This window comes from Anomaloglossus baeobatrachus, chromosome 4, assembly GCF_048569485.1.
Source record: "Anomaloglossus baeobatrachus isolate aAnoBae1 chromosome 4, aAnoBae1.hap1, whole genome shotgun sequence".
Taxonomy (NCBI): domain Eukaryota; kingdom Metazoa; phylum Chordata; class Amphibia; order Anura; family Aromobatidae; genus Anomaloglossus; species Anomaloglossus baeobatrachus.
In genome coordinates this window covers 223,052-463,711 of record NC_134356.1, presented here as the reverse complement: position 1 = coordinate 463,711, position 240,660 = coordinate 223,052, and the positions used below count along the sequence as shown (strand labels likewise).

Here is a 240,660-nt window from a genome sequence, read left to right as displayed (position 1 = left end):
AGAGGCCACGAGAGGAGAGAGCGAAGGAGGCAGAAAGAGGCCACGAGAGGAGAGAGCGACGGAGGCAGAAAGAGGCCACGAGGGGAGAGGGCGACGGAGGCAGAAAGAGGCCACGAGAGGAGAGAGCGAAGGAGGCAGAAAGAGGCCACGAGAGGAGCGAGCGAAGGAGGCAGAAAGAGGCCACGAGAGGAGCGAGCGACGGAGGCAGAAAGAGGCCACGAGAGGAGCGAGCGACGGAGGCTGAAAGAGGCCACGAGAGGAAGCGAGCGACGGAGGCTGAAAGAGGCCACGAGGGGAGAGGGCGACGGAGGCAGAAAGAGGCCACGAGGGGAGAGGGCGACAGAGGCAGAAAGAGGCCACGGAGGGAGAGAGCGACGGAGGCAGAAAGAGGCCACAAGAGGAGAGAGCGACGGAGGCAGAAAGAGGCCGCGAGAGGAGAGAGCGACGGAGGCAGAAAGAGGCCACGAGAGGAGAGAGCGACGGAGGCTGAAAGAGGCCACGAGAGGAGAGAGCGACGGAGGCAGAAAGAGGCCACAACAGGAGAGAGCGACGGAGGCTGAAAGAGGCCACGAGAGGAGAGAGCGACGGAGGCAGAAAGAGGCCACGAGGGGAGAGGGCGACAGAGGCAGAAAGAGGCCACGAGAGGAGAGAGCGACGGAGGCAGAAAGAGGCCACGAGAGGAGAGAGCGACGGAGGCAGAAAGAGGCAACGACGGGAGAGAGCGACGGAGGCTGAAAGAGGCCACGAGGGGAGAGAGCGACGGAGGCAGAAAGAGGCCACGAGGGGAGAGAGCGACGGAGGCTGAAAGAGGCCACGAGGGGAGAGAGCGACGGAGGCTGAAAGAGGCCACGAGAGGAGAGAGCGACGGAGGCAGAAGAGGCCACGAGAGGAGAGAGCGAAGGAGGCAGAAAGAGGCCAAGAGGGGAGAGAGCGACGGAGGCTGAAAGAGGCCACGAGGGGGAGAGCGACGGAGGCAGAAAGAGGCCACGAGGGGATGAGAGCGACGGAGGCAGAAAGAGGCCACGAGAGGAGAGAGCGAAGGAGGCAGAAAGAGGCCACGAGGGGAGAGAGCGAAGGAGGCAGAAAGAGGCCACGAGAGGAGAGAGCGAAGGAGGCAGAAAGAGGCCACGAGAGGAGAGAGCGACGGAGGCAGAAAGAGGCCACGAGAGGAGAGAGCGACGGAGGCAGAAAGAGGCCACGAGGGGAGAGAGCGACGGAGGCAGAAAGAGGCCACGGAGGGAGAGAGCGAAGGAGGCAGAAAGAGGCCACGAGAGGAGAGAGCGAAGGAGGCAGAAAGAGGCCACGAGAGGAGAGAGCGAAGGAGGCAGAAAGAGGCCACGAGAGGAGAGAGCGAAGGAGGCAGAAAGAGGCCACGGAGGGAGAGAGCGACGGAGGCAGAAAGAGGCCACGAGAGGAGAGAGCGACGGAGGCAGAAAGAGGCCACGAGAGGAGAGAGCGACGGAGGCAGAAAGAGGCCACGGAGGGAGAGAGCGACGGAGGCAGAAAGAGGCCACGAGAGGAGAGAGCGACGGAGGCAGAAAGAGGCCACGAGAGGAGAGAGCGACGGAGGCAGAAAGAGGCCACGAGGGGAGAGAGCGAAGGAGGCAGAAAGAGGCCACGAGAGGAGAGAGCGACGGAGGCAGAAAGAGGCAACGACAGGAGAGAGCGAAGGAGGCAGAAAGAGGCCACGAGGGGAGAGAGCGACGGAGGCAGAAAGAGGCCACGAGAGGAGAGAGCGAAGGAGGCAGAAAGAGGCCACGAGAGGAGAGAGCGACGGAGGCTGAAAGAGGCCACGAGGGGGAGAGCGACGGAGGCAGAAAGAGGCCACGAGGGGAGAGAGCGACGGAGGCAGAAAGAGGCCACGAGAGGAGAGAGCGAAGGAGGCAGAAAGAGGCCACGAGAGGAGAGAGCGAAGGAGGCAGAAAGAGGCCACGAGAGGAGAGAGCGAAGGAGGCAGAAAGAGGCCACGAGGGGAGAGAGCGAAGGAGGCAGAAAGAGGCCACGAGAGGAGAGAGCGAAGGAGGCAGAAAGAGGCCACGAGAGGAGAGAGCGACGGAGGCAGAAAGAGGCCACGAGGGGAGAGAGCGACGGAGGCAGAAAGAGGCCACGAGAGGAGAGAGCGAAGGAGGCAGAAAGAGGCCACGAGAGGAGAGAGCGACCGAGGCTGAAAGAGGCCACGAGGGGGAGAGCGACGGAGGCAGAAAGAGGCCACGAGGGGAGAGAGCGACGGAGGCAGAAAGAGGCCACGAGAGGAGAGAGCGAAGGAGGCAGAAAGAGGCCACGAGAGGAGAGAGCGAAGGAGGCAGAAAGAGGCCACGAGAGGAGAGAGCGAAGGAGGCAGAAAGAGGCCACGAGGGGAGAGAGCGAAGGAGGCAGAAAGAGGCCACGAGAGGAGAGAGCGAAGGAGGCAGAAAGAGGCCACGAGAGGAGAGAGCGACGGAGGCAGAAAGAGGCCACGAGGGGAGAGGGCGACGGAGGCAGAAAGAGGCCACGAGGGGAGAGGGCGACAGAGGAAGAAAGAGGCCACGGAGGGAGAGAGCGACGGAGGCAGAAAGAGGCCACAAGAGGAGAGAGCGACGGAGGCAGAAAGAGGCCACGAGAGGAGAGAGCGACGGAGGCTGAAAGAGGCCACGAGAGGAGAGAGCGACGGAGGCAGAAAGAGGCCACGAGAGGAGAGAGCGACGGAGGCTGAAAGAGGCCACGAGAGGAGAGAGCGACGGAGGCAGAAAGAGGCCACGAGAGGAGAGAGCGACGGAGGCTGAAAGAGGCCACGAGAGGAGAGAGCGAAGGAGGCAGAAAGAGGCCACGAGAGGAGAGAGCGAAGGAGGCAGAAAGAGGCCACGAGGGGAGAGAGCGAAGGAGGCAGAAAGAGGCCACGAGAGGAGAGAGCGAAGGAGGCAGAAAGAGGCCACGAGAGGAGAGAGCGACGGAGGCAGAAAGAGGCCACGAGGGGAGAGGGCGACGGAGGCAGAAAGAGGCCACGAGAGGAGAGAGCGAAGGAGGCAGAAAGAGGCCACGAGAGGAGAGCGAAGGAGGCAGAAAGAGGCCACGAGAGGAGCGAGCGACGGAGGCTGAAAGAGGCCACGAGAGGAGAGAGCGACGGAGGCAGAAAGAGGCCACGAGGGGAGAGGGCGACAGAGGAAGAAAGAGGCCACGGAGGGAGAGAGCGACGGAGGCAGAAAGAGGCCACAAGAGGAGAGAGCGACGGAGGCAGAAAGAGGCCGCGAGAGGAGAGAGCGACGGAGGCAGAAAGAGGCCACGAGAGGAGAGAGCGACGGAGGCTGAAAGAGGCCACGAGAGGAGAGAGCGACGGAGGCAGAAAGAGGCCACAACAGGAGAGAGCGACGGAGGCTGAAAGAGGCCACGAGAGGAGAGAGCGACGGAGGCAGAAAGAGGCCACGAGGGGAGAGGGCGACAGAGGCAGAAAGAGGCCACGAGAGGAGAGAGCGACGGAGGCAGAAAGAGGCCACGAGAGGAGAGAGCGACGGAGGCAGAAAGAGGCAACGACGGGAGAGAGCGACGGAGGCTGAAAGAGGCCACGAGGGGAGAGAGCGACGGAGGCAGAAAGAGGCCACGAGGGGAGAGGGCGACAGAGGCAGAAAGAGGCCACGAGAGGAGAGAGCGAAGGAGGCAGAAAGAGGCCACGAGAGGAGAGAGCGAAGGAGGCTGAAAGAGGCCACGAGGGGAGAGAGCGACGGAGGCTGAAAGAGGCCACGAGGGGAGAGAGCGACGGAGGCAGAAAGAGGCCACGAGAGGAGAGAGCGACGGAGGCAGAAAGAGGCCACGAGAGGAGAGAGCGACGGAGGCAGAAAGAGGCCACGAGAGGAGAGAGCGACGGAGGCAGAAAGAGGCCACGAGGGGAGAGAGCGACGGAGGCAGAGGCCACGAGAGGAGAGAGCGACGGAGGCAGAAAGAGGCCACGAGGGGAGAGGGCGACAGAGGCAGAAAGAGGCCACGAGAGGAGAGAGCGAAGGAGGCAGAAAGAGGCCACGAGAGGAGAGCGAAGGAGGCAGAAAGAGGCAACGAGAGGAGCGAGCGACGGAGGCAGAAAGAGGTCACGAGAGGAGAGAGCGAAGGAGGCAGAAAGAGGCCACGAGAGGAGAGAGCGAAGGAGGCAGAAAGAGGCCACGAGAGGAGAGAGCGACGGAGGCAGAAAGAGGCCACGAGGGGAGAGGGCGACGGAGGCAGAAAGAGGCCACGAGGGGAGAGAGCGAAGGAGGCAGAAAGAGGCCACGAGAGGAGAGAGCGAAGGAGGCAGAAAGAGGCCACGAGAGGAGAGAGCGACGGAGGCAGAAAGAGGCCACGAGGGGAGAGGGCGACGGAGGCAGAAAGAGGCCACGAGAGGAGAGAGCGAAGGAGGCAGAAAGAGGCCACGAGAGGAGAGCGAAGGAGGCAGAAAGAGGCCACGAGAGGAGCGAGCGACGGAGGCAGAAAGAGGCCACGAGAGGAGCGAGCGACGGAGGCTGAAAGAGGCCACGAGAGGAGAGAGCGACGGAGGCAGAAAGAGGCCACGAGGGGAGAGGGCGACAGAGGAAGAAAGAGGCCACGGAGGGAGAGAGCGACGGAGGCAGAAAGAGGCCACAAGAGGAGAGAGCGACGGAGGCAGAAAGAGGCCACGAGGGGAGAGAGCGACGGAGGCAGAAAGAGGCCACGAGAGGAGAGAGCGACGGAGGCAGAAAGAGGCCACGAGAGGAGAGAGCGACGGAGGCAGAAAGAGGCCACGAGAGGAGAGAGCGAAGGAGGCTGAAAGAGGCCACGAGGGGAGAGAGCGACGGAGGCTGAAAGAGGCCACGAGGGGAGAGAGCGAAGGAGGCAGAAAGAGGCCACGAGAGGAGAGAGCGACGGAGGCAGAAAGAGGCCACGAGAGGAGAGAGCGAAGGAGGCAGAAAGAGGCCACGAGAGGAGCGAGCGACGGAGGCTGAAAGAGGCCACGAGGGGAGAGAGCGACGGAGGCAGAAAGAGGCCACGAGGGGAGAGGGCGACGGAGGCAGAAAGAGGCCACGAGAGGAGAGAGCGACGGAGGCAGAAAGAGGCCACGAGAGGAGAGAGCGACGGAGGCAGAAAGAGGCAACGACAGGAGAGAGCGACGGAGGCTGAAAGAGGCCACGAGAGGAGAGAGCGACGGAGGCAGAAAGAGGCCACGAGGGGAGAGGGCGACAGAGGCAGAAAGAGGCCACGAGAGGAGAGAGCGAAGGAGGCAGAAAGAGGCCACGAGGGGAGAGAGCGACGGAGGCTGAAAGAGGCCACGAGGGGAGAGAGCGACGGAGGCAGAAAGAGGCCACGAGAGGAGAGAGCGAAGGAGGCAGAAAGAGGCCACGAGGGGAGAGAGCGACGGAGGCTGAAAGAGGCCACGAGGGGAGAGAGCGACGGAGGCTGAAAGAGGCCACGAGGGGAGAGAGCGACGGAGGCAGAAAGAGGCCACGAGGGGAGAGAGCGACGGAGGCAGAAAGAGGCCACGAGAGGAGAGAGCGAAGGAGGCAGAAAGAGGCCACGAGAGGAGAGAGCGACAGAGGCAGAAAGAGGCCACGAGGGGAGAGAGCGACGGAGGCTGAAAGAGGCCACGAGGGGAGAGAGCGACGGAGGCAGAAAGAGGCCACGAGAGGAGAGAGCGACGGAGGCAGAAAGAGGCCACGAGAGGAGAGAGCGAAGGAGGCAGAAAGAGGCCACGAGAGGAGAGAGCGACGGAGGCAGAAAGAGGCCACGAGGGGAGAGAGCGACGGAGGCTGAAAGAGGCCACGAGGGGAGAGAGCGACGGAGGCAGAAAGAGGCCACGAGAGGAGAGAGCGAAGGAGGCAGAAAGAGGCCACGAGAGGAGAGAGCGAAGGAGGCAGAAAGAGGCCACGAGAGGAGAGAGCGACGGAGGCAGAAAGAGGCCACGAGGGGAGAGAGCGACGGAGGCTGAAAGAGGCCACGAGGGGAGAGAGCGACGGAGGCAGAAAGAGGCCACGAGAGGAGAGAGCGAAGGAGGCAGAAAGAGGCCACGAGAGGAGAGAGCGAAGGAGGCAGAAAGAGGCCACGAGAGGAGAGAGCGACGGAGGCAGAAAGAGGCCACGAGAGGAGAGAGCGAAGGAGGCAGAAAGAGGCCACGAGAGGAGCGAGCGACGGAGGCTGAAAGAGGCCACGAGGGGAGAGAGCGACGGAGGCAGAAAGAGGCCACGAGGGGAGAGGGCGACGGAGGCAGAAAGAGGCCACGGAGGGAGAGAGCGACGGAGGCAGAAAGAGGCCACGAGAGGAGAGAGCGACGGAGGCAGAAAGAGGCCACGAGGGGAGAGGGCGACAGAGGCAGAAAGAGGCCACGAGAGGAGAGAGCGAAGGAGGCAGAAAGAGGCCACGAGGGGAGAGAGCGACGGAGGCTGAAAGAGGCCACGAGGGGAGAGAGCGAAGGAGGCAGAAAGAGGCCACGAGAGGAGAGAGCGAAGGAGGCTGAAAGAGGCCACGAGGGGAGAGAGCGACAGAGGCAGAAAGAGGCCACGGAGGGAGAGAGCGACGGAGGCAGAAAGAGGCCACGAGAGGAGAGAGCGACGGAGGCAGAAAGAGGCCAAGAGGGGAGAGAGCGACGGAGGCTGAAAGAGGCCACGAGAGGAGAGAGCGAAGGAGGCAGAAAGAGGCCAAGAGGGGAGAGAGCGACGGAGGCAGAAAGAGGCCACGAGAGGAGAGAGCGAAGGAGGCAGAAAGAGGCCAAGAGGGGAGAGAGCGACGGAGGCTGAAAGAGGCCACGAGGGGGAGAGCGACGGAGGCAGAAAGAGGCCACGAGGGGAGAGAGCGACGGAGGCAGAAAGAGGCCACGAGAGGAGAGAGCGAAGGAGGCAGAAAGAGGCCACGAGGGGAGAGAGCGAAGGAGGCAGAAAGAGGCCACGAGAGGAGAGAGCGAAGGAGGCAGAAAGAGGCCACGAGAGGAGAGAGCGACGGAGGCAGAAAGAGGCCACGAGAGGAGAGAGCGACGGAGGCAGAAAGAGGCCACGAGGGGAGAGAGCGACGGAGGCAGAAAGAGGCCACGGAGGGAGAGAGCGAAGGAGGCAGAAAGAGGCCACGAGAGGAGAGAGCGAAGGAGGCAGAAAGAGGCCACGAGAGGAGAGAGCGAAGGAGGCAGAAAGAGGCCACGAGAGGAGAGAGCGAAGGAGGCAGAAAGAGGCCACGGAGGGAGAGAGCGACGGAGGCAGAAAGAGGCCACGAGAGGAGAGAGCGACGGAGGCAGAAAGAGGCCACGAGAGGAGAGAGCGACGGAGGCAGAAAGAGGCCACGGAGGGAGAGAGCGACGGAGGCAGAAAGAGGCCACGAGAGGAGAGAGCGACGGAGGCAGAAAGAGGCCACGAGAGGAGAGAGCGACGGAGGCAGAAAGAGGCCACGAGGGGAGAGAGCGAAGGAGGCAGAAAGAGGCCACGAGAGGAGAGAGCGACGGAGGCAGAAAGAGGCAACGACAGGAGAGAGCGAAAGAGGCAGAAAGAGGCCACGAGGGGAGAGAGCGACGGAGGCAGAAAGAGGCCACGAGAGGAGAGAGCGAAGGAGGCAGAAAGAGGCCACGAGAGGAGAGAGCGACGGAGGCTGAAAGAGGCCACGAGGGGGAGAGCGACGGAGGCAGAAAGAGGCCACGAGGGGAGAGAGCGACGGAGGCAGAAAGAGGCCACGAGAGGAGAGAGCGAAGGAGGCAGAAAGAGGCCACGAGAGGAGAGAGCGAAGGAGGCAGAAAGAGGCCACGAGAGGAGAGAGCGAAGGAGGCAGAAAGAGGCCACGAGGGGAGAGAGCGAAGGAGGCAGAAAGAGGCCACGAGAGGAGAGAGCGAAGGAGGCAGAAAGAGGCCACGAGAGGAGAGAGCGACGGAGGCAGAAAGAGGCCACGAGGGGAGAGAGCGACGGAGGCAGAAAGAGGCCACGAGAGGAGAGAGCGAAGGAGGCAGAAAGAGGCCACGAGAGGAGAGAGCGACGGAGGCAGAAAAAGGTCACGAGAGGAGAGCGACAGAGGCAGAAAGAGGTCACGGGGGAGAGAGCGACGGAGGCAGAAAGAGGCCACGGGGGAGAGAGCGACGGAGGCAGAGGCCACGAGAGGAGAGAGCGACGGAGGCTGAAACAGGCTACGATAGGAGAGGGCGACGGAGGCTGAAAGAGGCCACGAGAGGAGAGAGCGACGGAGGCTGAAAGAGGCCACGAGAGGAGAGGGCGACGGAGGCAGAAAGAGGCCACGAGAGGAGAGCGATGGAGGCAGAAAGAGGCCACGAGAGGAGAGGGCGACGGAGGCAGAAAGAGGCCACGAGGGGAGAGGGCGACGAAGGCAGAAAGAGGCCACGAGGGGAGAGGGCGACGAAGGCAGAAAGAGGCCACGAGGGGAGAGGGCGACGGAGACAGAAAGAGGTCAGAGAGGAGAGCGACGGAGGCAGAAAGAGGCCACGAGAGGAGAGCGACAGAGGCAGAAAGAGGCCACGAGGGGAGAGGGCGAAGGAGACAGAAACAGGCCACGAGAGGAGAGCGACGGAGGCAGAAAGAGGCCACGAGGGGAGAGAGCGACGGAGGCAGAAAGAGGCCACAAGAGGAGAGCGACGGAGGCAGAAAGAGGTCACAAGGGGAGAGGGCGACGGAGGCAGAAAGAGGCCACGAGGGGAGAGGGCGACGGAGGCAGAAAGAGGTCAGAGAGGAGAGCGACGGAGGCAGAAAGAGGCCACGAGGGGAGAGGGCGACTGAGACAGAAAGAGGCCACGAGGGGAGAGAGCGACGGACGCAGAAAGAGGCCACGAGAGGAGAGCGCGAAGGAGGCAGAAAGAGGCCACGAGAGGAGAGAGCGAAGGAGGCAGAAAGAGGCCACGAGAGGAGAGAGCGACGGAGGCAGAAAGAGTCCACGAGAGGAGAGAGCGAAGGAGGCAGAAAGAGGCCACGAGAGGAGAGAGCGAAGGAGGCAGAAAGAGGCCACGAGAGGAGAGAGCGACGGAGGCAGAAAGAGGCCACGAGAGGAGAGAGCGACGGAGGCAGAAAGAGGCCACGAGAGGAGAGCGACGGAGGCAGAAAGAGGCCACGAGAGGAGAGGGCGACGGAGGCAGAAAGAGGCCACGAGAGGAGCGAGCGAAGGAGGCAGAAAGAGGCCACGAGAGGAGAGCGAAGGAGGCAGAAAGAGGCCACGAGAGGAGCGAGCGACGGAGGCAGAAAGAGGCCACGAGAGGAGCGAGCGACGGAGGCTGAAAGAGGCCACGAGAGGAGAGAGCGACGGAGGCAGAAAGAGGCCACGAGGGGAGAGGGCGACAGAGGAAGAAAGAGGCCACGGAGGGAGAGAGCGACGGAGGCAGAAAGAGGCCACAAGAGGAGAGAGCGACGGAGGCAGAAAGAGGCCACGAGGGGAGAGAGCGACGGAGGCAGAAAGAGGCCACGAGGGGAGAGAGCGACGGAGGCAGAAAGAGGCCACGAGAGGAGAGAGCGACGGAGGCAGAAAGAGGCCACGAGAGGAGAGAGCGACGGAGGCAGAAAGAGGCCACGAGAGGAGAGAGCGAAGGAGGCTGAAAGAGGCCACGAGGGGAGAGAGCGACGGAGGCTGAAAGAGGCCACGAGGGGAGAGAGCGAAGGAGGCAGAAAGAGGCCACGAGAGGAGAGAGCGACGGAGGCAGAAAGAGGCCACGAGAGGAGAGAGCGAAGGAGGCAGAAAGAGGCCACGAGAGGAGCGAGCGACGGAGGCTGAAAGAGGCCACGAGGGGAGAGAGCGACGGAGGCAGAAAGAGGCCACGAGGGGAGAGGGCGACGGAGGCAGAAAGAGGCCACGAGAGGAGAGAGCGACGGAGGCAGAAAGAGGCCACGAGAGGAGAGAGCGACGGAGGCAGAAAGAGGCAACGACAGGAGAGAGCGACGGAGGCTGAAAGAGGCCACGAGAGGAGAGAGCGACGGAGGCAGAAAGAGGCCACGAGGGGAGAGGGCGACAGAGGCAGAAAGAGGCCACGAGAGGAGAGAGCGAAGGAGGCAGAAAGAGGCCACGAGGGGAGAGAGCGACGGAGGCTGAAAGAGGCCACGAGGGGAGAGAGCGACGGAGGCAGAAAGAGGCCACGAGAGGAGAGAGCGAAGGAGGCAGAAAGAGGCCACGAGGGGAGAGAGCGACGGAGGCTGAAAGAGGCCACGAGGGGAGAGAGCGACGGAGGCTGAAAGAGGCCACGAGGGGAGAGAGCGACGGAGGCAGAAAGAGGCCACGAGGGGAGAGAGCGACGGAGGCAGAAAGAGGCCACGAGAGGAGAGAGCGAAGGAGGCAGAAAGAGGCCACGAGAGGAGAGAGCGACAGAGGCAGAAAGAGGCCACGAGGGGAGAGAGCGACGGAGGCTGAAAGAGGCCACGAGGGGAGAGAGCGACGGAGGCAGAAAGAGGCCACGAGAGGAGAGAGCGACGGAGGCAGAAAGAGGCCACGAGAGGAGAGAGCGAAGGAGGCAGAAAGAGGCCACGAGAGGAGAGAGCGACGGAGGCAGAAAGAGGCCACGAGGGGAGAGAGCGACGGAGGCTGAAAGAGGCCACGAGGGGAGAGAGCGACGGAGGCAGAAAGAGGCCACGAGAGGAGAGAGCGAAGGAGGCAGAAAGAGGCCACGAGAGGAGAGAGCGAAGGAGGCAGAAAGAGGCCACGAGAGGAGAGAGCGACGGAGGCAGAAAGAGGCCACGAGGGGAGAGAGCGACGGAGGCTGAAAGAGGCCACGAGGGGAGAGAGCGACGGAGGCAGAAAGAGGCCACGAGAGGAGAGAGCGAAGGAGGCAGAAAGAGGCCACGAGAGGAGAGAGCGAAGGAGGCAGAAAGAGGCCACGAGAGGAGAGAGCGACGGAGGCAGAAAGAGGCCACGAGAGGAGAGAGCGAAGGAGGCAGAAAGAGGCCACGAGAGGAGCGAGCGACGGAGGCTGAAAGAGGCCACGAGGGGAGAGAGCGACGGAGGCAGAAAGAGGCCACGAGGGGAGAGGGCGACGGAGGCAGAAAGAGGCCACGGAGGGAGAGAGCGACGGAGGCAGAAAGAGGCCACGAGAGGAGAGAGCGACGGAGGCAGAAAGAGGCCACGAGGGGAGAGGGCGACAGAGGCAGAAAGAGGCCACGAGAGGAGAGAGCGAAGGAGGCAGAAAGAGGCCACGAGGGGAGAGAGCGACGGAGGCTGAAAGAGGCCACGAGGGGAGAGAGCGAAGGAGGCAGAAAGAGGCCACGAGAGGAGAGAGCGAAGGAGGCTGAAAGAGGCCACGAGGGGAGAGAGCGACAGAGGCAGAAAGAGGCCACGGAGGGAGAGAGCGACGGAGGCAGAAAGAGGCCACGAGAGGAGAGAGCGACGGAGGCAGAAAGAGGCCAAGAGGGGAGAGAGCGACGGAGGCTGAAAGAGGCCACGAGAGGAGAGAGCGAAGGAGGCAGAAAGAGGCCAAGAGGGGAGAGAGCGACGGAGGCAGAAAGAGGCCACGAGAGGAGAGAGCGAAGGAGGCAGAAAGAGGCCAAGAGGGGAGAGAGCGACGGAGGCTGAAAGAGGCCACGAGGGGGAGAGCGACGGAGGCAGAAAGAGGCCACGAGGGGAGAGAGCGACGGAGGCAGAAAGAGGCCACGAGAGGAGAGAGCGAAGGAGGCAGAAAGAGGCCACGAGGGGAGAGAGCGAAGGAGGCAGAAAGAGGCCACGAGAGGAGAGAGCGAAGGAGGCAGAAAGAGGCCACGAGAGGAGAGAGCGACGGAGGCAGAAAGAGGCCACGAGAGGAGAGAGCGACGGAGGCAGAAAGAGGCCACGAGGGGAGAGAGCGACGGAGGCAGAAAGAGGCCACGGAGGGAGAGAGCGAAGGAGGCAGAAAGAGGCCACGAGAGGAGAGAGCGAAGGAGGCAGAAAGAGGCCACGAGAGGAGAGAGCGAAGGAGGCAGAAAGAGGCCACGAGAGGAGAGAGCGAAGGAGGCAGAAAGAGGCCACGGAGGGAGAGAGCGACGGAGGCAGAAAGAGGCCACGAGAGGAGAGAGCGACGGAGGCAGAAAGAGGCCACGAGAGGAGAGAGCGACGGAGGCAGAAAGAGGCCACGGAGGGAGAGAGCGACGGAGGCAGAAAGAGGCCACGAGAGGAGAGAGCGACGGAGGCAGAAAGAGGCCACGAGAGGAGAGAGCGACGGAGGCAGAAAGAGGCCACGAGGGGAGAGAGCGAAGGAGGCAGAAAGAGGCCACGAGAGGAGAGAGCGACGGAGGCAGAAAGAGGCAACGACAGGAGAGAGCGAAAGAGGCAGAAAGAGGCCACGAGGGGAGAGAGCGACGGAGGCAGAAAGAGGCCACGAGAGGAGAGAGCGAAGGAGGCAGAAAGAGGCCACGAGAGGAGAGAGCGACGGAGGCTGAAAGAGGCCACGAGGGGGAGAGCGACGGAGGCAGAAAGAGGCCACGAGGGGAGAGAGCGACGGAGGCAGAAAGAGGCCACGAGAGGAGAGAGCGAAGGAGGCAGAAAGAGGCCACGAGAGGAGAGAGCGAAGGAGGCAGAAAGAGGCCACGAGAGGAGAGAGCGAAGGAGGCAGAAAGAGGCCACGAGGGGAGAGAGCGAAGGAGGCAGAAAGAGGCCACGAGAGGAGAGAGCGAAGGAGGCAGAAAGAGGCCACGAGAGGAGAGAGCGACGGAGGCAGAAAGGCCACGAGGGGAGAGAGCGACGGAGGCAGAAAGAGGCCACGAGAGGAGAGAGCGAAGGAGGCAGAAAGAGGCCACGAGAGGAGAGAGCGACGGAGGCAGAAAAAGGTCACGAGAGGAGAGCGACAGAGGCAGAAAGAGGTCACGGGGGAGAGAGCGACGGAGGCAGAAAGAGGCCACGGGGGAGAGAGCGACGGAGGCAGAGGCCACGAGAGGAGAGAGCGACGGAGGCTGAAACAGGCTACGATAGGAGAGGGCGACGGAGGCTGAAAGAGGCCACGAGAGGAGAGAGCGACGGAGGCTGAAAGAGGCCACGAGAGGAGAGGGCGACGGAGGCAGAAAGAGGCCACGAGAGGAGAGCGATGGAGGCAGAAAGAGGCCACGAGAGGAGAGGGCGACGGAGGCAGAAAGAGGCCACGAGGGGAGAGGGCGACGAAGGCAGAAAGAGGCCACGAGGGGAGAGGGCGACGAAGGCAGAAAGAGGCCACGAGGGGAGAGGGCGACGGAGACAGAAAGAGGTCAGAGAGGAGAGCGACGGAGGCAGAAAGAGGCCACGAGAGGAGAGCGACAGAGGCAGAAAGAGGCCACGAGGGGAGAGGGCGAAGGAGACAGAAACAGGCCACGAGAGGAGAGCGACGGAGGCAGAAAGAGGCCACGAGGGGAGAGAGCGACGGAGGCAGAAAGAGGCCACAAGAGGAGAGCGACGGAGGCAGAAAGAGGTCACAAGGGGAGAGGGCGACGGAGGCAGAAAGAGGCCACGAGGGGAGAGGGCGACGGAGGCAGAAAGAGGTCAGAGAGGAGAGCGACGGAGGCAGAAAGAGGCCACGAGGGGAGAGGGCGACTGAGACAGAAAGAGGCCACGAGGGGAGAGAGCGACGGACGCAGAAAGAGGCCACGAGAGGAGAGCGCGAAGGAGGCAGAAAGAGGCCACGAGAGGAGAGAGCGAAGGAGGCAGAAAGAGGCCACGAGAGGAGAGAGCGACGGAGGCAGAAAGAGTCCACGAGAGGAGAGAGCGAAGGAGGCAGAAAGAGGCCACGAGAGGAGAGAGCGAAGGAGGCAGAAAGAGGCCACGAGAGGAGAGAGCGACGGAGGCAGAAAGAGGCCACGAGAGGAGAGAGCGACGGAGGCAGAAAGAGGCCACGAGAGGAGAGCGACGGAGGCAGAAAGAGGCCACGAGAGGAGAGGGCGACGGAGGCAGAAAGAGGCCACGAGAAGAGAGAGCGACGGAGGCAGAAAGAGGCCACGAGGGGAGAGAGCGACGGAGGCAGAAAGAGGCCACGAGGGGAGAGAGCGACTGAGGCAGAAAAAGGTCACGAGGAGAGCGACAGAGGCAGAAAGAGGTCACGGGGGAGAGAGTGACGGAGGCAGAAAGAGGCCACGGGGGGAGAGAGTGACGGAGGCAGAGGCCACGAGAGGAGAGAGCGACGGAGGCTGAAAGAGGCCACGAGAGGAGAGGGCGACGGAGGCTGAAAGAGGCCACGAGAGGAGAGAGCGACGGAGGCTGAAAGAGGCCACGAGAGGAGAGGGCGACGGAGGCAGAAAGAGGCCACGAGAGGAGAGCGATGGAGGCAGAAAGAGGCCACGAGAGGAGAGGGCGACGGAGGCAGAAAGAGGCCACGAGAGGAGAGCGAAGGAGGCAGAAAGAGGCCACGAGAGGAGAGAGCGAAGGAGGCAGAAAGAAGCCACGAGGGGAGAGGGCGACGGAGGCAGAAAGAGGCCACGAGGGGAGAGAGAGTGACGGAGGCAGAAAGAGGTCACGAGGGGAGAGAGTAACGGAGGCAGAAAGAGGCCACGAGGGGAGAGCGACGGAGGCAGAAAGAGGCCACTAGGGGAGAGCGACGGAGGCAGAAAGAAGCCACGAGGGGAGAGGGCGACGGAGGCAGAAAGAGGCCACGAGGGGAGAGGGCGACGGAGGCAGAAAGAGGCCACAAGGGGCGAGGGCGACGGAGGCAGAAAGAGGCCACGAGGGGCGAGGGCGACGGAGGCAGAAAGAGGCCACGAGGGGAGAGGGCGACGGAGGCAGAAAGAGGCCACGAGGGGAGAGGGCGACGGAGACAGAAAGAGGTCAGAGAGGAGAGCGACGGAGGCAGAAAGAGGCCACGAGAGGAGAGCGACAGAGGCAGAAAGAGGCCACGAGGGGAGAGAACGACGGAGGCAGAAAGAGGCCACGAGAGGAGAGCGACGGAGGCAGAAAGAGGTCACAAGGGGAGAGGGCGACGGAGGCAGAAAGAGGTCACGAGGGGAGAGGGCGACGGAGGCAGAAAGAGGTCAGAGAGGAGAGCGACGGAGGCAGAAAGAGGCCACGAGGGGAGAGGGCGACGGAGACAGAAAGAGGCCACGACGGGAGAGGGCGAAGGAGGCAGAAAGAGGCCACGAGGGGAGAGAGCGGAGGCAGAAAGAGGCCACGAGGGGAGAGAGCGACGGAGGCAGAAAGAGGTCACGAGGGGAGAGCGACGGAGGCAAAAAGAGAGGAGAGAGCGACGGAGGCAGAAAGAGGCCACGAGGGGAGAGAGAGACGGAGGCAGAAAGAGGCCACGAGGGGAGAGAGCGACTGAGGCAGAAAGAGGCCACGAGGGGAGAGGGCGACGGAGGCAGAAAGAGAGGAGAGAGTGACGGAGATTGTGTACAAGGGTTGTGGTCTGGTGAGGAGTTTGTGCAGGAGCACTGGGGCGGGAGTTTGTGCAGGAGCAGGGCCCCCTGGGGCGGGAGTTTGTGCAGAAGCAGGGCCCCCTGGGGCGGGAGTTTGTGCAGGAGCAGGGCCCCCTGGGGTGGGAGTTTGTGCAGAAGCAGGGCCCCCTGGGGCGGGAGTTTGTGCAGGAGCAGGGCCCCCTGGGGCGGGAGTTTGTGCAGAAGCATGGCCCCCTGGGGCGGGAGTTTGTGCAGGAGCAGGGCCCCCTGGGGCGGGAGTTTGGGCAGGAGCAGGGCCCCCTGGGGCAAGAGCAGGGCCCCCTGGGGCGGGAGTTTGGGCAGGAGCAGGGCCCCCTGGGGCAAGAGCAGGGCCCCCTGGGGCAGGCGTCTGGGCAGGAGCAGGGCCCCCTGGGGAGGGGTGGGGCTCATGCTCCGCTGCAGTCATCTGCAGTTTTCAGGAGCGCAGTGCTTCCTGTTGCTGAGGGTGAGGAGGTGACTTTTCCTGATTGACAAGTCTGACCAGTGCCTCCTCCAGTGCTGCAGAGGGAAACCATCAATAAGCAGGGACATCCAGTCATGTGACCAGAGCAGCACATATCAGCACTCGCACTTTCCCCAGGAAATCACTCAGTGCTAATAGACTGCAGAGGTGGTCGGTAACCTAGGTAACGAATAGTAAAACTATAGAATAAAAAATCCAACTGTTTTTGAGAATGGAAAAGTTTTATAATGAAGGTAAAGTCCCGGCGTCGTCTGTACACAGCGGTCGGCAGCCGTCTCAGACGTCTCTCCCAGACACAGCAGTCCTGCACTTATAATACATCACATAACTGATGAGCTACAGTACATGGGAAAAGTGAGTACACCCCTCACATTCTGTAAATATTTTCTTACATCTTCTCCTGGGACAGCGCTGCAGATCTGCCCCTGTGATACAATGTGCAGTGTTAGTGTGCGACTTGTATACAATGTGCTGTGTCAGTGTGCGGCTTGTATACAATGTGCAGTGTCAGTTTGCGGCTTGTATACAATGTGCAGTGTCAGTGTGCGGCTTGTATACAATGTGCTGTGTCAGTGTGCGGCTTGTATACAATGTGCAGTGTCAGTTTGCGGCTTGTATACAATGTGCAGTGTCAGTGTGCGGCTTGTATACAATGTGCTGTGTCAGTGTGCGGCTTGTATACAATGTGCTGTGTCAGTGTGCGGCTTGTATACAATGTGCTGTGTCAGTGTGCGGCTTGTATACAATGTGCTGTGTCAGTGTGCGGCTTGTATACAATGTGCAGTGTCAGTGTGCGGCTCATATGACAGTGTAAATAACTCATCACAGCCATTAATATCTAAACTGCTGCAACAAAAGTGAGTACACCCCTTAGTGAACATGACCTATTTGTGCCCTAGGTGTGAATATTTTGTATGGCTGCCATTACTTTCCAGCACAGCCTTACCTCTCTTGGGCCTGGAGGTCACTGGAGCTTCACAGGAGCCGCTGGATCCTCTTCATCCTCCATGACGACATCCCGGAGCTGGTGGATGGTAGAGACCTTGCGCTCCTCCACCTTCTGTATGCGGTGGCTACACAGATGTTCCATAGGGTTCAGGTCTGGAGACGCTCGGCCGGTCCAGCACCTTCACCCTCAGTGTCTGCAGTGAGGCAGTGAGGGGCTTGGAGGTGTTTGGGGTCATTATCATGGTGGAATATGAAGGGAGGGGATCCTGCTCTGCTTCAGTGTCACAGGAGATGTTGGCACTCAAGGTTCCCTCAATGTTCTGTAGCTCCTGGCATCACTTATGCAGCGCCAAACCTTGACCCTCCACCACCATGCCTGATTGTAGGCAGGTGTGAGGCAGTGATTGGTGTCATATATGAAGGTCGCTATGTTTCCCCCAGAATGTGCTTGGAGACCCTGTGAGACCTGCCGGAGTGTGGTGTGTGAGTGCAACACAAAATAAAAGAGGATGGACGTGGTCAAGATATTTGACCAAGTATTTTGTTTAATTAAGCCTGTTGAGGCTTTTTATTTTTGGCGAGTTGTGTAGGTTTGGCAGTGGGACGGATCTCTGCAGTCAGCGTCTTGCAGTTAGCCCATGTCCGGGGAAATGAGCCAGCAGGGTATGTCTCACTCTGGGATCCACACTGTCGGAGCAGCGTGTGCTGTGTATGCTGCTGGGTGCAGTGAACACCGGCCAGCGCTGAATTATCTGGACCGCTTGTTACGTGAAGCGGCCGCACTCCGGGTGTACAGGTCTGTAACACTCTGGTGTGAATAGAGACGCTGGTGTCGCTGAGGATAAGAATTAACCAAAAATACTTAATTCAGCCACTTCACAGACTCACATATATAGTTTAGTTGTAGCTGAACACGTATTTATGAATGCTTTTGTTTCTTACTAACACTATATATATATATATATATATATATATATATATATATATATATATATATTCAGTGATTTTCCTTCATACAATATACCAGCATATGTAACGTAAAGATGGCTGCTGCATCCTGGACAACGCCCAAGGAGTTGAGAAACACAGGAATTCCCAAAGTTTGGAACAAGCAATCCAGTAGAGACTATGCAAATTCCTATACGTCCTGAGTCCAGCCTGCGATATTTGCTTGGACTATATTTTGTCTACACCCTTTACTCCCCTAGAACTATAAGGTTTTCTGAACAATAAACTGCAGCAGAATTCACTGGCGTCAGTCATGAGAGAAAGACATCATAGGTAAGGATGGTGGACCTCGGGGAGATCAACATCCAACACCGCGGTGACACTAGAACAAGGCTCCCTGGGAAAATCTACTCCACCCTGAGGAGGGGCAAATACCCCGAAACAGCTGTCTGTGGATGGATACCATGTTTTGGTATAGACGTTTCCTTGACTGGAGACTGCCCTTCCCGTGGTTGTTCCTTCCCGGTGAAAGACCTTGCTAGTTTCCTGCCAGCGTTGAGAAACGTGATGGTGTCTCCGCGGCATTCTTTTTTCATGAGAGAAAGTCATGACTGACTCGTAGTCCGTTATTTTATTCTCGAAGTGCACACATGACATTATAATCTGAACACGACAGTCAGACCTTAAGAGACCCATTGTAGTCTCACCTCAACAGTGTGAACAAGAACCTGGGTCACTGCCTCATTTGGCTCTAAGAAGCCGCTGCTCACATATGGTGTGAAAAAGCAGGCAGTAATAAGGCATACTCGAGTCACATGTCAGTGATCAGCCCGGTAAAACGGCAGATTAAGCCAGCTGTCAATATGGAGGATCTGGTAAAGCAGTCGCTTCAAACTTATGCCAGGCAGCAACAGACCAAGAACTTGTAGATCCAGCAGCTTGCGGCCCTGCGAGAGGCGCTACCAGCGGCAGCTGGGACACTTTCCATCCGTCCCAAGGCTTGTGATAAAATCACAGCGGCACTGAGGAAAATGGGTACAGAGGATGACCTGGAAGCCTTCCTCACAGTGTTTTAGAGAACAGCGGAGCAAGAGAGTCTACCTCCCACACAGGGGGACTGAAGTGGTCATTCCGTTCCTGTTGGGAAAAGCCCAGAAAGCGTTTTCTTACCTCCGCCCTGAAGATGCCCGGGACTATAGGAAGCTAAAAGATTAGATCATTGCCCGGATGGGGTCAACACGTATGTGCGGGTTCAGTGGGTACACCAGTAGACTTTTGAGGAGAGCAAACCTGTACGGTCCCAGACTTTTGTCCTGCTGCACCTTGTAAAAAAAAAAATGGCTCCAGCCTGAGACCTTGAGCCCAACTCAGATGATAGTGCGAGTGGTTGCTGATCAGTTTGTGCGGACATTGCAGTCACCATAGAACACTGGGGGGCAAGAGGATCCAGATACCCTGGACCAGTTGGTGGGTTTGGTGGAACGATATGCGGCTACACAGAACTTGGTCCGAGACACTGTCCCTCTGTGCAGCCTGTTGGCCCACAACAACTCATGAAAGGCCCCTGACCCTCTGCTAGGCAGGTGCCATTCCATGCCTCTGCTGAGAGTGTACCCCGGCCTAAGGACGTCCGGAATCCCGTTTCCCTAAACTGGACACATGGAGCAGGGTCGCCTCCGTTGTTAGGTTCTGGTGGTGCAAAGAGCTGAGGCATAAGGCTGCTCAGTGCCCACTAAACGTCTGAAGCTATGACTGTGGGTACTTTCACGTGGAGACCGCTCTGTTGGGTTGTGTAAATGGGCACCTGGTGGTGCTCTCTTAGACACATGAAGCCTAGTAACTCTCGTCCATGCCTCTGTAATCATAGGACTGTAACCACACGGGATGAAAGGTGGGGGTTCTCTGCATTCATAGTGATCTCTGAGAGTACCCTACAGAAATGGTCACCCTTTCTACACCGTGCGGGGAAATGCCCTATGAGGTGGAGTGATAAAAACTTCCCTATGTGGCTATATTGGGGGAGACTTGCCCTTGTTCTACACTCTGGACCCTCCCAAGGTAATGGTTTGTCTGAGGCCTGAACTCAAAGATCCCAAGTCAGGGATACCTGCTGTAGGGCTCGCCAACATAGGAATAGAGTGTAATCCCGAAAGGCCTCCCCTAGCGGTAATGGCAGGTGAGGTTGAAGTGCCTGAGCCAAGAGCTGGAGGTGTCGCCAGATAATTTTGGGTCAGCACAGTTCCAGTATTCCACCCTGGTCTTAGCACGGGGAAGGGTAGTAATAATTAATTGGGGGTACAGCAGCCCAGTGCAGACGCAAGTTTTCCCCACATTGCGCTCAAGCAGGAGTTGCTCTACGGGGTTGATAAGACCCGGCATGATGTTGTGGAGCAGCTGATAGTACCACAGCCATACCGCCAGACGGCTCTTGAATTAGCTCATAAACATAGAATGAGTGGCTATCTGGGGGAGAAAAAGACACTACAGCATATCCAGCAGCATTTCTATTGGCCGGGGTTGTTGCTGAGGTTAAGAGGTTTTGTGAATCGTGCCCGGAACGTCAGCTGACCGCACTCATGGCAAATTTCCGCAGTCCTTTGGTACTGTTGCCTATAATAGAGGTTCCTTTTGAGCAGATTGCCATGGATCTGGTAAGACAAATTGTGAAATCAGCCCGGGGCCAACAACAGATATTGGTGGTAATGGATTATGCTACTAGTTATCCTGAGGCGTTACCCTAAGGCGATACCCCTCCGTCATACCTCGGCAAAGCTAATTGTTCCGGAGTTGTCCTGTTCAGTTGCCTAAGGAGATCCTTACCGATCTCGGAACCCCGTTTATGGCTAAGGTCACCAGAGAACTCTGCAAACGTCTCCAGATTAAGCAGCTACGCACGTCGCTGTACCATCCACAGACAGATGGACTAGTAGAACGGGACAATAAAACGCTAAAAACTATGTTAAAAAGGGTGGTCTCCAAGGACGGGAAGGACTGGGACATGTTACCATTTTTAATGTTTGCCATCCGAGAAGTGCCACAGTCTTCCACGGGTTTCTTATATGGCAGGCATCCCCGTGGTCTGTTGAAAATTGTTAAAGAGGCATGGGAACAGGAACCTACCCCCCATAAAAGCATGGTTGAGCACATTAAGGGCATGCAGGAGCGGATTACAGCAGTAATGTTGATTGTTAAGGAATCAGGCGGCCCAAAGCTCTAGGTATAATAGAAAGGCTCCTGTCAGGTCCTACAAAAAGGGTGATCGCGTATTAGTGTGAGTGCCCACAGCTGAAAATAAAATTCTTAGCAAAATGGCAAGAGCCCTATGAGATCCAGGAAAAAAAATCGGGGAAATAAGTTACAAAGTTTATCAACCTGGTAAAAGAAAACCAGAACAGATATACCATGTGACCCTCCTAAAGGCCAGGAGGGCTAGACAATGTATGGTGACTGATGTAACCCCCATTGTACCTCCTTCGGACCTTCTGACATCGGCCAAGGTGGAAACTGGTGATGAGGAATCCGGTATGAAAATAGGTGACTGTCTGACAAAGCAGCAGACGTGAGTCTCGTAAACTAGTGCAGCAGAATGCAGACGTATTCTCAGACCTGCCCGGCCGAACGTCCGTAATCCAACATGATGTTGTCACAGAGCCTCATGTAAAGGTATGAATGAAGCCATACCGTGTGCCGGAGGCTCGTAGACAAGCCATCGCGGAGGAGGTGAGAAGGTACTACAACTAGGCATTATTGAAGAGTCCTGAAGTGAATGGGCTAGCCCTATTGTGTTGATCCCAAAGCCAGACGGTTAGTTACGATTTTGTAACGATTTCTGAAAGTTGAATGAGGTATCAAAATTTTCCCTTTACCCAAAGCCCGGGATGGAGGAGCTGATGGAGAGACTGGGACGAGCACAGTATTTCACAACCCCCGATCTGACCAAGGGTTACTGGCAAGTATCACTGACAGAATCTGCAAAAGAAAAGACCACCTTTGTCACGCCGGAGGGTCTCTATCACTATTTCGTCTTCCATTTTGGCCTCCATGGGGCTCCAGCCACATTTCAGAGGCTGATGGACCTAGTGTTAGAACCTCATAAGAATTTTGCATCCGCGTATCTGGATATTATCATCTATAGCATTGACTGGCATTCACACTTATCCCAGGTACAAGCGGTAGTGGACTCGCTCAGAACCGCAGGTTTGATGGCCAACCAGAAAAAGTGTGCAATAGGTCTCAAAGAAGTTCGCTACTTGGGTTATGATAGGCCGAGGGGTTATATAACCGTAAATTAATAAAGTCGAAGCCATACAAAACTGGCCCTGCCCTCTTACCACGAGGCAGGTGAGGGTGTTGAGGAGAGCCATAAGATGAAATACTTAATTAACCTCTGAACATAGAGCACTGTGAGAAGTATGTTCAATGAAATCAATTCTCTATATATAAGCCAGTCAGTTTTCAGAGGAACTCAAAGATGGCCCCCGATGACATCACAGACCCTACCATCAGCATGGATCCACCAGATGACGTCCCTCCTATCACCATCATCATGGATTCATCCACTGAAGTCAGACCCGCCCATCAACAGCAACACAGATCTCCCCATTGGCTAGCCCATGAACTGTCCCACTAAATGGGCATATCTGAACTTGTCTATGCCCCTAGCCTATATCAAGAGGACGCATGCTTGTACTCTTGCTGTTCGGTGCCATTTTTACTGTGACCAAGAGATTTCATATCCGACTATGTCTGGTGTGAATTCTTTACGCATGCACTTGGTCTACACCAGTTAGGCCAGGCAGTAGGCAACTAGTGATCTCTGGTTAAGAGTTCACCTTAACATTATTGGCGCCCAACGTGGGGCCAATAGACAGAGACACCTGAAATCCTGATGAACCGGCAACTGGAATGGCATGACGTGCTGGACACCCCAGGAATTTGATCACCTCCTAACGAGAGCACGGTAGGTCTGCTGATTTTTCATAATCTGTAGTCTTCCCGTGGTCACGAGGGGGTGTGTGGCACTGATTGCCTGACTGTGTCAGGTTTGTTGGGGTATCTGTTGACTGGCAGACGGGTCTCACGGCTATTGGCCATATTAATCTCAGAAGAACCGTCACATATTCCGTTGCCCGCTGCCTGTTGTGTATTTATGAAGAGGAGAGATTGACTGGTAGTTAAGAGAGCATGTGGGTGTGAGTGGTGTCTGGAAAACGTGTAAAGTATATGGTTTGTGGTTGCCAGTGATACGGTTTGTGGTTTTCGTAGTGCCAAGCTCAGTCAAACTGAGTACAGAGCTTTTTATAGTGCCAAGCTCAGACATACTGAGTGCAGAGCTTTTTGTAGTGCCAAGCTCAGACTGAGAGCAGAGCCAGATGTACGTGCCAAGCTCCGCTAGACTGAGTGCAGAGCGCAGTGCCCAGATTAGCTAGACTGAGTGCAGAGCCAGATGTAAGTGCCAAGATCAGCTAGACTGAGTGCAGAGCCATATGTAAGTGCCCAGCTTAGCTAGACTGAGTGCAGAGCCTTGCTTTATACATAAATCTAACCATCTAACCTGTTTAAAGTGTTTTCCTGGACATGAATTGGCTGGTATAGACACCTTTTAGCCAGGGGTGATAATAGAGGTGTTTTTGTAAATTGCGGAATGCTGAAATCAGACCGGGACCACGTGGCAAAATAAGGAAGGATTTGGAAGTGTCTGCTGCAAACTATACGTTTTTTGTTAGTGTTTCAGTTGTGTGGCAGTTGTGAGTCATCTCCCCCCGTCTTTTTGTTTGTTTGGTATTGTTTATCTTGAGAGAAAGATGGAGAAATTGATGAAGCTGTGTCTAGGTGTGCCGGAAAAATCCGGATGAGAGTGGAATTTGTTGAGATGTGGGGACTCTAGGCCGCAATCCTGTGATAAACCATGTGCTATTCTTGGTGGTAGCCATTTTAGGTCAGATTTTAAAATGTTGGATGAAGCACATGGTGGCCGAGGCATACATGGTTTAAACAATGAAAAGGAAGTGAGTCGGGGGATGTGTGAAGAAGATCATGTGCTCTGTAAATGTCTGAACAATGGATTGGATGGAGTACTATATACTTGGACAGAAAAAAAAATGAGTTTCTTTAACTGTAGTTGGACCAAGACTGTGGATATCTAAATATGTGTGTATATATATATATATATATATAATAAATAAATGTGTGTGTGTGTATAAAACACAGACTATAGAATATAGGGGGAAATGTCTGAGCAAAAAAAAAAAAGTTCACCTCCCCCCCCCCCCACATGATGCTACAATCCCAACAAAGAGAAGGAAATAACGTGCTGTGGGGCCATTTTCTATAGCCCTCAGTAAAGTTGACAAAACTGCAGTCACTGAATAACATGAAGTGTTAGTAAGGGTAACTGCACATACTGATAAAGTAATATTTGGGAGTCGGGACGGTCATAAAAAGAATATCAAATTAGTAAGAAATTAGATAAATGAATATTTGCAGTGCGAGACTTAGGGATTAATATGTTGAAGTCCATTACAATATTGAGTGATAGATTAAGAAAGCATTAAGATAAAAAAGAAGGGAATTTTGTTACTTACCGTAAATTCCTTTTCTTCTAGCTCCTATTGGGAGACCCAGACGATTGGGTGTATAGCACTGCCTCCGGAGGCCACACAAAGCATTACACTAAAAAGTGTAAGGCCCCTCCCCTTCTGGCTATACACCCCCAGTGGGATCACTGGCTCACCAGTTTTAGTGCAAAAGCAAGAAGGAGGAAAGCCAAGAACTGGTTTAAACAAATTCACTCCGAAGTAACGTCGGAGAACTGAAAACCGTTCAACATGAACAACATGTGTACCCGAAAAACAACCAAAAATCCCGAAGGACAACAGGGCGGGTGCTGGGTCTCCCAATAGGAGCTAGAAGAAAAGGAATTTACGGTAAGTAACAAAATTCCCTTCTTCTTCGGCGCTCCATTGGGAGACCCAGACGATTGGGACGTCCAAAAGCTGTCCCTGGGTGGGTAAAGAAATACCTCATGTTAGAGCTGCAAAGACAGCCCTCCCCTACGGGGAGGCAACTGCCGGCTGCAGGGCTCTTCTACCTAGGCTGGCGTCCGCCGAAGCATAGGTATGCACCTGATAATGTTTGGTGAAAGTGTGCAGACTCGACCAGGTAGCTGCCTGGCACACCTGTTGAGCCGTAGCCTGGTGTCGTAATGCCCAGGACGCACCCACGGCTCTGGCAGAATGGGCCTTCAGCCCTGATGGAACCGGAAGCCCAGCAGAACGGTAGGCTTCAAGAATTGGTTCTTTGATCCATCGAGCCAGGGTGGCTTTTGAAGCCTGCGACCCTTTGCGCTTACCAGCGACAAGGACAAAGAGTGCATCCGAGCGGCGCAGGGGCGCCGTGCGGGAAATGTAGATTCTGAGTGCTCTCACCAGATCCAACAAATGTAGATCCTTTTCATACCGATGAACTGCATGCGGATAAAAGGAAGGCAAGGAGATATCCTGATTAAGGTGAAAAGAGGATACCACCTTAGGGAGAAACTCCTGAATGGGGCGCAGCACTACCTTGTCCTGGTGGAACACCAGGAAAGGAGCTTTGGATGACAGCGCTGCTAGTTCAGACACTCTCCGAAGAGACGTGACCGCTACCAGAAATGCCACTTTCTGTGAGAGTCGAGAAAGTGACACATCCCTCAGGGGCTCGAAAGGCGGCTTCTGGAGAGCAACAAGGACCTTGTTTAGATCCCACGGATCTAACGGCCTCCTGTACGGAGGTACAATATGACACACCCCCTGCAGGAACGTGCGCACCTTAGAAAGTCGCGCTAGACGCTTCTGAAAAAACACGGATAGTGCCGAGACTTGCCCTTTAAGGGAGCCGAGCGACAAGCCCTTTTCCAACCCAGATTGCAGGAAGGAAAGAAAGACAGGTAACGCGAATGGCCAGGGGGATACTCCTTGTGCAGAGCACCAGGATAAGAATATCTTCCACGTTCTGTGGTAGATCTTAGCAGACGTGGGCTTCCTAGCCTGTCTCATGGTGGCAACGACCCCTTGGGATAATCCTGAAGACGCTAGGATCCAGGACTCAATGGCCACACAGTCAGGTTCAGGGCCGCAGAATTCCGATGGAAAAACGGCCCTTGGGACAGTAAGTCTGGTCGGTCTGGTAGTGCCCACGGTTGGCCGACCGTGAGATGCCACAGATCCGGGTACCACGACCTCCTCGGCCAGTCTGGGGCGACGAGTATGACGCGGCCGCAATCGGATCTGATCTTGCGTAACACTCTGGGCAAGAGTGCCAGAGGTGGAAACACATAAGGGAGCCGGAACTGCGACCAATCTTGCACTAAGGCGTCTGCCGCTAGAGCTCTTTGATCGCGAGACCGCGCTATGAAGGTCGGGACCTTGTTGTTGTGCCGAGACGCCATTAGGTCGACGTCCGGCACCCCCCAGCGGCGGCAGATTTCCTGAAACACGTCCGGGTGAAGGGACCATTCCCCTGCGTCCATGCCCTGGCGACTGAGGAAGTCTGCTTCCCAGTTTTCTACGCCCGGGATGTGAACTGCGGATATGGTGGATGCTCTTTCCTCCACCCACATCAGAATCCGCCTGACTTCCTGGAAGGCTTGCCGACTGCGTGTCCCTCCTTGGTGGTTGATGTATGCCACCGCTGTGGAGTTGTCCGACTGAATTCGGATCTGCTTTCCTTCCAGCCACTGCTGGAAGGCTAATAGGGCAAGATACACTGCCCTGATTTCCAGAACATTGATCTGAAGGGTGGACTCCTGCTGAGTCCACGTCCCTTGAGCCCTGTGGTGGAGAAAAACTGCTCCCCACCCTGACAGACTCGCGTCTGTCGTGACCACTGCCCAGGATGGGGGCAGGAATGATCTTCCCTGTGATAATGAGGTGGGAAGAAGCCACCATTGCAGAGAGTCCTTGGTCATCTGAGAAAGGGAGACTGTCCTGTCTAGGGAAGTTGTCTTCCCGTCCCATTGGCGGAGAATGTCCCATTGAAGTGGGCGCAGATGAAACTGCGCGAACGGGACTGCCTCCATTGCTGCCACCATCTTCCCTAGGAAGTGCATGAGGCGCCTTAAGGGGTGCGACTGACCCTGAAGGAGAGACTGCACCCCTGTCTGTAGTGACCGCTGCTTGTCCAGCGGAAGCTTCACTATCGCTGAGAGAGTATGAAACTCCATGCCAAGATACGTTAGTGATTGAGTCGGTGCCAGGTTTGACTTTGAAAAGTTGATGATCCACCCGAAAGTCTGGAGAGTCTCCAGCGCAACATTCAGGCTGTGTTGGCATGCCTCTTGAGAGGGTGCTTTGACAAGTAGATCGTCTAAGTAAGGAATCACCGAATGTCCCTGAGAATGCAAGACTGCTACCACTGCCGCCATGACCTTGGTGAAAACCCGTGGGGCTGTCGCCAGACCAAATGGCAGAGCTACGAACTGGAGATGGTCGTCTCCTATCACGAAACGTAAAAAACGTTGGTGCTCTGTAGCAATCGGCACGTGGAGATAAGCATCTTTGATGTCTATTGATGCAAGGAAATCTCCTTGAGACATTGAGGCAATGACGGAGCGGAGGGATTCCATCCGGAACCGCCTGGCGTTCACATGCTTGTTGAGCAGCTTTAGGTCCAGAACAGGACGGAACGAGCCGTCCTTTTTTGGAACCACGAAGAGATTGGATTAAAACCCTTGTCCTTGTTCCTGCAGAGGAACAGGGATCACCACTCCTTCTGCTCTTAGTGAGCACACCGCCTGCAGAAGGGCATTTGCTCGGTCGGGATGTGGGGAGGTTCTGAAGAACCGAGGCGGAGGATGAGAACTGAATTCTATCCTGTACCCGTGAGACAAAATGTCTGCTACCCACCGGTCTTTGACCTGTGGCAGCCAAATGTCGCAAAAGCGGGAGAGCCTGCCACCGACCGAGGATGTGGAGGGATGAGGCCGAAAGTCATGAGGCAGCCGCCTTGGAAGCGGTTCCTCCGGTTGCTTTCTTGGGGCGTGAATGAGCCCGCCAGGAATCTGAGCTCCTTTGCTCCTTCTGAGTCCCTTTGGACGAGGAGAATTGGGTCTTGCTGGAGCCTCGAAAGGACCGAAACCTCGACTGCCACTTCCTCTGTTGAGGTTTGCTCGATCTGGGCTGGGGTAAGGAGGAGTCCTTACCCTTGGACTGTTTAATGATCTCAGCCAATTGCTCACCAAACAGTCTGTCTCCAGATAGTGGCAAGCTGGTTAAACATTTCTTGGAAGCAGAATCTGCTTTCCATTCCTTTAACCACAAGGCTCTGCGCAAAACCACAGAGTTGGCAGACGCCATTGAGGTACGGCTCGTAGAGTCCAGGACAGCGTTGATAGCGTAAGTCGCAAACGCAGACATTTGCGAGGTTAGGGACGCTACTCGCGGCACTGCTGGACGTATGATAGAGTCCACCTGTGCCAGGCCAGCTGAAATAGCTTGGAGTGCCCACACGGCCGCGAATGCTGGAGCAAACGACGCGCCGATAGCTTCATAGACAGACTTTAACCAAAGGTCCATCTGTCTGTCATTGGCATCTTTAAGTGAAGCCCCATCTTCCACTGCAACTATGGATCTAGCCGCAAGCCTGGAGATTGGGGGGTCCACCTTTGGACACTGGGTCCAGCGTTTGACCACGTCAGGGGGAAAGGGATAACGTGTATCCTTAAGACGTTTGGAGAAACGCTTATCTGGATAAGCATGATGTTTCTGGACTGATTCTCTGAAGTCAGAGTGGTCCAGAAAAGTACTCAATTTACGCTTAGGATACCGGAAATGGAACTTCTCCTGCTGTGCAGCTGCCTCCTCTGCTGAAGGGGCTGGGGGAGAAATATCCAACAGTCTATTGATGGCCGCTATAAGGTCATTTACCATAGCGTCACCATCAGGGGTATCTAGATTGAGAGCGGTGTCAGGATTAGATTCCTGATCACCCACCTCTGTCTCCTCATACAGAGCCTCGTCTCGCTGAGACCCTGACCAGTGTGATGACGGCGAGGGTCTTTCCCAGCGAGCCCGCTTAGGCTGCCTGGGACTGTCATCCGAGTCAGAGTCTTCAGCCTGTGATGCCTGGGACCCCCTTGAAGTACGGATTAGTTCCAACTGAGGGGGACCGGGGAGCATAGACACAGCAGTGTCCATGGTCTGAGAAACTGGCCTGGACTGCAAGGTTTCCAGGATTTTTGTCATAGTCACAGACATCTTATCAGCAAAAACTGCAAATTCTGTCCCCGTCACCGGGGCAGGGTTCACAGGCGTCTCTGCCTGGGCCACTACTACCATAGACTCTGGCTGCCGAAGTGGCACAGGGATTGAACATTGCACACAATGGGGGTCATTGGAACCTGCCGGTAGATTAGCCCCACATGCGGCACAAGCAGTGCATACCGCCTGTGCCTTGGCACCCTTGCGTTTTGCGGATGACATGTTGTTGTCTCCTCAGAGCAATGTAGGGTATAAGCCAAGAAGCGACTGTACAGTGCAATATAAATATATATGGTACAGGGAAAAAATGCACCAAATAACACTGTGGCACTAGTGGGGCCAGCACTTATGTGCAGCTTACCGCCCGCATAAACGCGGGTGTGTGGTCGCCAGAGTCCCTTGTCTGAGTCCCCCAGAGCCTGTGTCCGTTCTCCAGCCAGACTGCATGCAGGAATGGCTGCCGGCGTCCTGTGGAGAGGGGCGGGCCCTGGGCGTGTTGAGACCAAGAGCGGGAAACTTGCGTCCCCACTGTGCCCAGTGAGAGGGCTGGAGTATGTAAATAAGACTCCAGCCCTCGGCGCTGGCTATAGAACAGCGTCTCTCCCTTTCCCTGATTGACAGGGTGGGGGCGGGAACGAAGCAGAGCTAGGCCGCAAAAGCCGGGGACTAGATTTATGAGCGCTGCCGCCGTAAAAGCGCGGGCAGCGCGAGTCCCCGGCGCACTACAAGTCCCAGCGGCGCCGCCGCTCCCGGAGCGGCCGGCGCGGTAGTTCCCAAGACATAAAATCACTCAGCTAAGCTGCAGTGACTCTAACCCGAGCGCGCAGCGCTAGTGCCCCCGGCGCACTAGCACACCCAGCAAGCCTGGAGTGTGCGTGGCCTGTCTGTGCGGGGACACAGAGTACCTGAACGTTGCAGGGCCTTGTCCCTGACTGTACTCAGCTCCTCCAGCAGGGTCTCTGGGTCTGTGGATGGAGCTCGGCCTCAGGGTTTGGGGGCCGGTAAGATCCCACTTCCACAGAGCCCCTCAGGGGGATGGGGAAGGAAAGCAGCATGTGGGCTCCAGCCTCCGTACCCGCAATGGGTACCTCAACCTTACAAACCGCAAGTGGGGTGAGAAGGGAGCATGCTGGGGGCCCTATATGGGCCCTCTTTTCTTCCATCCGATAGAGTCAGCAGCTACTGCTGACTAAACAGTGGAGCTATGCGTGGATGTCTGACCTCCTTCGCACAAAGCAGAAAACTGGTGAGCCAGTGATCCACTGGGGGTGTATAGCCAGAAGGGGAGGGGCCTTACACTTTTTAGTGTAATGCTTTGTGTGGCCTCCGGAGGCAGTGCTATACACCCAATCGTCTGGGTCTCCCAGGAAGACCAGGAAGGGAGCCTTGGATGATAGCGCTGCCAGCTCAGACACTCTCCGAAGAGATGTGATCGCTACTAGAAAAGCCACTTTCTGTGATAGTCTAGAAAGTGAAACCTCCCTCAGAGGCTCGAAGGGCGGCTTCTGGAGGGCAACTAGTACCCTGTTCAGATCCCATGGATCTAACGGCCGCTTGTACGGGGGTACGATATGGCAAACCCCCTGTAGGAACGTGCGCACCTTAGGAAGGCGTGCCAAACGCCTCTGAAAAAAGACGGATAGCGCCGAGACCTGACCTTTAAGGGAGCCGAGCGACAAACCTTTTTCTAACCCAGATTGCAGGAAAGAAAGAAAGGTAGGCAATGCAAATGGCCAGGGGGACACTCCCTGAGCAGAGCACCAGGATAAGAATATCCTCCACGTTCTGTGGTAGATCTTAGCGGACGTGGGCTTCCTAGCCTGTCTCATGGTGGCAACGACCCCTTGGGATAATCCTGAAGACGCTAGGATCCAGGACTCAATGGCTACACAGTCAGGTTCAGGGCCGCAGAATTCCGATGGAAAAACGGCCCTTGGGACAGTAAGTCTGGTCGGTCTGGTAGTGCCCACGGTTGGCCGACCGTGAGCTGCCACAGATCCGGATACCACGCCCTCCTCGGCCAGTCTGGGGCGACGAGTATGACGCGGCTGCAATCGGATCTGATCTTGCGTAGCACTCTGGGCAAGAGTGCCAGAGGTGGAAACACATAAGGGAGCCGGAACTGCGACCAATCTTGCACTAGGGCGTCTGCCGCCAGCGCTCTTTGATCGCGAGACCGTGCCATGAAGGTTGGGACCTTGTTGTTGTGCCGGGACGCCATGAGGTCGACGTCCGGCCTTCCCCATCGGCGACAGATTTCCTGAAACACGTCTGGGTGAAGGGACCATTCCCCTGCGTCCATGCCCTGGCGACTGAGGAAGTCTGCTTCCCAGTTTTCTACGCCGGGGATGTGAACTGCGGATATGGTGGAGGCCGTGGCTTCCACCCACATCAGAATCCGCCGGACTTCCTGGAAGGCTTGCCGACTGCGTGTCCCCCCTTGGTGGTTGATGTATGCCACCGCTGTGGAGTTGTCTGACTGAATTCGGATCTGCCTTCCTTCCAGCCACTGCTGGAAGGCTAGTAGGGCAAGATACACTGCTCTGATTTCCAGAACATTGATCTGAAGGGTGGACTCCTGCTGAGTCCACGTACCCTGAGCCCTGTGGTGGAGAAAAACTGCTCCCCACCCTGACAGACTCGCGTCTGTCGTGACCACCGCCCAAGACGGTGGTAGGAAGGATCTTCCCTGTGATAATGAGGTGGGAAGAAGCCACCACTGCAGAGAGTCCTTGGCCGTCTGGGAAAGGGAGACTTTCCTGTCCAGGGATTTTGACTTCCCGTCCCATTGGCGGAGAATGTCCCATTGAAGTGGGCGCAGATGAAACTGCGCAAACGGAACCGCCTCCATTGCCGCCACCATCTTCCCGAGGAAGTGCATGAGGCGTCTTAAGGAGTGCGACTGACTTTGAAGGAGAGCCTGCACCCCAGTCTGTAGAGACCGCTGCTTGTCCAGCGGAAGCTTCACTATCGCTGAGAGAGTATGAAACTCCATGCCAAGATACGTTAGTGATTGGGTCGGTGACAGATTTGACTTTGAGAAGTTGATGATCCACCCGAACGTCTGGAGAGTCTCCAGTGCAACAGTCAAGCTGAGTTGGCATGCCTCTTGAGAGGGTGCCTTGACCAGTAGATCGTCCAAGTAAGGGATCACAGAGTGTCCCTGAGAGTGCAAGACTGCTACCACTGCCGCCATGATCTTGGTGAACACCCGTGGGGCTGTCGCCAGACCAAATGGCAGAGCTACGAACTGAAGATGGTCGTCTCCTATCACGAAGCGTAGAAAGCGTTGGTGCTCTGTAGCAATCGGCACGTGGAGATAAGCATCCTTGATGTCTATTGATGCTAGGAAATCTCCTTGAGACATTGAGGCAATGACTGAGCGGAGGGATTCCATCCGGAACCGCCTGGCGTTCACATGCTTGTTGAGCAGTTTTAGGTCCAGAACAGGACGGAATGAGCCGTCCTTTTTTGGCACCACAAAGAGATTGGAGTAAAAACCTTGACCTCGTTCCTGAAGAGGAACAGGGACCACCACTCCTTCTGCTCTGAGAGAATTCACCGCCTGCAGAAGGGCATCTGCTCGGTCGGGATGTGGGGAAGTTCTGAAGAACCGAGGCGGAGGACGAGAACTGAACTCTATCCTGTACCCGTGAGACAAAATGTCTGTTACCCACCGGTCTTTGACCTGTGGCAGCCAAATGTCGCAAAAGCGGGAGAGCCTGCCACCGACCGAGGATGCGGAGGGAGGCGGCCGAAAGTCATGAGGCAGCCGCCTTGGAAGCGGTACCTCCGGTTGCTTTCTTGGGGCGTGAGTGAGCCCGCCAGGAATCAGAGCTCCTTTGCTCTTTCTGAGTCCCTTTGGACGAGGAGAATTGGGGCTTGCCCGAGCCTCGAAAGGACCGAAACTTTGACTGCCACTTCCTCTGTGGAGGTTTGCTTGATCTGGGCTGGGGTAAGGAGGAGTCCTTACCCTTGGACTGTTTAATGATTTCCGCCAATTGCTCACCAAACAGTCTGTCTCCAGATAATGGCAAGCTGGTTAAACATTTTTTAGAAGCAGAATCTGCTTTCCATTCCTTTAACCACAAGGCTCTGCGCAAAACTACAGAGTTGGCGGATGCCATTGAGGTACGGCTCGTAGAGTCCAGTACCGCATTGATAGCGTAGGTCGCAAACGCAGACATTTGCGTAGTTAGGGACGCCACTTGCGGCACTGCTGGACGTATGAGAGAGTCCACCTGTGCCAGACCAGCTGAAATAGCTTGGAGCGCCCACACGGCCGCGAATGCTGGAGCAAACGACGCGCCAATAGCTTCATAGACAGATTTCAACCAAAGGTCCATCTGTCTGTCATTGGCATCTTTAAGTGAAGCCGCATCCTCCACTGCAACTATGGATCTAGCTGCAAGTCTGGATATTGGAGGGTCCACTTTTGGACACTGGGTCCAGCGTTTGACCACGTCAGGGGGAAAAGGATAACGTGCATCCTTAAGGCGTTTAGAAAAACGCTTGTCCGGATAAGTATTGTGTTTCTGGATGGATTCTCTGAAGTCAGAGTGGTCCAGAAAAGTACTCAATTTACGCTTGGGATACAGGAAATGGAATTTCTCCTGCTGTGCAGCTGCCTCCTCTGCAGAAGGGGCTGGGGGAGAAATATCCAACAGCCTATTGATGGCCGCTATAAGGTCATTTACCATGGCGTCACCATCTGGCGTATCCAAATTGAGTGCGGCGTCAGGACAAGACTCCTGATCACCCACCTCTGAGCCATCATATAGAGACCCTTCTCGCTGAGACCCTGATCCGCGTGATGACGTGGAGGGTCTCTCCCAGCGAGCTCGCTTAGGCGGACTGGGACTGTCATCGGAGTCAGAGCCCTCAGCCTGTGATGCCTGGGACCCCCTTGAATTACGGATTAATTCCAGCTGAGGGGGGCCGGGGAACATAGACACAGCGGTGTCCATGGTCTGAGCAACTGGCCTGGACTGCAAGGTCTCCAGGATTTTTGTCATAGTCACAGACATTTTATCAGCAAAGACTGCAAATTCTGTCCCCGTCACCGGGGTAGGGTTCACAGGCGTCTCTGCCTGGGCTACCACCACAATAGGCTCTGGCTGACGAAGTGCCACTGGGACTGAACATTGCACACAATGAGAGTCGTTGGAGCCTGCTGGTAGATTAGCCCCACATGCTGTACAAGCAGTGTATACAGCCCGTGCCTTGGCACCCTTGCGTTTTGCGGATGACATGCTGTTGTCTCCTCAAAGCAATATAGGGTGTACAGCCAAGAAGCGACCTTACAGTGCAGTACACAAATATAACACTGTGGCACTAGTGGGGCCGCACGTATGTGCTGCTTACCGCCCGCTTAGCGCGGGTGTGTGGTCGCCAGAACCCCCTAGCCTGGGTCCCTCAGAGCCTGCGTCCGTTCTCCAGCCAGACTGCATGTGTATAATATATAAGAATAAGGCTGCACATCAAACTTAGATAATGATATAATGCCTCAAGCATATGGAAAAATATTGGAATATACAATGAAAAATGCTACTTGCTAATTTGAACATGTGAATAATGAATTGCATACCTGCTATGAATATTAGGAAAAAGGAGATATTTAGCAATCGCATTGATCAATGTAACTGAGCCCCAAAACCTCGTCAAGGTATATCTCTATATTGGGGTCCCTAGCTCTGTGACCCTAACTGTGTGTCATCTCATTGCAATTAAAAACTGCTATGGGTGGAGAGGGGTAACTAAGGACTTTCTTATATAGGAGATGGAAAAAACATGGCCGAAAGGGGCGGAGCTGTGTTCACATTCAGATTCTTATATATGGTATGTATTTTTGGCTTGCACTCATATATATATATTAGTGCTCACTTCAGTTATCCTATTCAGATGCATGTGTATAATGGCTGCCGGCGTCCTGGGGAGCTGCAAGCCTGGGGGCGGGCCTAGGGCGTGCACAGAGAAAAAGCGCGAAGCCTGTGTCCTACTGTGCTCAGTGAGAGGGCTGGAGCATGTAAATCGTGCTCCAGCCCTCGGCGCTGCCGATTGAACAACGTCTCTCCCCTGCCCTGATTGACAGGGTGGGGGGCGTTAACGAAGCGGAGCTAGGCCGCAGTAAACCGGGGACTAAAGTTAGAAGCGCCGCCGCCGTAAAAGCGCGGTCGGCGCGTCCCCGGCGCACTACAAGTCGCAGCTGCGCCGCCGCTCCAGGGGCGGTCGGCGCGGCGATCCACACACATAAAGTCCCCCAGTAATCTGCGGGGACTATAAGCCCAGCGCACAGCGCTACAGTCCCCGGCGCACTAGCACACCCAGCAAGCCTGGGGTGTGCGTGGCCTGCCATACGGGGACACAGAGTACCTGAAAGTTGCAGGGCCTTGTCCCTGAACGGCACTCCCGCTCCACATCCAGCAGGTTCTATGGGTCTGTGGATGGAGCCCGGCCTCAGGGCTTGGTGGCCGGTAAGATCCCACTTCCTCAGAGCCCCTCAGGGGGATGGGGAAGGAAAACAGCATGTGGGCTCCAGCCTCCGTACCCGCAATGGGTACCTCAACCTTACAAACCACAAGTGGGGTAAGAAGGGAGCATGCTGGGGGCCCCATATGGGCCCTCTTTTCTTCCATCCGATATAGTCAGCAGCTACTGCTGACTAAACAGTGGAGCTATGCGTGGATGTCTGACCTCCTTCGCACAAAGCAGAAAACTGGTGAGCCAGTGATCCCACTGGGGGTGTATAGCCAGAAGGGGAGGGGCCTTACACTTTTTAGTGTAATTGCTTTGTGTGGCCTCCGGAGGCAGTGCTATACACCCAATCGTCTGGGTCTCCCAATGGAGCGCCGAAGAAAACGTAATTGAAACTAGTTTTATTTTACTAATTTTATCCCAATAATTACAATAATTTGATTTAAAGGTATGTGGATGATTTATGGCATTCTGTGTTTTATATTTAATGTATTGAATAAGCTTTCTTTTTATAGAAAGAATGATTGCAGTGCAGATTTCTGTGGTCCAAGCAAAGGTTAAAAAGCCATTGAAAGGGTTTTCCATTATTAAGTTACAGATAAAAATTATTTATGGTGTTCCCAGTTAGGTACAACCTATACAACGTGACTAATTATGGTTTGGATAATAGATTCAAAAAGGAGGGGAAAGATGATGTGGAAAGTCACACACATTATTTAAGATTTTAATTTGTTCATTGATTCAGTTTTTCTATTAAGTTGTGTTTTATATATTTATCTGTAAGGAGGATATCTCATGATTGCTCTGATTTAACAAGAATTGTCAGGTTTTGTCTCAGATGAGCCCATTGCTAATGCAGATTTTGAGTTTTTCCGTAGATGGATCCAGATACCAAGATGCTGGTTGATTCTACACTGGATATGCTGAGGTTACACAACACGAGGTAATAAAAATCGAACCACTCACTCCTCTTCCATCGGAATAGGAGAACGAGATGAAGATTTGCGATCACTGTGGTTCGTAGAGCGGATGGGGGTAACATAGTCAAATGTAGATTGTGAAGTGATAAACCTATAGAGACCGTAGAGTGGGTGTGAGCCCCGGTGGAGGCGCTCTCGTTATCAAAGGAGCCGGTGACTGATGGAGCTGTTTGCACAGGTGCAAGCAACAAAGAAGCAGTGAATGGGCCTAGAGTTGAGAGTCCTTTACCAATGCAGACCAGTACCATACCTCGGTGGCTCCTGTCACGTCCGTGACGTTGGTCACTACTTGTGTTTTTAAATCCCTACAGAAACAAGTGATTCAGCAAGGAACGGAGTGTGAGACACAGGGAGCCAGATGACTGAGGAAGGTCTGTGGATAAAGGGCGGTAAGCTTTCTCTGCCATGAGCGCTCTACTCAATAATGGCCCAGGTAACCCATGTGACAAAGGTGTTAGGATGGACAAGATATGGGCGGCATCACTGCTCAGTACCCAGGTGGCCAGACACCTCCAGTCTTGTAAGACCTGTGCTTAATACAAGGTAGAAAAACTGTTAAGGCCTCGTAGAAACACCCCCTCATCCGCTCTACTGCTCCGGTGATTGCAGATTAGTCATGTACATCTACAATGAGTAGGTTTATATGAGGTTTGTGCGTGTTGTGTGAATTTCTTTTCAGGCCTGCTGTGAAACATATCCAGTATGGAAAACGTTACTGCTGAAAAACTCATGATGCTGATGGTATGTAAAGATTGAGTTCCAAAAAGTGGTAAAAGTGCATGTTCTATTGCAGAGGTCATTATAGAGATCTTACAGTATCGCAGTTGCGCTTCTTTCATGCCAAGTGTCTGACAAATATGCGTTTATTTTATTAGCCGGAGTGTGAATTGGACAGTGGAAGGTCTGTGATTGGACGAGATCTCCTCATGACTTTACCTGGCCTTATTATTATATTTATACAGTGGGTACATGTTATACATGTGAGATATTTAATTTATTTTAGATCATATTGATTTAAGCTACCAAACAGCTATGTAAAATACAGAGTGTGAATATTTAATCTTTGGGAATGAATTGGATATATATAATTGCATATAGACGCCTCTTTATCCCCGGTATCTCACGGTTTCTATATTCCCTCACTGACATTAGCAGCACGTATTAGCTTAGCAGTGTAGGGATAGGGAGGGTGAGCCGTCGGTGAGCGGGGGTGCCAATTCGCCTTATAGGGTGCCGACCTCCGCTGCGAGGTAGGGAGAGTTTAGGGGTATTGCCCCAATCCCTGCCCCCTCCTTTATTGGAATATTTAATTGTGTCTATAGTCACATGGGTGTATGTTGTTTGGAATTTTAATGATTATAACATAAAAATGTAACGATCCACAAGATAATGGTGAACGCTGCAAATCATGGAACAAATGTTCGTTTTCCTTTTTCTTAATAATTCGATCTTTATATAAGGTATTTTTGGTTTAGTACCTAGAATGTGATTATATTTCTCACAGATACTGCAGATACAGTGTGATGTCCTGACCAGTGATGTATGAGCCGTATACAACTGCCTGTATAGTGTGTTATACATGTGTATCCTCCAATTCCAGATCCTAAATCCGTGTCAGGAGCACGTGGTCTCCAGCCAGGAGACTGGGTGATCCTAAAAAGACAAGTCAGAATGATCCCTGAGTCAGAATCAGATGGACCGATCCAGCTTATCCCAACCACAGCGACTTCCATGAAGCTTGAGGGAAAACCCAGACAACAGCGGCTGTAAAGAGTCCATCGTACCAGCAGAATGGGGGTCACAACACACATAGTGCTGGATTATCTCACATAGAACCTTATGGAGAATTTGTAGATTGGGGATGAAACATGGGAAATAACCATGATAAGGGAACAATGGGTACAGGAACATTACACAAATAAGGGCTCATGGTGGGAAAAACATTATCTGATCTGAACCAACCAATTATTTTAAGGGTTTAAGTGACTTAAGGATAACATTATCACTTGTAGGTATCTGGTATTTGTCTTATTTGTTGGTATTTGAAGCCGTAAAAGTGGTACTCTATGTTATTGAAGGAAATAGGATCCATGTGTAAGGGAAATCTTGTTAAAGGCCTCCTGGTGGTAGATTATGGACCCGAGACACGAAGTGATCCATTAGTGTTGTGATACAATCAGGTATATTCAGGTAGAAAAGTCTCGAAGACGCGGACAGCACTCGGATATTGACTGAGAATCAGTCTTCCAGAAATGGTAATGCTAAAAGCTGCAGCATAACGGTAAGAAGCTTATTCTTACAATTGCCTTACTCTTTCTAATCAATTAATCTCAAAATCAGGGTGAGCACTTCAGCATTAAATAGTCTGTTCTAAGGACTGGGACATTACCTGTGCCTCTGTGAACTGTGTGTGCGGGATGTGATCAACTCTCTAATCAACAGTCTGTACCAGTGGGGGCAAAGGCTTAGTATTACTTGTATAGCGGATAGCAAAATGAAAAAAGTTGCAGTTAAAGCATTAGAGCTGATGTGTTAGAGGACCACGGTAGGGTCAGAAGGTTAATAAAGTATTTAGGAGGGACTGTTGAGGAGAGCCATAAGATGAAATACTTAACTAACCTCTGGACATAGAGCACTGTGAGAAGTGTGTTCAATGAAATCAATTCTCTATATGTATAAGCCAGTTAGTTTTCAGAGGAACTCAAACATGGCCACCGATGACATCACAGACCAAACCATCAGCATGGATCCACCAGATGACGTCCCTCCTTTCACCATCATCATGGATTCATCCACTAAAGTCAGACCTGCCCATCAACAGCAACACAGATCTCCCATTGCCTAGCCCATGAACTGTCCCACTAAATGGGCATATCTGAACTTGTGTACGCCCCTAGCCTATATCAAGAGGACGCATGCTTGTACTCTCGCTGTTCGGTGCCATTTTTACTGTGACCAAGAAGAGATTTCATTTCCGACTGTGTCTGGTGTGAATTCTTTACGCATGCACTTGGTCTATACCAATTAGGCCAGGCAGTAGGCAGCTAGTGATCTCTGGTTAAGAGCTTTCCTTGGCATCAAGGGGTATTACAGGCGTTTTATACCCAATTTTGCTGAGAGATCAGCACCTTTGAGCAATCTCTTAAAATGTAAGAAGTCGGTCATGGTGCGCTGGAACCTCAGATGAAGGAAGCATTCCAGTCACTAAAGGTGGTCCAGTATGAATGGCCCGTCCTCATCAATCCCAATTTTAAAAAGGGGTTTGTAGTGCAGACAGATGCCTCGGAGGTGGGTCTGGTAGCGGACCTGTCAAAGGAGATAGATGGAGAGGAGCACCCGGTCACCTACTTGAGTATGAAACTCGCCCCAGGAGTGGTTCTGTCACAGGAGATAAATGGTGAGGAGCACCTGGTCACCTACCTGAGTAGGAAGCTCACCCCAGGAGTAGTTCTGTCACAGGAGATAAATGGAGAGGAGCATCTGGTCACCAACGGAGTAGAAAGCTCACCCCAGAAATGGTCCTGTCACGAGATAGATGGAGAGGAGCACCCAGTCACCTACTTGAGTAGGAAACTCACCCCAGGAGTGGTCCTGTTACAGGAGATAAATGGTGAGGAGCACCTGGTCACCTACCTGAGTAGGAAGCTCACCCCAGGAGTGGTCCAGTCACAGGAGATAGATGGAGAGGAGCATCTGGTCACCTACCTGAGTAGGAAGCTCACCCCAGGAGTGGTCCAGTCACAGGAGATAGATGGAGAGGAGCATCTGGTCACCTACCTGAGTAGAAAGCTCACCCCAGGAGCGGTCCTGTCACAGGAGATAAATGGAGAGGAGTGCCCAGTCACCTCCCTCCAGTCCGGGTTATGCCATAAGCTCATATCTGGGGAAATACATTTAATCCTGCAGAGCCATGCTGTGTATGCTGCTGTGTGGAGCGAACACCGGCCAGCGCTGAGTTATCTGGACATTCATTGGAGTGCATGTTACGTGAACCAGCTGCGTTCCGGTGGTACAGGTCTGTAACACTCTGGTGTGAATAAAGACTCTGGTGTGAACAAGAACCTGGGTCACTGCCTCACTGGACTGGCTCTAAAAGGCGGCTGCCTCACATAGGAAACACTTGTCTCTGTCCTCCTCGCCTGGAGCCGCGGCACTCACCAACACCATCTGCACCAAATAAGTTTATCTTGGTCTTATCAGACCCCAAAACGACTCCAGTAATCCATGTCCTCAGTCTGCTCGTCTTCAAGCAAGCGGCTCTAATGCGCATCATCTTAGAAGAGGCTTCTTTCAGGGACAACAGCCATGCAGAGCAACGACGGTAGCCCCCCCCAACCCTGTAACCTCTGCATTGTATGGTCTAAGCACTGACAGGTGGACCCCCCCACCCCTGTAACCTCTGCACTGTGTGGTGTATGGTCTGAGCACTGACAGGCGGACCCCCCACCCCTGTAATCTCTGCAGTGTGTGGTGTATGGTCTGAGCACTGACAGGCAAACCCCCCACCCCTGTAACCTCTGCAGTGTATGGTCTGAGCACTTACAGGCGGACCCCCCACCCCTGTAACCTCTGCAGTGTATGGTCTGAGCACTGACAGGCGGACCCCCCACCCCTGTAACCTCTGCAGTGTGTGGTCTGAGCACTGACAGGTGGACCCCCCCACCCCTGTAACCTCTGCAGTGTGTGGTGTATGGTCTGAGCACTGACAGGCGGACCCCCCACCCCTGTAACCTCTGCAGTGTGTGGTCTGAGCACTGACAGGCGGACCCCCCACCCCTGTAACCTCTGCAGTGTGCGGTGTATGGCCTGAGCACTGACAGGCGGACCCCACACCCCTGTAACCTCTGCAGTGTGTGGTGTATGGTCTGAGCACTGACAGGCGGACCCCACACCCCCTTGTCTCCTTTTACCCCCTCCATTCTGCGCAGACCAAGGTATAACAGGTCTCAGACGTAATTTATCTTCTTAGTTATACCCGTCTCTGCACAGAACAGATCTCAGGCGTCTCCCATTACCAGTCTCTGCGCAGAACAGATCTCAGGTGTCTCCCTTTACCCGGCCCTGCACAGAACAGGTCTCAGGCGTCTCCCTTTACCCGGCTCTGCGCAGAACAGATCTCAGGCGTCTCCCATTACCCGTCTCTGCGCAGAACAGATCTCAGGCGTCTCCCATTACCAGTCTCTGCGCAGAACAGATCTCAGACGTCTCCCATTACCCGTCTCTGCACAGAACAGATCTCAGGCGTCTCCCATTACCAGTCTCTGCGCAGAACAGATCTCAGACGTCTCCCATTACCAGTCTCTGCGCAGAACAGATCTCAGGCGTCTCCCATTACCAGTCTCTGCGCAGAACAGATCTCAGGCGTCTCCCATTACCAGTCTCTGCGCAGAACAGATCTCAGGCGTCTCCCATTACCAGTCTCTGCACAGAACAGATCTCAGACGTCTCCCATTACCAGTCTCTGCACAGAACAGATCTCAGGCGTCTCCCATTACCAGTCTCTGCACAGAACAGATCTCAGGCGTCTCCCATTACCAGTCTCTGCGCAGAACAGATCTCAGGCGTCTCCCATTACCAGTCTCTGCGCAGAACAGATCTCAGACGTCTCCCATTACCCGTCTCTGCACAGAACAGATCTCAGGCGTCTCCCATTACCAGTCTCTGCGCAGAACAGATCTCAGACGTCTCCCATTACCAGTCTCTGCGCAGAACAGATCTCAGGCGTCTCCCATTACCAGTCTCTGCGCAGAACAGATCTCAGACGTCTCCCATTACCCGTCTCTGCACAGAACAGATCTCAGGCGTCTCCCATTACCAGTCTCTGCGCAGAACAGATCTCAGACGTCTCCCTTTACCCGTCTCTGCACAGAACAGATCTCAGGCGTCTCCCATTACCAGTCTCTGCGCAGAACAGATCTCAGGCATCTCACTTTACCCGGCTCTGCGCAGAACAGATCTCGAACATCTCCCTTTATCCGGCTCTGCGCAGAACAGATCTCGAACGTCTCCCATTACCTGGCCCTGCACAGAACAGATCTCAGCCGTCTGCCTTTATCCGGCTCTGCGCAGAACAGATCTCGAACGTCTCCCATTACCTGGCCCTGCACAGAACAGATCTCAGCCGTCTGCCTTTATCCGGCTCTGCGCAGAACAGATCTCGAACGTCTCCCTTTACCCGGCTCTGCGCAGAACAGATCTCGAACGTCTCCCTTTATCCGGCTCTGAGCAGAACAGATCTCAGACGTCTCCCTTTATCCGGCTCTGCGCAGAACAGATCTCAGACGTCTCCCTTTACCCGGCTCTGCGCAGAACAGATCTCAGGCGTCTCCCTTTACCCGGCCCTGCACAGAACAGGTCTCAGGCGTCTCCCTTTACCCGGCTCTGCGCAGAACAGATCTCGAACGTCTCCCTTTACCCGGCTCTGCGCAGAACAGATCTCGAACGTCTCCCTTTATCCGGCTCTGCGCAGAACAGATCTCAGACGTCTCCCTTTACCCGGCTCTGCGCAGAACAGATCTCAGCCGTCTCCCTTTATCCGGCTCTGCGCAGAACAGATCTCGAACGTCTCCCTTTATCAGGCTCTGCGCAGAACAGATCTCAGACGTCTCCCTTTACCCGGCTCTGCGCAGAACAGGTCTCAGGCGTCTCCCTTTACCCGGCTCTGCGCAGAACAGATCTCAGGCGTCTCCCATTATCCGGCTCTGCGCAGAACAGATTTCAGACGTCTCCTTTTATCACATTCGTTATGCCCGGCTCTGCACAGAATATGGAGGCAGAAATACTGTGTGACTGCACGGATGAACGTTCACTGAACATTGCGCTGCGGCTTTACTTGGCGTCACAATACAGTGTGGCGAGAGGAGATGTCCACGATTTCCTGTCTGGAGGTGGCGACTGTGCTGACCTAACGAGGGGCATCAGCGGTGCGAGCAGAATGACTACAGCACAGCACCACTACAGCACAGCACCACTACAGCACAGCACCACTACAGCACAGCACCACTACAGCACAGCACCTCCTGGGGGCAGGATCTGATGATGGCCGTAGCTGCTGAGCAGACACACATTACCAAACCTTCAGCTGTGAGCGTGATCAGCCCAGCAATGTGGCATCATCAAAGCAGAATGGAGCTGGTGACCACCGACCACCAGGGGCAGCAGAATGATGATGGTGACGCCCCGCTGCGCCCCCCGCCCCTACAGACTGAGCAGTCGGGTAAACAACGTTGACGTTTATTTGCTAGAAAAGGCGGGGTCGGGCGTCTCATGTACAATGAACATAATTACATTTTTACAGCTCGTTATTGCTGGACGCCCCTGGAAGAATCGCAGAAAACATGGCAGCGGTGAGGAGCGCAGAGGAGAGGAGCGGGGGATGTGCGGAGCCTCCTCCACGCCTCCGCTCTGCCCTCCATGTGCAAGAAGAATGTAGCAGCAAGCGGGAGTCACACGGGGGCGCCGGTCCGGATTTGGTTAAAAACTGTACAGCAACGATCGTCCTCCGACCTGCCAGAAGAGAAAAAGATGAGAAGCATCAGAGCGCCACCGTCACCCCGCTACTACACTGAAGAACCATGAGAGCGCCACCGCCGTATGTCCCCCCACTACTACACTGGAGAACCATGAGAGCGCCACCGCCGTATGTCACCCCGCTACTACACTGAAGAAGCATCAGAGCGCCACCGCCGTATGTCACCCAGCTACTACACTGAAGAGAAGGGAATTTTGTTACTTACCGTAAATTCCTTTTCTTCTAGCTCTTATTGGGAGACCCAGACGATTGGGGTATAGCTACTGCCCTCCGGAGGCCACACAAAGCACTACACCAAAAAGTGCAAGGCCCCTCCCCTTCTGGCTATACCCCCCCGTGGTATCACGGGTTCTCCAGTTTTAGTGCCAAAGCAAGAAGGAGGAAGCCAATAACTGGTTTAAACAAATTAACTCCGAATAACGTCGGAGAACTGAAAAACCGTTCAACATGAACAACATGTGTACCCGCAAACAACAAAAAAATCCCGAAGGACAACAGGGCGGGTGCTGGGTCTCCCAATAAGAGCTAGAAGAAAAGGAATTTACGGTAAGTAACAAAATTCCCTTCTTCTTCAGCGCTCTATTGGGAGACCCAGACGATTGGGACGTCCAAAAGCTGTCCCTGGGTGGGTAAAGAGATACCTCATGTTAGAGCTGCAAAACAGCCCTCCCCTACGGGGGTGTCACTGCCGCCTGCAGGACTCTTCTACCTAAGCTGGCATCCGCCGAAGCATAGGTATGCACCTGATAATGCTTGGTGAAAGTGTGCAGACTCGACCAGGTAGCTGCCTGGCACACCTGTTGAGCCGAAGCCTGGTGTCGCAAAGCCCAGGACGCACCCACAGCTTTGGTTGAGTGGGCTTTCAGCCCTGAAGGAACCGGAAGCCCAGCAGAACGGTAGGCTTCCAGAATTGGTTCTTTGATCCATCGAGCCAGGGTGGCTTTAGAAGCCTGCGACCCCTTGCGCTGGCCAGCGACAAGGACAAAAAGTGCATCTGAACGGCGGATAGGCGCCGTGCGAGAAATATAGATTCTGAGTGCTCTCACCAGATCTAGCAAACGTAAGTCCTTTTCATACCGGTGAACCGGCTGAGGACAAAAGGAAGGCAAGGATATATCCTGATTAAGATGAAACGAGGATACGACCTTAGGGAGAAACTCCGGAATGGGGCGCAGCACTACCTTGTCCTGGTGGAACACCAGGAAGGGAGCCTTGGATGACAGAGCTGCCAGCTCAGACACTCGCCGAAGCGATGTGATCGCAACAAGAAACGCCACTTTCTGTGACAGGCGAGAAAAGGAAACGTCCTTTAGAGGCTCGAAGGGCGGCTTTTGCAGAGCAACTAGTACTCTGTTCAGATCCCATGGATCTAACGGCCGCTTGTACGGGGGCACAATATGACAGACCCCCTGTAGGAACGTGCGCACCTTAGGAAGACGTGCTAGACGCTTCTGAAAAAACACAGATAGTGCCGAGACTTGCCCTTTAAGGGAGCTGAGCGACAAGCCCTTTTCCAACCCCGATTGCAGGAAGGAAAGAAAGGTGGGCAATGCAAATGGCCAAGGGGATACTCTCTGTGCAGAGCACCAGGATAAGAAAATCTTCCACGTTCTGTGGTAGATCTTAGCAGACGTTGACTTCCTAGCTTGTCTCATTGTGGCTACGACTCCTTGAGATAATCCTGCGGACGCTAGGATCCAGGACTCAATGGCCACACAGTCAGGTTCAGGGCCGCAGAATTCTGATGGAAAAACGGCCCTTGGGACAGTAAGTCTGGTCGGTCTGGCAGTGACCACGGTCGACCGACCGTGAGATGCCACAGATCCGGATACCACGATCTCCTCGGCCAGTCTGGGGCGACGAGTATGACGCGGCTGCAATCGGATCTGATCTTGCGTAACACTCTGGGCAAGAGTGCCAGAGGTGGGAAGACGTATGGGAGCCGGAACTGCGACCAATCTTGAACTAATGCGTCTGCCGCCAGAGCTCTTTGATCGCGCGACCTCGCCATGAATGCCGGGACCTTGTTGTTGTGCCGGGACGCCATTAGGTCGACGTCCGGCACTCCCCATCGGCGACAGATTTCCTGAAACACGTCCGGGTGAAGGGACCACTCCCCTGCGTCCATGCCCTGGCGACTGAGGAAGTCTGCTTCCCAATTTTCTACGCCTGGGATGTGAACCGCGGATATGGTGGATGCTGTGTCCTCCACCCACATTAGAATGCGCCGGACTTCTTGGAATGCTTGCCGACTGCGCGCCCCTCCTTGGTGGTTGATGTATGCCACGGCTGTGGAGTTGTCCGACTGGATTCGGATCTGCTTTCCTTCCAGCCACTGTTGGAAGGCCAGTAGGGCAAGATACACTGCCCTGATTTCCAGAACATTGATCTGAAGGGTGGACTCCTGCGGAGTCCACGTCCCCTGGGCCCTGTGGTGGAGAAACACTGCTCCCCACCCTGACAGACTCGCATCTGTCGTGACCACTGCCCAGGATGGGGGCAGGAAGGATCTTCCCTGAGACAATGAGGTGGGAAGGAGCCACCATTGTAGAGAGTCCTTGGCCGTCTGGGAAAGAGAGACTTTCCTGTCCAGGGACGTTGACTTCCCGTCCCATTGGCGGAGAATGTCCCATTGAAGTGGGCGCAGATGAAACTGCGCAAAGGGAACTGCTTCCATGGCTGCCACCATCTTCCCGAGGAAGTGCATGAGGCGCCGTAAGGGGTGCGACTGGCCTTGAAGGAGGGATTGCACCCCTGTCTGTAGGGACCGCTGCTTGTTCAGCGGAAGCTTCACTCTCGCTGCTCGAGTATGAAACTCCATGCCAAGATACGTTAGCGACTGTGACGGTGACAGATTCGACTTTGGAAAGTTGATGATCCATCCGAACGTCTGTAGAGTCTCCAGCGTAGCATGTAGACTGAGTTTGCATGCCTCTTGAGATGGTGCCTTGACAAGTAGATCGTCTAGGTAAGGGATCACCGAGTGTCCCTGAGAGTGCAAGACTGCTACCACCGCCGCCATGACCTTGGTGAAGACCCGGGCTGTCGCCAGACCGAATGGCAGAGCTACGAACTGAAGATGGTCGTTTCCTATCACAAAACGTAGAAAACGTTGATGTTCTGTAGCAATTGGCACGTGGAGATAAGCATCTTTGATGTCTATTGAGGCAAGGAAGTCTCCTTGAGACATTGAGGCAACGACAGAGCAGAGGGTTTCCATCCGGAACCGTCTGGCGTGCACATGTTTGTTGAGCAGCTTTAGATCCAGAACAGGACGGAACGAGCCGTCCTTTTTTGGAACCACAAACCCTCTTTCACTTGTAAAGCGCCATGGAATAAATGGCGCTATAATAATAAGAAGGGAATTTTGTTACTTACCGTAAATTCCTTTTCTTCTAGCTCTTATTGGGAGACCCAGACGATTGGGGTATAGCTACTGCCCTCTGGAGGCCACACAAAGCACTACATTAAAAGTGCAAGGCCCCTCCCCCTCTGGCTATACCCCCCCCGTGGTATCACGGGTTCTCCAGTTTTAGTGCCAAAGCAAGAAGGAGGAAGCCAATAACTGGTTTAAACAAATTAACTCCGAATAACATCGGAGAACTGAAAAACCGTTCAACATGAACAACATGTGTACCCGCAAACAACAAAAAAACATCCAGAAGGACAACAGGGCGGGTGCTGGGTCTCCCAATAAGAGCTAGAAGAAAAGGAATTTACGGTAAGTAACAAAATTCCCTTCTTCTTCAGCGCTCTATTGGGAGACCCAGACGATTGGGACGTCCAAAAGCTGTCCCTGGGTGGGTAAAGAAATACCTCATGTTAGAGCTGCAAAACAGCCCTCCCCTACGGGGGTGTCACTGCCGCCTGCAGGACTCTTCTACCTAAGCTGGCATCCGCCGAAGCATAGGTATGCACCTGATAATGCTTGGTGAAAGTGTGCAGACTGGACCAGGTAGCTGCCTGGCACACCTGTTGAGCCGAAGCCTGGTGACGTAATGCCCAGGACGCACCCACGGCTCTGGTTGAGTGGGCTTTTAGCCCTGAAGGAACCGGAAGCCCCGCAGAACGGTAGGCCTCTAGAATTGGTTCTTTAATCCATCGAGCCAGGGTGGCTTTAGAAGCCTGCAACCCCTTGCGCGGACCAGCGACAAGGACAAAAAGTGCATAAACACGGCGCATGGGCGCCGTGCGGGAAATGTAGATTCTGAGTGCTCTCACCAGATCTAGCAAACGTAAGTCCTTTTCATACCGGTGAACCGGATGAGGACAAAACGAAGGCAAGGATATATCCTGATTAAGATGAAAAGAGGATACGACTTTAGGGAGAAACTCCGGAATAGGGCGCAGCACTACCTTGTCCTGGTGGAACACCAGGAAGGGAGCCTTGGATGACAGAGCTGCCAGCTCAGACACTCGCCGAAGCGATGTGATCGCAACAAGAAACGCCACTTTCTGTGACAGCCGAGAAAAGGAAACTTCCTTCAGAGGCTCGAAGGGCGGCTTCTGGAGAGCAACTAGTACCCTGTTCAGATCCCATGGATCTAACGGCCGCTTGTACGGGGGCACAATATGACAGACCCCCTGCAGGAACGTGCGCACCTTAGAAAGACGTGCTAGACGCTTCTGAAAAAACACGGATAGTGCCGAAACTTGCCCTTTAAGGGAGCTGAGCGACAAGCCCTTTTCTAACCCCGATTGCAGGAAGGAAAGAAACTTGGGCAATGCAAATGGCCAGGGAGACACTCCCTGAGCAGAGCACCAGGATAAGAAAATCTTCCACGTTCTGTGGTAGATCTTAGCCGAATTCGACTTTCTAGCTTGTCTCATTGTGGCAACGACTCCTTGAGATAATCCTGCAGATGCTAGGATCCAGGACTCAATGGCCACACAGTCAGGTTCAGGGCCGCAGAATTCTGATGGAAAAACGGCCCTTGGGACAGTAAGTCTGGTCGGTCTGGCAGTGACCACGGTCGACCGATCGTGAGATGCCACAGATCCGGATACCACGACCTCCTCGGCCAGTCTGGAGCGACGAGTATGATGCGGCTGCACTCGGATCTGATCTTGCGTAGCACTCTGGGCAAGAGCGCCAGAGGCGGAAACACGTATGGGAGCTGAAACTGCGACCAATCTTGAACCAAGGCGTCTGCCGCCAGAGCTCTTTGATCGCGCGACCTCGCCATGAATGCCGGGACCTTGTTGTTGTGCTGGGATGCCATTAGGTCGACGTCCGGCACTCCCCAGCGGCGACAGATTTCCTGAAACACGTCCGGGTGAAGGGACCATTCCCCTGCGTCCATGCCCTGGCGACTGAGGAAGTCTGCTTCCCAGTTTTCTACGCCTGGGATGTGAACCGCGGATATGGTGGATGCTCTGTCCTCCACCCACATTAGAATGCGCCGGACTTCTTGGAAGGCTTGCCGACTGCGCGTCCCTCCTTGGTGGTTGATGTATGCCACCGCTGTGGAGTTGTCCGATTGGATTCGGATCTGCTTTCCTTCCAGCCACTGTTGGAAGGCCAGTAGAGCAAGATACACTGCTCTGATCTCCAGAACATTGATCTGAAGGGTGGACTCCTGCGGAGTCCACGTCCCCTGAGCCCTGTGGTGGAGAAATACTGCTCCCCACCCTGACAGACTCGCATCTGTCGTGACTACTGCCCAGGATGGGGGCAGGAAGGATCTTCCCTGAGACAATGAGGTGGGAAGGAGCCACCATTGTAGGGAGTCCTTGGCCGTCTGGGAAAGCGAGACTTTCCTGTCCAGGGACGTTGACTTCCCGTCCCATTGGCGGAGAATGTCCCATTGAAGTGGGCGCAGATGAAACTGCGCAAAGGGAACTGCTTCCATGGCTGCCACCATCTTCCCTAGGAAATGCATGAGGCGCCGCAAGGGATGCAACTGGCCCTGCAGAAGAGATTGCACCCCTGTCTGTAGTGACCGCTGCTTGTTCAGCGGAAGCTTCACTATCGCTGCTAGAGTATGAAACTCCATGCCAAGATACGTTAGTGATTGAGTCGGTGATAGGATCGACTTTGGAAAGTTGATGATCCATCCGAAAGACTGTAGGGTCTCCAGCGTAGCATTCAGGCTGTGCTGACATGCCTCTTGAGAGGGAGCTTTGACCAATAAATCGTCTAGGTAAGGGATCACCGAGTGTCCCTGAGAGTGCAAGACTGCTACCACCGCCGCCATGACCTTGGTGAAGACCCGTGGGGCTGTTGCCAGACCAAATGGCAGAGCTACGAACTGAAAATGGTCGTCTCCTATCACAAAACGTAGAAAACGTTGATGTTCTGTAGCAATTGGCACGTGGAGATAAGCATCTTTGATGTCTATTGAGGCAAGGAAGTCTCCTCTGGACATTGAGGCAATGACAGAACGCAGGGTTTCCATCCGGAACTTCCTGGCGTGCACATGTTTGTTGAGCCGTTTTAGGTCCAGAACAGGACGGAACGAGCCGTCCTTTTTTGGAACCACAAAGAGATTGGAGTAAAACCCTTGCCCTTGTTCCTGAGGAGGGACTGGGATCACCACTCCTTCCGCTCTTAGGGAGCCCACCGCCTGCAGCAGAGCATCTGCTCGGTCTGGATGTGGGGAGGTTCTGAAGAACCGAGCTGGAGGACGAGAATTGAACTCGATTCTGTACCCGCGAGACAAAATGTCCGTCACCCACCGGTCTTTGACCTGTGACATCCAAATGCCGGAAAAGCGGGAGAGCCTGCCCCCGACCGGCGATGCGGAGGGAGGGGGCTGGAAGTCATGAGGTAGCCGCTTTGGAAGCGGTACCTCCATTTGCTTTCTTGGGGCGCGTGTGAGCCCGCCACGAATCTGAGTTTCTTTGCGTCCTCTGAGTCCCTTTGGACGAGGTAAATGGTGTCTTGCCCGAACCTCGAAAGGACTGAAACCTCTGCTGCCACTTTTTCTGCTGAGGTTTGGTTGTTCTGGGTTGTGGTAAAGAGGAGTCTTTACCCTTAGACTGCTTAATGATATCAGCCAATGGCTCGCCAAACAGTCTATCTCTAGATAAAGGCAAACTGGTTAAACATTTTTTGGAACCAGCATCTGCTTTCCAGTCCTTTAACCACAAGGCTCTGCGCAAAACTACCGAATTGGCGGACGCCATTGAGGTGCGACTGGTAGATTCTAGGACCGCATTGATAGCGTAAGACGCAAACGCCGACATCTGCGTGGTAAGATGCGCCACTTGCGGCACTGTTGGATGTATGATAGCATCCACTTTTGCTAAGCCAGCTGAAATAGCCTGGAGTGCCCATACGGCTGCGAATGCCGGAGCAAACGACGCGCCGATAGCTTCATAGACAGATTTTAACCAAAGGTCCATCTGTCTGTCATTGGCATCTTTAAGTGAAGCGCCATCCTCCACTGCAACTATGGACCTAGCTGCGAGTTTGGAAATCGGGGGGTCTACCTTTGGACACTGTGTCCAGCGCTTGACCACCTCAGGGGGGAAAGGGAAACGCGTATCTTTAGATCGTTTAGAGAAACGGCTTTCTGGGTGAGCGTCGTGCTTCTGGATTGATTCTCTGAAGTCAGAGTGATCTAACAAAGCACTCAATTTACGCTTGGGATAAAGGAAACGAAACTTCTCCTGCTCCGCAGCCGCCTCTTCTGCTGAAGGGGCTGGGGGAGAAATATCCAACAGTCTATTGATGGCTGAGATAAGCTCGTTTACCATGGCATCCCCATCAGGGGTATCCAGGTTGAGAGGGGTTCCAGGAATGGATTCCTGATCACTCTCATCAGACACATCACAGGGAGACTGATTGCGCTGAGACCCTGAGCAGTGTGAAGACGTCGAGGGTCTTTCCCAGCGAGCTCGCTTAGGGTGGCTGGGGCTATCATCTGAGTCATAATCCTCGGCCTGTGAAGCCGGGGACCCCCCTGTGGGCTGGATTAATTCCAAGTGAGGGGGACCTGAGGACAGAGGCCTCGCCGTGCCCAAAGACTGAGCCCCATGCATAGATTGCAAGGTTTCAAGGATTTTTGCCATAGAGACAGACATATCAGCAAAAACTGCAAAGTCTGTCCCTTTCACCGGGGCAGGACTTACAGGCGTCTCAGCCTGGGTCACTCTCCCTCCTGACTCCGGCTGGCGAAGCAGCACCGGGTCGGAGCATTGCACACAATGGGGGTCATCGGAGCCTGCTGGTAGATTAGCCCGACATGCAGCACACGCAGTATACACAGCCCTAGCCTTGGCAGGCTTGCGTTTTGAGGATGGCATGTTGTTGCTTCCACAGAGTGATCTGGGAGATGCAGCCAGAAGCGACCTTACAGTGCAAGAAATACAATATCTCTATATCCTACACAGTACACCGATACACCGTGAGGCACTAGAGGGACCAGCACAGAAAAATCGCTTACCGCCCGCTTAAAAAGCGGGTGTGTGGTCGCCAGATAGCCCCTAGTCCAGGTCTCCCAGAGCCTTGCGTCCTTCCTCCAGCCAGACTGCATGTAATGGCTGCCGGCGTCCTGAGAGAGAAGGGGGGCGGGCCCTGGGCGTTCCTGGCTAAGAGCGGGAAGCCTGCTTCCCTCTGTGCCTAGTGTGAGGGCTGGAGCATGTAAATCAGGCTCCAGCCCTCGTCGCTGCTAGCGAACAGCGTCTCTCCCCTACCCTGAATGACAGGGTGGGGGCGGGAACGAATCGGAGCTGCCGGCGTCCTAGGCCCAAAAAGCCGGGGACTCAATTTATAACCGCCGCCGCCGTAAAAACGCGGACGGCGGATCCCCGGCGCACCACAAGTCACAGCAGCGCCGCCCGGTCCAGAGGGGGTCGGCGCTGCGTTCCCATACACAAACAATCCCCCAGTAATCTGTAGGGACACTAGCTCCAACGTTGCGGTCCCCGGCGCACTACAACACCCAGCCAGCCCGGAGTGTGTCTGTGCCTGCCGGGGACACAGAGTACCTGTATGATGCAGGGCCTGTCCCTGATCGTACTCCTGCTCCGTCTCCATCAGGTTCTAATGGGTCTGTGGATGGAGCCCGGCGTCAGAGCTGAGAGGCCGGCAGGATCCCACTTCCACAGAGCCCTACCAGGGGATGTGCAAGGAAAACAGCATGTCAGGCTCCAGCCCTGTACCAGCAATAGGTACCTCAACCTTACAACACCATCCAGGGGTGAGAAGGGAGCATGCTGGGGACACTATATGTGTCCTCTTTTCTTCCATCCGAAATAGTCAGCAGCTACTGCTGACTAAAATCTGTGGAGCTATGCATGGAATGTCTGACCTCCTTCGCACACAAAGCTAAAACTGGAGAACCCGTGATACCACGGGGGGGGTATAGCCAGAGGGGGAGGGGCCTTGCACTTTTAATGTAGTGCTTTGTGTGGCCTCCAGAGGGCAGTAGCTATACCCCAATCGTCTGGGTCTCCCAATAGAGCGCTGAAGAAATAATAATAATAATAATAATAATAATTGGAGTAAAACCCTCGCCCTTGTTCCTGAGGCGGTACAGGAACCACTACTCCTTCCGCTCTTAGGGAGTCCACCGCCTGCAGCAGGGCATCTGCTCGGTCTGGATGTGGGGAGGTTCTGAAGAACCGAGCTGGAGGACGAGAACTGAACTCGATTCTGTACCCGCGAGACAAAATGTTTGTCACCCACCGGTCTTTGACCTGTGACATCCAAATGTCGGAAAAGCGGGAGAGCCTGCCCCCGACCGGAGATGCGGAGGGGGGGGGCTGGAAGTCATGAGGTAGCCGCTTTGGAAGCGGTTCCTCCATTTGCTTTCTTGGGGCGTGCGTGAGCCCGCCAGGAATCTGAGACTCTTTGCGTCCTCTGAGTCCCTTTGGACGAGGAGAATTGTGTCTTGCCCGAACCTCGAAAGGACTGAAACCTCTGCTGCCATTTTTTCTGCTGAGGTTTGCTTGATCTGGGCTGGGGTAAGGAAGAGTCTTTACCCTTGGACTGTTTAATGATGTCAGCCAATGGCTCGCCAAACAGTCTATCTCTAGATAAAGGCAAGCTGGTTAAACATTTTTTGGAACCAGCATCTGCTTTCCAGTCCTTTAACCACAAGGCTCTGCGCAAAACTACCGAATTGGCGGACGCCATTGAGGTGCGGCTGGTAGATTCTAGGACCGCATTGATAGCGTAAGACGCAAACGCAGACATCTGCGAGGTAAGGGACGCCACTTGCGGCACCGCTGGATGTATGATAGCATCCACTTTTGCTAAACCAGCTGAAATAGCTTGGAGTGCCCATACGGCTGCGAATGCTGGAGCAAACGACGCGCCGATAGCTTCATAGACAGATTTTAACCAAAGGTCCATCTGTCTGTCATTGGCATCCTTAAGTGAAGCGCCATCCTCCACTGCAACTATGGATCTAGCTGCAAGTTTGGAAATCGGGGGGTCTACTTTTGGACACTGGGTCCAGCGCTTGACCACATCAGGGGGGAAAGGAAAACGTGTATCCTTAGAACGTTTAGAGAAACGCCTTTCTGGATGAGCGTCGTGTTTCTGGATTGACTCTCTGAAGTCAGAGTGATCCAAGAAAGCACTCAATTTACGCTTGGGATAGAGGAAACGAAACTTCTCCTGCTCTGCAGCTGCCTCCTCTGCAGAAGGAGCTGGGGGAGAAATATCCAACAGTCTATTGATGGCTGAGATAAGCTCGTTTACCATGGCGTCCCCATCCGGGGTATCCAGATTGAGAGGGGTTCCAGGATAAGACTCCTGATCACTCTCATCAGACACATCACAGGGCGACTGATTGCGCTGAGACCCTGAGCAGTGTGATGACGTTGAGGGTCTTTCCCAGCGAGCTCGCTTAGGGTGGCTGGGGCTATCATCTGAGTCATAATACTCAGCCTGGGAAGCCGGGGACCCCCTTGCAGTCTGGATTAATTCCAACTGAGGGGGATTAGAGGACAGAGACCTCGCCGTGTCCATAGACTGAGCCCCAGGCATGGATTGCAAAGTTTCAAGGATTTTTGCCATAGTCACAGACATATTATCAGCAAAAACTGCAAAGTCTGTCCCTGACACCGGGGCAGGACTTACAAGCGTCTCAGCCTGGGTCACTACCCCTCCGGACTCCGGCTGGCGAAGCAGCACCGGATCTGAGCATTGCACACAATGGGGGTCTTTGGAACCTGCTGGTAGAGCAGCCCCACATGCAGCACACGCAGTGTACACAGCCCTAGCCTTGGCAGCCTTGCGTTTTGTGGATGACATGTTGCTGCCTCCTCAGAGCGATCTGGGTATACAGCCAGGAAGCGACCTCACAGTGCAAGAAATCAATAAATATATATATCTGGTGACACAGTACACCAATGCACACTGAGGCACTAGAGGGGCCAGCTGAAATGCCGCTTACCGCCCGCTTAAGAGCGGGTGTGTGGTCTCCAAAAGCCCCCTAGTCCAGGTCTCCCAGAGCCTTGCGTCCTTCCTCTAGCCAGACTGCATGTAATGGCTGCCGGCGTCCTGGGAGAGGAGGGGGGGCGGGCCCTGGGCGTTCCTGACTAAGAGCGGGAAGCCTGCTTCCCTCTGTGCCTAGTGAGAGGGCTGGAGCATGTAAATCAGGCTCCAGCCCTCGTCGCTGCTGCGAAACAGCGTCTCTCCCCTACCCTGATTGACAGGGTGGGGGCGGGAACGAAGCGGAGCTAGGCCGCAAAAGCCGGGGACTGGATTTATAAACGCCGCCGCCGTAAAAGCGCGGTCGGCGTGTCCCCGGCGCACTACAAGTCACAGCAGCGCCGCCGGTCCAGTGGGGGTCGGCGCTGCGTTCCTACAACACAAAAGTCCCCCAGTAAACTGCAGGAACACCAACTCAATCGTTACGGTCCCCGGCGCACTACAACACCCAGCCAGCCCGGAGTGTGTCTGTGCCTGCCGGGGACACAGAGTACCTGTATGATGCAGGGCCTTGTCCCTGATTGTACTCCTGCTCCGTATCCATCAGGTGCTATGGGTCTGTGGATGGAGCCCGGCGTCAGAGCTTAGAGGCCGGCAGGATCCCACTTCCACAGAGCCCTACAAGGGGATGTGGAAGGAAAACAGCATGTGGGGCTCCAGCCCCTGTACCAGCAATAGGTACCTCAACCTTACAACACCATCCACGGGTGAGAAGGGAGCATGCTGGGGGCCCTATATGGGCCCTCTTTTCTTCCATCCGAAATAGTCAGCAGCTACTGCTGACTAAAATCTGTGGAGCCATGCATGGATGTCTGACCTCCTTCGCACAAAGCTTGAAAACTGGAGAACCCGTGATACCACGGGGGGGTATAGCCAGAAGGGGAGGGGCCTTGCACTTTTTGGTGTAGTGCTTTGTGTGGCCTCCGGAGGGCAGTAGCTATACCCCAATCGTCTGGGTCTCCCAATAGAGCGCTGAAGAAAGCATCAGAGCGCCACCGCCGTATGTCACCCCGCTACTACACTGAAGAACCATGAGAGCGCCACCGCCGTATGTCACCCCGCTACTACACTGAAGAACCATGAGAGCGCCACCGCCGTATGTCACCCCGCTACTACACTGAAGAAGCATCAGAGCGCCACCGCCGTATGTCACCCCGCTACTACACTGAAGAAGCATCAGAGCGCCACCGCCGTATGTCACCCCGCTACTACACTGAAGAACCATGAGAGCGCCACCGCCGTATGTCACCCCGCTACTACACTGAAGAACCATGAGAGCGCCACCGCCGTATGTCACCCCGCTACTACACTGAAGAAGCATCAGAGCGCCACCACCGTATGTCACCCCGCTACTACACTGAAGAACCATGAGCGCCACCGCCGTATGTCACCCCGCTACTACACTGGAGAACCATGAGAGCGCCACCGCCGTATGTCACCCCGCTACTACACTGGAGAAGCATCAGAGCGCCACCGCCGTATGTCACCCCGCTACTACACTGAAGAAGCATCAGAGCGCCACCGCCGTATGTCACCCCGCTACTACACTGAAGAAGCATCAGAGCGCCACCGCTGTATGTCACCCCGCTACTACACTGAAGAACCATGAGAGCGCCACCGCCGTATGTCACCCCGCTACTACACTGAAGAACCATGAGAGCGCCACCGCCGTATGTCACCCCGCTACTACACTGAAGAAGCATCAGAGCGCCACCACCGTATGTCACCCCGCTACTACACTGAAGAACCATGAGAGCGCCACCGCCGTATGTCACCCCGCTACTACACTGGAGAACCATGAGAGCGCCACCGCCGTATGTCACCCCGCTACTACACTGGAGAAGCATCAGAGCGCCACCGCCGTATGTCACCCCGCTACTACACTGAAGAAGCATCAGAGCGCCACCGCCGTATGTCACCCCGCTACTACACTGAAGAAGCATCAGAGCGCCACCGCCCTATGTCACCCCGCTACTACACTGAAGAAGCATCAGAGCGCCACCGCCGTATGTCACCCCGCTACTACACTGGAGAACCATGAGAGCGCCACCGCCGTATGTCACCCCGCTACTACACTGAAGAACCATGAGAGCGCCACCGCTGTATGTCACCCCGCTATTACACTGGAGAAGCATCAGAGCGCCATCGCCGTATGTCACCCCGCTACTACACTGGAGAAGCATCAGAGCGCCACCGCCGTATGTCACCCCGCTACTACACTGGAGAAGCATCAGAGCGCCACTCCCGACCGCCATCCCCACTACTGCACTGTCTGTAGAGCTGAGGGTCTGTCACAATGTATCAGTGTGCGGAGAATCTACACCGTATACAAGTGAAGCAAACCCTCAGCTGTGCACAAAGCAGCTGTAAACGCTGCCATCCCACCTCCGCTGTGCCACGCCAGGAGTGAACCACACTACCCAACGGGTGGGAGATAATGTAATCCAGTGGGGTGGAGCTTATTAGTGTGGGCAGTTACTAGAGAAGACTCCACCCCAGTGCACGTCATCAGATGGGCGGAGCTTATTACTGAGGGCAGTTATTAGGAGACTCCGCCCCAGTGCACGTATGAGGTCATCAGATGGGGCGGAGCTTCTTACTGAGGGCAGTTATTAGGAGACTCCACCCAAGTGCACTGATGTCATCAGATGGGGCGGTGCTTCTTACTGAGGGCAGTTATTAGGAGACTCCACCCCAGTGCACTGATGTCATCAGATGGGGCGGAGCTTATTACTGTGGGCAGTTATTAGGAGACTCTGCTCCAGTGCACGTATGAGGTCATCAGATGGGGCGGAGCTTCTTACTGTGGGCAGTTAGGAGACTCCACCTCAGTGCACTGATGTCATCAGATGGGGCAGAGCTTATTACTGAGGGCAGTTATTAGGAGAGTCCACCCCAGTGCACTGATGTCATCAGATGGGGCGGAGCTTCTTACTTAGGGCAGTTATTAGGAGACTCCACCCCAGTGCACTTATGAGGTCATCAGATGGGGCGGTGCTTCTTACTGAGGGCAGTTATTAGGAGACTCCGCCCCAGTGCACTTATGAGGTCATCAGATGGGGCAGTGCTTCTTACTGAGGGCAGTTATTAGGAGACTCCACCCCAGTGCACTGATGTCATCAGATGGGGCGGAGCTTATTACTGTGGGCAGCTATTAGGAGACTCTGCTCCAGTGCACGTATGAGGTCATCAGATGGGGCAGTGCTTCTTACTGAGGGCAGTTATTAGGAGACTCCACCCCAGTGCACTGATGTCATCAGATGGGGCGGAGCTTCTTACTGAAGGCAGTTATTAGGAGACTCTGCTCCAGTGCACGTATGAGGTCATCAGATGGGGCAGTGCTTCTTACTGAGGGCAGTTATTAGGAGACTCCACCCCAGTGCACTGATGACATCAGATGGGGCGGAGCTTATTACTGTGGGCAGCTATTAGGAGACTCTGCTCTAGTGCACGTATGAGGTCATCAGATGGGGCGGAGCTTCTTACTGTGGGCAGTTAGGAGACTCCACCTCAGTGCACTGATGTCATCAGATGGGGCGGAGCTTCTTACTGAGGGCAGTTATTAGGAGACTCCACCCCAGTGCACTTATGAGGTCATCAGATGGGGCAGTGCTTCTTACTGAGGGCAGTTATTAGGAGACTCCACCCCAGTGCACTGATGTCATCAGATGGGGCGGAGCTTCTTACTGAAGGCAGTTATTAGGAGACTCTGCTCCAGTGCACGTATGAGGTCATCAGATGGGGCGGAGCTTCTTACTGTGGGCAGTTATTAGGAGACTCCACCCCAGTGCACTGATGATGTCATCAGATGGGGCAGTGCTTCTTACTGAGGGCAGTTATTAGGAGACTCCGCCCCAATGCACGTATGAGGTCATCAGATGGGGCGGAGCTTGTTACTGAGGGCAGTTAGGAGACTCCGCCCCAGTGCACTTATGAGGTCATCAGATGGGGCGGAGCTTGTGAATCAGGACACTCACCAGAGAAGACCTAGTGCCAGCTACACACACATGAAGTGTGAGCCTTCTGTCAGCTGCGGCTGTGTCGGGGGTGCTGGTATCACCTGGGGATCAGGGAGAGAACAAAGACTTCCACCTGAAAGACCAGAGATCCCGTGATCAGGAGCAGAACACACAACTCTGGTAACCCAGCCACCGGAGACGGACTATCAGACCCAGCATGTCCTCCTACCGTCTAACGCAGTCTGTCTCCTCAGAGTGTCCGCAGAGAAGTCGTAGGAGAAAAGGATGCCGCTGCGCTCCGACTCCCGGCCCGGGCTGCCCTCGCATTCACCACTCTCAGGCTTGAGTTTCGGGACTGAGGACAGAACCTGTAAACTGAGAACCAGAACCCCCATTACTCAGGGATAGTCTGGCATGTGTGCACTGGGCGCCTCTCCACGCTGGAGCGCCTCTCCACCCTGGGGCGCCTCGCCACATCGGAGCGCTGCGACCACCCCAGGTGACATTGTGGAGCCGCTGCTCTGGGCTCAGTGCTCACCAGTGTGCACGGGTCTCTGGTGCCAGGTCTTCTGCTCGCTCATCTTTGGCTTCATGTGCAGGAGACTTCTCAGTTGTGACAGCATCTCCTACCTGCAGAGAAAGGACAAGAAGTGTAGAGCATGGCGGCCAGTAGTCACCCTGCTATTTCTCACTATACCCTGCTTTGTGCTGACATTAATTGCACTCACTTTATCAACATTGAATGCCCTACCAAGTCCCCTCCCGTCACCGACTGCTCGCCCCTTGCCCCCTCGTACCACCGACTGCTCGCCCCTTGCCCCCTCGTACCACCGACTGCTCGCCCCTTGCCCCCTCGTACCACCGACTGCTCGCCCCTTGCCCCCTCGTACCACCGACTGCTCCCCCCTTGCCCCCTCGTACCACCGACTGCTCGCCCCCTGCCCCCTCGTACCACCGACTGCTCGCCCCTGCCCCCTCGTACCACCGACTGCTCGCCCCCTGCTCCCTCGTACCACCGACTGCTCGCCCCCTGCTCCCTCGTACCACCGACTGCTCGCCCCCTGCTCCCTCGTACCACCGACTGCTCGCCCCCTGCTCCCTCGTACCATCGACTGCTCGCCCCCTGCTCCCTCGTACCACCGACTGCTCGCCCCCTGCTCCCTCGTACCACCGACTGCTCGCCCCCTGCTCCCTCGTACCACCGACTGCTCGCCCCTTGCTCCCTCGTACCACCGACTGCTCGCCCCTTGCTCCCTCGTACCACCAACTGCTCGCCCCTTGCTCCCTCATACCACCGACTGCTCGCCCCTTGCACCACTGACTGCTCGCCCCTTGCTCCCTCGTACCACCGACTGATCTCCCCTCTTGCTCCCTCGTACCACCGACTGATCTCCCCTCTTGCTCCCTCGTACCACCGACTGCTCGCCTCTTGCTCCCTCGTACCACCAACTGATCTCCCCTCTTGCTCCCTCGTACCACCGACTGATCTCCCCTCAGCCCCTCTCGCCCAGACTGCACGCCCCTAGTCTCCTCTTGCCACTGACTGCTTGCCCCTTGCTCAGTCCTACCACTGACTGCTCGCCCCTTGCTCCCTCCTACCACTGACTGCTCGCCCCTTGCTCCCTCCTACCACTAACTGCTCGCCCCTTGCTCCCTCCTACCACTGACTGCTTGCCCCTTGCTCAGTCCTACCACTGACTGCTCGCCCCTTGCTCCCTCCTACCACTGACTGCTCACCCCTTGCTCCCTCCTACCACTAACTGCTCGCCCCTTGCTCCCTCCTACCACTGACTGCTTGCCCCTTGCTCAGTCCTACCACTGACTGCTTGCCCCTTTCTCCCTCCCTACCACTGACTGCTCGCCCCTTGCTCAGTCCTACCACTGACTGCTCGCCCCTTGCTCCCTCCTACCACTGACTGCTCGCCCCTTGCTCCCTTATATCACTAACTGCTCGCCCCTTGCTCCCTCCCTACCACTGACTGCTTGCCCCTTGCTCAGTCCTACCACTGACTGCTCGCCCCTTGCTCCCTCCTACCACTGACTGCTTGCCCCTTTCTCCCTCCCTACCACTGACTGCTCGCCCCTTGCTCAGTCCTACCACTGACTGCTCGCCCCTTGCTCCCTCCTACCACTGACTGCTCGCCCCTTGCTCCCTCCTACCACTGACTGACTGCCCCTTGCTCAGTCCTACCACTGACTGCTCACCCCTTGCCCCGCACTACCACTCAGTACTCTTAGTTGAGCTCACCTCTTTATCACTGAGTGCTGGAGACACTGGCAGGACTGTGGGCTCCCTGAGTTTGGTGATGGTTGGGGGCGGTGTGTCAGTGCCCTGCTCTTGTACGTTCTCTGTATCTCTTTCGTCACTAGTGGCTTTTTCTTCCTTCTTTCGGAGCTGGAATAGCACAGCTGTGTTATCCTGTGGCTGCAGGTAGTAGTGCGGGTTCAGGGTGAAGATTTATCCCCGTTACCTGCGTCAATTTTAACGAGTTTTCTCTGGAGAAGGAAGGGCTCCGTGACGGGGATTGCTCAGAGGACCCCAAGAGACTGAATCCACGCCTCTTCTCCTTCAGACAGGCGGCCTGATGTCTGCGCATTCTCTCCAGCTGTTCCTCCAGTGTCATCCTTGGTCGTGGACTCTCCATAATGCAGAGATGTTCCACCGCGCTACGCGGCCTCTCCTTTCTCCCAGAGAGAGGAAGACTAGATGTTAATGAGACTGTATGGAGATCCAGGTATCAGAAAACCCATCAGGAGTAGGCACTGTGCCAGAGAAAACCAAGACCAGGCCCACCCCCTCTGTAATAAACCCAAACCTGGCCTCCCGAGTAAGTTCCTCTGGACCACTCATGACGTCAGACTTGGCCCTAGGCTCAAATACGGGCCCCGTGTAATTTACCGTTGCCCTGGCAGATTCCCAGACCATTGCTTTTGACCCCTGCTCTTGGCCCATGGCTTACCCTGGGGACCCCTGCTCTTGACCCCAGACTTGGCCCTCTGCTTACGTACTGACCGATTTGCTATCCGGCTTCTTGCTTTTGCGCAATGTGACGTAGGACGCGATAGTGGTGGACTCCATAGGGGGAGATTTGGTCCTTGGGGGTACAACTCCCACTGGAAAGTGTGAACCTAGAGAACACGAGGACATTACTGATGCCCTATAGGATCGGCACCATAAACACTATGCAGTCACATGAGAGGTGGGAACCTTTACTAGCCGCGGCCTCCATGTCCAGCGTCACCTCGGTCTTCTCTTCACCATTGGACTCATCTACCTCGGCCACTGTGGTCAGCTCGGGCTCGCTCTTGTACAACCTGTAGTCGGGTCCCTGCAACACAGCGAAAATTGGGTTAAACGAACGAGGATGAAGACGAGCGCACTGACAAGAAACTGGTGAGAATGAAGACGAGCGCACTGACAAGAAACGGGTGAGGATGAAGACGAGCGAGGATGAAGACTAGCGCAGTGGCAAGAAACGGGTGAGGATGAAGACGAGCGCAGTGGCAAGAAACGGGTGAGGATGAAGACGAGCGCAGTGGCAATAGACAGGCAAGAATGAATGAAGATGGGTGGAATGAATGACCACGGTGAAGTCATCTGCAGGGAAGACCCCAAATATTGTCCTTCCCATCATAGAGTCTGAAGACCACTGCACCCTCGCCCCGCATTTTCCTCCCTACCACCACCAGATATCATCGTCATCCATGGAGGTCTTAATCCATGAGGATCAATGGTACAAGACCCACAACAAGGAGGTCCCTGCGGGGCGATCAGATGGGAGTGAAGCGACAGGCCCGGGTGGAGGGCACTGTGGGGTGATGAGATGAGGTAATGACAGGCTCGGGTGGAGGGCACTGTGGGAGATGAAATGATGGAGCAACAGGTCCAGGTGGAGGGCACTGCGAGGTGGTGATATGAGATAACGACAGGTTTGGGTGAGGGCACTGCAGGATGGTGAGAAGAGGTAACGACAAGCCCAGGTAGAGGACCCTGTGGTATGATGAGATGAGGAGGAGCAACAGGCCCGGGTGGATGGCACTGTTGGGCAATGAGATGGATGGAGCGACAGTCCTGAGTGGAGGGCACGGTGGGATGATGAGATGAGGAGGAGCGACAGGCCTGAGTGGAGGGCACGGTGGGATGATGAGATGAGGAGGAGTGGCAGGCCTGAGTGGAGGGCACGGTGGGATGATGAGATGAGGAGGAGGGACAGGCCTGAGTGGAGGGCAAGGTGGGATGATGAGATGAGGAGGAGGAACAGGCCTGAGTGGAGGGCATGGTGGGATGATGAGATGAGGAGGAGGGACAGGCCTGAGTGGAGGGCACGGTGGGATGATGAGATGAGGAGGAGGGACAGGCCTGAGTGGATGGCATGGTGGGATGATGAGATGAGGAGGAGGAACAGGCCTGAGTGGAGGGCATGGTGGGATGATGAGATGAGGAGGAGGGACAGGCCTGAGTGGAGGGCACGGTGGGATGATGAGATGAGGAGGAGGGACAGGCCTGAGTGGAGGGCACGGTGGGATGATGAGATGAGGAGGAGGGACAGGCCTGAGTGGAGGGCAAGGTGGGATGATGAGATGAGGAGGAGGGACAGGCCTGAGTGGAGGGCACGGTGGGATGATGAGATGAGGAGGAGGGACAGGCCTGAGTGGAGGGCACGGTGGGATGATGAGATGAGGAGGAGCGACAGGCCTGAGTGGAGGGCACGGTGGGATGATGATATGAGGAGGAGTGACAGGCCTGAGTGGAGGGCACGGTGGGATGATGAGATGAGGAGGAGTGACAGGCCTGAGTGGAGGGCCCGGTGGGATGATGAGATGAGGAGGAGGGACAGGCCTGAGTGGAGGGCACGGTGGGATGATGAGATGAGGAGGAGTGACAGGCCTGAGTGGAGGGCCCGGTGGGATGATGAGATGAGGAGGAGGGACAGGCCTGAGTGGAGGGCACGGTGGGATGATGAGATGAGGAGGAGGGACAGGCCTGAGTGGAGGGCACGGTGGGATGATGAGATGAGGAGGAGGGACAGGCCTGAGTGGAGGGCACGGTGGGATGATGAGATGAGGAGGAGCGACAGTCCTGAGCAGAGGGCATGGTGGGATGATGAGGAGGGACAGGCCTGAGTGGAGGGCATGGTGGGATGATGAGATGAGGAGGAGGGACAGGCCTGATTGGAGGGCATGGTGGGATGATGAGATGAGGAGGAGGGACAGGCCTGAGTGGAGGGCATGGTGGAGCAAGGAGATGGGGAGAAGCGACAGGCATGGGTGGACGGCACTGTTGGGCTATGAGATAGATGGAGCGACAGTCCTGAGTGGAGGGAACTATGGAGCAAGGAGATGAGGAAGAGAGACAGGCCTGCGTGGAGGGCACTGTGGTATGAAGAGATGAAAAGGAGCGACAGGCATGGGTGGATGGCACTGTTGGGCTATGAGATAGATGGAGCGACAGTCCTGAGTGGAGGGAACTATGGGGCAAGGAGATGAGGAAGAGCGACAGGCCTGGGTGGAGGGCACTGTGGTAAGAGGAGATGAAAAGGAGCGACAGGCCTGGGTGGAGGGCACTGTGGGATGATGAGATGAGGAAGAGCGACAGGCCTCGGTGGAGGGCACTGTGGTATAAGGAGATGAAAAGGAGCGACAGGCCTGGGTGGAGGGCACTGTGGGATGATGAGATGAGGAAGAGCGACATTCCCAGGGGGTGATCCCTGTCGGTTGAGGAGATGGGAAGGCGCGACAGGCATGAGTGGAGGGCACTGTGGATCAATGAGATGGGGAGGAGAAAAAGGCCCGGGTGGAGATACCTCTAGGGTGATAAGATGGGGAGGAGCGAAAGGCCTGGGTGGAGGTCCCTGTGGATTGATGAGATGGGGAGGAGAGACAGGCCCGGGTGGAGAACCCTGTGGGATGATGAGATGGGGAGGAGCGACAGGCCCGGGTGGAGGTTCCTGTGGGGTGATGAGATGGGTGGAGCGACAGGCCCGCGTGGAGAACGCTGTGGGGTGTTGAGATGGGGAGGAGCGACAGACCCAGGTGGAGGTCCCTGTGGAGTGATGAGATGGGGAGGAGAGACAGACCCAGGTGGAGGTCCCTGTAGGGTGATGAGATGGGGAGGAGAGCTAGGCCCGGGTGGAGGTCCCTGTGGTGTAATGAGATGGGGGGAAGCGACAGGCCCGGGTGGAGGTTCCTGTGGGGTGATGAGATGGGGTGGAGCGACAGGCCCGGGTGGAGGTCCCTGTGGGGTGATGAGATGGGGAGGGGCGACAGGCCCGGGTGGAGGTTCCTGTGGGGTGATGAGATGGGGAGGAGCGACAGGCCCGGGTGGAGGTTCCTGTGGGGTGATGAGATGGGGTGGAGAGACAGGCCCAGGTGGAGGTCCCTGTGGGGTGATGAGATGGGGAGGAGCGACAGGCCCGGGTGGAGGTTCCTGTGGGGTGATGAGATGGGGTGGAGAGACAGGCCCGGGTAGAGAACCCTGTGGAGTGATGAGATGGGGAGGAGCGACAGGCCTGGGTGGAGAACCCTGTGGAGTGATGAGATGGGAGGAGAGACAGGCCCGGGTAGAGAACCCTGTGGAGTGATGAGATGGGGAGGAGCGACAGGCCCGGGTAGAGAACCCTGTGGAGTGATGAGATGGGGAGGAGCGACAGGCTCGGGTGGAGAACCCTGTGGAGTGATGAGATGGGGAGGAGAGACAGGCCCGGGTAGAGAACCCTGTGGAGTGATGAGATGGGGAGGACCGACAGGCCTGGGTGGAGAACCCTGTGGAGTGATGAGATGGGAGGAGAGACAGGCCCGGGTAGAGAACCCTGTGGAGTGATGAGATGGGGAGGAGCGACAGGCCCGGGTAGAGAACCCTGTGGAGTGATGAGATGGGAAGGAGCGACAGGCCCGGGTGGAGGTTCCTGTGGGGTGATGAGATGGGGTGGAGAGACAGGCCCGGGTAGAGAACCCTGTGGAGTGATGAGATGGGGAGGAGCGACAGGCCCGGGTAGAGAACCCTGTGGAGTGATGAGATGGGGTGGAGCGACAGGCCCGGGTAGAGAACCCTGTGGGATGATGAGATGGGGAGGAGAGACAGGCCCGGGTAGAGAACCCTGTGGAGTGATGAGATGGGGAGGAGAGACAGGCCCGGGTAGAGAACCCTGTGGGATGATGAGATGGGGAGGAGAGACAGGCCCGGGTAGAGAACCCTGTGGAGTGATGAGATGGGGAGGAGCGACAGGCCCGGGTGGAGGTCCCTGTGGGGTGATGAGATGGGGAGGGGCGACAGGCCCGGGTGGAGGTTCCTGTGGGGTGATGAGATGGGGAGGAGCGACAGGCCCGGGTGGAGGTTCCTGTGGGGTGATGAGATGGGGTGGAGAGACAGGCCCAGGTGGAGGTCCCTGTGGGGTGATGAGATGGGGAGGAGCGACAGGCCCGGGTGGAGGTTCCTGTGGGGTGATGAGATGGGGTGGAGAGACAGGCCCGGGTAGAGAACCCTGTGGAGTGATGAGATGGGGAGGAGCGACAGGCCTGGGTGGAGAACCCTGTGGAGTGATGAGATGGGAGGAGAGACAGGCCCGGGTAGAGAACCCTGTGGAGTGATGAGATGGGGAGGAGCGACAGGCCCGGGTAGAGAACCCTGTGGAGTGATGAGATGGGGAGGAGCGACAGGCTCGGGTGGAGAACCCTGTGGAGTGATGAAATGGGGAGGAGAGACAGGCCCGGGTAGAGAACCCTGTGGAGTGATGAGATGGGGAGGAGAGACAGGCCCGGGTAGAGAACCCTGTGGAGTGATGAGATGGGGAGGAGAGACAGGCCCGGGTGGAGGTTCCTGTGGGGTGATGAGATGGGGTGGAGAGACAGGCCCGGGTAGAGAACCCTGTGGAGTGATGAGATGGGGAGGAGCGACAGGCCTGGGTGGAGAACCCTGTGGAGTGATGAGATGGGAGGAGAGACAGGCCCGGGTAGAGAACCCTGTGGAGTGATGAGATGGGGGGAAGCGACAGGCCCGGGTGGAGGTTCCTGTGGGGTGATGAGATGGGGTGGAGCGACAGGCCCGGGTGGAGGTCCCTGTGGGGTGATGAGATGGGGAGGGGCGACAGGCCCGGGTGGAGGTTCCTGTGGGGTGATGAGATGGGGAGGAGCGACAGGCCCGGGTGGAGGTTCCTGTGGGGTGATGAGATGGGGTGGAGAGACAGGCCCAGGTGGAGGTCCCTGTGGGGTGATGAGATGGGGAGGAGCGACAGGCCCGGGTGGAGGTTCCTGTGAGGTGATGAGATGGGGTGGAGAGACAGGCCCGGGTAGAGAACCCTGTGGAGTGATGAGATGGGAGGAGAGACAGGCCCGGGTAGAGAACCCTGTGGAGTGATGAGATGGGGAGGAGCGACAGGCCCGGGTAGAGAACCCTGTGGAGTGATGAGATGGGGAGGAGCGACAGGCTCGGGTGGAGAACCCTGTGGAGTGATGAGATGGGGAGGAGAGACAGGCCCGGGTAGAGAACCCTGTGGAGTGATGAGATGGGGAGGAGCGACAGGCCCGGGTGGAAGTCCCTGTGGGGTGATGAGATGGGGAGGAGCGACAGACCCGGGTGGAGGTACCTGTGGGGTGATGAGATGGGGAGGAGCGACAGGCCTGGGTGGAGGTCCCTGTGGGGTGATGAGATGGGGAGGAGCGACAGGCCTGGATGGAGGTCTCTGTGGGGTGATGAGATGGGGAGGAGAGACAGGCCCGGGTGGAGGTCCCTGTGGGGTGATGAGATGGGTGGAGCGACAGGCCCGGGTGGAGGTCCCTTTGGGATGATGAGATGGGTGGAGCGACAGGCCCGGGTGGAGAACCCTATGGGGTGATGAGATGGGTGGAGCGACAGCTCTCTTACACAATAGGATCCGTTTCTCTGATAGACCTGGACGTGATGGGCGGTCTTGTCGTCGGGGAGGTGGACGGGGCCCCTGCTGTAACACAGCAAGGACGAGCTGCTATCACTTGGTACATGGGGAAGAGAGGGAGCTGCATCAGCAAAGTCATAGGAGCGCGGGAGCGGAGGACGCGGAGGAACGCGCTCCTCTTCCTGCAGATTGCAGAACAGGTCGTTACAGAGACGCAGGGACGGCAGCGCACCGTCATCTCACCGGAGGGCAGCACTGCAAGGCCGCCCCACACTCCTGCCATCAGCCACCCTCAACACCCAACCTCCACCACCAGGGGGCAATCACCACACACACCATTATTAATGGGATGAATGGCCGCTGTTTACAGCGCAGGCCACCCGACCCCGCACAGGGGCCACCAGACCCCGCACAGGGGCCACCAGACCCCGCACAGGGGCCACCAGACCCCGCACAGGGGCCACAGTCATGTGATCATAGGTTCGGCTTCCACCCTCATCACTATACCACATCCCATCAGATCACGGTCCTAGGGCCAGGACTGTGCGGCGCCGGGTGGAGCACACATGTAACATGGTTAGTGAGGGCGGTACCGCTGCAGCGCCTTGGGACACATGCGCCATGCAGACCTTGCACCATGTGGACCCTGCCCCCTGTATCAGTGAAGGTAGAGGCGCAGCACTCACCTCCCCCGGCGGCAGCCCTGAAGATGGCAGCTTGGGGTCTCCTGTAAGACATCAGACAGTATAAGAGTCAATGGTTAAACTGTGGGCGGCTCCTGCTCCATGCTTTACACTGCAGCGCTGCTCCATGAGGACACCTCTGAGCAGGTGGTCACCCCTGGACCTCACCTGTGTCCAGCCTCCGCTGCTTGTGCTTACTGAGCCCCTCCATCACGTCCTGAATCCTCCAGATCTCCTTCTGCATCTGCGCTCGCTGGATGCCGGCCGCCTCCGTCTGCAGAGAGCACAGAGTGAGCGGACGCTGGGCATGATGTGCACAGGTTACACCGCTGCGCTGCTGTTCTCTGGAAGCAGCCCGCAGTGACGACCCCTAGAGGTGGGTCTTACCTGGACCTCGCCCAGGCGCTCTAATCGCTCCCGCATCCCGTTTCGTGCAGTGGTGACCTCTCGCTCTAACTTGTCGTAATCCCTCCAGGATCGCTCTAATTCCTGCAATAATGGGGAGAACATCAGAGCGTTACAGGAGCGGCTCTGCTTCATCGCCTGGTGGGATGTCACCGTGTGCACCGACAGCAGGAGCCAATGGGATAATGCGGCCTCCACTAGGGGGCGATACAGCTCTATACAGACCCCCGTAGTGCTGGGTGCTGGCAGTGCACACAGGTCGGTGTGGCGGGTACTCACCGATGTGGCGCGGGACACCTCGCGGCAGGTACTGAGCAGTCCGCTCTGCAGTTCATCGCGCTGCAGCACCACACTCTGGACAGCGGTGGTATTGTCAGCATTCATTTCGATCTCCTGGCTGGCAGAGAGCAGCGCTTGCTCTAGCGTGTACTGCAGAGACATGGCGAGTCAGTGATTCAGGGGCCGGCTGCAGAGGAAGACCACCACCGGGGGCGTTATTACCTTCTCCTTGTGCAGCTGCTGCAGCTTCTGCTCCAGGGCCTGCACCGCCTTGTCCTGCTCACATAGTCTGCTGAGTGTGGCCTAGAGGAAAGAAAAGCAGTCAGCAGGCGGGCGAAGAGGGAGAGAGAGAGAGGGACGAGGCGGGCGAAGAGGGAGAGAGAGAGAGGGACGAGGCGGGCGAAGAGGGAGAGAGAGAGGGACGAGGCGGGCGAAGAGGGAGAGAGAGAGAGAGGGACGAGGCGGGCGAAGAGGGAGAGAGAGAGAGAGAGAGAGAGGGACGAGGCGGGCGAAGAGGGAGAGAGAGAGAGAGAGAGGGACGAGGCGGGCGAAGAGGGAGAGAGAGAGAGAGAGAGGGACGAGGCGGGCGAAGAGGGAGAGAGAGAGAGGGACGAGGCGGGCGAAGAGGGAGAGAGAGAGAGGGACGAGGCGGGCGAAGAGGGAGAGAGAGAGAGAGGGACGAGGCGGGCGAAGAGGGAGAGAGAGAGAGAGAGAGAGAGACGAGGCGGGCGAAGAGGGAGAGAGAGAGAGGGACGAGGCGGGCGAAGAGGGAGAGAGAGAGAGAGGGACGAGGCGGGCGAAGAGGGAGAGAGAGAGAGAGGGACGAGGCGGGCGAAGAGGGAGAGAGAGAGGGACGAGGCGGGCGAAGAGGGAGAGAGAGAGGGACGAGGCGGGCGAAGAGGGAGAGAGAGAGGGACGAGGCGGGCGAAGAGGGAGAGAGAGAGGGACGAGGCGGGCGAAGAGGGAGAGAGAGAGGGACGAGGCGGGCGAAGAGGGAGAGAGAGAGGGACGAGGCGGGCGAAGAGGGAGAGAGAGAGGGACGAGGCGGGCGAAGAGGGAGAGAGAGAGGGACGAGGCGGGCGAAGAGGGAGAGAGAGAGGGACGAGGCGGGCGAAGAGGGAGAGAGAGAGGGACGAGGCGGGCGAAGAGGGAGAGAGAGAGGGACGAGGCGGGCGAAGAGGGAGAGAGAGAGAGACGAGGCGGGCAAAGAGGGAGAGAGAGAGGGACGAGGCGGGCGAAGAGGGAGAGAGAGAGGGACGAGGCGGGCGAAGAGGGAGAGAGAGAGGGACGAGGCGGGCGAAGAGGGAGAGAGAGAGGGACGAGGCGGGCGAAGAGGGAGAGAGAGAGGGACGAGGCGGGCGAAGAGGGAGAGAGAGAGGGACGAGGCGGGCGAAGAGGGAGAGAGAGGGACGAGGCGGGCGAAGAGGGAGAGAGAGGGACGAGGCGGGCGAAGAGGGAGAGAGAGAGGGACGAGGCGGGCGAAGAGGGAGAGAGAGAGAGGGACGAGGCGGGCGAAGAGGGAGAGAGAGAGAGGGACGAGGCGGGCGAAGAGGGAGAGAGAGAGAGGGACGAGGCGGGCGAAGAGGGAGAGAGAGAGAGGGACGAGGCGGGCGAAGAGGGAGAGAGAGAGAGGGACGAGGCGGGCGAAGAGGGAGAGAGAGAGAGGGACGAGGCGGGCGAAGAGGGAGAGAGAGAGAGGGACGAGGCGGGCGAAGAGGGAGAGAGAGAGAGGGACGAGGCGGGCGAAGAGGGAGAGAGAGAGAGGGACGAGGCGGGCGAAGAGGGAGAGAGAGGGACGAGGCGGGCGAAGAGGGAGAGAGAGGGACGAGGCGGGCGAAGAGGGAGAGAGAGAGGGACGAGGCGGGGCGAAGAGGGAGAGAGAGAGAGGGACGAGGCAGGCGAAGAGGGAGAGAGGGAGAGAGAGACGAGGCGGGCGAAGAGGGAGAGAGAGGGACGAGGCGGGCGAAGAGGGAGAGAGAGAGGGACGAGGCGGGCGAAGAGGGAGAGAGAGAGGGACGAGGCGGGCGAAGAGGGAGAGAGAGAGGGACGAGGCGGGCGAAGAGGGAGAGAGAGGGACGAGGCGGGCGCGGAGGGCGAGAGGGGCAAAGCGGGCGCGGAGGGCGAGGCGGGCGCGGAGGGTAAGGCGGGGCGCGGCGAGGGAGGCGGCGGGAGAGGGAGCGAGGGAGGCGGCGGGAGAGGGAGCGAGGGAGGCGGTGGGAGAGGGAGCAAGGGAGACGGCGGGAGAGGGAGCAAGGGAGGCGGCGGGAGAGGGAGGCCGAAAGCAGGGAGGGAGGAGGTGGGAGAAGGAGGAAGAAAGCGGCAGACAGCGGGGAGGGAGAAAGTGGGGAGGGAGTCAGGGGGAGATTAATGGAATGTAGTCAGTGGAGAGAGAGACAGAGAAAAGAAGGGAGGCAGTCAGCGGAGAAAAGCTGCAGTTGGTGGAGAGAGGGAAGCAGTCAGCAAGTAGAGAGATGTTAGAACGCAGGTGTCCAGTGCATACTATGATATATTGAGATACTGCTGAACTTTGTATTTCAATTCCCACCATTTTCCCAGTCTCTGCAGAGCCTGGGAATACTAATACTAGCGCAGCTGAGGGCTTGCTACAATGTATCAGTCTGGATAAACCTTGTAATAAAGCAGCAGGAGACTTCGGCTATATTCACACTGAGGCGATGTGCACACGCTGAGTATTTGGTTGCAGAGAATGCTGCATCTCTTGGTAGGAAAAGCGCAGCACAAATACGTGCATTTTTTAATGCGTTTTTGCAGCTTTTTTTGCACAAGTTTTTTTTTTGCTTTCAATGGTGAAGAGGAAGAAAAAAAAAATGATGAAAGAAATGAAGCTGCAGATTATTTTCTGCACCAATCTGTAAGGAAAAAAAGCAGCATATGAACAGCGACTTCAGGACTGTCAGGGACTTTGCTAGGATAATGACTGGCTCACAGTTTTGTGACAAAAAGTGCAGTAAAAAAAACAAGATAAAGAAGGGAATTTTGTTACTTACCGTAAATTCCTTTTCTTCTAGCTCCTATTGGGAGACCCAGACGATTGGGTGTATAGTACTGCCTCCGGAGGCCACACAAAGCATTACACTAAAAAGTGTAAGGCCCCTCCCCTTCTGGCTATACACCCCCAGTGGGATCACTGGCTCACCAGTTTTAGTGCAAAAGCAAGAAGGAGGAAAGCCAAGAACTGGTTTAAACAAATTCACTCCGAAGTAACGTCGGAGAACTGAAAACCGTTCAACATGAACAACATGTGTACCCGAAAAACAACCAAAAATCCCGAAGGACAACAGGGCGGGTGCTGGGTCTCCCAATAGGAGCTAGAAGAAAAGGAATTTACGGTAAGTAACAAAATTCCCTTCTTCTTCGGCGCTCCATTGGGAGACCCAGACGATTGGGACGTCCAAAAGCTGTCCCTGGGTGGGTAAAGAAATACCTTATGTTAGAGCTGCAAAGACAGCCCTCCCCTACGGGGAGGCAACTGCCGCCTGCAGGACTCTTCTACCTAGGCTGGCGTCCGCCGAAGCATAGGTATGCACCTGATAATGTTTGGTGAAAGTGTGCAGACTCGACCAGGTAGCTGCCTGGCACACCTGTTGAGCCGTAGCCTGGTGTCGTAATGCCCAGGACGCACCCACGGCTCTGGTAGAATGGGCCTTCAGCCCTGATGGAACCGGAAGCCCAGCAGAACGGTAGGCTTCAAGAATTGGTTCTTTGATCCATCGAGCCAGGGTGGCTTTGGAAGCCTGCGACCCTTTGCGCTTACCAGCGACAAGGACAAAGAGTGCATCCGAGCGGCGCAGGGGCGCCGTGCGGGAAATGTAGATTCTGAGTGCTCTCACCAGATCCAACAAATGTAAATCCTTTTCATACCGATGAACTGCATGCGGATAAAAGGAAGGCAAGGAGATATCCTGATTAAGATGAAAAGAGGATACCACCTTAGGGAGAAACTCCTGAATGGGACGCAGCACTACCTTGTCCTGGTGGAACACCAGGAAAGGAGCTTTGGATGACAGCGCTGCTAGTTCAGACACTCTCCGAAGAGACGTGACCGCTACCAGAAAGGCCACTTTCTGTGATAGTCGAGAAAGTGACACATCCCTCAGAGGCTCGAAGGGCGGCTTCTGGAGAGTAACAAGGACCTTGTTTAGATCCCACGGATCTAACGGCCGCCTGTACGGTGGTACGATATGACAAACCCCCTGCAGGAACGTGCGCACCTGAGAAAGTCGTGCTAGACGCTTCTGAAAAAACACGGATAGTGCCGAGACTTGCCCTTTAAGGGAGCCGAGCGACAAGCCCTTTTCCAACCCAGATTGCAGGAAGGAAAGAAAGACAGGTAACGCGAATGGCCAGGGAGATACTCCTTGTGCAGAGCACCAGGATAAGAAAATCTTCCACGTTCTGTGGTAGATCTTAGCAGAAGTGGACTTCCTAGCCTGTCTCATGGTGGCAACGACCCCTTGGGATAATCCTGAAGACGCTAGGATCCAGGACTCAATGGCCACACAGTCAGGTTCAGGGCCGCAGAATTCCGATGGAAAAACGGCCCTTGGGACAGTAAGTCTGGACGGTCTGGTAGTGCCCACGGTTGGCCGACCGTGAGATGCCACAGATCCGGGTACCACGACCTCCTCGGCCAGTCTGGGGCGACTAGTATGACGCGGCCGCAATCGGATCTGATCTTGCGTAACACTCTGGGCAAGAGTGCCAGAGGTGGAAACACATAAGGGAGCCGGAACTGCGACCAATCTTGCACTAAGGCGTCTGCCGCCAGAGCTCTTTGATCGCGAGACCGCGCTATGAAGGTCGGGACCTTGTTGTTGTGCCGAGACGCCATTAGGTCGACGTCCGGCACCCCCCAGCGGCGGCAGATTTCCTGAAACACGTCCGGGTGAAGGGACCATTCCCCTGCGTCCATGCCCTGGCGACTGAGGAAGTCTGCTTCCCAGTTTTCTACGCCCGGGATGTGAACTGCTGATATGGTGGAAGCTCTTTCCTCTACCCACATGAGAATTCGCCTGACTTCCTGGAAGGCTTGCCGACTGCGTGTCCCTCCTTGGTGGTTGATGTATGCCACCGCTGTGGAGTTGTCCGACTGAATTCGGATCTGCTTTCCTTCCAGCCACTGCTGGAAGGCTAATAGGGCAAGATACACTGCCCTGATTTCCAGAACATTGATCTGAAGGGTGGACTCCTGCTGAGTCCACGTCCCTTGAGCCCTGTGGTGGAGAAAAACTGCTCCCCACCCTGACAGACTCGCGTCTGTCGTGACCACTGCCCAGGATGGGGGCAGGAATGATCTTCCCTGCGTTAATGAGGTGGGAAGGAGCCACCATAGCAGAGAATCCTTGGCCGTCTGAGAAAGGGAGACTTTCCTGTCTAGGGAAGTTGTCTTCCCGTCCCACTGGCGGAGAATGTCCCATTGAAGTGGACGCAGATGAAACTGCGCGAACGGGACTGCCTCCATTGCTGCCACCATCTTCCCTAGGAAGTGCATGAGGCGCCTTAAGGGGTGCGACTGACCCTGAAGGAGAGACTGCACCCCTGTCCGTAGAGACCGCTGCTTGTCCAGCGGAAGCTTCACTATCGCTGAGAGAGTATGAAACTCCATGCCAAGATACGTTAGTGATTGAGTCGGTGCCAGGTTTGACTTTGAAAAGTTGATGATCCACCTGAAAGTCTGGAGAGTCTCCAGCGCAACATTCAGGCTGTGTTGGCATGCCTCTTGAGAGGGTGCTTTGACAAGTAGATCGTCTAAGTAAGGGATCACCGAATGACCCTGAGAATGCAAGACTGCTACCACTGCCGCCATGACCTTGGTGAAAACCCGTGGGGCTGTCGCCAGACCAAATGGCAGAGCAACGAACTGGAGATGGTCGTCTCCTATCACGAAACGTAGGAAACGTTGGTGCTCTGTAGCAATCGGCACGTGGAGATAAGCATCTTTGATGTCTATTGATGCAAGGAAATCTCCTTGAGACATTGAGGCAATGACAGAGCGGAGGGATTCCATCCGGAACCGCCTGGCGTTCACATGCTTGTTGAGCAGCTTTAGGTCCAGAACAGGACGGAACGAGCCGTCCTTTTTTGGAACCACGAAGAGATTGGAGTAAAAACCTTGCCCTTGTTCCTGCAGAGGAACAGGGATCACCACTCCTTCTGCTTTTAGTGAGCACACCGCCTGCAGAAGGGCATCTGCTCGGTCGGGATGTGGGGAGGTTCTGAAGAACCGAGGCGGAGGACGAGAACTGAATTCTATCCTGTACCCGTGAGACAAAATGTCAGCTACCCACCGGTCTTTGACCTGTGGCAGCCAAATGTCGCAAAAGCGGGAGAGCCTGCCACCGACCGAGGATGCGGAGGGCTGAGGCCGAAAGTCATGAGGCAGCCGCCTTGGAAGCGGTTCCTCCGGTTGCTTTCTTGGGGCGTGACTGAGCCCGCCAGGAATCTGAGCTCCTTTGCTCCTTCTGAGTCCCTTTGGACGAGGAGAAATGGGTCTTGCTGGAGCCTCGAAAGGACCGAAACCTCGACTGCCACTTCCTCTGTTGAGGTTTGCTTGATCTGGGCTGGGGTAAGGAGGAGTCCTTACCCTTGGATTGCTTAATGATTTCAGCCAATTGTTCACCAAACAGTCTATCTACAGATAGCGGCAAGCTGGTTAAACATTTTTTGGAAGCAGAATCCGCTTTCCATTCCTTTAACCACAAGGCTCTGCGCAAGACAACAGAGTTGGCAGACGCAATTGAGGTACGGCTTGTAGAGTCCAGGACAGCGTTGATAGCGTAAGTCGCAAACGCAGACATTTGCGAGGTTAGGGACGCTACTCGCGGCACTGCTGGACGTATGATAGAGTCCACCTGTGCCAGGCCAGCTGAAATAGCTTGGAGTGCCCACACGGCCGCGAATGCTGGAGCAAACGACGCGCCAATAGCTTCATAGACAGACTTTAACCAAAGGTCCATCTGTCTGTCATTGGCATCTTTAAGTGAAGCCCCATCTTCCACTGCAACTATGGATCTAGCTGCAAGCCTGGAGATTGGGGGATCCACCTTTGGACACTGGGTCCAGCGTTTGACCACGTCAGGGGGAAAGGGATAACGTGTATCCTTAAGACGTTTGGAGAAACGCTTATCTGGGTAGGCATGGTGTTTCTGGACTGATTCTCTGAAGTCAGCGTGGTCCAGAAAAGTACTCAGTTTAGGCTTGGGATACCTGAAATGGAACTTCTCCTGCTGTGCAGCTGCCTCTTCTGCAGAAGGGGCTGGGGGAGAAATATCCAACAGTCTATTGATGGCCGCTATAAGGTCATTTACCATGGCGTCACCATCAGGAGTATCCAGATTGAGAGCGGTTTCAGGATTAGACTCCTGATCACCCTCCTCTGTCTCATCATGTAGAGACTCTTCTCGCTGAGACCCTGATCCGCGTGATGACGTGGGGGGGTCTCTCCCAGCGAGCACGCTTAGGCTGCCTGGGACTGTCATCTGAATCAGAGCCGTCAGGCTGAGATGCCTGGGACCCCCCTTGAAGCACTGATTAACTCCAACTGAGGGGGACCGGGGAACATTGCCGCAGCAGTGTCCATGGATTGAGTAACTGGCCTGGCCTGCAAGGTCTCTAGGATTTTTGTCATAGTGACAGACATCCTGTCAGCAAAAACAGCAAACTCTGTCCCCGTCACCGGGACAGGGTTCACCGGCGACTCTGCCTGGGCCACTACCACCATAGGCTCTGGCTGACGAAGTGGCACAGGGACCGAACATTGCACACAATGGGGGTCATTGTAACCTGCCGGTAGATTAGCCCCACAAGCGGCACAAGCAGCGTTCACAGCCTGTGTCTTGGCACCCTTGCGTTTTGCAGATGACATGTTGTCGTCTCCTCAGAGCAATAGGGGTATACAGCCAAGAAGCGACCTTACAGTGCAATATATATAGATATATCTGGTACAGGAAAAAGTACTCTCCCAGAGCCTGTGTCCGTTCCCCAGCCAGACTGCATGCAGGAATGGCTGCCGGCGTCTCTGTGGAGGGGGGGCGGGCCCTGGGTGTGCTCAGACAAAAAGCGGGAAACCTGCGTCCCACTGTGCCCAGTGAGAGGGCTGGAGCATGTAAATAAGGCTCCAGCCCTCGGCGCTGACGATTGCACAACGCCTGTCCCCTTCCCTGATTGACAGGGAGGGGGCGGGAACGAAGCGGAGCTAGGCCGCAAAAGCCGGGGACTAGATTTATAAGCGCCGCCGTCGTAAAAGCACGGTCGGCGCTAAGTCCCCGGCGCACTACAAGTCCCAGCCGCGCCGCCGCTCCCGGAGCGGCCGGCGCGGTAGTTCCCAACACATAAAGTCACTCAGCCAAGCTGCAGTGACTCAAACCCCAGCGCGCAGCGCTACTGTCCCCGGCGCACTAGCACACCCAGCAAGTCTGGAGTGTGCGCGGCCAGTCCATAGGGGGACACAGAGTACCTGAATGTTGCAGGGCCTTGTCCCTGAACGGTACCCCGGCTCCTTATCCAGCAGGTTCAATGGGTCTGTGGACGGAGCCCGGCCTCAGGGCTTGGAGGCCGGTAAGATTCCACTTCCTCAGAGCCCCTCAGGGGGATGGGGAAGGAAAACAGCATGTGGGCTCCCGCCTCCGTACCCGCAATGGGTACCTCAACCTTACAAACCGCAAGTGGGGTGAGAAGGGAGCATGCTGGGGGCCCTAGTATGGGCCCTCTTTTCTTCCATCCGACATAGTCAGCAGCTGCTGCTGACTAAACAGTGGAGCTATGCGTGGATGTCTGACCTCCTTCGCACAAAGCAGAAAACTGGTGAGCCAGTGATCCCACTGGGGGTGTATAGCCAGAAGGGGAGGGGCCTTACACTTTTTAGTGTAATGCTTTGTGTGGCCTCCGGAGGCAGTGCTATACACCCAATCGTCTGGGTCTCCCAATGGAGCGCCGAAGAAAACACACTGTGTGCACAGCGCCCGGTGTGTACTACTGATGGCGGGTCTGGTGATGTATTCCTGTACTACTAGTGGTGGGTCTGGTGATGTATTCCTGTACTACTAGTGGTGGGTCTGGTGATGTATTCCTGTACTACTAGTGGTGGGTCTGGTGATGTATTCCTGTACTACTAGTGGTGGGTCTGGTGATGTATTCCCGTACTACTAGTGGTGGGTCTGGTGATGTATTCCCGTACTACTAGTGGTGGGTCTGGTGATGTATTCCCGCACTACTAGTGGTGGGTCTGGTGATGTATTCCCGTACTACTAGTGGTGGGTCTGGTGATGTATTCCTGCACTACTAGTGGTGGGTCTGGTGATGTATTCCTGTACTACTAGTGGTGGGTCTGGTGATGTATTCCTGTACTACTAGTGGTGGGTCTGGTGATGTATTCCTGTACTACTAGTGGTGGGTCTGGTGATGTATTCCTGTACTACTAGTGGTGGGTCTGGTGATGTATTCCTGTACTACTAGTGGTGGGTCTGGTGATGTATTCCCGTACTACTAGTGGTGGGTCTGGTGATGTATTCCCGCACTACTAGTGGTGGGTCTGGTGATGTATTCCCATACTACTAGTGGTGGGTCTGGTGATGTATTCCCGTACTACTAGTGGTGGGTCTGGTGATGTATTCCCGTACTACTAGTGGTGGGTCTGGTGATGTATTCCCGTACTACTAGTGGTGGGTCTGGTGATGTATTCCCGTACTACTAGTGGTGGGTCTGGTGATGTATTGCCGTACTACTAGTGGTGGGTCTGGTGATGTATTCCTGTACTACTAGTGGTGGGTCTGGTGATGTATTCCCGTACTACTAGTGGTGGGTCTGGTGATGTATTCCTGCACTACTAGTGGTGGGTCTGGTGATGTATTCCGGTACTACTAGTGGTGGGTCTGGTGATGTATTCCTGTACTACTAGTGGTGGATCTGGTGATTTATTCCAGTACTACTAGTGGTGGGTCTGGTGATGTATTGCCGTACTACTAGTGGTGGGTCTGGTGATGTATTGCCGTACTACTAGTGGTGGGTCTGGTGATGTATTCCGGTACTACTAGTGGTGGGTCTGGTGATGTATTCCTGTACTACTAGTGGTGGATCTGGTGATTTATTCCAGTACTACTAGTGGTGGGTCTGGTGATGTATTGCCGTACTACTAGTGGTGGGTCTGGTGATGTATTCCCGTACTACTAGTGGTGGGTCTGGTGATGTATTCCTGCACTACTAGTGGTGGGTCTGGTGATGTATTCCAGTACTACTAGTGGTGGGTCTGGTGATGTATTCCCGTACTACTAGTGGTGGGTCTGGTGATGTATTCCCGTACTACTAGTGGTGGGTCTGGTGATGTATTCCCGTACTACTAGTGGTGGGTCTGGTGAAGTATTCCCGTACTACTAGTGGTGGGTCTGGGGATGTATTCCCGTACCACTAGTGGTGGGTCTGGTGATGTATTCCCGTACTACTAATGGTGGGTCTGGTGATTTATTCCCGTACTACTACCGTGTTTCCCCGATAGTAAGACACCTCCGATAGTAAGACGTAGTGGGTTTTTTTGGGGGAGGGGGGGGGGGTCGGCTAATGTAAGACGTACCCCGAAAGTAAGACATAGTAAACAAAGTGTTATTTTTTTTTCTTCTTTACAGTACCGGCCGAGCGCCCAGCTGAGCGCCCTGACATGCCGGCGGCCGAGCGCCCTGACATGCCAGCGGCCGAGCGCCCAGCTGAGCGCCCTGACATGCCGGCGGCCGAGCGCCCAGTTCTTCTTTACAGTACCGGCCGAGCGCCCAGCTGAGCGCCCTGACATGCCGGCGGCCGAGCGTTCAGCTGAGAGCCGTCACATGCCGGCGGTCGGGCGCCCAGCCGAGCGCCCTGACATGCCGTTAGCCGAGCGCTCAGCTGAGCGCCCTGACATGCCGGCGGCCGAGCGCCCAGCTGAGAGCCGTCACATGCCGGCGGTCGGGCGCCTAGCCAAGCGCCCTGACACGCCGGCGGCCGAGCGCTCAGCTGAGTGCCCTGACATGCCGACGGCCGAGCGTCCAGCTGAGAGCCGTTACATGCCGGCGGTCGGGCACCCAGCCGAGCGCCCTGACACACCGGCGGCCGAGCGTTCAGCTGAGTGCCCTGACATGCCGGCGGCCGAGCGCTGAGCTGAGAGATGTCACATGCCAGCGGTCGGGCGCTCAGCCGAACGCTCGGCCACCGAGAAATGTTGCAGTAATGTTGTCCGTGGTCCATCAGGACCACGGACAACATACAAAAACACGCAGCCTCAGTGCCCTCATGTGTAGCAATCGCGGCAAGTCCCCATACGGTACATTGCATGGAGACTTGCTGCGATTGCTGTGGGATTTTTTTCCAATATAAGACATACCCCGAAAGTAAGACATAGTGGGACTTTTGTGGGTAGAAAGAATGTAAGACACTGTCTTACTTTCGGGGAAACACGGTAGTGGTGGGTCTGGTGATGTATTCCTGTACTACTAGGAGTGGGTCTGGTGATGTGTTCATGTACTGATAGTGATTTATTCATGCACTGATGGTGGTTTTGGTGATTTGTTTACATACCATTGATGGTTCTGGTGATGTATTTATGTACTGATTCTAATTGTAATGATGCATTCTTGTACTGATTGTGATTTTGGTGCTGTGGTCATATACCGATGGTGACTTTGGTGCTGTATTCTTGTATTGAGGGTGGCTGTGCTGCTGTATTTCTGTACTGATGGTAGCTCTGGTAATGTATTACTTAATCCTTTTGTGCCAGACCCTGTTTTTGCCTTTGTGTCTGGTCCAATTTGTTCATTTCTGAGCAGTGTCATTTTGACTGGCTAGTACTCTGGAAAGCTTGAATGGATCCAGGTGATCCTGAGATTGTTTTCATGACATGTTGTACTTCAGGATAGGGTTAAAATTAAGACGATATCTTATACGTTTATTTGTGAAAATATCGGAAATGTTTGCAATTTTGAAACTTCATTTTTATGCCCGTAAACCAAAAAGTTATGTTACATAAAATAATTACTAAATCCCCCTCCCCGCTCGTCACTTTACCTCAGCGCAATTTGTGAAACATAACGGTCTTTGTTATGATGTTAGAAGGGGTCAAAGTTCATCAGTAATTTCTCATTTTTCCAGTAAAAATTTACAAAACCATTTTTTAGGGACCGCATCACATGTGAAATGAGAGCGGCCGAGGTGACAGAAAATACCCAAAAGTGACCCCAATCTGAAAACTGCACCTCTCAATCTGCTCAAAACCACATTAAACAAATTTATTAACCCATTAGATGCTTCATAGAAACCAAAGCAATGTGGAGGGAAGAAATGAAAATTTTACTATTTCCCAAAAAAATGTTACTTTAGCCTCAAATTTTGTATTTTCACAAGAGTAAGAGGAGAAAATGCTCCATAGACGTTATTGTGCAATTTCTCCTGAGTGCAGAGATACCGCACATGTGGTGGCAATCTGCTGTTTGGGCGCACGGCCGGGCTCAGAAGGGAAGGAGCGCCATGTGAATATCAGAGCGCACAATTGTCTGGAATGGTTAGCGGATGCCGTGCTTGGAGAGCCATGTGAGGGCTTCTCTTTTGCGGGACGAGGTGACTTTTTTTTGCTCCGTTTTTGGGCACATAACGCGTTAGGATCTTTTTTTAATTCTCACTTTGTGATTTTTTTCATGTTGATCACCGTTTGGCCACAGCGCTGGTTTATTCTTTTATAGATCGGGTCGGGCTGGATGCGGTGATACCAAATAGGTGTACTTTTTTATTTTTCTTATTATATAAATTTTTTTTTTTACATTTTGCAGGTTTTTTGTACTTTTTTTTTTATACTTGGTCCCTATATGGGACGTTCACATTTTCTGGTGTGATCGCTGGTGTAATGCAATGCCATACAGCACAGCAATGTATACTGTCAAGATTCAGCTCTGATGCCGCCTCCACTGGTCACTATGGACCCTGCATAGGGGACGCTCACCCTAGTCTCCAGCTTTTCTCAGGGGTTGTATAGGGGACGCTCACACTAGTCTCCAGCTTCTCTCAGGGGTTGTATAGGGGACGCTCGCACTAGTCTCCAGCTTCTCTCAGGGGTTGTATAGGGGACGCTCACACTAATCTCCAGCTTTTCTCAGGGGTTGTATAGGGGACGCTCACCCTAGTCTCCAGCTTTTCTCAGGGGTTGTATAGGGGACGCTCGCACTAGTCTCCAGCTTCTCACAGGGGTTGTATAGGGGACGCTCGCACTAGTCTCCAGCTTCTCTCAGGGGTTGTATAGGGGACGCTCGCACTAGTCTCCAGCTTCTCACAGGGGTTGTATAGGGGACGCTCGCACTAGTCTCCAGCTTTTCTCAGGGGTTGTATAGGGGACGCTCACACTAGTCTCCAGCTTCTCTCAGGGGTTGCATAGGGGACGCTCACACTAGTCTCCAGCTTCTCTCAGGGGTTGTATAGGGGACGCTCGCACTAGTCTCCAGCTTCTCTCAGGGGTTGTATAGGGGACGCTCACCCTAGTCTCCAGCTTCTCTCAGGGGTTGTATAGGGGACGCTCGCACTAGTCTCCAGCTTCTCTCAGGGGTTGTATAGGGGACGCTCGCACTAGTCTCCAGCTTTTCTCAGGGGTTTTATAGGGGACGCTCGCACTAGTCTCCAGCTTCTCTCAGGGGTTGTATAGGGGACGCTCGCACTAGTCTCCAGCTTTTCTCAGGGGTTGTATAGGGGACGCTCACACTAGTCTCCAGCTTTTCTCAGGAGTTGTATAGGGGACGCTCACACTAGTCTCCAGCTTCTCTCAGGGGTTGTATAGGGGACGCTCACACTAGTCTCCAGCTTTTCTCAGGGGTTGTATAGGGGACGCTCGCACTAGTCTCCAGCTTTTCTCAGGGGTTGTATAGGGGACGCTCGCACTAGTCTCCAGCTTCTCTCAGGGGTTGTATAGGGGACGCTCGCACTAGTCTCCAGCTTCTCTCAGGGGTTGTATAGGGGACGCTCGCACTAGTCTCCAGCTTTTCTCAGGGGTTTTATAGGGGACGCTCGCACTAGTCTCCAGCTTCTCTCAGGGGTTGTATAGGGGACGCTCGCACTAGTCTCCAGCTTTTCTCAGGGGTTGTATAGGGGACGCTCGCACTAGTCTCCAGCTTTTCTCAGGAGTTGTATAGGGGACGCTCACACTAGTCTCCAGCTTCTCTCAGGGGTTGTATAGGGGACGCTCGCACTAGTCTCCAGCTCGGAAGGGAAGGAGCGCCATGTGAATATCAGAGCGCACAATTGTCTGGAATGGTTAGCGGATGCCGTGCTTGGAGAGCCATGTGAGGGCTTCTCTTTTGCGGGACGAGGTGACTTTTTTTTGCTCCGTTTTTGGGCACATAACGCGTTAGGATCTTTTTTTAATTCTCACTTTGTGATTTTTTTCATGTTGATCACCGTTTGGCCACAGCGCTGGTTTATTCTTTTATAGATCGGGTCGGGCTGGATGCGGTGATACCAAATAGGTGTACTTTTTTATTTTTCTTATTATATAAATATATATATATTTTTTACATTTTGCAGGTTTTTTGTACTTTTTTTATACTTGGTCCCTATATGGGACGTTCACATTTTCTGGTGTGATCGCTGGTGTAATGCAATGCCATACAGCACAGCAATGTATACTGTCAGGATTCAGCTCTGCTGCCGCCTCCACTGGTCACTATGGACCCTGCATAGGGGACGCTCACCCTAGTCTCCAGCTTCTCTCAGGGGTTGTATAGGGGACGCTCGCACTAGTCTCCAGCTTCTCTCAGGGGTTGTATAGGGGACGCTCGCACTAGTCTCCAGCTTTTCTCAGGGGTTGTATAGGGGACGCTCACACTAGTCTCCAGCTTTTCTCAGGGGTTGTATAGGGGACGCTCGCACTAGTCTCCAGCTTCTCTCAGGGGTTGTATAGGGGACGCTCGCACTAGTCTCCAGCTTTTCTCAGGGGTTGTATAGGGGACGCTCACCCTAGTCTCCAGCTTTTCTCAGGGGTTGTATAGGGGACGCTCACCCTAGTCTCCAGCTTCTCTCAGGGGTTGTATAGGGGACGCTCGCACTAGTCTCCAGCTTTTCTCAGGGGTTGTATAGGGGACGCTCACACTAGTCTCCAGCTTCTCTCAGGGGTTGTATAGGGGACGCTCACACTAGTCTCCAGCTTCTCTCAGGGGTTGTATAGGGGACGCTCACACTAGTCTCCAGCTTTTCTCAGGGGTTGTATAGGGGACGCTCACCCTAGTCGCCAGCTTCTCTCAGGGGTTGTATAGGGGACGCTCGCACTAGTCTCCAGCTTCTCTCAGGGGTTGTATAGGGGACGCTCGCACTAGTCTCCAGCTTTTCTCAGGGGTTTTATAGGGGATGCTCACACACTAGTCTCCAGCTTCTCTCAGGGGTTGTATAGGGGACGCTCACCCTAGTCTCCAGCTTTTCTCAGGGGTTTTATAGGGGATGCTCACACTAGTCTCCAGCTTCTCTCAGGGGTTGTATAGGGGGACGCTCGCACTAGTCTCCAGCTTTTCTCAGGGGTCGTATAGGGGACGCTCACCCTAGTCTCCAGCTTCTCTCAGGGGTTGTATAGGGGACGCTCGCACTAGTCTCCAGCTTTTCTCAGGGGTTGTATAGGGGACGCTCACAATAGTCTCCAGCTTCTCTCAGGGGTTGTATAGGGGACGCTCCCCCTAGTCTCCAGCTTTTCTCAGGGGTTGTATAGGGGACGCTCACACTAGTCTCCAGCTTTTCTCAGGGGTTGTATAGGGGACGCTCACCCTAGTCGCCAGCTTCTCTCAGGGGTTGTATAGGGGACGCTCGCACTAGTCTCCAGCTTCTCTCAGGGGTTGTATAGGGGACGCTCACACTAGTCTCCAGCTTTTCTCAGGGGTTGTATAGGGGACGCTCACCCTAGTCGCCAGCTTCTCTCAGGGGTTGTATAGGGGACGCTCGCACTAGTCTCCAGCTTCTCTCAGGGGTTGTATAGGGGACGCTCACCCTAGTCTCCAGCTTTTCTCAGGGGTTTTATAGGGGATGCTCACACTAGTCTCCAGCTGCTCTCAGGGGTTGTATAGGGGACGCTCGCACTAGTCTCCAGCTTCTCTCAGGGGTTGTATAGGGGCTGCTCACACTAGTCTCCAGCTTCTCTCAGGGGTTGTATAGGGGACGCTCGCACTAGTCTCCAGCTTCTCTCAGGGGTTGTATAGGGGACGCTCGCACTAGGCTCCAGCTTCTCTCAGGGGTTGTATAGGGGACGCTCACCCTAGTCTCCAGCTTTTCTCAGGGGTTGTATAGGGGACGCTCGCACTAGTCTCCAGCTTCTCTCAGGGGTTGTATAGGGGACGCTCCCCCTAGTCTCCAGCTTCTCTCAGGGGTTGTATAGGGGACGCTCCCCCTAGTCTCCAGCTTTTCTCAGGGGTTGTATAGGGGACGCTCCCCCTAGTCTCCAGCTTTTCTCAGGGGTTGTATAGGGGACGCTCGCACTAGTCTCCAGCTTCTCTCAGGGGTTGTATAGGGGACACTCGCATTAGTCTCCAGCTTCTCTCAGGGGTTGTATATGGGAAGCTCGCACTAGTCTCCAGCTTCTCTCAGGGGTTGTATATGGGACGCTCACACTAGTCTCCAGCTTCTCTCAGGGGTTGTAAAGGAGACGCTCGCACTAGTATCCAGCTTCTCTCAGGGGTTGTATAGGGGACGCTCGCACTAGTCTCCAGCTTTTCTCAGGGGTTGTATAGGGGACGCTCGCACTAGTCTCCAGCTTCTCTCAGGGGTTGTATAGGGGACGCTCGCTCTAGTCTCCAGCTTCTCTCAGGGGTTGTATATGGGAAGCTCGCACTAGTCTCCAGCTTTTCTCAGAGGTTGTATAGGGGACGCTCACCCTAGTCTCCAGCTTCTCTCAGGGGTTGTATAGGGGACGCTCCCCCTAGTCTCCAGCTTCTCTCAGGGGTTGTATAGGGGACGCTCCCCCTAGTCTCCAGCTTCTCTCAGGGGTTGTATAGGGGACGCTCCCCCTAGTCTCCAGCTTCTCTCAGGGGTTGTATAGGGGACGCTCCCCCTAGTCTCCAGCTTTTCTCAGGGGTTGTATAGGGGACGCTCACCCTAGTCTCCAGCTTCTCTCAGGGGTTGTATAGGGGACGCTCACCCTAGTCTCCAGCTTTTCTCAGGGGTTGTATAGGGGACGCTCACCCTAGTCTCCAGCTTTTCTCAGGGGTTGTATAGGGGAAGCTCACACTAGTCTCCAGCTTTTCTCAGAGGTTGTATAGGGGACGCTCGCTCTAGTCTCCAGCTTCTCTCAGGGGTTGTATAGGGGACGCTCACACTAGTCTCCAGCTTTTCTCAGAGGTTGTATAGGGGACGCTCGCACTAGTCTCCAGCTTTTCTCAGGGGTTGTATAGGGGAAGCTCACACTAGTCTCCAGCTTTTCTCAGGGGTTGTATAGGGGACGCTCGCACTAGTCTCCAGCTTCTCTCAGGGGTTGTATAGGGGACACTCGCATTAGTCTCCAGCTTCTCTCAGGGGTTGTATAGGGGACGCTCGCTCTAGTCTCCAGCTTCTCTCAGGGGTTGTATATGGGAAGCTCGCACTAGTCTCCAGCTTTTCTCAGAGGTTGTATAGGGGACGCTCGCTCTAGTCTCCAGCTTCTCTCAGGGGTTGTATAGGGGATGCTCGCACTAGTCTCCAGCTTCTCTCAGGGGTTGTAGTAGTTCTTCAAGGATTAGGAGGAGCACATTATCGGCAGCGATCACTACTCACACCTATTATGGCTGATTGGCAGCTTGCTGTCTATGCACAGCACACAGATCTGTCAATCAGTGGTGTGGACAGGGTTATGCAGAGCTCAGCAGACACCGGTAGCCAGTGACGCCGCCGGGTTCTGCACACGGTGCTGCCGTTCATCCTCGGTCACAGCACTCTGCAGTTTTTACACTACAATAGTGGTAACACTACGGAAACCTAACGGCCTATTCTAATGAGCAGCATAAGCCTAGTAAGAGATGATGAGGGTAGTAGTCAGTACGTGGCACTACCATACCCAGTGGAGGGTAGTGATCAGTATGTGGCAGTGCTATACCCAGTGGAGGGTAGTAGTCAGTACGTGGCACTACGATACCCAGCGGAGGGTAGTGATCAGTATGTGGCAGTGCTATACCCAGTGGAGGGTAGTAGTCAGTACGTGGCACTAAGATACCTAGTAGAGGGTAGTGGTCAGTACGTGGCACTACTATACCCAGTGGAGGGTAGTGGTCAGTACGTGGCTGGTGGCTACTCACGTCGATGTCCAGCTCCTCACTCCGGTGTTTATACGTCGCCGTCCTGCACTCGTCTTGAGTCATCTGTGAAGGAAACCCCACAGTTAGCAACACAGTCAAGGCCGAGGCTGAAGGGGTGAACATGGGGGGCAGCGGGGCACACTGGAGCGAATGAAGACCCCATCATCCACCACAGTGGACCGCAAGCTCCTTGGACCCCGGTGTGTACAGACCACAGGATCCCCTGGTCTAAGCCCTCATTGTGTACGGACTGAACGCCCCTGGGGCCGGGCTCTTGATCTGTACGCACTGCAAGCTCCCATGGTCGGGGCCCCCGGTGTGTACGCACTGCACGCTCCTATGGTCGGGGCCCCCGGTGTGTACGCACTGCACGCTCCTATGGTCGGGGCTCCGGTGTGTACGCACTGCACGCTCCTATGGTCGGGGCCCCCGGTGTGTACGCACTGCAAGCTCCCATGGTCGGGGCCCCCGGTGTGTACGCACTGCACGCTCCTATGGTCGGGGCCCCCGGTGTGTACGCACTGCACGCTCCTATGGTCGGGGCCCCCGGTGTGTACGCACTGCACGTTCCTATGGTCGGGCCCCCGGTGTGTACGCACTGCACGCTCCTATGGCCGGGGCCCCCGGTGTGTACGCACTGCACGCTCCTATGGTCGGGGCCCCCGGTGTGTACGCACTGCACGCTCCTATGGTCGGGGCCCCCGGTGTGTACGCACTGCACGCTCCTATGGTCGGGGCCCCCGGTGTGTACGCACTGCACGCTCCTATGGTCGGGGCCCCCGGTGTGTACGCACTGCACGCTCCTATGGTCGGGGCCCCCGGTGTGTACGCACTGCACGCTCCTATGGTCGGGGCCCCCGGTGTGTACGCACTGCACGCTCCTATGGTCGGGGCCCCCGGTGTGTACGCACTGCACGCTCCTATGGTCGGGGCCCCCGGTGTGTACGCACTGCACGCTCCTATGGTCGGGGCCCCCGGTGTGTACGCACTGCACGCTCCTATGGTCGGGGCCCCCGGTGTGTACGCACTGCACGCTCCTATGGTCGGGGCCCCCCGGTGTGTACGCACTGCACGCTCCTATGGTCGGGGCCCCCCGGTGTGTACGCACTGCACGCTCCTATGGTCGGGGCCCCCGGTGTGTACGCACTGCACGCTCCTATGGTCGGGGCCCCCGGTGTGTACGGACTGCACGCTCCTATGGTCGGGGCCCCTGTGTGTACGGACTGCACGCTCCTGGGTCGGGGCCCCTGGTATGTACGGACTGTAAGCTCCTATGGTCGGGGCCCTCGGTGTGTACGCAATGCACGCTTCTGGGTCGGGGCCCCCAGTGTGTACGCACTGCACGCTCCTATGGACGGGCCCCAGATGTTGGGAGCAGAGCCCATGCACCAGGACTTTCGCATGCAGACCCTCCCGGACCTCAGACCCCCCCACAGCAGCACAGAGGAACCAGATACGTGCAGAACAAACAAGACCGAGCCGTGGCTGGGACTAGGCGTCTGCAGTTTCCAGCACAAGTCTTTCTTGCCCGATTCCCCATGACAACACTTCCTGCTCTAGAAGCGTAGCATTTCCATAGGGACATGCTGTGCTGCACAAGCAGAAACACAGGAAGTGTTATGGGCACAAATGGGAGCACAGAGCTGTCCCTCCTCATCTCCCATCATGGCAACCCAAAAACTAATCCGCGCCCCCCTCCCCGTCTATATCAGACGACCAATGAGCACAGAGCAACGTCACAAGGTGAACACCGCAGGAGAGCGCAACACACAACCATGCGAGGCCAGGCATATGGAGGCATGAGGGCGGAGCGCTCTACATACAGCGGGAGGAGGAGCGCTCTACATACAGCGGGAGGAGGAGCGCTCTACATATAGCGGGAGGAGGAGGAGCGCTCTACATACAGCGTGAGGAGGAGGAGCGCTCTACATACAGCGGGAGGAGGAGGAGCGCTCTACATACAGCGGGAGGAAGAGGAGCGCTCTACATACAGCGGGAGGAGGAGGAGCGCTCTACATACAGCGGGAGGAGGAGGAGCGCTCTACATATTGCGGGAGGAGGAGCGCTCTACATATTGCGGGAGGAGGAGGAGCGCTCTACATATAGCGGGAGAAGGAGGAGCGCTCTACATATAGGAGGAGGAGGAGCGCTCTACATATAGCGGGAGGAGGAGGAACGCTCTACATATAGCGGGAGGAGGAGGAGCGCTCTACATACAGCGGGAGGAGGAGGAGCGCTCTACATATAGCGGGAGGAGGAGGAGCGCTCTACATACAGCGGGAGGAGGAGCGCTCTACATACAGTGGGAGGAGGAGCGCTCTACATATTGCGGGAGGAGGATGAGCGTTCTACATATTGCGGGAGGAGGAGGAGCGCTCTACATATTGCGGGAGGAGGAGGAGGAGGGCTCTACATACAGCGGGAGGAGGAGCGCTCTACATATAGGAGGAGGAGGAGTGCTCTACATATAGCGGGAGGAGGAGGAGGAACGCTCTACATATAGCGGGAGGAGGAACGCTCTACATATAGCGGGAGGAGGAGCGCTCTACATACAGCGGGAGGAGGAGCGCTCTACATACAGCGGGAGGAGGAGCGCTCTACATACTGCGGGAGGAGGAGGAGCGCTCTACATACTGCGGGAGGAGGAGCACTCTACACATGATATACAGTGGTGTTCATAGGTCCTGCACAGGCATAAAGAAAACTCTATATGTCACACTTCTGCATCTCTGCAGTGAAGCTGGTGGAACACGTTTTTGTTTCCCGCATTGGATGCCACTCCTTTTTGAATGTCCCACGTGTATACATTGTTATGATATGTGCATTTTTTATATTCTTTTATAACCATACCTACACCAGTGCAGTGTGTAGAATGTGAACAGGCTTCTAAGTTCATTACCTTCCAATGCAAGGTCACACAGGCTTACATGTTACTTTTTAAGCTGTATTATTTTATATGTAATTCAGAGTCTGGGCTTGTGAGGGCCTCTTTAGCTTCTAATCCTTTATTGGCCTTTGCATCTCTGTGGCATTGAGTGAAGCTTCTGCAGATGTCACCAGTGATGATGAGGTTCCAGGCCTGTATCGGAGCCTCCTCTCTCTTGGTCCTTGGCTGTATTTTAGATATCTCTATTGATACCTTGTGCCACACATTTTCCATTGGATTGAGGTCTGGGGACTGGGCTGGCCGGTCAGTAGTAGCCACCTTGTTCTTTTTTTTCCGTTACTGTCTTAGCTGTGTGACAAGGAGCGTTATCATCCTGGAGGATATAATCCCGATACAGGTGTGGAGCAGAAGGCAGCATTTTCTTATTAAAGATGCATTAACCCTCCACAATATGAAGCCTTCCAACACCATTGGCGGCCATACAGCCCTAAGACTGTCATCAATGGCTTCTTCCGGGCCTTGCACCCCTCAATCCTGCTTCCAAACATCTCCTCCTAACAGTGGATGTTGCTGCCTCAATATTGCCCTTTTCTTGCCATTCTCGCAGAGGCGGAGGAGAGCGGAGCTTTCCATTGGCGAGGGATGTTCTGATCAGGATCTATCCTCCCTGATCTGGGCCTGTGCTGGGTAATTCCCAGCTGCTTATGTCTCTGCACAATTCTTACCCCTGTCCTCTGATTACAGCCGCCCTTCCCTGCGATCTGGGGCCAGTGTAACCCTCCTCATGTAGCACCACAACTCGCACACGACCCTCCGCTGACAACAATCTGAAGGCTCCATCATAAAGCTGTACAGTATCACTCACTCCATAGACCTACAGATAAAACCAAGCAGCAGATGTGAGGGAATGTGATTGGCTTCCATATCCAGGCTATGATTGGTCACAACAACCTCATCTGTGATTGGCTAATTTTGGATCTGAAGCTGTACAATATTTAGTTGTGCTTTCAATTCCCAGATTGTTGCAATAATTTCAGCCAAAAACTGCTTCAAAAGCTAAAAATATATTACAGGGAGAGAATGCAAAATTGTTTTCTGACAAAACCACATATAATAGGTCACAGCAGCATCGAGATATTCCATAGAAACCAGCTAAAACCTGAAAAATCAATGTATCCTGTGCAGGACGTATGAACACCACTGTCACAGGAGGAGCGATCTACATACGAGATAGCGGGAGGAGGAGCGCTCTACATACGAGATAGCGGGAGGAGGAGCGCTCTACATACGACATAGCGGGAGGAGGAGCGCTCTACATACGACATAGCGGGAGGAGGAGCGCTCTACATACGACATAGCGGGAGGAGGAGGAGCGCTCTACACATGAGATAGCAGGAGGAGGAGCCCTCTACACATGAGATAGCAGGAGGAGGAGGAGCCCTCTACACATGAGATAGCAGGAGGAGGAGGAGCGCTCTACACATGAGATAGCGGGAGGAGGAGGAGCGCTCTACACATGAGATAGCAGGAGGAGGAGCGCTCTACACATGAGATAGCAGGAGGAGGAGGAGCGCTCTACACATGAGATAGCAGGAGGAGGAGCGCTCTACACATGAGATAGCAGGAGGAGGAGGAGCGCTCTACACATGAGATAGCAGGAGGAGGAGCGCTCTACACATGAGATAGCAGGAGGAGGAGCGCTCTACACATGAGATAGCAGGAGGAGGAGCGCTCTACACATGAGATAGCAGGAGGAGGAGCGCTCTACACATGAGATAGCAGGAGGAGGAGCCCTCTACACATGAGATAGCAGGAGGAGGAGGAGCCCTCTACACATGAGATAGCAGGAGGAGGAGGAGCGCTCTACACATGAGATAGCGGGAGGAGGAGCCCTCTACACATGAGATAGCGGGAGGAGGAGCGCTCTACACATGAGATAGCAGGAGGAGGAGGAGCGCTCTACACATGAGATAGCAGGAGGAGGAGCGCTCTACACATGAGATAGCAGGAGGAGGAGCCCTCTACACATGAGATAGCAGGAGGAGGAGCGCTCTACACATGAGATAGCAGGAGGAGGAGCCCTCTACACATGAGATAGCAGGAGGAGGAGCACTACACATGAGATAGCAGGAGGAGCCCTCCTCACATGAGATAGCAGGAGGAGGAGGAGCGCTCTACACATGAGATAGCGGGAGGAGGAGCACTACACATGAGATAGCAGGAGGAGGAGCCCTCCTCACATGAGATAGCAGGAGGAGGAGGAGCGCTCTACACATGAGATAGCAGGAGGAGGAGCACTACACATGAGATAGCAGGAGGAGGAGCGCTCTACACATGAGATAGCAGGAGGAGGAGCGCTCTACACATGAGATAGCAGGAGGAGGAGCACTCTACACATGAGATAGCAGGAGGAGGAGCGCTCTACACATGAGATAGCAGGAGGAGGAGCCCTCTACACATGAGATAGCAGGAGGAGGAGCGCTCTACACATGAGATAGCAGGAGGAGGAGCCCTCTACACATGAGATAGCAGGAGGAGGAGCACTACACATGAGATAGCAGGAGGAGCCCTCCTCACATGAGATAGCAGGAGGAGGAGAGCTCTACACATGAGATAGCAGGAGGAGGAGCCCTCTACACATGAGATAGCAGGAGGAGGAGCACTACACATGAGATAGCAGGAGGAGCCCTCCTCACATGAGATAGCAGGAGGAGGAGGAGCACTACACATGAGATAGCAGGGAGGAGGAGGAGCACTACACATGAGATAGCAGGAGGAGGAGCACTACACATGAGATAGCAGGAGGAGGAGCACTACACATGAGATAGCAGGAGGAGGAGCGCTCTACACATGAGATAGCAGGAGGAGGAGCGCTCTACACATGAGATAGCAGGAGGAGGAGGAGCGCTCTACACATGAGATAGCAGGAGGAGGAGCACTACACATGAGATAGCAGGAGGAGGAGCACTACACATGAGATAGCAGGAGGAGGAGCACTACACATGAGATAGCAGGAGGAGGAGCCCTCTACACATGAGATAGCAGGAGGAGGAGCGCTCTACACATGAGATAGCAGGAGGAGGAGCGCTCTACACATGAGATAGCAGGAGGAGGAGGAGCGCTCTACACATGAGATAGCAGGAGGAGGAGCACTACACATGAGATAGCAGGAGGAGGAGCACTACACATGAGATAGCAGGAGGAGGAGGAGCGCTCTACACATGAGATAGCAGGAGGAGGAGCCCTCTACACATGAGATAGCAGGAGGAGGAGCGCTCTACACATGAGATAGCAGGAGGAGGAGCGCTCTACACATGAGATAGCAGGAGGAGGAGCGCTTTACACATGAGATAGCAGGAGGAGGAGGAGCCCTCTACACATGAGATAGCAGGAGGAGGAGCGCTCTACACATGAGATAGCAGGAGGAGGAGCCCTCTACACATGAGATAGCAGGAGGAGGAGCCCTCTACACATGAGATAGCAGGAGGAGGAGCCCTCTACACATGAGATAGCAGGAGGAGGAGCCCTCTACACATGAGATAGCAGGAGGAGGAGCCCTCTACACATGAGATAGCAGGAGGAGGAGCCCTCTACACATGAGATAGCAGGAGGAGGAGCCCTCTACACATGAGATAGGAGGAGGAGGAGCACTACACATGAGATAGGAGGAGGAGGAGCACTACACATGAGATAGCAGGAGGAGGAGGAGCGCTCTACACATGAGATAGCAGGAGGAGGAGCGCTCTACACATGAGATAGCAGGAGGAGGAGCCCTCTACACATGAGATAGCAGGAGGAGGAGCCCTCTACACATGAGATAGCAGGAGGAGGAGGAGCGCTCTACACATGAGATAGCAGGAGGAGGAGCCCTCTACACATGAGATAGCAGGAGGAGGAGCCCTCTACACATGAGATAGCAGGAGGAGGAGCCCTCTACACATGAGATAGCAGGAGGAGGAGGAGCGCTCTACACATGAGATAGCAGGAGGAGGAGGAGCGCTCTACACATGAGATAGCAGGAGGAGGAGCCCTCTACACATGAGATAGCAGGAGGAGGAGCCCTCTACACATGAGATAGCAGGAGGAGGAGCCCTCTACACATGAGATAGCAGGAGGAGGAGCCCTCTACACATGAGATAGCAGGAGGAGGAGCCCTCTACACATGAGATAGCAGGAGGAGGAGCCCTCTACACATGAGATAGCAGGAGGAGGAGCACTCTACACATGAGATAGCAGGAGGAGGAGCCCTCTACACATGAGAGAGCAGGAGGAGGAGCCCTCTACACATGAGATAGCAGGAGGAGGAGCCCTCTACACATGAGATAGCAGGAGGAGGAGCCCTCTACACATGAGATAGCAGGAGGAGGAGCCCTCTACACATGAGATAGCAGGAGGAGGAGCCCTCTACACATGAGATAGCAGGAGGAGGAGCGCTCTACACATGAGATAGCAGGAAAAGGAGCGCTCTACATACGATATAGCAGGAGGAGGAGCGCTCTACATACGATATAGTGGGAGGAGGAGGAGCGCTCTACACATGAGATAGCGGGAGGAGGAGCGCTCTACACATCAGATAGCAGGAGGAGGAGGAGCCCTTTACACATGAGATAGCAGGAGGAGGAGCACTACACATGAGATAGCAGGAGGAGGAGCCCTCTACACATGAGATAGCAGGAGGAGGAGCGCTCTACACATGAGATAGCAGGGAGGAGGAGGAGCTCTCTACACATGAGATAGCAGGAGGAGGAGCGCTCTACACATGAGATAGCAGGAGGAGGAGCGCTCTACACATTAGATAGCAGGAGGAGGAGCCCTCTACACATGAGATAGCAGGAGGAGGAGGAGCCCTCTACACATGAGATAGCAGGAGGAGGAGCGCTCTACACATGAGATAGCGGGAGGAGGGGCGCTCTACACATGAGATAGCAGGAGGAGGAGGAGCGCTCTACACATGAGATAGAAGGAGGAGGAGGAGCGCTCTACACATGAGATAGCAGGAGGAGGAGCGCTCTACACATGAGATAGCAGGAGGAGGAGCGCTCTACACATGAGATAGCAGGAGGAGGAGCCCTCTACACATCAGATAGCAGGAGGAGGAGGAGCCCTCTACACATGAGATAGCAGGAGGAGGAGCACTACACATGAGATAGCAGGAGGAGGAGCCCTCTACACATGAGATAGCAGGAGGAGGAGCGCTCTACACATGAGATAGCAGGAGGAGGAGCCCTCTACACATGAGGTAGCAGGAGGAGGAGGAGCGCTCTACACATGAGATAGCAGGAGCCCTCTACACATGAGATAGCAGGAGGAGGAGCGCTCTACACATGAGATAGCAGGAGGAGGAGCCCTCTACACATCAGATAGCAGGAGGAGGAGGAGCCCTCTACACATGAGATAGCAGGAGGAGGAGCCCTCTACACATGAGATAGCAGGAGGAGGAGCGCTCTACACATGAGATAGCAGGAGGAGGAGCCCTCTACACATGAGATAGCAGGAGGAGGAGGAGCGCTCTACACATGAGATAGCAGGAGGAGGAGCCCTCTACACATGAGATAGCAGGAGGAGGAGCGCTCTACACATGAGATAGCAGGAGGAGGAGCGCTCTACACATGAGATAGCAGGAGGAGGAGGAGCGCTCTACACATGAGATAGCAGGAGGAGGAGCCCTCTACACATGAGATAGCAGGAGGAGGAGCGCTCTACACATGAGATAGCAGGAGGAGGAGGAGCGCTCTACATACGATATAGCAGGAGGAGGAGCACTCTACATGTGATCTAGCGGGAGGAGCGCTCTATACATGAGATAGCAGGAGGAGGAGGAGCGCTATACACATGAGATAGCAGGAGGAGGAGAGCTCTACACATGAGATAGCAGGAGGAGGAGCGCGCTACATACGATATAGCGGGAGGAGGAGCTCTACATGTGATATAGCAGGAGGAGGAGGAGCGCTCTACATGTGATATAGCGGGAAGAGAAGCACTCAACATATATAGCGAGGGGGAGAACTTTGCACATGATGTCACTGTGGGAGGAGCACTTTGCACATGATGTCACTGTGGGAGGAGCACTTTGCACATGATGTCACTGTGGGAGGAGCACTTTGCACATGATGTCACTGTGGGAGGAGCACTTTGCTATGAAGTGGCCAGGGTGAGGCTACCAGATGATGACTGGGCTTACTTGCTGGTACAGCTGAGGTCTAAGCGCGGAGTTCTCAATCATGGTGTGAACCATGCTGATTAGCGGCTCATTGTCTTTCATCTATGTCAAACATGGAGGAGCACAAGGTTTAGTAGATGGCTGCAAATAGAAAAGTTACAGCTACCCAACCCCACCAACCCCATGATCCCCGGGGGAACCTAGACGACGAGAGTCTGGATCAAACCTGCCCATCAGTAACAAAGGAGCTACAGGGAGCACTGGGCTGATAAAGGGGCCAAGTATGACGACACACAGCTCAGCACATTACCAGGGCAAAACTGAACCCAAATATCATATTCCATCTAAGAAAGGGGCCGGGGGCCGACGAGGGCCCAGAGGCGGGAGACGAAGAGGGGGGGTGATGAGGGCCCAGAGGCGGGAGACCATGGGGGGGGCAATGAGGGCCCAGAGGCGGGAGACGAAGGGGGGGCCTACGAGGGGGGCCAACGAGGGCCCAAAGGCAGGAGACTAGGGGGGCCCAGAGGCGGGAGACTAGGGCCCAGTGAGTGGATTGGATGAGAGGATGGAGGCCGTGAGAGCAGAAGGGAAGGGGGTGATGTCCGGGATATCAGAGGGAGGAGTGGGGTAGGGGCCGAGAGATCAGAGGAGTGGAATGAGGGCCAAATGATCGGAGGAGGGGTGGATTGAGGATCGGGAGATCGGAGTGGGGAGTAAGATGTGCAGTTGGTTCCATTCTGCCTTCTCATTCTTCTGCTGATTGTGTTCGGGCGGCGTTACAGGTGGATAATATTCTGAATGTAAGAAGGCTGAGCCGACGGGACGGGAGGGGAGAGGAGCCGACGGGACGGGAGGGGAGAGGAGCCGACGGGACGGGAGGGGAGAGGAGCCGACGGGACGGGAGGGGAGAGGAGAAGAGCCGATGGGACGGGTGGGGAGAAGAGCCGACAGGACAGGAGAGAAGCCTACAGGACAGTAGAGGAGCCTACAGGAGAGGAGCCTACAGGAAAGGAGCCTACAGGAAAGGAGAGGAGCCTACAGGACTGGAGAGGAGCCTACAGGACAGGAGAGGAGCCTACAGGACAGGAGAGGAGCCTACAGGACAGGAGAGGAGCCTACAGGACAGGAGAGGAGCCTACAGGACAGGAGAGGAGCCTACAGGATAGAATCATCTCCATGACGGAACAACCATAACATCTTGAAGAAACAAAGGAAAACATCCAGTTCCCACCTGGCGATCCACACAGACGAGAGTCCTCTGCAGATGATGGGAGAGGATGTCGTTCTAGCGGGAGACAGAGAGAGACAGAGCGAGAGAGAGGGATCAGAAAGCGCAGAAACAGGACATATAGGCAGAAATATCAGCACACGTCACATTTGGGGTATGTGCACACTTTCAGGATTTGCTGCATTTTGGCCCTCGCAGTTTTGTCACAAAAGCATCTCCTTGTGGCAGGAAAGTAAATGCGATTTTTCGCGCCCATGCACACATTGCTTATTTTTCCCTCTTTCACTGTTATTCACCTATTTCAAAGAATAGAGAAACAAAATCATCAAAAATGCTGCAAAAACGCTCAGATTTGATGCTGCATTTCTCCTGCCAGCACAGGCATTTCTACTGCAAATACTGAGCGTGTGCACAAGCCCTGCACCACCACACCACTCCTATGGACAATAAGGGATGCATGTACTGGAGTATTGTGGGGTCATTGGCGACTGTACCAGGATCTACACAAGTAGAGGACTGAGCAGAGGTCAGGATCACCCAGACATGGACAACTCCCATCCTCCCCCTGCCCATCTCCTCCACCAAGCTGGACCGATACTTTGAGACCTGGGCGACCACTTCTATGACTCCGGTGGAGAACGTCTGGCCTCCAGTCACATCTATGTACTCTCCCTCATCCACCCCCACCTGCTCCTCCACCAGGCTGGACCGATACTTGTAGACCTGGGCGACCACTTCTATAACTCCGGTGGAGAACGTCTGGCCTCCAGTCACATCTACATACTCTCCCTCATCCACCCCCACCTGCTCCTTCACCAGGCTGGATCGATACTTATAGACCTGGTGTGACCTTTTCTATGACTCCATTGGAGGATAACCAGCCTTCGATCACCTCTACGTACTCACTCATCCCCAGCTCTGTTCCTTCACCAGGCTGGACTGATACTTGTAACCCTGGGTGACCTCTTCTATGATTCCGGTGGATGATGTCCGACCTCCGATTACCTCCAAGTATTCGCCCAGTCCTATCCCTCTCATTTGCTCCTTCACCAAGCTAGACTGATACTTGTAGACCTGGTTTGGCTTCTTCTCTGAATCCGGTGGAAGATATCCAGCGTCCGATCAGCTCTATGTTGTTATCTCCCATCCCAACATCTGCTATTTCACCTACTAGGCTGGATTGATACTTGTAGACCTAGTGCAGTCATGGCGAACCTTTTACAGGCCAAGTGCCCAAACTGTAGCCCTAAATCCATTTTTGTCCCGAAGTGCCAACCAATCCTATCATGTAAATAACACTGGGGAACGCAATTTTTTAGGAGTTAGGTCAGACAACTGTTCTTAATTAATTTTTGGATGCTGAATCCAGAAATGATCTGTTTTTCTCTATCACGTCAAGTTTTTGAACTATAGGATTTTTGTCTTCTCAAAAATATGTAAACTACTGTACCTAAAAAGTGGTTTTGTTTTTTTTTAAATAGTACAAATATGAACAAAAAATGAAATATATATGAAATAGGCACTGTCTCAGTTGTGACTACTCTTACAAGTTGCCACGTAGCTCTATATGAGGCGCATTGTACTCAGATAACAAGTCTCATTACAGAAATCAGTGCAATTGTGCTTCTATGGCAGGGAAGTTGAGGAGGAAAAACTTGACGTGATACAAAAAAACTGACTACATTTTTGGAATCAGCATGCCAATTTTAGTATAAATCAGCTCAAAAACCTAACTTAACAGAAATTTTTTTTCAAATTGTTCTCCAGTGTAATTGATTGTAACCTTACCTTTGCCGTCTTCTCTTCTCTCCAGCAGGGGGCATCACACTCATGCATGCTTACCACACATTGAAGCTCAGCCCCTGCCCTTTCCAGACACAGCAGTTGGATTGATCTTTCTGGAATAAATTGCAGCATATTAGACAGAGATTTTAGCCTGGAATGCAATCAGATGTCCCCCTGTAATCCACATCTACATTTCAAAGTCTGAACACCCTGAAATCCCATAAAGACGTACGAGTTGCTCCCCTCCCCTTTCATTGTGTAGTTATGTCCCCTTCCTGGCCACTTCCTAGCAAACATATCCCCCATCCTGATATATATTTCCTACATTCTGGTATATTTGTCCACATCATGGCCCCATTCCTGGTAAATGTACCCCATCCTGGTAAATGTACCCCATCCTGGTAAATGTACCCCATAATTGTAAATGTACCCCATCAATGTAAATGTATCCCATCATTGTAAATGTATCCCATCCTGGCATGTTCCCCCATGGTGTCAAATGACCCCATCCTGGTAAATGTACCTCATCCAGGCATGTTCCCTTATACTGGTAAATGTCCCCTTTCCTGGTAAATGTCACCCTTCCTGCTAAATGTTCCTCATCCTGGCATGTTTTCCCCCATCCTTTCATGTTTCCCCCCATTCTGGTAAATGTATCCCCCATACTGGTAAATGTACCCCTTCCTGGCATGTTCCCTTCTTGCTAAATGTACCCCATCCTTGCATGTTTTCCCCATCCTTGCATGTTTCCCCATCCTTGCATGTTTCCCCCATCCTTGCAGACATGTTTCTCTCCATCTTTGCACGTTTCCCCCATCCTTGCAGATATGTTTGCCCCGTGCGCTCCATATATACCCAGTGTTCTCCATATATACCCAGTGTTCTCCATATATACCCCGTGCTCTCCATATATACCCCGTGCTCTCCATATATACCCCGTGCTCTCCATATATACCCCGTGCTCTCCATATATACCCCGTGCTCTCCATATATACCCCGTGCTCTCCATATATACCCCGTGCTCTCCATATATACCCCGTGCTCTCCATATATACCCCGTGCTCTCCATATACACCCCGTGCTCTCCATATACACCCCGTGCTCTCCATATACACCCCGTGCTCTCCATATATACCCCGTGCTCTCCATATATACCCCGTGCTCTCCATATATACCCCGTGCTCTCCATATATACCCCGTGCTCTCCATGCCCTGTGCTCTCCATGCCCCGTGCTCTGTTTATTTGCCCCGTGCTCTCCATGCCCCGTGCTCTCCATTTATACCCCGTGCTCTCCATGCCCCCTGCTCTCCATATATACCCCGTGCTCTCCATGCCCCCTGCTCTCCATATATACCCCGTGCTCTCCATGCCCCCTGCTCTCCATGCCCCCTGCTCTCCATGCCCCCTGCTCTCCATGCCCCCTGCTCTCCATATATACCCCGTGCTCTCCATGCCCCCTGCTCTCCATATATACCCCGTGCTCTCCATGCCGCCTGCTCTCCATATATACCCCGTGCTCTCCATGCCCCCTGCTCTCCATATATACCCCGTGCTCTCCATGCCCCGTGCTCTCCATATATACCCCGTGCTCTCCATGCCCCGTGCTCTCCATGCCCCCTGCTCTCCATATATACCCCGTGCTCTCCATGCCCCCTGCTCTCCATATATACCCCGTGCTCTCCATGCCCCGTGCTCTCCATGCCCCCTGCTCTCCATATATACCCCGTGCTCTCCATGCCCCCTGCTCTCCATATATACCCCGTGCTCTCCATGCCCCCTGCTCTCCATATATACCCCGTGCTCTCCATGCCCCCTGCTCTCCATATATACCCCGTGCTCTCCATGCCCCCTGCTCTCCATATATACCCCGTGCTCTCCATGCCCCCTGCTCTCCATATATACCCCGTGCTCTCCATGCCCCCTGCTCTCCATATATACTCCGTGCTCTCCATGCCCCGTGCTCTCCATGCCCCCTGCTCTCCATATATACCCCGTGCTCTCCATGCCCCGTGCTCTCCATGCCCCCTGCTCTCCATATATACCCCGTGCTCTCCATGCCCCCTGCTCTCCATATATACCCCGTGCTCTCCATGCCCCGTGCTCTCCATGCCCCCTGCTCTCCATATATACCCCGTGCTCTCCATGCCCCCTGCTCTCCATATATACCCCGTGCTCTCCATGCCCCCTGCTCTCCATATATACCCCGTGCTCTCCATGCCCCCTGCTCTCCATATATACCCCGTGCTCTCCATGCCCCCTGCTCTCCATATATACCCCGTGCTCTCCATGCCCCCTGCTCTCCATATATACCCCGTGCTCTCCATGCCCCGTGCTCTCCATGCCCCCTGCTCTCCATATATACCCCGTGCTCTCCATGCCCCCTGCTCTCCATATATACCCCGTGCTCTCCATGCCCCCTGCTCCCCACGTTTCCCCCGTGCTCCCCACGTTTCCCCCGTGCTCCCCACGTTTCCCCCGTGCTCCCCACGTTTCCCCCGTGCTCCCCACGTTTCCCCCGTGCTCCCCACGTTTCCCCCGTGCTCCCCACGTTTCCCCCGTGCTCCCCACGTTTCCCCCGTGCTCCCCACGTTTCCCCCGTGCTCCCCACGTTTCCCCCGTGCTGGCACTGTCCCCACACAGCTTAAAAAAAAACAAAACAAAAAAACTCACCATCTAGCAGCAGCTCCACCGCGCGGCCACAAGACACCGGCGCCGCCTACTGAGTGACGCTCCTCCGTCTCCTCGGCAACAAGCCTGCGGCCCAGGAGGGGAGGAGTGTCAGAGGCAGGAGAGATGTCTCCTCTGTTAAACACCACATTGATCTGCCGGTGCGATCATATGGGCAGTTCAATGTGGCTCAGTGTGGCAACAGCGTGCGTGCCAACACAAAGGGCTCTGCGTGCCATAGGTTCGCCATCACTGACCTAGTGTGACCTCTTCTACGGCTCTTGTGGAGAACATTTGGCTACTGATTACCTCTAAGTTTTCTCCCGTTCCCAAATCTGTTCTTTCACCAGTTTGGAATACTTGTAGACCTGGTGTGACCTCTTCTTCGGCTATGGTGGAGTACGCCCTGCCTCTGATCCTCTCTACACCGTGTGCAGAATTATTAGGCAGGTTGTATTTTAGAGGATTTTTTTTATTAGTGATCAACAACTCTGTTCTCAATCACCCAAAAGACTCAAATATCAAAGCTTAATATTTTGGCAGTTGGAGGGGTTAATATTTTGGCAGTTGGAGGGTTTAGATTCGGTATCTTAGGAGGATCTGTTTGTGCAGTGACTATTACTGTGCAGAATTATTAGGCAACTTCATAAAACCCAAATCTATTCCCATCACTTGTTTATTGTCTCCAGGAAACCAATAAAACTGCACAACATAGAAATAAACATTCCTGACTGCAAAAACAAAACCCCAAAAATGAGTGCCCAATATCGCCCCCTTTTCTTTCTGATGACACTCAGCAGCGACCATCCATAGATTCTGTCATTGCTTGATCTGTTTACCATCAACATTGCGTGCAGCAGCCACCGCAGCCTCCAGACACCGCAGCCTCCAGACACCGCAGCCCCCAGACACCGCAGCCCCCAGACACCGCAGCCCCCAGACACCGCAGCCCCCAGACACCGCAGCCCCCAGACACCGCAGCCCCCAGACACCGCAGCCCCCAGACACCGCAGCCCCCAGACACCGCAGCCCCCAGACACCGCAGCCCCCAGACACCGCAGCCCCCAGACACCGCAGCCCCCAGACACCGCAGCCTCCAGACACCGCAGCCTCCAGACACCGCAGCCTCCAGACACCGCAGCCTCCAGACACCGCAGCCTCCAGACACCGCAGCCTCCAGACACCGCAGCCTCCAGACACCGCAGCCTCCAGACACCGCAGCCTCCAGACACCGCAGCCTCCAGACACCGCAGCCTCCAGACACCACAGCCTCCAGACACCACAGCCTCCAGACACCACAGCCTCCAGACACCACAGCCTCCAGACACCACAGCCTCCAGACACCACAGCCTCCAGACACCACAGCCTCCAGACACCACAGCCTCCAGACACCACAGCCTCCAGACACCACAGCCTCCAGACACCACAGCCTCCAGACACTGTTCCCAGAGGTGGGCTGTTTTCCCTCCCTGTAGATCTCACATTTTATGAGGGACCACAGGTTCTCTATGGGGTTCAGATCAGGGGAACAAGGAGGCCATGTCATTATTTTTTCCTCTTTTAGACCTTTACTGGCCAGCCACGCTGTGGATTAGTTGGATGCATGTGATGGAGCATTGGCCTGCATGAAAATCATGTTTTTCTTGAGCAATAGCGACTTCTTCCTGTACCACTGCTTGAAGAAGTTGTCTTCCAGAAACTGGCAGTAGGTCTGGAAGTTGAGCTTCACTCCATCCTCATCCCGAAAAGGTCCCACAAGTTGATCTTTGCTGATCCCAGCCCATACCAGTCCCCACCTCCACCTTGCTGGCGTCTGAGTCGGAGTGGAGCTCTCTGCCCTTTACTGATCCAGCCTCTGGCCCATCCATCTGCCCATCAAGAGTCACTCTCATTTCATCAGTCCATAAAACCTGTGAAGAATCAGTCTTCAGATATTTCTTGGCCCGGTCTTGAGGTTTTATCTTGTTTCTTGGTCAGAGGTGGTGGTTTTCAGCCTTCCTTACCTTGGCCTGTCCCTGAGTATGGCACACCTTGTGCTTTTTGATACTCCAGTAACGTTGCAGCTCTGAAATATGGCCAAACTGGTGGCAAATGGCATCTTGGCAGCTTCACGCTTGATTTTCCTCAATTCATTGGCAGTTATTTTGCGCCTTTTTTGTCCAACACGCTTCTTGCGACCCTCTTGGATATTTGCCATGAAACGCTTGATTGTTCGGTGATCACGCTTCAGAAGTTTGGCAATTTCCAGACGGCTGCATCCCTCTGCAAGACATCTCACAATATGGACTTTTCAGAGCCCGTCACATCTCTCTTCTGACCCATTTTGCCAAAGGAAAGGAAGTTGCCTAATAATGAAGCCCTCCTTATATAGGGTGTTGATGTCATTACACCGCACCCCTCCTCATTACAGAGATGCACGTCACCTGATTGGTTCTCAAGCCTATACAGCTTGGAGTAGGACAACATGTATAAAAAGTATCATGTGATCAATATACTCATTTGCCTACTAATTCTGCACACAGTGTATATTTTCTCATATCCCCCCTCATCTGCTCCTCCACCAGGGTGGACAGATACTTGTAGACCTGGTGTGACCTCTTCTACGGCTATGGTGGAGTACGCCCTGCCTCTGATTCCCTCTAGGTTTTCTCATATCCACCCTCATCTGCTCCTCCACCAGGGTGGACAGATACTTGTAGACCTGGTGTGACCTCTTCTACGGCTATGGTGGAGTACGCCCTGCCTCTGATCCCCTCTAGGTTTTCTCATATCCACCCTCATCTGCTCCTCCACCAGGGTGGACAGATACTTGTAGACCTGGTGTGACCTCTTCTACAGCTATGGTGGAGTACGCCCTGCCTCTGATCCCCTCTAGGTTTCTAATATCCACCCTCATCTGGTCCTCCACCAAGGTGGACAGATACTTGTAGACCTGGTGTGACCTCTTCTACGGCTATGGTGGAGTACGCCCTGCCTCTGATCCCCCTCTAGGTTTTCTCATATCCACCCTCATCTGCTCCTCCACCAGGGTGGACAGATACTTGTAGACCTGGTGTGACCTCTTCTACGGCTATGGTGGAGTACGCCCTGCCTCTGATCCCCTCTAGGTTTTCTCATATCCACCCTCATCTGCTCCTCCACCAGGGTGGACAGATACTTGTAGACCTGGTGTGTCATCTCTTCTACGGCTCTGGCGGAGAACGTTCGTCCTCTAGTCACCCGATCATCTTACCCCTTTTGTAGACGCAGAATGTGCCATACCCATATAATGCAGGTCACCCACTGAACTCATGGAGCAATGTACAAAATGGGTCTATGACAGCAGCTTTTTCTCAGGCACAGGGCTCAGCTCCCGAGGTCTGCAGCAAACTCCCAGCAATCAGCTGACAAGACGACCACCCCAGGAAAAGGCCAGCCCGACATCTGCACAGTCCTGAACGATGCCCATTACCCCCAACAACATGCAGGTAGAAGATGACATGGTATAGGGAGTCACATACAACCACAAGGGGAAAAGGTTAGGGATGGAGTTGGACACATGCAGACGGTGGGGGGCGCCATTCCGGACAGCCACCAGTGCTGACCTGGGGGCTGCACGACTGCTTTAAATGCAGGAGCTGCGTTAAGGTGTGCTCCCGGATGCTGCTCAGCTCCGCTTGTTGTCTCCGCAGTTTAATTAACAAGAGTGTCAGCTCCTCAGGCTGGAGAGCAGCAGAAAGAAGAAGAGAAGGAAAGCTCAACAACGTCAGGAGTCTCTGGCACAGCTCAGGAGAAATCCATACCACCGAGGAGAAATGCCCAGTCAGGACACACACAGGGCCACCAAAAATCCACAGGCCTACACGGATCACCGGGTGGACCCCCGCCATGTTCCCAAGATACAGACCAGTAATCAGCACTACAGGGGGTCTTCAGACCTGACAGGACCCACTCCTGGGACCGTGCCACCACCTCTGGTATGCCACTACTCCTCTATACGGGAGTGAAAGGAGAAGAAGCCTCTGGAGCTCTATCACGGCAAGGAGAGGGGAGGTGGACGGCCCTAGTTCTCTATCAGGGAGGTGGGGAGAGAGGAGGGACGGCCCTAGTTCCCTATCAGGGAGGTGGGGAGAGAGGAGGGACGACCCTAGTTCCCTATCAGGGAGGTGGGGAGAGAGGAGGGACGGCCCTAGTTCTCTATCAGGGAGGTGGGGAGAGAGGAGGGACGGCCCTAGTTCTCTATCAGGAAAGCGGGGAGCGAGGAGGGACGGCCCTAGTTCTCTATCAGGGAGGTGGGGAGAGAGGAGGGACGGCCCTAGTTCTCTATCAGGGAGGTGGGGAGAGAGGAGGGACGGCCCTAGTTCTCTTTCAGGGAGGCGGGGAGCGAGGAGGGACGGCCCTAGTTCTCTATCAGGGAGGCGGGGAGCGAGGAGGGACGGCCCTAGTTCTCTATCAGGGAGGCGGGGAGCGAGGAGGGACGGCCCTAGTTCTCTATCAGGGAGGCGGGGAGAGAGGAGGGACGGCCCTAGTTCTCTATCAGGGAGGCGGGGAGAGAGGAGGGACGGCCCTAGTTCTCTATCAGGGAGGCGGGGAGAGAGGAGGGACGGCCCTAGTTCTCTATCAGGGAGGTGGGGAGAGAGGAGGGACGTCCCTAGTTCTCTATCAGGGAGGTGGGGAGAGAGGAGGGACGTCCCTAGTTCTCTATCAGGGAGGTGGGGAGTGTGAGGGAAATCCTGGGATATTAAGAGGAATGATGATGTCCAGTCATCATTTCTCTCATCACCCCCCTGAGGGCAACCCCCCTCCCTTGTCCCTTCACACACTGAGGTACTTCTCAGATGTCAGCATCTGGAAAGGTGTGAAGTCCCACTTACACCTCCAACAGCCATCTCCTCTGATATGGAGATTGCTTGTTCTCTCAGGCCTCTAAAACACAGAGAGAGGAAGACCCCCTGGGAGCTGTGTCCACTCATCAAAGAGAGTGGGCAGGGACCTAGCAAAACCAAAAGTAGCTAGTCCCCGCAGGAGAGCATACTGCTGGCTCCGTAATATCATACCCAGTTATGATATTACCGTGCGTCTCAGCCATACACCTCCTACATCGTTAGAATCGGGACTTCAAGCCGAATCTGTGCATATCCTCGACGTCTATGTGGCACCCTGGGGCGGCGAGATATAGAGAACTGCTAGTAGGAGTCCGGTAAATGAGTCGTGCTTGAACTCAAAATGCAGAGGGGACCCGGGCGGATCTGATGGCACCAGAACCATCCCGATCGGACCTCCCAGTCCGGAGTTGCAGGTAATAGCCCCTTCTGGGATATTACTCTGACTCAATGCAGGGGGAGTGGCAGTGCTTCCCTGTGAGGTCACTAAGGTAGGAGGGGACCTGGATTTGCCCAGGTTGATAACCCTACTTCGGCCATTTCCCAGTGTTCTTTTGCTCGGGGGTCTGGTCAGGGAAGACCTGTGAGAGAGATCCTGGAAACCTGGTCCACGGTGCCCCCCTGTGGCCAGACGCACAAGGTAACTGCTGGAACTGTGTATGCCTGTTTGTAACCCATGCTTTGATTGTAACTGTACTCTGACATATGTATATTCTGTAGATTCCCTATTGTATATATTGTAGTTTCTAGTGTGCTTTAGGCTGATTAAATTATATAATTAATCTTGGGCTGTTCTGTTATCTCGATCTTGAATCCCACGTCTGTGTGTTCGGCTAATAGTTACCGTAAATCGGTTGGTGGCAGCGAGTTGTGCCAAGGATTATTGTGGGGAGGCCAGTGAGATTCGGGAAGATTTTATATATTCCGTCCGCGGAGGTCGGGGGAATATATACCCTACTCTCACCGGGGACCCTTCAAAATTCGGCATAAGTAGTATAGCGGCCTCCTTGCTTATTGTCGGGCAATTCCATAATTGGCCTGACTATAAGAGGGGCGCTAGAGAGCGCGTCACGTGCTCTGTCGGTCGGGAGGTATAAAGGAGGGGTGACCCTTGCTTGTTACCCCCCGATTGTGACGTACTGGTAGCCAGCGCGGGGAATTTCTGAGTGACTCCCCCGGTGGTTCGTGACATATTGGTGGCAAACGGTGGGATCGAGATAATAGTGTGTGTGAGTGTGAGACCCATACTCCCAGACACTAAAGACTGCCTGCAGCAGCTGTGGCTGCCGGGGTCTTCAGACCAGCTCAACACTAGAGTGTCAGAGTGCAGTTACTGTAGGGTGTGTGGGCGCATCAGGTGTCAGTTCTGTGTCAGTGACCAAAAGTCTGCAAGAATGGCTGATGGCACCAGGAGCAGAGCTATGCAACTGGCCAATGCTAAAGCAGGAGCCGAAGAGAGGGAGGATGGTGCTGTGGACAGTAATGAGGAGGTTGACCACGAGTCCTCCAGGAGCCCGACGCCAGAGAACCGTTCTGCAGAGGACAGCGCACAACCTGGCAATTATGGACAAGATGAGGAGCAGCTCACCCAAGGGTCCTCAACGAGCCAGATGCCAGCCCTCCGCTCTGCAATGGACAGTGAATCACCAGGCTCCGCAGCGGGCCGCAGATCACCACGTGCCATTCCACCGAGCCTGGGAGGCTCGGATAGCCTTCTTCAAATGGCTATGGCCCTACTACAGGCTGGAGACCGGGAGGGCTACAAGGAACTCCTGGCAGAGCGCAGGGCAGAGCGCAGGGCAGAACGTGAAGCTGCGGAGTGCAGGGCAGCGTGTGAGGCTGCGGGGCGGCAGGCAGCGCGTGAAGAGCGAGAGCGACAGGCAGACCGTGACCATCAGCTGCATCTAGCCAAGCTCCAGCCCTCATCAGCCACACGTGACCTTCAAGACACCAAACTTCCAAAGGTCCGTGTTGAGGACTTTCCCGTGCTGGAGAAGGATGGAGACTTAGACTCTTTCCTGACTGCTTTTGAACGGACTTGCCTGCAGCACCATCTGGACAAGGACCAGTGGGCCAAATACCTGACCCCCCGTTTAAGGGGTAAGGCCCTGGAAATCCTTGGGGACTTGCCTACTGAGGCAGATCAGGGCTACGACACCATCAAGCGGGTCCTGATCCAACAGTACAACCTCACTCCGGAGTCCTACCGCAAGAAGTTCCGGACCCTGCAGAAGGGACCAAAGGACTCCTGGGCTGACCACCGGCGGGCACTTGCCCGAGCTGCCGACCACTGGACCCAAGGCCTGCAGCTTACCACCGGACCAGAGATCCTAGACTTGGTCATCACAGAGCAACTCTTGTGGAACTGACCTGAGGATCTCCGCCAGTTCATCCGAGACCAGAACCCAAAGGGGTCCACGGCTACAGCTGCCCTGGCCGATGACTACACCAACAATCGGGCCCCTGAGGCCAGGAGAGCGGCCACCAGTAGCACCTGGAGAGGGGGTAAGATGAATTCTGCGACTGCCCCACCTGCCCCTAGACTGCAGGGGGTGTCCCCCTCAACTCCCCTCTCCAGGCCCGTGGCAGAACCAAGACGGTGCCACCAGTGCAACCAACCTGGACACTTCAAGGCCATGTGCCCTCAGCGTCCCAAGGCCCCGGCCTCGTCCCAAGGGCCGCCCAAGGTGTATTGTGTGGGTGGGGGTGGTGGTAGGTCCCTGGACAGCTTCCAACCTGTCACCGTCGGCCGGTCTGTGACCATAGGACTGCGAGACAGCGCCTCGGAGGTGACTCTGGTGCGGCCTGAGATGGTGTCCCCCCAAGACCTGGTACCTGGAAAAACCCTTGCTGTCTCCGGGATTGGAGGCATTGACCCGGCGCTGCCTGTTGCTGGCATTTATTTGGACTCGGTCGCAGGGCGAGGGGTGAGGGAGGTGGGGGTAACCGATCGGATCCCTGCAAACGTGCTACTTGGGACAGATTTGGGGCAGATAACCTCCCAGTTTGGGCCCCCCCCAAGGGCTGAACCTTCAGCCAGTACTGACATGACTCCTGACAATGTTAATGTGTTATCTATGAATGATGTAAGGGAGGAGGGAGTGAACTCTGATTTTTCTGCTTGCATAGACACACACACAGCTGCAGCTGTGACAGGAGGGGAGGGGGTCAGAGGAAGGTGGGACAATGCGTCTACAAGTGATCAGCCAGTGAGCTGGGATCTGTTGCCCTCTGCAGGGATAAGCAGAGAGCAGGGTGCTGCAGGGGGAGAACCAGTGTGTGGGGTGGGGGCTACCACAGCAAATGTGGGGTCCACAGAGATTTCACAGCGGGGTTCTGTTGCTGCAGGGGGGGAACAGGCAGGTGAGATTGGGGCCGGTCCCGGAGCGGAAGTGCTCCCAGGTAAGATCTCGGTGCAGGGTTCCCCCACAACCGGGGTGTCAGGAAGCCAGGTAGGTCTGCCTGAACCGGCGACTTTGTCAGGAGCGGAGGAGGAGCAGGTACGACCCACGGTCGCAGCGGCTGTGGCCGCTGTCACCCGCAGTGGGAGTGCTGGAAGCCAAGGGGCCTCCCGGAGGTCCGATAGCTCTTCCCCTTCTGACCCAGTGGCAGCCGAGTCAGGTGGAGGCCAGGACACAGGTCCCGGGGTACTGACCGAAGATGTGACAGTCTCCTCGATTCTGGCCACATCTAGTCAGGGGTTTCAGGCAGCGTTAGAAGCTGACGACAGCCTGAAAGCTCTAAAGGAGCAGGCGGCACAGCCTGCCTCGGACTCAGACCCGGAGCGAGTGGTCTGGGACCAAGGACGGCTGTACCGGGTCACGGTCCAGCAGGGTTCACCGGAGGCGTGGCCCAGGGACAGACAGTTGGTGGTACCCTATCCGTTCCGGACGGAGTTGTTGCGGATCGCACATGAGATTCTGATGGCCGGACACCTAGGGATCGCTAAGACCAAGGCCAGGTTAAACCAGCATTTCTACTGGCCAAAAATGGGGGCCGATGTGGCTGCCTACTGCCGTTCGTGTGAAACCTGTCAGAGAGTGGGGAAGGCGGGGCCACACCCCAAAGCCCCACTGGTATCTCTGCCCATCATCGATGAGCCTTTCAGGAGGGTGGCTGTGGATCTGGTCGGCCCGCTGGCCATCCCCAGTAGCTCCGGGAAACGCTTCATACTGACGGTAGTGGACTATGCCACCCAGTACCCAGAAGCAGTGGCCTTGTCGTCCATTCGGGCTGACAAGGTGGCCACCGCATTGCTGGAGATTTTCTCCCGAGTGGGTTTTCCCCAGGAAATGCTCACTGACCGGGGGACCCAATTCATGTCCCAGCTGATGGAGGCCCTCTGTAAGCAAGTCCAGGTGCGACATCTGGTGGCCAGCCCGTACCATCCACAGACTAATGGCCTGTGCGAGCGGTTCAATGGCACCTTAAAGCAGATGCTTAAGATGTTGGTCGACTCCCATGGGCGTGACTGGGAGCGGTATCTCCCCCACCTGTTATTTGCTTACCGGGAGGTTCCACAGGCCTCAACGGGATTCTCACCGTTTGAACTCCTGTACGAGCGACGTGTGCGGGGCCCCCTGGCTCTGGTGAAAGAGGCTTGGGAAGGGGATTTGGCCACCCCTGGAGTGTCGGTTATCGAGTATGTCATGCGCTTCCGGGACAAAATGCAGGCCTTGACGCAACTGGTACACGACAATATGGCTCAAGCCCAGGTCGATCAGAAGCATTGGTACGACCAGAACGCTTGTGAGAGGATCTACCAAGTGGGTCAAAAGGTGTGGGTACTGGTCCCCGTACCACAGGACAAGCTTCAGGCAGCCTGGGAAGGCCCATACCTCGTGTACCAGCAGCTCAACCCTGTAACGTACCTGGTCACCCTGGACCCTGCCCGTGGAAGGCGGAAGCCCTTCCATGTGAACATGATGAAGGCACATCAGGAGCGGGAGAGTCATGTGCACTCCCTGTGTGCAACCTGCCCGAGGAGGGAGAAGCGGAAACCCTCTTGGATATGGTAGCCCAGGTTAGGGCAGGCGGATCCATTGAGGATGTGGAGGTTGGCCACCAGCTCTTGGAGGACCAACGGTCCCAGCTGTGGGGCACCCTACACCCCTTCCGGGGGTTGTTTACCAACCAGCCCGGAAGGACTAACTTGGCTGTCCATCACGTGGACACTGGGGATCATCCCCCGATCCGGCGTTCAGCATATCGGGTCTCCCTGGAGGTGCAGCAACACATGCGCCAGGAGATTGACGAGATGCTGAAGCTGGGGGTGATCCAGGCATCCAACAGCGCTTGGGCCTCGCCTGTAGTCCTCGTCCCTAAAAAGGACCTGCGTGGACTACAGGGGGCTCAATGCTGTCACGGTCGCCGATGCGTACCCAATGCCACGCATCGATGACCTGCTCGATCAGTTGGACGGGGCTCAGTACCTGACCATCATGGATCTGAGCCGGGGATATTGGCAGATCCCCCTGACTCGCAAGGCCAGGGAACGCTCTGCCTTTATTACCCCATTTGGACTGTACGAGTCCACGGTGATGCCATTCGGGATGAGGAATGCCCCTGCCACTTTCCAGCGGATGGTCAACACCCTGCTCAAGGGACTTGAAGGGTACGCGGCCACGTACCTGGATGACATTGCCGTCTTCAGTCCCACCTGGGAGGACCACCTAGAGCATCTAGCACAGGTGCTCAGGCGGATCCACCAGGCAGGTTTGACCATCAAGCCGGAAAAGTGTCAGCTGGCCATGAGCGAGGTCCAGTACCTCGGTCACCGGGTAGGCGGGAGAACACTGAAGCCCGAGCCTGAGAAAGTGGAGGCCATCACATCCTGGCCCACCCCCAGGACCAAGAAGCAGGTGATGTCCTTCTTAGGGACCGCCGGGTACTATAGGAGGTTTGTTCCACGCTATAGTAGCCTGGCAAAGCCCTTGACGGACCTCCCCAAGAAGAAGCTGCCCTCTGCAGTTGATTGGACAATGGACTGCGAGACAGCCTTCCGGGCCCTAAAGGACGCCCTGTCCAGCCCGCCCGTGCTACAGGCAGCCGACTTCACGCGGCCGTTTGTAGTACAGACCGACGCCAGTGACTTCGGCCTCGGTGCGGTGCTCAGCCAGGTGGACTCTGCGAGCCAAGAGCACCCAGTCTTGTACCTGAGCAGGAAGCTGTTACCAAGGGAAGTGGCCTATTCCACGATGGAAAAGGAATGCCTGGCCATAGTGTGGGCCCTGCAGCGTCTGCAACCCTATCTATACGGGCGCCACTTCATCGTGGAGACGGACCACAATCCCCTCAGCTGGTTACACACAGTCTCCGGGACGAATGGGCGATTGTTGCGATGGAGCCTTGCGCTCCAGCAATACAACTTCACCATTCGCCACAAAAGGGGCCGTGACCACGGTAACGCAGACGGGCTGTCCCGACAAGGAGAGGTCGCGGACGGGCGCACGGGGGAACACCGAAGTGTGCTGCCCCCTAGCGCCCTCAAAAGGGGGGAGGTGTGAGGAAAATCCTGGGATATGAAGAGGAATTATGATGTCCAGTCATAATCGCTCTCATCACTCCCTGGCAGTGCCCCCTCCCTTCTTGTTCTCAATGTCCACCATCTGGGAAGGTGTCACATCCTAGCAACACATCCCCTGGCCATCTCCTGTGATATGGAGATTAGATGACCTGGGAACAATGGAGACAGGATGCCCCCCCCTGCCGTGACCCTGTAACAAGAGTTGTATCTCATTAGGCTATGGAAGTATCCAGACAGAACGACTCCAGTAAAAAATGGTTCATATCTCGCAAGCCATATTTCCGATAAAAATGGCAACCATAAAAATGGTGTTTCCGCATGCGGACGATGCTGGCACACCTTTTTTATGGGAGTAGGACATTGGGAAATACCCCAAACGTGATATCGGCCAATGGGGAACTAGTAGACAAGTCATGAGTCCTCTCGTTCTGTAGCTAAATTCATAACTGTCACAATGAGAGCATTGACGTCTGCCTACGACGCTCCCAGGCAAAGTTATGGCCAATATCCCCTTTCTGGATAATTCTGACTCAAAGCGGGGGGAGTGGCAGTGCTTCCCTGTGAGGTCACTAAGGTAGGAGGGGACCTGGATTTGCCCAGGTTGATAACCCTACTTTGGCCATTTCCCAGTGTTCTTTTGCTCGGGGGTCTGGTCAGGGAAGACCTGTGAGAGAGATCCTGGAAACCTGGTCCACGGCGCCCCCCTGTGGCCAGACGCACAAGGTAACTGCTGGAACTGTGTATGCCTGTTTGTAAACCATGCTTTAGTTGTAAATGTACTCTGACCTATGTATATTCTGTAGATCTCCTATTGTATATATTGTAGTTTCTAGTGTGCTTTAGGCTGATTAAAATATATAATTAATCTCGGGCTGTTCTGTTATCTCGATCTTGAATCCCACGTCTGTGTGTTCGGCTAATAGTTACCGTGAAGCGGTTGGTGGCAGCGAGTTGTGCCAAGGATTATTGTGGGGAGGCCAGTGAGATTCGGGAAGATTTTATATATTCCGTCCGCGGAGGTCGGGGGAATATATACCCTACTCTCACCGGGGACCCTTCAAAATTCGGCATAAGTAGTATAGCGGCCTCCTTGCTTATTGTCGGGCAATTCCATAATTGGCCTGACTATAAGCGGGGCGCTAGAGAGCGCGTCACGTGCTCTGTCGGTCGGGAGGTATAAAGGAGGGGTGACCCTTGCTTGTTACCCCCCGATTGTGACGTACTGGTAGCCAGCGCGGGGAATTTCTGAGTGACTCCCCCGGTGGTTCGTGACATATTGGTGGCAAACGGTGGGATCGAGATAATAGTGTGTGTGAGTGTGAGACCCATACTCCCAGACAATAAAGACTGCCTGTAGCAGCTGTGGCTGCTGGGGTCTTCAGACCAGCTCAACACTAGAGTGTCAGAGTGCAGATACTGTAAGGTGTGTGGAGGCATCAGGTGGCAGTTCTGTGTCAGTGACCAAAGTCTGCAACAATGGCTGAGAGCACCAGGAGCAAAACCAAAGGAATGGCCGATGCTCAGGCCAGAGACGATGAGGAGGTTGTCCACGAGCCCTCCAAGAGCCCGACGCCAGAGAACAGCTCTGCAGAGGACATTGCACAACCTGGCACTGCTGGACAAGATGAGGAGGAGCTTGCCCAAGGGTCCTCAACGAGCCAGATGCCAGTCCTCCGCTCTGAAATGGACAGTGAATCACCTGGCTCTGCAGTGTGCCGCAGATCACCCCTTGCAAATCCCTCCGGCCTGAGAGGTTCGGAGGCCCTCCTTCAAGCTGCTATGGCCAGTCTTATAGCTGGAAACCGGGGTACCTACGAGATACTCATGGCAGAGCATGGGCGTCTGGCAGCGCAGGAGGCAGCGGAGCGAGAGCGACAAGCAGAGCGTGAAGCTGCAGAGCGACAACAAAGGGCAGAGCGTGAGGCTGCGGAGCGACAGCAAAGGGCAGAGCGTGAGGCTGCGGAGCGCCAGGCAGAGCGTGAGGCTGCGGAGCGACAGCAACAGGCAGACCGTGACCACCAGCTGCAGCTAGCTCAGCTCCAGCCCTCATCAGCCACACGTGACCTTCAAGACACCAAACTTCCAAAGGTCCGTGTTGAGGACTTTCCCGTGCTGGAGAAGGATGGAGACTTAGACTCTTTCCTGACTGCTTTTGAACGGACTTGCCTGCAGCACCATCTGGACAAGGACCAGTGGGCCAAATACCTGACCCCCCGTTTAAGGGGTAAGGCCCTGGAAATCCTTGGGGACTTGCCTACTGAGGCAGATCAGGGCTACGACACCATCAAGCGGGCCCTGATCCAACAGTACAACCTCACTCCGGAGTCCTACCGCAAGAAGTTCCGGACCCTGCAGAAGGGACCAAAGGACTCCTGGGCTGACCACCGGCGGGCCCTTGCCCGAGCTGCCGACCACTGGACCCAAGGCCTGCAGCTTTCCACCGGACCAGAGATCCTGGACTTGGTCATCACGGAGCAACTCTTGTGGAACTGCCCTGAGGATCTCCGCCAGTTAATCCGAGACCAGAAGCCACAGGGGTCCACTGCTACAGCTGCCCTGGCTGATGACTACACCAACAATCGGGCTCCTGAGGCCAGGGGAGCGGCCACCAGTAGCACCTGGAGAGGGGGTAAGATGAATTCTGCGACTGCCCCACCTGCCCCTAGACTGCAGGGGGTGTCCCCCTCAAATCCCCTCTCCAGGCCCGTGGCAGAACCAAGACGGTGCCACCAGTGCAACCAACCTGGACACTTCAAGGCCATGTGCCCTCAGCGTCCCAAGGCCCCGGCTCCGTCCCCGTCCCAAGGGCCGCCCAAGGTGTATTGTGTGGGTGGGGGTGGTGGTAGGTCCCTGGACAGCTTCCAACCTGTCACCGTCGGCCGGTCTGTGACCATGGGACTGCGAGACAGTGCCTCGGAGGTGACTCTGGTGTGGCCTGAGATGGTGTCCCCCCAAGACTTGGTACCTGGAAAAACCCTCGCTGTCTCCGGGATTGGAGGCATTGACCCGGCGCTGCCTGTTGCTGGCCTTTATTTGGACTGGGGCGCAGGGCGAGGGGTGAGGGAGGTGGGGGTAACTGATCGGATCCCCGCAAACGTGCTACTTGGGACAGATTTGGGGCAGATAACCTCCCAGTTTGGGCCCCCCCCAAGGGCTGAACCTTCAGCCAGTACTGACATGCCTCCAGACAATGTTAATGTGTTATCTATGAATGATGTAAGGGAGGAGGGAGTGAACTCTGATTTTTCTGCTTGCATAGACACACACACAGCTGCAGCTGTGACAGGGGGGGGGGCCAGAGGAAGGTGGGACAATGCCTCTACAAGTGATCAGCCAGTGAGCTGGGATCTGTTGCCCTCTGCAGGGATAAGCAGAGAGCAGGGTGCTGCAGGGGGAGGACCAGTGTGTGGGGTGGGGGCTACCACAACAAATGTGGGGTCCCCAGAGATTTCACAGCGGGGTTCTGTTGCTGCAGGGGGGGGGGGAACAGGCAGGTGAGATTGGGGCCGGTCCCGGAGCGGAAGTGCTCCCAGGTAAGATCTCGATGCAGGGTTCCCCCACAACCGGGGTGTCAGAAAGCCAGGTAGGTCTGCCTGAACCAACGACTTGGTCAGGAACTGAGGAGGAGCAGGCACGACCCATGGTCACAGCGGCTGTGGCCGCTGTCACCCGAAGTGGGAATGCTGGAAGCCAAGGGGCCTCCCGGAGGTCCGATAGCTCTTCCCCTTCTGACCAAGTGGCAGCCGAGTCAGGCGGAGGCCAGGACACAGGTCCCGGGGTACAGACCGAAGATGTGACAGTCTCGTCGATTCTGGCCACATCTAGTCACGGGTTTCAGGCAGCGTTAGAAGCTGACGACAGCCTGAAAGCTCTTAAGGAGCAGGCGGCACAGCCTCCCTCGGACCCGGAGCGAGTGGTTTGGGACCAAGGACGGCTGTACCGGGTCACGGTCCAGCAGGGTTCACCGGAGGCGTGGCCCAGGGACCGACAGTTGGTGGTACCCTATCCGTTCCGGACGGAGTTGTTGCGGATCGCACATGAGATTCCGATGGCCGGACACCTAGGGATCGCTAAGACCAAGGCCATGTTAAACCAGCATTTCTACTGGTCAAAAATGGGGGCCGATGTGGCTGCCTACTGCCGTTCGTGTGAAACCTGTCAGAGAGTGGGGAAGGCGGTGCCACACCCCAAAGCCCCACTGGTATCTCTGCCCATCATCGATGAGCCTTTCAGGAGGGTGGCTGTGGATCTGGTCGGCCCGCTGGCCATCCCCAGTAGCTCCGGGAAACGCTTCATACTGACGGTAGTGGACTATGCCACCCGGTACCCAGAAGCTGTGGCCTTGTCGTCCATTCGGGCCGACAAGGTGGCCACCGCATTGCTGGAGATTTTCTCCCGAGTGGGTTCTCCCCAGGAAATGCTCACTGACCGGGGGACCCAATTCATGTCCCAGCTGATGGAGGCCCTCTGTAAGCAAGTCCAGGTGCGACATCTGGTGGCTAGCCCGTACCACCCACAGACTAATGGCCTGTGCGAGCGGTTCAATGGCACCTTAAAGCAGATGCTTAAGATGTTGGTCGACTCCCACGGGCGTGACTGGGAGCGGTATCTCCCACACCTGTTATTTGCTTACTGGGAGGTTCCACAGGCCTCAACGGGATTCTCACCGTTTGAGCTCCTGTACGGGCGACGTGTGTGGGGCCCCCTGGCTCTGGTGAAAGAGGCTTGGGAAGGGGATTTGGCCACCCCTGGCGTGTCGGTTATCAAGTATGTCATGCGCTTCCGGGACAAAATGCAGGCCTTGACGCAACTGGTACACGACAATATGGGTCAAGCCCAGGTCGATCAGAAGCGTTGGTACGACCAGAACGCTTGTGAGAGGACCTACCAAGTGGGTCAAAAGGTGTGGGTACTGGTCCCCGTACCACAGGACAAGCTTCAGGCAGCCTGGGAAGGCCCATACCTCGTGTACCAGCAGCTCCATCCTGTGACGTACCTGGTCACCCTGGACCCTGCCCGTGGAAGGCGGAAGCCCTTCCATGTGAACATGATGAAGGCACATCATGAGCGGGAGGCGTGTGCGCTCCCCGTGTGCAACCTGCCCGAGGAGGGAGAAGCGGAAACCCTCTTGGATATGCTAGCCCAGGTTAGGGCAGGCGGATCCATTGAGGATGTGGAGGTTGGCCACCAGCTCTTGGAGGACCAACGGTCCCAGCTGTGGGCCACCCTACACCCCTTCCGGGGGTTGTTTACCAACCAGCCCGGAAAGACTGACTTGGCTGTCCATCACGTGGACACTGGGGATCATCCCCCGATCCGGCGTTCAGCATATCGGGTCTCCCTGGAGGTGCAGCGACACATGCGCCAGGAGATTGACGAGATGCTGAAGCTGGGGGTGATCCAGGCATCCAACAGCGCTTGGGCCTCGCCTGTAGTCCTCGTCCCTAAAAAGGACCTGCGTGGACTACAGGGGGCTCAATGCTGTCACGGTCGCCGATGCGTACCCAATGCCACGCATCGATGACCTGCTCGATCAGTTGGACGGGGCTCAGTACCTGACTGTCACAAACCACCGGGGGGGTCACTCAGAAATCCCCCCGCGCTGGCTACCAGTACGTCACAATCGGGGGGTAACAAGTGGGGGTCACCCCTCCTTTATACCTCCCGACCGACAGACAGAGCACGTGACGCGCTCTCTAGCGCCCCTCTTATAGTCAGGCCAATTATGGAATTGCCCGACCATAAGCAAGGAGGCCGCTATACTACTTATGCCGATTATTGAAGGGTCCCCGGTGAGAGTAAGGTATATATTCCCCCGACCTCCGCGGGCGGAATATATAAAATCTCCCCGAATCTCACTGGCCTCCCCACAATAATCCTTGGCACAATTCGCTGCCACCAACCGCTTCACGGTAACTATTAGCCGAACACACAGACGTGGGATTCAAGATCGAGATAACAGAACAGCCCAAGATTAATTATATAATTTAATCAGCCTAAAGCACACTAGAACTACAATATATACAATAGGGAATCTACAGAATATACATATGTCAGAGTACAGTTACAATCAAAGCATGGGTTACAAACAGGCATACACAGTTCCAGCAGTTACCTTGTTGCGTCTGGCCACAGGGGGGCGCTGTAGACCAGGTTTCCAGGAACTCCCTCACAGGTCTTTCCCAACCAGGCCCCCGAGCAGAAGAACACTGGAAAATGGCCGAAGTAGGGTTATCAACCTGGGCAGATCCAGGTCCCCTCCTACCTTAGTGACCTCACAGGGAAGCACTGCCACTCCCCCTGCATGGATCAGAATTATCCAGCAAAGGGGATATTGGCCATAACTTTGCCTGGGAGCGTCGTAGGCAGACGCCAATGCTCTCATTGTGACAGTTATGAATTTAGCTACAGAACGAGGGGACTCATGACCTGTCTGCCAGTTCCCCATTGGCTGATATCACGCCTGGGGCATTTCCCAATGTCCTGCTCCCATAAAAAGGGGGTGCCGGCATCGTCCACATGCGGAGACACCATTTTTATGGTTGCCATATTTATCGGAAATATGGCTTGCGAGATATGAACCATTTTTTACTGGAGTCGTTCTGTCTGGCTATTTCCATAGCCTTGCTAACTAGCTAGCAGCTCCTACTACAGGGTGACGGCAGGGAGTCATCCTGTGTCCATTGTCCTAAAGCCACCTAATTTCCATATCACAGGACATGGCCATGGGATTTGTTGCTAAACCAGTTGTGTGAAGGAAAGGGGGGGTGACACCAGGAGAGGGCTTCCTGACATACTTGAATATCATGATTTATCGTCATATCTCCGGATTTACCTCACACCTCCCCCCCTTTTGAGGGCGCTAGGGGGCAGCACACTCCGGTGTTCCCCCGTGCGCCCGTCCGCGACCTCTCCTTGTCGGGACAGCCCGTCTGCGTTACCGTGGTCACGGCCCCTTTTGTGGCGAATGGTGAAGTTGTATTGCTGGAGCGCAAGGCTCCATCGCAACAATCGCCCATTCGTCCCAGAGACGGTGTGCAACCAGCTGAGGGGATTGTGGTCCGTCTCCACGATGAAGTGGCGCCCGTATAGATAGGGTTGCAGACGCTGCAGGGCCCACACTATGGCCAGGCACTCCTTCTCCATCGTGGAATAGGCAACTTCCCTTGGTAACAGCTTCCTGCTCAGGTACAAGACCGGGTGCTCTTGGCTCGCAGAGTCCACCTGGCTGAGCACCGCACCGAGGCCGAAGTCACTGGCGTCGGTCTGTACTACAAACGGCCGCGTGAAGTCGGCTGCCTGTAGCACGGGCGGGCTGGACAGGGCGTCCTTTAGGGCCCGGAAGGCTGTCTCGCAGTCCATTGTCCAATCGACTGCAGAGGGCAGCTTCTTCTTGGTGAGGTCCGTCAAGGGCTTTGCCAGGCTACTATAGCATGGAACAAACCTCCTATAGTACCCAGCGGTCCCCAAGAAGGACATCACCTGCTTCTTGGTCCTGGGGGTGGGCCAGGATGCGATGGCCTCCACTTTCTCAGGCTCGGGCTTCAGTGTTCTCCCGCCTACCCGGTGACCGAGGTACTGGACCTCGCTCATGGCCAGCTGACACTTTCCCGGCTTGATGGTCAAACCTGCCCGGTGGATCCGCCTGAGCACCTGTGCTAGATGCTCTAGGTGGTCCTCCCAGGTGGGACTGAAGACGGCAATGTCATCCAGGTACGCGGCCGCGTACCCTTCAAGTCCCTTGAGCAGGGTGTTGACCATCCGCTGGAAAGTGGCAGGGGCATTCCTCATCCCGAATGGCATCACCGTGGACTCGTACAGTCCAAATGGGGTAATAAAGGCAGAGCGTTCCCTGGCCTTGCGAGTCAGGGGGATCTGCCAATATCCCCGGCTCAGATCCATGATGGTCAGGTACTGAGCCCCGGCCAACTGATCGAGCAGGTCATCGATGCGTGGCATTGGGTACGCATCGGCGACCGTGACCGCATTGAGCCCCCTGTAGTCCACGCAGAACCGAGTGGTTCGGTCCTTCTTAGGGACGAGGACTACAGGCGAGGCCCAAGCGCTGTTGGATGCCTGGATCACCCCCAGCTTCAGCATCTCGTCAATCTCCTGGCGCATGTGTTGCTGCACCTCCAGGGAGACCCGATATGCTGAACGCCGGATCGGGGGATGATCCCCAGTGTCCACGTGATGGACAGCCAAGTCAGTCCTTCCGGGCTGGTTGGTAAACAACCCCCGGAAGGGGTGTAGGGTGGCCCACAGCTGGGACCGTTGGTCCTCCAAGAGCTGGTGGCCAACCTCCACATCCTCAATGGATCCGCCTGCCCTAACCTGGGCTAGCATATCCAAGAGGGTTTCCGCTTCTCCCTCCTCGGGCAGGTTGCACACGGGGAGCGCACATGCCTCCCGCTCATGATGTGCCTTCATCATGTTCACATGGAAGGGCTTCCGCCTTCCACGGGCAGGGTCCAGGGTGACCAGGTACGTCACAGGGTTGAGCTGCTGGTACACGAGGTATGGGCCTTCCCAGGCTGCCTGAAGCTTGTCCTGTGGTACGGGGACCCGTACCCACACCTTTTGACCCACTTGGTAGGTCCTCTCACAAGCGTTCTGGTCGTACCAACGCTTCTGATCGGCCTGGGCGTGAGCCATATTGTCGTGTACCAGTTGCGTCAAGGCCTGCATTTTGTCCCGGAAGCGCATGACATACTCGATAACCGACACTCCAGGGGTGGCCAAATCCCCTTCCCAAGCCTCTTTCACCAGAGCCAGGGGGCCCCGCACACGTCGCCCGTACAGGAGCTCAAACGGTGAGAATCCTGTTGAGGCCTGTGGAACCTCCCGGTAAGCAAATAACAGGTGTGGGAGATACCGCTCCCAGTCACGCCCATGGGAGTCGACCAACATCTTAAGCATCTGCTTTAAGGTGCCATTGAACCGCTCGCACAGGCCATTAGTCTGTGGATGGTACGGGCTGGCCACCAGATGTCGCACCTGGACTTGCTTACAGAGGGCCTCCATCAGCTGGGACATGAATTGGGTCCCCCGGTCAGTGAGCATTTCCTGGGGAAAACCCACTCGGGAGAAAATCTCCAGCAATGCGGTGGCCACCTTGTCAGCCCGAATGGACGACAAGGCCACTGCTTCTGGGTACCGGGTGGCATAGTCCACTACCGTCAGTATGAAGCGTTTCCCGGAGCTGCTGGGGATGGCCAGCGGGCCGACCAGATCCACAGCCACCCTCCTGAAAGGCTCATCGATGATTGGCAGAGATACTAGTGGGGCTTTGGGGTGTGGCCCCGCCTTCCCCACTCTCTGACAGGTTTCACACGAACGGCAGTAGGCAGCCACATCGGCCCCCATTTTTGGCCAGTAGAAATGCTGGTTTAACCTGGCCTTGGTCTTAGCGATCCCTAGGTGTCCGGCCATCGGAATCTCATGTGCGATCCGCAACAACTCCGTCCGGAACGGATAGGGTACCACCAACTGTCGGTCCCTGGGCCACGCCTCCGGTGAACCCTGCTGGACCGTGGCCCGGTACAGCCGTCCTTGGTCCCAGACCACTCGCTCCGGGTCCGAGTCCGAGGGAGTCTGTGCCGCCTGCTCCTTAAGAGCTTTCAGGCTGTCGTCAGCTTCTAACGCTGCCTGAAACCCCTGACTAGATGTGGCCAGAATCGACGAGACTGTCACATCTTCGGTCAGTACCCCGGGACCTGTGTCCTGGCCTCCGCCTGACTCGGCTGCCACTTGGTCAGAAGGGGAAGAGCTATCGGACCTCCGGGAGGCCCCTTGGCTTCCAGCACTCCCACTGCGGGTGACAGCGGCCACAGCCGCTGCGACCGTGGGTCGTGCCTGCTCCTCCTCCGTTCCTGACCAAGTCGCCGGTTCAGGCAGACCGACCTGGCTTCCTGACACCCCGGTTGTGGGGGAACCATGCACCGAGATCTTACCTGGGAGCACTTCCGCTCCTGGACCGGCCCCAATCTCACCTGCCTGTTCCCCTCCTGCAGCAACAGAACCCCGCTGTGAAATCTCTGGGGACCCCACATTGGCTGTGGTAGCCCCCACCCCACACACTGGTCCTCCCCCTGCAGCACCCTGCTCTCTGCTTATCCCTGCAGAGGGCAACAGATCCCAGCTCACTGGCTGGTTACTTGTAGAGGCATTGTCACACCTTTCTCTGACCCCCTCCCCTGTCACAGCTGCAGCTGAGTGTGTGTCTATGGTGTCTATGCAAGCAGAAATATCAGAGTTCACTCCCTCCTCCCTTACATCATTCATAGATAACACATTAACATTGTCCGGAGGCACGTCAGTACTGGCTGAAGGTTCAGCCCTTGGTTGGGGCCCAAACTGGGAGGTTATCTGCCCCAAATCTGTCCCAAGTAGCACGTTTGCAGGGATCCGATCAGTTACCCCCACCTCCCTCACCCCTCGCCCTGCGCCCCAGTCCACATAAATGTCAGCAACAGGCAGCGCCGGGTCAATGCCTCCAATCCCGGAGACAGCGAGGGTTTTTCCAGGGATCAAGTCTTGGGAAGACACCATCTCAGGCCGCACCAGAGTCACCTCCGAGGCGCTGTCTCGCAGTCCTATGGTCACAGACCGGCCGACGGTGACAGGTTGGAAGCTGTCCAGGGACCTACCACCACCCCCACCCACACAATACACCTTGGGCGGCCCTTGGGACGGGGACGGAGCCGGGGCCTTGGGACGCTGAGGGCACATGGCCTTGAAGTGTCCAGGTAGGTTGCACTGGTGGCACCGTCTTGGTTCTGCCACGGGCCTGGAGAGGGGAGTTGAGGGGGACACCCCCTGCAGTCTAGGGGCAGGTGGGGCAGTCGCAGAATTCATCTTACCCCCTCTCCAGGTGCTGCTGGTGGCTGCTCTCCTGGCTTCAGGAGCCCGATTGTTGGTGTAGTCATCGGCCAGGGCAGCTGTAGCCGTGGACCCCTTTGGCTTCTGGTCTCGGATGAACTGGCGGAGATCCTCAGGGCAGTTCCACAAGAGTTGCTCCGTGATGACCAAGTCCAGGATCTCTGGTCCGGTGGAAAGCTGCAGGCCTTGGGTCCAGTGGTCGGCAGCTCGGGCAAGTGCCCGCCGGTGGTCAGCCCAGGAGTCCTTTGGTCCCTTCTGCAGGGTCCGGAACTTCTTGCGGTAGGACTCCGGAGTGAGGTTGTACTGTTGGATCAGGGCCCGCTTGATGGTGTCGTAGCCCTGATCTGCCTCAGCAGGCAAGTCCCCAAGGATATCCAGGGCCTTACCCCTTAAACGGGGGGTCAGGTATTTGGCCCACTGGTCCTTGTCCAGATGGTGCTGCAGGCAAGTCCGTTCAAAAGCAGTCAAGAAAGAGTCCAAGTCTCCATCCTTCTCCAGCACTGGGAAGTCCTCAACACGGACCTTTGGAAGTTTGGTGTCTTGAAGGTCACGTGTGGCTGATGAGGGCTGGAGCTTGGCTAGATGCAGCTGGTAGTCACGGTCTGCCTGTCGCTCCGCAGCCTCACGCTCTGCCTGGCGCTCTTCACGCGCTGCTTGCCGCTCCGCAGCCTCAGCATTACGCGCTGCCTGCCGCTCTGCCCTGCGCTCTGCCAGGAGTTCCTTGTAGCCCTTCTGGTCTCCAGCCTGGAGAAGGGTCATAGCCATTTGAAGAAGGCTATCCGAGCCTCCCAGGCTCGGTGGAATGGCACGTGGTGATCTGCGGCCCGCTGCGGAGCCTGGTGCTTCACTGTCCATTGCAGAGCGGAGGGCTGGCATCTGGCTCGTTGAGGACCCTTGGGTGAGCTGCTCCTCATCTTGTCCAGCAGTGCCAGGTTGTGCAATGTCCTCTGCAGAGCGGTTCTCTGGCGTCGAGCTCCTGGAGGACTCGTGGGCAACCTCCTCATTACTGTCCACAGCACCGTCCTCCCTCTCTTCGGCTCCTGCCTTAGCATTGGCCAGTTGCATAGCTCTGCTCCTGGTGCCATCAGCCATTCTTGCAGACTTTTGGTCACTGACACAGAACTGACACCTGATGCCTCCACACACCTTACAGTATCTGCACTCTGACACTCTAGTGTTGAGCTAGTCTGAAGACCCCAGCAGCCACAGCTGCTGCAGGCAGTCTTTAGTGTCTGGGAGTATGGGTCTCACACTCACACACACTATTATCTCGATCCCACCGCTATGCCACCAATATGTCACAAACCACCGGGGGGGTCACTCAGAAATCCCCCCGCGCTGGCTACCAGTACGTCACAATCGGGGGGTAACAAGTGGGGGTCACCCCTCCTTTATACCTCCCGACCGACAGACAGAGCACGTGACGCGCTCTCTAGCGCCCCTCTTATAGTCAGGCCAATTATGGAATTGCCCGACCATAAGCAAGGAGGCCGCTATACTACTTATGCCGAATTATTGAAGGGTCCCCGGTGAGAGTAGGGTATATATTCCCCCGACCTCCGCGGACGGAATATATAAAATCTCCCCGAATCTCACTGGCCTCCCCACAATAATCCTTGGCACAAACTCGCTGCCACCAACCGATTTACGGTAACTATTAGCCGAACACACAGACGTGGGATTCAAGATCGAGATAACAGAACAGCCCAAGATTAATTATATATTTTAATCGGCCGAAGCCACACTAGAAACTACAATATATACAATAGGGAATCTACAGAATATACATATGTCAGAGTACAGTTACAAGCAAGATATGGATTACAAACAGGCATACACAGTTCCAGCAGTTACCTTGTGCGTCTGGCCACAGGGGGGCGCCGTGGACCAGGTTTCCAGGATCTCTCTCACAGGTCTTCCCTGACCAGACCCCCGAGCAAAAGAACACTGGGAAATGGCCGAAGTAGGGTTATCAACCTGGGCAAATCCAGGTCCCCTCCTACCTTAGTGACCTCACAGGGAAGCACTGCCACTCCCCCTGCATTGAGTTAGAGTAATATCCCAGAAGGGGCTATTACCTGCAACTCCGGACTGGGAGGTCCGATCGGGATGGTTCTTGTGCCATCAGATCCGCCCGGGTCCCCTCTGCATTTTGAGCCCAAGCACGACTCATTTACCGGACTCCTACTAGCAGTTCTCTATATCTCCCCACCCCAAGGTGCCACATAGACGTCGAGGATATGCACAGATTCGGCTTGAAGTCCCGATTCTAACGATGTAGGAGGTGTATGGCTGAGACGCACGGTAATATCATAACTGGGTATGATATTACGGAGCCAGCAGTATGCTCTCCTGCGGGGACTAGCTACTTTTGGTTTTGCTAGGTCCCTGCCCACTCTCTTTGATGAGTGGACACAGCTCCCAGGGGCTCTTCCTCTCTCTGTGTTTTAGAGGCCTGAGAGAACAAGCAATCTCCATATCAGAGGAGATGGCTGTTGGAGGTGTAAGTGGGACTTCACACCTTTCCAGATGCTGACATCTGAGAAGTACCTCAGTGTGTGAAGGGGCAAGGGAGGGGGGTTGCCCTCAGGGGGGTGATGAGAGAAATGATGACTGGACATCATCATTCCTCTTAATATCCCAGGATTTCCCTCACAGGGAGCGAGGAGGGACGGCCCTAGTTCTCTATCAGGGAGGTGGGGAGAGAGGAGGGACGGCCCTAGTTCTCTATCAGGGAGGTGGGGAGAGAGGAGGGACGGCCCTAGTTCTCTATCAGGGAGGTGGGGAGAGAGGAGGGACGGCCCTAGTTCTCTATCAGGGAGGTGGGGAGCGAGGAGGAACGGCCCTAGTTCTCTATCAAGGAGGTGGGGAGAGAGGAGGGACGGCCCTAGTTCTCTATCAGGGAGGTGGGGAGAGAGCAGGGACGGCCCTAGTTCTCTATCAGAGGGGAACGGAGGAGTGAGGGGAGGAACGCCTCTAGTACTCTAGTAGGGGGGAACAGAGGGATAAGGGGAGGAATGCCCTTTGTTCTCTAGCAGGAGAACGGAGGGACGCCCCTAGTTCTTTATCAGAAGAGAATGGGGGCGAAGGGAGGAAGACCTCTAGTTATCTATCGGGGGGAACAAGGAGGCGATGGGAGTGACGCCTCTAGTTCTCCATCATGGGGGAATGTAGGGGTACCCCTAGTTCTCTATCAGGGGGGAACAGAGAGGCGAGGGGAGGGATGCCTCTAGTTCTCTATCAAGGAGAATGGAAGGATGAGGAGAGGAACGCGTCTAGTTCTCTATCAGGGGGAACGGAGGGGAGAACGCCCCTAATTCTCTATCTGGGGGAAAGGGAGGTGGCCATAACTGTTCTATTTAGGTAGGGGCACCTCTAGTTCTCTATCTGGAAAGGATGAGGAGTGCCCCATGTTGTCTATCCGGTATTGTTGCAGAGATGCTGCCGCTGAGTGGCCACCAGCGCACACGTCAGGCGGTGTGAACAACTCTGCCCCCGCTGCCATTACTCAGGGCAGGCGGTGTGGACAGCTCTGCACCCGCTGCTATTACTCAGGGCAGGCGGTGTGGACAGCTCTGCATCCGCTGCTATTACTCAGGGCAGGCGGTGTGGACATCTCTGCACCCGCTGCCATCACTCAGGGCAGGCGGTGTGGACAGCTCTGCACCCGCTGCTATTACTCAGGGCAGGTGGTGTGGACAGCTCTGCACCCGCTGCTACTACTCAGGGCAGACGGTGTGGACAGCTCTGCACCCGCTGCCATCACTCAGGGCAGGCGGTGTGGACATCTCTGCACCCGCTGCCATCACTCAGGGCAGGCGGTGTGGACAGCTCTGCACCCGCTGCCATCACTCAGGGCAGGCGGTGTGGACAGCTCTGCACCCGCTGCCATCACTCAGGGCAGGCGGTGTGGACAGCTCTGCACCCGCTGCCATCACTCAGGGCAGGCGGTGTGGACAGCTCTGCACCCGCTGCCATCACTCAGGGCAGGCGGTGTGGACAGCTCTGCACCCGCTGCTATTACTCAGGGCAGGCGGTGTGGACAGCTCTGCACCCGCTGCTATTACTCAGGGCAGGCGGTGTGAACAACTCTGCACCCGCTGCTATTACTCAGGGCAAGCGGTGTGGACATCTCTGCACCCGCTGCCATCACTCAGGGCAGGCGGTGTGGACAGCTCTGCACCCGCTGCTGTTACTCAGGGCAGGCGGTGTGGACAGCTCTGCACCCGCTGCTATTACTCAGGGCAGGCGGTGTGGACAGCTCTGCACCCGCTGCTATTACTCAGGGCAGGCGGTGTGGACAGGCGGTGTGGCACTTGCTGACATTACAGATCACTCACGGTTTTGCCTTGAAGACCCTGCGGTGTGATGGGCTGTGCAGACAATCCGGCTGCCACGGACCTCCTCTCCGGAGCAAAGCCGAGCTGCAGAGAGAAGAAAAAACATCAAAAACACAAGAGCGGGGGAGGGGACAGGAGGCGTCAGGAGGCGTGATGACATCACAGAGCCCGAATCCCCGCAGATTCCCCACACAATTCACTACACGGGTATCAGATCTATAATACAGCAGTGACATCACCGCCCCCCAGAGACCCCTCAGTGTACAGCAGTGACATCACCGCCCCCCAGAGACCCCTCAGTATACAGCAGTGACATCACCGACCCCCAGAGACCCCTCAGCACACAGCAGTGACATCACCGCCCCCCAGAGACCCCTCAGTATACAGCAGTGACATCACCGATCCCCAGAGACCCCTCAGCACACAGTAGAGACCCCTCAGCACACAGTAGAGACCCCTCAGCACACAGTAGAGACCCCTCAGCACACAGTAGAGACCCCTCAGCACACAGTAGAGACCCCTCAGCACACAGTAGAGACCCCTCAGCACACAGTAGAGACCCCTCAGCACACAGTAGAGACCCCTCAGCACACAGTAGAGACCCCTCAGCACACAGTAGAGACCCCTCAGCACACAGTGGAGACCCCTCAGCACACAGTGGAGACCCCTCAGCACACAGTGGAGACCCCTCAGCACACAGTGGAGACCCCTCAGCACACAGTGGAGACCCCTCAGCACACAGTAGAGACCCCTCAGCACACAGTAGAGACCCCTCAGCACACAGTAGAGACCCCTCAGCACACAGTAGAGACCCCTCAGCACACAGTAGAGACCCCTCAGCACACAGTAGAGACCCCTCAGCACACAGTAGAGACCCCTCAGCACACAGTAGAGACCCCTCAGCACACAGTAGAGACCCCTCAGCACACAGTAGAGACCCCTCAGCACACAGTAGAGACCCCTCAGCACACAGTAGAGACCCCTCAGCACACAGTAGAGACCCCTCAGCACACAGTAGAGACCCCTCAGCACACAGTAGAGACCCCTCAGCACACAGTAGAGACCCCTCAGCACACAGTAGAGACCCCTCAGCACACAGTAGAGACCCCTCAGCACACAGTAGAGACCCCTCAGCACACAGTAGAGACCCCTCAGCACACAGTGGAGACCCCTCAGCACACAGTGGAGACCCCTCAGCACACAGTGGAGACCCCTCAGCACACAGTGGAGACCCCTCAGCACACAGTAGAGACCCCTCAGCACACAGTAGAGACCCCTCAGCACACAGTAGAGACCCCTCAGCACACAGTAGAGACCCCTCAGCACACAGTAGAGACCCCTCAGCACACAGTAGAGACCCCTCAGCACACAGTAGAGACCCCTCAGCACACAGTAGAGACCCCTCAGCACACAGTAGAGACCCCTCAGCACACAGTAGAGACCCCTCAGCACACAGTAGAGACCCCTCAGCACACAGTAGAGACCCCTCAGCACACAGTAGAGACCCCTCAGCACACAGTAGAGACCCCTCAGCACACAGTAGAGACCCCTCAGCACACAGTAGAGACCCCTCAGCACACAGTAGAGACCCCTCAGCACACAGTAGAGACCCCTCAGCACACAGTAGAGACCCCTCAGCACACAGTAGAGACCCCTCAGCACACAGTAGAGACCCCTCAGCACACAGTAGAGACCCCTCAGCACACAGTAGAGACCCCTCAGCACACAGTAGAGACCCCTCAGCACACAGTAGAGACCCCTCAGCACACAGTAGAGACCCCTCAGCACACAGTGGAGACCCCTCAGCACACAGTGGAGACCCCTCAGCACACAGTGGAGACCCCTCAGCACACAGTGGAGACCCCTCAGCACACAGTAGAGACCCCTCAGCACACAGTAGAGACCCCTCAGCACACAGTAGAGACCCCTCAGCACACAGTAGAGACCCCTCAGCACACAGTAGAGACCCCTCAGCACACAGTAGAGACCCCTCAGCACACAGTAGAGACCCCTCAGCACACAGTAGAGACCCCTCAGCACACAGTAGAGACCCCTCAGCACACAGTAGAGACCCCTCAGCACACAGTAGAGACCCCTCAGCACACAGTAGAGACCCCTCAGCACACAGTGGAGACCCCTCAGCACACAGTGGAGACCCCTCAGCACACAGTGGAGACCCCTCAGCACACAGTGGAGACCCCTCAGCACACAGTGGAGACCCCTCAGTACACAGTGGAGACCCCTCAGTACACAGTGGAGACCCCTCAGTACACAGTGGAGACCCCTCAGTACACAGTGGAGACCCCTCAGTACACAGTGGAGACCCCTCAGTACACAGTGGAGACCCCTCAGTACACAGTGGAGACCCCTCAGTACACAGTGGAGACCCCTCACCTTACTGGACGGCGGCTTCTGCCTTCGCTCTAGCGTCAGGTCGCCTCGCTGCACCGGGGAGGACACTTCGGAGCGGTAGGTCCGATGCGGGGAGTATGTGTGGTAACCAGAGATGGAGCCATGGGACGGTGACATGGGGATGGAGTGCAAGGCCTGGTCGGAGATATGAACCATGGTCTTGGGGCTGGTCAGAGACGAGTGCCGCCGCAGCGTGCTCTGCTTATTGTAGAACTGTCTCTGCTGCCATTCATACAGCTGCCACATGGTGTCGTCCCGCACGGACCTCCGGTTCTCCTCCACCGGGGCCGTTACTGGGACCATGGTCCGCTCATACAGCATGCCCGTGGTGCTGCACACACTGTCTGGTCGGGTCTTCAGGTTCCGTGGCAGTGTCTTGTATCCCTCGGGGTAACGTGGCACCATCTGAGCGCGGTAGCTGGGCATATTCCGGGGCAATGTCTGATAGGACATGACCCTGTGAATAGAGAAAGCCATAATTACTGTGGAGGGAGTGGTGTGAGAAGAGGCTAGTACGGGCCGGTCACTCACCCACCACCGCCAGGGGCTCCACCTCAGAGGAAGCCATGATTAGTGATGTGAGAAGAGGCTAGTACGGGCCGGTCACTCACCCACCACCGCCAGGGGCTCCACCTCAGAGGAAGCCATGATTAGTGATGTGAGAAGAGGCAAGGACGGGCCGGTCACTCACTCACCACCGCCGAGGGCCTCCACCTCAGAGGAAGCCATGATTAGTGGTGTGAGAAGAGGCCAGGACGGGCCGGTCACTCACCCACCACCGCCGGGGGCTCCTCTTCAGAGGAAGCCATGATTAGTGATGTGAGAAGAGGCCAGGACGGGACGGTCACTCACCCACCACCGCCGGGGGCTCCTCCTCAGAGGAAGCCATGATTAGTGATGTGAGAAGAGGCCGGTACGGGCCGGTCACTCACCCACCACCGCCAGGGGCTCCTCCTCAGAGGAAGCCATGATTAGTGATGTGAGAAGAGGCCAGGACGGGCCGGTCACTCACCACCGCCGGGGGCTCCTCACAGGAAGCCATGATTAGTGATGTGAGAAGAGGCCTGGCCGGGCCGGTCACTCACCCACCACCGCCGGGGGCTCCTCCTCACAGGAAGCCATGATTAGTGATGTGAGAAGAGGCCAGTACGGGCCGGTCACTCACCCACCACCGCCGGGGGCTCCTCACAGGAAGCCATGATTAGTGATGTGAGAAGAGGCCAGGACGGGCCGGTCACTCACTCACCACCGCCGGGGGCTCCTCCTCAGAGGAAGCCATGATTAGTGATGTGAGAAGAGGCCTGGCCGGGCCGGTCACTCACCCACCACCGCCGGGGGATCCTCCTCACAGGAAGCCATGATTAGTGATGTGAGAAGAGGCCAGTACGGGCCGGTCACTCACCCACCACCGCCGGGGGCTCCTCCTCAGAGGAAGCCATGATTAGTGATGTGAGAAGAGGCCAGTACGGGCCGGTCACTCACTCACCACCGCCGGGGGCTCCTCACAGGAAGCCATGATTAGTGGTGTGAGAAGAGGCCAGGACGGGCCGGTCACTCACCCACCACCGCCGGGGGCTCCTCCTCAGAGGAAGCCATGATTAGTGATGTGAGAAGAGGCCAGGACGGGACGATCACTCACCCACCACCGCCGGGGGCTCCTCCTCAGAGGAAGCCATGATTAGTGATGTGAGAAGAGGCCATGATGGGCCGGTCACTCACCCACCACCGCCAGGGGCTCCTCCTCAGAGGAAGCCATGTTTAGTGATGTGAGAAGAGGCCAGGACGGGCCGGTCACTCACCACCGCCGGGGGCTCCTCACAGGAAGCCATGATTAGTGATGTGAGAAGAGGCCTGGACGGGCCGGTCACTCACCCACCACCGCCGGGGGCTCCTCCTCACAGGAAGCCATGATTAGTGATGTGAGAAGAGGCCAGTACGGGCCGGTCACTCACCCACCACCGCCGGGGGCTCCTCCTCAGAGGAAGCCATGATTAGTGATGTGAGAAGAGGCCAGTACGGGCCGGTCACTCACCCACCACCGCCGGGGGCTCCTCCTCAGAGGAAGCCATGATTAGTGATGTGAGAAGAGGCCAGGACGGGACGGTCACTCACCCACCACCGCCGGGGGCTCCTCCTCAGAGGAAGCCATGATTAGTGATGTGAGAAGAGGCCGGTACGGGCCGGTCACTCACCCACCACCGCCAGGGGCTCCTCCTCAGAGGAAGCCATGATTAGTGATGTGAGAAGAGGCCAGGACGGGCCGGTCACTCACCACCGCCGGGGGCTCCTCACAGGAAGCCATGATTAGTGATGTGAGAAGAGGCCTGGCCGGGCCGGTCACTCACCCACCACCGCCGGGGGCTCCTCCTCACAGGAAGCCATGATTAGTGATGTGAGAAGAGGCCAGTACGGGCCGGTCACTCACCCACCACCGCCGGGGGCTCCTCACAGGAAGCCATGATTAGTGATGTGAGAAGAGGCCAGGACGGGCCGGTCACTCACCCACCACCGCCGGGGGCTCCTCCTCAGAGGAAGCCATGATTAGTGATGTGAGAAGAGGCCAGGACGGGCCGGTCACTCACTCACCACCGCCGGGGGCTCCTCCTCAGAGGAAGCCATGTTTAGTGATGTGAGAAGAGGCCAGGACGGGCCGGTCACTCACCACCGCCGGGGGCTCCTCACAGGAAGCCATGATTAGTGATGTGAGAAGAGGCCAGTACGGGCCGGTCACTCACTCACCACCGCCGGGGGCTCCTCCTCACAGGAAGCCATGATTAGTGGTGTGAGAAGAGGCCAGGACGGGCCGGTCACTCACCCACCACCGCCGGGGGCTCCTCCTCAGAGGAAGCCATGATTAGTGATGTGAGAAGAGGCCAGGACGGGACGGTCACTCACCCACCACCGCCGGGGGCTCCTCCTCAGAGGAAGCCATGATTAGTGATGTGAGAAGAGGCCATGATGGGCCGGTCACTCACCCACCACCGCCAGGGGCTCCTCCTCAGAGGAAGCCATGTTTAGTGATGTGAGAAGAGGCCAGGACGGGCCGGTCACTCACCACCGCCGGGGGCTCCTCACAGGAAGCCATGATTAGTGATGTGAGAAGAGGCCTGGACGGGCCGGTCACTCACCCACCACCGCCGGGGGCTCCTCCTCACAGGAAGCCATGATTAGTGATGTGAGAAGAGGCCAGTACGGGCCGGTCACTCACCCACCACCGCCGGGGGCTCCTCCTCAGAGGAAGCCATGATTAGTGATGTGAGAAGAGGCCAGTACGGGCCGGTCACTCACCCACCACCGCCGGGGGCTCCTCCTCAGAGGAAGCCATGATTAGTGATGTGAGAAGAGGCCAGGACGGGCCGGTCACTCACTCACCACCGCCGGGGGCTCCTCACAGGAAGCCATGATTAGTGATGTGAGAAGAGGCCAGGACGGGCCGGTCACTCACCACCGCCAGGGGCTCCTCCTCAGAGGAAGCCATGATTAGTGATGTGAGAAGAGGCCAGGACGGGACGGTCACTCACCACCGCCGGGGGCTCCTCACAGGAAGCCGTGATGTGAGAAGAGGCCTGGACGGGCCGGTCACTCACCCACCACCGCCGGGGGCTCCTCCTCACAGGAAGCCATGATTAGTGATGTGAGAAGAGGCCAGTACGGGCCGATCACTCACCCACCACCGCCGGGGGCTCCTCCTCAGAGGAAGCCATGATTAGTGATGTGAGAAGAGGCCAGGACGGGCCGGTCACTCACCACCGCCGGGGGCTCCTCACAGGAAGCCATGATTAGTGATGTGAGAAGAGGCCTGGACGGGCCGGTCACTCACCCACCACCGCCGGGGGCTCCTCCTCACAGGAAGCCATGATTAGTGATGTGAGAAGAGGCCAGGACAGGACGGTCACTCACCCACCACCGCCGGGGGCTCCTCACAGGAAGCCATGATTAGTGATGTGAGAAGAGGCCATGATGGGCCGGTAACTCACCCGCCACCACCGGGGGCTCCTCCTCAGAGGAAGCCATGATTAGTGATGTGAGAAGAGGCCAGGACGGGCCGGTCACTCACCCGCCACCGCCGGGGGCTCCTCCTCAGAGGAAGCCATGATTAGTGATGTGAGAAGAGGCCAGGACGGGCCGGTCACTCACCCGCCACCGCCGGGGGCTCCTCCTCAGAGGAAGCCATGATTAGTGATGTGAGAAGAGGCCAGGACGGGCCGGTCACTCACCCGCCACCGCCGGGGGCTCCTCCTCAGAGGAAGCCATGATTAGTGATGTGAGAAGAGGCCAGGACGGGCCGGTCACTCACCCGCCACTGCTGGGGGCCTCCTCCTCCGGGCTCTTCTCTCTTTGGCTGCGGATCCACTGCTCCAGCTGCAGCATGGAGTTGGTTCGCTGGATCACCCGGTTGGCCTCACCCTGCATGGACACAGAGTTCTGCTGGACTCCCCTGGAGTCGGTCTCGGAGGGGTGCCCATCATGCACTCTGCTCCTGCTCTCAGGACCATTCACGTGGGTGGTCTGGTACTGCGCAGTGCTGACCGCCAGGATGTCATAGTCCGATATGCAGGACTGATGTTTGACGCCACTGATCTTGGTGAGCGGACGCTCCTGGCCATCTTTCTGGAAACCGTACATCTCGGCCTCTCGCACTGCCTTCTCCTCCCCTCGGATGAGTGTTAGCTCCTTATTCTTCTGGTTGTTATTGGCCTCCGGTCGGATCAGCAGTCGGTGGTTCGCCAAATGGTTTATCTCTTGTGGGGGAGGGTGATCGAGTTTGGTAATGTCCATTCTGGAGAGAGAAGAAAGTGTTAAAAAGGACGTACAACAAACACCACAGAAAACAGACCAATATGGAGAAACTGCTGCCTCACCAGAAGACCACTGGTCACCAACATTCGAGCAGCTGCTGCCTCACCAGGAGACCACCGGCTGCCAGCAATGGAGCAGCTGCTGCCTCACCAGGAGACCACCGGCCGGCAGCATGGAGCAGCTGCTGCATCACCAGGAGACCACCGGCAGGAACCGGGATGTGAGTGTAGCTAAGTGACTGCTGATCCCACCAGATTCATCAGCTCTGATCACCCCCTGAGGGGGATCAGGAGTTAAATCCTCACTGTGTGTAGCGCAAACCCCGGACCCCCACACTGTACATACCGAGAACGCCCCAGGTACACCCCTCCCATACACGGTATACACGGCAGAGAACGCCCCGGGTACACCCCTCCCATACACGGTATACACGGCAGAGAACGCCCCGGGTACACCCCTCCCATACACGGTATACACGGCAGAGAACGCCCCGGGTACACCCCTCCCATACACGGTATACACGGCAGAGAACGCCCCGGGTACACCCCTCCCATACACGGTATACACGGCAGAGAACGCCCCGGGTACACCCCTCCCATACACGGTATACACGGCAGAGAACGCCCCGGGTACACCCCTCCCATACACGGTATACACGGCAGAGAACGCCCCGGGTACACCCCTCCCATACACGGTATACACGGCAGAGAACGCCCCGGGTACACCCCTCCCATACACGGTATACACGGCAGAGAACGCCCCGGGTACACCCCTCCCATACACGGTATACACGGCAGAGAACGCCCCGGGTACACCCCTCCCATACACGGTATACACGGCAGAGAACGCCCCGGGTACACCCCTCCCATACACGGTATACACGGCAGAGAACGCCCCGGGTACACCCCTCCTATACACTGTATACACGGTAGAGAACGCCCCGGGTACACTCCTCCTATACACTGTATACACGGCAGAGAACGCCCCAGGTACACCCCTCCCATACTCGGTATACACGGTAGAGAACGCCCCGGGTACACTCCTCCTATACACTGTATACACGGCAGAGAACGCCCCAGGTACACCCCTCCTATACACGGTATACACGGTAGAGAACGCCCCGGGTACACTCCTCCTATACACTGTATACACGGCAGAGAACGCCCCAGGTACACCCCTCCCATACTCGGTATACACGGCAGAGAACGCCCCGGGTACACCCCTCCCATACACGGTATATACGGCAGAGAACGCCCCGGGTACACCCCTCCCATACACGGTATACACGGCAGAGAACGCCCCAGGTACACCCCTCCTATACACGGTATACACGGCAGAGAACGCCCCAGGTACACCCCTCCCATACACTGTATACACGGCAGAGAACGCCCCGGGTACATCCCTCCCATACACGGTATACACAGCAGAGAACGCCCCGGGTACACCCCTCCCATACACGCTATATACGGCAGAGAACGCACCGGGTACACCCCTCCTATACACGGTATACACAGCAGAGAACGCCCCGGGTACACCCCTCCCATACACGGTATATACGGCAGAGAATGCCCCGGGTACACCCCTCCCATACACGGTATACACGGCAGAGAACGCCCCGGGTACACCCCTCCCATACACGGTATATACGGCAGAGAACGCCCCGGGTACACCCCTCCCATACACGGTATATACGGCAGAGAACGCACCGGGTACACCCCTCCTATACACGGTATACACGGCAGAGAACGCACCGGGTACACCCCTCCTATACACGGTATACACGGCAGAGAACGCTCCGGGTACACCCCTCCTCTACACGGTATATACGGCAGAGAACGCCCCGGGTGCACCCCTCCTATACACGGTATATACGGCAGAGAACGCCCCGGGTACACCCCTCCCATACACGGTATACACGGCAGAGAACGCACCGGGTACACCCCTCCTATACACGGTATATACGGCAGAGAACGCCCCGGGTACACCCCTCCTATACACGGTATATACGGCAGAGAACGCACCAGGTACCAGGGCTGTGGAGTCGGTAAGCCAAACCTGCGACTCAGACTCCTCAATTTCCCTTGCACCGACTCCCACATATATATTGCTTGTATTTAAGTGACAAATGTATTGTACAATGTGAACATCAGACATTTCATCATTGTTATAATACAATAAATCAAGATATTTAGATTAGAACATAAAATATATTTATTGGATACAACTTTATAACACAAAAACTGTAATAAACTGGAAATATATAAAAGTGTAATAAATTATGTAAGTGGCAAAAAAACAGTTTTCAACCAAATCATAGTAAATAGCATTTGTGCAGTCCATGAATTTGTTGTAAGAAATAGAATTGCTCCATCAGATCCTCCTCCGCAGATGACCTCAAATCTGACCTAATAATGTTAAGGCCGGAGAACGACCTCTCTACAGTAACTTGGGCTGGAGGAAAAGCCGTGACCACACGGGGACATCTAACAATGTCCGGGTATAAAGGAATGGCCTCATGCACGGTCAGTTTTGATGAACAGTTGAATCATAGAATATTAGTGTTGGAATGGACCTCCGGGGTCATCTGGTCCCAACCCCGGCTCAAAGCAGGATTCACCAAATCATCCCACACAGATGTCTGTCCAACCTCTTGTTAAAGACCTCCATTGAAGGAGACCTCACCACCTCTCGTGGTCGCCTGTTCCACTCGTTGATCACACTGTCAGTTTTTTCTAATATCTAATCTGTGTCTCCTCCCATCAGTTTCATCCATTGCTTCTAGTCTCTCCTTGTGAAAATGAGAATAAAACTCATCCCTCTACAGTGTGACCGCCTGTAAGATATTTGTAGACCGCTATTAAGTCTCCTCTTTTGAGAGCTAAACAATCCTAAATCCTGTAACCGTTCCTCATAGGACATGGGTTGCAGACTGGTCACCATTCTGGTCACTCTTCTCTGAACTTGCTCCAGTTTGTTGAGGTCTTTTTTAAAATGTGGTGCCCAGAACTGGAGACAATATTCCAGATGAGGCCTGACCAAAGAGGAGTAAAGGGGGATAATGACTGCACGTGATCTAGACTGGATGCTTCTGTTAATACATCCTAGAATGGGGTTTGCCTTTTTTGCTGCTGCGTCACCCTGCTGACTCCTGTGCAGTCTGTGATCTATTAGTATACCTAAGTCTTTTTCACACATGCTGTTGGATAGCTCTATTCCCCCCATGCTGTATATATCACACATGCTGTTGGATAGCGCTATTCCTCCCATGCTGTATATATATCACACATGCTGTTGGATAGCGCTATTCCTCCCATGCTGTATATGTCACACATGCTGTTGGATAGCTCTATTCCCCCCATGCTGTAGATGTCACACATGCTGTTGGATAGCGCTATTCCTCCCATGCTGTATATGTCACACATGCTGTTGGATAGCTCTATTCCTCCCATGCTGTAGATGTCACACATGCTGTTGGATAGCGCTATTCCTCCCATGCTGTATATATCACACATGCTGCTGGATAGCGCTATTCCCCCCATGCTGTATATATCACACATGCTGCTGGATAGCGCTATTCCCCCCATGCTGTATATATCACACATGCTGTTGGATAGCTCTATTCCTCCCATGCTGTATATGTCACACATGCTGTTGGATAGCTCTATTCCCCCCATGCTGTATATATCACACATGCTGTTGGATAGCGCTATTCCTCCCATGCTGTATATATATCACACATGCTGTTGGATAGCGCTATTCCTCCCATGCTGTATATGTCACACATGCTGTTGGATAGCTCTATTCCCCCCATGCTGTAGATGTCACACATGCTGTTGGATAGCTCTATTCCTCCCATGCTGTATATGTCACACATGCTGTTGGATAGCTCTATTCCTCCCATGCTGTAGATGTCACACATGCTGTTGGATAGCGCTATTCCTCCCATGCTGTATATATCACACATGCTGCTGGATAGCGCTATTCCCCCCATGCTGTATATATCACACATGCTGCTGGATAGCGCTATTCCCCCCATGCTGTATATATCACACATGCTGTTGGATAGCTCTATTCCTCCCATGCTGTATATATCACATATGCTTTTGGATAGCGCTATTCCTCCCATGCTGTATATATCACACATGCTGTTGGATAGCTCTATTCCTCCCATGCTGTAAATGTCACACATGCTGTTGGATAGCGCTATTCCTCCCATGCTGTATATATCACACATGCTGTTGGATAGCTCTATTCCTCCCATGCTGTATATGTCACACATGCTGTTGGATAGCGCTATTCCTCCCATGCTGTATATGTCACACATGCTGTTGGATAGCTCTATTCCTCCCATGCTGTATATGTCACACATGCTGTTGGATAGCGCTATTCCTCCCATGCTGTATATGTCACACATGCTGTTGGATAGCGCTATTCCTCCCATGCTGTATATGTCACACATGCTGTTGGATAGCTCTATTCCTCCCATGCTGTATATGTCACACATGCTGTTGGATAGCTCTATTCCTCCCATGCTGTATATGTCACACATGCTGTTGGATAGTGCTATTCCTCCCATGCTGTATATGTCACACATGCTGTTGGATAGCTCTATTCCCCCCATGCTGTATATGTCACACATGCTGTTGGATAGCTCTATTCCTCCCATGCTGTATATATCACACATGCTGTTGGATAGTTCTATTCCTCCCATGCTGTATATGTCACACATGCTGTTGGATAGTTCTATTCCTCCCATGCTGTATATGTCACACATGCTGTTGGATAGCGCTATTCCTCCCATGCTGTATATGTCACACATGCTGTTGGATAGTTCTATTCCCCCCATGCTGTATATGTCACACATGCTGTTGGATAGCTCTATTCCTCCCATGCTGTATATGCTCTTTTCATTATTCTTGCAGAGATGTATGACTTTGCATTTCTCCCTGGTATAAACCATTCTATTAGTTGCTGCCCATTGTTCCAGCTTGTTTAGATCTTGTTGAATCCTCTCTGTCTCTTCTCTAGTATTAGTTATCCCTCCTAGCTTTGTGTCATCAGCATATTCAGTTTACCCTTAATACCTTCATCTAAATCATTGATAAAGATGTTAAACAACACGGTGTCCAGGACAGAGCCCTGTCGTACCCCACTTGAGACAGTCTTCCAACTGGATGTGCAGCCATTTATGACCACTCTTTGACTCCGATCACTAAGCCAGTTACGAATCCATCTAACAGTTGCCTTGTCCATTCCACACTTGGTCATTTTTTCTATAAGGATTGTATGAGATACTTTGTCAAATGCTTTACTGAAGTCAAGATATATTATATCTACTGCATTTCCCTGATCCACCCAGTCAGTGATTCTGTCATAGAAGGAAATTAAGTTAGTCTGACATGACTTATTAGTTATAAACCCATGCTGGCTCTCGTTAATCACTTCATTCTCATCCAGTTACTTGCATAAATGTTGTTTAATAATTTGCTTAAAGATCTTTCCTGGTATGGAAGTCAGGCTCACAGGCCTGTAGTTCCCCGGGTCCACCTTCTTCCCCTTTTTGAAGATAGGGACAACATTTGCTCTTCTCCAGTCTTCTGGAACTTCTCCTGTTCTCCAAGAATTTTCAAAATTATGAAGAGTGGTTGTAATATTTCCTCTGCTATCTCCTTCAGTACTCTGGGGTGTAATTCATCTGGACCTGGGGACTTGAATTCATTAATGTTAGCTAAGTATTCCCTCACTATCTCTTTGTGTATTGATGGCCTGGAATCTTCTAATCCTACAATAGAACGGTGAAGATCAGTTGATTTTACTTTTTCAGGGAAAACAGATGCAAAATAACAATTTAAAAGTTCTGCTTCTCAACATCATTTTTTACAACGTCGCCATTTTAATCCTGTAAAATTCCTATAACATCTTTGACTTTTCTTTTATTTTTGACATAACTCCAAAATCCTCTTTTATTGCTTTTGACGTCTCTTGCGGCCTTATTTCATTATCAGCTCTGGCTAATCTGATGCGTGCCCTGCAGGTTTTGCAGATGGTGTTATATTCTTCTTTAGATATGCCTCCCTCTTTCCATTCAATAAACATTTCTTTCTTCCTTTTTAGCATCTGTTTAAGTTCTATGTTCATCCATCCTGATTTCCTTAAATGTTTCTTATTCTTCCCTCTTTTAGGGATTGTTAACGATTGCGCTTTGAGAATCTCATTTTTCAAGATGTCCCATCCTTCCTGGACATTTCTGTCATTAAGGACATACGGCCATTGAGCCCTGCTATGCTCTGAGTCCCATAAAATCTGGCTTTCTGAAATGCAGCCTTGAAGTCTGAGTTTTCACCGGTCTTCCTCCTCTAGTTATCCAAAACTCTATGATAGCATGGTCACTGCTCGAATTTTTCTATTTCTTTGAGAGCAAGTGAAAAATTTTGCTGAAATATGGTCAATCTGCTGCTATAGGAGACAAAGTGAAATCTTTTTCCTTGCGGCAACGCTTTGCTGCTCCATGTCATCCAAATACTTGTCAAAGTTAAACTCCTTATCTGATGAGGATGAAGATGTGGCAGCAGTAGCACTGTGAGGCCCCAAGTCCTCTTGCGCCTGGCAGTCCTGTAGCCACTCATCCTAACTGCTACCTCAGTCACAGCTTCTTTTCCTTTAGTAAGCTGTTGATCATCAAGCAGTATACGATGACTTGGGTCCACATAAACAGCTGCCAGAAGAATTTTATTTTCCAATAGTTGTGTCTATCTCCGTTTCATTAAAGCAGAAATGCCATCTGTGATTAAACCTCCTCTTTGGGAGAGGCAAAATAGCAAGTTCTTCCACTCCCTTATGAAAATGCCAGGCGTTAAACGCTCAGCTTTTTAATTTTTTATAGTCACAGTAAATAGGTGAGTAAACAATTCCTTCAATTCAGCCACCTGTGTCCATTGACTTTCATTTAGGGTTGCATGAGGGTTCACCATATCTATAAGAGACTGTTTTAGTTCAAGCAATCGCTCAGACATTAAATAAGTGCTGCCCCACCAAGTGGCTTGATCAACAATTGCCCTTTTCCCAACACGTCTCTTCAAGATGGACTCAATTTTAGGGGTTCTGGTGGCAATAACCAATTTCCTCATTTTCCAATCAGATTTCCAGCATGTCCCTCTTGCAGATTCTCTTATTGCCAGCTGCAGCATGTGCACAACACAGCGCATGTGATGAATATGAAAGTGTTTTGAATCCGCTTCAACAAGATCATCTAATCCTAAAGTATCATTTTGCTGTTCTGTAGTAATATCTGTTTGTTCAGCAGTTACATGAGCAGCGCTGTGGCTCCATCTCACAAATACTGAATCCTAAATTCTCTTCTAGCTGTTCTCATTCATCAGTTTAATTGTACTTATGTTTGAAGCATTGTTCGTTACAATGGCAAGAACCTGTTCTTTTTTGAGTTTGTAATCTTGCAGAACTTTTTCCACTAAGGCCTGGAGAAACTGGCTGCTGTGATGAGCTTTAGTGTCTTTTACGCCCAGTGTCTTGCTAACAATTTCTTTCTTATCACAAACATATCGACCATTGATGGCAAAATAGTTCACTCTGACGTGTGCAGGCATCTATTTTAAGAAACATGAAGCGTCTTTTGAGAGTCTTTTTAAGATCTTCTTTTTGTTTAAGGGCTTCTTCAATCACTAATTTTCTAATACTTTCTCTTTCCAGAGAAACACCAAGTTTGTGGCCAATTCTCCATTAAAAGTTCGTCGTGCAAATAGTGATAATGCTACACCGTCCTTCACAACAAGCTGTATGAGCGGCTTTACACATATCTGCTGTCATTGCTACAGTAACTGTCACTTACAAAATATCTCGTTAATGATGTTTGAGCTGCTCTTTCCTCCACCTTTGTCGGGCAGGAAGTGCTGGGCACTGCTTCCTTGCTGCGGTTATCTTTCTCAGTCACAGCTTTGAAAACTTCTGGGTGGAAGCGTTGTAAATGTCTTTAGGAGCATTTGTATCACTGAGTATGCACTGATTTTGGCATCACAGCATTTGGTTTCATCTGGGTCACTTGTCATACATTCACACACAATATTTTTCATCTTGAGTCCCTGTGAAATGCTCAGATACAGATGACTTCATAGGAAGCTTCTTACACATTCTGTAATCATAGAAATTCACTCAAAATTATTTTTGTCCTATAAAAAAAATAATGTAAATAATAATTCCAGCAAGAACAGGGAGCCGTGTACACTGGGCAAAATAAGTATTTGGTACACTGACAATTTTGCAAGTTTTCCCACCACCCCAGGTACACCCCTTCTATACACTGTATATACAGCAGAGAACGCTCCGGGTACACCCCTCCTATATACGGTATACACTGCAGAGAACGCCCCGGGTACACCCCTCCTATACACTGTATATACGGCAGAGAACGCCCCGGGTACACCCCTCCTATACACGGCAGAGAACGCCCCGGGTTGACCCCTCCTATATACGGTATACACTGCAGAGAACGCCCCAGGTGCACCCCTCCTATACACTGCAGAGAACGCTCCGGGTACACCCCTCCTATATACGGTATACACTGCAGAGAACGCTCCGGGTACACCCCTCCTATACACTGTATACACAGCAGAGAACGTTCCGGGTACACCCCTCCTATATACGGTATACACTGCAGAGAATGCCCCGGGTACACCCCTCCTATACACTGTATACACAGCAGAGAACGCTCCGGGTACACCCCTCCTATACACGTACCGTCGCACAGGCTCGGAGTGCACCAGCGAGGCTCCGTTCATCGCCCTCATCCATAACTCCATCTCCTTTATGGTGTCGCAGTAGAAGTAGTACGTCCTCATGTTGGAGTGTGACGCCTGCCAGACACAAAGAGGCATATCTGTGGGGAAGAGGAGAGGCCATCAGCAGACGCCACATGTGCACACCCCGAGGTGCAGGTAACATGGTGGGATGTATCCTTACCAGGATAAGGTGACGATCTTCCTCCTCAAATGACACAAGGCACATCGGAGCCAAGGAGAGAAGAGACAGATATGAGACATCACCACACATGGACACCCACTGCCCACGAGACCCACACAAACCAAAAAAGTAGCAATGAGGTGCGAGGCCCCGCGGGGGGAGGTGCGAGGCCCGGCAGGACGAGGCCCGGCGGGGGGGAGGCGTGAGGCCCGGCGGGGGGGGAGGCGCGAGGCCCGGCGGGGGGGGGGGGGGAGGGAGGCGCGAGGCCCGGCGGGAGGGAGGCGCAAGGCCCGGCGGGAGGGAGGCGCGAGGCCCGGCGGGGGGGGGGGAGGCGCGAGGCCCTGCGGAGGGGGGGGAAAGCGCGAGGCCCTGCGGAGGGGGGGGAAAGCGCGAGGCCCTGCGGGGGGGGGGGGGGGGGGGAAGTGCGAGGCCCTGCGGGGGGGGGGGGGAAGCGCGAGGCCCTGCGGGGGGGGGGGGGAAGCGCGAGGCCCTGCGGGGGGGGGGGGGAAGCGCGAGGCCCTGCGGGGGGGGGGGGGGGGGGGGGGAGCGCGAGGCCCTGCGGGGGGGGGGGGGAGCGCGAGGCCCTGCGGGGGGGGGGGGGGAAGCGCGAGGCCCTGCGGGGGGGGGGGGGAAGCGCGAGGCCCTGCGGGGGGGGGAGGCGCGAGGCCCGGCGGGGGGGAGGCGCGAGGCCCGACAGGGGGGGGGAGGCGCGAGGCCCGGCGGGGGGGAGGAGGGGCGAGGCCCGGCGGAGGAGGAACATTCACCTTAAAGGCGTGTGCACGGTTTATGTGATCTTCTACCGTCACCGGTGATATCTGGAAGCTCGGAAGTAAGATGCTGCCCAAGACACCCTCTTCCTTCTCATCTGCATAAAGAGAAAAGAATCACCTGTAGCCCCGACCCCACACCCAGTGCAGAAACTTAAGGCTGGACTCACACGAGCGTATGGCATCCAATGCGAGAGCATCGGATGCGATATGCTAATGCCCCCTGGCTCAGGCTCTGCTGCGAGCCTGAGCCGGGTGTCATGCGACTGTAACCCGATCTTGCGATCGGGTCACAGCTGTGAAGCTGAGTGCAGGCGCTGCGGAGGAGAGGGAGGGGTTAATCCTCCCATCTCCTCCACTGTCAGCCTGTGCGTTGATCGCACTGCACTGGGATAACATCCGAGTGCAGTCCGATGTATCTCTCGCATCCATTCACTTGAATGGGTGCGAGAGATACGGCGGTAGCAGCAAAACGCAGCATGCTGCCGCTTTTCTCGCATCCAGAATCTGACCAACAGCTCAACCTCATTGCCTAACATTGGTCAGAGTGCAATGCGAGAATTTCTCGCATTGCACTCGTCCGATTTTCACGCTCGTGTGAACGTACCCTAAACATGACACACATTGCTCCCATTCGCCTCCCCACCCCTGCTCGCCTCCCCACCCCTGCTCGCCTCCCCACCCCTGCTCGCCTCCCCACCCCTGCTCGCCTCTCTTTCCCTGCTTTCCTCTCTTCCAGTGTCATCTCCCCTGCATTATCTCCACACCCCCGCTCGTCTACTCACCCGTCTCTCCACCCTCACTCATCTCTCTTCCGCACTCATCTTTCTTCCCCTACATCGTCCCCCCACACCCGCTCATCTCACCCTCCTCGCTTGTCTTTCTTCCTCTACATTATCCCTTCATCCCTACTTGCCTCTCCGACCCCACTCATCTCACCACTCCCTCTCGTCTCTTCCCCTACATCATCCCTCCACCTGTTCTTGCCTCTCCACTCCTGCTCATCTCTCTTCCCCTACATCGTCCCTCCACCCCTGCTCGCCTCTAGATACACACTCATCTCCTCACCCCCGCTCGCCACCCCACTACCGCTTGTCTCCTCACCCCTTCTCGTCTCTCTTCCCTTGCATCGTCTCCCCACCCACGCACGTCTCTTCCCGTGTCGTCTCCCCACCCCTACTTGTATCACCACCTCGGCTTGTCTCACCACCCCCATTCGCCTCTCTTCCCCTGCGTCGTCTCACCACCCCCATTCGCCTCTCTTCCCCTGCGTCGTCTCACCACCTCCACTTGCCTCTCTTCCCCTGCGTCGTCTCACCACCCCCATTTGCCTCTCTTCCCCTGCGTCGTCTCACCACCCCCATTTACCTCTCTTCCCCTGCGTCGTCTCACCACCTCCACTCGCCTCTCTTCCCCTGCGTCGTCTCACCACCTCCACTCGCCTCTCTTCCCCTGCGTCGTCTCACCACCCCCATTCGCCTCTCTTCCCCTGCGTTGTCTCACCAGCTCCCACTCGTGTATTTAGCATCCACCGCCTTCTCAGTCATGAAGGCCAGTGTGCAGGTTTCCAGGAATTGTGAAGACCCCCGGCGGGCCTCCCCCGCCCTTGGTTAGTACAGTATGGAGAGCACTGAGTGGGGGGCTCACCTCGGTAATAGAAGAGACACAAGTCAGACAGCACAAACCAGCGCTTCTTCCATAACTTCATCCCAGAATTTGCCTGCAAGAAACATTACAAGAAGCTGGAGACACATTGGGGAGACCCCAGTCCCCGGCAGAGGGGAGAGCGCGGGTGGCACCACAAGTCCCAGCTCCTCCATATCTCACAGTAATGCAGTCGGCAGTCAGGGAGTTACTGACGTATTTACAGCCTCTGGTAAATAACCCCCCCCCACGGCCATCACAGCAGAGTGTGGAAGTGCAACAGAGCATGGGCTGTGGTGGGTGGGCGCGAGGCCCCTCCATGTGCACCGCCAGGGGACACACCTTCTTATACAGCCAGCCGCGCATCGACACTGGGGCGTTCGGGTTCCTTTTTATGGAGTTTGACCTTTTCCCAAAGTTGTGCACCTTCCCGGATGACCTGGAGGGCTGCGGATGAGAGAGGTCAACAATGGCAACATCGGATGTCACACAATGGGCACATGCCCCTGGGCCAAGGGCAGGGGGAAACTCAAGAGGAGAGACTGTGCAGTCAGGACAGGAGCGAGGAGAGAGGGAGCGTGCAGTCAGGACAGGAGCGAGGAGAGAGGGAGCGTGCAGTCAGGACAGGAGAGAGGGAGCGTGCAGCCAGGACAGGAGCGAGGAGAGAGGGAGGGTGCAGTCAGGACAGGAGCGAGGAGAGAGGGAGCGTGCAATCAGGACAGGAGCGAGGAGAGAGGGAGCGTGCAGTCAGGACAGGAGCGAGGAGAGAGGGAGCGTGCAGTCAGGACAGGAGCGAGGAGAGAGGGAGCGTGCAGTCAGGACAGGAGCGAGGAGAGAGGGAGCGTGCAGTCAGGACAGGAGCGAGGAGAGAGGGAGGGTGCAGTCAGGACAGGAGCGAGGAGAGAGGGAGGGTGCAGTCAGGACAGGAGCGAGGAGAGAGGGAGGGTGCAGTCAGGACAGGAGCGAGGAGAGAGGGAGGGTGCAGTCAGGACAGGAGCGAGGAGAGAGGGAGGGTGCAGCCAGGACAGGAGCGAGGAGAGAGGGAGGGTGCAGCCAGGACAGGAGCGAAGAGAGAGGGAGGGTGCAGCCAGGACAGGAGCGAGGAGAGAGGGAGCGTGCAGTCAGGACAGGAGCGAGGAGAGAGGGAGCGTGCAGTCAGGACAGGAGCGAGGAGAGAGGGAGGGTGCAGTCAGGACAGGAGCGAGGAGAGAGGGAGCGTGCAGTCAGGACAGGAGCGAGGAGAGAGGGAGTGTGCAGTCAGGACAGGAGCGAGGAGAGAGGGAGTGTGCAGTCAGGACAGGAGCGAGGAGAGAGGGAGTGTGCAGTCAGGACAGGAGCGAGGAGAGAGGGAGTGTGCAGCCAGGACAGGAGCGAGGAGAGAGGGAGGGTGCAGCCAGGACAGGAGCGAGGAAAGAGGGATGGTGCAGCCAGGACAGGAGCGAGGAGAGAGGGAGCATGCAATCAGGACAGGAGCGAGGAGAGAGGGAGGGTGCAGCCAGGACAGGAGCGAGGAGAGAGGGATGGTGCAGCCAGGACAGGAGCGAGGAGAGAGGGATGGTGCAGCCAGGACAGGAGCGAGGAGAGAGGGATGGTGCAGCCAGGACAGGAGCGAGGAGAGAGGGATGGTGCAGCCAGGACAGGAGCGAGGAGAGAGGGAGGGTGCAGCCAGGACAGGAGCGAGGAGAGAGGGAGGGTGCAGCCAGGACAGGAGCGAGGAGAGAGGGAGGGTGCAGCCAGGACAGGAGCGAAGAGAGAGGGAGGGTGCAACCAGGACAGGAGCGAAGAGAGAGGGAGGGTGCAGCCAGGACAGGAGCGAGGAGAGAGGGAGGGTGCAGCCAGGACAGGAGCGAGGAGAGAGGGAGGGTGCAGTCAGGACAGGAGCGAGGAGAGAGGGAGGGTGCAGTCAGGACAGGAGCGAGGAGAGAGGGAGGGTGCAGTCAGGACAGGAGCGAGGAGAGAGGGAGGGTGCAGCCAGGACAGGAGCGAGGAGAGAGGGAGGGTGCAGCCAGGACAGGAGCGAGGAGAGAGGGAGGGTGCAGCCAGGACAGGAGCGAGGAGAGAGGGAGGGTGCAGCCAGGACAGGAGCGAAGAGAGAGGGAGGGTGCAGCCAGGACAGGAGCGAGGAGAGAGGGAGGGTGCAGCCAGGACAGGAGCGAGGAGAGAGGGAGCGTGCAGTCAGGACAGGAGAGAGGGAGCGTGCAGTCAGGACAGGAGCGAGGAGAGAGGGAGGGTGCAGCCAGGACAGGAGCGAGGAGAGAGGGAGCGTGCAGTCAGGACAGGAGCGAGGAGAGAGGGAGGGTGCAGCCAGGACAGGAGGGAGGGTGGAGGCAGGACAGGAGCGAGGAGAGAGGGAGGGTGCAGCCAGGACAGGAGGGAGGGTGGAGGCAGGACAGGAGCGAGGAGGAGGGAGGGTGCAGCCAGGACAGGAGCGAGGAGAGAGGGAGGGTGCAGCCAGGACAGGAGCGAGGAGAGAGGGAGGGTGCAGTCAGGACAGGAGCGAAGAGAGAGGGAGGGTGCAGCCAGGACAGGAGCGAGGAGAGAGGGAGGGTGCAGCCAGGACAGGAGGGAGGAGAGAGGGAGGCTGCAGCCAGGACAGGAGGGAGGAGAGAGGGAGGCTGCAGCCAGGACAGGAGGGAGGGTGCAGCCAGGACAGGAGGGAGGAGAGAGGGAGGGTGCAGTCAGGACAGGAGCGAGGAGAGAGGGAGGGTGCAGCCAGGACAGGAGGGAGGAGAGAGGAAGGGTGCAGCAAGGACAGGAGCGAGGAGGAGGGAGGGTGCAGCCAGGACAGGAGCGAGGAGAGAGGGAGGGTGCAGTCAGGACAGGAGCGAAGAGAGAGGGAGGGTGCAGCCAGGACAGGAGGGAGGAGAGAGGGAGGGTGCAGCCAGGACAGGAGCGAGGAGAGAGGGAGGGTGCAGTCAGGACAGGAGCGAAGAGAGAGGGAGGGTGCAGCCAGGACAGGAGCGAAGAGAGAGGGAGGGTGCAGTCAGGACAGGAGCGAGGAGAGAGGGAGGGTGCAGTCAGGACAGGAGCGAGGAGAGAGGGAGGGTGCAGTCAGGACAGGAGCGAAGAGAGAGGGAGGGTGCAGCCAGGACAGGAGCGAGGAGAGAGGGAGGGTGCAGCCAGGACAGGAGCGAGGAGAGAGGGAGGGTGCAGCCAGGACAGGAGGGAGGGTGGAGGCAGGACAGGAGCGAAGAGAGAGGGAGGGTGCAGCCAGGACAGGAGCGAAGAGAGAGGGAGGGTGCAGCCAGGACAGGAGGGAGGAGAGAGGGAGGGTGCAGCCAGGACAGGAGCGAGGAGAGAGGGAGGGTGCAGCCAGGACAGGAGGGAGGAGAGAGGGAGGGTGCAGCCAGGACAGGAGGGAGGGTGGAGGCAGGACAGGAGCGAGGAGAGAGGGAGGGTGCAGTCAGGACAGGAGGGAGGTAGGGTGCAGTCCGGACGGGACAAGGGTGCAGTCAGGAGGACAAGGAGGGGGAGGGTGCAGTCTGGACGGCACAAAATGTGGGGGGTGCAGCCAGGAGGACGAGGGGCGGGGAGGGGGGGGGAGGGTGCAGTCAGGAGGATGAGGGATGTGCTAGTTTGGGGGTCACTCGCCCTGGCTGCAGGGGAGGGGGCTGGTTTTGGGGTCACTCGCCCTGGCTGCAGGGGAGGGGGCTGGTTTGGGGGTCACTCGCCCTGGCTGCAGGGGAGGGGGCTGGTTTGGGGGTCACTCGCCCTGGCTGCAGGGGAGGGGGCTGGTTTGGGGGTCACTCGCCCTGGCTGCAGGGGAGGGGGCTGGTTTGGGGGTCACTCGCCCTGGCTGCAGGGGAGGGGGCTGGTTGGGGGGGTCACTCACCCTGGCTGGAGGGAAGGGTCCGGTCTTACACTTACCCTGGACGGGGGGCTGGCAGGGCTGGCAGCGGGCACGGTGTTGGAGCTGTCGCTCGTCATGCTGACTGTTCTGTCCTTCGTCTCCTGAGAGGACATCCCTGCTGAGGACCTGAAAGACAAACCACATCACACAACACTTCCGATGGGGGTCCGGTGATGAGGGGCTCACAGAGGGGTCCCCACAGCAGCTGTATCCATGGCTGATGGGGTAAACACTTCTGCTTTTCCTAGCCACACATATCCAAGGCAGCCTTGTTCCCTGCTCATGTAGGGGGTGAATACTTATGCCATCTATTATCCCTCTGTGAGAGCCCCTGCCCTATGATGACCTCGCAGTGTCTAGTCAGTGGTGACCCCCTGCGATTGCTCAGTACTCACTGGTCATTCACCACGAAGATGCAGTTGTCCTGGGAGGGCTGCCCGCTCACCGGGTGCTTACACGTCACTTTCCTCTCATTGTGGCTGCAAGAGAAAACACCGAACAGTCAGAGGGGGAGGAGCAGAGACAGCGGGTGAGTACAAGAGGCGGAGCCAAGGCAGGAGGAGAAGCGCAAGAGGCAGAGCCAAGGCAGGAGAGGGGGGGGGCGCAAGAGGCAGAGCCAAGGCTGGAGGGGGGGAGCTGGAGGCAGAGCCAAGGCTGGAGGGGGGGAGCTGGAGGCAGAGCCAAGGCTGGAGGGGGGGAGCTGGAGGCAGAGCCAAGGCTGGAGGGGGGGGGAGCTAGAGGCAGAGCCAAGGCTGGAGGGGGGGAGCTAGAGGCAGAGCCAAGGCTGGAGGGGGGGAGCTAGAGGCAGAGCCAAGGCTGGAGGGGGGGAGCTAGAGGCAGAGCCAAGGCTGGAGGGGGGGGGAGCTAGAGGCAGAGCCAAGGCTGGAGGGGGGGAGCTAGAGGCAGAGCCAAGGCAGGAGGGGGGGGCGCAAGAGGCAGAGCCAAGGCAGGAGGAGAAGCGCAAGAGGCAGAGCCAAGGCTGGAGGGGGGGAGCTAAAGGCAGAGCCAAGGCTGGAGGGGGGAGCTAGAGGCAGAGCCAAGGCAGGAGGGGGGGGCGCAAGAGGCAGAGCCAAGGCAGGAGGAGAAGCGCAAGAGGCAGAGCCAAGGCTGGAGGGGGGGAGCTAAAGGCAGAGCCAAGGCTGGAGGATAGGAGCTAGAGGCAGAGCCAAGGCAGGAGGGGGGGGCGCAAGAGGCAGAGCCAAGGCAGGAGGAGAAGCGCAAGAGGCAGAGCCAAGGCTGGAGGGGGGGAGCTAGAGGCAGAGCCAAGGCTGGAGGGGGGAAGCTAGAGGTAGAGCCAAGGCTGGAGGGGGGGAGCTAAAGGCAGAGCCAAGGCTGGAGGGGGGGAGCTAAAGGCAGAGCCAAGGCTGGAGGGGGGGAGCTAGAGGCAGAGCCAAGGCTGGAGGGGGGGAGCTAGAGGCAGAGCCAAGGCTGGAGGGGGGGAACTAGAGGCAGAGCCAAGGCTGGAGGGGGGGTGCTAGAGGCAGAGCCAAGGCTGGAGGGGGGGAGCTAGAGGCAGAGCCAAGGCTGGAGGGGGGGAGCTAGAGGCAGAGCCAAGGCTGGAGGGGGGGGGGAAGCTAGAGGCAGAGCCAAGGCTGGAGGGGGGGAGCTAGAGGCAGAGCCAAGGCAGGAGGGGGGGGGGGCACAAGAAGCAGAGCCAAGGCTGGAGGGGGGGAGCTAGAGGCAGAGCCAAGGCTGGAGGGGGGGAGCTAGAGGCAGAGCCAAGGCTGGAGGGGGGGAGCTAGAGGCAGAGCCAAGGCTGGAGGGGGGGAGCTAGAGGCAGAGCCAAGTCTGGAGGGGGGGAGCTAGAGGCAGAGCCAAGGCAGGAGGGGGGGAAGCTAGAGGCAGAGCCAAGGCTGGAGGGGGGGGAGCTAGTGGCAGAGCCAAGGCAGGAGGAGGGGAGCTAGAGGCAGAGCCAAGGCTGGAGGGGGGGAGCTAGAGGCAGAGCCAAGGCAGGAGGGGGGGCACAAGAGGCAGAGCCAAGACTGGAGGGGGAGAGCTAGAGGCAGAGCCAAGACTGGAGGAGGGGAGCTAGAGGCAGAGCCAAGTCAGGAGGGGGGGAGCTAGAGGCAGAGCCAAGGCAGGAGGGGGGTCACAATAGGCAGAGCCAAGGCTGGAGGGGGGGGAGCAAGAGGCAGAGCCAAGGCTGGAGGGGGGGGAGCTAGAGGCAGAGCCAAGGCTGGAGGGGGGGGAGCTAGAGGCAGAGCCAAGGCAGGAGGAGGGGAGCTAGAGGCAGAGCCAAGGCAGGAGGGGGGGCACAAGAGGCAGAGCCAAGGCTGGAGGGGGGGCACAAGAGGCAGAGCCAAGGCTGGAGGGGGGGGAGCTAGAGGCAGAGCCAAGGCAGGAGGGGGGGAGCCAGAGGCAGAGCCAAGGCAGGAGGGGGGGAGCTAGAGGCAGAGCCAAGGCAGGAGGGGGGGAGCTAGAGGCAGAGCCAAGGCTGGAGTGGGGGAGCTAGAGGCAGAGCCAAGGCAGGAGGGGGGGAGCTAGAGGCAGAGCCAAGGCAGGAGGGGGGGAGCCAGAGGCAGAGCCAAGGCAGGAGGGGGGGAGCTAGAGGCAGAGCAAAGGCAGGAGGGGGGGAGCTAGAGGCAGAGCCAAGGCAGGAGGGGGGAGCTAGAGGCAGAGCCAAGGCAGGAGGGGGGGCACAAGAGGCAGAGCCAAGACTGGAGGGGGGGAGCTAGAGGCAGAGCCAAGGCTGGAGGGGGGGAGCTAGAGGCAGAGCCAAGTCAGGAGGGGGGGGAGCTAGAGGCAGGAGGGGGGGCGCAAGAGGCGTGGGCGCAAGAGGCAGAGCCAAGGCAAGGGGGGGGGGCGCAAGAGGCAGAGCCAAGGCAAGAGGGGGGGGGGGCGCAAGAGGCAGAGCCTAAGAGACAACATACACAAAAGGCAACAAAAAGGAAGAAAACCTCGATGCTGTAACACCCCCCCACAGAACCGCCGAGGAATAATCATTTTATTATAACGCCTGAGCTCATTATCCCACGACAAAAAATATAAAAATTGGCCTCCAGTGGTCTGTGTATCACAGGACCCCCGGTCTGGACATCACCCTCACCACACCCTGGAGACCCCACACAGCACCCTGGAGGACACTACTGACACAGGCCAACCAGCTGCCAGGAGGAGCAGGGGGACGCTGAGCCGACCCCCCCGGAGGAGCAGGGGGACGCTGAGCCGACCCCCCCCCCGGAGAGCAGGGGGACGCAGAGCCGACCCCCCCCGGAGGAGCAGGGGGACGCAGAGCCGACCCCCCCCGGAGGAGCAGGGGACGCAGAGCCGACCCCCCCCCCGGAGGAGCAGGGGGACGCAGAGCCGACCCCCCCCCCCGGAGGAGCAGGGGGGACGCAGAGCCGACCCCCCCCGGAGGAGCAGGGGGACGGGGGGGGGGGGGGGGAGGTCGCAGAGCCGAGGGTGGTGGTGGGCGGCTTCACCTCACCCGGCATATTCAAATTGGAGGCTTGATCCACCTCGCCCCAGCATACATCGGGGGGGCCCAGCATACATCGGGGGGGGCCCAGCATACATCGGGGGGGGCCCAGCATACATCGGGGGGGGCCCAGCATACATCGGGGGGGGCCCAGCATACATCGGGGGGGGGCCCAGCATACATCGGGGGACGGTGCGGGGGGGGGCCCAGCATACATCGGGGGGGGGCCCAGCATACATCGGGGGGGGGCCGCAGCATACATCGGGGGGGGGGGCCCAGCATACATCGGGGGGGGGGCCCAGCATACATCGGGGGGGGGGCCCAGCATACATCAGGGGGGGGGTGGCCCAGCATACATCGGGGGGGGGGGGGCTGAGGGGGGGGGGGGGGGGCCCAGCATACATCGGGGGGGCAGTGCCACCTAACTGAGCACACCGGAGCTGGGGGGGGAGCGGCGCCCGCTCTCTGCAGCGCTCTGCGGTATGTAGGTCAGTGCTGCGCACACGGAGCAGCAGGCATCGCACACGTCTCAGTGGCCCCGAGCTCTTCTGGGGTCTCATTCATATTTCACATTCCCCCCCAAACAATACAGTTAAAGAAATAGTGAAAATAGATGATGAGCGCCATAATGAGGAGCACGCCCAGAACACAACCCGCCATCATCAGGGAGCTGAAACCGGGGGGCTACAGACCACCAGAGCCTCACACAGGAGAGGACAACAAGCAGAGGAGACCGGCTGAGGAGCTGGGGGGCGCCCTCAGGAGACGAGGCCTCACGCAGCCCCAGAATCCTCGCTCTGGACAGGAGAGAGTTAAAGTGCAGCCGGTGCTTGTAAGAAAAACACCAGCTGCTGAGGAGCGGTGAGTGGGCGCCTCCTGAGGAGAGGAGAGCAGAGGAGCGGGCGCTCCTGAGGAGAGCAGAGGAGCGGGCGCCTCCTGAGGAGAGGAGAGCAGAGGAGCGGGCGCCTCCTGAGGAGAGGAGAGCAGAGGAGCGGGCGCCTCCTGAGGAGAGGAGAGCAGAGGAGCGGGCGCCTCCTGAGGAGAGGAGAGGAGAGGAGCGGGCGCCTCCTGAGGAGAGGAGAGCAGAGGAGCGGGCGCCTCCTGAGGAGAGGAGAGGAGCGGGCGCCTCCTGAGGAGAGGAGAGCAGAGAGCGGGCGCCTCCTGAGGAGAGGAGAGCAGAGGAGCGGGCGCCTCCTGAGGAGAGGAGAGCAGAGGAGCGGGCGCCTCCTGAGGAGAGGGAGAGCAGAGGAGCGGGCGCCCTCCTGAGGAGAGAGAGCAGAGAGCGGCGGCCGCCTCCTGAGGAGAGGAGAGGAGCGGGCGCCTCCTGAGGAGAGGAGAGGAGCGGGCGCCTCCTGAGGAGAGGAGAGGAGCGGGCGCCTCCTGAGGAGAGGAGAAGGAGCGGGCGCCTCCTGAGGAGAGGAGAGGAGCGGGCGCCTCCTGAGGAGAGGAGAGAGCGGGCGCCTCCTGAGGAGAGGAGAGGAGAGGAGCGGGCGCCTCCTGAGGAGAGGAGAGGAGAGGAGCGGGCGCCTCCTGAGGAGAGGAGAGGAGCGGGCGCCTCCTGAGGAGAGGAGAGGAGCGGGCGCCTCCTGAGGAGAGGAGAGGAGGCGGGCGCCTCCTGAGGAGAGAGAGGAGAGGAGCAGGCGCCTCCTGAGGAGAGGAGAGAGGCGGGCGCCTCCTGAGGAGAGGAGAGGAGCGGGCGCCTCCTGAGGAGAGGAGAGGAGCGGGCGCCTCCTGAGGAGAGGAGAGGAGAGGAGCGGGGCGCCTCCTGAGGAGAGGAGAGGAGCGGGCGCCTCCTGAGGAGAGGAGAGGAGCGGGCGCCTCCTGAGGAGAGGAGCGGGCGCCTCCTGAGGAGAGGAGCGGGCGCCTCCTGAGGAGAGGAGCGGGGCGCCTCCTGAGGAGAGGAGAGGACGCGGGCGCCTCCTGAGGAGAGAGAGGAGCGGGCGCCTCCTGAGGAGAGGAGAGGAGCGGGCGCCTCCTGAGGAGAGGAGAGGAGCGGGCGCCTCCTGAGGAGAGGAGAGGAGAGGAGCGGGCGCCTCCTGAGGAGAGGAGAGGAGAGGAGCCGGGCGCCTCCTGAGGAGAGGAGAGGAGAGGAGCGGGCGCCTCCTGAGGAGAGGAGAGGAGCGGGCGCCCTCCTGAGGAGAGGAGAGGAGCGGGCGCCTCCTGAGGAGAGGAGAGGAGCGGGCGCCTCCTGAGGAGAGGAGAGGAGCGGGCGCCTCCTGAGGAGAGGAGAGGAGCGGGCGCCTCCTGAGGAGAGGAGAGGAGCGGGCGCCTCCTGAGGAGAGGAGAGGAGCGGGCGCCTCCTGAGAGAGGAGAGGAGCGGGCGCCTCCTGAGGAGAGGAGAGGAGCGGGGGCGCCTCCTGAGGAGAGGAGAGGAGCGGGCGCCTCCTGAGGAGAGGAGAGGAGCGGGCGCCTCCTGAGGAGAGGAGAGGAGCGGGGCGCCTCCTGAGGAAGAGGAGAGGAGCGGGCGCCTCCTGAGGAGAGGAGAGGAGCGGGCGCCTCCTGAGGAGAGGAGAGGAGCGGGCGCCTCCTGAGGAGAGGAGAGGAGCGGGCGCCTCCTGAGGAGAGGAGAGGAGCGGGCGCCTCCTGAGGAGAGGAGAGGAGCGGGCGCCTCCTGAGGAGAGGAGAGGAGCGGGGCGCCTCCTGAGGAGAGGAGAGGAGGCGGGCGCCTCCTGAGGAGAGGAGAGGAGCGGGCGCCTCCTGAGGAGAGGAGAGGAGCGGGCGCCTCCTGAGGAGAGGAGAGGAGCGTGCGCCTCCTGAGGAGAGGAGAGGAGCGTGCGCCTCCTGAGGAGAGGAGAGGAGCGTGCGCCTCCTGAGGGAGAGGAGAGGAGCGTGCGCCTCCTGAGGAGAGGAGAGGAGCGTGCGCCTCCTGAGGAGAGGAGAGGAGCGTGCGCCTCCTGAGGAGAGGAGAGGGAGCGTGGCGCCTCCTGAGGAGAGGAGAGGAAGCGGGGCGCCTCCTGAGGAGAGGAGAGGAGCGGGCGCCTCCTGAGGAGAGGAGCGGAGGCCTCCTGAGGAGAGGAGCGGAGCGGGCGCCTCCTGAAGGAGAGGAGCGAGCGGGCGCCTCCTGAGGAGAGGAGCGGAGCGGGCGCCTCCTGAGGAGAGGAGCGGAGCGGGCGCCTCCTGAGGAGAGGAGCGAGCGGGGCCTGGAGAGCGGGCGGGCCCCTCCTGAGGAGAGGAGCGGAGCGGGCGCCTCTGAGGAGAGGAGCGGAGCGGGCGCCTCCTGAGGAGAGGAGCGGAGCGGGCGCCTCCTGAGGAGAGGAGCGGAGCGGGCGCCTCCTGAGGAGAGGAGCGGAGCGGAGCGGGCGCCTCCTGAGGAGAGGAGCGGAGCGGGCGCCTCCTGAGGAGAGGAGCGGAGCGGGCGCCTCCTGAGGAGAGGAGCGGAGCGGGGCGCCTCCTGAGGAGAGAGCGGAGCGGGCGCCTCCTGAGGAGAGGAGAGAGCGGAGCGGGCGCCTCCTGAGGAGAGGAGAGGAGCGGAGCGGGCGCCTCCTGAGGAGAGGAGAGGAGCGAGCGGGCGCCTCCTGAGGAGAGGAGGAGGAGCGGGCGCCTCCTGAGGAGAGGAGAGGAGCGGGCGGGCGCCTCCTGAGAGGAGAGGAGGAGGAGCGGGCGCCTCCTGAGAGGAGAGGAGAGGAGCGGGCGCCTCCTGAGAGGAGAGGAGAGGAGCGCTGGGCGCCTCCTGAGAGGAGAGGAGCGGGCGCCTCCTGAGGGAGAGGAGAGGAGCGGGCGCCTCCTGAGGAGAGGAGAGGACGCGGGCGCCTCCTGAGGAGGAGGAGAGGAGCGGGCGCCTCCTGAGGAGAGGAGAGGAGCGGGGCGCCTCCTGAGGAGAGGAGCGGGGGGCGCCTCCTGAGGAGAGGAGCGGGCGCCTCCTGAGAGAGGAGGGAGCGGGGGGCGCCTCCTGAGGAGAGGAGAGGGCGCCTCCTGAGGAGAGGAGAGGGCGCCTCCTGAGGAGAGGAGAGGGCGCCTCCTGAGGGAGAGGAGAGGGCGCCTCCTGAGGAGAGGAGAGGGCGCCTCCTGAGGAGAGGAGAGGAGAGGGCGCCTCCTGAGGAGAGGAGAGGAGAGGCGCCTCCTGAGGAGAGGGAGAGGAGAGGGCGCCTCCTGAGGAGAGGAGAGAGAGAGGGAGGGCGCCTCCTGAGGAGAGGAGAGGGCGCCTCCTGAGGAGAGGAGAGGAGAGGGCGCCTCCTGAGGAGAGGAGCGGCAGGGGCGCCTCCTTACCTTGTATCACTGCATAATTAGCACGTCAGAGAAACTCGCACCCCGATGTGTGCAGGTATAACACCCACCATGTGACCGCGAGGGCCACCAGGGGGCGACGTACCCCCCGCTGTACACACCCCCCCCCGCTGTACACACCGCCTCCCCGCAGCCTGCTCACCACATTATCACAGGAGCCATCAGGGGGCGACGTATCCCCCGCTGTACACACCGCCTCCCCGCAGCCTCCTCACCACATTATCACAGGAGCCATCAGGGGGTGACGTACCCCCCGCTGTACACACCGCCTCCCCGCAGCCTCCTCACCACATTATCACAGGAGCCATCAGGGGGCGACGTATCCCCCGCTGTACACACCGCCTCCCGCAGCCTCCTCACCACATTATCACAGGAGCCATCAGGGGGTGACGTACCCCCCGCTGTACACACCGCCTCCCCGCAGCCTCCTCACCACATTATCACAGGAGCCATCAGGGGGCGACGTATCCCCGCTGTACACACCGCCTCCCCGCAGCCTCCTCACCACATTATCACAGGAGCCATCAGGGGGTGACGTACCCCCCGCTGTACACACCGCCTCCCCGCAGCCTCCTCACCACATTATCACAGGAGCCATCAGGGGGTGGACGTACCCCCCGCTGTACACACCGCCTCCCCGCAGCCTGCTCACCACATTATCACAGGAGCCATCAGGGGGTGACGTACCCCCCCGCTGTACACACCGCCTCCCCGCAGCCTCCTCACCACATTATCACAGGAGCATCAGGGGGTGACGTACCCCCCGCTGTACACACCGCCTTCCCGCAGCCTGCTCACCACATTATCACAGGAGCCATCAGGGGTGACGTACCCCCCGCTGTACACACCGCTCCCCGCAGCCTCCTCACCACATTATCACAGGAGCCACCAGGGGGCGACGTACCCCCCGCTGTACACACCGCCTCCCGCAGCCTCCTCACCACATTATCACAGGAGCCATCAGGGGTGACGTACCCCCCGCTGTACACACCGCCTCCCCGCAGCCTCCTCACCACATTATCACAGAGCCATCAGGGGGTGACGTACCCCCCGCTGTACACACCGCCTCCCCGCAGCCTCCTCACCACATTATCACAGGAGCCATCAGGGGGCGACGTATCCCCCGCTGTACACACCGCCTCCCCGCAGCCTCCTCACCACATTATCACAGGAGCCACCAGGGGTGACGTACCCCCCGCTGTACACACCGCTCCCCGCAGCCTGCTCACCACATTATCACAGGAGCCATCAGGGGGTGACGTACCCCCCGCTGTACAACACCGCCTCCCCGCAGCCTCCTCACCACATTATCACAGGAGCCATCAGGGGGTGACGTACCCCCCGCTGTACACACCGCCTCCCCGCAGCCTCCTCACCACATTATCACAGGAGCCACCAGGGGGTGACGTACCCCCCGCTGTACACACCGCCTCCCCGCAGCCTCCTCACCACATTATCACAGGAGCCATCAGGGGGCGACGTACCCCCCGCTGTACACACCGCCTCCCCGCAAGCCTCCTCACCACATTATCACAGGAGCCATCAGGGGTGACGTACCCCCCGCTGTACACACCGCCTCCCCGCAGCCTCCTCACCACATTATCACAGGAGCCATCAGGGGGTGACGTACCCCCCGCTGTACACACCGCCTCCCGCAGCCTCCTCACCACATTATCACAGGAGCCATCAGGGGGTGACGTACCCCTGCTGTACACACCGCTTTCCCGCAGCCTGCTCACCACATTATCACAGGAGCCATCAGGGGGCGACGTACCCCCCGCTGTACACACCGCCTCCCCCGCAGCCTCCTCACACATTATCACAGGAGCATCAGGGGGTGACGTACCCCCCGCTGTACACACCGCCTCCCCGCAGCCTCCTCACCACATTATCACAGGAGCCATCAGGGGGTGACGTACCCCTGCTGTACACACCGCTTTCCCGCAGCCTGCTCACCACATTATCACAGGAGCCATCAGGGGGTGACGTAACCCCCGCTGTACACACCGGCTCCCCGCAGCCTGCTCACCACATTATCACAGGAGCCATCAGGGGGTGACGTACCCCCCGCTGTACACACCGCCTCCCCGCAGCCTGCTCACCACATTATCACAGGAGCACCAGGGGGTGACGTACCCCTGCTGTACACACCGCTTTCCCGCAGCCTGCTCACCACATTATCACAGGAGCCATCAGGGGGTGACGTACCCCCCCGCTGTACACTACCGCCTCCCCGCAGCCTCCTCACCACATTATCACAGGAGCCATCAGGGGGTGACGTACCCCCCCGCTGTACACACCGCCTCCCCGCAGCCTCCCTCACCACATTATCACAGGAGCCATCAGGGGGTGACGTACCCCCTTGCTGTACACACCGCTTTCCCGCAGCCTCCTCACCACATTATCACAGGAGCCATCAGGGGGTGACGTACCCCCCCGCTGTACACACCGCCTCCCCGCAGCCTCCTCACCACATTATCACAGGAGCCATCAGGGGGTGACGTACCCCCCCCGCTGTACACAACCGCCTCCCCGCAGCCTCCTCACCACATTATCACAGGAGCCATCAGGGGGTGACGTACCCCCCTGCTGTACACACCGCCTCCCCGCAGCCTCCTCACCACATTATCACAGGAGCCATCAGGGGGTGACGTACCCCCGCTGTACACACCGCCTCCCCGCAGCCTCCTCACCACATTATCACAGGAGCCATCAGGGGGTGACGTACCCCTGCTGTACACACCGCTTTCCCCGCAGCCTGCTCACCACATTATCACAGAGCCATCAGGGGTGACGTACCCCCCCGCTGTACACACCGCCTCCCCGCAGCCTCCTCACCACATATCACAGGAGCCATCAGGGGGTGACGTACCCCCCCGCTGTACACACCGCTTTCCCGCAGCCTCCTCACCACATTATCACAGGAGCCATCAGGGGCGACGTACCCCCCGCTGTACACACCGCCTCCCCGCAGCCTCCTCACCACATTATCACAGGAGCCACCAGGGGGCGACGTACCCCCGCTGTACACACCGCCTCCCCGCAGCCTCCTCACCACATTATCACAGGAGCCATCAGGGGGTGACGTACCCCTGCTGTACACACCGCTTTCCCGCAGCCTGCTCACCACATTATCACAGGAGCCATCAGGGGGTGACGTACCCCCCGCTGTACACACCGGCTCCCCGCAGCCTGCTCACCACATTATCACAGGAGCCATCAGGGGTGACGTACCCCCCGCTGTACACACCGCCTCCCCGCAGGCCTGCTCACCACATTATCACAGGAGCCACCAGGGGTGACGTACCCCTGCTGTACACACCGCTTTCCCGCAGCCTGCTCACCACATTATCACAGGAGCCATCAGGGGGTGACGTACCCCCCCGCTGTACACACCGCCTCCCCGCAGCCTCCTCACCACATTATCACAGGAGCATCAGGGGGTGACGTACCCCCCCGCTGTACACACCGCCTCCCCGCAGCCTCCTCACCACATTATCACAGGAGCCATCAGGGGGTGACGTACCCCCTTGCTGTACACACCGCTTTCCCCGCAGCCTCCTCACCACATTATCACAGGAGCCATCAGGGGGTGACGTACCCCCCCGCTGTACACACCGCCTCCCCGCAGCCTCCTCACCACATTATCACAGGAGCCATCAGGGGGTGACGTACCCCCCCGCTGTACACACCGCCTCCCCGCAGCCTCCTCACACCACATTATCACAGGAGCCATCAGGGGGTGACGTACCCCCCCGCTGTACACACCGCCTCCCCGCAGCCTCCTCACCACATTATCACAGGAGCCATCAGGGGGTGACGTACCCCCCTGCTGTACACACCGCCTCCCCGCAGCCTCCTCACCACATTAACACAGGAGCCATCAGGGGGTGACGTACCCCCCGCTGTACACACCGCCTCCCCGCAGCCTCCTCACCACATTATCACAGGAGCCATCAGGGGGTGACGTACCCCTGCTGTTACACACCGCTTTCCCGCAGCCTGCTCACCACATTATCACAGGAGCCATCAGGGGGGTGACGTACCCCCCCGCTGTACACACCGCCTCCCCGCAGCCTCCTCACCACATTATCACAGGAGCCATCAGGGGGTGACGTACCCCCCGCTGTACACACCGCCTCCCCGCAGCCTCCTCACCACATTATCACAGGAGCCATCAGGGGGTGACGTATCCCCGCTGTACACACCGCCTCCCCGCAGCCTCCTCACCACATTATCACAGGAGCCATCAGGGGGTGACGTACCCCCCGCTGTACACACGCCTCCCCGCAGCCTGCTCACCACATTATCACAGGAGCCATCAGGGGGCGACGTATCCCCCGCTGTACACACACCGCCTCCCCGCAGCCTCCTCACCACATTATCACAGGAGCCACCAGGGGGTGACGTACCCCCCGCTGTACACACCGCCTCCCCGCAGCCTCCTCACCACATTATCACAGGAGCCATCAGGGGGTGACGTACCCCCCCGCTGTACACACCGCCTCCCGCAGCCTCCTCACCACATTATCACAGGAGCCACCAGGGGGCGACGTACCCCCGCTGTACACACCGCCTCCCCGCAGCCTCCTCACCACATTATCACAGGAGCCATCAGGGGGTGACGTACCCCCCGCTGTACACACCGCTTTCCCCGCAGCCTCCTCACCACATTATCACAGGAGCCATCAGGGGGCGACGTATCCCCCGCTGTACACACCGCCTCCCCGCAGCCTCCTCACCACATTATCACAGGAGCCACCAGGGGGCGACGTACCCCCCGCTGTACACACCCCCCGCTGTACACAACCGCCTCCCCGCAGCCTCCTCACCACATTATCACAGGAGCCATCAGGGGCGACATACCCCCCCCGCTGTACACCACCGCCTCCCCGCAGCCTCCTCACCACATTATCACAGGAGCCATCAGGGGGCGACGTATCCCCGCTGTACACACCGCCTCCCCGCAGCCTCCTCACCACATTATCACAGGAGCCATCAGGGGGCGACGTACCCCCCGCTGTACACACCGCCTCCCCGCAGCCTGCTCACCACATTATCACAGGAGCCATCAGGGGGCGACGTATCCCCCGCTGTACACACCGCCTCCCCGCAGCCTCCTCACCACAGTATCACAGGAGCCATCAGGGGGCGACGTACCCCCCGCTGTACACACCGCTTTCCCGCAGCCTGCTCACCACATTATCACAGGAGCCATCAGGGGGGCGACGTACCCCCCGCTGTACACACCGCCTCCCCGCAGCCTGCTCACCACATTATCACCGGAGCCATCAGGGCGACGTATCCCCCGCTGTACACACCGCCTCCCGCAGCCCTCCCTCACCACAGTATCACAGGAGCCATCAGGGGGCGACGTATCCCCCGCTGTACACACCGCCTCCCCGCAGCCTCCTCACCACATTATCACAGGAGCCATCAGGGGGCGACGTATCCCCCGCTGTACACACGCCTCCCCGCAGCCTCCTCACCACATTATCACAGGAGCCATCAGGGGGCGACATACCCCCCGCTGTACACACCGCCTCCCCGCAGCCTCCTCACCACATTATCACAGGAGCCACCAGGGGGCGACGTATCCCCCGCTGTACACACCGCCTCCCGCAGCCTCCTCACCACATTATCACAGGAGCCATCAGGGGGCGACATACCCCCCCGCTGTACACACCGCCTCCCCGCAGCCTCCTCACCACATTATCACAGGAGCCATCAGGGGGCGACATACCCCCCCGCTGTACACACCGCCTCCCCGCAGCCTCCTCACCACATTATCACAGGAGCCATCAGGGGGCGACATACCCCCCCGCTGTACACACCGCCTCCCCGCAGCCTCCTCACCACATTATCACAGGAGCCACCAGGGGGCGACATACACCCCCCCCAACCTCCCCACCCCCGGGGTTAACCCACCGTCCCCCCGGGTACAACCGTTAGCCCACCGTCACGCGCCCCCCCTCCCTCCGGGGTACAACCGTTCACCCACCGTCCCCCCCTCCGGGGTACAACCGTTAACCCTTCTATTACCAGGTACATCATTGACTCTTCTACCACCGACCATTAACCCCAACATTCCTGGTGTTCCAGGCAGCAGAGTGCAGGTAACATTTTCATCACCGCTTATAAGCTGTGCCCCCTACACCCGCACCGCCCCCGAACCAGCCCCACGCAGGGGCTCCGGCCCATCACTCACCAGAGACGAGAACACACAAGGGGCGACCGGCAGTGGCAGCTGCCTCCACTGACTGACAGCAGCGAGGGAAGAGCTCAGAGCATGCTCACTGCATCCCGCTCACATGTGACGCCTGAGCCCAGCTTCATACACCGCCAGAGCTGCATCCCGCTCAGCACACCCCCAGAGCTGCATCCCGCTCAGCACACCCCCCAGAGCTGCATCCCGCTCAGCACACCCCCAGAGCTGCAACCCTGCTCAGCACACCCCCAGAGCTGCACCCTGCTCAGCACACCCCCAGAGCTGCATCCCGCTCAGCACACCCCCAGAGCTGCATCCCGCTCAGCACACCCCCAGAGCTGCACCCTGCTCAGCACACCCCCAGAGCTGCATCCCGCTCAGCACACCCCCAGAGCTGCATCCCGCTCAGCACACCCCCAGAGCTGCACCCCGCTCAGCACACCCCCAGAGCTGCATCCCGCTCAGCACACCCCCAGAGCTGCACCCTGCTCAGCACACCCCCAGAGCTGCAACCCTGCTCAGCACACCCCCAGAGCTGCATCCTGCTCAGCACACCCCCAGAGCTGCATCCCGCTCAGCACACCCCCAGAGCTGCATCCCGCTCAGCACACCCCAGAGCTGCATCCCGCTCAGCACACCCCCAGAGCTGCATCCGCTCAGCACACCCCCAGAGCTGCATCCCGCTCAGCACACCCCCAGAGCTGCATCCCGCTCAGCACACCCCCAGAGCTGCATCTCGCTCAGCACACCCCCAGAGCTGCATCCCGCTCGTGTGACACCTGAGCCCAGGTTCCGCATACTAGAGAAGCAAATAACTCAGCATGTTCCCAGAGCTGCATCCCACTCAGCACACCCCCAGAGCAGCACACTGCTCCACACCCAGCTCCCGCACAGCAGCAGCACACATATCCACAACCCCCCCCCCTCCTCAATCCACTGCAGCGGCACCCCCCCCCTCAATCCACAGCAGCGCCCCCCCCACCCCCCCTCAATCCACAGCAGCGGCCCCCCCCACCCCCCTCAATCCACAGCAGCGGCACCCTCCCCCACCCCCTCAATCCACAGCAACGGCACCTCCCCCACCCCCTCAATCCCACAGCAGTGGCACCCTCCCCCACCTCCTCAATCCACAGCAGCGGCACCCCTCCCCCACCCCCTCAATCCCACAGCAGCGGCACCCTCCCCCACCCCTCAATCCACAGCAGCGGCACACTTCCCCCCTCCTCCCTCAATCCACAGCAGCGGCACACCTTCCCCCCCCCCCCCTCAATCCACAGCAGCGGCACACTCCCCCCCCCCCCCCCTCAATCCACAGCAGCGGCACACTTCCCCCCCCCCCCCCTCCCTCAATCCACAGGCAGCGGCACACTTCCCCCCCCCCCCCCTCCCTCAATCCACAGCAGCGGCACACTCCCCCCCTCTCCCCTCTCCTCCCTCAATCCACAGCAGCGGCACACCTTCCCCCCCCCCTCCCCTCCCTCAATCCACAGCAGCGGCACACTTCCCCCCCTCACCCTCCTCTTCCCTCAATCCACAGCAGCGGCACACTTCCTCCCCCCCTCCTCCTCCCTCAATCCACAGCAGCGGCACACTTCCCCCCCCTCCTCCCTCAATCCACAGCAGTGGCACACTTCCCCCCTCCTCCCTCAATCCACAGCAGCGGCACACTCCCTCCCCCCGAATCCACAGCAGCGGCACCCCCCCCCCCCTGAATCCACAGCAGCGGCAACCCCCCCCCCCTCAATCCACAGCAGCGGCACACTTCCCCCCTCCTCCCTCAATCCACAGCAGCGGCACACTTCCCCCCTCCTCCCTCAATCCACAGCAGCGGCACACTTCCCCCCTCCTCCCTCAATCCACAGCAGCGGCACACTTCCCCCCTCCTCCTCAATTCCACAGCAGCGGCACACTTCCCCCCTCCTCCCTCAATCCACAGCAGCGGCACACTTCCCCCCTCCTCCCTCAATCCACAGCAGCGGCACACTTCCCCCTCCTCCCTCAATCCACAGCAGCGGCACACTTCCCCCTCCTCCCTCAATCCACAACAGCGGCACACTTCCCCCCCCCCCCCTCCTCATCCACAGCAGCGGCACACTTCCCCCCCCCCCCTCCTCCTCTCAATCCACAGCAGCGGCACACTTCCCCCCCCCCTCCTCCCTCAATCCACAGCAGTGGCACACTTCCCCCCCTCCTCCTCCTCAATCCACAGCAGTGGCACACTTCCCCCCCCCTCCTCCCTCAATCCACAGCAGTGGCACACTTCCCCCCCCTCCTCCCTCAATCCACAGCAGCAGCACAACTCCCGCCCCCTACCCCTCAATCCACAGCAGCGGCACACTCTCCGCCCCCCCCTCAATCCACAGCAGTGGCACACTCCTTGCCCCCCCCCCTCAATCCACAGCAGCGCACACTCCCCGCCCCCCTCAATCCACAGCAGCGGCACATCCCCCTCTTCGCCTCACAGCAGTGGCACACAGAACATTACAGTACATAGACCCTTCCAGGCAGCTGAGTCCATAGAGCAGTCACTGGCCCTCCATGTCTCCAGGGCTTTATCAGATCAGAGGACAGAGGAAACAAAGGCCATGGTGACGCAAGGACATAGCCAAGGGACAGGTGTACCTACACCTGGCAGTGAACGGTTAATACCACAGAGGTCCCCAGCCTGGGCCTTAGCCGAGCTGTGAAGGGTTAATTTCCCAGGTTCCGCAGCCTAGTCCTACACTGGGCCGTGTAAGGGTTAATACCCCGAAGATCGCCAGCCTGGGCTTGCACTGAGCCATGAAGGGTTAAATACTCTGGGGGTCCCCAGCCTGGGCCTGCAGTGGGCCATGGAGGGTTAACACCTCGGGGGGTCCGCAGCCTGGGCCTGCAGTGGGCCATGGAGGGTTAACACCTCGGGGGGTCCGCAGCCTGGGCCTGCAGTGGGCCATGGAGGGTTAACACCTCGGGGGGTCCGCAGCCTGGGCCTGCAGTAGGCCATGGAGGGTTAACACCTCGGGGGGTCCGCAGCCTGGGCCTGCAGTGGGCCATGGAGGGTTAACACCTCGGGGGGGTCCGCAGCCTGGGCCTGCAGTGGGCCATGGAAGGTTAACACCTCGGGGGGTCCGCAGCCTGGGCCTGCAGTGGGCCATGGAAGGTTAACACCTCGGGGGTCCGCAGCCTGGGCCTACGCCGGATCATGAAGGGTTAAATACTCTGGGGGTCCGCAGCCTGGGCCTGCAGTGGGCCATGGAGGGTTAACACGCAGTGGGCCATGGAGGGTTAACACCTCGGGGGGGTCCGCAGCCTGGGCCTACGCCGGATCATGAAGGGTTAAATACTCTGGGGGTCCGCAGCCTGGGCCTGCAGTGGGCCATGGAGGGTTAACACCTCGGGGGGTCCGCAGCCTGGGCCTGCAGTGGGCCATGGAGGGTTAACACCTCGGGGGGTCCGCAGCCTGGGCCTGCAGTAGGCCATGGAGGGTTAACACCTCGGGGGGGTCCGCAGCCTGGGCCTGCAGTGGGCCATGGAGGGTTAACACCTCGGGGGGTCCGCAGCCTGGGCCTGCAGTGGGCCATGGAAGGTTAACACCTCGGGGGTCCGCAGCCTGGGCCTACGCCGGGCCGTCTAGGGTTCGTACTCCGAGGGTCCCATCAGTGCTGGACGCGAGCAGATGATTACTAGACTAATGATCCGCGGCTCCGGGAGACTGAAACGGATATCGCCATAAACAAGTCACGTGACAGAACTAAAAATACCGCGAACCGGAGGACCTGCGGCCGAGCCGACGCTGGGGACGAGTCACTGGTTACCATGGCAACATCGTGAGAAAGCAACAATCAGGAACGTGGGGGAAGCAGAATCAGAGGAGATTTAAAGAGACAGGATCACATCCGGAGACTATTGCCAGTAGCGGCGGATATGCCCCCCAGACCAGAGAGAGCAGGTGGCACAGAGGAGTCAGTGCCCCCCACTGGAGGAGCCGGGACAAACTGGAGCACCACCTACTGGAGGAGATGGGACAAACTGGAGCGCCACCCACTGGAAGGGCTGGGACAAACTGGAGCGCCACCCACTGGAAGGGCTTGGACAAACTGGAGCGCCACCCACTGGAAGGGCTGGGACAAACTGGAGCGCCACCCACTGGAAGGGCTGGGACAAACTGGAGCGCCACCCACTGGAAGGGCTGGGACAAACTGGAGCGCCACCCACTGGAAGGGCTGGGACAAACTGGAGCGCCACCCACTGGAAGGGCTGGGACAAACTGGAGCGCCACCCACTGGAAGGGCTGGGACAAACTGGAGCGCCACCCACTGGAAGGGCTGGGACAAACTGGAGCGCCACCCACTGGAAAGGCCGGGACAACCTGACAAACTGGAGCGCCAACCACTGGAGGAGCCGGGACAAACTGGAGCGCCACCCACTGGAGGAGCCGGGACAAACTGGAGTGCCACCCACTGGAAGGGCTGGGACAAACTGGAGCACCCACCGCTGGAGGAGACGGGACAAACTGGAGCACCCACCGCTGGAAGAGACGGGACAAACTGGAGCGCCCACCGCTGGAGGAGACGGGACAAACTGGAGCGCCCACCGCTGGAGGAGACGGGACAAACTGGAGCACCACCCACTGGAAGAGCTGGGACAAACTGGAGCGCCACCCACTGGAAGGGCTGGGACAAACTGGAGCGCCACCCACTGGAAGGGCTGGGACAAACTGGAGAGCCACCCACTGGAGGAGCCGGGACAAACTGGAGCGCCACCCACTGGAACGCCTGGGACAAACTGGAGCGCCCACCGCTGGAGGAGACTGGACAAACTGGAGCACCCGCCGCTGGAAGGGCAGGGACAAACTGGAGCACCCGCCGCTGGAAGGGCCGGGACAAACGGGACCACCCGCCGCTGGAAGGGCCGGGACAAACGGGAGCACCCGCCGCTGGAAGGGCCGGGACAAACGGGAGCACCCGCCGCTGGAAGGGCCGGGACAAACGGGAGCACCCGCCGCTGGAAGGGCCGGGACAAACGGGAGCACCCGCCGCTGGAAGGGCCGGGACAAACGGGAACACCTGTCGCGGGCGGAGGAGGGGACGCTGCGCTCTCCCACTGCTCGGGTCCGGCTGCCTGCCGCTGCTGCTGCGGCCTGCTGCTGCTCGGTGGCTCGAGCGAAGAGCCGGATCCCGGGGACTCGAGCGGCACTCCTCGCCCGTGAGTGAAAGGGGTTTGGTTTTTGGGATAGTTTATTGTCCGTGACGCCACCCACGGTTGTGGTGATTGTAGGGACACCACCGCTGCTCTGTATGGGAATCCCGGGAGCGGTGACAGGGAGCAGCAAAGTTGTTAGTTCTCCCCTCCGTGGGTAGGGGGTGGTTGTCCCGGGGCCCAGTGATGAGTTGAGGGATGAGGGATAGCAGGGTCGGTGCAGGGCTTGGTGGGGTGCAGGGACGCGGGGGCAGCGCTGTGCCTTGCGGCACTGTGGTACTCACTCAGCCTGAGACGATGACACAGTTCTCGGTAAAACACACGGCTGGAAAGACGGTTCCCACGGACGGCTGCTGTTGCTTTTCCCCGGTAGTTGACGGTGACTGTCTCTTTTCCTGCACCTAAGTCTATGTTGGTAGCGATTGGTTCCCACCAGTAACCCGCTCCCCGGCTTGGATATGGGCCGGAGGAGCCCCTCTTTGCCCGCAGGCGCTGGCCCTGAGAAACTGGTGCCTTGGCGGTGGCGGTGTCTCTCTCTAACGGTTGGGACTGTTGCCTTCAATCGGGACTTGGTTGTTGGGAGACCCAGAGGTCCCCTTCACTGACGGATTTGGCAAATTCACGGCGACTCCTAGCCTTGCCGGGATCAGAGAGGCCCCTGCCAATGGTGCTGACTGCTCTTCGTATACCGGTCCGGTACCGCCGGGCCACCACCCGTCCACGGTCCTTTCGGCAACCTCCAAGCAGCCTCTCCTGCAGACGGTCACCGCCTTCTGCCAACCTTGCTGTCTCAGTCCGGGGCACACACCCGGACCAACTTCAGGCTTCTTGCTGTCACTTTCTCTTCCACCTTCACTCCTCTCTCTTGCTCCTCTACCACTTCACTCTCCCTAAACTAATCTGCCTGGTTTTCCCGCCTCCAGGGCTGTGAACTCCTCGGTGGGCGGAGCCAACCGCCTGGCCCACCCCCTGGTGTGGACATCAGCCCCTGGAGGAAGGCAACAAGGATTTTTGTGTAGCTTTGGTGTACCTATCCGGGGTGTAGGGTGTGGTGGTGTCATGACCTGTGACCCCTGGCTTGCCCAGGGCGTCACACACCCGCCACTGGAAGGGCCGGGACAAACGGGAGCACCCGCCGCTGGAAGGGCCGGGACAAAACAAGAGCACCCACCGCTGGAAGAGCCGGGACAAAACAAGAGCACCCACCGCTGGAAGAGCCGGGACAAAACAAGAGCACCCACCGCTGGAAGAGCCGGGACAAAACAAGAGCACCCACCGCTGGAAGAGCCGGGACAAAACAAGAGCACCCACCGCTGGAAGAGCCGGGACAAACAGGAGCACCCACCGCTGAAAGGGCCGGGACAAAACAAGAGCACCCACCGCTGGAAGAGCCGGGACAAAACAAGAGCACCCACCGCTGGAAGAGCCGGGACAAACTGGAGCACCCACCGCTGGAAGGGCCGGGACAAACTGGAGCGCCCACCGATGAAAGGGCCGGGACAAACGGAGGGCCCACCACTGGAAGAGCCAGAAGCGCCCGCCACTGGAAGGGCCAGGGAGACATGTAATGCATTTACAGAGTGACTGCAAAAGCAGAATAGTGAGTGCAGCTCTGGAGTAGAATACAGAAGGTAACTCAGGATCAGTAATGTATGTACACAGTGACTGCACCAGCAGAATAGTGAGTGCAGCTCTGGAGTATAATACAGAAGGTAACTCAGGATCAGTAATGTAATGTATGTACACAGTGACTGCACCAGCAGAATAGTGAGTGCAGCTCTGGAGTATAATACAGAAGGTAACTCAGGATCAGTAATGTATGTACACAGTGACTGCTCCAGCAGAATAGTGAGTGCAGCTCTGGAGTATAATACAGGAGGTAACTCAGGATCAGTAATGTATGTACACAGTGACTGCTCCAGCAGAATAGTGAGTGCAGCTCTGGAGTATAATACAGAAGGTAACTCAGGATCAGTAATGTAATGTATGTACACAGTGACTGCACCAGCAGAATAGTGAGTGCAGCTCTGGAGTATAATACAGGGGGTAACTCAGGATCAGTAATGTATGTACACAGTGACTGCACCAGCAGAATAGTGAGTGCAGCTCTGGAGTATAATACAGGAGGTAACTCAGGATCAGTAATGTAATGTATGTACACAGTGACCCACCAGCAGAATAGTGAGTGCAGCTCTGGAGTATAATACAGGAGGTAACTCAGGATCAGTAATGTAATGTATGTACACAGTGACTGCACCAGCAGAATAGTGAGTGCAGCTCTGGAGTATAATACAGGAGGTAACTCAGGATCAGTAATGTAATTTATGTACACAGTGACTGCACCAGCAGAATAGTGAGTGCAGCTCTGGAGTATAATATAGGAGGTAACTCAGGATCAGTAATGTATGTACACAGTGACTGCACCAGCAGAATAGTGAGTGCAGCTCTGGAGTATAATACAGGAGGTAACTCAGGATCAGTAATGTATGTACACAGTGACTGCACCAGCAGAATAGTGAGTGCAGCTCTGGAGTATAATACAGGAGGTAACTCAGGATCAGTAATGTATGTACACAGTGACTGCACCAGCAGAATAGTGAGTGCAGCTCTGGAGTATAATACAGGAGGTAACTCAGGATCAGTAATGTAATGTATGTACACAGTGACTGCACCAGCAGAATAGTGAGTGCAGCTCTGGAGTATAATACAGGAGGTAACTCAGGATCAGTAATGTAATGTATGTACACAGTGACTGCACCAGCAGAATAGTGAGCGCAGCTCTGGAGTATAATACAGGAGGTGACTCAGGATCAGTAATGTAATGTATGTACACAGTGACTGCACCAGCAGAATAGTGAGTGCAGCTCTGGAGTATAATACAGGAGGTGACTCAGGATCAGTAATGTAATGTATGTACACAGTGACTGCACCAGCAGAATAGTGAGTGCAGCTCTGGAGTATAATACAGGAGGTAACTCAGGATCAGTAATGTAATGTATGTACACAGTGACTGCACCAGCAGAATAGTGAGTGCTGCTCTGGAGTATAATAGAGGAGGTAACTCAGGATCAGTAATGTAATGTATATACACAGTGACTGCACCAGCAGAATAGTGAGCGCAGCTCTGGAGTATAATACAGGAGGTGACTCAGGATCAGTAATGTATGTACACAGTGACTGCACCAGCAGAATAGTGAGTGCAGCTCTGGAGTATAATACAGGAGGTAACTCAGGATCAGTAATGTATGTACCCCCAGAGCAGGCCGCAGGGTCAGCTCGCTGCATAAGCCCCGTTGCCCAGTCCAGCCCGGGTTCTGATGTGGATTCGGTGCAAAGGCCCGGGGAGATCACAAAGCGAGGCGCAGAGCTGCGTCTCTGCTTGTAGTAGTGGGGACATAGCAGTGGATTTAATCAGCAGAGAGGATGGACCATGAGGGCGGCCCAGCGGCGGGCGTTCGGTCAAGCCACAATACTGTGGTGTGCGCCTCAGTGGGAGGGGGGAGGAGCCCGGTGTCGGGGGCAGCTCCGGGAGCCTCGGCGACTCTGAATGCTGTTGCCGCTGATCACTTAGTTGAGAAGCGGCGGCAGTGAGAGGGGGCTGCTGGGACTGAGAATCCCAGTCCTCCCACGAAGCCTTTATTCTGTGTTGGTGCCGCTGGTAAACCAGGTCCTGATGCCAAGGATCAGCGGCGCCCTGCTCAGAAATCGCTGATGACGCGGAGGGCACACATAAGACCAGGGGTGAGGGCACGTCCAGTTCTATGGAGGTGGCGGAGCCCCTTGTGCCCAATGATGCTGGGGTTAACGTGTCACCCACACACAGTACTGGTTCAGCAGGTGTGAATGTGGTGGTGGAGGCAAGTGAGGTAAAGTCTGATGGTGTGCATATTGGTGAGGGTGCTGGTGTGATTCATAGTGAGGGTGCTGGTGTGCATATTGGTGAGGGTGCTGGTGTGATTCATAGTGAGGATGCTGGTGTGCATATTGGTGAGGGTGCTGGTGTGATTCATAGTGAGGGTGCTGGTGTGATTCATAGTGAGGGTGCTGGTGTGATTCATGGTGAGGGTGCCGGTGTGCATATTGGTGAGGGTGCTGGTGTGATTCATAGTGAGGGTGCTGGTGTGATTCATAGTGAGGGTGCTGGTGTGCATATTGGTGAGGGTGCTGGTGTGCATATTGGGGAGGGTGCTGGTGTGATTCATAGTGAGGGTGCTGGTGTGCATATTGGGGAGGGTGCTGGTGTGATTCATAATGAGGGTGCTGGTGTGATTCATAGTGAGGGTGCTGGTGTGATTCATAGTGAGGGTGCCGGTGTGATTCATAGTGAGGGTGCCGGTGTGATTCATAGTGAGGGTGCCGGTGTGCATATTGGTGAGGGTGCTGGTGTGATTCATAGTGAGGATGCCGGTGTGCATATTGGTGAGGGTGCTGGTGTGATTCATAGTGAGGGTGCCGGTGTGCATATTGGTGAGGGTGCTGGTGTGATTCATAGTGAGGATGCCGGTGTGCATATTGGTGAGGGTGCTGGTGTGATTCATAGTGAGGGTGCCGGTGTGCATATTGGTGAGGGTGCTGGTGTGATTCATAGTGAGGGTGCTGGTGTGAATATTGGTGAGGGTGCTGGTGTGATTCATAGTGAGGGTGCTGGTGTGCATATTGGTGAGGGTGCTTGTGTGATTCATAGTGAGGGTGCTGGTGTGAATATTGGTGAAGGTGCTGGTGTGATTCATAGTGAGGGTGCTGGTGTGATTCATAGTGAGGGTGCTGGTGTGATTCATAGTGAGGGTGCTGGTGTGATTCATAGTGAGGGTGCTGGTGTGATTCATAGTGAGGGTGCTGGTGTGATTCATAGTGAGGGTGCTGGTGTGATTCATAGTGAGGGTGCTGGTGTGATTCATAGTGAGGGTGCTGGTGTGATTCATAGTGAGGGTGCTGGTGTGAATATTGGTGAGGGTGCTGGTGTGATTCATAGTGAGGGTGCTGGTGTGAATATTGGTGAGGGTGCTGGTGTGAATATTGGTGAGGGTGCTGGTGTGATTCATAGTGAGGGTGCTGGTGTGATTCATAGTGAGGGTGCTGGTGTGCATATTGGTGAGGGTGCTGGTGTGATTCATAGTGAGGGTGCTGGTGTGCATATTGGTGAGGGTGCTGGTGTGATTCATAGTGAGGGTGCTGGTGTGCATATTGGTGAGGGTGCTGGTGTGATTCATAGTGAGGGTGCTGGTGTGATTCATAGTGAGGGTGCTGGTGTGCATATTGGGGAGGGTGCTGGTGTGATTCATAGTGAGGGTGCCGGTGTGCATATTGGTGAGGGTGCTGGTGTGATTCATAGTGAGGGTGCTGGTGTGATTCATAGTGAGGGTGCTGGTGTGCATATTGGTGAGGGTGCTGGTGTGATTCATAGTGAGGGTGCTGGTGTGCATATTGGTGAGGGTGCTGGTGTGATTCATAGTGAGGGTGCCGGTGTGCATATTGGTGAGGGTGCTGGTGTGATTCATAGTGAGGGTGCCGGTGTGCATATTGGTGAGGGTGCTGGTGTGATTCATAGTGAGGGTGCTGGTGTGATTCATAGTGAGGGTGCTGGTGTGATTCATAGTGAGGGTGCTGGTGTGAATATTGGCGAGGGTGCTGGTGTGATTCATAGTGAGGGTGCTGGTGTGAATATTGGTGAGGGTGCTGGTGTGATTCATAGTGAGGCTGCTGGTGTGAATATTGGTGAGGGTGCTGGTGTGAATATTGGTGAGGGTGCTGGTGTGATTCATAGTGAGGGTGCTGGTGTGATTCATAGTGAGGGTGCTGGTGTGATTCATAGTGAGGGTGCTGGTGTGAATATTGGTGAGGGTGCTGGTGTGAATATTGGTGAGGGTGCCGGTGTGCATATTGGTGAGGGTGCTGGTGTGATTCATAGTGAGGGTGCTGGTGTGCATATTGGTGAGGGTGCTGGTGTGATTCATAGTGAGGGTGCTGGTGTGAATATTGGTGAGGGTGCTGGTGTGATTCATAGTGAGGCTGCTGGTGTGAATATTGGTGAGGGTGCTGGTGTGAATATTGGTGAGGGTGCTGGTGTGATTCATAGTGAGGGTGCTGGTGTGCATATTGGTGAGGGTGCTGGTGTGCATATTGGTGAGGGTGCTGGTGTGCATATTGGTGAGGGTGCTGGTGTGATTCATAGTGAGGGTGCCGGTGTGCATATTGGTGAGGGTGCTGGTGTGATTCATAGTGAGGGTGCTGGTGTGAATATTGGTGAGGGTGCTGGTGTGATTCATAGTGAGGGTGCTGGTGTGCATATTGGTGAGGGTGCTGGTGTGATTCATAGTGAGGGTGCTGGTGTGAATATTGGTGAGGGTGCTGGTGTGATTCATAGTGAGGGTGCTGGTGTGCATATTGGGGAGGGTGCTGGTGTGATTCATAGTGAGGGTGCTGGTGTGCATATTGGTGAGGGTGCTGGTGTGATTCATAGTGAGGGTGCTGGTGTGATTCATAGTGAGGGTGCTGGTGTGATTCATAGTGAGGATGCCGGTGTGCATATTGGTGAGGGTGCTGGTGTGATTCATAGTGAGGGTGCCGGTGTGCATATTGGTGAGGGTGCTGGTGTGATTCATAGTGAGGATGCCGGTGTGCATATTGGTGAGGGTGCTGGTGTGGGTGTGAATATTGGTGAGGGTGCTGGTGTGATTCATAGTGAGGGTGCTGGTGTGAATATTGGTGAGGGTGCTGGTGTGAATATTGGTGAGGGTGCTGGTGTGATTCATAGTGAGGGTGCTGGTGTGATTCATAGTGAGGGTGCTGGTGTGCATATTGGTGAGGGTGCTGGTGTGATTCATAGTGAGGGTGCCGGTGTGCATATTGGTGAGGGTGCTGGTGTGATTCATAGTGAGGGTGCTGGAGTGATTCATAGTGAGGGTGCTGGTGTGATTCATAGTGAGGATGCCGGTGTGCATATTGGTGAGGGTGCTGGTGTGATTCATAGTGAGGGTGCCGGTGTGCATATTGGTGAGGGTGCTGGTGTGATTCATAGTGAGGGTGCCGGTGTGCATATTGGTGAGGGTGCTGGTGTGATTCATAGTGAGGATGCCGGTGTGCATATTGGTGAGGGTGCTGGTGTGATTCATAGTGAGGGTGCCGGTGTGCATATTGGTGAGGGTGCTGGTGTGATTCATAGTGAGGGTGCCGGTGTGCATATTGGTGAGGGTGCTGGTGTGATTCATAGTGAGGGTGCTGGTGTGAATATTGGTGAGGGTGCTGGTGTGATTCATAGTGAGGGTGCTGGTGTGCATATTGGTGAGGGTGCTGGTGTGATTCATAGTGAGGGTTCTGGTGTGAATATTGGTGAGGGTGCTGGTGTGATTCATAGTGAGGGTTCTGGTGTGAATATTGGTGAAGGTGCTGGTGTGATTCATAGTGAGGGTGCTGGTGTGATTCATAGTGAGGGTGCTGGTGTGATTCATAGTGAGGGTGCTGGTGTGATTCATAGTGAGGGTGCTGGTGTGATTCATAGTGAGGGTGCTGGTGTGAATATTGGTGAGGGTGCTGGTGTGATTCATAGTGAGGGTGCTGGTGTGATTCATAGTGAGGGTGCTGGTGTGAATATTGGTGAGGGTGCTGGTGTGATTCATAGTGAGGGTGCTGGTGTGAATATTGGTGAGGGTGCTGGTGTGAATATTGGTGAGGGTGCTGGTGTGATTCATAGTGAGGGTGCTGGTGTGATTCATAGTGAGGGTGCTGGTGTGATTCATAGTGAGGGTGCTGGTGTGATTCATAGTGAGGGTGCTGGTGTGATTCATAGTGAGGGTGCTGGTGTGATTCATAGTGAGGGTGCTGGTGTGATTCATAGTGAGGGTGCTGGTGTGAATATTGGTGAGGGTGCTGGTGTGGTTGATGGCAAGATGGAGGTGACTAACAAGGAGGTTGATGCAGTTACTGGTCCAGTTGTCCCCCCGGCGGTGGCAGAGGCTGTCAGGAGTTATGCCAGTGTTACTGCTGGGGGGAACCAGACAGTCGTCCTGGTCTCCAGCCTCTGGGGATGGCATGTTGCAATGGCACCTCCTGGTGGCTTTAAAGAGGGGAGAGAGATCACTAAATGTAGAGGATCGAGAGGTTGATATATCCTTCTGGATAGAGAGGCATGGCCTCAGGGCAGATATTGTGTTGCCCCTCCCAACAGCTGGGCAGGCCCGTGTGTGTCAGAATGTGGTCCATCTTCAGTGGAGGGGCAGTGATGCGTGTCTTCCAAGGAAGAAAGTTGTGGAACTACTGCTGGGGATGGGCTTCAAGGCGATGACATCTACACCTGCTTACATTTCTATGGCACAACAGTTTGATATCAGCTTTGTTCGGGCGGAGGGGCTTGAGCTCTTCTGGTCGAATTAGGAGTTGGTAAAGAACGAGCCTGGCTGGCGAGACAGACGTTCAGACAGTGTCTCGCCAAAACCAAGTCACGAGAGGGACTGTGATGACTTGTAACGAATTACTTTCTTGTTTTGACATCATGATGTGGCTTAGTCAATGTGGAGAGGTGGTGGAAATGCCAAAGAAAAATCGAAACAAGTTTGGTATCTGGTCAGGGGCCTGGACATCTATGGTAAAACTTAAGCGTTCAGGTGGTACGGTTGCCCACATCCCATCATCTGCCTTCCAAGGTAGGGATCGTATCCTGGTCCACTACCAGGGGCAACAGAAGCTCTGTCACAAGTGTGGTGACCCCACACACTTCAGTGCAAATTGCACTGCAGAAATGTGCATTGTGTGGGGATGTCGGCCATCTCGCCGCATCTTGTAAGGAGATTAGGTGCCACCTGTGTGGTGAGTTAGGTCATCCGTTCAGCCGTTGTCCTCGCTCCTTTGCTAATACAGTCATGACCCCGGTGGGAGAAAGTCGAGAGGCAGATTCTGCTGGGGAAGGGACTGTCAGAGGTGAAGGAGCTGAGGGGCCAGGGAGGAAAAGCAGGCAAAAGACGCCTGCCCAACTGAGGCGTCTTGATAAGCGCAGACAGGAGAGGCAGGTGGGCGAGCCCCGGCCAACTAGGGTGACCCCTGCTCTGGATGCCAGGCCTGCTGCTGAGGCCCCGAGGGACAATGAGTTGGATGAGGAGGCCAGGAGGATCCACAGGGAGGAAAGGGTCACTTACTCAGAATCCTCCCATTATCAAAGTATGGATGAGGAGAATAGGCAGTGGCTACAGGAAAAGTGTAAGCGTGGCACCAGGAAAAAGAAAAACAAGGGAGACGTAACATCTTCTGTTCTGACTAAGGTACCCAAGGAAGGTAAAGCCGACTCCCCTCTGGTGGGTCTCTCTAACCAATTCCAAGCCCTCGAGGACACCTCTTCCTATTAGGAGGAAGCAGAGGGTGAGGTTCCGGCCTTGGCAGTGCTTACAGGGGGCGCAGAGTCTACTTCTTCTGGGGTTGCAAGGTCCACCGGGGGAGGGACTGGCCCGGAGTCCGGAGACAAGGACAATAAGGGAAGAAAGCATGTGGGAATGAATGTATCTGTGTCACTAAAGAGGGGGAGGGATTCCTCCTCGGAGGCAGAAGATAGGAAGATGCATGAAAAAAAGAAAACCGTCTAACCCAAATCACCAATGATGGCGGTACCCACTCCGTTGACGCTGGCGTCCATTAATGTCGCCAGCATTAAGTCACATACGGCTAGATTTGCGGCCATTGATTTTTTTTCAGCCGGGTTGAAGCGGACATTTTCTTTTTGCAAGACACCAGTCTGCCACACACAGCGGAAGTGTTTAAAGCCAAAAGGGAGTGGAGACTCGGGCCCTCTTATTGGTCTCTTGGAGTTGAGCCGTAAAGCGGAGCGGCGGTCCTTTTTACCGCACCGGACCAGGAGTGTGTCTTTATGAGGATCAAGCCCTACCTTTTTACAAGTCGGCAGGTCGTCTTTGGAGGAGATTTAACACTGTCACGAGACCCCGAGATAGAGGTGCCGCCAGAGGCAAGCTGACTTATGATAGCGTCACTCTTAATAGTATAGCTAATGAGGCTCGCTTGGTGGATGGCCACATCCGGCACACCCCAGGCCACGAGGGGTTCACCTATCATAGAGGTAATTGTAGGTCCAGAATAGACAGGTTTTATTTAAAAGGAGGAAGCCGTCGTCTCTTCAGCCGCGTCTGGTCGGAGAACTCCACCTCGACAACACAGTTTAATTTTGTTTTCTCTGAATGTTACAGAGACCCCCCGGATGGGTAGAGGCTTTTGGGGGCTGAATTAGTCTCTCTTGGAAGAAGCGGAGATAAGACAGTCCTTTGAGGATTTTCTTCAGAGCCAGGTTCCAGTATGGACTGGATCTTTGTAGTAGTAAGTCAGAGTGGTGGGAGATGTTCAAGGAAAGGGTGGCGAGATTCTTCTGCCAGCTCTCGAGCCTCAGGATTCTGGACAGGTCCCGCCTGTACCAGGGCCTGAGGAGGAAACTCGAGCATCTTGTCTCAGCTGGAGGTAGCCGTGAGGAGATCTCCAGTGAAATCTTTGCTGATGAGGTGTCAGTATGATAGGCACGCTACTTTGGTTTTTGAGAGGGATTATGGGAAGTACCGCTCGCCCAACCCTTTCAGGAACTGCAAGATGTCAGTGCATAGTGAAGTTGTCACAGGACAGATTGACAGTACAGGATCCCTGAAAAGATCCAGATCAGGGATCCTGGAGGTGGTCAGATCCTTCTACTCGCACCTCTTGGGGAAGAGGGATCTGGACTAGCAGGAGATGTTGGCTTTCCAGGCTGTAGACCCCTCTCTTGATGTTGTGACAGATGATCACTGAAGAGGAAGTTAGGTTGGCGATTGAAAGGCTTGCCCTAAAGAAATCGCCAGGTCCAGATGGCTTAACATCTGAGTTCTACAAGATCTTTAAGGGCGCCTTGGTTCCCCTCATGACTGAGGTATTTAATGAGTGTCTTTCCTCGGGCACTCTGCCAAAATCAATAAGGAGGTCTGCCCTGATCATCTTGTCAAAGGGTAATGATCCATCTTGCATTGAGAATGTGGGTATCATAGCGCTTCTCAATGCTGACAGGAAGGTTTTGGCAAAGGCGCTGTTTAGTCGGCTGGTAAAGTTTGCACCCTGGCTCCTTTCGGGGGCCCAGCATTGCTCTGTTCCGGCGGGCCGCAGTACATTTAGTGCTGTGCTCTGTGTCCGAGAGGCAGTGGAGCAGGGTAGGGCTGACCACTGGAAGGGGTACATGCTGTCCCTGGATCAGGCAAAAGCATTTGATCGGGTTAATCACGAGTACCTGTGGTCTGTCCTTCTGAGGTATGGCCTGCTGGGGAGGTTTGTTGATTGGCTTAAGACCTTATACGCTGCAGCAGAGAGTTTCCCGCTTGTGAACGGTTGGGTTGGCAGCTCTTTTTAGGTTGGCTCTGGTGTTCGCCAGGATTGTCCCTTAAGCCCACTGGTGTACGTGTTTGCGATTGACCCTTTCCTTAGGAGAGTAGTCCGTTTGCAGAAGTCGGGATGGACCGGGCGGCACCGGAATCCACTTTAAGGGTGGTGGCGTCGTATGCGGATATCATCACCATTTATTTCCTCGGATGGGGAGGTAGAGTGGCTGATGTCAGAGGTAGATCGCTACTCTGAGGCATCCGGGTCCAAAATCAACCGGGATAAGTGTGAGACTCTCTGGCTGGGGGGAGGAGATCCTGGTTTTGATCTCCCGGACACCCTTCCAGGACCGTCTCTGCAAAAGTTCTTGGTATCGAATTTGGCCAGGGGGATTACCCCAAACAAGGTTGGGACAGCAGGCTAAGGATTGCCATTCAGAAGGTCAACCAATGGAAGGGTTGGTCTTTGACCCTAAGGGAAAGGGTAAACCTGATCAAAACTTACCTGCTCCCTTTTCTCATTTATCTGGGCAGAGTCTGGCTTCTTGCCGTAGCCTGTCTGGACTCGGGTCTACAGTTTGTTCTTCCAGATGTTATGGGGTAATAGACTGAACCTGGTCAAGAGGGAGGTTACTTACTGTTCGAGGAGACTAGGAGGGTTGGGTATGGTCAACCCTGTGGTATTCCTTGTGAATACCTTCATTAAAGATCAATATTGCAAACCTCTGGAAAGAGAGGGCTCCTCCGTGGGTATTCTCCTGTAGTGGATGGTTTCAGGTTTTCTTCCAGGAATGGAAGACAGGAGGGCAAGTGAAGGCTCTTCACACACCGCATGGACATCTTACGGCTTATGCTACCCTGGTTCTGAAGGTAATTTGCCGGTGGGGTCTGGGAATGTGGGAGATCAGGACTCTGCCAAGGAAGCTTCTTGACAAAAGGGTTCTGTTGACCCATTTCCAGAGGCCTCTGGTGCTCAGAGACTGCCCAAGTTAGGATTTTGGGGTGGGTTTGCATCTTTTGAATTCTATCAGAATCCCCTTGAAGTTTTGGGACTTGGCTTGGCGCTGCTTCCATGGGAAATTATGTATGAGGGACAATCTAAAGTGTAGGAACTCTGAGGACAGGAAAGCGTGGACCATTTCCTGCTTCACTGTCCCTTTAACGCAGAGGCATACAACTGGGTGGTCATCTCCATTGGCTGGCCTCGACTGGCCGGTCTCTCCTATGCAGAATGGGCCTATGGAGCATTCATAGACCTGGGTGGTCGGGACCACTGCACTTTATTTCTAGTTAGCGTAGTGGTTAGGTATCACACGTGGAACGCATGGTGCTTAGTATCGACGCAACGGAAAATCCTCCCAGTGGATGATGTGTTTAGGACCATAGTCGGTGACCTGGTGAATGCAGATGCGCTCTCTGAAGTATGGGAGACTGGGAACGCTGAGGGCAGCTCTTCTCTGGAGGGGCTTTTCTTTTAGTGTGCCTTAGGGGTGCTTCACACACAGCGAGCTCACTGCCGAGATCGCTGCTGAGTCACGCTTTTTGTGACGCAGCAGTGACCTCATTAGCGATCTCGCTGTGTGTGACAATGAGCAGCGATCTGGCCCCTGCTGCGAGATCGCTGCTCGTTACACACAGCCCTGGTTCGTTTTCTTCAAAGCCGCTCTCCTGCTGTGACACACAGATCGCTGTGTGTGACAGCGAGAGAGCGACAAATGAAGCGAGCAGGGAGCAGGAGCCGGCGTCTGGCAGCCGCGGTAAGCTTGTAACCAAGATAAACATCGGGTAACCAAGGTGGTGACCCGATATTTACCTTAGTTACCAGCCTCTGCAGCTCTCACGCTGCCTGTGCTGCCGGCTCCGGCTCTCTGCACATGTAGCTGCTGTACACATCGGGTTAATTAACCCGATGTGTACTGTAGCTAGGAGAGCAAGGAGCCAGCGCTCAGTGTGCGCGGCTCCCTGCTCCCTGCACACACAGCTAAGCGGTGTGCGCTGGTAACTAATGTAAACATCGGGTAACCATACCCGATGTTTACCTTAGTTACCAGTGTCCGCAGCTTCCAGACGCCGGCTCCGTGCACGCGCAGCGTCGCTTGCACGTCGCTGCTGGCTGGGGGCTGGTCACTGGTCGCTGGTGAGATCTGCCTGTTTGACAGCTCACCAGCGACCATGTAGCGATGCAGCAGCGATCCTGACCAGGTCAGATCGCTGGTCGGATCGCTGCTGCATCGCTAAGTGTGAAGGTACCCTTAGTCTACTCATCTCCTTTCCTGGTGGGGGGCTGCTGCTGACACCCTAGATTGTTGTTTTCATCAGTTACAGTGATGTAGGGCTGCTGGCGCCGAACTTGGGCTTTGTTGGTTATGGTCATGTTGTTTATTGTTGTTTTTTGTATGTATACATATGGGTGTAGGTGTTAGGTTGGGTGGTGGTAGAAGGGGGGGAGGTAGGCTCATCTTTTGGGACATTGAGGTTTGGGTTACACACTGGCGCTACCTAATCTGGTCCAAGGACGTTGGACATGGACTGAGGCATGAGATACAGGACCAGCTCTCAGGTCAGTGTGAGGATGGTGGTCGTGTGTGTGTGTGTGTGTGTGTGTGTGTGTGTGTGTGTGTGTGTGTGTGTGTGTGTGTGTGTGTGTGTGTGTGTGTGTGGGGGGTTAGTTATAGATTAGTTTTGTATATAGTAGATTTAATATTTATGTTTATAAAAAAAAAAAACTAAAAAAAAAACCACAACTTTGCTGGCTAGGCTACTGTTTTCCATTTATTATGGTTGTTATTATCTTTGGCAGCTGGAGCAGAAGTCAGTGATGTAAATAGTTATGTATATACAGTACAGACCAAAAGTTTGGACACACCTCCTCATTCAAAGAGTTTTCTTTATTTTCATGACTCTAAAAATTGTAGATTCACATTGAAGGCTTTAAAACTATGAATTATCACATGTGGAATGAAATACTTAACAAAAAAGTGTGAAACAACTGAAAATATGTCTGATATTCTAGGTTTTTTTGCTTTGATTACTGCTTTGCACACTCTTGGCATTCTCTTGATGAGCTTCATGAGGTAGTCACCAGAAATGGTCTTCCAACAGTCTTGAAGGAGTTCTCAGAGATGCTTGGCACTTGTTGTCCCTTTTGCCTTCACTCTGCGGTCCAGCTCACCCCAAACCATCTCGATTGGGTTCAGGTCTGGTGACTGTGGAGGTCAGGTCATCTGGCGTAGCACCCCATCACTCTCCTTCTTAGTCAAATAGCCCTTACACAGCCTGGAGGTGTGTTTGGGGTCATTGTCCTGTTGAAAAATAAATGATGGTCCAACTAAACGCAAACCGGATGGAATACCACGCCGCTACAAGATGCTGTGTAAGCCATGCTGGTTCAGTATGCCTTCAATTTTGAATAAATCCCCAACAGTGTCACCAGCAAAGCCCCCCCCACACCATCACACCTCCTCCTCCATGCTTCACGGTGGGAAACAGTCATGTAGAGTCCATCCGTTTACCTTTTCTGCATCGCACAAAAGACATGGTGGTTGGATCCAAAGATCTCAAATTTGGACTCATCAGAGCAAAGCACAGATTTCCACTGGTCTAATGTCCATTCCTTGTGTGCTCTTCTGCTTGTTGCCTGTCCTTAGCAGGGGTTTCCTAGCAGCTATTTTACCATGAAGGCTGCTGCACAAAGTCTCCTCTTAACAGTTGTTCTAGAGATGTGTCTGCTGCTAGAACTCTGTGTGGCATTGACCTGGTCTCTAATCTGAGCTGCTGTTAACTTGCGATTTCTGAGGCTGGTGACTCGGATAAACTTATCCTCCGCAGCAGAGGTGACTTTTGGTATTCCTTTCCTGGGGCGGTCCTCATGTGAGCCAGTTTCTTTGTAGCATTTTATGGTTTTTGCCACTGCACTTGGGGACACTTTCAAAGTTTTCCCAATTTTTCGGACTGACTGACCTTCATTTCTTAAAGTAATGATGGCCACTAAATTTTCTTTACTTAGAATTTGTATTATGGCAAGGAAAAAGCAACTAACAGTCTAATTCAGTAGGACTATCAGCTGTGAATCCACCAGACTTCTGCACAACACAACTGATGGTCCCAACCCCATTTATAAGGCAAGAAATCAAACTCATTAACCCTGACAGGGCACACCTGTTAAGTGAAGACCATTTCCGGTGACCACCTCTTGAAGCTCATCAAGAGACTGCCAAGAGTGTGCAAAGCAGTAATCAAAGCAAAAGGTGGCGACTGTGAAGAACCTAGAATATAAGACATATTTTCAGTTGTTTCACACTTTTTTGTTAAGTATTTCATTCCACGTGTGTTATTCATAGTTTGGATCCCTTCAATGTGAATGCACAATTTTCAGAGTCATGAAAATAAAGAAAACTCTTTGAATGAGAAGAAGGTGTGTCCAAACTTTTGGTCTGCAGCTCTGGAGTAGAGCACATAATGTTTGAACTCTAGGGCCTTCTCTTACATCTTTCAGCAGTTAGTGATCAGCTGCGTTATGTACGGACCTCAGACTTTCCTCCCAGGACATGATGGGAATTGTGGTTGGAAAGACTTGTTGATTATTACTGTATTATTAACTAGAGAAGTCTTTTTCTGCGGTAATATTCCTCAGCCAGTAGATGGCGATATTACCAGTCTAATCTGTGGATCCGGAGACACTCTCCAAGATTCATCAGCAACATTGTAGTAACATCAGGCGGTCCCGACGTGGGGGACGTCGGAGGAGCCGGGCAGTCCCCGGCCGTGGGGGACGTCGGAGGAGCCGGGCAGTCCCCGGCCGTGGGGGACGTCGGAGGAGCCGGGCAGTCCCCGGCCGTGGGGGACGTCGGAGGAGCCGGGCAGTCCCCGGCCGTGGGGGACGTCGGAGGAGCCGGGCAGTCCCCGGCCGTGGGGGACGTCGGAGGAGCCGGGCAGTCCCCGGCCGTGGGGGACGTCGGAGGAGCCGGGCAGTCCCCGGCCGTGGGGGACGTCGGAGGAGCCGGGCAGTCCCCGGCCGTGGGGGACGTCGGAGGAGCCGGGCAGTCCCCGGCCGTGGGGGACGTCGGAGGAGCCGGGCAGTCCCCGGCCGTGGGGGACGTCGGAGGAGCCGGGCAGTCCCCGGCCGTGGGGGACGTCGGAGGAGCCGGGCAGTCCCCGGCCGTGGGGGACGTCGGAGGAGCCGGGCAGTCCCCGGCCGTGGGGGACGTCGGAGGAGCCGGGCAGTCCCCGGCCGTGGGGGACGTCGGAGGAGCCGGGCAGTCCCCGGCCGTGGGGGACGTCGGAGGAGCCGGGCAGTCCCCGGCCGTGGGGGACGTCGGAGGAGCCGGGCAGTCCCCGGCCGTGGGGGACGTCGGAGGAGCCGGGCAGTCCCCGGCCGTGGGGGACGTCGGAGGAGCCGGGCAGTCCCCGGACGTGGGGGACGTCGGAGGAGCCGGGCAGTCCCCGGACGTGGGGGGACGTCGGAGGAGACGGGCAGTCCCCGGACGTGGGGGGACGTCGGAGGAGACGGGCAGTCCCCGGACGTGGGGGACGCCGGGCGGTCCCCGGACACGAGGGATGACGGAGGAGACCCCACGTTTTTGGAGTATGGAGGTCCCTGCAGTCCGCTAACGCCATCGCCTCAGGGGAAATCAGTGCAGACCCCGGAGGAGCCGTCACTGGTGATCACATGAGCATCTGCTCCGGGGTAAAAGGCTCTGATCACTACAGGGGCTTCCTACCAGTGTAATCCCCTGCAGGAATCAGGGGGATTAGGATGAGCAGCATACTCCGCATCTACCATCGATTGCAGCCCAGCAGGGCACGATAGAAGACGATGGGCCGGAGCCCACGGCCGACGCTGATCACTACATATAAGACTGGAGAGCGGCGGCGGGAGGAGAGAAGCCGATGTCCTTCACCGTCCTCCCCGAGCGGCAGCACATTAATAGTCTGCAGGCATAGAACGTCTCATTACAGCACAGCAAACACTAATACCATGAAAGCGCGGCGGGCGACCACCACTAACCAAACGCATTCACTAAATCAGGCGGGAATTAGCCGATCAATGCTCAAACGCGAGGACCGACACCGCCGAACGACCTTCACACCCCCAGAAGTGGGCCAAGGGCAAGACGCCCGGAGAGGCAGAGACCCCGCAAGTCACAAACACAGGGACCTCGAATACTGCACCACCATGGACCGCATGAAAAGATGCCCCCTGCAGTCACCACTAGGAGGAGCTCCCTGTATACAGAGATACATGATAAGATCCTGTCTGCAGCCACCACTAGGGGGAGCTCCCTGTATACACAGATAAATGATAAGATCCTGTCTGCAGCCTCCACTAGGGGGGAGCTCCCTGTATACAGAGATACATGATAAGATCCTGTCTGCAGCCACCACTAGGGGGAGCTCCCTGTATACAGAGATACATAGGATCCTGTCTGCAACCACCACTAGGGGGAGCTCCCTCTGTATACAGAGATACATGATAAGATCCTGTCTGCAGCCTCCACTAGGGGGAGCTCCCTGTATACAGAGATACATGATAAGATCCTGTCTGCAGTCACCACTAGGGGGAGCTCCCTGTATACAGAGGTACATGATAAGATCCTGTCTGCAGCCACCACTAGGGGGAGCTCCCTGTATACAGAGATACATGATAAGATCCTGTCTGCAGTCACCACTAGGGGGAGCTCACTGTATACAGAGATACATGATAAGATCCTGTCTGCAGCCTCCACTAGGGGAAGCTCTCTGTATACAGAGATACATGATAAGATCCTGTCTGCAGTCACCACTAGGGGGAGCTCCCTGTATACAGAGATACATGATAAGCTCCTGTCTGCAGTCACCACTAGGGGGAGCTCCCTGTATACAGAGGTACATGATAAGATCCTGTCTGCAGCCACCACTAGGGGGAGCTCCCTGTATACAGAGATACATGATAAGATCCTGTCTGCAGTCACCACTAGGGGGAGCTCACTGTATACAGAGATACATGATAAGATCCTGTCTGCAGCCTCCACTAGGGGAAGCTCTCTGTATACAGAGATACATGATAAGATCCTGTCTGCAGTCACCACTAGGGGGAGCTCCCTGTATACAGAGATAAAGGATTAGTGACAATTACCGTATTTTTCGGACTATAAGACGCACCCTGGTTTTAGAGAAGGAAAATAAAATTTTAAGCAAAAAATGTGGTCATGACACACCATTATGGGGCGAGGATCTGCTGCTGACACTATTATGGGGGTAATATCCCCAAATTCTCTACTAAGGTACCCCAGCCTGGCAATGATCCTCCTGCCTTGTGTATATATTTATGTCCCTCATCCTGGTATGTGCTCCCATCTTGCTATATACCCCCATCATCCTGGTATATGGGCCCCATCCTGCTCATACACCCCCATCATCCTGCTCATACACCCCCATCATCCTGCTCATACACCCCCATCATCCTGCTCATACACCCCCATCATCCTGCTCATACACCCCCATCATCCTGCTCATACACCCCCATCATCCTGCTCATACAACCCCATCATCCTGCTCATACAACCCCATCATCCTGCTCATACAACCCCATCATCCTGCTCATACACCCCCATCATCCTGCTCATACACCCCCATCATCCTGCTCATACACCCCCATCATCCTGCTCATACACCCCCATCATCCCGCTCATACACCCCCATCATCCCGCTCATACACCCCCATCATCCCGCTCATACACCCCCATCATCCTGCTCATACACCCCCATCATCCTGCTCATACACCCCCATCATCCTGCGGCACACACAAAAAATAAACAAACGTTTACACTAACCTTTCCTCGCTCCACGCAGCGTCGCTCCTCCTCCTGTTTGTGCCGGCAGCGCTGTGTGGAGCCGGCCACGTTCCCTGCAGCACCGCGATGTCCTGCTGTCTGCCGGCGCGGCTGTGAGGTTACATGTGCGCACAGCGATGACGTCATCGCTGTGAGCACCGCTAGTCCCCAGTCCACGCAGCGCGGCCGGCAGACAGGAGGACATCGCGGTGCTGCAGGGGGAACGGTGAGTAATGTGTACTGATTCACTGCACCCCACACTGATGATGATGATGATGCAGGGGAGCAGTGAATACAGCCGAGCATGATCACTCCAGGCTGTAGTTGCCAGGGGTGATCACTGCCGGCTGTGTACTATGCGCGCGTCCCCGCCCATCATCCCGCCCACACGTCAGTGTCAGCTTCTGCGCTGAGAGATGGGCGTGCATATGTAATGAGCGGGCTCACGTGGTCACGGCAGGTGCTGCTGCAGCCTGCTCGTGCCCCCGATGACCCGCTCCACCGCAGCACCCTCATTCCCCGCAGCCATGCCCTACATTCAGACCATTAGACTCACCCCCCACTTTCCCCCAACATTTGGGGGGAAAAAAAGTGCGCCTTATGGTCCGAAAAATACAGTACATGTGTGTATACAGTCGTGCACACTGTTGGATACCTAGGGTTGGCTTTGCGCCATTTATACACTATGCTTTCGGTAGGGGTCTGCGATCCCCTGTGTGGTCAGTAATCACCAGGACACTGGCGGGTGGGGGGGGTGTGACAATGAGTCCCAGGCAGCGGATACGCCAGAGCTGACCGTAATCACACAGGACAGGCTGTATCCGTGCTCCTACTAATCCGGGGTAGAGAACAACAATGGCGCAGCCCCCGTCCGCCCCTCTATGCACAGGGGAGGGAAGCCAGGTGGTCAGTGGGGGGGGGGGATTTAAAAGGAACACTACAACAAATAAAACCCCATTGCATTGTGTAATCCCCGGCACAAGGCTGTAGGGGGCGGTAAAGTAGCACTTGTGTCCTGACCGAGCAGCGGACATGTGCTGACATCACAAACCATCCCGTGAGCACAAGAGGCTTGTTCTGGAGGACGGCGCGTCTCATGGGAACCGCGACCCTGCGAGGCGTCTGCACCTCGTATGTGACATCCGGAGCCTGGGAACGGGAGAGAGGAACCGGAGGCATGAGCAACACCAGAATCCTAAATATGAGCAGCGTGCCCGGAGACAGGGGCTGCCGGTGGCAAACACGAGGGTGGGGGGAGAAGAAGCCGCGTGCCCAGCACAAGAGGGGAAGCCGCGTGCCCAGCACAGGAGGATGCCACAGAGAGGACCATGCCAGTGAACGGGTGCTCTAGGGGCGCAGGAATCACAGCAGGCACCTGGCAGGCTCTGTCCTCGCCCCTTTCAGGTGACTGCGGCCTCTCGGCAATGTTACTCCAACAAGCCAAAACCTGAGGAGATTACTCAATACAGATTTAGGCCGGAGCATCCATGAGTCACGTCGTTGTCCTCCTCCCTCCAGGAGAAAAACAGCAAGATCAGAGAAAGCAGCGGGGACCAGGTGTCAAAAAACAGGAGGAACAGGAGGAACCTGCACCGCGAACCTCATCACCTTAATGGCCCACTCCAGGAATGGCCCCTATGGGAAGAGGAGAGACAGCAGTACCAACGAGGAGGAGGCAGCAGCAGCACCGGCAAGGAGGCCACCATCACCGAGGAAGAGGAGGCAGCAGCAGCACCGGCAAGGAGGCCACCGGCAGCGAGGAAGAGGAGGCCGCGGCAAGGAAGCCACCGGTGAAAAGGAGGCAGCGGCAGCGAGGAAGAGGAGGCAGCAGCAGCACCGGCAAGGAGGCCACCGTCAGCAAGAAAGAGGCGGCAGTGGCAGCACCGGCAAGGAAGCCACCGGTGAAAAAGGAAGCCACCTGCAGGGAGGAAGAGGAGGCAGAGGCAGCACCGGCAAGGAGGCCACCGTCAGCGAGGAAGAGGAGGCAGAGGCAGCACCGGAAAGGAAGCCACCGGTGAAAAAGGAGGCAGCGGAAGCGAGGAAGACGAGGCAGCAGCAGCACCGGCAAGGAGGCCACCGGCAGCGAGGAAGAGGAGGCAGCGGCAAGGAAGCCACCGGTGAAAAGGAGGCAGCGGCAACGAAGAAGACGAGGCAGCAGCAGCACCGGCAAGGAGGCCACCGGCAGCGAGGAAGAGGCGGCAGTGGCAAGGAAGCCACCGGTGAAAAGGAGGCAGCGGCAGCGAGGAAGACGAGGCAGCAGCAGCACCGGCAAGGAGGCCACCGGCAGCGAGGAAGAGGAGGCAGCGGCAAGGAAGCCACCGGTGAAAAGGAGGCAGCGGCAACGAAGAAGACGAGGCAGCAGCAGCACCGGCAAGGAGGCCACCGTCAGCGAGGAAGAGGCGGCAGTGGCAGCACCAGCAAGGAAGCCACCGGTGAAAAGGAAGCCACCGGCAGGGAGGAAGAGGAGGCAGAGGTAGCACCGGCAAGGAGGCCACCGTCAGCGAGGAAGAGGAGCCAGCAGCACCGGCAAGGAAGCCACAGTCACCGAGGAAGAGGAGACAGCGGCAAGGAAGCCACTGGTGAAAAGGAAGCCACCGGTGAAAAAGGAGGCCACCGTCAGCAAGAAAGAGGCGGCAGTGGCAGCATCGGCAAGGAAGCCACTGGTGAAAAGGAAGCCACCGGCAGCGAGGAAGAGGCGGCAGCAGCACTAGCAAGGAAGCCACCGGCAGCGAGGAAGAGGGGGTAGCGGCAGCACTGGCAAGGAAGCCACCGGTGAAAAGAATGCCAACGGGAGCGAGGAAGGAGGCGGCAGCAAATAAGCCACTAGTGAAAAGGAGGCGGCACTAGTGAGGAGGCGGCGGCACTGGCGAGGAGGCGGCAGTGGCAGCACCGACAAGGAAACCACCGGTGAAAAAGGAGGCCAATGGGAGCGAGGAAGAGGAGGCAGCAGCACCGGCAAGGAGGCCACCGGCAGCGTGGAAGAGGCGGCAGTGGCAGCACCAGCAAGGAAGCCACCGGCAGCGAGGAAGAGGGGGTAGCGGCAGCACTGGCAAGGAAGCCACCGGTGAAAAGAATGCCAACGGGAGCGAGGAAGGAGGCGGTAGCAAATAAGCCACTAGTGAAAAGGAGGCGGCACCAGTGAGGAGGCAGCGGCACTGGCGAGGAGGCAGCAGTGGCAGCACCGACAAGGAAACCACCGGTGAAAAAGGAGGCCAATGGGAGCGAGGAAGAGGAGGCAGCAGCACCGGCAAGGAGGCCACCGGCAGCGTGGAAGAGGCGGCAGTGGCAGCACCAGCAAGGAAGCCACCGGTGAAAAGGAAGCCACCGGCATGGAGGAAGAGGAGGCAGAGGCAGCAGCGGTAAGGAAGCCACCGGTGAAAAAGGAGGCCACCGTCAGCAAGAAAGAGGCGGCAGTGGCAGCACCGGCAAGGAAGCCACCGGTGAAAAGGAAGCCATCGGCAGGGAGGAAGAGGAGGCAGAGCCAGCACCGGCAAGGAGGAAGAGGGGGTAGCGGCAGCACTGGCAAGGAAGCCACCGGTAAGGAAGCCACCGGTGAAAAGAATGCCAACGGGAGCGAGGAAGGGGGCGGCAGCAAATAAGCCACTAGTGAAAAGGAGGCGGCACCAGTGAGGAGGCGGCGGCACTGGCGAGGAGGAGGCAGCACCGACAAGGAAACCACCGGTGAAAAAGGAGGCCAATGGGAGCGAGGAAGAGGAGGCAGCAGCACCGGCAAGGAGGCCACCGGCAGCGTGGAAGAGGCGGCAGTGGCAGCACCAGCAAGGAAGCCACCGGTGAAAAGGAAGCCACCGGCATGGAGGAAGAGGAGGCAGAGGCAGCAGCGGTAAGGAAGCCACCGGTGAAAAAGGAGGCCACCGTCAGCAAGAAAGAGGCGGCAGTGGCAGCACCGGCAAGGAAGCCACCGGTGAAAAGGAAGCCATCGGCAGGGAGGAAGAGGAGGCAGAGGCAGCACCGGCAAGGAGGAAGAGGGGGTAGCGGCAGCACTGGCAAGGAAGCCACCGGTAAGGAAGCCACCGGTGAAAAGAATGCCAACGGGAGCGAGGAAGGGGGCGGCAGCAAATAAGCCACTAGTGAAAAGGAGGCGGCACCAGTGAGGAGGCGGCGGCACTGGCGAGGAGGAGGCAGTGGCAGCACCGACAAGGAAACCACCGGTGAGAAGGAGGCCAATGGGAGCGAGAAAGAGGAGGCAGCGGCAGCACCAGCTAGGAGAAGGAATCGGCAAGGAAGTCACCGGTGAAAAGGAGGTGGTACCAGTGAGGAGGACGACACCAGCAGCAAGGAAGAGGAAGCAGAGGCAGCACCGAGGAAGAGGCGGCACCGGTAAGGAGGCGGCAGCAGCTCCACCGGCGAGGAGGAGGCCACCAGCAGTAAGGAAGAGTAGGCAGCGGCGGCATAGAGGAAGAGGCAGCACCGGCGAGGAGGAGGCGGCACCTCCAGCAAAGCAATGGGGCAATGTCACAAAGTCAGCCTTCCGGGACCTCATCCCAACCTGAAGGGAGAATGTATCACAACTTCTCTATGCTGCTCAAATCGGAGGAAACAATCAAAATCACACGCCGGGAAGGGAAAATCCGGACGGAAAAACATGGAAACACAAAGAATGAACCATAGAGGCCGATCCAAAATGTCCACAAATCCAAAAAAAAAAAAAAAAAAAAAGTCACTCCTGACATCCCATAATATAATCATTGTGTATGACCTCACATGCATACATGTGTCCTGACATCCGACACAGGGGGGCAGTCTGCTGGCGCTCCCGGGGGGCGGTGCTGCCATCTGCCGGCGCTCCCGGGGGGCGGTGCTGCCATCTGCCAGCGCTCCCGGGGGGGGGGGGGGGGGGGGGGAGGTGCCGGGCCCCTGGATGGAGGCAGCTCTGACTACTGGCAGTGAGCAGGGCACAATACAGCTGCGGCCACAGCTCCCAGTCTGAGAAGCGCTGTGCACAATGGTTTTGGCTTCCTGCGCGGTCAGTGCTTATAAATGCCCTGGATAGAGTGCGGTGTAAGCAGACAGTATAGGGGGAATATATCCCCCTATATACCCTGCTATACACAGAAGAGACGCTGACACTGCAGAGCCGCGGGATCCCGCACACATCCCAAGTGTCACGCACAGGACTCTGCTGCCTCAAATTATGAGGACAAAACGGACCTGATGATTGAGAAACGAGGAAACAGAGAACTTCACTTGTAGGCAGATTATTGCGCTCGGTCACGTATATATCCACGAATATTAATCACTGACCAGACCTGTGATAAGTAAAACAAAAAGCGAACTGCCACCAGGCGTTTATACCGGCCGATCGCTTACTGCGAACATTTGGCCTCAAGAGGCTTCAGGGATGTGGTTATAGAGCAAGAGGAGCGAAGAGATTACGTTTTATGACTTTAATACAAAACGTAGACAGAGTTTATAACAATATCCAAATAAAAAAGGTACAAAAACAATACTAAAGGGATAAAGAAAGAAAAGTACTAAATCAGTGGTCACAGCAGGATGGCTCAGATCTATTCTGAACCAATAATTTGTATTGCTTTATAGAATAAAACATGTGCCAGAGATACACAGTGCTCACGGTAACATCATAACAATACATACTCCTTCATATTGCCTCTCTCCACACTGGATAACGCTTTTCTACCCCAACCCCCAACTCACGCAGCAGGTCTCCTTCACTCACCACAGAAGTGGCTCAGATTTAAGGAGGAAAGTGCTCCTATTAAAATAGAACAATCCTACAGCGAGCTGTATCTCTCAGCACTGAACGATGATTATTCAGGATCCTCTTTCATCACTCCAATGTACCCTCCCTTGGTGATCTCAGATGGGGACTGGTCAATAGGAAGCTGCAGGGATCTCAGAGATTAAGAGATCCCAAATCTTAAACTTTTCTAAACCCTTAAAGGTCTCAGGCGGAAGATTTTAACACCATATTTCCTATCATGATTTGAGCTTTCCACAGATAAGAGACATACGATACCATACACTTTATTGATCCCGTGGGAAATTCTGGTATCAGCAGAACAACTTACATCATGACATGAATTACTTAATTGATAAGACAGTGGAGGTGACAGAAGAACATTACACATTAGATTGGGACATACACAGCGGGGACTGAAAGTAGAATAAAGCAGCCCTTCCCCTGATGATGTAACTGATGTTATTATTGGACATTCCCAGAGCAGTGACACAAATGATTCCTCTATTCTCCTTCTTACACCTCAGAAGAATTCGCCGGTTACTGAAGTCTCTTCTGTCTCATGAACAGCTCATATAATGGATGTGCGTTATTATTCAGGATCACCAGACACTGCTACCCCAGCATCAGAGACCCCACACTACTACCCCAGCATCAGACACCCCCATACTACTACCCCAGCATCAGAGACCCCACACTACAACCCCAGCATCAGAGACCCGCACACTACTACCCCAGCATCAGAGACCCGCACACTACTACCCCAGCATCAGAGACCCGCACACTACCACCCCAGCGTCAGAGACCCCACACTACTACCCCAGCATCAGAGACCCGCACACTACTACCCCAGCATCAGACACCCGCACACTACTAGCCCAGCATCAGACACCCGCACACTACTACCCCAGCATCAGACACCCGCACACTACTACCCCAGCATCAGACACCCGCACACTACTACCCCAGCATCAGACACCCCCACACTACTACCCCAGCATCAGAGACCCGCACACTACTACCCCAGCATCAGAGACCCGCACACTACTACCCCAGCATCAGAGACCCGCACACTACTACCCCAGCATCAGAGACCCGCACACTACTACCCCAGCATCAGAGACCCGCACACTACTACCCCAGCATCAGAGACCCGCACACTACTACCCCAGCATCAGAGACCCCACACTGCTACCCCACCATCAGAGACCCCACACTACTACCCCAGCATCAGAGACCCGCACACTACTACCCCAGCATCAGAGACCCGCACACTACTACCCCAGCATCAGAGACCCCACACTGCTACCCCAGCATCAGAGACCCCACACTACTACCCCAGCATCAGAGACCCCACACTACTACCCCAGCATCAGAGACCCCCACACTACTACCCCAGCACCAGAGACCCCCACACTACTACCCCAGCACCAGAGACCCCCACACTACTACTCCAGCATCAGAGACCCGCACACTACTACCCTAGCACAGACAATGCTATACATTCTTCCCCGGTTCACAATGTAAAGGAATTGAGTCTCATGTTATTATTTTAAGACAATTGGCACTTACTTGATATAGTAACGGGCGCCTTCAAACGTGAAAGCCTCCTCCCAACCGGTGGGCAAATCTGTAAGGAAAAAAAGTCATCAGACCCAATACAGCATATTCTGAGTCAGTACAGTGTCTGGGGCAGGTGGGGGGGTATAAGGCTATGTGCCCAAGCTGCGGATTTACCGCGGATTTTGCCGCGGATTTTCCGAAAATCTGCAGCAGCGGCACTTCCAAGCCATTTCAATGGCATTTTGGAAATGCTGTGTCCATGCTGCGGATTTTTCCGCTGCGGATTTGCCGCGGATTTTGATCCGGAAAAATCTGCAGCATGTCAATTGTTTGTTGCAGATTTGGTGCGGATTTTGGGTATAGAATGGGGGGGAAAAAAAAAACGCATCAAAATCCGCGGCAAATCCGCGAGTGCGGATTTGCCGCGAAAGTCGCGGATTTTCATGCAGAAAAATCCGCAGGTACATTCTACCGTGGACACATAGCCTAATGTTATGGGTGAGGGTACAGTCAGTGCACAATGCTGTATATTCTGTATCAGTACAGTGTCCGGGGCAGGCTGGGGGGGGTGCGATGTGATGGGTGAGGGTACTATCAGTATGCCCGAGGCAGGCTGGGGGGGTGCGATGTGATGGGTGAGGGTACAGTCAGTATGTCCGGGGCAGGCTGGGGGGGTGCGATGTGATGGGTGAGGGTGCAGTCAGAATGTCCGGGGCAGGCTGGGGGGGTGCGATGTGATGGTTGAGGGTACAGTCAGTATGTCCGGGGCAGGCTGGGGGGGTGCGATGTGATGGTTGAGGGTACAGTCAGTATGTCCGGGGCAGGCTGGGGGGGTGCAATGTGATGGTTGAGGGTACAGTCAGTATGTCCGGGGCAGGCTGGGGGGGTGCGATGTGATGGGTGAGGGTACAGTCAGTATGCCCGAGGCAGGCTGGGGGGGTGCGATGTGATGGGTGAGAGTGCAGTCAGTATGTCCGGGGCAGGCTGGGGGGGTGCGATGTGATGGTTGAGGGTACAGTCAGTATGTCCGGGGCAGGCTGGGGGGGTGCGATGTGATGGATGAGGGTACCGTCAGTATGTCCGGGGCAGGCTAGGGGGGTGCGATGTGATGGGTGAGGATACAGTCAGTATGTCCGGGGCAGGCTGGGGGGGTGCGATGTGATGGTTGAGGGTACAGTCAGTATGTCCGGGGCAGGCTGGGGGGGTGCGATGTGATGGTTGAGGGTACAGTCAGTATGTCCGGGGCAGGCTGGGGGGGGTGCGATGTGATGGGTGAGGGTACTATCAGTATGCCCGAGGCAGGCTGGGGGGGTGCGATGTGATGGGTGAGGGTACAGTCAGTGTGTCCGGGGCAGGCTGGGGGGGTGCGATGTGATGGGTGAGGATACAGTCAGTATGTCCGGGGCAGGCTGGGGGGGTGCGATGTGATGGTTGAGGGTACAGTCAGTATGTCCGGGGCAGGCTGGGGGGGTGCGATGTGATGGTTGAGGGTACAGTCAGTATGTCCGGGGCAGGCTGGGGGGGTGCGATGTGATGGTTGAGGGTACAGTCAGTATGTCCGGGGCAGGCTGGGGGGGTGCGATGTGATGGTTGAGGGTACAGTCAGTATGTCCGGGGCAGGCTGGGGGGGTGCGATGTGATGGATGAGGGTACAGTCAGTGTGTCCGGGGCAGGCTGGGGGGGTGCGATGTGATGGGTGAGGATACAGTCAGTATGTCCGGGGCAGGCTGGGGGGGTGCGATGTGATGGATGAGGGTACAGTCAGTATGTCCGGGGCAGGCTGGGGGGGTGCGATGTGATGGTTGAGGGTACAGTCAGTATGTCCGGGGCAGGCTGGGGGGGTGCGATGTGATGGTTGAGGGTACAGTCAGTATGTCTGGGGCAGGCTGGGGGGGGTGCGATGTGATGGGTGAGGATACAGTCAGTATGTCCGGGGCAGGCTGGGGGGGTGCGATGTGATGGGTGAGGGTACAATCAGTATGTCCGGGGCAGGCTGTGGGGGTGCGATGTGATGGTTGAGGGTACAGTCAGTATGTCCGGGGCAGGCTGGGGGGGTGCGATGTGATGGGTGAGGATACAGTCATAGGCGAGGATACAGTCAGTATGTCCGGGGCAGGCTGGGGGTGCGATGTGATGGGTGAGGGTACAGTCAGTATGTCCGGGGCAGGCTGGGGGTGCGATGTGATGGGTGAGGATACAGTCAGTATGTCCAGGGCAGGCTGGGGGGGTGCGATGTGATGGGTGAGGGTACAGTCAGTGTGTCCGGGGCAGGCTGGGGGGGTGCGATGTTATGGGTGAGGGTACAGTCAGTCCCTCGGTATGTCCGGGGCAGGCTGGGGGAGTACGATGTGATGGGTGAGGGTACAGTCAGTATGTCCGGGGCAGGCTGGGGGGGTGCGATGTGATGGGTGAGGGTACTATCAGTCCCTCAGTATGTCCGGGCAGGTCACCCCTCGCAGTTGTACGGCACAGATCTGCTGCTTGCACTGGCAGCTCTGCGTTATTTACATGAGGAGGCGAGCGCCATCTGTCCCCCAACAATCAGCCTCCACATCGCTGCGCGGCGCGGACTGGGGGCCAATGTTTCCAGCAGACGGTGCCAGTCTACACAGACGCTCGTCCCCGCACCACAGCAGACTGAGCAATGAGACAGGCACAAATCCAGGCCGTCACCTCCGAACTCCACGAGCCAGCGGCATGTCTGCTGCAGAGCATCCCTGCAGAACATCGCAGCCCAACAGAAAGCTCTGCACCCTATAAATATTTACATAGGACTGTGTGTGGCGAGGGCACTGGGGCCGCCGTACCTCACCGCAACCGCACACCACAACCACAGCCGCACCAGAGCAACCAATAACATCGCAGCATCTACAACCGGGGAAGTAAAAGCTCCAACCTGATTGGCTGTTACCACTGCACACACCAAAAGGCAACGGCAGCCGAAAGCAAAGAGTAATACACTCCGAGCGCCCCCTACCTCTACCCAGCGGAGCGCCCCCTACAGTCCTCCTACCTCTACCCAGCAGAGCGCCCCCTACAGTCCTCCTACCTCTACCCAGCAGAGCGCCCCCCTACCTCTACCCAACAGAGCGCCCCCCCTACAGGCCTCCTACCTCTACCCAACAGAGCGCCCCCCCCCTACAGTCCTCCTACTTCTACCCAGCAGAGCGCCCCCCCTACCTCTACACAGCGGAGCGCCCCCCCTACAGTCCTCCTACCTCTACCCAGCGGAGCGCCCCCTACCTCTACCCAGCGGAGCGCCCCCTACAGTCCTCCTACCTCTACCCAGCGGAGCGCCCCCCTACCTCTACACAGCGGAGCGCCCCCCCTACAGTCCTCCTACCTCTACCCAGCGGAGCGCCCCCTACCTCTACCCAGCGGAGCGCCCCCTACAGTCCTCCTACCTCTACCCAGCGGAGCGCCCCCCTACCTCTACCCAGCAGAGCGCCCCCTACAGTCCTCCTACCTCTACCCAGCAGAGCGCCCCCCCTACAGTCCTCCTACCTCTACCCAGCGGAGCGCCCCCTACCTCTACCCAGCGGAGCGCCCCCTACCTCTACCCAGCGGAGCGCCCCCTACCTCTACCCAGCGGAGCGCCCCCTACCTCTACCCAGCGGAGCGCCCCCTACCTCTACCCAGCGGAGCGCCCCCTACCTCTACCCAGCGGAGCGCCCCCTACCTCTACCCAGCGGAGCGCCCCCTACAGTCCTCCTACCTCTACCCAGCGGAGCGCCCCCCTACCTCTACCCAACAGAGCGCCCCCCCCTACAGGCCTCCTACCTCTACCCAGCGGAGCGCCCCCTACCTCTACCCAGCGGAGCGCCCCCTACAGTCCTCCTACCTCTACCCAGCGGAGCGCCCCCTACCTCTACCCAGCGGAGCGCCCCCCTACCTCTACCCAGCGGAGCGCCGCCCACCCTACCTCTACCCAGCAGAGGGCCCCCCCCCCCCTACAGTCCTCCTACCTCTACCCAACAGAGCGCCCCCCCTACAGTCCTCCTACCTCTACCCAACAGAGCGCCCCCCCTACAGTCCTCCTACCCCTACCCAGCAGAGCGCCCCCTAAAGTCCTCCTACCTCTACCCAGCAGAGCTCCCCCTACAGTCCTCCTACCTCTACCCAGCAGAGCGCCCCCTACAGTCCTCCTACCTCTACCCAGCAAAGCGCCCCCCTACCTCTACCCCACAGAGCGCCCCCCCTACAGGCCTCCTACCTCTACCCAGCAGAGCGCCCCCCCCCCCTACAGTCCTCCTACCTCTACCCAACAGAGCGCCCCCCACGTACAGTCCTCCTACCTCTACCCAGCGGAGCGCCCCCCTACCTCTACACAGCGGAGCGCCCACCCCTACAGTCCTCCTACCTCTACCCAGCGGAGCGCCCCTCCCTACAGACCAGGATTTTGGTCCACTCTTCCTCCAGTCTCTCCACAGGACATCACTAGCCTCTCACACTGCTCTGGGGGGATTTTGGCCCACTCTTCTTCCAGTCTCTTCCACAGGACATCACTAGTCCCTCACACTGCTCTGGGGGGGATTTTGGCCCACTCTTCTTCCAGTCTCTTCCACAGGACATCACTAGTCCCTCACACTGCTCTGGGGGGGATTTTGGCCCACTCTTCTTCCAGTCTCTTCCACAGGACATCACTAGTCCCTCACACTGCTCTGGGGGGATTTTGGCCCACTCTTCTTCCAGTCTCTTCCACAGGACATCACTAGCCTCTCACACTGCTCTGGGGGGATTTTGGCCCACTCTTCTTCCAGTCTCTCCACAGGACACATCACTAGTCCCTCACACTGCTCTGGGGGGATTTTGGCCCACTCTTCTTCCAGTCTCTTCCACAGGACAGCACTAGTCTCTCACACTGCTCTGGGGGGATTTTGGCCCACTCTTCTTCCAGTCTCTTCCACAGTTCATCACTAGTCCCTCACACTGCTCTGGGGGGATTTTGGCCCACTCTTCTTCCAGTCTCCTCCACAGGACATCACTGGTCTCTCACACTGCTCTGGGGGGATTTTAGTCCACTCTTCTTCCAGTCTCTTCCACAGGACATCACTGGTCTCTCACACTGCTCTGGGGGGATTTTAGTCCACTCTTCTTCCAGTCTCTTCCACAGGACATCACTAGTCTCTCACACTGCTCTGGGGGGATTTTGGCCCACTCTTCTTCCAGTCTCTCCACAGGACATCACTAGTCTCTCACACTGCTCTGGGGGGATTTTGGTCCACTCTTCTTCCAGTCTCTTCCACAGGACATCACTAGTCTCTCACACTGCTCTGGGGGGATTTTGGCCCACTCTTCTTCCAGTCTCCTCCACAGGACATCACTAGTCTCTCACACTGCTCTGGGGGGATTTTAGTCCACTCTTCTTCCAGTCTCTTCCATAGGACATCACTAGTCTCTCACACTGCTCTGGGGGGATTTTGGCCCACTCTTCTTCCAGTCTCTTCCACAGGACATCACTAGTCTCTCACACTGCTCTGGGGGGATTTTGGCCCACTCTTCTTCCAGTCTCTTCCACAGGACATCACTAGTCTCTCACACTGATCTGGGGGGATTTTGGTCCACTCTTCTTCCAGTCTCTCTACAGGACATCACTAGTCTCTCACACTGCTCTGGGGGGATTTTGGCCCACTCTTCTTCCAGTCTCTTCCACAGGACATCACTAGTCTCTCACACTGCTCTGGGGGGATTTTGGCCCACTCTTCTTCCAGTCTCTTCCACAGGACATCACTAGTCTCTCACACTGATCTGGGGGGATTTTGGTCCACTCTTCTTCCAGTCTCTTCCACAGGACATCACTAGTCTCTCACACTGCTCTGGGGGGATTTTGGCCCACTCTTCTTCCAGTCTCTTCCACAGGACATCACTAGTCTCTCACACTGCTCTGGGGGGATTTTGGTCCACTCTTCTTCCAGTCTCTTCCACAGGACATCACTAGTCTCTCACACTGCTCTGGGGGGATTTTGGTCCACTCTTCTTCCAGTCTCTCCACAGGACATCACTAGTCTCTCACACTGCTCTGGGGGGATTTTGGCCCACTCTTCTTCCAGTCTCTTCCACAGGACATCACTAGTCTCTCACACTGATCTGGGGGGATTTTGGTCCACTCTTCTTCCAGTCTCTTCCACAGGACATCACTAGTCGCTCGCACTGCTCTGGGGGGATTTTGGTCCACTCTTCTTCCAGTCTCTTCCACAGGACATCACTAGTCTCTCACACTGCTCTGGGGGGATTTTGGTCCACTCTTCTTCCAGTCTCTTCCACAGGACATCACTAGTCTCTCACTGCTCTGGAGGGATTTTGGCCCACTCTTCTTCTGGATACCGGGGGGGGCACACACATACCGCCGTATACAGGTCAGAAGGACGCACACCATAATAGAGTGAGATACACACACACACACACAGCTGTATGCAGTGGTTGCGTAAAGTATTCAGACCCTTTCAAATTTTTCACTCTGTTTCATTGCAGCCATTTGGTAAATTCTCATTACTGTGCACTCTGCACCCCCTCCCCCATCTTGACAGAAAAAAACAAATAGACATTTTTGCAATTATACATAGACATACACAGCTGTATAGAGGGGGCTGGACACAGCTGTATACAAGGGGCGGAACACAGCTGTATACAAAAGGACACAGCTGCATACAGGGACACACCACATACAGACACAGCTGTATACAGGGGGGAGGGGGGCACACATTACATATACACAGCTGTATACGGGGGGCACAGACATTACATATACACAGCTGTATACGGGGGGCGCACACATTACATATACACAGCTGTATACAGGGGGGGCACACATTACATATACACAGCTGTATACAGGGGGGGCACACACATTACATATACACAGCTGTATACAGGAGGGGACACACATTACATATACACAGCTGTATACGGGGGGCACAGACATTACATATACACAGCTGTATACGGGGGGCGCACACATTACATATACACAGCTGTATACAGGGGGGGCGCACACATTACATATACACAGCTGTATACAGGGGGGGCACACACATTACATATACACAGCTGTATAGGGGGGCACAGACATTACATATACACAGCTGTATACGGGGGGCACAGACATTACATATACACAGCTGTATACGGGGGGCACACACATTACATATACACAGCTGAATACGGGGGGCACACACATTACATATACACAGCTGTATACAGGGGGGGCACACACATTACATATACACAGCTGTATACAGGGGGAGGGGGGCGCACACATTACATATACACAGCTGTATACAGGGGGGGCACACACATTACATATACACAGCTGTATACAGGGGGAGGGGAGCACACACATTACATATACACAGCTGTATACGGGGGGCGCACACATTACATATACACAGCTGTATACGGGGGGCACACACATTACATATACACAGCTGTATACAGGGCGCACACATTACATATACACAGCTGTATACAGGGGGGGCACACACATTACATATACACAGCTGTATACAGGGGGCACACACATTACATATACACAGCTGTATACAGGGGGGCGCACACATTACATATACACAGCTGTATACAGGGGGGGCGCACACATTACATATACACAGCTGTATACAGGGGGGCGCACACATTACATATACACAGCTGTATACAGGGGGGCGCACACATTACATATACACAGCTGTATACAGGGGGAGGGGGGCGCACACATTACATATACACAGCTGTATACAGGGGGAGGGGGGGCACACATTACATATACACAGCTGTATACAGGGGGCACACACATTACATATACACAGCTGTATACGGGGGGGACACACATTACATATACACAGCTGTATACAGGGGGGGCACAGACATTACATATACACAGCTGTATACGGGGGCACACACATTACATATACACAGCTGTATACAGGGGGGCACACACATTACATATACACAGCTGTATACAGGGGGGCACACATTACATATACACAGCTGTATACAGGGCGCACACATTACATATACACAGCTGTATACAGGGGGGGCACACACATTACATATACACAGCTGTATACAGGGGGGGCACACATTACATATACACAGCTGTATACAGGGGGAGGGGGGCGCACACATTACATATACACAGCTGTATACAGGGGGAGGGGGGCGCACACATTACATATACACAGCTGTATACAGGGGGGGAGGGGGGCACACACATTACATATACACAGCTGTATACAGGGGGAGGGGGGGCGCACACATTACATATACACAGCTGTATACAGGGGGGGGCACACACATTACATATACACAGCTGTATACAGGGGGGGCACACACATTACATATACACAGCTGTATACAGGGGGGGCACACACATTATATATACAGCTGTATACAGGGGGGGCACACACATTACATATACACAGCTGTATACAGGGCGCACACATTACATATACACAGCTGTATACAGGGGGGGCACACACATTACATATACACAGCTGTATACGGGGGGGGCACACACATTACATATACACAGCTGTATACGGGGGGGGCACACACATTACATATACACAGCTGTATACAGGGGGAGGGGGGCACACACATTACATATACACAGCTGTATACAGGGGGCACACACATTACATATACACAGCTGTATACGGGGGGCACACACATTACATATACACAGCTGTATACAGGGGGAGGGGGGCACACACATTACATATACACAGCTGTATACGGGGGGCACACACATTACATATACACAGCTGTATACAGGGGGGGCACAGACATTACATATACACAGCTGTATACGGGGGGCACACACATTACATATACACAGCTGTATACGGGGGGCACACACATTACATATACACAGCTGTATACAGGGGGCACACACATTACATATACACAGCTGTATACAGGGGGCGCACACATTACATATACACAGCTGTATACGGGGGGCACACACATTACATATACACAGCTGTATACAGGGGGGGCACAGACATTACATATACACAGCTGTATACGGGGGCACACACATTACATATACACAGCTGTATACAGGGGGGGGCACAGACATTACATATACACAGCTGTATACAGGGCACACACATTACATATACACAGCTGTATACAGGGGGGGCGCACACATTACATATACACAGCTGTATACAGGGGGGGCGCACACATTACATATACACAGCTGTATACAGGGGGGGCGCACACATTACATATACACAGCTGTATACAGGGGGGGCACACACATTACATATACACAGCTGTATACAGGGGGCACACACATTACATATACACAGCTGTATACAGGGGGGGCACACACATTACATATACACAGCTGTATACAGGGGGGGCACACACATTACATATACACAGCTGTATACAGGGGGGGCACACACATTACATATACACAGCTGTATACAGGGGGGGCACACACATTACATATACACAGCTGTATACAGGGGGGGCACACACATTACATATACACAGCTGTATACAGGGGGGGCACACACATTACATATACACAGCTGTATACAGGGGGGGCACACATTACATATACACAGCTGTATACGGGGGGGGCACACATTACATATACACAGCTGTATACGGGGGGCACACACATTACATATACACAGCTGTATAGGGGGGCACACACATTACATATACACAGCTGTATAGGGGGCGCACACATGCACGCGCGCTCGGCCGCACTCACCCGCGCTCCTCCGGTGGCCGCTCAGCACGGTCTCCCCGGTCGCCGGGTGCAGCCAGCTCGTGCTCTGCGCTTCCTCACTGTGGGGAGAGCAGACACATGAGTGTGAGGCGCCGGTGACCGCGCCGCCCTCCCCCGGGACCCCGCTTACTTGATGAAGAAGACCCTGCCGCCCGCGGAGATCCCGTAGCCCCACGCCCAGGGCAGGGAGCTGACCCACTCCAGGCTCGGATCCGCCGCCATGTCTGTCACGGAGCGGGGACGCGCACTGCCTGCTGGGACTGAACGCGCTGCGCGCTCCCGCTCACTGGCAGTAGCCAGCCTATCACAGAGCGCTGCTACATAGCTGGCCTTAAAGCCACGCCCCCCAGAAAGATCGTCCGCCTTCCCGCTAATTCTGAGGTGACAGATTCGTGAGAGGATGCGGGGGCTGCGTGACCGCGCTATCACCCCCAAACCGGGACCCTGACCGCGTTATCACCCCCAAACCGGGACCCTGACCGCGCTATCACCCCCAAACCGGGACCCTGACCGCGCTATCACCCCCAAACCGGGACCCTGACCGCCCTACACCCCCAAACCGGGACCCTGACCGCGCTATGACCCCCAAACCGGGACCCTGACCGCCCTACACCCCCAAACCGGGACCCTGACCGCGCTATCACCCCCAAACCGGGACCCTGACCGCCCTACACCCCCAAACCGGGACCCTGACCGCGCTATCACCCCCAGACCGGGACCCTGACCGCCCTACACCCCCAAACCGGGACCCTGACCGCCCTACACCCCCAAACCGGGACCCTGACCGCGCTATCACCCCCAAACCGGGACCCTGACCGCGCTATCACCCCCAAACCGGGACCCTGACCGCGCTATCACCCCCAAACCGGGACCCTGACCGCCCTACACCCCCAAACCGGGACCCTGACCGCGCTGTCACCCCCAAACCGGGACCCTGACCGCGCTATCACCCCCAAACCGGGACCCTGACCGCCCTACACCCCCAAACCGGGACCCTGACCGCCCTACACCCCCAAACCGGGACCCTGACCGCGCTATGACCCCCAAACCGGGACCCTGACCGCCCTACACCCCCAAACCGGGACCCTGACCGCGCTATCACCCCCAAACCGGGACCCTGACCGCGCTATCACCCCCAAACCGGGACCCTGACCGCGCTATCACCCCCAAACCGGGACCCTGACCGCGCTATCACCCCCAAACCGGGACCCTGACCGCCCTACACCCCCAAACCGGGACCCTGACCGCGCTATCACCCCCAAACCGGGACCCTGACCGCGCTATCACCCCCAAACCGGGACCCTGACCGCGCTATCACCCCCAAACCGGGACCCTGACCGCCCTACACCCCCAAACCGGGACCCTGACCGCGCTATGACCCCCAAACCGGAACCCTGACCGCGCTATCACCCCCAAACCGGGACCCTGACCGCGCTATCACCCCCAAACCGGGACCCTGACCGCGCTATCACCCCCAAACCGGGACCCTGACCGCGCTATCACCCCCAAACCGGGACCCTGACCGCCCTACACCCCCAAACCGGGACCCTGACCGCGCTATGACCCCCAAACCGGGACCCTGACCGCGCTATGACCCCCAAACCGGGACCCTGACCGCGCTATGACCCCCAAACCGGGACCCTGACCGCGCTATGACCCCCAAACCGGGACCCTGACCGCGCTATGACCCCCAAACCGGGACCCTGACCGCGCTATGACCCCCAAACCGGGACCCTGACCGCGCTATGACCCCCAAACCGGGACCCTGACCGCGCTATGACCCCCAAACCGGGACCCTGACCGCCCTACACCCCCAAACCGGGACCCTGACCGCGCTATCACCCCCAAACCGGGACCCTGACCGCTCTATCACCCCCAAACCGGGACCCTGACCGCGCTATGACCCCCAAACCGGGACCCTGACCGTGCTATGACCCCCAAACCGGGACCCTGACCGCGCTATGACCCCCAAACCGGGACCCTGACCGCGCTATCACCCCCAAACCGGGACCCTGACCGCGCTATCACCCCCAAACCGGGACCCTGACCGCGCTATCACCCCCAAACCGGGACCCTGACCACCCTACACCCCCAAACTGGGACCCTGACCGCGCTATCACCCCCAAACCGGGACCCTGACCGCGCTATCACCCCCAAACCGGGACCCTGACGGCCCTACACCCCCAAACCGGGACCCTGACCGCCCTACACCCCCAAACCGGGACCCTGACCGGGCTATCACCCCCAAACCGGGACCCTGACCGCGCTATCACCCCCAAACCGGGACCCTGACCGCCCTACACCCCCAAACCGGGACCCTGACCGCGCTATCACCCCCAGACCGGGACCCTGACCGCGCTATCACCCCCAAACCGGGACCCTGACCGCCCTACACCCCCAAACCTGGACCCTGACCGCGCTATCACCCCCAGACCGGGACCCTGACCGCCCTACACCCCCAAACCGGGACCCTGACCGGGCTATCACCCCCAAACCGGGACCCTGACCGCCCTACACCCCCAAACCGGGACCCTGACCGCCCTACACCCCCAAACCGGGACCCTGACCGCCCTACACCCCCAAACCGGGACCCTGACCGCCCTACACCCCCAAACCGGGACCCTGACCGCGCTATCACCCCCAAACCGGGACCCTGACCGCCCTACACCCCCAAACCGGGACCCTGACCGCGCTATCACCCCCAAACCGGGACCCTGACCGCGCTATCACCCCCAAACCGGGACCCTGACCGCGCTATCACCCCCAAACCGGGACCCTGACCGCGCTATCACCCCCAAACCGGGACCCTGACCGCGCTATCACCCCCAAACCGGGACCCTGACCGCGCTATCACCCCCAAACCGTTACCCTGACCGCCCTACACCCCCAAACCGGGACCCTGACCGCGCTATCACCCCCAAACCGGGACCCTGACCGCCCTACACCCCCAAACCGGGACCCTGACCGCGCTATCACCCCCAAACCGGGACCCTGACCGCGCTATCACCCCCAAACCGGGACCCTGACCGCCCTACACCCCCAAACCGGGACCCTGACCGCGCTATCACCCCCAAACCGGGACCCTGACCGCGCTATCACCCCCAAACCGGGACCCTGACCGCGCTATCACCCCCAAACCGGGACCCTGACCGCGCTATCACCCCCAAACCGGGACCCTGACCGCGCTATCACCCCCAAACCGGGACCCTGACCGGGCTATCACCCCCAGACCGGGACCCTGACCGCGCTATCACCCCCAAACCGGGACCCTGACCGCGCTATCACCCCCAAACCGGGACCCTGACCGCGCTATCACCCCCAAACCGGGACCCTGACCGCGCTATCACCCCCAAACCGGGACCCTGACCGCGCTATCACCCCCAAACCGTTACCCTGACCGCCCTACACCCCCAAACCGGGACCCTGACCGCGCTATCACCCCCAAACCGGGACCCTGACCGCCCTACACCCCCAAACCGGGACCCTGACCGCGCTATCACCCCCAAACCGGGACCCTGACCGCCCTACACCCCCAAACCGGGACCCTGACCGCCCTACACCCCCAAACCGGGACCCTGACCGCGCTATCACCCCCAAACCGGGACCCTGACCGCGCTATCACCCCCAAACCGGGACCCTGACCGCGCTATCACCCCCAAACCGGGACCCTGACCGCGCTATCACCCCCAAACCGGGACCCTGACCGCGCTATCACCCCCAGACCGGGACCCTGACCGCCCTACACCCCCAAACCGGGACCCTGACCGCGCTATCACCCCCAAACCGGGACCCTGACCGCGCTATCACCCCCAAACCGGAACCCTGACCGCACTACACCCCCAAACCGGGACCCTGACCGCGCTATCACCCCCAGACCGGGACCCTGACCGCGCTATCACCCCCAGTCCGGGACCCTGACCGCGCTATCACCCCCAGACCGGGACCCTGACCGCGCTATCACCCCCAAACCGGGACCCTGACCGCGCTATCACCCCCAAACCGGGACCCTGACCGCGCTATCACCCCCAAACCGGGACCCTGACCGCGCTATCACCCCCAAACCGGGACCCTGACCGCGCTATCACCCCCAAACCGGGACCCTGACCGCGCTATCACCCCCAAACCGGGACCCTGACCGCGCTATCACCCCCAAACCGGGACCCTGACCGCGCTATCACCCCCAAACCGGGACCCTGACCGCGCTATCACCCCCAAACCGGGACCCTGACCGCGCTATCACCCCCAAACCGGGACCCTGACCGCGCTATCACCCCCAAACCGGAACCCTGACCGCCCTACACCCCCAAACCGGGACCCTGACCGCGCTATCACCCCCAAACCGGGACCCTGACCGCGCTATCACCCCCAAACCGGGACCCTGACCGCCCTACACCCCCAAACCTGGACCCTGACCGCGCTATCACCCCCAGACCGGGACCCTGACCGCCCTACACCCCCAAACCGGGACCCTGACCGGGCTATCACCCCCAAACCGGGACCCTGACCGCGCTATCACCCCCAAACCGGGACCCTGACCGCCCTACACCCCCAAACCGGGACCCTGACCGCCCTACACCCCCAAACCGGGACCCTGACCGCCCTACACCCCCAAACCGGGACCCTGACCGCGCTATCACCCCCAAACCGGGACCCTGACCGCGCTATCACCCCCAAACCGGGACCCTGACCGCCCTACACCCCCAAACCGGGACCCTGACCGCGCTATCACCCCCAAACCGGGACCCTGACCGCGCTATCACCCCCAAACCGGGACCCTGACCGCGCTATCACCCCCAAACGGGGACCCTGACCGCGCTATCACCCCCAAACCGGGACCCTGACCGCGCTATCACCCCCAAACCGGGACCCTGACCGCGCTATCACCCCCAAACCGGGACCCTGACCGCGCTATCACCCCCAAACCGGGACCCTGACCGCGCTATCACCCCCAAACCGGGACCCTGACCGCGCTATCACCCCCAAACCGGGACCCTGACCGCGCTATCACCCCCAAACCGGGACCCTGACCGCGCTATCACCCCCAAACCGGGACCCTGACCGCGCTATCACCCCCAAACCGGGACCCTGACCGCGCTATCACCCCCAAACCGGGACCCTGACCGCGCTATCACCCCCAAACCGTTACCCTGACCGCCCTACACCCCCAAACCGGGACCCTGACCGCGCTATCACCCCCAAACCGGGACCCTGACCGCCCTACACCCCCAAACCGGGACCCTGACCGCGCTATCACCCCCAAACCGGGACCCTGACCGCCCTACACCCCCAAATCGGGACCCTGACCGCGCTATCACCCCCAAACCGGGACCCTGACCGCGCTATCACCCCCAAACCGGGACCCTGACCGCGCTATCACCCCCAAACCGGAACCCTGACCGCCCTACACCCCCAAACCGGGACCCTGACCGCGCTATCACCCCCAGACCGGGACCCTGACCGCGCTATCACCCCCAGACCGGGACCCTGACCGCGCTATCACCCCCAAACCGGGACCCTGACCGCGCTATCACCCCCAAACCGGGACCCTGACCGCCCTACACCCCCAAACCGGGACTCTGACCGCGCTATCACCCCCAAACCGGGATCCTGACCGCGCTATCACCCCCAAACCGGGACCCTGACCGCGCTATCACCCCCAAACCGGGACCCTGACCACCCTACACCCCCAAACCGGGACTCTGACCACCCTACACCCCCAGACCGGGACCCTGACCGTGCTATCACCCCCAGACCGGGACCCTGACCGTGCTATCACCCCCAAACCGGGACTCTGACCACCCTACACCCCCAAACCGGGACCCTGACCGTGCTATCACCCCCAGACCGGGACCCTGACCGTGCTATCACCCCCAGACCGGGACCCTGACCGTGCTATCACCCCCAGACCGGGACCCTGACCGTGCTATCACCCCCAAACCGGGACCCTGACCGCCCAACACCCCCAAACCGGGACCCTGACCGCCCTACACCCCCAAACCGGGGCCCTGACCGCGCTATCACCCCCAAACGGGACCCTGACCGCGCTATCACCCCCAAACGGGACCCTGACCGCGCTATCACCCCCAAACGTGACCCTGACCGCGCTATCACCCCCAAACGGGACCCTGACCGCGCTATCACCCCCAAACGGGACCCTGACCGCGCTATCACCCCCAAACGGGACCCTGACCGCGCTATCACCCCCAAACGGGACCCTGACCGCGCTATCACCCCCAAACCGGGACCCTGACCGCGCTATCACCCCCAAACCGGGACCCTGACCGCGCTATCACCCCCAAACCGGGACCCTGACCGCGCTATCACCCCCAAACCGGGACCCTGACCGCGCCATCACCCCCAAATCGGGACCCTGACCGCGCCATCACCCCCAAACCGGGACCCTGACATCACCCCAAAACCAGGACCCTGACCGTGATATCACCCCAAAATCCAATCCCTGACCATGATACCACGGTCAGGGTTCCGGTTTTGGGGTTCTATCACAGTCAGGGTCTCAGTTTGGGGTGATACCACGGTCAGTGTTCCGGTTTTGGGGTGCTATCACCCCAAACCGAGACCCTGACCGTGATGACACTCCAATCCGAGAACCTGACCATGATATCACCCCAAAACCGTGAGCCTGACGGTGATATCACCCTAACACCGGCACCCTGACTGTCAAAACTAGGTTCCCCGATCTGAGACCACATCAGAAGGAACCCCATGAAGCTTCACAATCTCATTGATGAACACCTGAGCCATGTGTTCGGAAATGTGTCATCTTACTGAACCTATCCACAGCCACCAAAACCACAAAGGTAGGTAGGTAGGTCAGTAACAAAATCCATGGAAAAATGCATCCATGGTCTATTGAGGATAGGCAACGTCAGGAGAAATCTGTATGGACGGGTCTGCGTTACCTTGGAAAGAGCACAAACACTGCAAGCAGACACAGCTAACCACATGCTGATGCAACCTCGGCCACCAACAACGAGACTGGAGGGCCGAGGTTTCTGCACTACCCGCAAGTAGAGAATTGTGATGTTTCGCAAATAGTTTACAGTTCAAATTGGGTGGTACAAACAACTTCCTTGAAGGGCAAGAGGCCGGGGCATCCCCCTGAGCCACCAACGCCTCCAGGTCTGGGCACAAGGCCAAGATGACCACCCCCTTCTGCAAAATGGGTACCGGGTTCACATGATCACTTCCACCAGGGAAGCTCCGGGATAATGCATCTGCGTTGATGTTTCTAACCCCTGAACAGTAAGTGACAGTAAAATTAAACCTAGTAACAAACAAAAACCATCTCGCCTGCCTGGGATTGAGATTTGGCAGACTCGAGATATGACAGGTTTTTATAGTCTGTGATTACCGTAATGGCATGGACTGCCCCCTCCAGACGATGCCACCATTCCTCAAAAGCTAACTTAATTGCCAAGAGTTCTCTGTTACCCACATCATAGTTTCTCTCAGCTGAGGACAATTTCTTGGGAAAGAAGGCACAAGGACGCCATTCACCAGGAGATGGACCTTGTGACAACACAGCCCCCGCCCCCACCTCAGATGCATCAACATCCACAATAAAAGGCTGTGAAACATCAGGCTGATGAGTGTAGGTGCTGTAGAAATACATCTTTTTTAAAAGGAAAAAGCCTGCTGGGCAGAGTCCGTCCATTTAGAGAAATCTGTCCCTTTTTTTGTCTTGTCAGTGAGAGGATTTACAATTAACGAATGGTTCTGAATACATTTCCGGTAAATATTGGTAAATTCTAGAAAGCGCTGTAACACTTTCAGGTTTTCTGGATGATCTCAGTCAGGTACAGCATGGACCTTCACTGGATCCATCCGAAACCTGAAGACGACAATAGGTACACCAAATATTGTACGTCTTAGCGAAAACACACTTCTCCAGTTTGCCATACAGTTTGTTATCTCTTAATATCTGTTTTACATGTTGTGGAGACAAGGGGGTCAGTGGGTGCTCTCATCCACTGGCCCCGACCGCCTTTAGGCAGACCGCATGGACCAGGGCTCATCCCAACTGAATGCCCAAACTCTTTAGGGCAGAACACTTCTCAGACAACACAGGGTGCGGGAACCACAATAATTAGACTTTATTGGATCTCCAACAGTCAAAGGCAAATGACACGATGTAACAGTCAACAGAGTTTCACCCTTTCGCTGGCTCACCAGGGAGTAGAATATTTGGGCCTTCGGAGCTTCCGAGGCCACATGCCCCAAGCCAGCAGCACCCTGCTTTTGGCAGGCACCCACCGGGAACAGAATAGTGACAAGTGTAGGAAGCTTCACGAGCGCAGCAAAGTCCATAGCCAGGGAACCGAATCATCCCAACCTGGGTTTCTTCAGCCAAAACCTAGAATCCTCAGCAGTATTCCTCCACAATATAATCCAGTTTCTGATCCCCCCCCCCCAACCGGCGCCAAAATGCCTAGGCTGGTAATGGACTTCCAATCATAACCAAAACCCCTACATTGAAACGATGTAGCAAAAGAACATCCTGGTGACTCAAACAGTCCCTTTAAATATCTCCCGCACACTCATCCCAGGGTATTGTGGTCTTACCGGATTGGTGGAATAGGCCTGTGCTCTTACTGGGTGGCATTACAATACGCATTATTAATTGTCCTGTATAATTCTCCTCTGAGTGAGGTAGAGAGGCTGAGGAAATTTATATTAACCCCATAGCGACGGCCTAACGTCTCAAGACGTCGGAAAAACAGGGTACTTATTCTGTTCCGACGTCTTGAGACGTCAGGCCAGAAAAAGCTTGTAGCGCCCTCCAGTGACGAAAAATCTCGGGGTTTTCAGCTACCGGAGGTAGATTATGAATCGGGGTGTTTTTTTTGAACCCCGATAATGTGATCGCCGATATACACCGTATACCGACGTACACATAAAAAAAAAAAAATGGCAAATAATGCTGATTTCTTTCTCATCTGACATGATCAAACATGTCAGATGATAAAGAAATATAATCCTCTAGTGCCCCCAAGGCCCCCGGTACCGGAGAGTCCCCCCACCACCCCTACCCCCCCTCCGGAGCAGTCAAAATGGCGCCGACTCGCGCCGAAAACTGCAGCCGCCACCGGCTCTGCATTCATTTCCCTCCGATCTGAAATGATCAAACATTTCAGATCGCAGGGAAATGTCCTCCCCCTGACCCCTCCTCCGGTCCAGCGGAGCCCTCTGGTCCACCAGAGCCCCCTCCGGTTCTCTAGAGCGCTCCCCCTCCCCCCCCCTCCGGAACATGCAAGATAGCGGCAGAAAAGTCGTCCCCCGGTCAGCCCTCGGTCATCCCCCGGTCAGCCCCGTTACCTACCTGCGGCTCCGTCCCCGCGATCACTCCGCCTCCTAGAAAGCTGGCGGCGCATGCGCAGACAGCAGCTGTCAGCTGGATCCTTGTAAGCAGGGACGCTGACCTTGCTGCTGCGCTGTGGACCGGGGGAGAGTGAGTGCAGTAATCTGCAGCCACACTCCTCACAGGGGGAGAGCCTGCTGTTCTAGTAAATGGGGGGTACGTTCTGTGAGCGTGCCTCTCATATTCTGGAATGAGGTTACTGCAGGTCACTCTGCCCTAGGTTGGACCGGGGCAGTGTGAGTGCAGTATTCTCAGATTACTGCACCCACACTGCTCATGGAGAGCTTGCTCTTCCAGAAAATGGGGGATACGTTCCCTGAACGTGCCCCCCATATTCTAGAAGGTCCAGAGTCGCCGAGGGACCTCCAAAATAGATGACAGCGACCGAAATTTATTTATTTTCAATAAATTGGTGAAAAAGGAAGGTTTCGGGCAGTTTTTTTTTCAAATAAATTTTTTTTTGTGTGTTTATTTTTTTCTATTACTGACTGGGTTAGTGATGTCGGGTATCTGTTTAGATGCTGTGACATCACTAACCCCAGGGCTTGATGCCAGGTGACATTACAGCTGGTTTCAACCCCGTATATTACCCCGTTTGCCACCGCACCAGGGCGCGGGATGAGCTGGAGCAAAGCGCCAGGATTGGCGCATCTAATGGATGCGCCACTTCTGGGGCGGCTGCGGCCTGCTATTTTTAGGCTGGGAAGAGTCCAATAACCATGGCTCTTCCCACCCTGAGAATACCAGACCCCAGCTGTCCGCTTCACCTTGGCTGGTGATCTAATTTGGGGGGGACCCCACGTTTGTTTGTTTTTTTAAAAAACGCCTGGGGAGCCCTCCAAATTGATCACCAGCCAAGGTGAAGCTGTCAGCTGTGGTTTGCAGGCTACAGCTGTCTGCTTTACCCTAGCTGGCTATCAAAAATAGGGGGGACCCCACGTCGTTTATTTTAATTATTAATTTTTTGGGGGGCTAAATACAAGGCTAGGCACCCTTTAGTGCCACATGAAAGGCACTAAAGGGCGCCAGCTTAGAATATGCAGGGGGGTGGGACGTTATATATGTTTGACATCTATCCATTCATCCATTGTAGCATTTTAGGCTGTGCGCCCACAATCAGGATTTGCAGCGTTTTGGGCGCAGTGTGTTTTCCCTGCATCCATAGCGCTGCGTTGTGCAGTAGAAGCACAGTGGAAGGATTTTTAGAAATCTCATGCCCAATGTGCTTCTTTTCTCCGCAGCATAAACCGACCTGTGGTGCAGCTTCCCGAGCCTCAGCATGTCAATTTATGCTGCGGAGACAAGAGTGTTCTCTGCAGGTAGCATAGAGCTCCACAGCAGCCTGAACCCAAATCGTGGGCATGGGCAGCTGCGTTCTCCCGTGGACAACACTCACATCTCTGCAGGAAGGCTGACACTGTGTACTAGACGCCGTGTCGCTGGATCATGCCCACATAGCCTAAAAGTGAGAAATTTGTTGCTACAGCAACATTTTTGTGAAGTACCTGTGGATTCAAAATGCTTACTATACTCCTGAATAAAATCCAGTTTCCAAAATGGGGTCACTTGTGGGGGGTTTCTGCTGTATAGGTACCCAAGGGGCCCTGCTAATGTGACATGGTGCCCGCAATTTATTTCAACTTTTCCAGAATTCAAATGGTGCTCCTTCCATTCCAAGCCCTCCCATTTATCCAAACAGAAGTTTTTGGCCACATGTGGGGTATCCCTGTGCTCATAAGACATTGGATAACAACCTGTGGGGTCCACGGTTTGTTGTTGCCTCTTGAAAAAGTAAGAAATATGATGCTAAAGCAACATTTTTGTGAAAAAAATGAAAATTTTCAATATGGCAACCTAAGCTTATCAAATTCTGTGAAGTACTCTTGGATTCAAACTGCTCAATATACACCTAGATAAAAGCCTTCAGGTGTCTTGTTTCCAGAATGGGGTCACTTGTGGGGGACCTCCACTGTTTAGGCACCTTAGGGGCTTTCCAAATGCAACATAGCGTCCGCTAATGATTCCAGCCAATTGTGCAGTCAAATGGCGCTCCTTCCCTTCCGAGCCCTGCTGTGCACCCAAACAGTTGATTTTCATCACACATAAGGTATCAGCATACTCAGGAGAAATTGCACAATAAATCTTATGCTGAATTTTTTCCTTTTACACTTGTAAAAAAAAAAAAAGCTACCTGGTTGAAGTAACAATTTTGTGGTAAAAATGTATTTTTTATTTTCACAGCTCAACATTATAAACTTCTGTGAAGCACCTGAGGGTTCAGGGTACTCCCCAAACAATAGACAAATTCCTTCAGGGGTCTATTTTCCAAAATGGGGCCACATGTTGGGGAGCTTCACTGTATAGACACCTCAGGGGCTCTCCAAAGGCAACATGGCGTCCGCTATTGATTCCTGACAATTTTGCAGTCAAATGGCGCTCCTTCCCTTCCGAGCCCTGTCATGCGCCCAAACAGTTGATTTCCACCACATATAAGGTATCGCCAAACTCAGGAGAAATTGCACAATAAATTTCATGGTGATTTTTTTCCTGTTACCCTTGTGAAAAAAAAGCTACCTGGTTGAAATAACAATTTTGTGGTAAAATTTTATTTTTTTATTTTCATGGCTCAACGTTATAAAATTCTGTGAAGCACCTGAGGGTTCAGGGTACTCACCAAACATCTAGATAAATTCCGTGAGGGGCCTAGTTTCCAAAATGGGGTCACTTGTGCGGGGTTTCTGCTGTTTAGGTACCTTAGGGGACCTCCAAATACGACATGGTGCCCGCAATCTTTTTCAGCCAAATTTCCTTTCCAAAATTCAAATATTGTTCCTTCCGTTCTAAGCCCTCCAATTTGTCCAAACAAAGGTTTCAGACCACATGTGAGGTATCACCGCGCTCATAAAAAAGTGGGTAACAAACATTGAGGTCAAATTTTTGGAATTACCTCTTGAAAAAGTGAGAAAATTGATGCTAAAGCAACATTTTTGAGAAAATTATTAAAATTTTCAATATGACAACGTAACGTTAACAAAATCTGTGAAGTACCTGTGGGTCCAAAATGCTCACTATACCCCTAGATAGAAGCCTTGAGGGGTCTAGTTTCCAAAATGGCGTCACTTGTGAGGGGCTTCTTCTGTTTAGGTACCTTAGCGGACCTGTAAATGCAACATGGTGCCCGCAATCTATTTCAGCCAAATTTGCTTTCCAAAATTCAAATATTGCTCCTTCTGTTCCGAGGCCTCCCATTTGTCCAAACAGAGGTTTCTGACCACATGTGGGGTATCCGTGCGTTCATAACAAAGTGGGGAACAAGTCTTGGGGCCATTTTGTTGTGTTATTTCTTCTAAAAGTGAATAAATTTGGGTTAGAGCAACATTTTTAGGTAAAATTTAATTTTTGCTTTTTTTCATTCCACATTGCTTTAGTTCCTGTGAAGCACCTGAAGGGTTAATAAACTTCTTGAATGTGGTTTTGAGTACTTTGGGGGGTGCAGTTTTTAGAATGGGGTCACTTTTGGGTATTTTCTGTCATCTAGGCCTATCGAAGTCACTTCAAATGTGATGTGGTCCCTAAAAAAATGGTTTTGTAAATTTTGATGTAAAAATGAGAAATCGCTGATAAACTTTGAACTCTTCTAACTTCCTAACAAAAAAAAATGTTTCCAAAATTGTGCTGATGTAAAGTAGACATGTGGGAAATGTTATTTATTAACTGTTTTGTGTCACAGAAATCTCTGGTTTAACGGTATAAAAATTCAAAAGTTGAAAATTGCTAAATTTTCAAAATTTTTGCCAAAATTCAATTTTTTTCATAAATAAACGCAAAAAATATGGTCCTAAATTTGGTACTAACATGAAGTCCAATATGTGACGAAAAAACAATCTCAGAATCACCGGGATCCGTTGAAGCGTTCCAGAGCTATAACCTCATGAAGTGACACTGGTCAGAATTGCAAAATTTGGTCTGGTCATTAAGGTGAAAATTGGCTCCGTCACTAAGGGGTTAAATTAGCAATACACAACCGCAGAGAATGGAAGGCTCTGATGAGTCCGGCGAAAAATAATGACTTAACACCAGTTACTAAACAAAAAGGGACCCATTTCTGGCCAAATTAAAAAAAATTACCCCTGACAGACATTGAACAGGTCTATGTCTTCACACATGTATCTGATGTGTCTCCATATCAGGGGAGAAGATCAGGATATCGTCCACATAAACCACCACAAACCTGCCCACCAAATGGTGACAAATATCATTCACAAAATGCTGGAAAACGGCGGGGGCATTAGTGAGGCCAAATGGCATGACCAGACTCTCAACATGTCCCTCAGGTGTATTGAAAGCCATTTTCCATTCATTCCCCTTCTCTGATTCTAACCAAATTGTAGACCCCCTTAAGTCCAACTTGGATAACCCCTCAGCTCCCACAATTTGGTATAATAAACCCAGAATCATATGGAGAGGATAAGGGTCTTGGACGGTAATTGATTCAATTCCCGAAAATCCCTTGGCTTTCTTCTTAACGAAGAAGAACACTTCTCCAGACTCTCAGCAATGTAATCTTTCATGGCCTGTCTCTCCGGACCCGAAAGATTATAGAGTCTGGACTTGGGAAGTTTTCCTCCAGGACGCAGATTAATGAGACAGTCATATACAGAATGCGGAGCAAAATCCTGACACCCCCTCCCCGAAAATACATCCTCAAACCCAGACAAAAATGCAGGTAAGGACTCCATAGAGACCGCAGAGGGAGAAGTGTTCAAACAATTATCAATACAGTAGTTTCCCCGCTCCTCAATTTCCCTGGATTGCCAATCCACTACCGGATTATGCTTCACCAACCAGGGTAGACCCAGTACAATGGGAGTGGGAAGACCCTCCAGGACATAGCAAGAGATTACTTCACAATACAGGGGTCCTAACCTCAGCTTTACACCATGTACCATGTGTGTCAGGCATCCCTGAGCAAGTGGTGCTGAGTCAATGGCATAGATGGGGATGGGGTCAGTTAAAGGAGTTGTCCAACATTAGCTTAACAAAAATTTTTGAGTTTATCTGTGCTGTATTGTCATATAAAACACCCCTACATTGTTATTTTTTGTTTTCTAACTTTTGTTCCTCTTGAATTATCCCTTTATTCTCTGCAGCACCTTGCTTACATTCAGATCCAGCAAACTGACCACTTCCTGTGCTGAACCTCAGTCAGAGCTGTCACCGCCCGACCTCAGTGTCCAGCCCCTCCCCAGTGTCCAGCCTCGCCCCCTGCCCGCCCCCTGCCCGCACATTCCCTGTCAGTATTCTTCCCCAGCACCTGACCTGGTATCACTACAGCATTGCAAATAACAGCCCCACATCGGGCTCTGCACCGCACACGCACACATATGGCTCTGCACATGCACACATATGGTTCTGCACCGCACACATATGGTTCTGAACCGCGCACATATGGCTCTGCACACGCACACATATGGCTCTGCACATGCACACATATGGTTCTTCACCGCACATGCACACATATGGTTCTGCACCGCACACGCACACATATGGCTCTGCACATGCACACATATGGTTCTGCACCGCACACGCACACATATGGCTCTGCACATGCACACATATGGCTCTGCACCGCACACATATGGCTCTGCACACGCACACATATGGATCTGCACCGCGCATATATGGCTCTGCACACGCACACATATGGCTCTGCACCGCACACGCACACATATGGCTCTGTACCGCACACATATGGCTCTGCACCGCACACGCACACACATGGCTCTGCACACGCACACATATGGCTCTGCACCGCGCATATATGGCTCTGCACACTGTGATGTTGCACCTTGCACATTGGGGGTTACTCACTCAGCATGAGGGCTTCAGGTAAACACGGGAGGCACATCCTTATTCTCAGGCTGCTTTATTCAGACTTTACACAGCATACTGCCAGGACTGCATACAACAATGGCATTACAAGCAGGATACAGGCACGTTCCCCAAACACCAGGTCTCCTGGTTCAGTCCGGCACAGAAGTCCCAGCCTAGCCTTCTCAGACAGCAGGTTTCCACACCTCCACCCCCAGACAAACTCGGTTACTTCCTTCACCACAGGAAGTTCAGAGCAGGGCCCTGAGTGTGTCCAGAGGCCTGACTTTCATTCCTGGGACCACACCCCGAGGTGGAGATATGGTGAACAGCCGTCCTACCTATCTCATTAGCTGTCCACAACAGAGCCGGCCCAGGTAACACACCTTAACCCTCTCAGCATAGTACCAGTGATTATATCACATATCCTCCCCCTCTGCCCAAAGCCGGAGGGTTTTGGCACCTAGACATAGCGGACAAGAGCACCCGCTCCGTCCGCCCCGGACTACAGCCATTGACGTACCGTCCGTCACAGTCACCGGACCCTCCCCAGCGAACTCTCTCATACGCCCCCTGGTCAGTCCCAGCTCTCCAAGGCTGCCACCCACGGTCAGTGTAGGAGAGAGTCTCTCTCCCAGTCGATACTACCGTTCCGTCTAACCCTGAGCTATCCCGACCACTAGAGGGGTCACTATCGAGGGGCATCAGCGGTGAACTGCCAGAAGAGGCGCCATAACCAGGCCCTCCGCAGGGTCTGTGTATAAATCTATCGTGGGCTCTTCCACCCGGGCATCGTCGTCTGTTTCTCGGATTGTGCACTCTCTTGTCAACGACATTGGCTAACGACCCATCGCTACTTTCATTCAGTCCTTTGGATTGTGTCTCACAGGACTGAGACCGTTCAGAGTCTGTGCTATAGCCCGATGAATACCTGGGTCCTCTATGACCCTGGCTCCTTTTACCATTGGACTTGCTTTTGCCCTCTGAAGCAACACGTTCATCGAGCGGGCCACCTTTCTCTTCGGGGCCATAGCCCCTATATGGTCGCCAAACTACACCAACTTGGCGAAGTTGGTTTGCAATCTTCCGTCTTTCTTGATTCAATTGTTTTAACTCTTCCAGGTATCCCAAACGGTATTCTAGGAGGGCTCGTAGATCTTCAACACATCCAGTTGTGCCCACAATGGTACATGGAACCATACCGACTTCACAGAGCCTCCTGGCTTCGTTATGAATATCAATTCTTAATGTCGTCACACCGGTCTTATCAACCATCTCCTGCATGGCTCTTCCATGTCGTCCAATAAGCCTCATAACCATCTCTTTGGGCACTTGAATGATCTCTTCCACAAACTCCAATAACCGGCGAGCTGTCTTCACCGCTTCTGCAGTTGTCCCATAGATACGAAATGTTCCACTGTCTTTATCTAAATGCACAGCTGTGACACCTGGAACCTTCCTGGCTTGCTTAATATTATTTCTTAGTGCTCTCAATGCCAGTCCAATTAATGCTTTCTTCACAACCACCACTTCTTGAAAGCCTGCGGTCAGCTGCGCCAAGCGTCTGGTGTCTTCATCCTTCTTTGCAGTGATGAGCCACTTCGTACGAAGACACCGTAGGTGCATGTCACTCAGAATTGCCACTCGCTTCTTTGTGACATCACTGAAAGAGCACACCACCAACTGATTAGTCTCTGCGGCAAAGTACATTTTACAGGCTCCTACTGCCTTCTGGAATCTCTCATGCACCTTCTCACTGGCACAGGCTTCTCTTAAGTCTTCCGGCACGTCTATCCGGTACTTGAAGACTGGTCTGCTTCCTTCAGTGTCAAGGACACTAGACTGTTTCTCAGGTCTCTTGCCTTCCTCCAAATTCTCCGCCAAAGGCTTCACCTGTTGAGTTACACACGCCTCAGGTTCCGCCCCGGCCTCAGAGCCTTCGGGTTTCAGGCTCTTAGCTGAACCAATCTTCTTGTCTGCGATCTTGGTCTTACCCACTGAGTCAGTCAGGCTCTCAGCTTCTGATGAGACCTCACGTCCAGACTTCACCTCTTCCTCAGAGGCTCTTTCCGCTTTTACAGCACCTGCTGTGTCTTGGGACTTCACTGCATTCCCTCCAACTCCCACTTGGGTCTCTGCAGTGTCACCCTCTGCCTTCTCTTGGGAGTTTACAGCATCGCCTTCTACCAGGGTGTTACGCCCTTCAGCACGGCACTCTGTTCTTCTTAGAACCTTGGCCCCATTTTCAACATTCATCACTTCACCACTGGGTAGCTTACCGGTCTGCTCACCATGACCTTTGGGGATTTGTACTCCACCAACACTGCCCTGGATTCCTTCTCCTATATTATTCTGTAGGATGTCATCTCGTACAGCGCTATCATCCAACAGACCTCCAGCTTCATGCATGGAAATTATAGGAGACACCGCCATTACTTCTTTGGTCGGTTCCTTCCCTGCAATTTCACCCTGCTGATTTTTGTCGTGACAATGTGTCAGTTCAGTCTTTGATTCCTCTTTCTTTTGTAGGATATCACTGTCAGACTCTACCGTAGCAGTTGCTACTGGCAACGTGTTTTCATTACCCAGGTATTTCACTTTCTCTGCACCCTCAGGCGACATACACTGTGCCACCTCTCGGCGCTTATTACGTCTTCGGCGTCGGGAGGAAGTTTTCCCCTTCTCACACTTCTGTACCTTACTGTACCTGCTTGTCACCTTTCTGGAGTCAGTGTCTTTACTGGAGTCATCGTCACTCCCCCTGGTGTCCTGGACTAACACGTCCCCACTTAACCAGATGTCGGCCCCCTTTTCTGGAGCTACTATAACTGTAGTGGTCACACTGTCACTTCCTTTTGGAGACGTCATGGTCACCCCTAACTCTTGACAGTCCTTATGTGGAGGTACCATCTCCTCATTGCACCCCACTATCCCACAGGGAATCTCTATAACCTCATACGGAAAAGAGGCTTTCTTAGGCGAGGGCCGACTCATTCCTGTGCAATCGGTCCCGGCCTCTGTCTTCCATAAATCCTGAAAGAGCTCAAAGTCCCGTCCTATGATAACTGGATATAACAGATCTGGCGCTACCCCCACATCAGGGCGTCCCAAACGTTTGGCCGTTTGAATCATCACCCTGGCCAGAGGATATACTTTAGTGGTCCCATGCACACAACTTCCTTCTATCGTCCTACCCACCATCACATGGAGATCAGGCATGGGTCCAACTAAGGTCAACCGGCTCCCCGGGTCTAACAGACCAGACACACGTAGCCCATTCAAGTCCACGGAGCACTTCTGTGGCCTCATACTGGATGGATAGTCTATACCGCAGGTAGGACATATGTAAGGCGAACCCCATTGCCCCTTGCTATAGTCTACCTGTTTGGCTTGTAAATGCTCCACCCCCTTGTGGGTCACCATCGCTTTCTGAGGCTCCGCCCCCTGTTGGGTAACTACCCCGTTCCGGGACTCCGCCCCCTTTTGGGAAACCACCCCTTTTTGGGACTCCGCCCCCTTTTGGGCAACCACCCCTTTTTGGGACTCCGCCCCCTTTTGGGCAACCACCTCGTTCTGGGACTCCGCCCCCTTTTGGGCAACCACCCCTTTTTGGGACTCCGCCCCCTTTTGGGCCACCACCCCTTTTTGGGACTCCGCCCCCTTTTGGGCAACCACCCCTTTTTGGGACTCCGCCCCCTTTTGGGGTTTCCATGCAACGTCCTTAGCCCCCAGTTCACACCGTTCGCCCTTATCTCCCTGGGCACCCAGTGTCCATACCGGCCCCCGAAGGGAACGCTCAAACTGGTCCATGGCTGCCACATCGCTGCACACTGACAGCTCCTGCTGTCCCTGCACCAGGAACTGGTACAGCTCCTCCACAACGTCTGCAGGGACCATTCCCTCTTTTTGGCTTTTAGCCCCCACTGCTGTCACTGGACCTCCAGGCACATGCTGTTGGTGCTGCTGGCTCTGCAGCAGCTGGTTCAGGAGCTCCTCCATGCTGCAACGAAAAGAGGAACAGGAGGGGCGCTCCAATGGGTAATACCCGGTGGTCAAAGACAGGGGGGGGGGGTTAGAGAACCACTAACCTTTCCGGGTTGTACTGCCCGTACAACCAGGATCTCCAGCCTGTGGTGTATCACTGCTCACCAAGCAGGGCCTTGCAATTCCGGCTGGCCTGGAACCTCCCGTCGCTGGACTCTCGCCACTGCAGCACGGGTCCCCAACGACCTGCTGATTCACCACCAGGTGCTTGAGAGCGCTGTCCCTGTTCGTGGACCCGCCGATCCACCGCAAGCAGTCCGTATCCACAGAAACATGTCCTAGCCCGTTGCCCCTAGCAACCAGGCTGCGTTGCCCCTAGCAACCAGACCGCATGCCCGCATTCGAGACACCATATGTGATGTTGCACCTTGCACATTGGGGGTTACTCACTCAGCATGAGGGCTTCAGGTAAACACGGGAGGCACATCCTTATTCTCAGGCTGCTTTATTCAGACTTTACACAGCATACTGCCAGGACTGCATACAACAATGGCATTACAAGCAGGATACAGGCACGTTCCCCAAACACCAGGTCTCCTGGTTCAGTCCGGCACAGAAGTCCCAGCCTAGCCTTCTCAGACAGCAGGTTTCCACACCTCCACCCCCAGACAAACTCGGTTACTTCCTTCACCACAGGAAGTTCAGAGCAGGGCCCTGAGTGTGTCCAGAGGCCTGACTTTCATTCCTGGGACCACACCCCGAGGTGGAGATATGGTGAACAGCCGTCCTACCTATCTCATTAGCTGTCCACAACAGAGCCGGCCCAGGTAACACACCTTAACCCTCTCAGCATAGTACCAGTGATTATATCACAACACGCACACATATGGCTCTGCACCGCACACGCACACATATGGCTCTGTACCGCACACATATGGCTCTGCACCGCACACGCACACACATGGCTCTGCACACGCACACATATGGCTCTGCACCACACACGCACACATATGGCTCTGCACACGCACACATATGGCTCTGCACCGCACACGCACACATATGGCTCTGCACCACACACGCACACATACGGCTCTGCACCCCACACATTTGGCTCTGCACCGCACGCGCACACATATGGCTCTGCACCGCACACATATGGCTCTGCACCGCACACATATGGCTCTGCACCACACACGCACACATATGGCTCTGTACCGCACACATATGGCTCTGCACCGCACACGCACACATATGGCTCTGCACCGCACACGCACACATACGGCTCTGCACTCCACACATTTGGCTCTGCACCGCACACGCACACATATGGCTCTGCACCGCACACGCACACATATGGCTCTGCACCGCACACGCACACATACGGCTCTGCACCCCACACATTTGGCTCTGCACCGCACGCGCACACATATGGCTCTGCACCGCACACATATGGCTCTGCACCGCACATGCACACATATGGCTCTGCACCGCACACATATGGCTCTGCACCACACACGCACACATATGGCTCTGTACCGCACACATATGGCTCTGCACCGCACACGCACACATATGGCTCTGCACCGCACACGCACACATACGGCTCTGCACCCCACACATTTGGCTCTGCACCGCACGCGCACACATATGGCTCTGCACCGCACGCATACACATATGGCGCTGCACCGCACACATATGGCTCTGCACCGCACACGCACACATATGGCTCTGCACCACACACGCACACATATGGCTCTGTACCGCACACATATGGCTCTGCACCGGACATGCACACATATGGCTCTGCACACACACACATATGGCTCTGCACCGCGTACACACACATATGGCTCTGTACCGCACACGCACACATATGGCTCTGCACCGCACACGCACACACATGGCTCTGCACACATATGGCTCTGCACCGCACACGCACACATATGGCTCTGCACACATATGGCTCTTCACCGCGTACACACACATATGGCTCTGTACCGCACACGCACACATATGGCTCTGCACCGCACACACATGGCTCTGCACACGCACACATATGGCTCTGCACCGCACACGCACATATATGGCTCTGCACCGCACACGCACACATATGGCTCTGCACACACACACATATGGCTCTGCACCGCACACGCACACATATGGCTCTGCACCGCACACGCACACATATGGCTCTGCACACGCACACATATGGCTCTGCACCGCACACGCACACACATGGCTCTGCACACGCACACATATGGCTCTGCACCGCACACGCACACATATGGCTCTGCACACGCACACATATGGCTCTGCACACGCACACATATGGCTCTGCACACGCACACATATGGCTCTGCACACGCACACATATGGCTCTGCACACGCACACATATGGCTCTGCACCCCCCCCCATCCCCATCCCCATCGGGAACACATGTGGAATACATACTCACCCTTCCTCGGTCCCCGCCGCTCCTGCACGTTCGTGCGCTGTCTGTGCTCTGGACATATCAGCACAGTAGTGACGTCACCGCTGTGCTGAAGAGAGCACAGACAGCGGGAGGGACAGTGATGAGAAGCAGCGCTGCGCTGCTTCTCATCAGCACTTTCAAATGTACCGGCATCGGTGATCTGGGATCTGTGATCTGGGATCTGTGATGCCGGTACATTTGAATGTGTGATCCTGAGCAGGGGGCCCGGTGCTGGAGCTGACACCATGGCAGCTGCCGCCAGGCCCCGCCCCCAGGTCACGGACCCCACAGCAGTGCAGGGGGAGGTCACTGGAGAGTAACACAGGTGCGGGGGAATGTGTGGGAGGGTGCAGGGAAGGGGGCGGGGCTCATCACACTGTACCCGCCCAGCAGGGAGGCGACATGCTGTTTCCACATTTGCATGTCAACATGGCCCTGCCTATGTTGACATGAAATGACCGGAAGCAGCAAAATCGCGGCAGGAGCGGTCACATGACCGCTCTGAGCCGGGGGAGAGGGGCTGACAGCAGGGCAGGTAAGTGCTCTCTATCTACTTACCTGCCCCAATGTAGCCCAATAGGGAAATAAAAAAAAAATGTCAAAGAAGCCAGATAACCCCTTTAACATACCCAGGTAAGCCCATGAGTTCTTACAAACAGAGCATCCACCATGCTGACTCCTGCTCCACTGTCCACAAACACAGACATTCTCTCAGTCTTGCTCTCTAGCACCCCCTTTCCTGTCAGGACATAGTGAGAATTACATGTGGAAGACAAATACATACCCTGATTGTCCATCCCCATCAAGGGTAAGCTGAGTTACAGATGATCGTTTTTGCTTAGGAATTGAGGAAGAGGCCCCAATAAAATTACTTTTTAACCACAAAATACCTTTCTACTTTGCAACTGAGGGACAGATTCCAAGAAAATTACTCTCTACCACAAAAAAAACAAACCAGCATTTTTTTGTAGGTTTTAGTGGGAACTTGCGAAGTAGTGGCTCCCCCTAGCTGCATGGGCTCTTCCACACCCATGAGTGGTGGTTGACCCCCAAATTACTCTCCCAACAATGGGGTTCTGCCCCAGGGTCTCCAGGGAGCATGGTGTAACCAGTCTATCTCGGAGGCGTGTGTCCACACGTATAGCCAAGAACATGGCAGCCTCCAAGGACTCAGGAGTTTCATAAATTATGAAGGCATTTTTCAATGTCTCCTAAAGGTCTTGACAGAATTGGCTTCTGAGAGCCGGGTTATTCCATTTAGTGTTGGTTGATCATCTACAAAATTCTGAACAATAATTCTCCGCTGACTGATCTCCCTGCTGGAGGTGACGCAGCCTGGACTAAGCCAAGGAGACTCGGTCAGGATCATCATAGACGAGACCCAAGGCCAGAGCTAGAAAGAACTGAAAATATCACCAGCATAGTCCAAAGAAGAAGGGAATATTTAAGCACCAAGAGAATACAGATGATCAGCAGCTGGATGCAAGGCGAGCTCCCGCTGGCTCCAAAAGGGAGAGAGATAAAAGTCCAGCAGGAAAGCTACCTATTACAATGAATACAGTCAGCAGGAACAATCGAAAGTCAGGGAGCATTCTGCACAGCCAAATGCTATGAACATCTATTGCCAGAAACCACCTGTGACACACCTGTGACAGATGTCACCCCAAATCCGGGACTCTGACTGTGATATCACCCCAAAACTGGGATCCTAACTGTGATATCACCCTACACTGGGACCCTGAAAGTGAAATCACCCCAAAAACCGGACCCTGACCGTGATATCACCCCAAAACCGAGGCCTTGACCGTGATATGATCCTAAAACTGGGACCCTAACCATAATATAACCCAAAAACTTGGACCCTAGCCGTGATATCACCCCAAAATCAGCACTCTAACAGTGATATCACCCCAAAACCGGGACCCTGACTGTGATATAACCCCAAAACTCGGACCCTGATCATATCACCCCCAAACTAGCACCCTAACTGATATCACCCCAACATTGGGACCGTGACCATGATGGCTTCCCTAAACTGGGACTCTGACCGTGAAATCACCCAAAAACCTGGACCTTGAAGGTGATATCACCCCAAAACCATGACGCTGACTGTGATATAGCACCAAAACTTGGATCCTGAACGTGATATCACCCCAAAACCGGAACCTACACTGGAGAAGGCCAGCTCTCTTCGCTGGAGAAGGCTGAATCTCTACGCTGGAGAAAGCCGAATCTCTATGCTGTAGAAGGCCTAATCCCTACACTGGAGAAGGTTCAATCCCTACACTGGAATAGACCAAATCCCTACACGGGAGAAGGCCGAATTCCTACACTAGAGAAGGCCAAATTGATACACTGGAGAAGGCCGAATCTTACACAATAGAAGGCCGAATCCCTATGCTAGAGAAGGCTGAATCCCTAAGCTGGAGATGGCCGAATCTCTACGCTGGAGATGGCCCAATTTCTACATTGGAGAAGGTTCAATCCCTACACTGGGGAAGATTCAATCCCTACACTGGAGAAGGTTCCATCCCTGTACTGCAGAAGGCCAAATCCCTACAATGGAGAAGGCCAAATCCCTACAATGGAGAAGGCCAAATCCCTACAGTGGAGAAGGCCAAATCCCTACAATGGAGAAGGCCAAATTCTTACACTAGAGAAGCCCGATTTCATACACTGTAGAAGGCCGAATCTTACACAGAATCTCTACGCTGAAGAAGGATGAATGTCTACACTGGAGAAGGTTCAATCTCTACACTGGAGAAGGCAAATCTCTTCAATTGGAGAAGGCTGAATCTCTTACACTGGAGAAGGCTGAATCCCTATAATGGAGAAGGCGGAATCTCTTACCCTGGAGAAGGCCAATTCCTAAACCGGAGAAGGCTGAATCTCTTACACTGGAGAAGGCTGAATCCCTAAACTGGAGAAGGCTGAATCTCTACACTGAAGAAAGCCGAATTTCTACACTGGGGAAGGCCGAATCTTACACAATAGTAGGCCAAATCCCTATGCTAGAGAAGGCCGAATCCCTACGCTGGAGAAGGCCGAATCTCTACGCTGGAGATGGCCCAATTTCTACACTGGGGAAGGTTCAATCCCTACACTGGAGAAGGCCAAATGCCTATACTGGAGAAGGCCAAATGCCTATACTGGAGAAGGCCAAATCCCTACAGTGGAGAAGGCCAAATCCCTATAGTGGAGAAGGCCAAATCCCTACAGTGGAGAAGGCCAAATCCCTACGCTGGAGAAGGTCAAATCCCTACGCTGGAGAAGGCCAAATCCCTACGCTGGACAAGGCCAAATCCCTACGCTGGACAAGGCCAAATCCCTACGCTGGACAAGGCCAAATCCCTACGCTGGACAAGGCCAAATCCCTACGCTGGACAAGGCCAAATCCCTACGCTGGACAAGGCCAAATCCCTACGCTGGAGAAGGCCAAATCCCTACGCTGGAGAAGGCCAAATCCCTACGCTGGAGAAGGCCAAATCCCTACGCTGGAGAAGGTCAAATCTCTACGCTGGAGAAGGCCCAATCTCTACTCTGAAGAAGGCCGAATCTCTATACTGGAGAAGGTTCAATCCCTACACTGGAAAAGGCGGAATCCCTATAATGGAGAATGCGAAATCTGTTACACTGGAGAAGGCCAAATTCCTACACTGGAGAAGGCCAAATTCCTACACTTCAGAAGGCCAAATCTCTTACACTGGAGAAGGCCAAATTCCTACACTTCAGAAGGCCAAATCTCTTACACTGGAGAAGACGAAATCTCTACACTGGAGAAAGCCGAATTTCTACACTTGAGGAGGCCGAATCTCTACACTCGAGAAGGCCGAATCTCTACAATTGGAGAAGGCCGAATTTCTACTCTGGAGAAGGCTGAATTTCTACTCTGGAGAAGGCCGAATCTCTTACACTGGAGAAGGCGAAATCTCTACACTGGAGAAAACCGAATTTCTACACTGGAGAAGTCCGAATCTCTACCCTGGAGATGTTTGAATCTCTTACACTAGAGAAAGCTGAATCCCTACAATGGAGAAGGCTGAATTGCTTACACTGGAGGTGGTTGAATCTCATACACGGGAGATGGCTGAATCCCTAAACTGTAGATGGCTGAATCCCTGCAATGGAGAAGGCCGAATCCCTGCAATGGAGAAGGCCGAATCCCTACACTGGAGAAGGCTGAATCCCTACACTGGAGAAGGCTGAATCCCTACACTGGAGAAGGCTGAATCCCTACACTGGAGAAGGCTGAATCCCTACACTGGAGTAGGCTGAATCCCTACACTGGAGAAGGTCGAATCCCTACACTGGAGAAGGCTGAATCCCTACACTGGAGAAGGCTGAATCCCTACACTGGAGAAGGCTGAATCCCTACACTGGAGAAGGCTGAATCCCTACATTGGAGAAGGCTGAATCCCAACACTGGAGTAGGCTGAATCCCTACACTGGAGAAGGCTGAATCCCTAAACTGGAGAATGTCGAATCCCTACACTGGAGAAGGCTGAATCCCTACACTGGAGAAGGTCGAATCCCTACACTGGAGAAGGCTGAATCCCTACACTGGAGAAGGCTGAATCCCTACACTGGAGAAGGCTGAATCCCTACACTGGAGAAGGCTGAATCCCTACACTGGAGAAGGCTGAATCCCTACACTGGAGAAGGCTGAATCCCTACACTGGAGAAGGCTGAATCCCTACACTGGAGAAGGCTGAATCCCTACACTGGAGAAGGCTGAATCCCTACAATGAAGAAAGCTGAATTCCTACACTGTAGAATTGCTTGATCCTAGCAACTGAGAATTGCTTGATCCATACACAGACGAAAACAGGATCCAGAAACAGAAGAAGACATGAGTCCTACACTGGAGAGGAGCCGGATCCCTACATAACCCTACTCTCATCTGGTATCTTTCCCCCCTCCTTCAAACATGCCAGCCTACACCCATTACTTAAAAAAGAATCCTTCGATCAAAACTGCGCCGCTAACTACAGACCTGTCTCTAATCCCTCCTTCATCCCTAAACTTCTGGATCGCTGGTCCAATCCCGTATAATCCACCATCTCTCAGATAATTCTAATCTTGACATTTTACAATCTGGTGTCCACTGCTTACATTCTACTGAAGCTGCTCTTACAAAAGTCTCCAATGAATTTCTCACAGTTAAATCTATTGGTCCCTGCTCCCGGCTGAACCTCCTGGATCTCTGTTGGATCTGACACTATGGATCACCAGCTCCTCCCCTCATGCTCCTCTTGTCCTCTCCACAGATCTGCACCACCCTACATCTCCTCATTTCTATTATCTACCTATCCTCTCCACGGTGCTGCACCGCCCTACATCTCCTCATCTCTGTCTGTAACCTACCTGTCCTTTCCACAGATCTGCACCACCCTACATCTCCTCTTCATCTCTGTCTGTCATCTACCTGTCCTCTCCACAGTGCTGCACCACTCTACATCTATTTGCTGGAGGAGGCCAGTGCCCTACAATAAAAATTTGCTAGAGGAGGCCAGTGCCCTACAATAAGAATTTGCTGGAGGAGGCCGGTACTCTACAATACGTATTTGCTGGAGGAGGCCGGTGCCCTACAATACGTATTTGCTGGAGTAGGCCAGTGCCCTACAAAAAGAATTTGCTGGAGGAGGCCAGTGCCCTCAAATAAGAATTTGCTGGAGGAGGCCGGTGCCCTACAATACGTATTTGCTGCAGTAGGCCAGTGCCCTACAATAAGTATTTGCTGGAGGAGGCCAGTGCCCTACAATGAGTATTTGCTGGAGGAGGCCAGTGCCCTACAAGAAGTATTTGCTGGAGGAGGCCAGTGCCCTACAATAAGTATTTGATGGAGGAGGCCAGTGCCCTACAATAAGTATTTGCTGGAGGAGGATAGTGCCCTACAATAAGAATTTGCTGGAGGAGGCCAGTGCCCTACAATAAGTATTTGCTGGAGGAGGCCAGTGCCCTACAATAAGAATTTACTGGAGGAGGCCAGTGCTCTACAATACGTATTTGCTGGAGGAGGCCGGTGCTCTACAATAAGTATTTGCTGGAGGAGGCCAGTGCCCTACAAGAAGAATTTGCTGGAGGAGGCCAGTGCCCTACAATACGTATATGCTAGAGGAGGCCAGTGCCCTACAATAAGAATTTGCTGGAGGAGGCCAGTGCTCTACAATACGTATTTGCTGGAGGAGGCCGGTGCTCTACAATAAGTATTTGCTGGAGGAGGCCAGTGCCCTACAAGAAGAATTTGCTGGAGGAGGCCAGTGCCCTACAATACGTATTTGCTGCAGTAGGCCAGTGCCCTACAATAAGTATTTGCTAGAGGAGGCCAGTGCCCTACAATAAGTATTTGCTGGAGGAGGCCAGTGCCCTACAATAAGTATTTGCTGGAGGAGGCCAGTGCCCTACAAGAAGTATTTGCTGGAGGAGGCCAGTGCCCTACAATAAGTATTTGAAGGAGGAGGCCAGTGCCCTACAATAAGTATTTGCTGGAGGAGGATAGTGCCCTACAATAAGTATTTGCTGGAGGAGGCCAGTGCCCTACAATAAGAATTTGCTGGAGGAGGCCAGTGCCCTACAATAAGAATTTGCTGGAGGAGGCCAGTGCTCTACAATACGTATTTGCTGGAGGAGGCCAGTGCCCTACAATAAGTATTTGCTGGAGGAGGATAGTGCCCTACAATAAGAATTTGCTGGAGGAGGCCAGTGCCCTACAATAAGTATTTGCTGGAGGAGGCCGGTGCCCTACAATAAGTATTTGCTGGAGGAGGCCGGTGCTCTACAATACGTATTTGCAGGAGGAGGCCGGTGCTCTACAATACGTATTTGCTGGAGGAGGCCAGTACCCTACAATACGTATTTGCTGGAGGAGGCCGGTGCTCTACAATAAGTATTTGCTGGAGGAGGCCAGTGCCCTACAATAAGAATTTGCTGGAGGAGGCCAGTGCCCTACAATAAGTATTTGCTGGAGGAGGCCAGTGCCCTACAATAAGTATTTGCTGGAGGAGGATAGTGCCCTACAATAAGAATTTGCTGGAGGAGGCCAGTGCCCTACAATAAGTATTTGCTGGAGGAGGCCGGTGCTCTACAATACGTATTTGCAGGAGGAGGCCGGTGCTCTACAATACGTATTTGCTGGAGGAGGCCAGTGCCCTACAATAAGTATTTGCTGGAGGAGGCCGGTGCTCTACAATACGTATTTGCTGGAGGAGGCCGGTGCTCTACAATAAGTATTTGCTGGAGGAGGCCGGTGCTCTACAATACGTATTTGCAGGAGGAGGCCAGTACCCTACAATACGTATTTGCTGGAGGAGGCCAGTGCCCTACAATAAGTATTTGCTGGAGGAGGCCGGTGCTCTACAATACGTATTTGCAGGAGGAGGCCGGTGCTCTACAATACGTATATGCTGGAGGAGGCCAGTGCCCTACAATAAGTATTTGCTGGAGGAGGACAGTGCCCTACAATACGTATTTGCAGGAGGAGGCTGGTGCTCTACAATACGTATTTGCTGGAGGAGGCCAGTACCCTACAATAAGTATTTGCTGGAGGAGGCCAGTGCCCTACAATACGTATATGCTGGAGGAGGCCAGTGCCCTACAAAGAAAAGGAGCTGACTCCCTACTCCGGAGGAGGATTAGGTCCTAATTCACCAAATAGTTTTCTCCAGAAATCTGTGGTAAACCAGATTAAGATGTTTCTGCAGTAATTTATCCAAATTTACACAACAGAAGTGGCAATGATTCCGACAAATCTACACTAGGCCCAAACTTTGGAAGATTGCTTGCTGTGACACATGGCACCTGAAAGATAGGATGACTACTAAGAGGTGCACTCTTCTCATTGAACCTGATGCCTCATACTCCAGTGAACTGATCATCAAGACTGGCATCCTACATCAATCGAGATGAATTGGGGTCTTATTCTTCCACTGACTACAGCTGAACAACACAGTAACTCTCGGCCTCCACTGAGCCTCTGCCCAATGATGGACACATACACTCAGGAGGTTTCCTCCCGACAGTGCCTCCGTCCACCATAGGGAGCCGGTGTAAAGAACGTATGGTATATGTTTCTTTACAGAGCGCCTTTCTCTGTATAGCAGAGTGCAGTCTGCTGTGCTTCTACCCGCCAGATGGAGGCCAAGAGGACACACATATGGTCACCGTCTGGTGACATCATATGTTGGAGAAGTTCCCGCTCTATACTGCAGGCTTGTTGCACAGACATAGCGACCACGTGCCCACAGGGTAGATTCACACATGACAGTTACTGTTGCATTACAGAATCCCCTGCAAAAAAGAATCAATTCCCTGGTATAAGTGCGAATATTCTGACTGCAAGCACTAAGATATCTGCAGTCAGAGACATGAGCCCAGAAATGGCGGCTCGCTCGGTATATACCCCTGTGCAGGATGATTGTCAGCTGAGACACGATTTCATGCTCGCTGTTTAGTCTTTTCTCACATTTTGCTGTTGTTTAGCTTTTTTTTTTGCTGAAACTGGGCACTCGCTGCAAAATACATCATGATTGTGGCCAGCTCTCATTTCCATCTTTACTCAGTAAATGGCAGGTGCCATGTAACAAAACCGTATGGTAAGATACGTAGGTCCCACAGCCATAACTTATAAAGATCACAGCTAAGAACGTCAGAAGCATCCACCAGGATGTCTGGTTACCTCAGGTGTGTCCACCAGGATGTCTGGGTACCTCAAGTGTGTCCACTAGGATATCTGGCTACCTCAGGGGTATCTTCCGGCATATCTGGTAACCTCAGGGTTGTCCTGGATGTCTGGTTACCTCAGGGTTGTCCTCCAGGATGTCTGGTTACCTCAGGTGTGTCAACCAGAATGTCTGGTTACCTCAGGGTTGTCCTACGGGATGTCTGGTTACCTCAGGTGTGTCCTCTAGGATATCTGGTTACCTCAGGGTTGTCCTCCAGGATGTCTTGTTACCTCAGGGTTTTCCTGGATGTCTTGTTAACTCAGCGGTGTCCTCTGGGATGTCTGGTTACCTCAGGGGTGTCCTCCGGTATGTCTGGCTACCTCAGGGTTGTCCTTTGGGATGTCTGGTTACGTCAGGATTGTCCTCTGGGATGTCTGGCTACCTCAGGGGTGTCCTCCAGTATGTCTAGTTACCTCAGGGTTGTCCTCTGGGATGTCTGGCTACCTCAGGGTTGTCCTTTGGGATGTCTGGTTACGTCAGGATTGTCCTCTGGGATGTCTGGCTACCTCAGGGGTGTCCTCCAGTATGTCTAGTTACCTCAGGGTTGTCCTCTGGGATGTCTGGCTACCTCAGGGTTGACCTCCGGGATGTCTGGCTATCTCAGGTGTGTCCACCAGGATGTCTGGTTACCTCAGGTGTGTCCACCAGGATGTCTGATTACCTCAGGTGTCTCCACCAGTATGTCAGGTTACCTCAGGGTTGTCCTCTGGCATATCTGGATACCACAGTTGTGTCCACCAGGATGTCTGGTTACCTCAGGGGTGTCCGCCGGGATGTCTGGCTACCTCAGGGGTGTGCTCTGAGACGTCTGGTTACTTCAGGGGTGTCCTCCGGGATATCTGGCTACTTCAGGGGTGTCCTCTGGAATGTCTGGCTCCCTCAGAGGTGTCCTCCGGGATGTCTGGTTACATCAAATGTGTCTTTTGGGATGTCTGGCTATCTCAGGGGTGCCCTCCGAGACGTCTAGTTACTTCAGGGGTGTCCTCCGGGATATCTGGCTACTTCAGGGGTGTCCTCCGGGATGTCTAGTTACCTCAGGGGTGTCCTCTGGGATGTCTGGTTGCATCAAGGGTGTCCTCTGGGATATCTGGCTCCCTCAGAGGTGTCCTCCGGGATGTCTGGTTACATCAAGTGTGTCTTTTGGGATGTCTGGCTATCTCAGGGGTGCCCTCCGGGATGGCTCGTTACCTCAGAGATGTCCTCTGGGATGTCTGTCTACCTCGGGGGTTTCCTCTGGGATGTCTGTTTATCTCAGGGATGTCCTTCAGTATGTCTGGTTACCTGACGGGTGTCCTGAAGGTTTTAATGTTACCTGATGAGTGACCTCCTGGATAGCCAATTTCCTCAGATGTGTCTTCCGAGATTTCTGGTCAGCACAGGGATGTCTTCTAGGATGTTATCAGTAATGTACTCAAGGATCTCCTGTCACCTGAGGAATGTTTTCCTGGGTCTTTGGTTTTCAAAGGGGCGCCTTCTTGCATCTCCATTTGCCAGAGAGGCGTCATTATCTGTCCATCTCAAAGCGATGAGAATGAATGGGCAATGTCTGATGCAGGTTTATATTGCTAAAGATATCAGGCATAAAAATACAGTGGCCCTCTGTTCTCCCATATATTCCTTGCAGTGGTGCACAGCCCATAAGAAACAGAAGGATAAAACAAAAATGTAAGAGCAGAAGGGCAGCGTGTCCCCTATATGCTCCACATGCTTTATTTCATACCGGAACATAGCTTTCGGGGGTCAACGCCAGTACAAGGTACAAGCCCCTGCTGTGTTACGCTTGTGTATGCCTCGATAGCCTATGGACGCTGATATGTCTCTGGCCTATGTCTTCCTCCTGAGTTACATTTTTGCACGAAATAAGTGCATTTGAAGAAATCCAGGGTAATGCCTCCTTTCTCATACGTTTTCAATGCGCCTCCTTGTACCTACGATTATCTCAGAAGCATCCTCCTAGTGTCACACCAGAGAGTACAGCTGCTCAGCATGCAGCACAACACAAGGGTAATAATGGGAATGGTATAGAAGGAAGGCCCTGGTGATAGGCTAGAGGGGACACCTCCTGCAACTCACCTGACTCCGCACCCTATGCTCTTTAACATTCTTATACAAGTCCTCCCCCCCCCCACCCCGTCATGTGCCCAGGCTCTCAGTTGCCCTGAACTTACCCTGGCTACTGAGAAGGCCAGCAGCAACGCTAGTCTCACCACTGCAATAATACAAGGCAAGGACAAAGACAGAGGGAAAATAGTCACAAAAAGGAAAACACTCCAAGCTCCTCTAATGCAACTAGACACCACAGCTGCAATAGTCATCACTGCTCAGCTTCTTCCAGAGACAGGCTCCTTCCAAAATAGTCAGCATAGAATGAGAATCTATAACCGGCATCAGATGGAAAGACGTGACTTTTTATAGCGAAGGAGAGTGGTCACAAAAGAGCTGCACCTGAGATCAGCCAGATAGGAAAGAGTCCTTAACTCCTACAGCACTAAAAGAAAGTAGGTTCACTCATATACAAGTTGTAGACCTGTACATAATAAGGGTCCTAGACTCCCCAGAGGTCTCCCCAGAGTGGGACACACTCATGACACCTAGTTTCTCCGGTAACCTCAGTGGAACGCCTAGATCTCCAGTTATATTAGGTTGTGTCCTGATGGATATCTGGTTACATCAGGCATGTCCTTCTAGATCTCTGGTTAAATCAAGCAGGTCCCCCATGATCTCTGATTACATCAGGTGTGTCCTCCTAAATCTCAGGTTACGTCAGGCATGTTCTTTTAGGTTACTAGAGATGAGCGAACCTGAGATTCGGAGTTTGGGTTTGGAAAACAAAGTTCAGGCTCAACGTTCGAGTGGGTTACGAGTGCATATCACTCAAGCGAGCAGCACTGTGCTTGGGTATGAGTGACGCTCAGCCCTGTGCGAACGGTTTGTAGTGTTTGAACACCTCGCACTTGGGCTAAAATCAGTGTGATCAGATGTAGTGTGCACACAAAAAAAAATACATTTAAAAAACCCCTCCCACCCTTCCCCAGAAGTGTTCTGTTTATGGCCGGCTGCATGTGGGCGGTACCACGACCTGCCCAATTACAGACTTCCATTGTGGTTTGGATCAAGTTGGGGTCTCAAATCGAACTTTTTTATGGTTTGATTGTACCTGCTGAACCGCTTGCTCATCTCTATAGGTTACATCATGGGTGTCCTCCTGGATATCCAATTATATTGAGCATGTCCTCAAGAATATTCGGTAACATGAAGAATATCCTCCTAGATCTCCAATTACATTGAGCGTGTCCTCCAGGATCTCCGATTACACTAGGCATGTCCTTCTAGTTGTAAGGTTATATCCAGCTTGTTTCCTTGGATCTCCAGTTACAACAGGTGCGTTCTCCTGGATCACCAGTTACATTAGGCGTGACCTCCAAGATCTCTGGTAACACGAGGCGTCTCCTCCTGGATCTCCAATTACATTGAGCGTGTCCTCTAGGACCTCTGGATACACCAGGCATGCCCTCCTTTGCATATCCAGCTTGTCTTCCTGGATTTGTGGTTACACCAGGCATGTCCCCCTGGATCTCCAGTTACATTGGGCATGTCCTCCTAGA

The 240,660-nt window shown here is 55.8% G+C and overlaps 1 protein-coding gene across 8 annotated transcripts; it reads right to left on the bottom strand.

The window, feature by feature from the left end:
• Nucleotides 1-43,491: 43,491 nt before the first annotated feature.
• On the bottom strand, nucleotides 43,492-206,882 carry PLEKHA5 (pleckstrin homology domain containing A5). 8 transcript variants are annotated; one of them, XM_075343452.1, is made up of 30 exons: nucleotides 206,758-206,882; nucleotides 206,610-206,686; nucleotides 196,892-196,949; nucleotides 151,829-151,912; nucleotides 151,451-151,559; nucleotides 147,926-148,030; nucleotides 147,587-147,659; nucleotides 145,937-146,037; nucleotides 144,951-145,066; nucleotides 135,697-136,179; nucleotides 131,382-131,856; nucleotides 128,988-129,071; nucleotides 105,963-106,079; nucleotides 97,929-97,982; nucleotides 96,719-96,799; nucleotides 87,651-87,713; nucleotides 69,613-69,693; nucleotides 69,391-69,540; nucleotides 69,094-69,195; nucleotides 68,875-68,980; nucleotides 68,710-68,750; nucleotides 68,014-68,205; nucleotides 62,362-62,482; nucleotides 62,167-62,282; nucleotides 61,625-61,834; nucleotides 61,402-61,548; nucleotides 59,692-59,783; nucleotides 59,383-59,528; nucleotides 59,172-59,286; nucleotides 43,492-43,780 (listed from the first exon to the last, which is right to left on the bottom strand). In XM_075343452.1, exons 1-29 carry the CDS (start codon nucleotides 206,847-206,849, stop codon nucleotides 59,192-59,194), a joined length of 3,771 nt encoding a protein of 1,256 aa, XP_075199567.1. In that variant the 5' UTR covers nucleotides 206,850-206,882; the 3' UTR covers nucleotides 43,492-43,780; nucleotides 59,172-59,191. The 8 variants fall into 8 exon arrangements, 7 of the variants coding, with proteins under 7 accessions (XP_075199567.1, XP_075199568.1, XP_075199570.1 ...); XM_075343453.1 differs by lacking the exon at nucleotides 68,014-68,205; XM_075343455.1 differs by lacking the exons at nucleotides 68,014-68,205; nucleotides 96,719-96,799.
• Between the last annotated feature and the right edge of the window lie 33,778 nt (nucleotides 206,883-240,660).

What these genes read in the sequence shown, in the direction of transcription:
- PLEKHA5 (XM_075343452.1), bottom strand. Translation starts at nt 206,849, where the DNA reads ATGGCGGCGGATCCGAGCCTGGAGTGGGTCAGCTCCCTGCCCTGGGCG. An exon ending in AGCAGCTGCACAAGGAGAAG is followed by an intron (nt 69,541 to 69,612) that starts GTAATAACGCCC and finishes ATGTCTCTGCAG; the next exon opens with TACACGCTAGAGCAAGCGCT. An exon ending in CCAGAGACCCGTGCACACTG is followed by an intron (nt 59,529 to 59,691) that starts GTGAGCACTGAG and finishes TCTGGTTCTCAG; the next exon opens with TTTACAGGTTCTGTCCTCAG.